This window comes from Magnolia sinica, chromosome 1, assembly GCF_029962835.1.
Source record: "Magnolia sinica isolate HGM2019 chromosome 1, MsV1, whole genome shotgun sequence".
Classification (NCBI taxonomy): domain Eukaryota; kingdom Viridiplantae; phylum Streptophyta; class Magnoliopsida; order Magnoliales; family Magnoliaceae; genus Magnolia; species Magnolia sinica.
The window spans coordinates 19768180-20003807 of record NC_080573.1 but is presented as its reverse complement, the minus strand read 5'-3'; the positions used below and the strand labels follow the sequence as shown (position 1 = coordinate 20003807).

At 40.3% G+C, this 235628-nt stretch overlaps 3 protein-coding genes, 4 long non-coding RNA genes and 1 pseudogene across 15 annotated transcripts; 5 read left to right on the top strand and 3 right to left on the bottom strand.

Moving 5' to 3' along the window:
* Nucleotides 1-15508: 15508 nt before the first annotated feature.
* On the top strand, nt 15509-46809 carry LOC131242433 (disease resistance RPP13-like protein 4). Of its 4 annotated transcripts, XM_058241067.1 has the most exons (6): nt 15509-15609; nt 15989-16120; nt 16248-16379; nt 22239-24856; nt 43288-43344; nt 46466-46809. In XM_058241067.1, the coding sequence occupies exons 4-6, from the start codon at nt 22243-22245 to the stop codon at nt 46495-46497; spliced, it is 2703 nt and encodes a 900-aa protein (XP_058097050.1). In that variant the 5' UTR covers nt 15509-15609; nt 15989-16120; nt 16248-16379; nt 22239-22242; the 3' UTR covers nt 46498-46809. The 4 variants fall into 4 exon arrangements, with proteins under 4 accessions (XP_058097050.1, XP_058097064.1, XP_058097058.1 ...); XM_058241081.1 differs by lacking the exons at nt 43288-43344; nt 46466-46809 and adding an exon at nt 43810-44388; XM_058241075.1 differs by lacking the exons at nt 43288-43344; nt 46466-46809 and adding an exon at nt 43801-44387.
* Nucleotides 45116-49439, bottom strand: LOC131242458 (uncharacterized). Its single transcript, XR_009169640.1, has 2 exons — nt 48866-49439; nt 45116-45440 (listed from the first exon to the last, which is right to left on the bottom strand). It is a non-coding gene; the product is annotated as an uncharacterized LOC131242458 (long non-coding RNA).
* Nucleotides 49440-53715: 4276 nt separating this feature from the next.
* LOC131242468 (uncharacterized) lies at nt 53716-56523 on the bottom strand. Its single transcript, XR_009169642.1, has 4 exons — nt 55707-56523; nt 55401-55589; nt 53881-54581; nt 53716-53772 (listed from the first exon to the last, which is right to left on the bottom strand). It is a non-coding gene; the product is annotated as an uncharacterized LOC131242468 (long non-coding RNA).
* A 6906-nt stretch (nt 56524-63429) lies between these two features.
* LOC131242449 (disease resistance RPP13-like protein 4) lies at nt 63430-197650 on the top strand (annotated as a pseudogene).
* On the top strand, nt 66277-85666 carry LOC131242414 (disease resistance RPP13-like protein 4). Of its 4 annotated transcripts, XM_058241036.1 has the most exons (5): nt 66277-66320; nt 77807-80418; nt 81910-81957; nt 84103-84204; nt 85224-85666. In XM_058241036.1, the coding sequence occupies exons 2-5, from the start codon at nt 77811-77813 to the stop codon at nt 85253-85255; spliced, it is 2790 nt and encodes a 929-aa protein (XP_058097019.1). In that variant the 5' UTR covers nt 66277-66320; nt 77807-77810; the 3' UTR covers nt 85256-85666. The 4 variants fall into 4 exon arrangements, with proteins under 4 accessions (XP_058097019.1, XP_058097029.1, XP_058097002.1 ...); XM_058241046.1 differs by lacking the exon at nt 81910-81957; XM_058241019.1 differs by lacking the exons at nt 84103-84204; nt 85224-85666 and adding an exon at nt 82009-82359.
* On the top strand, nt 130880-132658 carry LOC131242455 (uncharacterized). Its single transcript, XR_009169638.1, has 2 exons — nt 130880-131937; nt 132269-132658. It is a non-coding gene; the product is annotated as an uncharacterized LOC131242455 (long non-coding RNA).
* LOC131242395 (disease resistance RPP13-like protein 4) lies at nt 134847-187278 on the top strand. 3 transcript variants are annotated; one of them, XM_058241007.1, is made up of 4 exons: nt 134847-134972; nt 178661-181275; nt 184808-184876; nt 185939-187278. In XM_058241007.1, the coding sequence occupies exons 2-4, from the start codon at nt 178665-178667 to the stop codon at nt 185968-185970; spliced, it is 2712 nt and encodes a 903-aa protein (XP_058096990.1). In that variant the 5' UTR covers nt 134847-134972; nt 178661-178664; the 3' UTR covers nt 185971-187278. The 3 variants fall into 3 exon arrangements, with proteins under 3 accessions (XP_058096990.1, XP_058096983.1, XP_058096975.1); XM_058241000.1 differs by having other exon boundaries at nt 184910-187273; XM_058240992.1 differs by lacking the exons at nt 184808-184876; nt 185939-187278 and adding an exon at nt 182736-183279.
* Nucleotides 197651-199400: 1750 nt separating the features above from the next.
* LOC131242463 (uncharacterized) lies at nt 199401-202368 on the bottom strand. The gene is made up of 2 exons (XR_009169641.1): nt 201789-202368; nt 199401-199732 (listed from the first exon to the last, which is right to left on the bottom strand). It is a non-coding gene; the product is annotated as an uncharacterized LOC131242463 (long non-coding RNA).
* Between the last annotated feature and the right edge of the window lie 33260 nt (nt 202369-235628).

The following is a 235628-nucleotide window of genomic DNA, read 5'->3' as shown; positions in this document are numbered from 1 at the left end:
TTTATGATTGGACTTGTTTTTCTCTGCTCGATCTTGACCTTTCAATCTTGCATGCTATTGATCAGAAGGTTCAATTATTTGATTGATGTGATTCTCGCATCTTTAATTGGGAAGCGGATTGGCTGGTGTACCACACACCACCGAACTGGCTGGTGTGGGTATATGTCATACTAAGACAAGCGCTGCCGTTCCTCGAGCTCCACGTACGGTTTAAAGGAGATCAAAGTTACATAGCCCCAAAATGATGTTTTTATTATATCCACACCGTTCATCCCTTTTATGAGATCATTTTAGAGTATGAACCCAAAAATTATCAATATCGAAAGCTTAAGTGGACCACACGACAGATAGCAGTGGGGACATGATTCTGACCGTTAAAACATTCATAGGCCTACCATTACGTTTAATTTCCATCCAATCTGCTTCCCTTTAACTGATGTTGTTGTACTTTCGGCTGTCTGACATGTCCAAAGCCGTTAATTCTATTACATCTACTTTAATCCTCTCTCATCACTATATTGAAACTACAGCAATCAGGTGGTCCTAAACATACGTTACTCAACTCATCTTTAATAAACAATCTTGTCCATCAATCTCTACAAGCTACTGAACGGACGGTTTAAATTATTTGATCATTATCATATTTTCAAGGCTGTCTATGAAGAGCACACCGGACAATGGACGACCCCACTAGTTGATGTGGATGGCAACGATTAACAAGTTTCCATTCACATAGCCCACTGCATTATTTCTCAATAGGTATTTAAATAATGAAAATTGTTGTGGTATTATTAAATTAGATATTATTCCATTCATACAGTACAACCATGTGTGGCTCTATGATTTAGATATTATTAAATTAATTGTGTTGACTAGGACTAGATTAAATTTAAATAGGGAAGATTTGGTACGTAGGAAGACCTATAGGTTCCTTTCAATTGGTACATGGTTTTATTTTAGGAATTATAATGATTAGAGAAGAACAATGATTTTTTTATTATTTTTATTTATTTATTAAATTTTTAAAAGAAAGGTGGGCAATGCCATGTAGGTGTATATTGACAAAAATAAATAAATAAATAAATAATAAAACACCTAGCCAAGACAGGCCTCTACAATAACCTATGAATGAGCAATATGTGTAGGGAATATAAATAAAGACACAACTATGTTTAATTCATTTACATCTAATACAACATAGACCAAAGCATAAGTATTAGCTTAAGGTGCAGGACCTCCCATTCAACAGATCAACTTTTCTTTTTGACTTATGTTTCTCTTTTTTCTAATTAACAACTTTAATTTCATCATAACTTTCTTGAGACTTTAACAATTTGTTTCTAAAGCATTGTTGATAGAAGAGTTTTAAGCGGTTAGAATTTTGAGTAAAGATATTAAAAGAGAGTACAAAGAAGGACCATGGGAGCAACCTGCAACGGTCATCAAGCTAAGTTAGATGGGTAAGTAAGGAAAGGGAACCTTGTTAAGGATATGGACTACCCAACCTTATAATTGTAAAATCTTTTTATTAGAGAGCATGTGATGGAGTGATGGGCTCAGTCACCAATTAGGACTCATGGGCATTTCCATGGATCGACATACTAGATGACAAATTGGGTAGATATGACATATTAGAAATGATTTTTTTTTTTTAATTTTTTATTTTATAATATTTTTGGCAGATCTATACAAGAGTTCTCTTGGATCCAACGACCATTTATTTAAGAAGTAATGTGATACGATGGTATTTGTGAGTGGTGAAGAATAAATAATTGAGGAATTCAAGATGCTCAATGAAATACCAAGCTGAATAGGAAATCACTCTAAGGCTATGAATCACCCGATTATGTTGTGATTTTTCAATGAATGGTAATCAAGTTATTTTTCTGGCACTTTTTAACTTGCAATAGCCCTAATTTATATAATGACTTCTCATTTAACAATTCAAATCTTGGCCTTACACAGTGGGAGAGACAATTCAGTATTCATGAATTTCATCTACACAGCTACATAACCTGTTGTCATACTTATCCAATGTTACAACTATAAGTTAGGAAAAATGAAACGGAAAAGAGTACTCCATATTAACGGTAAGGGGTACATATACTAATATCCACCATTTAGGCAGTATAATTAACAATCACTAATATGACATAAGGTTTACTCTCAATTAGAATCTAAGTAGGTTTCCTAAGTATTTGAATATTAAATTACTTGAGCTACTTACGCCTCAAGTAGCTTATCTTGGTTTCTACTTATTCATAAAATAAGTATATTTGGTAAGCAATATACTTATAAATCAAACAGTAGAAAAGTATATCTGTTTGGTGTACAACATCACATAAGTACTTATTCCTTAAGTTTGTTTGGCTCACCCTTAATATCCACCGGCCATCGTGTGGACCCAACCTTCAATGTGGACCATTCATTATGTTGGGCTCACCTTGGTCTTGTCTTTAGCTAGTGTGAATCGTCCATTGTATGGGGCCTACCTTCAATGTGGACCATCCACCTTGTGAGGCCCACCTTTGATGTGGGCTATCCATCATGTGAGGCCCACCTTTGATGTTGTCATACATCATGTGGGCCTACCTTTAACGTGGACCGTCCATCATACAAGACCCAACTTCAAAGTAGGTTGTCCATCAAGGGGAACCCACGTTAGATGTGAGTCATTAATCATTAGGGCCAACCTTCGAGGTGAACTGTCCTCATGTGGAGCCCACATTGATATAGGTCATCTATCATGTATGGCTCACCATCAATGTCATTGTCCATCATATTGGTCTCACCTTTAATATCCACCACCTATCGTGTTGAACCCACCTCTTCAATGTGGGTCATCCATTATGTGTGGCCCACCTTGAATGTGAGCCATTCATCATAACACCTTTGATGTGGACCATCCATTATGTGGGGACCGCCTTCATGTGGGTCATGCATCATGGGGGGCCCACCATCAAAATAAATTGTCCACCATATGCGACCCACCTTCAATGTCCACCGCCCATCATGTGCATGGAGCCCACCTTTGATGTGGATCATCCATCATGTGGGCCCCACCATTGATGTGGGCCATCCTTCATGTGGGGGCCTGCCTTGGATATGGGCTATTCATCATTAGGGGCTGACATTTGATGTGAACCATCCATTATGTGGGCCCCACTTTGATATGGATATCCCATCAAATAAGTTGTAAGCACAATTATCATCTTGATACAAAACTTCTGTGCTACTAGCATTCAATCTCCACTGTTTCGTGTGGTATGGCTCACATGAGTTTTTCATCTACCTAAATTTTAGACACTTGTCCTGTTGTGGTTTTGCAAAATAGATGGATGGAGTGGATTTCTCATTGACATCTCTGTGAGCCCCACACGGCCTAAGCACAAGATATCTCTTAACCCGGGGTCACAAGCAATCCACTCCCACAGTCATATGGTTTTCATCCAAGCCATGTGAATGGTATATATAGATGTAATGGTAGATAGCCCCATGTGGTGGGGGATTGGATTAGGTGTGGGCATTACGTCAGGCCCACCTTGATGTATTTATTCTATATTCATGCTGTCCATCATTTTCTCCATATCATTTTAGGGCATGAGCCTAAAAAATGAAGAAGATCTAAGTTTAAGGCCTCTTTTGGCACCGGGGATTTGAAATGCCTTGGATTAGAGATCACCTGGATTTACAATACTCTAGATTTGGAGTTCTCCATTTGTGTTTGCATAGTATATTTACAACTTTAATACTCCTAATTAGTGTACTTATATAATGTTTGACACAATGTATGATTGTAATAAGCCCCTTGAAATATATACTTTAGCTGAAAATAATGAAACTCCAAGTCTTGGATGGGCCATAAGCAGAGGATCACATCTGAGTAACTAACCAATGATTTTTAACTGTTGATTTATATGGACAGTGTTTGGACTCTGCGAATTATCCTATTGAAGTAATTTAGTAATATAGTTGATAATGTGCTTGTTTTGTGATATCATTAGTCAGCCACGTGCCTAATAGATTAGTAGCCCAATGGCACACATGTTACACATGCAAGGATTTTAAAATGTAATCCTAGCTTCTACATTGGATTTCAAACAATCTCTTTGAAATCCCCAGTTGCTTTATGGTGCCAAACAGACCGTATTTGAAGTCCTCTTAAATCCCCTCAAATTCATGGCACCGAACGACCCCTAAGGTGGACCATATTATAAGAAACAGTAGTGATTGAATGTCTTACCATTAAAAACTTCCTAAGGCTACAGTAATGTTTAGGTAATGTATATTTTCCATCCAAATTGTTGATAAGGTAACATAAACTTGGATAAAGACGAAAAAAATATCAGCTTAATCCAAAACTTTTATGACCCATTAATGGTCGCCACTGTTTCCTATGGTATGGTCCACCTGAGAATTGGATTTTAAAATGATTGGGGAAAAATGGATGGACAGTGTGGATTTATAATACATACATCAAGGTAGGACCCACAGTAAAGGCCACACCTGTCATAGGGCCCAAGCAAAGATGTAGGCAACCTGTTAGCCGCCAAAGTTGAATGGTAAAGTGACATGTTGCACAGAAACGGAGGAAGCATGTTGCGGTGTGCGAGGTGTGTTGACGTCACCAGGTTCTATGGCCCCATCACGATGTGTATGTATGTTATATCCACACCATTCATCCATTTTGCAAGATCATTTTAGGGCATGAGCAAAAAAATGAGGCAGATCTAAAATCCAAGTGGACCACACCACATAAAGCATTGGGGACAATGATGCCTACCATTGAAACCTTCCTAATGCCCACAGTGATATTTATTTGTCATCAAACCTTGTCATAAGGTCACACAAACCAGGATGAAGAGAAAACATAAATATCACCTTATCCAAAATTTCTAGTCCCCTGGAAGTTTTCAATGGTATGCATTTAATCCCCACTACTTTTTGTGGTGTGGCCCACTTTAGCTTTGGACCTGTCTCGTTTTTGGGCGCATGCCCTAAAATGATCCCAAAAATGGATGGATGGTGTGGATACAACACATATATCATGGTGGCCCCCACATTACCTATTGATATCAACACACCATGGACTCAATCTGCTATTGAAGATGGATTGCGTGGTGTACCACACGCCCTTACCTTCTAGGGCAAGGGCAAAAAAAAGAGAAAAAGAAGCAGATAAAAAACTCAAGTGAATGTAGACACCTCACCCAGGCTAATATCTTGAGAAGGTTAAGACAGTCCGAGAACCATGACCTTAATCCGTACTCAAAACCCTAATCCGTACCCAAAACCCTAACCTGCATCCCGAAACCCTAATCTACACTCCAAAACCCTAATCCGAACCGTTAAAACCCACCTTAACCTTAGCCTAGACCTTGAATCTAGCTAAACCCGAATTCCAGTCTGAACCTAAAATCCATCTGATTAGCATGGAATACACCCAGTCGAGCAAAAAAATCCAAAAAGAAGACCATCAGATGAACCGGTGCACTAAACGAGGCCCACACGATTGAGCCCGGCCCGGGCGGTAGTTTGACTACCGCCGGCGGTACTCCGACTATTGTCGCTCGCGAAGCGTGTGTCCTCCAAGCAAAAGCTGTCACAGCGTCCGAAAGTCAATTTTCTTTCAGAATTTCTCCCCAGCCGACCCTATTTACTCTTTTACCAACCCCAAAAGCCAATGGGAGCGCGCCACGTGGCATTTCTCTCTCCTCAACCACTCACAAACTGCCATATGAGCTTTTAACCCTCATAAACACTATAATTACCATAAAACCATTGGAGAAGGCTATAAATAGCCCTCTCCTCTTCTCATTTCAACAACAACTTCCACTTTTCAAGTGAGAGAGAGAGAGAGAGGGAGAGAGTGAGAGTGAGAGTGAGGGGGAGCTCCCAGGCCTTAAATTCCAGATTTTTCTAGCCACCTCCTAACCTCACCTCATCTCAACCATCTCAATCCTTAGGTCTAGGTTGGATTAACCATGGTGTACCTCATGTTATAGCCAACTCAAGTTCAAGCCAAAGACCCATTCATCTCATACACAAGCATTCATCATGACATTTATTCCCTTCTCAACCCCCATGTTTCTCTAGATCTCTAGTGAACGTATGCTCTGTGACTTACCGTATATTGGATCCTGTCACATTATAATTTTCTGGTGATCTAGTCCACTCTTCTTTACCTTTTTGCATAAGCATTATCACATCCGCCTTTTACACACGTGTTCACTCCCCAAGTATAGGGTTGTGATGTAGTAATAAACTCGGTAAGACCGAGGTCGAATCCACAGGGACTGATACCAAGATGTGATCTAAACCAAATAGAATTTAAGAAATAATTGTGGAATAATTATCTAAAACTTTAAGGAATTCCGAGGAAGGAAACTAGGGATACAGAGGATCCACTTGTAGAGATCAGGGAGATCTTATGCCTGCATCAAGGATTATGGAATTCAAACTGAACTTACTTGATCTGGTTTTCAAGAGATGAAAGGTATATGAATTAAAATGGATTCCATCATCTAACCATGCCCAGGAGACAAAGCAAACAACAAGATTAAACTAATTGCCAACCAATCAACAATGTATGAAGATCAGGAAGGATACTGTCATCCTACCATGCCCATGGAACAATGATGAACAACAGGGCTTCCTGACTTCATAAACATAAAAAGGAAAAAGAAATATTCAAAGCCATTGCAAACCCATTGTAATTTCAGTCACAACAGACCATTAAAGACTAAGAAAAATATTCCTTGAATAATCAAACCACAATCAAGTTTAATTCACAATTAAATAATTAAATAAAATCTTCCATCTCAATACAAGCTTCACCTCTTAGCCCTAGCTAAGAGGTTTAGCCGACCATGATTAGGCTAAAATCCTTAGGATTCATAAGGAAAGAAAGGAATGACAGCCAAAAGAAAATAAGAGAAAAAAAAATAAGGCAGCCAACCTCCTCAATCCTTTCTCATCTCCACACGCTGCCAGCTTCCAAAACCGAGCCTTTTTCCCCTCCACACGCTCAGCTCACGTGCCACCCAACTGTCCTTCCTCCTCCTTTCCAAAACGAGCGCTCCAAGTCTCCTTCTGCTGCTTCACCTCAGATTTTTCTTCTTTCCACACGCTGCCAGCAACCCAAGCCACGTCCAGTCCCACGGTCCAGCAACTCCCCGTCCGTTTTCCTCCCCACGTTCAAGCCTCCAAAACCGAGCACCCTCAATCCCTGACGTCCAACTCCTCTTTATAGCAAAAACCAGTCGGTCAGTGAGAACTTCCGCCTCGAGAAGCAGTGGAGATGGCATCTTCTTTACGCACAGCAGGTGCAAATGTTTACGCATCAACAACACACAAACGTGCGCTGGTTCTTCATAGGGCCCAAAGTTGCAGTCGATGGACAAATCTACTCCATCCATTGGATACGGCTCGAAAATCCAGTTAGATATGTTGATTTTGGCTCCGATTTGGAGTGGCCCGCAGATTCTTTCTTGGTGACGTCTACCGGGCATTTGAACGGTTGAAAACCAAGCGCCATTGTCTATCTCAAATCTGTCACCTAGGCGTGAATGAGATGGAATGAGGGACTCTCTTAGACGGTCTGGATCAAACATTTGATGTACGGTGGTGGCCCACAGAATTCATCCGCAGGCTCTATTGCAAAACAGAGCCTGCGTAATTAGCGTTGTGATGGCTGGTGGGTCCTAGATTGACCTCAGAAGGAAAAATCCAATCCGCTCATTGCGTTCCACTCGAAAAACTAGCTGAAAAAGGGTGTTTTTGTAGGACTTTTGGTTCCGCCCATTGAAGCTTTTCTTTCACCGCCCATCTTGCATTTGATTGCTATGATCTTTCAATTACTTGCATGATGCCAAAAGGTCCTCTAGGTGAGGTTAATACCCCACTTATTTACACAATGGACGGTCCAGATTGATGATTTGGATGATGAATGGGCCCCACAGAGAGGAACCGGCGGACCCACGTTCGCCTGCTATGAGAGGGATCCCGATTTGAGAAGGAGAGTCGGTCAACGCTTGCTGACTGACTTTTGGACTTTTGGTGTGCGCCCGGTGCACCTGCTTAACGTGTACATGCACTACCTGTGTGGGTCCCACAGAGATGTTTGTGAGAAATCTACTCCGTCCATCTGGTTCTTCACATGTTTTAAGGCGTTGAACTGAAGATGAGGTGTTTCCAGAGATCAGGCGGGCCCCAGATCAGTAATTTGTGGGCTGATCTGCCCGTTGGGCCACTTCCACAGCGATCCAATGGATGAAATTTTACGTGTACGGTTCATTTATGGTCCTTAGGCCACGTATAGAGTTTCGAACTGATCAGATGGTGGAAACCCTATGATCTTGCATTCTGGACACTTTTCAGGCCACTTAAGCTTCAATTTCTTGATTTTCTTGGATCCTTGGCGTGCAAATCTGTCGATCTTGGTCTCTTAGGGTCCGTCGCTTGCCTTGGTGACTTCAGACTATTAAATCCATGCTTTTAGTACCCTTTCCCAATCCAGGCTCGTGAATACGCCCTGCATCACAAACATGATTAAATCAGGCCGTTTAAACAATACTATGTTTGTAAATCCTGACAATAACTAGGGTCTGATATGCAATATTTGACCCTCAACAACACGCTGTTGGGCATATGCTCTCTAGCTTGCCAAAATCTCAGATCTTGCCACATCAGAAACTCACGTGTGCCTAGCCCCACCTCGACCACATCATTCATCCCTTGAGATTTTCATACCGCGCCAAGTAGAGACCGTACATTTGTACGGGCAGAGAGGGTGCCTAACACCTTCCCTCTTTGTTACCGAGGTCCCTTACTTAGAATCCCGAATCGTAGAGCAGGAGTCAATCTAAGGTAGGAGAGTCTTCGAATTTCTCTAACCTTACATATTTCACGGGTTCTAGCCAATTGCGGGATTTTGAGATTAATTGGCTAGTGGCGACTCCAACATTCACAAATCAGCCAACACAATTCCCACCTTTCATACCAAAAATATTTAAATCAGCGTGGGCGCCAATATTCAGTGTTCACAGTGAATCACACTACAAAAACTAGTGGAGACATGCCCACCGTTAAAACCTTTGGTAGACCCACCATGATGTTTATTTGCCATCCAACCTATTAATAAGGTCACATATACTAGGATGAAGGGAAATCACAAATTTTAGCTTGATCAAAAACTTACATGGCCCCTAAGAAGTTTTCAATTGAATCTGCCTTATTTTTTTAGACCATGTCCTAAATGATATCACAAAATGGATGGACAATGTGGATACAACGCATGCATCATAGAGGGGCCCACTAAAACTTGGTGATGTCAACACCACCCAGTGGCGTATGGCACACCATGCAATCTGCTTCGTGTGGGTACCATGTAGGGCTGTCAATGGGCCTGGCCTGGGGTAGGTCTTGGCCCGAATTTTGAACTGTTTTGGGCCAAGCCATCGGGCTAGGCCTATTAAAAATTCTGAATTTTTAAGGTCAAGCCTGGCCCGTTAACACCCCTAGTACTATGCACCACTAGAGCTGGGCATTGAGTCGATTTGGAACAAGTTAAGGCTGACTCGACTCGATCCAGTTTTGAAATAGGCCTGATCTGAACTCAACTCGACTCGGTACCTAGTCTAGCATACTTGAATTGATGCGAGTTTGGGTCCGACCTGGACTAATCTAGACCGAATCTGACTTGGTCAAAAGTATTGAGTCGATTCGAGTTGGCACCAATTCGGAATGAGAGATTAGGGAGGGAATGGAGATGAGAGAGAGAGAGAAAGAGAGAGAGAGAGAGAGAGAGAGAGAGAGAGAGAGAGAGAGACCATATCAAGTTTCAGTTTGAGTCGGGTCGAGTTATTGGGTAACTCAAATTCGATTTGGTTTGAGTTTGGATTGGACGAAGCCTACTTGGTTCAAACTAACCCTCCAGTTTGGTTCGGGTCAAGTCGAGTCTAAACGAGTCGGAAGAGTCGAGTCAGGCAAGTTGAGTCGTCCCATGCCCAGCTTTATGCACCACCTACCTTAGTGCAGTTTTGACGTGGTGTTGACATCACCAAATTTTGTGTGCCTCATCATGAGGTGTCTTATATTCATACCATCCATCCATTTTAGTGCATGGTAAAAAAGAAAAAGAAAAAAGGCAGAACCAATTCTCAAGTGGACCACACCATAGAAAGCGGATTGAATGCCTCCCATTGAAAACTTTGTAGGGCCATAGTTTTGGATCAAGATGATATTTGTGTTTTCCCCTCATTCATATTTATATAACCTTATGAATAGGTTGGATGAAAATTAAGCATAACGGTGGGCCCTAGAAAGGTTTCAACAGTGGATGTCATCAAAATAGCTTCTTTTTTTTGGGTGAGCTTTGGCTTTGCCTCGTTTTTTGGCCAATGCCCTAAAATGATCTCATCAAATAGATGAACGATGTGGATATAACACATACATCATGGTGGGACCCACAAAACTTGGTGATGTCAACACGCAGTGGTGCGTGGCACACCAAGCAATCCAATTCGCTTCCTGATAGATGGATAGCTTTGTATCTAAGGTGTGTCGATGTCACCAAGTATTGTGGGCTCCACCATGATGTATGTGTCTATTCAAACCCCAAGTATAGGGTTGTGATGTAGTAATAAACTCGGTAAGACCGAGGTCGAATCCACAGGGACTGAAACCTGTACTTAATCTGAAATAACTAGAACTAGAACTAGAATGAGATGAAATCGAAATTGAATGACTATAAGGGAGTAATGGTGAAAATATTAATCTAAAATTTGTAGAAATCAAAGGTAGGAAACTAGGGATTCAGAGGATCCACTTGTAGAGATCAGGGAGATCTACGCTTGATTCATGAACTCAACTAGACTTTGAGTCCTATCTTCATCCATTTGGTAAGAAGAGATTAGTCAGATCTCTAAACTTCTCATGGATCTAATCATCAATAGATAAAAATGGTGAAGATTTGGAAGTGATTTCGTCACTGAACCATGTCCAGGATACTATGACAAATAACAACAATTTACCAATCTCACAGCCAATCACAAGAGAATTGTGAAAGTTAGGAAGGGTTCCATCACCCAACCATGCCCAGGAGACAATGGTGAACAACATGGCCTCCTAAGTTTACAATCTCATAATGAAAAGAATATACTCAAAGCTATTGCAGATCTACTGTAATTTGAGTCACAATAAACCATTATAAATTAAAAATATTCCTTAATGATCAAGCTAGAAACCATAAGAGTTCAATAACCATGAATCAAAGCAAAGCTACCATCCTAATCACGCTACAAGCTTCACCTCTTAGCCCTAGCTAAGAGGTTTAGCTGATCATAGGCATGATCAACTAAAATCTCTTCAAGAATTATAATAAAAATAGTTAAGGAAGGGAGATAAAAACTCTGATGAAGACACCTACTCCATATTATCTCTTTCTCTTTTCTTCGTCACGTCAGATGCAACGATGGATCTGCCTCCACAGCTGCACGGCTCCTGCCCACATCCTTCTTTCTTTCCTTTTACAGAGGCTAGGAGTGGCGGTGAGGACTTATGCAGCAATAGGTAGTGAGACTTACGAACGTCGCTACGTAACCTGTTTGGTTCTCCGTTGGAGTTGGGTGGGGCCCACTTTTGGCAGTCTTTTGGAAGATCCTCATCGTTCATTTTCTTTGAGTGATGGTGCTAGGCCATGGGTCAAGATATGGGGTGAATCCGGGTCCTAGGTGGGCCACAATTTGTAGGGATGTGGGAGACGAGGTTTAACGTAAAACCTCTGCATGTTGTTTCAAAGAGACGGCTGTTTTGGTTCCGTAGTTGGCAGTAAAGTCAGGTGGGTCCCACCCCAATGTTATTGTGAAAATCTATTCCGTTCATTAGTTGGGTCAGGTCATGTTGCCCATGAGTCCAAATATGAGGCAGATTCAGGCTTTGGATGGGCCACAACACATGTGATGAGCGGGTGTTTCAAACGTTATTGAAAATAACGTAATAGAGTTACGTGATTGACATGATTGGTTGTGGTATTATGTGGGGTCCACTGTGATGTTTGATGAGCAATCCACTTTGTTCACCGTATTTGTCCCACTATGTTAGAACACGGGGTAAAAGATGAGGAAGTTTCATAAATTAGTTGGGCTACACCTTTTAAATAAGTGGAAATCGGTGAGTATGCATCGTTATAGCTCTATTTACAGATTTGCTATCAATTCCTCAATCATCTTCCGACGTCTGTTATATCAGAGTACATTGTCCAAATTTCCTGAAATTTGACGAGTATCCCCCGTTTTTCATGCTCTTTTCATCGGTCTAGTTTGGGTCCCGATCTCCTAAGGATGTCTAAGATGCTTTCTTAATAGTTATTATCTGATCTTGCCCATCGGGTCACTTATACACTGATCAAAGGGCTGAATTTTGATGTGAATGGTTAATTTATGGTCCTTAGGCTAGATATAAAGTTTCGAGCCAAACGGATGGTAGAAACCCTGTGATCTTGCATTCTGAATGATTTTTGGGCCCGTTTAATATGAGTGGCATGATTTTCTCGGATCTCTGGCATGTAAATTCTTCGATCTCAGTTCTCTGGGGTCCGTCCCTTGCCTTGATGACTTCAGAGCATCAAATCCATGCTTTTAGTACCCTTTTTTAGTCCAGGATCCTAAATACACCTTACAACACAAACACGATTAAAGCAGACCGTTAAACAGTATCATGTTCGTAAAATCAGGTAATACTTGGGGTCTAATATGCAATATTCGACCCTCAACAGTATTATATCCATATCATTCATCCATTTTGTGAGATTAATTTGGGGCACAACCCAAAAAATGAGGCAGATCTAAAACTTAGGTGGACCACACCACAGAAAGTAGTTATGACAATAATATTCACCATTGAAATCTCCTTAGGACCACCATGATGTTTATTTGTCATCCAACCTGTTCACAAGGTCACATAAATCTGGATGTAGGGAAAATATCGACTTGGGTGAGTCTAGGGTCTCACCTAATCTGCTCTCACTTGGAAGTTATCCACAAATTGGACCATAACTTAGAATTTAATTAAGAGGTTCGGTCTACCCATTTGCATGTATTATTTACTTAAACCAATATACAAATTAAATTAAGTAGTGTAATTTAACACTAAGGCTTCCAAGCTAATAGTGAGTCCAATCACATAAACTATAAAAGATGTGGTAATCAAGTAATATAGTTTATAAACATGATAGTGTATATGTATTTGTAGGATATGCTACCTATCAACTCCTAGCATTGATCTGATCATGTATATAGATAATTCAACTAAACAATCATATAAACATATTTAGACAAGTGCTCAAATATAATTTTAAACATAAGTATATATATTGGTTCGGTTTCATTACTTCACTCCCGACGGATGCACTCAACCCATGAGTGTATTGGATTTCACTATCGGATGTTTTAAATTAGGTTCACTTCTAACCTTAACAAGTGTACACTCCCACCGAAGGCCCATTCAAGGACTTCCCCATGTACTCCTATGTCGGTGGCCTACGCAAGGACTTACCATATATACACTCGTGTCGGTGGCCTACAAAATGACTTACCACATGCACACTCTCGTCGGTGGCCCACATAAGAACACTTGTGTCATTGACTTACACAAGGACTTGCACAGTATGTCAGTGGTCATACGGTCTTATACAAAACCCTATGCGAGTTTGGGTTACAAACTCTACACTCAGTCTTACACAAGGAAAGAGTATGAAGACTCTTACAATTTGACAACTTACTTATCGAATTGAGCCCCTTTTGTAGGGCCTTCCTAAGTTGCTTGATTGATACTCTCCCGTGTTTCAATCATCTCCCATTGATCCCTCGATCGTTGATGCTAATGTATTGGTAATGTTTCAACTCTAAGATTAAACACCTTACATGCGATGCTCCATTGCAGTGACCAATGTGATAGGAGGATGGAGAAATCTCCTACAACTAGTGTGATTATTGAATTTCTAGGAGATTCACCAAGATGAGTATTCTAGATGGTTTAGAGAAAGATTCGACTATTGGTTCAAATCTAATATATAGAATAAGGTGGAGATCAAGTTCATCTTCTTCATTGAGGTTGGAGTCTTCTTTCAAGTGATGAATAATAAGGAAGATAACTTAGATCTCATGGACTAATAAGCTTAGGATGAGGGATATGATCATGGAATCACCTATACTTCTATTTCACTAAAACCCATTAAAATTCCCAAAGACCAAATCTTCTTTATAAATGAATTGAGTTCTAACGGTCATAAAATAGGTACAAACGGTTAGTTTTTGGTAGAACTGAAATGAGTTGTAGTCACACCGAATTAGACAAAAAAGCCATTGGATAGACTTTTGCACTTTCAATTCCTCCAAATGTGGTATTCGGTCGCATCGAATATGGTCTTTAGTCAAATCGTATGTGGCATTTAGTTGTAGCCGAATTATATTGGATTTCTGTCACAACATGCTGGCATGTTTTAGCCGATTTCGATCGGACCAAAGGTAGATTCGGTGATCAAGGCTCCTAAGACTAAGGGATTATCAATAAAAGGTTTACCTATTAGGGTCAAGATCATCTAAATGTTTAACTTGTTTTAAGTCAATGGTTAGAATCACCAAGACACCTCATATACATATTCTTTGCTAGTTCATTGATTCTCCGTGTCCACTTGTGCCTTCGGTCTTCAACTTCCATGGGCTTAACCAATTATATGACACATGTACTCATGTGATTGACAAATAAGGGGTATAAATCAGTGCACTAACACCGGCATATATCTACAAGATCATATCCACCCCTCATATGAAGATCAAATTCCCTTGCCCAAAATCTAAACCATGCAAAAACCATACTGATGGGATGATTCAAACCATCCGACTTAGCCTTATTTTCTATATCCATCCATTTAAAAAGGCATGGATGGGCTTCTCAAGTGTGATTCTTTAGAAACACAAGCAATCCATGATGGGCCCTACCAAGTAGAGATGTATCATACTGTTGATTTGATTTATTTTTTTTATAAACAATATTGACCGTCTACATTAAAGGCCCTGGATCAAATGACTAATAATTTGTCAAATTGGTGTGACATTGCATGGTAGTCCATGAAATGTGTGTAGGACCTAATGAACAGTTTGGAATTCTATTATTCTTTCATGAGAGATTAATAGATTACACTGCAGATGGGTAGATAACTGGTATGTTTTTTATTTTTTTAACGACTTTTAAGGACTGATGATTGAGTGGATAACATCATCTGACCAAAGTGCTTCGTTCTCCTATTGACTGAAGAATCCATCTTCCTTCTCTCTCGTTTTACAAGCTAATCATCATTCATTCCGGTATGCTTCTTTCTACTGCTTTATCTAGTTTGGAATTTTATTATTCATTCATGAGAGATTAATCGATTACATTGCAGATGGGTAGATAACTGGTACGTTTTTTTTTTTTTTTTTTTTTACGACTTTTAAAGAGTTGATGATTGGAGTGGATAGCATCGTCTGACCAAAGTGCTTCTTTCTCCTATTGATCGAAGAATCCATCTTCCTTCTCTCTTGTTTTATAAGCTTATCATCATTCATTCTGGTATGCTTCTTTCCACCGCTTTATCCAGTTTGGAATTTTATTATTCTTTCATGAGAGATTAATAGATTACACTGCAGATGGGTAGATAACTGGTATGTTTTTTTTTTTTTTTAAATAAATTTCCTACAGTTTTATTATGACTTTTAAGGAGCTGATGATTGAATGGATATCATCGTCTGACCAAAGTGCTTCTTTCTCCTATTGATTGAAGAATCCATCTTCCTTCTCTCTCGTTTTACAAGCTGACGTCATTCATTCCGGTATGCTTCTTTTTACCACTTTATCCAGTTTGGAATTGTATTATTCTTTCATGAGGAATTAATAGATTACACTGCAGATGGGTAGGTAACTGGTATGGACACGTTTTTTTTCCCTACAGTTTTATTACGACTTTTAAGGAGCAGATGATTGAGTGGATAACATTGTCTGACCAAAGTGTTTCTTTCTCCTATTGATTGAAGAATCCATCTTCCTTCTCTCTCGTTTTACAAGCTGATCATCATTCATTCCGGTATGCTTCTTTCCACCGCTTTATCCAGTTTGGAATTTTATTATTCTTTCATGAGAGATTAATAGATTACATTGCAGATGGGTAGATAACTGGTATGTTTTTTTTTTTTTTTTTTTTCCCCCTACAGTTTTATTACGACTTTTAAGGAGTTGACGATTGAGTGGATAGCATCATCTGACCAAAGTGCTTCTTTCTCCTATTGATTGAAGAATCCATCTTCCTTCTCTCTCATTTTATAAGCTGATCATCATTCATTCCGGTATGCTTCTTTCTACAGCTTTATCATGGTTTATAAGGAGAGGGATCCTATCCCTTTAAATGCCGATTTTTTTAATTATTTAACTAACCATCCATTTTACAATTCATAGATTGAGTGGCCAAAGTGTTTCTTTTTTTTTTTTTTTTTTTTTAAAGAAACATAAACAATTCTATGCAACTCACCTTTAGTAGATGCGTAGATGCATCGAGTTTATCATTGGACCTGTTTTTCTCTACTCGATCTTGACCTTTCAATCTTGCATGCAATTGATCAGAAGGTTTAATTAATCATTTGATTTTTGTGATTCTTACTTCTTTAGCTATTGTTGTTTCATGTTTCGACAGACCAACATCTCCAAAGTAGTTAATTCCATTACATCTAGTCTAATCTTCTTTCATCTCTCTAAAACAACAACAATAACAACAACAACAACAACAAAAAAAAGAAGCTAAGCAATCACATGGTCTGAAACATCCGTTACTGTGGCTCATCTTTAATGAGCAATCTTGTCCATCGATCTCGGTAAGCCACTGAATGGATGGTTTAAATCATCCGACCATTATGATATTTTAAAGGTTGTCTATGAAGAGCGGGCTGGACCTAATGGACGGTTCGGGTAGTTGATGTGGATTTCAACGATTCCAAGTACAACTATGTGCACGGGAAGGTTTCCATTCATATAGCCCATTGTATCATTTCTCAATAGGTACACACACACACACACACACACACACACACACACACACACACAACCATAAGCCCAGTAGGGCGCTTGAAAACAAACCAAACCAACAACTAAATGAGCCAGACCTCCCTAAATAAACCAAAGACACTCAGATCCTTCGCCCAGAGAGAAAGCAGGGCCCAAGAAGAAAGAAGGAAAAACTATTCTAACGACATTCGGGCTTCGACAAGAAAAAAGGACTTGAAAGAAGCCTATCACAAGGCCTACTACAAGTAGTCCCAAACATCTATGGATAACAGGAAGAATAATGGAGAAGCTAAGACTGGGGAAGGAGCGCAACAAAGATCTAATATGCAAGAGAGCCGAAACGAACCGCCCCAAGGCCTAACCTATCGAGGAAGAGGCTTCCCCTAACATGCTGCGGGAGGAGAGAAGAGAGACGAAATAGTGAGGCAGTCTGAGTCTCACTACCCATACGGACCATACCATCTGTTGGCCCGTTCCCATCTCTATAGATGTGGAGAAAATTTATCTTACTCATCGAGCTTAATCTCTAAATTCTCTCAATCCAATAGGCTCATTTCTAGGAGGGGCACATATTACCATTTAGGAAGTCGACCACGAGCTTAGAGTCTGACTCCACAACGATATTAGATATGCCAAAACTGAAGCAAAAGGAGAGCCCGTCATGAACTGCACAAAGCTCTGCATATGTGTTGGATGCTAACCCATAGCCTACTGAAAAAGCAAAAATAAACTCACCATTGTCACCCCTGCAAATACCTCCTCCACCTGATGGCTCTGGGCTTCCCTTAGTCGAGCCATCAATGTTGAGCTTGGACCAGCCTGTACACGGTTTCTCCCACCTGACCACAATTGGGGGATCATGGAGACGTTGAATCAGCTATCCCTAGAAAGGACCAAGAGGTTCTACTTGGCGAAGGGCATAAAAGATCAGGGGCTCATTCTACAAGCAAGGATAGCTAGCATTTCACCTTAAACACAATCTCTGCTTCATGCATTATAACCTTGCCGTCGAATTTAGCTGAGTTTTTGGACTTCCATATTTCTCACAAAATTAAAGATGGGGTAATCTTAATAATCGGGGAGGAACACTGCTGCGAGCCTGCGCGGTTCCACCAAAAGCTGAGGTTCTCTTCGATTGACAGATTGACAAAGACTCCCAAAAATTTTCAACAAGCTGAAGCTATCACGCTATTGATGAAAATGTGGTGCAAGGATTCAGCAGAATGACCTCTGGTTGCGTCGATAGAGTAGCAAAAATACTTAAGAGGTTAATGATACACCCCGCCCCTGAACACCTACATCAATAGGAATCGCCTGCTGTAAAACTCTCTAGATGAATAGGAAGATTCTAGGTGGCAACTTTGCATGCCAGACCCACCTAGACCAAGCCCTACAAGGATTCAATAGGTATTTAAATAATGAAAGTTGCTGTGATGGAATGTGTGGTTTTGTGATTTAGATTTTAATAAATGGATTGTTGTGATTGAGGTAAAATCAGTTTAATACATGAACCCAAAAATGTGGCAGATCCAAACCTCAAGTGGACCGCACCATAGAAAGTACTAGTGGAGATTGAATACTTACTATTGAAAACTTCTTAGGTGCCACAGGAAATTTTGGATCAAGCTGATTTTTCTGCTTTCCATTCATCCAGGTCTCTGTGACCTTATGAATAGGATGGATGGAAAATAAAAATATTGGTGGGCCCTAGTAAGGCTTCAATGGTGGATATCATTATCCTCTGTAGTGTAATCCACTTGATGTTTGGATCTGTCTTTGTGCTCATGCCTAAAATTGATCTCAAAAATTGGATGGATGGTATGGATATGGCACATACATCATGGTGGGGCCACAGAACTTTGCCACGTCAACTCACCACTAAGTTGGTGTTGTGTTGCATACGACGCAATCTTGCATCCTACCTTCCTTGTTTTCTCAAATCTATGATTTATGATAAATTATAGGAAATGGGCAATACAAAATGTCAAAGTAAGTTGACCCATTATCGTCTGTTTCCTATTGAGTCATGGGGAATTATCAATGGCGAATGGTTGGTGCTTTGTGGGCCCATCATTATATATGTGTTTCATCCATGCCTTCCATTTTATGGTATTAGCCCAAAAATGAGGTAGATCCAAATCTTAAGTGGACCACATCACAGGAAACAGTTGTTGATTGAACGTGCACCATTAAAAACTTCTATGGGGCTAGAAAAGTTATGGATCAAGCTGATATTTGTTTTTTCTGCTCATCTAGGTTTGCGCACCAAATCAATAGGTTGGATATCAAATAAACATTATAACATACCCAGTAGGTTCTTAATGATGGACATTCAATCACTACTATTTTCCTGTGGTATGGTCCACATGAGATTTAGATCTGCATCATTTTTTGGATCTTGCCCTAAAATGATCTTTAAAAAAATGAATGGACGGCATGGATATATAAAACACATACATTATGGTGGAGCCCATAGAGCACGACTACTAGCCACTTGGCTAGTGGCAGCATCACTGGCCAAACCGCGTCCTTGGATTGCTTACTGAAGTGGTGGTGGAATACTGGACAGTGCTTGGGGGCCACCATGATGATGTGATCTATCCATGCCATTCATCTATTTTGCAAGCTTCTTATAATAAATTATCCCAAAAATGAAAGAGATCACAACCCCTGGAAGACCACACCATCATCAAAATGTGGGGATTAAACACCAACCATTACACTTTTTATACAGTCCACTGTCCTGTTGTGAGCCATCTTTGCTTTTCATCCCAGTCATACAAACCTACATGAAGGACCAAAGAGAAAATTCCACAGTGGATGGATCTTTTTCTGGGGAGCAGTTTGGGTGGATCATTGGATCCACCGAGGTGGGTGGACCCCTGACTGTAGGGCCCACCATGATATATGAGACTTACATCCACGCTGTCCATCTGTTTTGAAATCTGATTTTAGGGCATGATCACCACTAATGAAGTAGATCCAAATCTCAGGTGGACTATATACCACAGGAAACAGTGGTGATTGAATATCCACCATTAAAAACTTCTTGAGACCCGAGGGAATGTATTAAAAAAACTTTTGTGGTCCACTTGAGATTTGGATCTGCTTCAATTTTGGAATAATGACCTTAAATGAATCGTTAAAATGGATGGACGGCATTAATGTAAGCTACATCAGTTAGGGATCCATGGAAGCCGCACCTCTTTTTCTAGCCCTGAAGAGGAATTTACTTTTTAATGGTGGGCATTCAGTTACCAATCTTTCCTGTCGTGTGGTCCACACATGATTTGGATCAGATTTCCTTTTTAGGTTCATACCCCATATTCATATGAAAAATAAAAAATAAAAAAATGGATGAAGGTGGTAGATATAACATGAACATAATGGAGAAAGTGAGTATGTGATTGCAAATAGAAATCAGCAAGGAAACACCTCAGTAGGCATTACCCTCAACTTTACATTCCCGCTTCGCCACATATGTGCTATGTTTTTCTCACTATTACCTATAATCGGGTTGCTTATACACATGAGGATCATTACTCTACTTCATCAACATCCATGTCATTCAAATCCTTGAGTAGATTGTTATTTTGGCATATTAAAACATCTATATCATTCATCCTCATGATTCTTCTTATGTTCCCGTAGGGTGAGAAAAGCTGCCCATATAATTGTTTCTACGAAAGTAACTTTGTCGCTAAAAATACATGTTCTGAAGTTAATCCTTCTACCATACCAAGTTTTGGAATTATCTGCACTATTCACTTATCCCACTTCTAATTTGATCATATGGTTGGGAAACTTAAGCCTTCTTCTTAGAGTTGATAGTGTTGGAAGCGTTCTCCGAGCTATTGGCCTTCATCGTCGGTCATTGAGAGGCCATATTCACTCCTTCCCAACTTAATTTCATACGACCATAGGATGTCAGGACCACTATCACCGTAGTCCTCAGATAAGAGAATGACCGTGTCTTTGATTAGATTCACTGTGTGATTTGTCTAATCATCTGGATCCTATATCCTCTTGCACTCACAGTAGGAGGTAATTTGTTTTGAAGAAATTAAATTCAACGACTCAGTAGATACGAATCATTCCACATCCGGGTTGTGATTTCGTCTCTTCCTGTTGCCCACGCACCTCTCTCATGCTGGGTGACATTCACCAGGATCCGACCTTCGTCCATACTAGATACCTCTACTGGTGACGGAGTGATACTATTGGGACCATATCTCTCAAGGTGTCCATCCAACACAAAGTCATAAAAACTTCCCACTAGCGAGCAGGCGATGATAGAGACAGGTTTCATCACTAACTAGAATGTGTAATAGTTGCCTACAACAATCCATCGGGATGTAATGCAGTACCACGGTAACAATGGTTGGTGTGTCAATTCATCAATTTCATCTAGGCTTAAATCATGGAGCATCAACCAAAACATTGGGCCTGTTATTTGCTCTTAGATAGAATGGTGCCCATTATTTGCTCAGTTCATATAATCAAGTTGCTTTGTTTGTAAGGGTTTTTTTTTTTTTTTTTTTTTTTTTTGTTTCCACCATAGCTTTTCACTCTAAAAAAGTAGCCCGAGTAACATAAAACTCGATTAGTCTAGCAATTTAGTGCATACCATGGGCGAGTTAAAGAGGAAACCAGACGAGTCATGTAACAAAACTCAGGCAAGGCCTTTGTTTATATTAGAGGTGGTGGGTTCAAACCCCTACTTTACTTTTTAAAAAAATAAAATAAAATAAAAGTCAAACCTTTTCACTCTATAAAACTCAGCCAAGTAACACAAAACTCGACAAGTCCATGGAATTAGTGCAAAACTCGGGCAAGTTTCGAGAAATCTAACGAGTTTTGTAACAACCTGACTCATATAGGAAGTTGGCAGATTCTCATGCTGATCTCAGTTGACATTGTCAAGTTCCAAATTGACTTGCCAAGTTTCTAAAAAATGCATTGCACATAAGGAAAAATGATCAGAATAAAGTGAAAATAAATCTATTGTATATAGGAGTAATTGTGCAATTACTTTCTTATAGACAATTCAATTGTAATATTTTCTGCCTAGTTTTTTTTCTTTCCTCTTTTCCTTCACCTTCTAGTTTTGGATTCGATTTTCATAAATGTATGAAAATATTGCACAGGGAAATGGCAGATGCTGTCGTCCGTATTCTCCTAGATAATTTGGTGTCATTACTTGAAAGCGAAGGTCGACAACTACTTGAATTTGATGACCGGTTTGAAGAAACAACGCAGGAGCTAAAGTATATGCAGAGCTATCTCAAGGATGCTGCTCAGGTGAAGATAAAAGAGAGGAATGAGACTTTCAAGACAATAATGAGAGACTTAAGAGAGCTGGTATATGATGCTGAGGATGTAATAGCAGATTGCCATCTTCAATTCCATAAAAAAGACCAAGGGTGTGCACCCAATTTTATTAGTTATTGCTCTCCTGCCCTTTTGAAATCCCGCCGTCGGATGGGAAAGCGGTTGATGGAAACAAATAAAAAAATAAAAGTGGTGCAAGGGAAGATGAATTCCTACTTGCAAACAGCTCCTCGTCACACTGGCAAAGATGAAGATGGTAGGAATATGCCATTGACCTACCCAATCCTAATGCATGAAGCTGAAATGGTAGGATTAGAAGATGACTCAGGAAAGGTTAGAAATTGGATCTTAAAAGCAGATGGACCCTCAACAATGATTGGAATAGTTGGAATGGGGGGAATCGGTAAAACCACACTCGCTCAAAAGATATGTCATAGTGAGAGTGTGAAAAACTCTTTTCATCACTTGGTTTTTGTTACTGTTTCTCAAAGTTTCAAATTGGACGAATTGCTAAAGAAGATGTTAAAAAAGCTAGATGTAAAAGAGGAATCTCTGAGGGGAATGGATGTTGAGGAGCTATTGGAAAGTCTCAACAGGAAATTAGATGCAAAATACTTGGTAGTTTTGGACGATGTTTGGCAAACAAATGAAGGGATGTGGTGGGATAGCTTGAAGTCTGGTTTGCCCCGAGTGGAGGGTAGCTGCGTTATTGTTACAACTAGGAATGAAGAGGTTGCTAAATCAATGGGAGCTGATGGCAGACACATACACTATCCCCAAACTCTTTCAAAAGAAGATAGTTGGTCCTTGTTCAGTAAAGTAGCTTTTGCAAGAACTGGAGGTAAGTGCACAAATCCAGACTTGGAGGGCTTGGGAAAGGAGATTGTTGCGAGGTGCGGGGGACTGCCATTAACAATCAAGGTTGTGGGTGGAATGATGCTGGGGAAGAGTGATTATATCCATGAATGGAGGGAAATATTAGAGCGCGAGGAGTTGGGAATCGATAAGAAAGATGAACTGATCATTTCGAGACTACAGTTAAGCTACGAAGAGCTCCCAACACACTTAAAACCTTGCTTTTTGTGCTTTGCCGTGTTTCCTGAAGATTTTGAAATTGATGTTCGTGACATGGTTAACTGGTGGATTGGTGAGGGTTTTGTTTGGGGAAAAAATGGAAAAACAGCAGTTGAGATAGGAAAAGAATGTTTTTCAGAATTATGTAATCGATTTTTGATACTTGGAGTTGATAAAGATTTGTTCGGGAGAAGCTATGTTAGGTGCAAAATGCATGATATGGTTCGAGATATGGTTATAAGAATTGCAAGAGAAGAGAGCTTTTTTGTGAGGTTTGACTGTGGAGGTAGTCCCGCATTCAGTGAGCAGTCTCGTCGTTTGGGAATTGTGGGGAATACAGCTGTAGAGAGCATCGGAAACAGTCCCACCAAGCTGCGGACGTTGGTAGGGATGGACATTCAGAGCAAAGAGATGATTGCAAGTGTAAAAGCAAAACTATGCAAAGTAAGGTGGTTGAGGGTGTTATCTCTTTCATTGTCAGACAGTGATCTCGATGGTGATGTGGTGTGCAGCGATTGGTTGAGTGGGATAGGGTCATTACAGCACCTCGTTTATCTTAACATAGAGAGTAGTTCTGCCTTAATATCACTGCCCGATTCAATCGGAAATCTTCGCAATCTTCGGATTCTACGTTTATCGGACTGCCCGAATTTGAAAAGGCTTCCTGTGTCAATCACAACATTAGAGAAGCTAACCGCTATCCAAATCCTTCCACCTCATTCTTTAGAATGCATGCCGGAAGGGCTTGGAAAGCTTTCAAATCTCGAACGGTTAGTACGGTTTAGTCCTGTGAATAAAAATGGATCCGGTATTTCGGAGTTGAAGAGCTTGACAAAACTTAGAGAACTTAGGATGGAGATAAAGTCAGTTGAAGAAATAGAAGAAGGGGAATGGAATGTATTATCAATGCTCCAGCATCTGCAAATTCTATGGTTACATTTTGGGGAAATTTCTGTTGAAAGAGATGGAGTTGTAAATAAGATTGAAGGTGAGCTTTCTCCTCCTCTTAAATCCCTCAGAGAGTTGTATCTTTATAATTGTCCAGGAGAAAGGACACCTGCGTGGCTCAGTCCTACTTCCCTTCCCAATCTTCAGTTTCTTTACATTAATGGTTACGCGGGAAGGATTAGGGAGATGGGTCCCAGATTTTGGGACAGCGAGAGTGGGGTATGGAAAGTGGAGGTCTTGGTGCTACATTTTTTGCAAGAATTGGAAGAGGAGTGGCAGAGGATGCGAAGGGCAATGCCGTCTTTAAGACTCCTCAAGGTTTGGGACTGTCCGAAGCTCAAGTCATTCCCATTCGATGTTACAGTTGATACTTGGAAGGAGAAGAAATGGAGGAAAGAAGAAGAAGATTCAGGTAATTAAAGGGTAACCCAAACTTTATTAATTTTGTATATCCAAAACCATTTGTGAAGCCTGCGTTAGAGGCATTGAAGAGGCGATTCGCGACCACTGCACTCTGCCACGCCATACTTTTATGATTATCAGGTCAACAGAGAATTCCTGATACCCTAATTCCCATTGGTCCACGTCACCAGTTAAAGGGTAACCCAAACTTTATTAATTTTGTATATCCAAAACCATTTGTGAAGCCTGCGTTAGAGGCATTGAAGAGGCGATTCGCGACCACTGCACTCTGCCACGCCATACTTTATTTTTTATTTTTTATTTTTATTTCTGGTACGAATGCCGCGAATAACCCATTCAATCTTCGTACGCGGATTAGCTACTGACAGGTTGAGTAGCTAGACTCGCTACTGAAATGACGTCACCAAGTTTCGTGGGACCCACCATGATGTATGTGTTGTATCCACACCGTCCATCCATTTGGACACATCAATTTAGTGCATGAACCAAAGAACGAGTCAGATTGAAAGTTCGAGTGGACCCCACCACAGAAAACAGTGGAGAGAGTGATGCCACCATTAAAAATTTCTAAGGGCCACAAAAGTTTTCGATGAAGCTGAAATTTGTGTTTTCCCTTATTTTATGCCCGTCTTAATTTATGAACACTTTGGATCTCAGATGAACATCATAGCGGACCTTAGGAAGGTTTCAACGGTGGGCGTCACTCTTCCCACTGTTTTCCGTGGAGGGGTCCACTCCAGATTTTGATCTGACTAATTCTTTGTCTCATTCACTAAAATGATCTCTCCAAATGGATGGATGGTGTGGATACAGCACATACATCGTGATGGTCCCACATAGATGGGTGACGTCACTTCAGTTGCGACTCTCGCTGTTCAACCTGTCAGTATCTAATCCGCGTCCTCAATCTTCGGAAGCGTATTGCGTCTGGAGCATAGCATACTGAGTAAACAAAGCGGGACCCACTATAGATGAATGTATTCTACAAGTCCGGATTCGTATTCTATTCACACCATTCAATTGTTTTTCCAGATAACTTTAGGGCAGGAGCCAAAATTGAATCATATCCAAAGTCCAAAAGTCGAGTGTGGGGTGTTAAAAGTAAAATAAAATGGACCACAGTGGGGATAATGATATCCACCGTTGAAAACTTCCCAGGGCCCACAAGGATGTTTATTTCTTATCCAACCAGTTAAAGAGGTCACATAGACATAGATGAAGGGAAAACACAAATATCGGTTTGATCTAAAATTTCTGTGGCCCCCACAAAAATTTCTACAGTAAGCATTAAATTTTCACCGTTTCCTGTGGTATGGTCCGCTTCAGTGCTTTGGATATGGCTCAATTTTAGGATCGTACCCTAAAATGAGCTGGTAAAATAGATGGACGGCATGGATAAGACACATACATCACCGTGGGCCCCATAGAGTTTACTCAGTAAGCAATCCGCTTTCTCAATCTCCTCCATGAATTCACTACAACCTCTTTATCTTTTTGTTTAATTCTTAATTTTCAAATCTTGGAATGGGATGACAGATATTACGTCCTCCTAGCCAACCTCCATTGTCAGCCTATCACTTTTGACAGACCTTACAATATGGAACTAATATGCTGCTGGTCAAGCTATTTGATACTCTAGCCATGTTTCACACTTGATACACAGGCATTTAGAAGTGGCACACATGACATCAAACCACTATCTCTAAATCATAGCCCAAATTTTAGATTGGTCCAACAATCCTAAGCTCAAATTCAGGGACACTTGTTTGTTGAAATAAAAAACATTGAATTTTTTTTCTTCAATCAATAAATGTCCACCAATCTAATAGTCAAATAATCAAGTAAGCGCCACATTATCATGATGACACTTTGTTAGAGTATCTAAGTTTGATCAAATCATTGTCTTTTAGAATTAAATTTTAATTCTAGAGCTACTTCAGAATTTTGGCAACGGGGAATTTAGCTGGAATTCAATTTCTGATTTTAAGCCATTTACAACTCTTCCTGCAACTTTTCAAATTCTTAGAAATAGGATTCAAATTCCAAATTGTCGAACATAACTTGACACATGAAATTCTCAAGAATCCAATTACTAGACTTGAATTCTTCAAATATCTATTTGCCAAATCACCCCTAAGTTTCTTTGAAGATGTCTCTAACGTCCCTTCCATCTCTCTTCACTGTTTGAAGTTTCAGGTGCTGTCAAAGAGGAAGAAGAAGAGGAAAAAGAAGAAGGTATGTTTTTTCTTTTTTCATTTTCAATCATCTATCACATTCTCTTCACACAACATTTTTTGGTTTGAATGCCATCATGTAATTTAAACTGCTCGATGAACATCACAGATCCCACACATGTTTTGTATCTCCACATATGTAGAGAATGACAATTTTTGTGTCAGTATTTGTATACATCCATTGATTTGATAAATACCCCCATTCCTTTTGCTTTTAGTCATATAATAATACAAATAAAAAGAAGACAGTCAGGTTACGCTATTAGATTGATCTGAACCATTTATGTTCTTACCAGTACCATGTAGATGTTACTTTATTTCAATCATACACCATTGATGATCCTAACCTTTAAATCTTGAATTTGAACACGAGTTGTTGAAAATTTTACTTTATTCATGTTCAATCATCAGAAGAAACAAAAAAAAAAAAAAAAAAAATCTTCAAATTGCGTCACAACACCTGGAACAATGTAAAATTAAGCCTAAAACCAGTGAGTTCATGCACAGTGTGGCTCATCTGAGTTTTAGATTAGAATGACTACTATATTTCCACTTCATCTTCGTGAGTCACACCCAATAAACGGATTTGATGTAATATAGATACTAACCTATAGTTGGCATTCCTATACCTATTGTTCCTTCTGGTGTGGCCCACCTTAGTTATGGCTTCAGTTGGTTTTTTAACGGAGAGCTGAGGCTTAATGGAATGGATGTCCTACGGACAACATGGCGAGCCCACAAATCTGGGGTATTGTAAGCACTGCGTAAAACCGTTCTCAGATGATTCACGCTTTTGGATTACGTAGACAGATTTGCTCGAATACATAGTGACGTATTCCAATAAGGCCGTTGTTTTTAAAAGGGTGGGTCCTCTTGATGAGGTATGCCCAAAAACACCCACAAACGATACATCCATTTATTAGATGATTAGGATGGTCCAGTTATTTGGTCATGTGCAAATGAACGGCGGAGGATGCCTGGTTCGGATCATCGGACGCATGTCATGTGCCTTGCCTCGAAAGAGAGTGAATCCGCTCCCTCAAGAGAACATTACATATAGTCTGCCAGCCCCACACCCAAACACACCATCACAGTCTGGCAGATAACCCTAAAAATTAAAAACAACCAACCAGTCAGTTCCTCGTGGGGCACCATCCTCCACACATTAAGGTGGGCCCCACTCGGCTGAACCAACAGCCTAATCAGGAGCATATGAATGCATGGTAAAGGAACTATATGGTATTATTGCAGGTGACCAATTAAATCTCTCCACGTCAGGGCATCACCGAACTCGGTGTTTCCCTGGAGGGCCCACATTTGGTGAGAAGAGGAGAAGAAATTTAGTCGTGGATTACCTAATATCTTTTTTTTAGAACATGATCTGAGTGGGTCCTACTAGATGGACGGTCTCAATTGACACATGAGACATGACCATAACCCATGTAAAGTAAATGGGTTCTACTGGCTCTGCCTTATCAATTTTGTTGTTCTGTTAGGCTGTTACGATTTTCTTTTGTAGTGATATACCCACAGTACTTCCCCACTTTATGTATTGTACAGATGAGCAATATCCATCTGATGGTTCCAATGCATATGTGACCATAACAAAAACAGGTAGGGAAACTCATCAGGTGGGCCACACATTTATGAGAGAAAAGAAATAAATAAAAGATTTACAAATGCATAGCAATGGCTTACATGCCCAACTTGTTGGCAGTTTCTTCTGCTTAATCACTTTGGAGTGTTCACATTTGAGAAATGATCTAGCTAAGTGTATAGAAACCTTCACATGCACATGGATGCATTTGGCATCCAAGTCCCCCTATTTGGCTAATTGGTATATGATTCACTTTGATTTTCATCCAACTGTTTTCTTTGTGAAGGAGCATCACTAGGGGAGATTACTGCCGCATGACTCGAGGAAAGGCGATTTCTATCATATAGAGCCAACCCCAAAGTCCTGGCGCTTATCACCTGAGTCTCGTTTTCCAACAGTCTATACAGTTCATCATGTGCTTTCTCGCCTTTAACTTCCTGTCTCCGTTAATAAATCTGTGAACTCTAGTTCCTTTTTATGTTATACTCGTACCCAATAAACATTTGAAATTAGAACATTCTGATATCTGGGGACATACTTGATTTTGCTATCAGATACATTTCATAGATGATGTTAGTAGATTTACATGGTATTTTTCCTTGTTATACATTCAGTGTTTTTTTCAAAGACTTAAATCCAATATTGAGAATATGTTTTAGTGCATAATGAAAATATTCAAACTAATGGTAGCAGTGAACACTGGAAATTCAAAACCTTTCCTGAAAAACATGGCATTGCTCACCGTTTCTCTTGTGCTCATACCCATGAGCAAACGGTCTCGTTGGTTCTGTAAGGTGGTCAATGCCCCCATCCCGCCTGTTATGCGATTCAAATCTGTCGTTTTCTCATTAACTGTCTATTTTCTTAAAACACACAGTAAATCCATTTAATTCTGTTTTTCATTATTAATTTCTTAAGGTTTTGTGTATGAATGTTTTAATTAATGGCTATGTAGTGGCTCATCCTCCTCACATGTGGCACAAATGTACATCTAGACCACCCAAAATTGTGGGGTCCAATTGTGGATGAAGCATATCTCTAAAATCACAATAATCATCGATTAATTGCTATCAAATGGATGGCTAAAACTAAAATATATAGTGGTCCAAATTTGAAGGGAAAAGTCAGATGATAAATATTATCTACTCGGTGAAAATTTTCATTTATCCTCCATTGATGGTTGGGTCAGCAATTTAGACAGTTTGGATTGACATGCAACTATGCAAGTGTGCAATCAAAGAGTCCCCACCATTTTTCAAATGGTACCAAGATAAGACTGATGGGACCCTCTCATTTGATCAGACATTATAGATAATAGATCATCTGACCGATGAGATTCAGGGCCGCCCATCCCTACGAACCATCACGATCCCCATGCACGAGATGGGAAGCATATGATGGGAATTGTTGCTCTGTAGAAACACTCTCATAAAGGAATTACACGAGGAAGAGTTTTCAAATAGAATTAAAAAAGGGAAATGATACTGGTTCATGTGTTTTCTAACTACACATTCCTCAACTTTTGGTCAAGGTTTTTTGGTTCCAATTACTTACAGCAGTAGGTAAGTAACTTATTTGAGATAGGTAACTTCGGTTCACAATCAGTTGTAAGTATTGCTTTTATTTATAGTTACTTGATCACTTCAATTTAATAAGTAGAAATCAAGATAAGCTACTTGAGGCATAAGCAACTTAAGTAACTTAACAGTCCAAACGCCCCCAAATGGAGCTGGGCAGAGCTAACTTCTGCTGATTCAAGAGCAAGACTGCCAAGAGAGCCGCTCGCCTAACCAAATTTTATATCAAACCACAGCTAATTAAAAAAAAAACATTACATAATTTAAATCAAAATTTTATTTCTAAAATTTTATATCATTGTTATCTTAGTCTTCCTACTAGCAACTAGGACCAACCTTTAAATGTCTAATAATTGGCAAAAGTTTTATGCTTCACGTAGTTCTGTAAGAAGACCGAGTAGGAAAAAGTAGAATAAGTCCTAGCCTTACTATGCAGAATCAAGTGACCCTAGGTAAGCGAACAAGATAAATAAAAATATTAAATATGTTAGAAATATGTGGAATAAATCAAAAAATATTAAATAATAATAATAATAATAATAATAATAATAATAATAATAAAAGCTAAGATTGTGAATGATGATAGATAATATGTTAGAAATATGTGGAATAAATCACAAGCTTGATTGAAATATGAGAAAGAAATAAGAAAATCAAACACCCTTTTTATTCAAACGGGGTGGTCCGACATCCCTAATTTTGACCCCATTCCTAACTCGGCTGATTTCCTCTGATGGGCTGACTTTCAAAGGATGGATTATTGAATTGGTTAGGATCACAATGTCAAGGCAAATGTTCAGGAAGGACAGGGGACACCTAACTTTGTTTCACTGGCTGGCTTCGTATCCCATTGTCATGCCTTCTCTTTCTTCATTTCTATCTCCTTAGACTTCTCACGATGTACCCCTCCTAGGACCTTTTTTTCCTTCATCGACTATTGGGGGTCCAATTTATAAACCAAACCATTAGCTCGTGGTAGGCCAACGGTGGACAATTGTCAACTTTTAGGCAACCCAAGATCTGTAAGAGGGGATCCAGATCTCTAGTAGGTGGAAAGGTTGCCAGGTGGTCGTCAGTTTGGGGAGACGGTCTACTAACCTTGTGTTTTTGGCTCAGCGGCATATTTCTAGCATTTTTCCTTTTTCTTTTGTCTCTCTAGGGCTTATTTTAAGTCTATAGGATTAGAGGTTGGGTGATCCAAACCATTCGTTACCTTTAGAGGGTGATCTAAGCCTATTATTTTCTTTCAACTTGGTTTTCAAAGCTTCCTCTAGTAGACAAGTGTGGCATTATCCGAACACTACCTGGGTTGTAGATCGTAGTGAGTGTTGATCATTGGTTCTTATTGAAGAGGTAGGGATTGGGAATCTCTTGATCAGGTCCAATGGTCTAGTCCAGGATGAGCCAGAGATTATGCCTCTAAATTTGGTCAGACGTCCATTGGTGATCGAGGGTTTTAGGTGCAATTTTATCGACATATAGCCAAACAATTTAGGAGTAGTATCTTGTGATTTAGGTGGGATGTCTATACTTACATACACCATAAAGTCCGTATAATAGCACATATAATAATATGAAGAACTTTGATATCATAGTATAGTGTCATGATACATGGCCACTTATAAATTGTTCAAATTGTGAACCCTACTTTAGGCTATAAACAATATATTGATGCATTTATTTTAGTCCACGCATATGTTGAATAATTAGGTGAGGCAAATGCTTGGTTAATAAATGATCTTATTTGACAAAGGCATATCACAAAAGATTTTTTTATTCACTATAAAAACACAATGGTTTATGAACACACAATAGTACATCAATTATACATACATCATACACAAAACTTATCTTTAACTTATAAGGCCAACCTCGGCCTAGCTTTAACCTCTAAGGCGAGGGACAAGGTCAAGGTCAAGGTCTCTCCATCCCAATATTAGGGCTTGGACCAGGTTAATTAGGACCTGGTTTTAGGGCTGTAGGGCTGAGCCACGGCCACCCTTGGCCCAACCCTAGCCCAGCCCATTGCCACCCCTAAGGATCAAGTTTGCTACCCTAGACAAGATCACTAGCATATGCTTCTTTGGTAGTACTTATGTCAACCATTTTCAATCATTTAACTACTTACAAACCAACATGAGTGAACACTGTAGTTACATCGTGATCCATAGCTGGTAGACAGAGTGAAGATACCTTGTTTCAAGGCTGAGGTCTTGGTGTCGATACCTAGTGGGGGGGGGGGGGCTAACAGTGGAGTGTGTAATGACAAGCTAACCCAAAAAAAAAAAAAGTTGAATCTTTGAGTTAGCCCAATCTTATTAGACATTGAGTTGAGTCGAATTTTTGGGTTTCTAAACTATGGGATACATTTATTATTTTATGGAAGTGGATCGACCAATATCCCTCATCTTGCCATAGCTTTCGAACGTGGATGGCTTCTGTTCATAGTGCTAAAACTTAGGCCCTGTTTGTTAAATCTGAAGTCTAAAGCCTGAATCTGAAATCTGAAGCTGAATCTGAAATCTGAAGTCAAAAAATTTGTTTGGTAATTATGGCTGAAGTCCGAAAATTAAGTACTGGATGTGAAATAATATGTTTGTTAACAAACATCTGAAATGTCTGAAAAATGTTAATTTCACACATTTGCCCCTATCTTCTGTTTGGAAATGTTTTACATTATAAAGAAATTATTTTTTATTAAATGAAAATAAAATTATTCTATTTAATTTGAATAAACTATAAAGTATTTAATAGAAAATTTAAATATCATTATTCATAAAAATAAAAAAAGATAAAAAATTAATGATCTACACGTATAAGTGTGGCGACAATTTCTTCATTTTCTGGCCTATTATTCTAAAACGAGTTCACAAAACGGATGGACGGGGTAGATTTCTCACAGAAGTCAGGGTGGGCCCTATATAAGTTTCCAACGCAGGAACTTCCTGCGAAAGGCTTTCCCACGTATATATGGGTTGGTGTAGACGGGCAATTCTGATCAGGTGAGTAGCCAAATCGCTACTAAAGTGACGTCACCAAGCTCTGTGGACCCCACCATGATGTGTGTGTGTTGTATCCATACCGTCCAACCATTTGTAGAGATGGTTTTATGGCATGAGAAAAAGAATTAGATAGACCTAAAGATCTAAAGTTCAAGTGGATCCACCATAGAAAACCGTGAGAGTAGACCCATCGTTGAAACATTTCTAAGGGCCACCATGATGTATTTTTTAGATCCAACCTATTCATAAGTTAACATAGAGATTGATGAAGTGAAAACAAAATATAAACTTGATCGGAAACTTCTGTGCCCCTGAGAAGTTTTGAAAGGTGGATTAGGTACTACCCTTCGAGCTCGGGATAGGCAGAGGCTCCGATGGCCACTGAGGGGTCACTGTGATTTATGAGTTTTATCCACACCGTCCATCCATATTTCAATATCATTTTAGATGGCTAAACCAAAAATAAGGCAGATCTAACCACAAGAAACAGTGATACTAAGGACGCCCACCATTGAAACCTTCTTAGGGTCCACTTTGTCAATTATTTTCCATCCAACCTGTTGATATGATCATTTACAATTGGACATCCAATCTTTTTATTAGGTCATACAGGTCCAGATGAAGGGAAAAAACAAAGATAAGCTTGATCCAAAACTTTTATAGCCCCCAAAAGGTTTTTAATGGTCGACGCTCATTCAACACTATTTCTTGTAATGTGGCCCAATTGAGATTTTGATATACCTAATGTTTTCGTCCCATACCATGAAATGATTTGAAAAAATAGATAGATGGCATGGATGAAACACATACATCATGGTGGGGCCCACAAAGCACCGACGATCAGCCACTGGCCGGTGGCAGTGGGAGTAGCCAATCCGTTCCCATCTTGGCGGGACGGGGATTTCTTGCTAAAGCCTTCCGCAGGAAGCTCCTGCACTGGAAACTCAAGTGGGCCCACCGTGATTTTTTTTTTGAGAAATCCATACTGTCCATACATTTTTTGAGATCATTTTAAGGCTTGGGCTAAAATGAGATGGATCCAATACTAAAGTGGGCCGAAAACGTGAGCATTGAACGTCCACTGTTGAAATATTCATGGGGCCAAAGAAGTTTTGAATCGTTCTAATATTTATGTTTTCAGTTCATCTCAGTAGGAATTATGTTAAGAATGGTATGGATGGCATGTAAACACATCTGTCAACCTTAGAAAGTTTTCAATGGTAGGAATTTTCCTACCCACCTTTTCCTTTAACGAAGCTCACTTGAGTAATGGATCCGGCTTATTTTTGGCCCCAATTAGTAAAATGATCTCAAAAAATGTATGGACGGGATGGATTTCTCATGAACATCACAGTGGGCCCCACCTAGGTTTCCAGCGCTGGAGCTTCCTGCGAAAGGCTTTTGCAGGAATCCGCATCCGTCATGGCGCCTCGGCGGCGTGTTTAACGAGGATGCGGATTGCGTACTACCCCCGCCTATACCTGGCTCCAAACGAGCAGTTCTGTAGGTGGGCCCACCGTGATATATTTGTACATCCAAACTGTCAATCCCTTTTCTCAGATTATTTTAAGGCATGAACACAAAAATGAGGCATATCCAACGTTCAAGTGGACCACACCAAATAATAATATTGGTTGCATTAAAATGCACCAGTTGCATTAAATGCAAGATGTAGTCCATTTGATCGTTGGATCTGCCTCATTTTTGTTTACATGCCTTAAAATAATATGAGAAAAGGGATAGAGAGTTTTGATGTACAGATACATCAAGGTGGGCCGCCCATAGAACTGCCCGTTTGGAGCAGTACGCGTTCGTTGTACCAATGGTTCAAAGAGATCAAAGTTACATGGGCCAATGTGATGTTTTTTTTACCATCCAACCTATTCGTTAGGTCATGTAGACGTGGATGAAGTGAAAACACAAATATTAGCTTGATCTGAAACTTCTCCAGCTCTCAATAAGTTTTTAACGATGGACGTTCAATCCCTACCTTATGGTCCAATTAATCATTGGACTTGCTTCATTTATTGGATCACACCTTAAATTACCTGAAAAAGTTGATGGACGGTGTGGATCAAACACATAAATCATGGTGGGGGCATAAAGAAGGTTTACAGGTTAAAGGTTCATTTTATATTGCGCATAAAATTTCCGTAGAAACTTAAAAAGGGGTACTTTTGGAAGAAAAAAAATTTGTTTAATGAAAAATCACAGAGCGCATTCTGCGTTCTCCATTAAGCCAGACTCCTATCACGGAAAAAATTTAGTGAAAAACAACTTACCGCTTTCCGTCTTCCGCGTTAACAACGCATTAACAAACACCACTAAACACCAAAAATTTTCCCCATTCCGCGTTAAGTGTAAAAATTCAGCGTTAACAAACAGGGCCTTACTTTGAATTGAAACAAGGCCAAGTCATCTCCGAGTCACTAGTCATTGACTGACTAGCATGCCTCGGTCTTGACTCTAACGAAACTTGTCGTGTTGAGACCCTGGTTGAATTAGCTTGACTTAAACCGAGTTAGTTGTCTGGTCAAACTCCTCTTTTCCTTGAATTAGCATCACTCCACCCAACTTGAACTGATTCGTACTTTCTTGTGTGTGAGAAAGCCTCACCAGCCTCATCAGATATATATATATATATATATATATATATATATATATATATATATATATATATATATATATATATATATATATATATATATATTGTTATGGCCCATCTGAGATTTTTATCGGACTGATCTGTCTTATGTACGGTCTATATGGGGAGCGGATTAGCCGTTACCTTGATAAATGCTTAGTGGGTGTTATCCTAATCTCATGGGCCCATCTTGGTGTATTTTTTGTATATCCACACCGTCCATTTGTCTTTACATCTCATTTTAGGATGCGATCTCAAAAATTAAGAAGATCTAAATATCAGGTGGACCATTCCATTGGAACAAGTGACGAATGACTATACAAAACTTTTTGTGGGCCAAAAACGTTTTGGATCAATCTGATCTTTGTATTTTACCTTCATCCATTTCTTCTTGACATTATCAACGGGTTGGATGGCAAATAAACTTTAAAAGTTTATAAGGGGCACTTTGGAATTTTTAATGGTGAGGCACTCAAACACCATTGCTTCCTGCGGTATGGTCCACCTGAGATTTGGATCTTCTTAATAATTGGTACCGCAAATAGGATGGAGAAACGGATGGACGGCGTGGATATACAACACATCATCAAGGTGGGCCCCATGGTAAGGGTCACACCCACTGAGCTGTTACCCGGGTAACACCTAATCCGCTCCCGTCCATGTAAGGATTTTCACACGTGGACGGAGTGGATTCCACATATATATAACATGGTGGGCCTTACGGAGCTTGGGTGTTTCACGTTGGAAATGATTGCGGCATCAAAAAGGAGTTAATTGATACTCCGGCTGCATATGATACTTGATACATATGCGCTTAGAAATGATTGATTATGCATACGTTAACTCAAACTAAACTGTAGTGGGCCCACTATCTCAAAGTTAAAGAGTCCAAAAACAAGATTGGTTAAATGATCACAGCCGCTGATTCATGGACACTTGTTTGTTGAATTAAGACTTCTAACTATATTTCACTTTCTAACCGTCCAATAAATGTCAACTAATCTGATAGCCAGATGATCAAATAAGTGCATTTTTGGTTCGTGATACTTAAACTAGTATACTTAAATTGGACGGTTTAACTTATCACTTGTATGCCATCTAAGCAATATCTAAGTAAATTTATAACTGCCCATGGAATATTCATTACCCAGTGCTAGAGTACTATAGTTTTAAAAACACACGCTGATAGAGCTGTACATCGGTCGAGTTAGCTCGGTCAGCTCGCTCAACTCGGCTCACCTTGGCGTAAAACTAGATTTAGACTGAGTTGAGCTGGTTTTTAGAATTCGAAAAAATTTCGAGACGAATTCGAGTTTGCTCGAGCTCGAGTCAACTTAGCTAAAACCCCGACTTGAATCAACTCGGATCAATTGGCTCAGTGACTCTGTCATTTTGATTTTGATGTTGTTCGCCGTGTGTTTGATGAAATGCCTCAACGAGATGTTGTTTCTTAGATTGCCCTCATATCAGGGTATTTTCGAAATAAATATTCAAGAGAAGATTAAATAAACAAATTTTCACAAAAAATAAAACTTTACATTGGAGGATTGCCCTCGTATCTTAATCTTAATGCTGCTCGCATAGTGTTTAATGAAGTGCCTACAAAGCACTCTTATTAATTTGCATTTAAAGTGTAGGAGATTGAATATGCAATATATGTGTTTGAGAAAATGTCGCATAGGCTTGAATTCGGCTCGAGCAAGCCTGAGCTGCAGACCAAACTGAGCCGAGCTGGCCAATCAAGCTCAAGGACCGAATCAAGCCGAGTTCGAGCTGAGGTTGGCTGTTAGCCAAGCCAAGCTGAGCTGTGCCAAGCTCAACTCGGTTCGACTCGTGTACAGCTCCACACACACATACAAAGGGAGAGAGAACCTGGTTTTATGATAGTTTTTTAAGACTAAGGGTGATTTTGTACGCGCATACATCACTGGATCAGATGAACCTGGTTTCTACCAAGAGAATCCCTCATCTATCTGGGATAGATGATGAGACCCACTTCATGAAGTCTGTTTTTTTCCCTTAAAACCCCTTTAAAAAAGGGATACAAGATAATTAGCAGTTAAAATCAACTTAAAGGAGAAATTGGCCAATATTGGACATTTTTGAGGGTTGATTAGTTGTTCAAGTGTTTAATCAAATCAGGACATGGGCTTGAAGAAATCTTTACCCGACTATCAGATTCGCTAGAATTTGCAGCTTTTTCATCTACTTTCACATGTTGAGACTAGGAGTTATACCTGTAAAGAGTGGCCATATGCATAGATTAAAAACTCGAAATAGCTCGAATCATCTCGCCTGATTCAGCTTGATTTTACCAGATTTCACGAAGAGTTGAGAAAACCTCAATTTGGTCATGACTCATCCTCAGAAAAACCTGCTTGACTCGAAAAGGGGAAAAAAAAAAAACTCTTTGACTAGGGAAAATTGATTCAACACTACTAGGCCATTATAATCCTCTGTTATGAAATCTAGCCAGGTTGGCCAATTGCATGGGGTTGATCCTCTTCTTTATTAGGTTTCTATCTTGTACATTGAGACTCTCCACATTGGTTTCTATCTCGAGTTACAAAGAGATGGACAACTAGCTGTTTGAGGTGTGTTTGAGGATGTTATTTCATTTATTCATTATGCTGCTGGGAGCCTGCAATCTGTAGATCTGACGAGCACCTGGTATGACTTTCATGTGCCATCATCTAAATACTTCCCACGAGGTGTCCTGATCTGACCTCAACTTTGTGTGAGTGGTCAGTTTTGTAGGTGGGTGATGATGCTACAGTTATAAATGAGGCAGCTGGGTTTAGTTCACTTGACAGAAAAATAGCTTTATCTACAAAGGAAAGATCTTTTGGCATCTACACCATCAGATGTAATATGGAGTTTTTTTTTTTTTTTTGGAAAATGTTTTACGAACTATGTTCAAAAGAAACATACACAGTATTTTATCTTAGGTTGTGCTTGGATGCAATAAAAAATTATGAAATTTCATTATTAGTAAGTCTAAGTTGGTGCAAAATATCATGAAATTTCATGATTTCTGTTTCAGCCAAAACAGCCTTCACTAAGAAGAAAATGTTTTCAAAATATTATTTTACCTATCAAGCTCAATGTATGTGTTCATGGATTGGATTTATATCTAGATTGAGAGACTATTCAATCTAATGTGCTATTGTGGGTCTAACTCAGACTTCCCAAGGTTTAGGATGATGAGTGCATTTGCTACATCCGTGGGAGACAATGGAGTCCTGGTTGGTCCCACGCCTTAGATCTGCTTAAGAAAAACCATTCTTTGATTTACTTGAAATTTCATGAACAAAGGAAGATGAATAGTTTCCCCCATTAGAGAGAGATGTTGGATGTGGGACCCATGCTCATGATGGCCTTGTTGAGGGAGGAGCAGTGGCGCGCATACATCCATAGGTATCATTTTGCATATGGTATGTGTCCTGGAATAATGTTACATTAACCAAATACTATGGCTGCATTTGATCTGCAGATCTTTTTTTCATCAAACTGAAATAATTCACAAACAAAAATTATATATTTTTCTAAATCCCACTATATCTAGACTCAGACTTGGGGGCTTTGTTAACCTTCACCACCTTGGTAAAGACTGTTAACCTTCAATGGCCCAACCAGGTGAATGTGCCCATTGATATTGGATTTCATCTGGAATGGCAACCTCTAGGATCAGCCACTGCCCAAATCCCAAATTGGTTGGTTAGATTGGATTGTCAATGCAGTTATAGAGGAAATTATAGGCTACCTTTTACATGGTTCAGACACTAGGTTTTGGACAGTGAATTTTATTGAAGGTGGCCATTCAAATGAACGGATAGGATCAATGGGCACATTCACCGTAGAGGCTTAGTGAATGTTAGCATTCTTCACCGACGTGATGAAGGTTTTATCCATTGTTCAAAATTCCAACTGTATTGCGTGTTGCACTTTTTGGTATTTTGAAACAGTGCTGAGAAAAATTCTCAAAACGTGGTTGATGATTCAGGGTACAAGAAACAAACATGCAGAGCCAGTAGCAAGAATCCTACCCAACTCATTGTGGTGCAAGTTTATGTGGGGCCCCAGGTGGTTCCACCTGTGGCCATAGTGAGCGTTGGATGGCATCTATCATGGATTGCACATGGCCCAAAAATCACCATGATTGAATGATCAAATACATTTGTTTAAGTGAAAGGAAAATGGAAGGATGAGTAAAATGGCTGTGATTGTCCATTGGGGGTGGTTTTGGGGTCATGTATAATACATGGGGGAGCCCTCCTGCCCAATGGTCAACTTTGATTGTAGGTGGGCCCACATGGGCCCCACATAAGAATTCCCACCCCTTATAAGGTTAGTAGAATTCTTACTGTATCATTGCTCCATATATGGTTCAAAACACACGACAAACCAAAGAGGAGTTAGAAGTCAGGTGTTTGTACAGCATATCCACATTGGATGAAGTGATGAACATACACATGCCATTGTCATCATCAAGGTGCTTGATTCACTAGAAACAACCAAAACGTTGATACAGAAGGGCAAAAAACTCAACAATATGTATTAACACAGGATTTTTCTTGACAACCTTTGTTTTGAAGTTTTCAAAAGCACAATACACATCTACATCAATTCCAAGCATTCATTTCAGATTCGAAAGCAATCCACTTCTCAAAAGAATCCCTTCTTCCAAATCGAACTTAGGCACAATGGGGCCCGTGATTTGGACTTTTTGGATTGGCGTACATCTATGTTATGTGTAGGGTAGATGCCACCACCAATGAACATGGCATGCCAAATTCACACCAGAGTCTAGCAGACATTTGGTTAGAAGAACATGGAAGATTTTGACATGTTGATAGACCTACCTCCCTTCATATTCTGATAGCCAGTTCAAGTAGGCTGCACCAAAGTACATGGATATGAATGGATGGGAAAGATCCTCTACAGAGGTAACTTTGTAGGCCTTATAACCCAAATCCCTTGAAATTAAATGGAAAAGTAAAGAAGGTTTCAGCCTAGAGATCACACATCAAAATTTTGATTATATTAAAGGTACAATCATATGTAATCTCTCTCCATACATGACATGAAGTTGGTTTCATGATGCCATAAACTTACTTGTAAAGCCACAAAGCAAGGGGATACTCGATTCCCATTATTGCACTGTGGACCCACTCCATTCACAAACCGCATGCTACAAAGCTCAGCGATGGCAGCTAAAACTGTGTGTGTATGGGATGCGTTTTAGGAAAATAAGCTTGGTTATCATCGAAATGCAAATTGAAAAGAGCTTAAGAGAGATCATGGAGGAGAGGCGTATGGAAAAGATAGAAATAAAAGAAACGAAAATTTACACTTAAAGATTGGCTTAAGATGCATTACAGTGCCGCTATTTTTAAGGTGATATTCGCACCATACTGGTGTTTAAACCAGTTTGCAAGAGGGTTATAGCAAATCCACCTCCGGGATAAAAATAAGCCTCCTCTCCTAAATTGGAGAAATGTGGGCTTCGGCCTGCAAAAACGAAAAAATAAGACTCCTCAAGGTTTTGGACTGTCGGAAGCTCAAGTCATTCCCATTCGATTTTACATCTAGTTGGAAGTGGAATATATGGAGGAGAGAAGAAGATTCAGGTAATTAAAGGGTAACCCAAACTTTATTAATATTGTATATCCAAAACCATTTGTGAAGCCTGCGTTAGAGGCATTGAAGAGGCGATTCGCGAGCACTGCACTATGCCACGCCATACCTTTTTTTATTACTCTCGTACGTGTGCCGCGAATTACCCATTCAATCTCCGAAAAAGCGGATTGCGTCCAGAGTATAGACTACCGAGTTAACTCTGTGGGGCCCACTGTGGATGTCTGTGTTTTATCCACACCGTTCATCTGTTTTTCCAGATCACTTTAGTACACGAGCCCAAAATTGAAGCATATCCAAAGTTCAAGTGGACTACACCACAGGAAACAATGGGATAGTGACTCTTTATCTACTGTTGAAACCTTCTCACTGCTCACAGTTATTTCTCATCCAACTACCGAGTTAACCTGTCAATGAGGTCACAAAGACAGAGATCTAAAATTCTGTAGCCCCCACAAAAATTTCAACAGTAGGCATTCAATTCCCATTGTTTCCTGTGGTGTGGATCGCTTGAACTTTGGATAGGGTTCAGTTACTGGCTCATAACCTAAAATGAACTGGTAATTAAACGGACGGATGGTGTGGATAAGGCACTAACACCACAGAAAATTGACAGTTACAGGATCATAACCTAAAATGAACTTTGGATAGAGTTATTTAGATTTTCTCTAAATCAGACTAAATCACTCTTCAGCTGGGCCATGCAATACAAAGTAAATTGACGGTTTTTTTTTTTTTTTTTTCTAACCGTTCATTGGTATTTATATATTTTCGCCCATCCCAATTGGGAAAACTGGCCTGACTTTTGTGTGAGGCGATCTAGATGTCATGCATGTATCATGTTGTGATACACGCCCACACGTGTAAATTAGCAAACCTCCATGGTCAGACTATCACTTTTAACAGACCTGACGTATGACTGATATGCTACTGGTCAGGTTATTTAATACTCTAGCCACATGGGACACTTGATACACAGACATTTAGAAATGGTGCACATGGCATCAAGTCATATTAAACCAATTAACTTATGGAATCACTGTCTCTATGTCATAGCCTAAAAGTTAGATTGGTCCAAGAATCCTATACTCTAATTGGGGACACTTTTTTATAGAAATAAAAACATTATTGAATATTTTTTATTTTTAATCATCCAATAAATGTCCGCCAATCCAATAGACAAATAATTAAATAAGTTAAGTACTTGATTATCATTGATGACATTTAAAGAGTTTTTTTTTTTTTCAAATTATTGTCATTCGAAATTAAAATTTAATTCTAGAGCTAATTTTCACTTTTAAAATTTTGGAATTTGGCCAAAGTTCAATTTCTAATTTTAAACCATTTACAATTCTTTCTAAAAGCTACTTTTCATATTCTTAGAGATTATTTAAATTTAAAAGCGTTAAACACAACTTAACAGACTGAAATTCTCAAGAATCCAATTACTATAGATGTAGACTCTTCAAATTTTCACTTTTAACAATTTGGAATTTGGCCAAAGTTCAATTTCTAATTTTAAACCATTTACAATTCTTTCTAAAAGCTACTTTTCATATTCTTAGAGATTATTTAAATTTAAAGGTGTTAAACACAACTTGACAGACTGAAATTCTCAAGAATCCAATTACTATAGATGTAGATTCTTCAAATTTCAAGTGTCAAAACCACCTATAAATTCTTTTGAAGACATTTCTAACCTCACTTCCCTCTTTTTCTACCTTTTTAGGCTTGCTTCTTAAAGATGCCGCTGAAGAGGAAGAAGCAGAAGCAGAAGCAGAAGCAGGTATGTATACACATGCTTTTCCCGCGACATTCTTGGTTAAAATACCTTCAGGCAATCTTAGCTGCCCGGCAAACATCACAAATGCCATGTATGCTGTGTATAGTCCCAGTACTGATTCGATAAATACCCCAATCAGCTGTGCAATTAGTCATATAATAATTCTAATAGAAAGAAGAAATGATGGCAAAGCTGTGGAACTGGTATAAGATTACAGAGACCTTTCCATAGTACACATGACAGGAGTGACGTGCCAATTCAGTATGTTCATTTAATTGCCCCTGTTGTTGTTGATGAAACATGATTAAAAATATATAAATTGGATGATCCTAGCCATCTGGTTGGCAGATTCCAAACCAACACACACATATAGGTGCATTTGGCATCCAAAGCCTCCCTATATAGCTAATTAGTATTTGCTTCACTTTCGAGTTTTATCCAACTATTTTCTTTGTGAAGGACCATCAGAATGGGAGATTAATGTGGCATGACTTGAAGAAAGGCAATTTCTGTCATCTAATGGCAATTCCAAATTCCTTGCACTTATCATCTAAGTTTTGTCATCCAACAATACGTAAGGTTCATCATGCGCTTTCTCCTTTAAATTTGTTAGCTCTAGTGTAGCCAATAAACCTTTGGAATTTGTACTTTCTATATCTACTGACAAAATCTGTTTCCCTATTAGATACATTTCATTGATGATCTTAGTAGATTTTCTTTTGAAAAGCTCTTTTTTTTTGTACTTTTTGTTTTTTAATGGAAAAGCATTTCATTGATGATGTTAGTAGATTTACATGGTATTTTTCCTTGGTATGCAATTAGTGTTTGTTCAAAGATTTAAATTGAACAGTGAGAATATGTTTTGCATAATCAAAAGGATTCAAACTAATGGTGGCAGTTAATACATGAAGTTCAAAACCTTTCTTGAAATACATGGCATTATTCTCTGCTTCTCTGTTCCTGCCTCATTAATTCTCTGTGGTGACCAATGCCCCAATCCCACCTGTTACGCCATTCAATGCTATTTTTGTTTTTTAAGTTTTTCTCTTTAACCAGGTATTTTCTCAAACACATTAAATCTTTTCGATTCTCTTTTTTATAATCAATTTCTTTAAGGTTCTGGCTATGTACTGACTCATCCTCTTCACATGGCACTAGTGTACATCCAGACTATATATCCAAATTGTAGGGTCCCATTGTTAATGGAGTATATCTCTGAAATCACAATAATCACCAATTAATGGCTATTAAATGGATGGTTAAAAGTAAAATAATAAGTGGTATAAATTCAAAGGAAAAAACTAATGCAAGGGCATTTTCAAACTGGGCTCGAGTGGGGTGGCCTATTAGATGCAGGGGCACTTGGAGTGGGCAGCCCGTGTGAGGCAGGCCCCACCCGTGTGAGGTGGGTAGCTCGTGTGAGGTGAAACCCATATGATGTGGGGCCCATGAGGGGTTCGACTAATGACCTAACTCATGGGATGTGGAGCCTGGACTATGAGATACAATGATTGATTCACCACACTCTATTAGTTTGAGCTTTTAGAGCAAGTAACTACTTGTCCTACATTAAAGTGATATACTGGGGGTGATTAATGCATGAACATTTTCATACCGGGCTCAAATGAGGTGGCTTGTGAGATGCAGAGGCACACTGGCGGTGAGCGTTCCATGTGAGGTAGATGGCTAGTGCGATTCAGGCCCCACCCGTGTGAGACGGGTGCTAAACTACTATGCAACGCATACAATTGAAGATTCAGCAACATTTGTTAAATGTAAGAACTAAGACTGATGAGACCCTCCCATTTGATCATATTATAGATAATAACGTGATTCGGGTCGCCTATCTCATGCGTTACCACCAAGCACATTATCTGATGATCTAGATTGTATATGATCCTTGGAAAGAATAGTACATGATAGCCTCAATTTGTACAAGTAGGGTCAATGGCAGGGTGATTCCAACTGCATTCAAACCTTCCATCTGCTTTTCTTTTAACATCCCACTCTAAAATTAATCTCTTTGATCAATCCGTTTGACTATGAGCATCCACATTGAGGCTGCTGGAAAAGCTGTCTGGATTTCGTCATGTTTCCACCTGTCCCACAGAGGTGCATGTGACAATCATGCATGATATAAGAATTCCTTGGACCTAGATTCAATGGAAAGCAATTGCAAGGTGGCAAGTGAATTGTTATTGCATCATGCATGAACATGATTGAACTATGTCATAAACATTCATGTACTTTAGTTTGATGTGTGTTAAGGATGCAGATGAAAAAATACAGGATCAAAGAATAACTGCCCTCAAGAGGGAGGCAAAACTTCATTTTCTTTTCTTAGGCTAGAAAAACATATGATTGTAATCTCAATTGGCTACATTTTCATAACATTCTCAAACTAGATCTCCTATTCGTTCAAACAAACAAGGCAAATAATTTGATACTAGATGTGGCTGCTTGGCTTAACTTCTGTTGATTGGTCAATGCAGGGGGAGGTTGGAACTTGTTTGATTGATTGCAACTCTCATTGACTCATGTGACTTCTATCATGCTCTGTGTGTGTGTGTGTGTGTGTGTGTGTGTGTGTGTGTGTGTGTGTGTGTGTTTGTTTATGTATATATAAAATGAACAAAATAAATGTTTCTTTTGGAACATGATCTGATATGGGTCCTACTAGATGGACAAGCTCAATTGATGGTCTCGGTTGACACATGCTCATGACCAATGAAAATACAGTAGAGGGATGGCGCTACCACATTCCAGTTCTAATGGCTCTACTTTCCTTTGGTAGTGGTATGCCCACAAGGACCTCCCCACTTTATGTATGGTACAGATGAGTGATCCATCTGATGGTTCCACTGCATTCCTGACCATAACAAAAAGAAAAATAAAAAATAAATGATTTAGAAAAGCATAGCAATGGCTCACATGCCCTACATGTCAGCGGTTTCTTCTAGTTGATCACCATCTCTGGAGTGTTCAAATTTGAGAAACGATCGAGGTGGCTAAGTATATAGAAGCCATCACATGCACACAGATGCATTTGGCATCCAGGTCACCCTATCTAGCTAATTGGTATTTGCTTTACTTTGAGTTTCATCTAACTGTTTTCTTTATGAAGGAACATCAGTAGGGGAGATTACTGCTGCATGACTCAAAGAAAGGCGATTTCTATCATCTAGAGGCAACCCCAAATTTCATGCATTTAACATCAAAGTCTTGTCATCCAACAATGTGTACTGTTCATCATGTGCTCCCCCGCTTTTAATTTCCTGTCTCCATTAAATCTGTGGACTCTAGTTCCTTTTTATGTTATATTTGTACCCAATAAACCTTTGGAATTTGTACTATCTATATCTAGTGATGAACTCTGTTTTGCTGTTGGATATAATGAATGATGTTGGTAGATTTTTATTGGGAAAGCTTGGAGCATTTCATTAATGATGTTAGTAAATTTACATGGTATTTTTCCTTGGTGTGCACTTGGTTTTTTTTTTTTCTTTTCTTTCAAATATTTAAATTGAACATTGAGAATGTTTTAGTGCATAATCAAAAGTATTCAAACTAATTGTACATGATGGGGATTGTCGCTCCGTGAAAACACTCTCACATAAAGGAAGAGTTCTCAAATAGAATAAAAACAGGGAAGTGGCATTGGCTCCCTATGTTTTCTAAGCATTCTTTCCTCTACTTTTGGTCCAGGTTTTTGGTTCCAATGTACACCAGCTTATATTGGTCGTTGGCCAAAACCGATGGCCCATTACATCAGACGACACATGGGTGAACAGGATTGTCCAATTGCTTTAAAAACAAGAGGGGATTGTTGCTCCGTCAAAACACTCTCATAAAAAATTGTAATTCATCAATCTTGCAGATAATCATATGATCAACGAGTTTCCAGTCACTTTATTTGTATTTCATGTTTGTAATACTCACAAAAGCATTCAAATTTTTGTTCAAGTAACTGAATTTCAAGCTCCTGAGAATGTGAACCTTGGAACCCAACTAAAAACCCATCTCAGGGGTTGCTTGGCTACCTGGGAAAGTATCTATAAATGAAATCCGTAAGTAGGGGTAAATTTCTACTTTGGGACCATGGGGAAACTTAGAAACAGTTTCCAGTCAGAAATAGATTCTATCTTTTGTGTTTTGTTCCTTGTTAGATGTTGGCCTACAAATTCCAAGGAAATGGATTCCTTCCCAATAGTCGCATTTTTTCTTTAATTATAAATATTAACTAGTAGAATTCGTATCAATTCTTTCCCAACACATAAACACAATTTCTGGATTCCAAAAAATTACATTCCTACCCAACCATGAGAAACAAAACACTAACAAACTGGAAAAGTACACTAGGAAGAAAAACAACTATTTAAGTTCATAGCAAACCTAGACAACTGTCCCTCCCTCCCTCGTGATTTAGGCCCTCAGATCAATCAGATTCACAGCTTGTGAATAAGATAGTACAAAATGAACCCAACCTGTAATTAGGTTCCTCCCACCAAGAGGAAGGGACATACAAAATATTTTGATGATTGAAAACTTAGGTGGGCCACAACACTTGATTTTTAGGGGTTAACCCATGATTTTACATTATATTTTCTTATTGTATGGCCCAACTGAGTTTTTTATTGACTTAATTTTTTGTTTGTAAAGTACTTACGAGGGGAGAATCCTGATGGACAAAGTGGATTCCACTCTGATAGCCTGATAGGTCCCCACAGAGCTCCTAGTGTTTTCAAGGAGAAAATAAGACCTAGAGACTTCAAACAACAAACAGGCTTGTTTTTACTATACTAGATAGGTTCCAACAAACAGCAGACTGGCCTAGTTAGAACAGCTTTGATCGGCTAGCCAGACAATTAGAGCAGGACACGCCTGACTAGACGGCTATCCAGGCTTAACTTTTGGTGCAAACGGGTCCTTTAGGGGCAAATTCCAATATTTGAGGTCCTAGAAAAAGGCTAGTTTGCAATTTTCAGGGAAATGTATTCTCTGCCAACAGTCACTTTTTTAGTTTTTTTTTTTTAATAAATAAATAGACCTGCATAGCCCACATTCTTTCCCACTACCCAAATGCAGTTTCTGAATTCCACATATTTACATTCCCAGTACCCAACCATGACTAACAGAATCTCTTTCTCAAAGTTGCCGAAGGACCCCTTAGGCTCTTTTGATTCCAGGGAGACAAACAACCCTTTAAAATTTCGTAAAAACCCAACTAAATAATCATCCAGATACCCATGAAAATGTCGAGCTTCTACTCGAGTCATTTGCATTTCAACATTTCTTGAATCACATAAACAAGTTTCTTGTTCAAATTAGTCAAATTCAGGGCCCACAAATATGCAAATGAAAGTAGTCCCAGAAACCCACCTCAGCATTCGCATAAATAAACAAAAAATCACCAGAATTCATAAAACAATCCCTACAAAATCATCAAATTACCATCTTAATCACCACAATAAAATAATTCCAACAGTAATTCAAGACCCCGAAACAAACATATTCACAGAATTACTGATGTTCTTGCACTTCCCAATATCAGGGAGGAAGCCCCTGTAATGGGGGAACTTTTAGGCGCTGCTGACAAGCTTCATGTCATCGGCATTCAAGCAAGTGTCGAGCACTTCCCAGTCCCTCTTTGGCCACTGTAGCTGCAAAAGACCGGCGCTGCTGCTGTCGCCATCGAGAGAGGATTGGAGGGGAAGGGATTTGACGGATTTCAAGAAGCGAAGTGTTTGGGCGAGGTCCTTGTCTTTGATGGCTTCTTTGTATTATTGCTAGCCTGTGAAAGCTCTTGTGGTGGGACTCTTTCTTGTGGGGGATTGAGAGAGAGGACGATGGAGGTGTTGAAGAAGGGGGAGTTTTGGGGAGAGATGAATGGAGATGGAAATGGAGGAAGAGATGATGGACGGGGGAGAGAAGAGAAGGAGAGGAACATTGAGGATATCGTCATGAGAGAGAGAGAGAGAGAGATCTACTGAGAGTTAGAGGATGATGAAAATTAAAACTACCTGCAACTTAAAAAATGAGTGGGATCTATAAGCGGAGATGACAGAATAGGATTGCGTAGGTAGCAGCACATAGCAGCACCTTCGTCCGTCCCGTGGCCGCATTTCGATTGTTCATTTTAGAGCATGAACCCAAAAGTGAGTCAGATCACCAAATTTCAAGTGTACCACACGTAAATCACCACCGTTTCCTCCGGTGAGATTGATCTGCCTCATTTTTGGGCCCATGCCCATAAAAAGAGCTGGCAAAATGGATGGACTATGTAAATAAAACACATACATCATGGTGGGGTCCACGGAGCATTTCCGGTAGGTGTTGTCTGCTACACTAAGCAATCCGAGACCCTGACAACTATCCCTTTACATGATCATCACCGTGGATGTGGAAGGGTCAATGGTGAATAGGGATTCGGGCCATTCACATAGGAAGCTCTGTCTTAGATCTGTTGAACCAGCCCTGTTCAAATTTTAATTCAACCCGGCCCATCTATCATATTTTTCACCTTTCCCTAGAATATATAGGGGTACAAATGTGTTGAATGGACTCAAGGGTCATTGGACCCAAGTGGGTCTATGTCAAAATTTGAACCCATGAGGTGGCTCTAGGTCTAAAAGTTTGATCTGAGTTAGTAAATGAGTCTAGGTCTTCTCAAAATCAACTTGATCCAACATGGTTGGGAAGTAGTTATTAAATGGACCTGATTTTGGGTTAAAATACCAAACACTTTATTTACTGATTTTTTAACCGTTAATACTCTATAATCGAAAATGTTTAAATAATAGTACTTCCTAATGATGATTGACACACATGGCTCATCGGGGTTGAAATCCGAACTAGGTATCCCACGGGATCCAACACTAAATTGGCCACTAATCATAGTTTACTTTCATCTGACCATCGAATGGTGACCCTTTTCTCATCAATGTGAGCCATTTCTGTGTGCCACTGGCTTAAGGGCTGGGAATGTCCAAATGCTGTATTTTTGGTCACGTCCGATTTTGTCCATACATGTCACGTGTGAAGCAGCAACATGAACGCTCATCCCACCAGAGACTACAAGGAAAATGGGCATATGATACGGCCAAAAACCGTAGATAAAGTATTCGACGTAATCCATAGCATGTCCGTCGCTATAGTGGAGTAGCTAAATGTCAAAAGGCAATTGCTACGAAATATATGCGTGCCATAAATATTACTAGCTACGGACAGAAACCGTAGCAATAACTTTCTGTAGCGTTATCATCTACACCTACAGATTAAATCCGTAGCAATAAATATAACTAGCCATGAATAAAGGCCGTAGCTATACTTTCTATTGTGAATGTACCTATAGCTACAGATTAGATCCGTAGTAGTAGATTCACTAGCTACAAATAAAGCAATAGCTATAATCTCTATAGCGTAATTACCTACAGTTACCGATAATATTAGTAGTTAAAAGTGGAATAAAATCCATAGCAATATGTAATTAGCAATAGCTACTACAAATTTCGTAGCAATTTTTTTAAAATTTGTAATAATGATGCTTGTTTCCACTGCAAGAATCTACTGTGAGGTTACGGATAATATCAGTAGCTAAAAGTGGAATAAAATCCATAGCAATATAATGTAGTTAGCAATAGCTACTACAAATTTCGTAGCATCTTACATTCACATTTCTAAATAAACAATACTTCACTTTGCTCAAGCCTCTCCTAAAACTTTCCAATCTTGCATGTTTAACTTCTTTGACAAGAAGTTTAATATCCTCTTTTGATTTTATTTCCAGCTCTTCTTGATGTTTCTGCAGGTTCTTAAATTGTTCTTTTGCAACATCCAATTCCGGCAGCAACAGCTCCTTCTCATGAATGGCGGACACTTTTGCCAACTCCGAACGAATCTTTTCATCCTAAAATAGATCATCATATTCAAGGGATCATAACGAATAGAAATGATTTAAGAGATCATTTCATGGAAGAATAAAAGGTAAGAGTTGGAACTGGCCCTATGTGCTGATGATTCTGGACCAGTTGCCAAATTTCATTTAAATGCTGGAGATGCTCTTGCACAGAATATGAAAATATCATGAAGTCATCAATATAATTGGTGATGAAATGATTTGAAATTTTCATCCATTTGCCTTTGGAATTGGGACAGGAAACTCTTTTTCAGTCCAGATGGCATTACTAGTCATTCAAAAAGCCCAATGGGTGTAGTTCAAGCCCATTTTGTCAATAATTGGTAGTAATGCCATTTGGATTGAACATTCATTTTTTAAATTACATTCAATTGAGAATTTGACGCATTCTATGCAATCTTAGACAATGAGATTTGTTTCCAACCGAGACTAAATCCAAATTTTAGCCTCGATTGCCTACAACAAAAGCTAAATCTATTTTCAACCTCAATTCTCAAGAACCAAGGCTAAAGCCTTTAGCCACGGGAGTTGTAGTCTCAGTTTGGATAATTGAGGGTAAATGTGGATTTGTCCTTTGTTGGCATCAACTAAGGTTAAATTCAATTTTTAACCTCAATTCGCAACAACTGAGGATAAATCATCTATTTTAATCTATTCATAAACATGTGTATAATCATTCATTCAATCAATCAAATAAAATCATTCAATTTAATTCATTCATAAAAGCACAATACCAATATAAAAAAGTTATATGTCTATTTAAAGTTTTCAAAACAAACTACAAATGCACTTAAGGAAACCCAATCGAAAAACCAAGGTTTGGTATAATTGGGCTTGTAACAGCTGACACGATTAGCTTTGATTGGCTAGGCATCTCCTATTTGTCCAGCCCATGTTAAAAATCAGGTGCTAAAGCACACAACACTTTGATCCATAGCACAACTGGTAGACTGAGTGGAGATACCTCGTTTCAACACTGTAGGTCTTGGTATTGTAACAGCTGACACGGTTAGCTCTGATTGACTAGGCCTCTCCAATCTGTCCAGCTCATGTTGAAAAGCAGGTGTTGAAGCACACAAGGATGCAAACATCCAGAAGCCACAAAAATCTCCCGCTGCTACAAAACAAATAATGGGTGTTCATCACAACCAAGAGATATGTTGCAAGTCAAAATTGGCATCTGGTAAGGCATGCTCTAAATTTTTACCAGAAAACTAATATATGCACATCATTTGAAATCAGATATGGTATACTCTCTAATGTTGTATGGTACGCTACACATCATAGCTCATAGAGTCCATCATCAACTTGTAGAATTATTCTTCATAGTTCGGCACACTCCACCCATCCTGGCTGAAGGTTTGAAGTCTAATAGTAGATCCTCAAGGTATTATAATGGCAAAAGATCCAATTTAAAATATTCCTTTAAATTTTGCCAACAGTTAAGTTTGGATGATATCTACCTCTACGTTGGCTGATAATTACGTGTAGCAGAGATTGTTCGTTAGCTTTTGCAATGCATATGCTGTGAACTTGTTCTCATCCCATGGAACATGATAGTGGGTGGGATGGCTTGTTCCCTGAAAAATACACACAAGACAATAAAATAACAACATAAGACAACCATTCATCATGGCCAACAAGAACCATCGTGCTACCATTCGAACCAGCAGTTACCTGAATACCAGCATGGCTGTAGAGATAAAAATCAAACTCAATTGGGTGGCATATCTTCCGTATCGACAACAGTTCCTAACCAAAACAACAATTTATGCCAATATAACAAAAAAAAGGGCATGGGAACCACATCAAGAATAAAATAATAATAATAATAATAATGACAGCTTGACATACCTGGTAACATGTTACCACTCCTGTCAGTTGAATTATGGTCCCTGCAGGGAAAAGCCATGTGTGGTCTCTTTTGAACTACCATAAACGTCACAGGTGGAACATATCCTTCCTCCAATGAAACACAGGCATGTAAGGTGGAATATTGAACATAGAAATGGCACCATTACAAAGTTTTCATATGACTAAACTTTTTTTTAAAAAAAATTTGTTATAGAAGGACAATGCAACTAGGACCCAAGTATGGAAAATCACCTTCCTAATTGCATCTAATTCATAAAGAAAAACTTGACTGAACTGGCCTTTACTCACACCATCCCTGCAAAAATCCAAATCATGAGCCAAAATACCAAACAATTTCTCATCCAAATCATGAGAAAAAGACAGTAGTTGGTATTCTAAAGCAGGAAAATAAAAAGAAAAAGAAAAGTCATATACATTCTTAAATTAGATATTCTTTTAACAAATGCATTCATAAGATGAGTTACAAGGCATTACTCTACAAACGCTATAACGGAGACTTTTAATGGCAAAAAAAAAAAAAGATAAATAAGATAAGCTAAAAACAGGCAATTACTACAATTTTAAACTTTTTGTTGTTGCATACCACCCAATCTTTGAAGATCATCAATGTCTCTTTGAACCATGTCCTCTCTAAAAACTGCCTACAACAGCAAACCAACAAATGAATCATTTTTTGTTACTTAGTGAAATTACAGTCCAAGAATCAGGATCAAATAAATACCTGCGGTTTTGTTCTACTAAGAGTCTACCTCAATTCTTCAAGTGCTTGAACAAGGGTAGCTTCTCGCTCCCCAGCTTTTCTCAGACGAATCTCAAGTTCAGTTCTGGCTTCATTGTTGGCTCATGCCTCTCTCATATGATTTCTTCCTGAACAAATTCCATTCCCAATTGTATTTTTGAAGCTGAGAAATGGACCAGGGGAGCATGGAATCTGATGGAAACTGAATAACATTTTATAGAAGCTTTGCATAGCCTGTTATGCACTCTAATGCTAGTATGTTCCAAGAAAGTAACTTTCCAGAGGAAGCAACTACATGAGAAAATTTAGACAGCTTCATGTCCGATACTAAAATCGAGAAAGCTCTAGTCAATGTCTCAGGTTCAGGTGCTTGAAAAATCAAACCATGGACTTCGTTAACAACCTGTATTAAGACAGGTTTTTAAATAAATATAAATAAAAAATTGCGAACTTCAATCATGTAAATGTCAAGGAAACAAGGATGAGTTTAAATGGCACTAAGCTCACATATCTTTTTATGATAGCCAAATCAGGAGAAATGATAGGTACTTCAAAGGACATGGCTCTAATTAGCAATGGAGGAAAACCTTGTTCCTCTTGAAAGGAACCATAAAGAACAATGTCAGCCATTAATAACACACTATTAACATCAACATCCATGCCATAGTGGCTTACAGAACCATCAGGAAAGCCCAGATGTGAAGCAATTTCCTGCACAAAAAATGTAATGAAGCAATTTATCTTCTCATATCTAAGAACATCAATAACTTATATAGACTGCAGGACCATCACTGTCCGACATCAATATTACAGATGACAAATACCAAACTACTGCAGTCTCCTCAAAATCTAAGTATCTTGTGCACACCCTCGGTCAAGGATCTCATAATTCATCATCCAATAAAGTGATTTTAAACATGAGGAATACTAATTCTGGATGCACATTTGTAGCAAAAATAAATAAATAAATAAAGAAAAAGACAATGAAAATCTCTAACCCAATTACAAAAATCAGCAATGAAAGAAAACCACACAGTTTGTTTACAAGAATATTACATTCTTCAAAGGTGAGTCAGGGTAGCAGCTTAGTTGGTCAGTCCCTAACCGTGGGGCCCACCTTGATGTATGTGTAGGATTGCATGTGCCCCTAGGCATAGAGATATTTCTGTGGGGTCCACATCCACTCTATTCATCTATTTTGAAAGACAACGGTGGGACAGGATTCTAAAAATCAGGCAGATTCAAAACTCAGGTGGCTGTACTAACAAAATAGTGGGAACAGCCACGTACACCGTTGAAACCTTTTTGGAGTTGACCGTAATTTTTATATGACATCCAAACCGTTTATATAATTATTATCACTCAAATAAACCGTAGGAACACATATTATCCTGATACAAAACTTTTGTCACTGCTAGGCGTTCAATCCACATAGTTTCATGTTCAATCCAATAAAGTTCACAACCACTTTCTGAATAAGATAATCAGATTAATGCATTAACATTGATCAAACATATAGAGAGGGAATACCTATTTGAAAAGGAGATAGAGCCTTCTCATTTACCATACCATCATTTGAGCTTTATAACATAGCTTCTCCAGTGAATATAACTCAATTTCCTTTTCAAGGTGAGCTATGTCCAGCTCTGATTGTGGATAGGCTCCTTGTCCATGCATGGCTTTAAGGGTTGACAATGTTTCCTTGCACCTAGATAAGTCCTGGAATTGATTTCATATAGGAAATAAACATTACCAAAAAAATCTCCACAATGACGAGATTCACTTTATGCAAACCATAGATTAAGTTATTTTTATTTTTAATATAAGATGCCAAACCTTGTATACTTACCTTAAACTTGATTCTTCAGAACTAGGCAGCGAATCCATTCCAGTTTAGGGGTGAGCTAACCGAAGCACAGCCAAACACAAAGGCCATGACCAATATCTTCAAGGAAGAAAGAAAAGACCAACAAAAAGAGACAAAACTCTGTAAGTGGGTAGTGGACCCACATAAATCACAGTTCTGCAAAAAAAAAAAAAAAAAACAACTCAAATCATCATAAAAGTTCAAATAGAACACACATACTAAAAAATAGGATTCCATCACCAGACACTTCATGGGTTAAATCTCAGGGTGCTTTTCTGCCATTACTTAAGCATGATGAAACATCCACCATAGTATCACATACACATCTGCCATTACTTTTGATTGGTGAGTTTTGTTCGACACAACATCATGGCTCCATGCATAGTCCACTAGACCTTGCCAGTCATGACCATCCGATGTCTCCAGATTGCCCAACTGAATTAACATGAAATTTTAGTGGCGATAATGACAAGTACTTTGGGTGAAATTTCATGAAATTTGATGCAACCAAACTCACCCTTAACAATGCCTGGGTCTATCTGAGATGGGGAATTAATCACCTGATTTTTAGGCATTTATTAGGCCTGGAACTGGTCTATGACCACTTATCAGAGTTTTGGGTCGACCCCTACCGGAATTTAGGCATGATTAACAATTGGACACCTTACCAAATTTATTTTAGGGTGCATTTGGTTCCACCAAATATCACAAAATGCAATGGTATTTCATGATCATTCAGTCAATTTGGCACAAAATATCATCCAATTTCAGTATAGAACAGTATCAACAAATAAGCAACTTTAGAAGAAGCAATAGTAAAATCTCCTTGACATGAGTGGTGAAAACAATTGAAAACTTCATATATTTAACAGGACCACCACAATAATAATTTAAAGCAAAAAATGGTAAGAGTTGCATGGCATCTCTGTGATATATAGATGCAATTTCCAGCCCGGTCTCATTTTGCATTTTTCTTGGTCAGGAAAATCTGTCCCTGAGAGGAAAACGAGCTTGTAGAATCATCAACTTGCAATTATTCATTTCCACTACATCTATGGCTATTGTGAATGTTCTGAAGACGTCCAATCTCTGTATATAAGAACCTGCAATGATGAGGAGCAACAATTACAAGCATAATATTAGATTCAGCTGCTAAATAATGTTCTTGTTGTAAGATTCTGGAACATTAAAAAATGAACTTCCATTACTAAAATTTAACAGCAGATCTCAACAATAGAGGCTATATGATTAAGAACCAGCACAGTATGTACTAATGAAGTGAACTGAAATAATTAGTTCTGGAAGTGGAAGTGACAAAATTGCAATTACCTTGGTATTCATATTGAGGAACCAGTCTCCAAATTCCAATTATATTACCATCATGTCAGATACAAATGGAAGTTAACTACAACTTGAGGGCTACTTCCTCTTATCATAAATACTAGGACAATTTCAGAAACATTTGAGGAACCAGACCTAGGAGATTACACTGGCTTTGCATTGACTCTGCCAGCTTTTCTGTTAGAATCAACTGTCTGTGTCTGCCAATTAATTTCAGAAGCCCATCCTGTTTGACATTATCAGACATGGACGACTTTTGAGACATTTCTGGATGGCCCCAGGCTTTTGGGGCAGCAGTTGAGGCTCCCCTCTGTTTCTCAGCACCATTCCCAATTCAGTTCTTAGATTTATTACCACAGATCTCCCATGCACCATCTTCTGCAGCATCCATGCTATGATGTGCCACTTCTTGAATCAGCTGATCAAGCTTGGGGCTGTTGTTGCCAAGGTCATTAGAACCGACAAAGAAATCCTAATGCTCAGATTGAAACAACAGAAGGTTAAACTGAAAATTACTCAAAATTTGCCTGATACCAAACATCTGACAAGGGACCTTAACAATAAATGATTTTGATTTTGATCGGAATTTGAGCCACTAATAAATGATTAACACCATCTGCTTGCGATTTGGGCCATGAACATATGGATAATGAAAAGCACATAACGTGAATAATGAGAAGCACATAAGAAAATCAAACCATTAAACTATAAAAGTAAATTTTTTGGGAAAGCCCTAATCCTTTTCCCATTACAGATTTTAGGAAACCCCTAGTTCCAATATTGTTTCTCTATAATCTGCGGATTTATAGATCTATAAACAAAAAATCTAAATCTCCATTTGAGAGAAATGAGTACCTGTCAGGAAAGATGAGAAGGGCGGGAGCTGCTGACTGCACTAGATTTGGAGACAATGATGGTGGCAATGGAGACGATGCGCCGAGAGGGAGAGGTAGCACGAGACGGAGAGGAAGATGGAGCAAGAGACGGAGAGAGATGGAGCACGAGATAGGAAGAGGGAGAATGGAGAACAAGAGAGGGAGAGGGAGAGGGAGCACGAGACAAGGAGATGGGGAGGGAGATGGGGCATGAGACGGAGATGGAGAGACAGATTGGGGAACAGAGAGAGAGAGAGAGAGAGAGAGAGAGAGAGAGAGAGATTGAGCCGAGATAGGGTTAGGGAACGAGGATAGAGAGAGAAATGGAGAAGTTTTTGCCGCGGCTCGGTTTTGAGCGCGCGCCCATTTTTGGGCGTGGATGGGGTAAGACGGACCATGGACGGGCCAGTCAGGGGCTTCATGGGGCCCACCATGATGTATTTGGTTTATCCATTCCGTCCATTAATTTTCATAAATATTTGTAGTTCTTTATCCGAAAATTAAAATAGATTGAAGGACTAAGTGGACCACGTTATAGGAAGCACGTGTGATTTAATCTTCATGTTTCCTACCGTGTGGTTCACTCGGGCTTCAATCTAGCTGATCTTTGGTTTTATGTTCTAAAATAATATTGCAAAATAGCTAAATGGCTTAGATAAAATATATAATTTTTGTAGGTCTTATAAAGCCCCTTACACCACTATTAATTATTAATTGTGTGGCAACTCTTTCGCTTCGGATTAAAACTATAGTAAATATAGATACGGTTTATATCTATAGCCGAAAGATGACGCAGTCTGCATCTTTGCCCCTTTTTTTGGTAGGCCAGCTCCATGTAACAAGTAGGACTTTACATGACCCGAGTTAGCTCAATTAGCTTGCTCGACTCGACTTGAAAAAGTGCAATTAGGCTCGGTTTGAAACTGAGTTTGACCCACGTCAAGCTGTTTTTTTTTTAGCTTGGAAAATTTTCAAACTGAGTTCGAGCTTGACTTAACGCAGATCGAACCCAACTCAAATCTAACTCGAACCGAACCAGTTTAGTAACTCGATTACTTTGATATTGATGTTGCTCACCAAGTGTTTGATGAAATGACTCAACAAAGTGTCAGCTAGTGGCAAGGAAGGTATGTATATGAAACAAATATATATATTTTCTTGATTTTTTATGTTGCTTACAAGGTCTTTAATGAAATACCTATAAAACCATTGTTGTTGTTTTTTATACAGTAAGATTTAAAAGGTGCAATTCATGTGTTTGTGAAAATGTTGCACTGGCAAACTCAGCTCGAACTGGCCCGAGTTGCTAACCAAAATGAGCCGAGCTAGCCATTTAGGCTTAAGGATAGAGCCGAACCGAGTTCGAGCTGGGGTCAACAAATGGTCGAGCCGAGTGGAGCTATGTCAAGCTCGACTCGGTTCAACTCATGTATACCTCTAGTAACAGAAAATAGACTGCACATTGAGTAAACTCTCTGGAGTCCACCGTGATTTATGTGTTTTATCCACTCGGTCCATCTATTTTACCATATAAATTTAAGGTTGAAGCCCATAAATGAAGCATATCCAAAGCTAAATTGGACAATACCATAGGAACAATGCATTCAACATCTACGGTTGAAAGGCCACGGAAGTTTTGGATCAAGCTGATATTTGTTTGTTTTTTCCCTTCATCCATGTCCGTGTGATCCTATGAACAAGTTAGATAACAAATAAACATCAACATGACCTAGCAAGGTTTCATCAGTGGAAATCATTATTCAATTTTGGGCTCATCCCCTAAAATAAGCAGAAAAAAATGGATGGACCAATTTTGGGCTCATCCCCTAAAATAAGCAGAAAAAAAATGGATGGCCAACATGGATAAATCACATACATTCACAATAGGCAATCGGATTTCCATGCAGCAATAACTTCTTCATTTAGACGTCCAATCTCATCCGACCTTTGGTTACACTTTTCTCAACATAGAGCTCTCATGGGATTTCATATGCTAGTGGTGTTTATTATTATACAAGTGTCACGACAAGAAAGATTTTCACACTGTTCATCTATTGGGCCCTAGTTTGTATGGTATACAGTCCAAAACTCACGCTAGTTCCACCTATCCGAAATGAGCATTAACATATATATTAGAGATTTTTCTGCATCTATCAAACATGGCCTCAAAAACCAATAAATTTTCCTTCAAAAAAATAAATAAAGTGTGTAATATGCTATTTTATAAATAACATCCATTGATGATGGGCCATCTCAATTTCACAGTCCATCGGTCACCTTATTAGATAGGTTAGATCTTGTACAAATGGCACACACCAACAGAAATTGGATGGCACACACATTACATAGAAATCAGGCATCATGCAGCAATATAAATAGCATCTGTCTGTACCATTATATGTAAATTATTTATTATAAATAAATTAAAACATTAGGCATATATATAAAAAGATCTCACGTCTAACTAATTAGACCGTAGTTACAGTCCACCCAATTGTTAAATTCAAACCTTTTATGTGCTAGAGACATCCAACAGATTAGCCCCACCACGAGGATCACCTTGTGCAAAATTCAGCCACGTATAAATTCACCATGGACTGCATTTATATTTTATTATTTATTAATGACTAGGCATTGTCTTCTCAGCCCATCCCACCATGAGGACTGATATGTGATCATCATGGTATGTCAACCAAGTGGACTCCGTCTCAGCCCATCCCACACGGGTTGGTGCCATAAGTCACCTCCAAGTTCGGATGTGAATTGCCTGGTGGAAGCCATGTGGGGGCCATTGTGATGTCCGTGAGGAATCCACTCGGCAATAAACATTTGGAATGGAAACCCCACTGTCAAAACCTTTCTTGACTCGCTGTAATGTCTACATATAATCCAAACGTTCATAGGATCATTCTTATTGCGATGAACTTAAAAAAAGAAGAAGCAAATATTAGCCTATTCTGAAAATTAGAAGAAGCAAATATTAGCCTAATCTGAAAATTCTAGTATCCGTGGTGGTTTTATTAGTGAGTGTTCAATCCCCGTTGTTTTCTAAAGTATGCCCCAGTAGACTTTCAGATTTACCTTGTTTTTGGAATCATGTCCTAACATGAGTAGGAGAACTGATGGGCGGAGAGGATTTCTCATAGACATTGTGATGGACTCATAAAAATTCACCCCAAATACCTGGGGCATAGGCAATTTCGTGTGGTCCCGACCTCAAACAGGGTGAGTCAAGTCAATTTATCCTTGATTTGGGCGAAACAAAAATCCCAAATTCCATATTGTTCATATGTACGGTTAATCAAACAAAAAATCATGGAAAAAAAGTTTTTTTTTTTTAAACCTTATTTGTTCAGGCTCTGGTGCTTTAAAAAAAAAAAAAATCTTACTCCGTTTAGATGTTTTTAAAAAATAAAAAAATAAAATCATACTTTATTTATATATATATATATTTTTAATAGGTGAAATAGAAAACACACTTGGTTTAGATTTTTTAATTATTTTTTTTTCTTTTTTTGAAATAGAAATCAAACTTCATTTCAAAAGGCTATGAAATTGAAAATGAATTTCCATATCTAACTTTATTTCTGCAACCAACATAAAATGTTACATATGAGGAACATAATTTCATGAAACTCATTTCCATACTAGGAAAGGGAAGTCCACCAATCCAAGCCATGGTATTTGAACCTTCGACTAATAGAGGGGCCAAACTAGTGCTCTATGAGTGTTTAGGTTATAAATCCATTTCATTTAACTTATTAATACATGCTTTGGGTGAATTGGTTAGATTGCCACTTAGACCCTTTTGAACCGGACTGCCAATAAAAATGGTGAAGCCTGGTTTCATTTTCAAAACATTGCTAAAGATCTTGATTTTGATTTAGTTTAAGTTGTACTGATTACATTTTAGAGCTAGCTTATTGTGTCCACTGACCGGCGCAGTTTAAAAACCTGAAAACTCAACTGAGTCTTTGGCCGGATCAAACGGTTTGACCCAACTCAAATCTTTACTATAATTACAAATCATATAAAGAAATGTTTTTGTTACGAAAACTAATCTAGTTCGAGACCATATCTAAGATCCAATTCCATTCTGAATTCTAATTTCTGCTTGAAATTAGAATAGACACCCCAAATTTGATCACATTATCATCTATTCCATCTTATATGAGACCATAACCCAAGTGGGCCAAGTATGATTTCCTTAATCCATTACCGCTGTGGTTGCAGAGATGCTTTGAAACTTTTTAATCACTCCCAACTATAGCAGAAAACCAAAAGAATAAAACAATGGGGGTATAGAAATGTGGAGTGCAAAACAATTAAATAAACTACGATCTTTAATTCATAATTATGATTAAACAAAATGGGGAGAACTCATTTTTTAAGTGAAACCATCGGTCCAAACCAAGATGGTCTACAGGCCGAATACCACTAAGCATCACTCCAAAATTTTCTCAGTGTGTATGCACCCATGGTCGGGTCCTGGATCTCCTGGATGATTAATGTCTGTTTACAAGCTACCAATTATACTTCATAATCCAATCCATGTAAAATTTCTCTATGAATGTAATCATAGATGGTCACATGTGTGGTCGAGATGCCGACAGCCTGTGAGCTGCTTCAAATTTAAATGGAGAAGAGATATGACTGGAGTGTCCATTTAATTTAAGACGTGCTTAGGTCCAACTAATTGGATCACGGTACGGTATAACTTGAGAATAAATCCAAACCTTACAATAGATTTGCCTCACGGTAAATATCAACTATTGCAAAAATCAGTCCTATACATTCTCCATATAAGCTACATAATAGAAAACACAATTTCTACCATTGATAAATAGAGAAACAACAGTTCAGTTTAGTAAATGAATGAATATCCCTGAATTTTGTTTAAAGTGATCATGATGATAGGTCCAACCTACTGGACGAGTTGGATGTGTTATGTATAGGAAATATTGGAAGTTATTCAATGGATGGACTTATAACTTATAGCCCAACCAGTTGGACAGCAGACCACTTATTTAAGATGTTCCGTCTGCCCATCCGCGTGTATGGCGCATCTATCTACATGTTATCGGGTAAACGTGATAAGCTGGCATCCGTTTGCAAGATCATATCCATCCCTTATATGTTGATCAGGTTCCCTGTCCCAAAACCCGAACCATGCAATAACCACAATGGTGGAATGATCCGCCTTATTTTCTATATACATTCGCTTTCCAAGGCATGGATGGGACTTCTCCATTTTCATTCTTTAGAAACATATGCAATCCATGATTGACCTTAACAAGTAGATGGCTCAGATTGTTGATTTTAATTATATTTGTACAAATAATATTGACCGTCCACATTAAAGGCTATGGATCAAATGACTGGTACATAACTGGTATGTTTTTGTTTTCTACTGCTTTATCATGACTGCGTTGACCTATGATTGAGTGGCTAACATCCTCTCACCTAAGTGCTTCTTTCTGGGACCGATCTGCAAAAACCATCTCCGTCATCGATCTCTTTACATGCTCTCCAATCATTCAGGTATGCATCTTTCTCTTTACATGCTCTCCAATCATTCAGGTATGCATCTTTCTGCTGCTTTATCATGACTCATAAGGGGAGGAATCCTATCACTGTGAATGATGGAATTTAAAAAAAAAAAAATTAATTATAATAACTATCCATTTTACATCACTGTCATGTTTTTTTAAGAAATATAAACCATCTTGGTAGATGAGTAGATGAGCAAATTTATTATTAGATCTCGTTTTCTTTGCTCGATCTTGATCATCCAATCTTCCAATCGACCATACAACAATGCTAGTATGGTTAAAATACCTTCATGATATTGGCTGGTGTGGTTACTTGCCGTGCGAAAACGAGTGCCATACAAACTGTTCAAAGGAGATCAATGGCCCCACAATGATGTATTTATCATATCTACACTGTTCATCCATTTGGCGAGTTTTTTTCAGATCTTGATTCCAAAAATGAGTAATTTTCAAGGCTCAAGTGTACCACACCATAAATAGCAGTGGGGACAATGATTCTCCCCATTAAAACATTGGTAGGGCGCACCGTAATATTCTCACTATTAAAACAAATATGTTATTAATCCAAAATTTCTGTGACCCCCAAGAGGGTTTCAATGGCAGGCATTTAATACTCCACAGCTTTTTACAGTATGGTCCACTAGATTTTTGGATCTATCTTATTTTTCATCTCAAGCCTTATGACGAGTTCACTAAGTGGACAAACGGTGTGGATATTATTCATACCTCGTGACGGTGCCCACAAAACTCACACCAGCCAAATCGGAAGTGTACACCAGCCAATCCACTTCCAATATTGACAAGGCTGTCTATGAAGAGCAAGGTAGACCTCGTGAATGGTTCGGATGGATTGGCATGGATGTACAATATCTCACCCACACGCAGGTTGCAGTGTCACATCCAACTTGAACTCAACACAAGAGAGCAGATTAGGTGTGACAGCCATGCCGCCCTCACCATAGGGCCCACCTCAGTGTATGTATTCCATATCTACGCTGTCCATTATTTTTGCCAAATCATTTTAGTGCTTGAGCCCAAAAATGAAGAAGGTCCAAGTCTCAAGTGGACAATTTGATAGGAAACAACGGTGATTGAAACCCATACTATTAAAAGCTTCCTACGACCCATTGTAATGTTTCCGTAAGATGTGTGTGTGTGTGTGTAGATTAGGTGCGGTTGTTTCCATGGGGTGTTTTCCCTTCATCTATGTCTACCTGATCTAATTATGAACAGGTTAAATGACAGACGCACATCAGCGTGGCCCTTGGAAGGTTTTAAGGGTGGATGTCATTATCCCCAGTACTATTTCACATGGGGCTGTCCTTGAGCTTTAGATATGGGGCTCATGCCCTCAAATGAGCTTTAAATTTATTTTTTAAAAAAAATGAATAGATGGCTTGAAAAATCATAGGAAATTTGCATCAGCATCCACAAGTTGAATGGTAAACCGTGATGTTACCGTATGTGAAGAAATTAGTTTTTCTCAATATATTAGGGTGAATCTGAAGATTCAATCCTAGTAATTTAAGGTTCACTTTCTCTTAATCAAAGTTCTCAAGTTCATCTGGTTGGACCACAAGATACAGTCTGCCCATGGGATACGTTTCAATCTATTAAGAAGATGTGACATCCAAACCTTCCAATAAGTTGGCCTTGCTATCACCTATATACTCATCATATGATATATATATGAAAGATTGAGAATGGGATGTTCTTTATTTTTATGCTCACACCCAAAAATAATCTATAAGAAATGGATGAAGTATGGATATAAAATAACTACATCAAGGTGGGGCCCCACAATAAGGGCCACACCTAGTCTACTCCCTCAACACAATTATATAGTTTTCATCTACTCCATGTTACATGTAATCCAAGATGGCCACATGTGTGGGGTGGTCCACATAAAAGGTGGCCACCACATGATGGACAGATGGGCTGTGCTAAGGACAGGAAAATCCATTAAGGTTGAACACATTGGCCAACTCCTACATGTGATCATTCTTCGTGTGGGACCTTCGAGGCTGAAAGAGGATGCATGCTGGACTCATGGTATGGACATCCATCTGATTCTGGGCCAGGCCATTTTCATGTAATTAACCAAACATGGGCCCCATATGATAGACGGTCCACATCAAAGGTCAGCACTAATGATGACTAGCCCATATCCAAGGCAAGCTCCGCACGATGGACAACCCTTATCAAAGTTGGGGCCCACATGATAGCCAGTACATATCAAATCTGGGTTCCATATGATGGTTAGTGGATATTAAAGGTAGGCCCCACATGATGGACAATAACATTGATGGTGGGCCCCACATGATGGATGACAAACATCAAAGATGGGGCCTACATAATGAACAATGCACATAAAAGGTTTGTCCCTAATGATAAATGGCCCACATCTATGGTGGGCCCTGCATGATGGACAGCCCACATCAAAGGTGGGGTCCACACAATGAATGGTCCACATCATAGGTTGGCTCCAAATGATGAAAGATGGATGTGAGGGGGACCAAACAAATTTGAGGGATAATTACTTATAATATTGGAAGCCAAGCAAGTTTTTTCTACTTTTTGCTAGTAAGTATATTGTTTAACCAAACTTATTTTATTTACTTAATAAGTACAAATGAGTATAAGCTACTTAAGTAACTTGGGATTCCAAATAATTTATGCTTTAAAAAAATAAAATAAAAATCTTAAGTAATTAGTTCTTTCTATGCTACCTCATCCATTTCTAATCTCCAGTGGCCAACTGATTGCAAAAGCCATCTTCCTTCTTCTACGGTTTACAAGCTCTCCATTTATTCTGGTATTCTTCTATCGCCTTATCATGACTTATTAGGGATGGGATGTATTCCTTTGAATGCTAGACTTTTTATTTTATTTTATTTTATTTTTTAAAAATTACCATCAAATTTACAATTCATAGATTGAGTGACCAGCATTGTCCGACCAAAGTTGGTTTTTTGAAACATAAACAATCCTAGGCAGATTCCCTTTAATAGATGCATCAAGTTTATGATCGGACCTCTTTTCTTTGATTAATCTTGACCTTCCAATCTTGTATGCTCTTGATCACAAGGTTCAATCATTTGATTGATGTGGTTCTTGCATCTTTAGCTGCTGTTGTTTGATGTTTCAACTAACTGATACGTCCAAAGTCATCAATGTATTAAATAGTGGTGATTTTGAGCCACAAAAGTTTTAAATCTAGGTAACATTTGTGTTTTCCCTTCATCCAAGCATGTTTGACCTTACCAACTAGCCAGATGGCTAATAAACCATAGCACTAAGAAGTTTTTAATGGTAGGTGTTCAATCACCATTTTTCCTATGATGTGGTCCACCCGAGATTTGGATCTACTACTTGGGCTGGACATCCTAAAATAAGCTAAAAACTGGATAGATGGCGTGGATGTATGTGTCTTAGGTAGGCTGTCCATCTGTTTTTCTAAGTCATTTTAGGGCATTATCCCAGAATTGAAGTATACCCAAAGCTAAGTGGACAACACCACAGAACTGTTGATATCTTCATATGGGCCACAAAAGTCTTGGATAAGTTGATATTTGTAATTTCCCATCGTCCATATCCATGTGACCTTATAAACAAGTTAGATGACAAATAAACATCACGGTGGGTGTTAAAAAGGTTTCCATCATGGATATATATATATAATTTTTTTATCCCCAATGTTTCCTATGATGCGGTCCACTCCAACTTTGGATATGCTTCAATTTTGGACTTATACTTTAAAATGAGCTCATAAAATGAATTGACAACATGACAAGACACATACATCACAATGGACCCCATAGATTGTATTAGGTTATTGAGTGTGCAATCTACATCCATGCAATACATACATCAACCTGGGTCCATTCACTCATGCCATGATGAAATGGGGCGGCTCTCCTTTAAGAAGTGCTTTATATGCCTTATTGTTTATTTATTTTTGTAAGAAGCCATTTTTACTCTCTCTCTCTCTTGTAAAAAGTCTTTTCCATTTGTTTCTTTTTTCTACTGAAAAGTTAAACTTGCTTTATAGGCTGCCTCCGCCATTTCTTATTGGAGCGGATTGCCTATATATCTCATGAGATGTTAGTGGCAAATTCACTCCACTCATCTATTTTGAAAGACCATAGTAGGGCGAAATTCTAAAAATCATGCAAATCCAAAACTTATGTGGGCTATATTACACAAAACAGTGAGGGTTGAATGCCTGGCAGTGACAGAAGGTTTATTATTATTATTATTATTATTATTATAAAAAATCAGGATAACATGTATTCCTACAGTTTATCGTATTTATAATTAGGGCTGTCAATGGGCTGGGTTAGGACCAGGCCAAGCTCTATCTAAGCCCAGCCTGTAATTCTGAACCTAAGCCTAAATCCAGCCTGGGCCCATGACCGGCTGAAAGTAGTCCAGCCTGAGTCCGACCTGAGACATTTACACAAAGCCCGGCATGAGTCCACCTGAGCCTGAGCCTGAGCCTGAGCCTGAGCCTCAAGTATCTCAGTTGATAAATGATATTTTGGTGTCTCATGTGTGAGAGAGAGGGGGAGAGTGAAAGAAAAAGGGAAAATTAGGTTTAGAAAAGAGCTATCAGGCCAGGGGGGTTCATGAGCTTTGGAGTGCTAAATTCGAGTCCAGCCAGGTTGACAATCAGGGTTCTGATTTTAGCCTGAGCCCGACCAGTCAGGCCTGAAACACAACCCCAAACCAAGCCCAATTTGGCTAAGCCCAAAGGACCATTGGGACTACCCGGCCCATTGACAGCCCTATTTATAATTCTAAGAACGGTTTGGATGACATATAAACGTCATGATCAGCCGCAGGAAGGTTTCAATGGTGGATGTTGCTGTTCTCACTGTTTTGTTGATGTGGTCTACCTGAGTCTTGGATCTGCCTGACTTTTAGAAGCCTGCACTATTGTGGTCTTTAAAAATAGATGGATGGAGTGGATTTGTCACATATATCTCTGTGGACCCCCCACAGCCTGGGCCCCGGTCAGAGGCAATCCGCTCCCATTTCTGATGGGAGTGGAGTAAGTGTATACCAAACTTGCCTTAAGATGGTGCGACCCTTACTTTGGGCCCCCCTTGATGTAGGTATTTTGTATCCATACTGTTCATTCATTTTTGCCTGATCATTTTAAGTTAGGAGCCCCAAAAATGAAACTAATCAAAATCTCATGCCATAGGAAACAGTGGTGATTGAGTGCCCCACCGTTAAAAACTTCTTAAGGCCCACCGTCTTGTTTTGTAATGTTTATATTCCATCCAACCTGTTGATATGGTTAAAAATATCTGTATGAAGGGAAAAGCTAAGTATCTACTTGATCCAAAACTTTTGTGGCCCACAAGAAGTATTAATGGTCAATCACCACTGTTTCCTACGACATAGTCCTTCTAAGATTTGGATCTGTTTTATTTTTGGGTTAATACCCTAAAATAATATGGAAAAATAGATGGACGGTGTGGATACAAAATATATACATCAAGATGGGCCCCATGATAAGGGCCGGACTGCGGCCCGGTGATGCCGGGCCACACCTAATCCGCTCCGATTTATAATGTCTCTGACTCTGAGTCTCCGAATGACTTTAGAAGCCATCTTCCTTCTCTTACCCTTGGATCCGGAATGCTGCTGCCGGGCATCGATTGCATGCTGACCGCGCGTGCCATAACTAACCTAGCTGCTGGTCAGTGCAATATGGGCCTATCAAAATGTATATGTTTTATCCACACCGTACATCTATTTTTTTCATATTATTTTAAGGCATGAGTCTAAAATTGAGGCAGATTAATATCTCACTTGGACCATAACATAGAAAAATAAAGATGAATTGAATACCTACTATTAAAAACTTCATAGGGCCCATTGTAATGTTTAGTTTTCATCCAACTTGTTGAGTAGGTCACACAGATCTAAATAAAAGGAAAATACAAATATAAGCTTAATCCAACAATGTTGTGGCCCATAAAAACTTTTTAATAGTGGTGTTCAATTACCACTGTTTACTGTGGTGTGATTTTCCTGAGATTGGGGTCTGTGCTCTAAAATGAGATAACAAAACGGATCAATGGTGTGGATATGCAACACATATATCAAGGTGGGCCCTGTAGTCATGGCCTGGCTCCACCGACTCACCTGGTCCCCGTTCCTGCTTGCTTACATGCGGATTTGGTAACCTCCTTCCAGCGTGGCGGGGACAGTAGGTGGCTGTGGCCTCTCCTAACACATCGCGGCCTGACTGTGGGCCTGCCTTGATATACTTATTGAGGATCTATGCCGTCCATCTATTTTTTCAGCTCATTTTAGTGCATGAGCCCAAAAACGAACCAGACCTGCATTTGTGTTTTCCCTTCATCTAGGTACGTGTGACCTTACCAACGGGTTGGATGGAGAATAAACATAACAGTGGATGGGCTTGCTCAAGTGTGATTCTTTAGAAACACAAGCAATCCATGATGGCGCTTACTACTGGATCCTTACTCGCTCCGGTGGCAGACTATTAGGAGTTTCAACACCCTGTCAAGGGTTCGATTATCCAAAGGCGGTGAAATCCCACCACAGCATGAGTGTGTAGGGTGTGTGTGCGTGTGTAAAATATAAAATAAAAAAAAAATGATGGCCCCTACTAAGTCGGTGTATTATAAACAATATTGACGTCTACATTAAAGGCCATGGATCAAATGGCTAATATTTGTCAAATTGGTGTGACATTGCATGGTAGCCCATGAAATGTATATTGGACCTGATGAACAGTTTGAAATTTTATTATTCTTTCACGATAGATTAATAGATTACACTACAGATGGGTAGACAACTAGTATGTGTATTTTTATTTTATTTTTTCTACAGTTTTATTACAACTTTTAAGCAGCTGATGATTGAGCGGATAGCATTATCTGACCAAAGTGCTTCTTTCTCCTGTTGATTGAAGAATCCATATGCTTCTTTCAACCGCTTTATCATGGCTTATAAGGAGAGTGATCCTATCCCTTGAAATGCCAGATTATTATTTAAATAACTGTCCATTTTACAATTCTTAGATTAGTGGCCAAAGTGTTTTTTTTTTTTTTTTTTTAAGAAAAAGAAACATAACCAATTCTGTGCAACTCACCTTTAGTAGATGTGTAGATGCATCCAGTTTATCATTTGACCCGTTTTTCTCTGCTCGATCTTGACCTTCCAACCTTGCATGCTATTGATCTTAAGGTTCATTCATTTTGATTGATGTGATTCTTGCTTCTTTAGCTGTTGTTGTACTCATGTTTGGACTGACCGACATCTCCAAAGTGGTTAATTCCATTACATCTAGTCTAATGTTCTTTCATATATATAAAAAAAAAAACTAAAAAAAAAAAACTAAGCTATCACATGGTCTGAAACATCCGTTGCTGTGGCTCATCTTTAACGAGGAATCTTGTCCATCAATCTCTATAAGCTACTGAATGGATGGTTTAAATCATCTGACCATTATGATATTTTAAAGGTTGTCTATGAAGAGCGGGCTGGACCTAATGGACGGTCCAGGCAGTTGATGTGGATTTCAACGATTCCAAGTACAACCATGTGCATGGGAAATTTTCCCTTCATATAGCCCACTGTATCATTTCTCAATAGGTATTTAAATGATAAAAGTTGTTGTGATAGAATGTGTGGTTCTGTTATTTAGATTTTAATAAATGGATTGTTGTGATTGAGGTAAAATCATTTTAATACATGAACCCAAAAATGTGGCAGATCCAAACCTCAAGTGGACCACACCATAGAAAGCAGTGGAGATTGAATACTTAGCATCGAAAACTTCTTAGGTGCCACAAGAAGTTTTGGATCAACCTGATTTTTCTGCTTACCCTTCATTCAGGTCTGTGTGACCTTATGAACAGGATGGATGGAAAATAAAATTATTGGTGGGCCCCAGTAAGGCTTCAATGGTGGATGTCATTATCCTCTGTAGTGTGATCCACTTGAGGTTTGGATCTGCCTCATTTTTGTGCTCATGCCTAAATTTGATCTTAAAAAATGGATGGATGGTACTCACCACTAAATTGGTGTTGTGTAGCACAGAACGCAATCTCGCATCCTACCTGGTTGGTTTTCTCAAATCTATGATTTATGATAAATCATAGGAAATGGGTAATACAAAATGTCAAAGTACGTTGACCCATATGTTACCGTCTGTTTCCTGTTGAGTCACGGGGAATTATCAATGGCGAGTGGTTAGTGCTTTGTGGGCCCATCATGATATATGTGTTTCATCCATGCCTTCCAATTTATGATATGAGACCAAAAATGAGGTATATCGAAATCTTAAGTGGACCACATCACAGAAAACAGTTGTTGATTGAACGTGCACCATTAAAAGCTTCTATGGGGCTAGAAAAGTTTTGGATCAAGCTGATATTTGTTTTTACCTTTCATCTAGGTTTGTACACCAAATCAATAGGTCGGATATCAAGTAAACATTATAACAAGCCCAGGAGGTTTTTAATGATGGACATTCAATCACTACTATTTTCCTGTGGTATGGTCCACTTGAGATTTAAATCTGCCTCATTTTTTGGATCTTGCCCTAAAATGATCTGAAAAAATTAATGAACGGCATGGATAAAACACATACATCATGGTGGAGCCTACAGAGCACCGACTATTAGCCACTTGGCTAGTGGCAGGCTGGCAGCATCACTAGCCAAACCGCCTCCTTGGATTGCTTACTGAAGTGGCGGTGGAATACTGGACAGTGCTTGGGGGCCCACTATGATGATGTGATCTATCCATGCCATTCATCTATTTTGCAAGCTTCATATAATAAATGATCCCAAAAATGAAAGAGATCACAACCCCTGGAAGACCATGGCATCATCAAAATGTGGTGATTAAACACCAACCATTACACTTTTTATACAGTCCACTGTCCTGTTGTGAACCATCTTTGCATTTCATCCCAGTCATACAAACCTACATGAAGGACCAAAGAGATAATTCCACAGTGGATGGATCTTTTTCTGGGGTGCAGTTTGGGTGGATCATTGGATCCACCGGGGTGGGTGGACCCCTGACTGTAGGGCCCACCATGATATATGAGACTTACATCCACGCTGTCCATCTGTTTTGAAATCTTATTTTAGGGCATGATCACCACTAATGAAGTAGATCCAAATCTCAGGTGGACTATTTTTCTTCTTCTTTTTTTTTTTTTTTTTCATTTCAGAAAATGTATATATATATATATATATATATATATATATATATATATATATATAGAGAGAGAGAGAGAGAGAGAGAGAGAGAGAGAGAGAGAGAGAGAGTCCCAGTCTCCTGCGCACCGTGCCGCACGGAGCCTAAATACGAGCTCCATGCAGAGCCCTTAGATCTCCATCTTCGGCTGAGATTAAGCATCCCTAAATAGCAAGAGTCTCCGTATTTAAGACTCGCGCGCCACTATTTTCGGACGCTCACGAGCTCCTCCTGAAGTGACGTCTCCAAGTTCTGTGAGCCACACCGTGATGTGTGTTTTGTATCTGCACCATCCATCCATTTGGAAGGACCATATTACGGCATGATCCAAATAATGAATCAGATCCGAAGTTCGAGAGGACCCCACCACAAAAAATAAAGGGGAGAGTGACGCCCACCGTTAAAAAGTTCTGAGTGCCATAAATCAGTACCATGAAATTGATAGGCCCAACAATGAGGTTTTATTTGCCACCCAAATTGTGGCCCACCAGGATGGAGGTAAAAAACAAAACACCCACCCAATTCAAAACTTCAGTGGGCCCAAAGCAAGTTTCAACGGGTCCTTATCCACACATTTCCCTGTGGTGTGGTCCACTTCACTATTTTATCAGCCTGATTTTTTGGGTTCACGTAATAAAATGAGCTGGCACAAATGAACGGAATGGATGTCACACATTCATCATGATGGACCCACAGAGCGTTGTGTTGTACGCGCTTCCTACAGTACCGTGTGAAATTCCTTAACATGGACGTTTTCGGTTTCGTCCCCGCTGAAAATTTCTATGATAAAGATTTTTAAAAGGTCAAGATTAGAAAGGATCAACGTCTCAGAAAGACTTTGATGTCCTAAAAATTTCTATCAAGATTTTCAACGGTCAAGATGTAATAGAATCTACTTTTTAGAAGAAGTCTTCATTTCCTACGACAGCGTTTGAAAATGCTAGCCAGTTTTCTAGACTAACACAGTGATGGAATTGGATTTTTTTCTTACCACGTTACGGTGTGTATACTTTTGGGGGCTAAGCTGGCCCCACCAACAGCTAATAAAGACCGTTGGATTGGAAGATTCTGCCCTTGAATGTTGTTGGTCGTCTGATCAAGGCGATATAGTGGTCATGCGTAATCCACTGTGACCCACCTATCCAGTGGCCCACCTTGATCATACCCACGTACTAGTCAAGCATCTAACGAATAGATGGTTAGGATTGTCAGTCCAATGCAATTCTTTGACCGTGGTCCATCTGTGGTGGGAACATCTTGAACAAGGCTAAATCAGTGTGTACACACGTATGGTCCAGATGGGCCGTCATCTTTTTGTTTTTTTTTTTTTTGTTAGCTTGTTATTACACCCACAGAACTTGGAGACGTCACTTCAGGAGGAGCTCGTCAGCGTCCGAAATTAGTGGCGCGTAGTCTTAAATACGGAGACTCTCTACTGTTTAGGGATGCTTAATCTCAGCCGAAGATGGAGATCTAAGGGCTTTGCACGGAGCTCGTATTTAAGCTCCGTGCGCCATGGTGCGCAGGAGACCGGGACTATATATATATCTATATGAGAAATTACAAAGACCTTCGGGCGGACACAAGCAAACAAAAAGAGGCCTGGCCACCTATCATATCAATATACAGACTCCAGACTAGCGGTAATTACTTGAAGAAAAAATCATGACTCCCTTAAAGCCCCCGGCCCCACTTTATCAAGAAGGAATATCCATCGTAATCTTCCCCTGATTAGCCGCTCCTTCTCTTTCAAGGCCTTCAACCAGTCCATTAACTTCACGAGGAATGAGGGATATGGAGAAGTTGCCCTTCTCCTTAAAGCCCTTAATTCTTGATAACTAATAGTCCATTTCTAGGCAAGATTTGAGGTACCCTTGAAGGCCTCCACCACAAACTGCGAGTCGGATTCAATGACCACTTGGGAAAGCCAAGCAAAATACTGAAAAGCATAGCATCATGAACGGCCCGAATAGGGGTGTACATCGGGCCGAACCGAGTCGAACTGGGCTCAACCTGGCCCGACCCGGTCACCAGCCAAATCAGCCCGAACCCGGCCCGACCCGGTCACCAAGCCAACTTGTCTAGCCCGAACTCGACCCGATCAGCAATGGGCGAGTTCGGGCCAAGTTCAGGCCAGTTTCGGACCCACGATTTGGACGGCCTTGATTTTTTGACTCTGCTCTATCTACTCCATGGGAAGGGCTTTGGCAGGTAACTTGAACAACCTTGATTTTTGGGAAGGGCTTTTGTCATAGATTTTTGGGACTTTGCTCCATTTACAAAGGGACCACGATTTGGACGGCCTGGATTGTTGTAAATGGTTAGGGTAACTGGGTAAGGATTTAGGAATATATATATATATATATATATATATATATATATATATATATATATATATATATATATATATATATATATATATATATATATATATATATAATGCCTTTTTTGTTGTAAAGACTTGCAATCTGAAACATAGTTTTTTTTATCAAACTCAGTTCCGGGTCGGGCCGAGTCGAGCGAGTTGATCGGGCTAGCCCGGTTCATGTACAGCCCTAGGCTCGAAGTTCGGCTGATGGCCTTGCAGTGGTGATTGAATATTCACCATTAAAAACTTCTTGAGACCCAACTGAATGTTTATTTTCCATCAAACAGGTCAATAAGGTCACAAAGATCGAGATGAAGGGACCAAACAAATATAAGCTCGATAATTTAAAAAAAACTTTTGTAGCCCATAAGAAGTTTTTCACGGTCAACTACCACTATTTCCTTTTGGTGTGGTCCACTTGAGATTTGGATATGCTTCATTTTTAGAATAATGACCTTAAATGAATCGTTAAAATGGATGGATGGCATTAATGTAAGCTACATCAGTCAGGGGATCCAGGAAGCTGCACCCGTTTTTCTAGCCCTGAAGAGGATTTTACTTTTTAATGGTGGGCATTCAGTTACCACTCTTTCCCGTCGTGGGGTTCACACTTGATTTGGATCAGATTTCCTTTTTGGGTTCATACCCCATATTCATATGGAAAAAAAAATAAAAAATAAAATGGATGAACGTTGTAGATATAACATGAATATGATGGGGAAAGTGAGTATGTGGGATTTTACTTTTTAATGGTGGGCATTCAGTTACCACTCTTTCCTGTCGTGGGGTTCACACATGATTTGGATCAGATTTCCTTTTTGGGGTTCATACCCCATGCATATTCATATGGAAAAAAAAATAAAAATAAAATGGATGAACGTTGTAGATATAACATGAATATAATGGGGAAAGTGAGTATGTGATTGCAAATAGAAATCAGCCAGGATACACCTCAGTAGGCATTACCCTCAACTTTACATTCCTGCTTCGCCACGTATGTGCTATGTTCTTCTCAATATTACCTATAATTGGGTTTTTTTTTTTTTTTTTTGTTAGCTTGTTGGTACACCCACTGTCAGGTCACACATCTTTGTTAGCCGATCATTACTCTGCCTCATCAACATCCATGCCATTCAAATCCTTGAGTAGATTGTTATTTTGGCATATTAAAACATCCATATCATTCATCTTCATGATTCTTCATATGTTCCCGTAGGGTGAGAAAAGCTGCCCCATAGATTTCTTTCGACGAAAGTAACTTTGTCGCTAAAAGTACATGTTCTGAAGTTAATCCTTGTACCATACCAAGTTTTGGAATAATCTGCACTATTCACTTATCCCACTTCTAATTTGATCATATGGTTGGGAAACTTTAGCCTTCTTCCTAGAGTTGATAGTGTTGGACGTGTTCTTCGAGTTATTGGCCTTCACCGTCGGTCTTTGATAGGCCATATTCACTTCTTCCCAACTTAATTTCATACGACCATAGGATGTCTGGATCGCTATCACCGTAGTCCTCAGATAAGAGAATGACCGTGTCTTTGATTAGATTCACTGTGTGATTTGTCTAATCATCTGGATCCTATATCCTCTTGCACTCACAGTAGGAGGTAATTTGTTTTGAAGAAATTAAATTCAACGACTCAGTAGATACGAATCATTCCACATCCGGGTTGTGATTTCGTCTCTTCCTGTTGCCCACGCACCTCTCTCATGCTGGGTGACATTCACCAGGATCCGACCTTCGTCCATACTAGATATCTCTACTGGTGATGGAGTGATACTATTGGGACCATATCTCTCAAGGTGTCCATCCAACACAAAGTCATAAAAACTTCCCACTAGCGAGCAGGCGATGATAGAGACAGGTTTCATCACTAACTAGAATGTGTAATAGTTGCCTACAACAATCCATCGGGATGTAATGCAGTACCACGGTAACAATGGTTGGTGTGTCAATTCATCAATTTCATCTAGGCTTAAATCATGGAGCATCAACCAAAACATTGGGCCTGTTATTTGCTCAGTTCATATAATCAAGTTGCTTTGTTTGTAATGTTTTTTTTTTTTTTTTTTTTTGTTTCCACCATAGCTTTTCACTCTAAAAAAGTAGCCCGAGTAACATAAAACTCGATTAGTCTAGCAATTTAGTGCATACCATGGGCGAGTTAAAGAGGAAACCAGACGAGTCATGTAACAAAACTCAGGCAAGGCCTTTGTTTATATTAGAGGTGGTGGGTTCAAACCCCTACTTTACTTTTTTAAAAAATAAAATAAAATAAAAATCAAACCTTTTCACTCTATAAAACTCAGCCAAGTAACACAAAACTCGACAAGTCCATGGAATTAGTGCAAAACTCGGGCAAGTTTCGAGAAATCTAACGAGTTTTGTAACAACCTGACTCATATAGGAAGTTGGCAGATTCTCATGCTGATCTCAGTTGACATTGTCAAGTTCCAAATTGACTTGCCAAGTTTCTAAAAAATGCATTGCACATAAGGAAAAATGATCAGAATAAAGTGAAAATAAATCTATTGTATATAGGAGTAATTGTGCAATTACTTTCTTATAGACAATTCAATTGTAATATTTTCTGCCTAGTTTTTTTTCTTTCCTCTTTTCCTTCACCTTCTAGTTTTGGATTCGATTTTCATAAATGTATGAAAATATTGCACAGGGAAATGGCAGATGCTGTCGTCCGTATTCTCCTAGATAATTTGGTGTCATTACTTGAAAGCGAAGGTCGACAACTACTTGAATTTGATGACCGGTTTGAAGAAACAACGCAGGAGCTAAAGTATATGCGGAGCTATCTCAAGGATGCTGATCAAGTGAAGATAAAAGAGAGGAATGAGACTTTCAAGACGATAATGAGAGACTTAAGAGAGCTGGTATATGATACTGAGGATGTAATAGCAGATTGCCATCTTCAATTCCATAAAAAAGACCAAGGGTGTGCACCCAATTTTATTAGTTATTGCTCTCCTGCCCTTTTGAAATCCCGCCGTCAGATGGGAAAGCGGTTGGTGGAAACAAATAAAAAAATAAAAGAGGTGCAGGGGAAGATGAAGTCCTACTTGCAAACAGCTCCTCGCCAACCTGGCAAAGATGAAGATGTTGGGAATATGGGAATGACCTACCCAATCCTGATGCATGAAGCTGAAATGGTGGGATTAGAAGATGACTCAACAAAGATTATAAATTGGATCTTAGAAGCAGATGGACCCTCAATGGTGATTGGAATAGCTGGAATGGGGGGAATCGGTAAAACCACACTCGCTCAAAAGATATGTGATAGTGGGAGGGTGAAAGACTCTTTTAGGTACTTGCTTTTTGTTACTGTTTCTCAGAGTTTCAAATTGGATGAATTGCTGAAGAAAATGCTAGGGAAACTAAATGTAGAAGAAGGATCTATGAGGGGAAAGGATGTTCGTGACCTGTTGGAAAGGCTTAAGGCTAAGTTAGATGATAAGTACTTGATAGTTTTGGATGATGTTTGGGAAACAGATAAAAACAGATGGTGGGAAAGCTTGGAGTCCGCTTTGCCCAAAGTGAGTGGTAGCTATGTCATTCTTACAACAAGGAATGAAGAGGTTGCTAAATCAATGGGAGCTGCCGGCAGACACATACACTATCCCCAAACTCTTTCAAAAGAAGACAGTTGGTCCTTGTTCAGTAAAGTAGCTTTTGCAAGAACTGGAGGTAAGTGCACAAATCCAGACTTGGAGGGCTTGGGAAAGGAGATTGTTGCGAGGTGCGGGGGACTGCCATTAACAATCAAGGTTGTGGGTGGAATGATGCTGGGGAAGAGTGATTCTATCCATGAATGGAGGCGAATATCAAAGCACTTGAAGGAGGAGTTGGGAATCGATAAGAAAGATGAACTGATCATTTCAAGACTACAGTTAAGCTACGAAGAGCTCCCAGCACACTTAAAACCTTGCTTCTTGTGCTTTGCCATGTTTCCTGAAGATTTCGAAATTTATGTTCCTGACATGGTTAACTGGTGGATTGGTGAGGGTTTCGTTTGGGGAAAAAATGGGAAAACGGCAGTTGAGATAGGAGAAGAACGTATTTCAGAATTATTTAATCGATTTTTGATACTTGGAGTGGTTAAAGATACCTTCGAGAGAAGCTATGTTTGGTGCAAAATGCATGATATGGTTCGAGATATGGTAATAAGAATTGCAAGAGAAGAGAGCTTTTTTGTGAGGTTGGACTGTGGAGGTAGTCCCGCATTCAGTGAGCAGTCTCGTCGTTTGGGAATTGTGGGGAATACAGCTGTAGAGAGCATCAGAAACAGTCCCACCAAGCTGCGGACTTCGGTTGGGATGGACATTCAGAGCATAGAGATGATTGCAAGTCTAAAAGCAAAACTATGCGAAGTAAGGTGGTTGAGGGTGTTATCTCTTTCACTGTCAGACAGGAATCTCGATGGGAATATGGCGTACAGCGATTGGTTGGGTGGGCTAGGGTCATTACAGCACCTCGTCTATCTTAAGATAGAGAGAAGTTCTGCCTTAAGATCACTGCCCGATTCAATCGGAAATCTTCGTAATCTTCGGATTCTACGTTTATTCAACTGCCCGAATTTGAAAAGGCTTCCTGTGTCAATCACAACATTAGAGAAGCTAACAGCTATCCAAATTTTAGAGTGTAGGTCTTTAGAATGCATGCCGGAAAGGCTTGGAAAGCTTTCAAATCTCGAAAATTTAGAATGGTTTAATCCTGTGAATAAAAATGGATCCGGGATTTCGGAGTTGAAGAGCTTGACAAAACTTAGAGAACTTTGGATGGAGATAAAGTCAGTGGAAGAAATAGAAGAAGGGGAATGGAATGTGTTATCAATGCTCCAGCATCTGCAAATTCTAAGTTTAGATTTTGGGGGAATTTCTGTTGAAAGAGATGGAGTTGTAAGGAAGATTGAAGGTGAGCTTTCTCCTCCTCTTAAATCCCTGAGAGAGTTGTATCTTTCGAACTGGCCAGGAGAAAGGACACCTGCGTGGCTCAGTCCTACTTCCCTTCCCAATCTTCAGTTTCTTTACATTCACGAGGGAGGGATGAGGGAGATGGGTCCCAGATTTTGGGACGGCGAGAGTGGGGTATGGAAAGTGGAGGTCTTGGTGCTACAATTTTTGTACGAATTGGAAGAGGAGTGGCAGAGGATGCGAAGGGCAATGCCGTCTTTAAGACTCCTCAAGGTTTGGGAGTGTCCGAAGCTCCAGTCATTCCCATTCGATGTTACAGATCGGTATGAGAAGAAATGGAGGAAAGAAGAAGAAGATTCAGGTAATTAAAGGGTAACCCAAACTTTATTAAATTTGTATATCCAAAACCATTTGTGAAGCCTGCGTTAGAGGCATTGAAGAGGCGATTCGCGAGCACTGCACTCTGCCACGTCATACCTTTTTTCATTACTCTCGTACGTGTGCCGCGAATTACCCATTCAATCTCCGAAAAAGCGGATTGCGTCCAGAGTATAGACTACCGAGTTAACTCTGTGGGGCCACTGTGGATGTCTGTGTTTTATCACACCGTTCATCTGTTTTTCCAGATCACTTTATTACACGAGCCCAAAATTGAAGCATATCAAAAGTTCAAGTAGACTACACCACAGGAAACAATGGGATAGTGACTCTTTATCTACTGTTGAAACCTTCTCAGGGCTCACAGTGATGTTTTATTTCTCATCCAACCTGTCAATGAGGTCACAAAATTTTCAACGGTAGGCATTCAATTCCCATTGTTTCATGTGGTGTGGATCGCTTGAACTTTGGATAGGGTTCAGTTATAGGCTCATACCCTAAAATGAACTGGTAATTAACCGGACGGATGGTGTGGATAAGGCACTAACCCCACAGTGGGCCCCATAGAGTTATTTAGATTTTCTCTAAATCAGACTAAATCACTCTTCAGCTGGGCCACGCAATCCAAAGTAAATTGACGGTTTTTTTAAAAAAAAAAAATCTAACCATTCATTTGTATTTATATATTTTCGCCCATCCCACTTGGGAAAGCTGGCCTGACTTTTGTGTGAGGCGATCTAGATGTCATGCATGTATCATGTTGTGATACACGCCCACACGTGTAAACTAGCAAACCTCCGTGGTCAGACTATCACTTTTAACAGACCTGACGTACGACTGATATGCTACTGGTCAGGTTATTTAATACTCTAGCCACATGGGACACTTGATACACAGACATTTAGAAATGGCACACATGGCATCAACTCATGTTAAACCAATTAACTTATGGAATCACTGTCTCTATGTCATAGCCTAAAAGTTAGATTGGTCCAAGAATCCTAAACTCTAATAGGGGACACTTTTTTGTAGAAATAAAAACATTATTGAATATTTTTTTATTTTTAATCATCCAATAAATGTCCGCCAATCCAATAGACATAATTAAATAAGTTAAGTGCTTGATTATCATTGATGACATTTAAAGAGTTCTATTTTTATTTTTATTTTTCAAATTATTGTCCTTTGAAATTAAAATTTAATTCTAGAGCTAATTTTCACTTTTGACAATTTGGAATTTGGCCAAAGTTCAATTTCTAATTTTCAACCACTTGCAATTCTTTCTAAAAGCTACTTTTCATGTTCTTAGAGATTATTTAAATTTAAAGGTGTTAAACACAACTTGACAGACTGAAATACTCAAGAATCCAATTGCTATTGATGTAGATTCTTCAAATTTCAAGTGTCAAAACCACCTATAAATTCCTTTGAAGACATTTCTAAACCTCACTTCCATCTTTTTCTACCTTTTTAGGCTTGCGTCTTAAAGGTGTCGCAAAAGAAGTAGAAGAAGAAGAAGCAGGTATGTATGTACATGCTTTTCCTACAAAAGAAGTAGAAGAAGAAGAAGCAGGTATGTATGTACATGCTTTTCCTACGACATTCTTGGCTCAAATACCTTCAGGTAATATTAGCTGCCGGGCAAACATCACAAATGCCACGTATGTTGTGTGTGAACCCAGTACTGATTCGATAAATACCCCCATCAGTTGTGCTTTTGGTTGTATAATAATTCTAATAGAAAGAAGAAATAATGGCAAAGCTGGTGGAAACGGTGTAGGATTACAGAGACCTTTCCATAGTACACATGACTGGGGTGATGTGCCAATTCAGTATGTTTATTTAATTGCCTTTGTTGTTGATGAAACATGATTAAAAATATATAAATTGGATGATCCTAGCCATCTGGTTGGTAGATTCCAAACCAACTGTCTAAAGAAATTTAGGCTTGGTTTACATAACCAAAAAGAAATAATGAAGGGAACATGATTCAAGATGGGTCTTACTAGATGGACAGTCTTAATTGACACGTGACTATAACCCATGTGCAGAAAAGGGATGGCTCTATCCTATCAACTTTCTTGTTTTGTTTACATTTCCTTTTGTAGTGGTGTGCCCACAAGTACCTCCCCTGTTACAGATGATCAATCCATCTGTTGCTTCAATGCATACATTAACATAACAAAAATAGGTAGGGCAACTCATCAACTAGGCCACACATTTATAAAAATAAAAAAAAAAAAAAAATGATTTAGAAAATTATAGCAATGGCTCACATGCTCTACTTGTTGGCGGTTTATTCTAATTAATCACTATCTTTGGAGTGTTCAAATTTGAGAAACGATATATTTAGCCAAGTGTATAGAAACCAAGACATGTTTGGCATCAATGTATAGAAACGATATATATATATATATATATATATATATATATATATTTATATATATATATATATATATATATATATATATATATATATAGTGATATTTTTTTGGTCACCCTGCCTGTTGATTAGGTCACATTGACATATATGAAGGGAAAACACAAATATCAGCATGATCAAAAACTTTTGTGCCCCCAAGAAGTTTTCAAAGTAAGCATTCAATCCCTACTATTTCCTATGGCGTGGTCCACTTAAGCTTTAGATTTTCTTCAATTTTGAGCTTGTGCTCTAAAAGTAGCTGAAAATTTGATTGGATGGTGTGGATAAAATACATTGATCACGCTGTACCCATTGAGCTTTAACACCAACTACCTGGCTTGTGTTGGGATCACCAGCCAACTATTGATACGTTGCACATCTGAGTTGTGGAAACTGACCTGACTTTTATGCGAGGCGATCTAGATCCAAACACAGTATCACAGCTAATGGAAAGCTCAGATGCCACACGTGTATCATGTTGTAATACATGCCCACATGTATAAATTAGCAAACCTCCATTGTGGGACTATCACTTCTGATGGACGGACTGATATGTTACTGGTCAAGCTATTTGATGCTCTAGCTATGTTTGACACTTGATACACAGACATTTAGAAATGGTACACGTGGCATCAACTAAAGTTAGAACCACTGTCTATGAATTATAGCCCAAAAGTTAGATTGGTCCAATAATCCTAAACGCCAATTCTAAGACACTTGTTTGTTGAAATAGAAATATTAGATTTTTTTTTTTTTTTTAGGTGACTGATTATCATCGATGACACTCTGCTAGAGTATCTATGTTTTTTTCTTTTCCAAATCATTGTCTTTTGGAATTAGAATTTAATTCTAGAGTGAGTCCGGATTATCTGTTGCTGGGAAACAGGGATTGCTTACTTCCCAATGAAAATGCAGTGACTAGGAAATCCCTGTTTCCCAACAGCAGAGGATCCAGATTCTTTTAGAGCTAATTTTCACTTTTGGCAACTTGGAATTTGGCCAGAATTCAATTTCTGATTTTAAGCGATTTATAATTCTTTCTAAACGCAGCTTTTCAAATTCTCAGAGATTAGATTCAAATTTCGAGTCATCAAAAACAACTTGATACACTGAAATTCTTAAGAATCCAATTGCTGGATGTGGGTTCTTCAAAATTCTAGTTGCCAAGCCACACCTAAATTCCTTTGAAGACATCTCCAACCTCTTTTCCATCTCCCACGAACTCTTTATGCTCGCTCTTTGAAGCTACGGGTGCTGTTAAAGAAGAAGAAAAAGGAGACAAGTTTTATTCTCTTGCCAGGGAAGAAGAAGGTGACAAGTTTTATTCTTTTGCCAGGGAAGAAGAAGGTGATAAGATTTTTTCCATTTTCTTTATCAATCATCTGTCACATGCTCTTCTCACAACATCATAGCTCCCATGTTTCATATGCACACGTGTAGGGAATAACCATTTTTGTATGCACTCACTGAATTTACAATCCCCCCATTCGTTCTGCTTTTGGTTATATAATAATTCTAATAGAAAGGAGACATGATGGGTGTATTTTTATGGGGGTGGCAATAGCCAAGGTACTTTCTTAGATTGATTTGAACTGTTTATGTTCTTACCACTACCATATGGACATGTTACTTTCTTGTAATCTGCATTATTAATTATTTGAATCTTGAATTTGAGCATGAGTCATTACAAATTTTACTTTTCAATATTCCATGTTCATTTTGGCAGGGGTGACTTGTCAATTCTGTACGTTCATTTAATTGTCATGTTGTTGATGGAAAATAAATAGAAATACACAAATTAGATGATCCTACCCATCTGGTTGACAAATTCCGAACCAACGGTCTAAAAAATGGTTAATAGCTTGCATTTGGTGAGAGGAGAAGGAATTTAAGCTTGGATTGCCTAACAAAATATTTTTATTGGGGAGCATGATCTGAGATGGGTCCTACTAGATGGACTCAATTGACCCATGTATAGTAAAGGGGTTCTAATGGCTCTGCTTTGTCAACTTTCTTGTTTTGTTACCATTTCTTTTTGTAGTGGTATGACTACAAGGACCTTCCCACTTTATGTATGGTACAGATGAGCAATCCATCTGATGGTTCTAATGCATATATACCCATAACAAAAACAAGTAGGACAATTCATCCGGTGGGCCACTCATTTATGAAAATAAAATAACTGATTTAGAAATGCATAGCAATGGCTCATATGCATAGCAATCACTATCTTTGGAGTGTTCAGATTTGAGAAGTGATTTGGTTGGCTAAGTGTACAGAAACCACCTTCACATGCATACAGATGCATTTCACATCCAAGTCAGGATCTGGCTAATCGGTATTCACTTTATGCTTTCTTTGCAAAGGTACATCGATTCAGGAGATTTCTTCTGAGTAGCTTGAGGAAAGGAGATTTATATCTACAGGCAACTACAAAATTTCTGGCGCTTATCATCCAATGTTCATCATCAGCTTTCTCACTTTCAACTTCCCATCTCCATTGATAAATCTGTGAATTCTTGTTCCTCCTCTTAGATGGGCAGAAGTCTTAAACTTCTTTTTTATAATATATTTGTAGGCAATAAACTTTTGGAATTGATAGTTTCTGATACCTGGGGATGTACTTGGTTTCACTATTAGATATATTTCATTGATATTAGTAGATTTACATGGCATTTTTCCATGGTATGCACTTGTGTTTTTTAAAAGACTTAAATTGAAAATTGAGAATATCTTCGAGTGTGTATAATCAAGAGTATTCAAGCCACTGGTGGTGGTGAATACAGGAAATTCAAAACCTTTCTTGAAATATGTAGTGATACTCACGGTTTCGCTTGTACAATCTCCATGATTCTCTATGGTGTCTGATGGCCACATCCCACCAATTATGCCATTCAATATTGTAATTTTTCTCATTAACCATCTACTTTTTCCAAACACACAGAAACTCCTTTTATTTCTCTTTTTTATTATCAATTTCTTGGGGTTTTGGCTATGAATGTTTTAATTAGGCTACAGCTATGTGTAGACTGATCCTCCTCGCATGTGATACTAATGTACATCTAGACCATCCAAATTGTGGATGAAGCATATCTCTAAAATCACAATAATCACCAATTAATGACCATCAAATGGATGACTATCAGTAGGGAGTGGTCCAAATTTGAAGGGAAAAGTCAAATGGTTAATATTATCTTACCGGTGCAAAATTTTCATTTATGCTCGCATTGACAGTTGGGTCAGTGATTTGGATAGTCTAGACTGCTATAGAATTATGCAATGAGTGCATTTAAAGAATCACCACCATTTGTTAAATGTAAGGAACACACATTTGATCGGACTGTATGGATAGAGATCACCTGACCAATGAGATTTGGGGTCGGCCATCCCTACGAACCAACATGATCCCCATGCAAGAGTTGGCAAGCATATGATAGGGATTATTGCTCAGTAGAAACACCCTCATGAAGGAAATACATGAGGAAGAGTTCTCAAATGAAATAAAAACAGGGAATTGACATTGGCTCCCTCTGTATTCAAAGCATACATTCCTCTACTTTTGGTCAAGGTTTTTGGTTCCAATATACACCAGTCTATATCGGTTTGGGACTGGATTGGCTTATTCAGCTGGGCCACCTAGAGCAAGTTCTCAAAAGTCTGATGGTTGGAAAGTTAAGGCTGACTACTAGATGAGATTTTCAATGACTATAGATGGACAACAGACGTCGAACTTGGAATGGGCCACCAGTTTAAATGATTGAAGAATCTTCCAACTGGGGTTAGTAATCTCTCCTATGCATTACTGAAATTGGAACAAGTGTATAACAGAAATTGGAACAAGCTGTTCTAGTCAACAATTTCATCCCACACCACATTGGCTACCTTTGTGGACCCTACCTGATTTTGGCAGTTTATTTTAAATAGATTAGTGATTTTCACTTATATATTTTTTCTTCTCTTTATAGGGCTTTACCGTGAATAAGGGGGAGGGGGACGCTGATTAGGTACTACCTCTGGCCGTCCCTAGCTAGGAATGGACAGGGACTCTGTTTTGATTTTGCTTTGCCCCTATCTAGGTGACGGTTGGCATTCTGATTCTTCTGACCACCGTAATTATTTTGCCTAGCAGGTCAGTCTGTGACCCTTGGATGTCGAAGGCATTTTTGGGGTAATCTCATAGTTCCTATGGAGCTGTTGCGCGCTATCTCCTTTCATGTAATAATCATTTTGAAGCTGAAAAACGCTTATTAAGTCAAAAAAAGGCCGCTTATTTATTGAGGGCCCATTAAAAAAATAATGGTTTTTTTGAATAAGCCAATTCATTTGGGACCTTGTCGATCCATTCTTTTTCTTATTAAAAAATCGACCCTTTGTCATTGTGTTTTCACGTTGGAACAACAATCACAAGGTCTGTTGTGGGTTGAACGAGATTAGCTTTGGTGTTTATGCTTTGACCTTGCTCATATATCAAGACTGAGTCTTAACTCCTTACGTCTAGGAAAGGTGGATGTGCTTTCTGATATACTGGACTAAGGTTACCTGTGAAAAACACGATCGGCTGCTAGTGAAAGGCTTTTAGTCAATTTATGCAGAGTGAGTCCTCAATGCTTCTTATCGGTGAGGTGTGTTTGAAAGACAAAGTTGATGAGGAGGCCAGCTAGGTATGATTCTTTCAATTCTTCATCCGAGTAAGGCATGATGCATCTAGCTGCCTTACTACACCAAATCACTCGATGATTGATTAATTGAACTCGTTCCCAAATCTGAATCGAGATTATGCTCCCCATTCTCATGTAGCGCAAGAAAGGAAGGGGAAGCCTTTAAGAGAGAGGTGCATGCTAGCATGCCTAGTAGTTTTTCAGCTGGCTGCATGCTTGCTTATATGTGCCCTGTAGTTTAATTCGCTTCATCCTAAATGCTTCCATTCATCCATCAATTTGCCTGAAAACATAGGGCCTTTGCGGAAGAGTGTTACCAAAAAGTGGCATCGGCAGTGACAACAACAACTACCACAGCGAGGGTGGATGGAGGAGAGCTCTGGTCCTTCTACTAAACACGTGACTCAACTACTTACCATGGAGGATTTTGATATAGAGCAGGTCACGGACACTTTCATGTTCAAGGTGTACCAGAGAAGGCTTGATCGAATGTGGAAGTAATCAGGACCGTCAGAACACTAAAACAGGTATATCTCGCAAACCGGAATAAGTTATCCAACGTACCCCATATATGCTTCTATTAAAAACTTCAAAAATTGTGATGAGGATAAATAAAGTGTGGCTTCCAAGACAGAAAATTCATGTGAAAGGCATAAGGTTCCAATCCTCTTTGCATTAAGAGATGAGATGGGTCAGACAGCTTGCTAGCCCCATGAGCCTGGCCCAGCTCTGGACATGGTTTGGACCAATTAACTCGGCCCATGGGCCTGCCTCAGGCTTAGAAGGCATGGTCCAATTAATTTTCAAGCCAGGCATGGGCAAGAGGCATTTTAGCTCGACCCGGCTCAGACAAGCCCTGCCCAACCCCACTTCAGATGTACCTGTCTTACATATGTATCTTATCTTGCATGGTGTCTGCTTCTTTGTGCATGTGTGGCCCACTTTGTCAATAGATAAATAGATAGATTAGGAATATCAGCGGAGGAAATTTAGGACAGGTCAAGCTCAGGCCTTATCAATTTTTCAGGCTCAGGGTTGGGCTGCTGTGCTTGTCTTATGATAGGCATGGTTGGACTTAAGTGTGGAGACTGAGCCGAACTTAGCCTGGCCAGGTTTCAGTGCCAACCTTAGAATAAATAAATAAATAATAAAAACAAAAAATCTAATGGCAAGTTGTCCACCTCCCTTGGTGCAGAGACTAATGAGCTTTTATAAGCCACACGTGTGCACAAGGCAGGTCATGTACATGCCATGTATGCACATTGTTACTCTATATGTAGATGCACTTTTCCTAAGAATCAGGTCCATCCATGTCATTATGTGTGCCACAGTTTTATAAAATAAATTATTTAGTTATAGAAAAACTCTGGCTGAAGGTTTTTAAACTGTTGTGTTGTTTATGACATCATGGTCCACCTGCTTAATCGACCAGATCTATTTTTCGATGAGAACATGTACAAGGTCAGGTCTACTTCATAGACAGTTTTTGTGTTGGAATCCCTATGTCTATATAATATATTCTCTCACACGAGGCCATTTATGTCCCTAATATTCCTAGTATGGTATCAGAATATTGATTTGAATTATTTTTATATAAACAATATTGACCACCCCACTAAAGGCCATGGATCGAATGGCTAATATTTGTTAAATTAGTGTCACCAGTTCATGGTAGCCTATGAAATGTGTTTGGAATTTATTACTCTTTCATGAAAGATTGACATATTCCTTGCTTTTCAGCGCAGATGTGTACATTCCTTGCGTGCACCTGAGATGGATAGATTCTCATCAAAGCATCTCACTCCCTCTTTATATGCTCTTCTTCTTCAAAGTAAAAAGTGCTTTATATGCTACCTTGTCTATTACCAATCTCTTTAAGCCTTTGACTGATTGCAGAAGCCATCTTCCATCTTCCTCTTTTTTACAAGCTCTCCAATTCATTCATTCAGGTATGTTTCTTTCTACTGCTTTATCATAACTTATAAAGGATTGACGATTGAGTGTGTAGCATCGTCTGACTAAAGTGTCTCCTTCTAATTCGATTGATTGCAGAAGCCGTCTTCCTTCTTTCTCTTTTTACAAGATATCCATTCATTCCGGTACGCTTCCTTCTATCATTTTATCATGAATTGTAAGAGAAGTGGCGTTATATAATGTTAAAGTTTCGCCTACAACTAACTGTATATGAGAAAACCACATACAACTATATAGCTGTCTGTATTCAAGAAAATCCACCTGCATAGAAGAAAAAGTGATGCTTCTAAAATCAGCCAGTCCATTCATCAGGTGGTTCGCACTCTACATTAATTATTTTATATATATATATATATATTTAAAAAAAAAAAAAAAAGGACAAACACCCATAAACCTCTGTTTACACGTGGTACGTGGCCCGCCTGATGGTGGGATGAGGATGATTTTTAGGCATATACATACCACTCTACGGAAAGGGATTAGGTGTAACCCTGGGAACAGAGATGTCTCTGTGCCCGGGACTGTGTGGGTCCACAGAGGTGTTCTTGACAATAGGGCTGAAGCATAAAAATCAGGAAGATCCAAAATTCAGGTGGGCCATACCATATGAAACAGTGGGGATTGAACGTCTGACAGTGACAAAAGTTTTGTATTAGGATGATATCTGAATGGTAATAACCCTATGATCGGTTTGGATGACATATAACCATCATGGTCAGCTCCAGGAAGGTTTCAGTTTCTGTTCCCACTGTTTCATGTGATATGGCACACCTGACCTTTTAATCTTCTTGATTTTTACTAATTTTTAGGATCCTGTCCTATTGTGATCTTTTAAAAGAGATGAACGGACTGGACTTTTCAAGAACATCTATGTGATGCGTTTATAGACAATTTGGATGGTTAAATATACATTACGGGAACATTACAGCGAGATCTAGTATGTTTTCAATGGTGGAGCATTTTAACCGCTACTATTTCTTGCAGTATGGCCCACCTAAAATTTGGTTATGCTTTATTTTTGGGATCATGCCCAAAAATAAGTTCACGAAACAGATGGACGGAATGGAAATATAATACATACATTAAGTAGCCCCGATGTCAGGGCTTTACTTTGTTGGGGGAGACCAAGAAGCGGATTGGCTGGTGTACCATATACCACCGACATTGCTGGTGTTGGTACGTGTCTTGGGAAGACGAGCGCTGAGAGCTCCAAGCTACATGGAATGGCCCAAAGGAGATCAAAGTTGCATGGATGCAAAATGAGCAAAATGATGTATTTATTATATTCATACCGTTCATCCATTTGGCGAGATCATTTCACAGCATGAGCTAAAAAATTGAAACATATACAAACCTCAAGTAGACCACACCACAAATAGAAGGGGAACAGTAATTCTCACGTTGCAACATTCTTAAAGCCCATCGTAACATTTGTTTTCCATCCAATCTGTTCATGAGGTTGCAAAGACCTAGTTGAAGAGGAAAAACAAATATCATAATGATCCAAAACTTCTGTGAACCCAAAAGGGTTTCAGTGGTAGATGTTCAATCACCCACAACTTTTTGCAATGTGGTCTTTTTGGATCTGTCTTAGTTTTTTTGGCTCAAGCTTTACTACGAGCTTTCCAAATAAATCAACGGTTTGGAGCTAACACATACCTAACACTGCTGGAATCCATCCTACTCAGTTTTATTTTCTATATTCATCCGTTTTCCAAGGCACGAATGGGGTTCTCCAATGTGGTTCTTTAGAAACACAGGCAATCCATAGTGGGCCTTAACAAGTAGATTGATTGGAGAATTATTTTTGTGTAAACAATATTGGCCTGTCCACATTAAAGGCGATGGATCAAATGGATAATAATTGCCAAATTAGTGTTATTAACAAGGTAGCTCACGAACGTTGGACCTGATGAATAGTTTGGATATATATATATATATATATATATATATATATATATATATATATATATATATATATATATATATATACAGAAACGCCCTGCGAACCAGTTCGTACGTACTACATACGAACTTCTTTGAGAACCCATCATACATGATGTGGATCCAAAATTTGAACCGTTCATTTGAAGCAGCACCTCGTAAAACCCCCCAAGACCAAGTTTTACTTTGATCTAAAACTTTGATGGGCCATGAAAAATGAAAACAGTTTCCTCCCTTGATTTTCATTTCTCTTTGCTATGGCCCACCAGAATTTTAGATCAGGGTAAAATTTTGTCACATGGGGTTTCATGGGATTCCACATCACATGGACCGTTCAGATTAGACACCCATGACACGTGTGCAAAGGTGCGCACATGCGTAGGTGTGCAGGGGAGCATGACTCTATATATATATAGATTGCCTCCGTCTACACTGCCGATGGGTAGATTACCCGCGTGCTGGTCGGATGGATAGATCCCCAGCCAGCTGAGCATCTTGCTTTCTTTTTAAAAAGGACTTTAAGAACCTGTCTGGATACTACCCAATAAGTTACTTTTTTTCACTTTAGTTACTTTGTTAAACATTGTTATAAAAGTAACTTATTAGTTAAAAGCTACTTAATAAGTTATTTTTTAAAAACTTTCCCATTCATGACTAAAGAGGCTCTCTCACAGGCCATAAAAAAGGAGGCCCCACATAATGAACTGTCTACATTAGAAGTGAGGCTCACATGGTGAATGGTCCACATAAAAGGTGCGCCCCACATGATGGAAAGCTATGCTGTGCTATGGATAGGGAGAGATCCTTTAAGGTTGAGTGCACATTGGCCAACTGCTACACGTGTGATCATTCATCGTGTAGGACCTTCCATGTTAACTGCCGCTATTAAAATTCTAAGTTTGGCCAAGCCGAGATTGATGTCTCCACCTGTGTCACACTTGAACATGTGTTAGATGGGCCCGATGTGATGAACTAGCCCCAAAATAGAAATGTTTATTAGTTAGCTGGGACACAAACGTATGTAAAAGAGGACACATGCTAGACTCAGGGCATGGACAGCCACCCGATTCTGGGTCAGGCCATTTACATGTAATCACTTGTGCCTACACTTGCGAGGCCCATGTCTGTCCGCAGGGTTGGTTACTCTTCCAGGTTGATATTCACACAGGAACTGTACATGCCTTGGGCATTAATTCAAATTAGACCGTTCATTTTGTGGAGCCCACTACAAATTGGCCGTCATCTAAAAATTCAGGTTCACTAAAAAAAATCTCATAGCTTTTAATTATTAGATGCGACCATTGAATATTTTTTAACTTCTTATTTTTTATTTTTTCACATGCCCGATGGATGGTCCACATCAAAGTTGGGCTCCATATGCTGGACAATTAATAATGGTGAGCCTCGGATGATGGATGATCCACATCAATGTGGGCCTCATATGATGGATGGTCTACATCAAAGGTCGGCACTAATGATGAATGGCCCATATCCAAGGTGGACTCTGCATGATGGACGACCCACATCGGAGGCCCACATGGTGGATGGTACACATCAAAGGTGGGCTCCATATGATGGTTGGTGGATATTGAAGATGGCCCCATATGATAGACAATAACATTGATGGTGGGCCCCACACAATGGATGACCAACATCAAAGATGAACCCTACATAATGACAATGGACATAAAAGATTGGTCGTTAATGATGAATGGCCCACATCCAAGGTGGGCCCTGCATGATAGACAACCCACATCAAAGGTGGGGCCCACACAATGGATGGTCCACATCGAAGGTTGTCCCTAAATGATGGATGGTGGATGTAGTGGGGACTAAAAATACTTGAGGGATAATTACTTATAATGTTATGAACATGTTGTTTACCAAACATATTTTATCTACTTAATAAGTGGAAATGAAGATAAGCTACTTAAGTAACTTAGGATCCAAACACCCCCTAAATAATTTAAAAAGTAATCGAGTTTAATCTTGGCAATGTTACCTTTGAAAAAAAAAGTAAAAAAAGAAAAAAAAAGAAAAATCTTATGCAATTAGTGCTTTATATGCTGCCTTGTCCATTTCTAATCTCGAGTGGCTAACTGATCATTGCAGAAGCCATCTTCCTTCTTCCTTGTCTTACGAGCTCTCAGTTTTTTCTGGTATTCTTCGACCACTTTATCATGGCTTATTAGGAATGGGATATGTTGATGCAGTTTCCAGCTCACCCTTTCTCTGATCTCAAACACATGCACAGAAGAGGACAAAGGAGACCCTGGCTAATGCAAGGGACCCTCCGATGCCAAAGTCAGGCCTGGAATCTGGGTCTGAGAATTTGAATAGGGCTTAAGGGTGAGAATGTATGTGTACCTTTCACCTTTAGGTGTCCTCTATTTATCGGAAAGATGTGTGATCCCGTAAACTTGGGGGTACTTTCTTGGTTCATAGGAGATTGATCCTTATCCAAGCCGTTCCCGAGATCTTCAATCTCCAAGATTTTGGAGATCAGGTGTTATCTTCCGAGGATCTCAAAAAATAGATCTTTGATATCGAGTCAAATCCTTGGCTTGGCTCTGAACGAGATACAATATCGAGTCGTCATGCTAACCGATTCACTCACCAACCAAGCTGCAGTCGGCTGTAGGTGGCTGACCCATGGCCGATCCAGTGGATAAATCGGACTAGAGTTGGGCCAAGGTCTGATCGGCCTATGCCATGCCGAGCTATGTATTGGGTCGGCATTATATGCCCTTAGAGGGGCTCTTTAAGTGTCCTTAAGGCTATATCAATCTCCTTAGAAACCTCGCCTCTTGGCTCAGGACATGTGAGCCTTGGTCAGGCTCGGGACATGTGGGCCTCGGTCAGGCTCGACGCCTAGTCAGTCCGGGCCATGTCAGTAAAATTGGTCCATTCCAAAAGTCGACTTATCGACTTGTCATATTTTTCCCCCAACAAAATATATTCCATCGAATGCTGGATTTCATTTTGTTTTTTGTTTTTTTATAATTACCATCTATTTTACAAGTCATAGATTGAGTGACCAGCATTGTCTGACCAAAGTAGGTTTTTAGAAACATAAACAATCCTAGGAAAATTCCCTTTAATAGATGCATCGAGTTTATGATCGGACTTCTTTTCTTTGATTGATCTTGACCTTCCAATATTGTATGCTATTGATCACAAGGTTCAATCATGTGATTGATGTGGTTCTTGCATCTTTAGCTGATCTTGTTTGATGTTTCAACTATCCGACGAGCCCAAAGTCATTAATGTATTAAATAGTGGTGATTTTGAGCCACAAAAGTTTTGAATTAAGGTAACATTTGTGTTTTCCCTTCATCCAAGCATGTTTGACCTTACCAACTAGTCGGATGGCTAATAAACCATATGGTGGGCACTAAGAAGTTTTTAATAATATGTATTCAATAACCATTTTTTCCTATGGTGTGGGCCACCTGAGATTTGGATCTACTTTTGGGGCTGGACATCCTAAAATAAGCTAAAAACTGAATGGCGTGGATGTATGTGTCTTAGCTAGGCCATTCATTCATTTTTCCTATGCATTTTAGAGCATTATCTCATAATTGAAGTGTCCCAAAGCTAAGTGGACAACACGTCAGAACCGTTGATATCTTCTTAGGGGCCACAAAGTCTTGGATAAGTTTATATTTGTAATTTCCCATCATCCATATCTATGTGACGTTATAAACAAGCTAGATGACAAATAAATGTCACTGTGGGTGTTGAGAAGGTTCCGATCATGGATTATTTTTTATTTTTTATTATCCCCAATGTTTCCTATGATGCGGTCCACTCTATCTTTGGATATGCTTCAATTTTGGGCTTATGCTTTAATATGAGCTCATAAAATTATTAAACAACATGACAAGACACATACATCATAATGGATCACGTAGAGCATATTGGGTTGTCAAGTGTGCAATCTACATCCATGCAACACATACATCAACCTAGGCCCATTCACTCACGACCAATGAAATGTATTGGCTCACGACTTGTTGCGCAGCACGCCAACAACGCAAGTGAGCCGAGATCCAATCTCTAGTCTCACCCATAAATGATAAACAAGGAGAAATATAATCTAGAAGTAGAATCCAAGCATACCAACAAACCACAAGACAAAATTTACGTGGAAAAACCCCAACAAGGGTAAAAAAATCACAGGTGCAAACTTTAACTATGAAGAAAACGAGATTACAAGCAATATACTCACCTTAGACGTATAGAAAATACTTAGCCTTGCTTTAGAAAAACCCCTTGCATGCCCTAGAATAACCCTAGGACCCCTATTTATAGTTTAGGAAACTTCCGTTCCGTACCTCTACAAAACTGCCTCGAAATTACGCAGTCCGCACCAAATCCGCACAGAATTTGCGAAACCCTCGACTAGTCCAATCAGGGCCTCGACTGTTCGAGGGACCCCCTCAACTGGTCGAGTCTAACCCTCGACTGGTCGAGGCAAAAAAACATGACTCTCTGGACTTTGAGTGGAGCACCGCTCGACCTCACTCGACCAGTCGAGCAGCGCAGTGAAAGACGTCCGTTTTACAACAGGCGCATTGGTGTACTGGCTCCACACCGCAACACGACCAGTGAATTTAAGGATCTAGTTACCCACTCAACCACCAATAGTAATACTGATCAGGCGATTTGTAGAATGGTAGGGGGTTAGTCATTTTGAATGGATTCATTTTGCCTTGTGTTTAAAGAACTTGTTCTTTCACTAGTAATTAGTGCTGATGTATTTCTCAATGAAAATAAGATTAATAGATTTGAAATAAAAAACACTAAAAACAATGCCAAATTTATTTATGAATAATTGATCAAGAAATAAATAAACTAGAGAAAATAAATAAAATGAGAGATAAATACTTAAATTGCCTGTGTGGATAAACAATCCAAGCATATGGTCAGTAGGATGTGATAAGAGAGCGTTTGATATTTTAAGTATGGACTTGATTAATTGGTATTTGATAACGTAAGGTCACGAATATTTATACTATACTAAGCGTACTATAGCGATTACACTGGCCAACAGAAATTTAAGCTGACATAAATAAAAAAAGGTTCAAGGAAAAATCTCAGATTTTTTAAGTAATCTAAGATATATATATATATATATATATATATATATATATATATATATATATATATATATATATATATATATATATAATAAAACAAACAGACACGAACACACATATTGGCGTGAGCCTAGAGCTCTTCATCACGTGCTCCTTTACCACTTTGGGAGGCGACAAAACCCTAACATACGGAGAAACTACTTTAGCCAACCAACCTAGATACGTCGGGTTGCCCATGCTGGATTTGAGAGGTTCCATCAGATTAACGATCAAAAGTCCTTTTTATTCTCGTTTTTACTATAAATATTAAGTTTTAATTCGATCATGACTTTTGATCCTTTGAATTTTAGGAATAGTGCCCAACAAGAAAAGGGCTTAGAAAAATTAAGAGAATAACATGGTTAGACAAAATTGAATACTTACTGTTTTTGGCCAAAAACTTGAAGTCTAGTAGGAATCATGAATTCATGATTATCTATAAATGGTAAGTTTACAGTTTATATAGTAAATCACATTTTCAAGGTGCTTGAGTTAGAGTTTGATTCTAAAACTTCCTCTTAGGTTTGAGTTTACTATTTAAAGGATTGTAATTTCATTTTTTTTAAAACTCATCAATCAATTTATTTCGAATTATTGAAAATTATTTCTATTTTCTTCTCTCGAGGATTCGAGGAATCTCTGTGAGGAATCCAGAGAAACTCTGTGGATTTGGAGTAGTTATCCCTGAGGAAGACGGTGATTGACCTCATCACATTCTTCCCTACATAAAAATCCGTGCCCTTTATATCTTGTTGTGACCACTCAATCCATGTGGATTGGGTGTTATCCCTGCCTGTCCCAAGCTTGGCATATGCTAGGGCTTCGAGGGGCCCACTATGATGTATGGGTTTATCCACACAGTTCATCCGTTGGGCCATATCATTTTGAGGTATAAGCCAAAAAATGAGTAGAAGGTAGACCACACCATAGGAAGCAGCGGTGACAATGAAGCCCACCATTCAAACCTTCGTAGGGCCTACCATGATGTTAATTTGCCATCCAATCAATTCAAAGTCATATAGCATTGAACGCCCGTGTACCCAATCCATGTCCTAATTTCCAATCTCAGAGTATCCGATGATTGCAGAAGCTATCATCCTTCTCTCTCCATGAACTACGATCCGCTTCTTTTGTAGGCTAGTTGCAAAAAGACCCTTCCAAATATGTCCATTGGTCAGTTCTATATGGGCTCCACCATGATGTATGTTTTTAATTCACCTGTCCATCTATTTTTCCAGCTCACCACATGAGCCCAACAATAAGGCAGACCCAAATATCAGGTGGACCACACTTCTTGAGAATAGTAGTGACTAAATGCCCACCATTAAAAGCTTCCTAGTTCCACTATAATGTTTATTTGCCACCCTATATCCGCTTGATCCAAAACTTTTATGGCTCTCAAAAGTGGGCATTCAAGTACTACCGATTTCTAATAAAGTTGAGATTTGGATATGCCTCACTTTTGGGCCCATGTACTAAAATGAGCTGGAAAAATGGATGGATATCATGCATAAAACACATACATCATGCTGGGACCATAGCGTCTGCTTATATCTGCCATCCTGTCATTCAACCGTTTCGGACGTGGCTGGGCACAACCCTCGCCTGTTCCAATATAGGAGGGGACCAGAGCTTTAAAGGGTTATTCTGACATATGGGTTTTATCCGCACCGTTTATCCATTTTGCCACATCATTTTACAATAAAGAGTCTAAAAATGAGGCAATTCCAATGCTCAAGTGAGCCACACAATGGGGATTAAACCATTACCATTGAAAACTTCTTAAGTGCTTTACAAGTTTTGGGTCAAGCTGATATTTGTGTTTTCCCTTCATCCAGGTCTACTTGGCCTTATAATCAGGTTTGATGGAAATTGCCCATCACTGCAGGCCTTAATAAAGCTTTACTGGTGGATGTTATTATTGTCACGCATTCATGTGGAGTGGTCCCCTTGAGACTTAAATGTGCCTCAGTTTTGGAACTAAATCATAAAATGATGAATCTGGATCCTCTGCCTGTCATAAGCAGGAAAATCCTACTTGTTGCAGTCTAATTGGACCACATCATCACACACTGCATTTAATGTAACAATGCCTGCAATTAATGAAAGCGGGGATTCTAAAATGATATGTCAAAATGAATGGACAATGTAGATGTTCGTTCCTAGTTAGGGACAATGGTAGTACTCAATCCTCTCATTACTAATGACACAGATCTAAGGCTTAAGTGGACCACAGCAGAAATTGAACGCCTATTGTTGGAAACATTTTGAGGGCCATTCAAGTTTTGGATCAAGTTGATATTTGTGTTTTCGCTTCATCCTGGTCTATGAGACCTTATGAACAGGTTGGATGAAAAATAACGATCATGATGGCCCTAGGATGAATATTTCTAAGGGTGGGTAAAACCCATACAATTAGGGTGGCCCCTCAGAGAGAGAGACCGGTCCTAGCTAAGGACTAGTGGGGTAGTACTGAATCCACATCCATCTTACAGCTAAAATTTTGGGAAGCTAATGGCGTGGGAAGACGAGTGCTCACGCTTATTGAGCTCTGAGTTGTACAAGGGTATGGGGATCAAAGTTACATGGGCCCCACAATGATATATTTATTATATCCACACCATTCATCAATTTGGCGAGATCATTATAGAACATGAGCCCAAAAATGACTCATATCCAAAGCTTAAGTGGACCACACTACAAATAGTAGTAGGGACAATGATTCTCTCTATCAAAACATTCATAGGGCCCATAATAACGTTTATTTTCCATCCAATATGTTCATAAGGTTACACAGACCTGGATGAAGAGGGAAAACGAATATCATATTGATCCAAAACCTTTTGTGACTCCTAAAAGGATTTCAATGGTAGACGTTGAATCCCCCACTACTTTTTGCAGTGTGGATCACCTAATCTTTAGATCTGTCTTATTTTTCGGCTCAAGTCTTATATGATCTCACCAAATTGATGGATGGTTTCGATATAACACATACCTCATGATGGGACCCACAGAACTTAGTGACATCAACCCACTAGCCAGTGGGTGCATGGTGTGTTGTACACCAGCCAATCCACTTCCGTTTTAAGGCATCAACCCAAAATTGAAGCATATCCCAAGCTCAAGTGGACCATATTATAAGAAATAGTGGGAATTGAGCAGCCACGGTTGAAAACATCTTGGGCAGAAGACCTTTCAAGCTTATATTTGTGTTTTTCGCTTCATCCATGTCTACGAGACCTTAAGAAATTGGATTTTTTTTTATTCCCTTCATCCATGTCTATTAGACCTTATGAATTTGGATTTTATTTATTTTAAATCATTTTTCTTCTATTGCTACTCCAGCTTCTGCTAAGCATTCAAGCTGGTATATATCCCATCCGTATAATTGTGAGCCTTATGAATGTTTCAACGGTTGATGTCATTATCCTTGTTGTAGGCTAGCTGAGTTACTCAGTAGGTAATCCGTGTCCAGCATGGATAACACAGACATCACGGTGGGCCTTCAAAGTTTCTCAGTAGGCTAGCTGAGTTACTCAGTAGGTAATCCGTGTCCCAAACCTGCAACTAGCTGTATATGAAAAAACTGTACAACTAGCTTGCTGTATTTTAAAAAATGCACCAGCACAGAAGTGTTATCACACTGAAAATGGGATGCCTCTAAAATCAGCCATTTCATTCATCAGGTCGTCCACATACTACGCCAAAAAAAAAAAAACAACCACCTATAAATCTCCAAATTCTCATGGTAAGGATGATTTTAGGGCTTTCCCATTTTAATGGTGGGGAAAATCTGATGAACTGGTTAAATGCCGTGGTATGACATACCACGTACGAATTTTTTTTTAAAAAGCATAAATAATATAAGCAGCTTCTTTTATTATATGATAGACTGGCCCTCTCCTTTTTCAGACAGGCTCTTATTGGTCTGTACATCGGCTCTTATGAAATAGAAGATCAGTTTTTGTGAAAAATAAAAAAGCTTCTTTTATTATATGTGTCAAGGGACCTATTTTTCTCTTGTTGTTCTCGACTGTCATCTTGGGTGCTATTGATCTTCAATCGTTTGATTTATGTGATTCTTGCATATTTAGCTGATGTCGTTTGATATTTATACAGTCCAACATGCCTTAAGTCATTAGTTGCATTATAGTTAGGTTAATCTTTCTTTCATCACTCTACAAAAACTAGAGCAATCAGGTGGTCCTAAACATCCATTACTCAACTCATCTTTAATGAACAATCTTGTCCATTACTCAACTCAACTTTAATCTCCACCGTTTTTTGTGGTGTGGTCCACTTGATATCTGCTTTATTTTTCAACTCATGCTATAAAATGATCTCGCAAAATGGATGAACCGTGTGGATATAACACATATACCATGGTGGACCAATACACTTGCCACACCACACAATCAGTGTCCCACCCACTATTTCTGTTTCTTTTTCCTTTTTTAAAAGTAAATAGTGTTATGTATGACTTTCTTCTTCTTTTAGAAGTAAGAAGTGTTTTATGATACTTTGTTTTTCTCCTTTCATAATTTTAAAAAAATGGTCTATATGATTGTTATTTTATTTTATTTTATTTTAAGTAAGAAGTACATTACATGCTGCTTCGACCATGTACAATCTCCGACTGATTGCAGAATCCGTTTTCCATCTTCCTCTTTTGAGAAGCTTTCCCTTTGTTCGGGTTTACTTCTTTCTACCGTTTTATCATGACTTATAAGGGACTGATAATTGAGTGGCTAGGATCGTCTGACCAGAGCGCTTCTTTCTCCTATTGATTGCAGAATCCATCTTCCTTCTCTCTCTTTTTACAAGCTCTCCGTTCATTACGGTATGCTTCTTTCTACTGCTTTATCATGACTTATAAGGGAAGGGATCCTAACCCGTTGAATGCTGGAATCTTTTTTTAAATTTTTTTTTTAATAATTGTCCATTTTACAATTCATAGATTGAGTGGCTAGCATCATACAACCCACCTTATCATTTCTCCATAGGTATTTAAATAATGAAAGGTGTTGTGATAGAATCTGTGGTTCTACTACCTTCACCTAGCTCACTTCCCACTTATCATAACCTTATATTTAAGTGCCCAATGGTTCTGAATTGGGTTGGTTTGGACTTATAATTTGACTAGGTAGGCCTGTTGGGCAGACCCTGTTCAAATTTTTGATTCAGCCCGGCCCCAGAATATTTTCTACATTACCTAAATAGATGTAGGGGTGTAAGTGTATCCAATCGACCCTAGGGTCATTGGACCTGAGTGGGCCAATGTTCAAATTTTGGACCATGGTGCGGCTCTATGCCTAAAAGTTGCTAATCAAGTCCAGGTCCTCGCAAAATCAATTGGATCCAACCCAGTTTGGACCGTGGTTTTAAATGGACCTGATTGTAATTTTGGTTTACACTAAAATGGAACTAAACTAAATTCCGCCCAGATTTAAGAAAAAACAGTAATCAAGCATATTGGTCATTGAACGCTCATCATTAAAAACTTCCTACGATCCACTAATGTTTATTGACCATCCAACCATTTGATAAGGTCACATGAACCTGGAGAAAGGAAAATAGTAATATTCTTAATAATAATCACAAATATCACTTTGACCTAAAACTTTTGTCACCAACAAAGGATTTTTAATTGTTAATAACTAATGTTTCCTGTGATGTTGTCCATCTGATATTTATATATGCTTTATTTTTTGGACCATGCTAAAATAAGCTGGAAAAGGCAGATGAATGGCATGTATATACAATGCCCCCACCCACATCGCTGGTTATGGGGTCTCAGCCAATTTGCGGATTAAGTGTGACCCAACCTCAACCGTGTTGCCCTTACCATTGGGCCCACCTTGATTCATGTATTCTATATCCACACTGTCCATTCATTTTGCCAAACCATTTTAGCACATGACCCAAAACTGAAGAAGATTCAATTCGTAGGCGGACCATACTATAGGAAATAGTGGTGATTGACCATTAATAGGCCACAAAAGTTTTAGATCAAGCCATATTTGGTTTTGTTTCCCTTCATCTTGGCTTGTGTCACTTTATCGATAGGTTGGATGGCAAAACAAACATTATGGACACATTACAATAGGCCCTAGGAAGCTTTTAGTGGTAGGGAGTTCAATCACCACTATTCACTATAGCATGATCCACTCTGAGAATTAGATCTTCTTCATTTTTGTGCTCATGCCCTAAAATGATATAGCAAAATGAATGCACAACATGGATATAAATTAAATAGTGGGCCCCAAATAAGGACGATGCCTTCTTGGATTAGGCAGGAGCCACACCTAATCTACTCCCCCAGCACATAAGAAATGGTAGTAATAGACCATTCTGTGGGCCCCTTGGAGACCATCATAAGAAACTGCAGTAATAGACCATTAAAATCTTTGTGTGGGCTACAAAAGTTTTGGATCAAATTAATATTTGGTTTTCTCCCTTCATCCAGGTCCGTGTGACCTTATCAATACGTTGGAACAGTAAATCTTATGAAGTTTTTAATGGCAGGCATTCAATGATCATTGTTTCCTGTAGTGTAATTTACCTGAGATTTGAATATGATTCAATTTCGCGACCGTGTTCTAAAATAAGCTGTTAAAACAGATGGATGGCATGGATATACAACAGATACATCGAGGTGGTCCCCATAGTCACGACTGACTGAAACATGACTAAACTCATGCCCTTTGTATGCTGCTGTGACCATTTCCAATGGGACGCATATTGGGTACTCCTTGTCCCGAGCTCAACATGGGCTGGGGGCACTGTGATGTCTGGGTTTATCCACACGGTTCATCCATTTGGCCATATCATTTTGAGTTATAAGCCAAAAAAAATGAGCAGATCCAAGGCTCATAAAGAGATGCAATTACTTTCTTGTAGGCAATTTAATTGCAATATTTTCTACAGTCTTTAGTTTTTCCTCTTTCCCTCCCCCTAGTTTTGAATTCCATTTTGATAATGGCATAATACTGTTTCACAGGAAAATGGCAGATGCTGTTGTCAGTGTTCTCCTAGATAAGTTGCTGTCAATACTCGTAAGCGAAGGTCGTCAGCTACTTGAGTTTGATGACCAGTTTGAGGAAACAAAGGAGGAGCTTCAGTACATGCAAAGCTATCTCAAGGAAGCTGATCAGGTGAAGAGGAGAGATAGGAATGAGATTCTCAAGACGGTAATGAGCAACTTAAGAGAGTTGGTATATGACGCTGAAGATGTAATAGCAGATTGTCAACTTCTATTACAGAAAAAACATGAAGGGTGCGCACCAAATTTTACAAGTTATTGCTTTCCTACTCATTTGAAATCCCGTTATCAGTTTGGAAAGTGGCTGAGGAAAATAAATCAAGGGGTAAGGAAGGTGAAGGAGAACATGAAGTCCTACTTGCAAACAGCTCCTTGCCAACCTGGCAAAGATGAAGATGGTGGGAATATACCAATGATGTACCCAATCCTAATGCATGAAGCTGAAATGGTAGGATTAGAAGATGACTCAGTGAAGATTAGAAAGTCGATCTTAGAAGCAGATGGATCCTCAACGGTGATTGGAATAGTTGGAATGGGGGGAATCGGTAAAACCATACTCGCTCAAAAGATATGTCACAGTGAGAGTGTGAAAAACTCTTTTAATCACTTAGTCTTTGTTACTGTTTCTCAAAGTTTCAAATTGGATGAATTGCTGAAGAAGATGCTAAAAAAACTAGATGTTGAAGAGGAATCCCTGAGGGGAAATGATATTGTGGAGCTATTGGAAAGTCTTAACAGCAAATTGGATGCAAAATACTTGGTAGTTTTGGACGATGTTTGGCAAACAAATGAAGGGATGCGGTGGGATAGCTTGAAGTCTGGTTTGCCCTGAGTGAAGGGTAGCTGCGTTATTGTTACAACTAGGAATGAAGAGGTTGCTAAGTCAATGGGAGCTGCCAGCAGACACATACATTATCCCCAAACTCTCTCAAATGAAGATAGCTGGCCCTTGTTCAGCAAAGTAGCTTTTGCAAGAACTGGAGGTAAGTGCACATATCCAGACTTGGAGGGCTTGGGAAAGGAGATTGTTGCGAGGTGCGGGGGACTGCCATTAACAATCAAGGTTGTGGGTGGAATGATGCTGGGGAAGAGTGATTCTATCCATGAATGGAGGCGAATATCAGAGCACTTGAAGGAGGAGTTGGGAATCGATAAGAAAGATGAACTGATCATTTCAAGACTAGAGTTAAGCTACGAAGAGCTCCCAACACACTTAAAACCTTGCTTCTTGTGCTTTGCCATGTTTCCTGAAGATTTTGAAATTTATGTTCGTGACATGGTTGACTGGTGGATTGGTGAGGGTTTTGTTTGGGGAAAAAATGGGAAAACAGCAGTTGAGATAGGAGAAGAAAGTATTTCAGAATTATTTAATCGATTTTTGATACTTGGAGTGGATAAAGATACCTTCGAAAGAAGCTTTTATAGTTGCAAAGTGCATGATATGGTTCGAGATATGGTTATAAGAATTGCAAGAGAAGAGAGCTTTTTTTGTGAGGTTGGACTGTGGAGGTAGTCCCGCATTCAGTGAGCAGTCTCGTCGTTTGGGAATTGTGGGGAATACAGCTGTAGAGAGCATCACAAACAGTCCCACCAAGCTGCGGACATTGGTTGGGATGGACATTCAGAGCAAAGAGATGATTGCAAGTGTAAAAGCAAAACTATGCAAAGTTAGGTGGTTGAGGGTGTTATCTCTTTCATTGTCAGACATTCGTGTCGATGGAGATGTGGTGTGCAGCAATTGGTTGAGTGGGATAGGGTCATTACAGCACTTCGTTTATCTTAACATACAGAGGAGTTCTGCCTTAATATCACTGCCTGATTCAATCGGAAATCTTCGTAATCTTCGGATTCTACGTTTATGGCTCTGCCCCAATTTGAAAAGGCTTCCTGTGTCAATCACAACATTAGAGAAGCTAACAGCTATCCAAATTGAGTTGTGTTCTTTAGAATGCATGCCGGAAGGGCTTGGAAAGCTTTCAAATCTCAAACGGTTAGGATGTTTTAGTCCTGTGAATAAAAATGGATCTGGTATTTCGGAGTTGAAGAGCTTAACAAAACTTAGAGAACTTTGGATGAAGATAAAGTCAGTGGAAGAAATAGAAGAAGGGGGGTGGAATGTGTTATCAATGCTCCCGCGTCTGCAAATTCTAAGGTTAGATTTTGGGAGAAATTCTTTTGACAGAGATGGAGTTCTAAGGAAGATTGAAGGTGAGCTTTCTCCTCCTCTTAAATTCCTCAGAGAGTTGTATCTTTTTAAGTGGCCAGGAGAAAGGACACCTGCGTGGCTCAGTCCTACTTCCCTTCCCAATCTTCAGTTTCTTGAGATTTATGGTCTCGAGGGAAGGATTAGGGAGATGGGTCCCAGATTTTGGGACAGCGAGAGTGGGGTATAGAAAGTGGAGGTCTTGGTGCTACAATGTTTGTACGAATTGGAAGAGGAGTGGCAGAGGATGCGAAGGGCAATGCCGTCTTTAAGACTCCTAAAGGTTTGGGAGTGTCCGAAGCTCAAGTCATTCCCATTCGATGTTACAAAGTATACTTTGGAGGAGAAGAAATGGAGGAGAGAAGAAGAAGATTCAGGTAATTAAAGGCTAACCCAAACTTTATTAATTTTGTATATCCAAAACCATTTGTGAACCCTCCGTTAGAGGCATTGAAGAGGCGATTCGCGAGCACTGCACTATGCCACGCCATACCTTTTTTTATTACTCTCCGACGTGCGCCGCGAATTACCCATTCAATCTCCGAAAAAGCGGATTGCGTCCAGAGTATAGACTGCCGAGTTAACTCCGTGGGGCCTACTGTGGATGTTTATTTCTCAACCAACTACCGAGTTAACCTGTCAATGAGGTCACAAAGACAGATCTAAAATTCTGTAGCCCCCACAAAATTTTCAACGGTAGGCATTCAATTCCCATTGTTTCCTGTGGTGTGGATCGTTTGAGCTTTGGATAGGGTTCAGTTATAGGCTCATACCCTAAAATGAACTGGTAATTAAACGGATGGATGGTGTGGATATGACACGAACTCATTTTCGAGCTCAAAAAATCAGCTCGAACTCAGCTTCGAACCGAGTCAAATCGAGCTTTTTCGAGTCGAGTCGAGCAAGTTAACCGAGCTAGCTCAGTTCATGTACACACCTAGTCCTACTAGATGGACAATCTCAATTGATGATCTCGGTTGACACATGCTCATGACCAATGAAAATACAATAGATGGATGGCGCTACCACGTTCCGGTTCTAATGGCTCTACTTTCCTTTGGTAGTGGTATGCCCACAAGAACCTCCCAACTTTATGTATGGTACAGATGAGTGATCCGTCTGATGGTTCCACTGCATTCCTGACCATAACAAAAAGAAAAATAAAAAATAAATGATTTTAAAAAGCATAGCAATGGCTCACATGCCCTACTTGTCGGCGGTTTCTTCTAGTTGATCACCATGTCTGGAGTGTTCAAATTTGAGAAACGATCGAGGTGGCTAAGTATATAGAAACCATCACATGCACACAGATGCATTTGGCATCCATGTCACCCTATCTAGCTAATTGGTATTTGCTTTACTTTGAATTTCATCCAACTGTTTTCTTTGTTAAGGAACATCGGTAGGGGAGATTACTGCTGCATGACTCAAAGAAAGTCGATTTCTATCATCCAGAGGCAACCCCAAATTTCTTGCATTTAACATCAAAGTCTTGTCATCCAACAATGTGGACGGTTCATCATGTGCTTCCTCGCTTTTAATTTCCCGTCTCCATTAAATCTGTGGACTCTAGTTTCTTTTTATGTTATATTTGTACCCAATAAACTTTTGGAATTTGTACTTTCTATATCTAGTGACGAACTCTGTTTTGCTGTTGGATATAATGAATGATGTTGGTAGATTTTTATTGGGAAAGCTTGGAGCATTTCATTAATGATGTTAGTAAACTTACATGGCATTTTTCCTTGGTGTGCGCTTAGTGTTTTTTTTTTTTTTTTTTTTTCAAATATTTAAATTGAACATTGAGAATGTTTTAGTGCATAATCAAATGTATTCAAACTAATTGTACGTGATGGGGATTGTCGCTCCGTGAAAACACTCTCACATAAAGGAAGAGTTCAAAAACAGGGAAGTGACATTGGCTCCCTATGTTTTCTAAGCATTATTTCCTCTACTTTTGGTCCAGGTTTTTAGTTCCAATGTACACCAGCTTATATTAGTCGTTGGCCAAAACCAATGGCCCATTACATCACACGACACATGGGCGAACAAGATTGTCCAATTGCTTTAAAAACAAGAGGGGATTGTTGCTCCGTCAAAACACTCTCATAAAAAATTGTAATTCATCAATCTTGCAGATAATCATATGATCAACGAGTTTCCAGTCACTTTGTTTATATTTCAAGTTTGTAATACTCACAAAAGCATTCAAATTTTTGTTCAAGTTACTGAATTTCAAGCTCCTGAGAATGTGAACCTTGGAACCCAACTAAAAACCCATCTCAGAGGTTGCTTGGCTACCTGGGAAAGTATCTATAAATGGAATCCGTGAGTAGGGGTAAATTTCTACTTTGGGACCATGGGAAAACTTAGAAACAGTTTCCAGCCAGAAACAGATTCTATCTTTTGTGTTTTGTTCCTTGTCAGATGTTGGCCTACAAATTCCAAGGAAATGGATTCCTTCCCAATAGTCACATTTTTTCTTTAATTATAAATATTAACTAGTAGAATTCATATCAATTCTTTCCCAACACATAAACACAATTTCTAGATTCCAAAAAACAACTATTTAAGTTCAGAGCCAAACCCCAAACACTAGGAAGAAAAACAACTATTTAAGTTCAGAGGCAAACCCGGACAACCCTCCCTCCCTCCCTCCCTCCCTCTCATCGATCACATTCGCAGCTTGTGAATAAGATAGTCCAAAATGAACCCAACCTGTAATTCGGTTCCTCCCACCAAGATGAAGGGACATACAAAATATTTTGATGATTGAAAACTTAGGTGGGCCACAACACTTGATTTTTAGGGGTTAACCCATCATTTTACATTATATTTCTTATTGTATGGCCCAACTGAGTTTTTTATTGAGTTAATTTTTTGTTTGTAAAGTAATTACAAGGGGAGAAGCCTGATGGACAAAGTGGATTCCACTCTGATAGCCTGATAGGTCCCCACAGAGCTCCTAGTGTTTTCAAGGAGAAAATAAGACCTAGAGACACTTCAAACAACACAGGCTTGTTTTTACTATACTAGATAGGTTCCAACAAACAGCAGACCGACCTAGTTAGAACAGCTTTGATCAGCTAGCCAGACAATTAGAGCAGGACATGCCTGACTAGACGGCTATCCAGGCTTAACTTTTGGTGCAAACGGGCCCTTTAGGGGCAAATTCCAATATTTGAGGTCCTAGAAAAAGGCTAGTTTGCAAATTTCAGGGAAATGAATTCTCTGCCAAACAGTCACTTCTGTAGTGCTTTTTTCTTTCTTTTTTTTTTAAATAAATAGACCAGCACAGTCCACATTCTTTCCCACTACCCAAATGCAGTTTCTGAATTCCACCCAATTACATTCCCAGTACCCAACCATGACTAACAGAATCTCTTTCTCAAAGTTGCCGAAGGACCCCTTGGGCCCTTTTGATTCCAGGGAGACAAACAACCCTTTAAAATTCCGCAAAACCCAACTAAATAATCATCCAGATACTCATTAAAATGTCGAGCTTCTACTCAAGTCATTTGCATTTTAACATTTCTTGAATCACATAAACAAGTTTCTTGATCAAATTAGTCAAATTCAGGGCCCACAAATATGCAAAAGAAAGTAGTCCCAGAAACCCACCTCAGCATTCGCATAAATAAACAAAAAATCACCAGAATTCATATAAACAGTCCCTACAAAATCATCAAATTACCATCTTAATCACCACAATAAAATAATTCCAACAGAAATTCAAGACCCCGAAACAAACATATTCACAGAATTACCAATGTTCTTGCACTTCCCAATATTAGGGAGGAAGCCCCTGTAGTGGGGGAACTTGTAGGCACTGCTGACGAGATTCATGTCGTCAGCATTCAAGCAAGCGTCGAGCACTTCCCAGTCCCTCTTTGGCCAATGTAGCTGCGACAGACTGGTGCTGTTGCTGCCATCGAGAAAGGATTGGAGGGAAAGGGATTTGACAGATTTCAAGAAGTGAAGTGTTTGGACGAGGTCCTTGTCTTTGATGGCTTCTTTGTATTATTACCAGCCTGGGAGAGCTCTTGTGGTGGGACTCTTTCTTGTGGGGGATTGAGAGAGAGGATGATGGAGGTGTTGAAGAATGGGGAGTTTTGGGTAGAGATGAATGGAAATGGGGATGGAAGGAGAGATGATGGACGGTGGAGAGAAAAGAAGCAGACGAACATTGAGGATATCATCATTGGACCCAAGTGGGTCTATGTCAAAACATTCTCATAACAAATTGTAATTCATCAATTGTGTAGATAATCATACGATCAACGAGTTTCCAGTACTTTATTTGTATTTTAAGCTTGTAATACTCACAAAAGCATTCAAATTTTCCTTCAAGAAACTGAATTTCAATCCCCTGAGAACGTGAACCTTGGAACCCAACTAAAAACCCATCTCAGGGGTTGCTTGGCTACCTGGGCAAGTATCTATAAATGGAATCCATAAGTAGGGGTAAATTTCTACTTTGGCAACACGGGAAAACTTAGAAACATTTTCCAGTCAAAAACCAATTCTATCTTATGTGTTTTGTGATGGGGATTTTCTCCTCGTTGCTGGGTTCGATGAAATCAAACCAGTTTCAATATCATTAATAATTGTCGGATTTTTTCACCACTGGTCGCTGGATAGTTTTTGTCCTGTTTCGATATCATCAAAGGACTTTAGATGATATCGAAGGCTGTCATCGAGAGACCTTCGATGATATCGAAGGCTGTCATCGAGTCGGAATTTTCACCCCTAGTCGCTGGACAGTTTTGGTCCTGTTTCGATATCATCGAAGGACCGTCGATGATATCGAAGGCTGTCATCGAGAGACCTTCGATATCATCGAAGAGTTACGCAGATGCGATTGCGGAAACGCAGATTTTACGGATTTTGTTTCCTATTTGGATTCTACCTCTTTCTATTCTTATATAAAGGGGTGTATGTGGGATTGGGGTGTATTCCAGGGTATTCTAAGGTTTCCTAAAGCTTTGCAAGGGTTTGCTAAAGGGCTTAGGGTTATCAAAGGTGTGTGAGAGAGAGAGAGAAAGAGAGAGAAGAAGCTTGTGGAAAGGAGGTTATGCTCGTAGAGGTGATCTACCATATCTCAGCGGTTCCACGTCCTCGTAATTGGTGAGATCTCTCCGTCTTCTTTGTTTCTTTTATTGTTTATCCACTCCTGCGCGAGTGAAGAAGGTTTGATCTAAGCGGTGTGTGCTTGTGATCGATTGTAACGTTCTACTTTATAGTGGATTGTTGATCTGGACGAGGTCCCGTAGTTTTTACCTCTTTGAGGGTTTTCCACGTAAAAATCCCTGGTGTAGTGTGGTTTATGTTTTGATTTAGTTCATTGCATTATTATTTCATAATTCTGGTTTGTTTCAGGAGGCTAGATCCTAAGGTTTTGTGCAAAACCCCCAACAAAGTGGTATTAGAGCTAAGTTCATTGAACGGATATGATTGGTTTTGAATTATGGAAGGTGGCTCATCAAGGATGATCAGCCTCAATGGTTCTAACTAGACCATATGGAAGGCTAAGATAGAGGACTTGCTTATTGTAAGGATTTATATTCTCCAATTTTAGGCATATCAGCAAAATCCAAGGATATGTCTGATGATGATTGGAAGAAGATGGACCAGAAGGCGGTGGGGTTTATTAGACAATGGTTGGACGATTCCGTATTCCACCATGTGTCTACGGAAACCTCAGCCGCTAGCCTATAGCTGAAATTGGAAGGGTTGTATGAGAGGAAGATAGCCAGTAATAAAAATTTTCTGATAAGACGACTTGTGAATCTCAAGTTCAAAGATGGTGGTTCTGTGGCCGAGCACATGAATGAGGTCAGCAATATAGTGAACCAACTCTCCGCTATGAAGATGGTCCTGGATGATGAATTACAGGCTTTGCTATTGCTTAGTTCATTGCCTGACAGTTGGGAGACATTGGTAGTGTCTCTAAGTAACTCCGCGCCAGATGGAAAGAAATCTATGGAACAGGTAACCAGTTGTCTCTTCAATGAGGAGACAAGGAGAAAGTCTCAGGGGTCTACTTAGCAAGAGGCCCTTGTGATAGAGGAACAGGGGAGAGAAAAGAACAGGAAGGGCGAGAAGGCCCGAGATAAATCAAGAGGCAAGTCGAGTAACAAAAAGGATATTGATTGCTGGAATTGTGTCAAGAAGAGCCACTACAAGCATGAATGTCGTGGTAAGAAGAACGACAAGAAAGGAAAAGGAAAGGAGAAAGAAGATGAATCAGATTCTACTGCGGTCGCTTCAGATGGCAACGTTGTAGTTATTCTTTCAGCAGATCACGATATATTTCTCATAGCTACGAGTTAGGACACCGACTGGGTGGTTGACTCAGGAGCTTCTTGTCATGTGACTCCACGTAGGGACTTCTTCACAAGCTATAAGTCAGGTGACTATGGGACCGTGAAGATGGAAAATTCTGGTGTATCGAAGATCATAGGGGTCGATGATATTTGTGTGAAGACCAATGTGGGCTGCACATTGGTTCTCAGGGATGTGAGGCATATCGCAGACATTCGCCTCAACTTGATGTCGATGGGAAGGTTGAATGATGATGGCTATGAAAGCCGGTTTGCTGGTGGGCGCTGGAAGCTCATCAAGGGCTAATTGATCGTAGCTAGAGGAAAGAAGTGTTGCACCCTTTACAAGGCAAGTGTCAGTGTGTGCAAAGGTGGGTTGAACGCAGCGGAAGATTCAGCTATTGACATGTGGCACAGGCGTCTAGGCCACATGAGTGAAAAAGGGCTTCAGCTACTAGCGAGGAATCGGCTCCTTCCAGACGTGACAGGTACACCTCTCAAAACCTGTATTGATTTTTATCAGAGAAACAGCATAGAGTTTCATTTATTAAATCTGTTTCTCATGTTAATAAAGTGCATGCATTAGATTTGGTTTATTCTGATGTTTGTGGCCCTATGAGGACAAAAACCTTAGGTGGGGCATTATATTTTGTCACTTTTATAAATGATGTGCATCTAGGAGGGTTTGGATTTATGCTTTAAAATCCAAGGACGAGGTCTTTGGTGTGTTTAAATTGTTTCATGCTATGGTCGAGAGAGAGAGAGAGAGAGAGAGAGAGAGAGAGAGAGAGAGAGGTAGATCATTGAAATGCATCCGCACTGACAATGGTGGTGAATGCATTGGCGACTTTCATGAGTACTGCAAGTCCCTGGGTATATGACATGAACAGACGGTTCCCAAGACCCCTTAGTATAATGGTGTAACTGAGCGAATGAATTGCACCATTGTAGAGAAAATCAGATGCATGTTATCCCATGCGAAGTTGCCCAAGACGTTTTGGAGAGAAGCAATGCATACGACGATGTATTTGATAAACAGATCTCCATCAGCCTCATTGAATGAAGAAGTATCTGAGAAGGTGTGGACTGGACAGGATCCATCGTACAGTCATCTCAGGGTGTTTGGATGCAGGCCATCCGTTCACGTACCAAAGGACGAGAGGTCCAAGCTCGATATGAAGATCAGGCAATGTCTGTTCTTGGGGTACGGTGATGAAAAGTTCGATTACAGATTGTGGGATCCGACCCAGAAGAAGCTCATCAGGAGCAGAGATGTGGTTTTCTTTGAAGATCAATATATAAAAGACATTGGTAAGCCAGAGAAAAACCAGCCTAGTTCAGGTGAGCTAGAGGACATGGATCCGATTATTTCTCCCGTGGTGCCTGATGATGGGGGAGTACAGTAAGGTGCAGAGGACGAGGGAGTTCCTTCAGAAGATGGACCAGGGGAGCAGCCCCCACTTGATCCACCTGTTGAGCCACAGGTGAGGAGGTCATCTAGGGACAGACAGCCGTCCAAGAGGTACTCGCCGCATGAATACGTTATGCACACTGATGGGGGAGAGCTAGAAAATTATTCCGAGGCCCTGACCGACGAGCATAAGGGGGAGTGGTTGAGAGCTATGCAAAAGGAGATGAGATCCTTGCATAAGAACCACACCTATGATATAGTGAAATGGATACTGCGGTATCTAAGAGGCTCATACAGGTTGAGCCTATGCTATGGTGACGGAAAACCTGTGTTAGAGGGCTACACAGATGCAGATATGACAGGTGACATAGACTCCAGGAAGTCTACATCGGGGTTCATGTTCACGTTTACAGGGGGAGCAGTTTCTTGGCAGAGCAAGCTACAGAAGGTCGTAGCAATGTCGACTACAGAGGCCGAGTACATTGAAGTCACAGAGGCATGTAAAGAGATGTTTTGGATGAAAATGTTTCTACAGGAACTTAGCCTGAAGCAGGAGCAACACATGGTCTATTGCGATAGTTAAAGTGTTATACACTTGAGAAAAAATCCAAGTCAGCACTCCAAGTCGAAGCACATAGAGATTCGGTATCACTAAATCAGGGATACTTTGGAACAGAAGGTGTTACAGCTTAAGAAGGTCCACATGGACGATAATGGGTCAGACATGATGACCAAGGCTTTGCTCAAGGGCAAGTTTGAGGTTTTGTAGAAACCCGGCTGGCTTGAAGATGGTGCATTCCTCCTAAGTCGAAAAGGGAGAGATTTAATAGGAATTTTCTCCTCATTGCTGGGTTCGATGAAATCGAACCACTTTCGATATCATCGATAATTTTTGAATTTTTTCACTACTGGTCGCTGAACAGTTTTTGTACCGTTTCGATATCATCGAAGGCTGTCATCGAGAGACCTTCGATGACATCGATAATTGTTGAAATTTTCACCCCTGGTCGCTGGACAGTTTTGGTCCTGTTTCGATATCATCGAAGGATCATCGATGATATCGAAGGCCGTCATCGAGAGACTTTCGATATCATCGAAGAGTTCCGCAGATGCGATTGCGGAAACGCAGATTTTGTGGATTTTGTTTTCTATTTGGATTCTACCTCTTTCTATTCTTATATAAAGGGGTGTATGTGGGATTGGGGTGTATTTAAGGGTATTCTAAGGTTTCTTAAAGCTTTACAAGGGTTTGCTAAAGGGCTTAGGGTTGTCAAAGGTGCGAGAGAGAGAGAGAGAGAGAGAAAGAGAGAGAGGAAGCTTGTGGAAGGGAGGCTATGCTCGTAGAGGTGATCTACCATATCTCAGTGCTTCCATGTCCTCGTAATCGGTGAGAACTCTCGTCTTCTTTGTTTCTCTTATTGTTTATCCACTCCTGCGTGAGTGAAGAAGGTTTCATCCAAGCGGTGTGTGCTTGTGATCGGTTGTAACGTTTTGCTTTATAGTGGATTGTTGATCTGGACGAGGTCCCGTGGTTTTTACCTCTTTGAGGGTTCTCCACGTAAAAATTCCTGGTGTGGTGTGGTTTATATTTTGATTTAGTTCATTGCATTATGATTCCATAATCCTAGTTTGTTTCGGGAGGCTAGATCCTAAGGTTTTATGCAAGGCCCCCAACATTTTGTTCCTTGTCAAATGTTGGCCTACAAGTTCGAAGGAAATGGATTCCTTCCCAATAGTTACATTTTTTTCTAAATTATTATTACAGATATTAACTAGTAGGATTCGTATCAATTCTTACCCAACGCATAAACACAATTTCTGGGTTCCAAAAAATTACATTCCCAATACCCAATGATGAGAAACAAAACACTTTCTCAAGAATTTTGCTTCATAGAAACATATTCTTTGGTGATCTTTTGACAAACTGGAAAAGTACACTAGGAAGAATTACATTCCCAATACCCAACCATGACTAACAAAATCTCTTTCTCAAGGTTGCCGAAGGACCCCTTAGGCACTTTTGATCCCAGGGAGACAAACAACCCTTTAAAAATTTCACAAAACCCAACTAAATAATCATTCAGATATTCATGAAAATGTCAAGCTTCTACTCAAGTAATTTGCATTTCAACATTTCTTGAATCACATAAACAAGTTCTTGTTCAAATTAATTGAATTCAGGGCCCTCAAATATGCAAAATAAAGTAATCCCAGAAACCCCACCTCAGCATATTCATAAATAAACAAAAAATCACCAGAACTCATATAAACAATCCCTACAAAATCATTAAATTACCATCTTAATCACCAGAAATTCAAGACCCCGAAACAAACATATTCACAGAATTACCAATGTTCTTGCACTTCCCAATATCAGGGAGGAAGCCCCTGTAATGGGGGAACTTGCAGGCGCTGCTGACAAGCTTCATGTGGTCGGCATACAAGCAAGTGTCGAGCACTTCCCAGTCCCTCTTTGGCCACTGTAGCTGCAAAAGACCGGCGTTGCTGCTGCTGCCATCGAGAGAGGATTGGAGGGGAAGGGATTTGACGGGTTTCTAAAAGCGAAGTGTTTGGGCGAGGTCCTTGTCGTTGACGGCTTCTTTGTATTATTGCCAGCCTGTGAAAGCTCTTGTGGTGGGACTCTTTCTTGTGGGGGGATTGAGAGAGAGAGAACGATGGAGGTGTTGAAGAAGGGGGAGTTTTAGGGAGGAATGAATGGAGATGAGGAAGAGATGATGGACGGGGAGAGAGGAGAGGAGAGGAACATTGAAGATGTCGTCATGAGAGAGAGAGAGAGAGAGAGAGAGAGAGAGAGAGAGAGATCTACTGAGAGTTAAAAGATGATGAAAATCCAAAAAACCTGCAACTTAAAAAATGAGTGGGATTTATAAGCGAAGATGACGGAATAGGTATTGCGTAGACAGCACCTTCGTCCGTCCCGTCCCGTGTGCAACTGGAAAAGCTGTGGGCGCATTTTGATTGTTCATTTAAGGGCATGAACCCAAAAATGAGTCAGATCCAAATTTCAAGTGTACCACACGTCAATCACCACCGTTTCCTCCGGTGAGATTGATCTGCCTCATCTTTGGGTCCATGCACATAAAAGGAGCTGGCAAAATGGATGGACTACGTGGATAAATCACATACATCATGGTGGGGTCCACAGAGCATTTCCGATAGCTATTGTCTGCTACACTAAGCCATCTGAGCCCCTGACAACTCTCCCTTTACATCATCACCGTGGATGTGGAAGGGTCAATGGTGAATAGGGATTCCGGCCGTTCACATAGGAGGCTCTGTCTTAGATCTATTGAACCAGACCTGTTTAAATTTTAATTCAACCCAACCCATCCTATCCATCCTATTTTTTACCTTTACCTAGATATATATATATATATATATATATATATATATATATATATATATATATATATATATATATATATATATATATATATATATAGGGGTACAAATGTGTTGACTAGACCCAAAGGTCATTGGACCCAAGTGGGTCTATGTCAAAATTTGAACCCATGAGGTGGTTCTAGGTCTAAAAGATTGATCTGAGTTAGTAAATGGGTCTAGGTCTTCTCAAAATCAACTTGATCAAACATGGTTGGGAAGCAGTTATTAAATGGACCTAATTTTGGGTTAAAATACTAAACACTTTATTTAGTGATTTTTTAACCGTCAATACTCTATAATCGAAAATGTTTAAATAATAGTACTTCCTTAATGATGTTTGACACACGTGGCTCATCGATATTGAAATCCGAACTAGGCATCCCACGGGATCCAGCACTAAATTGGCCACTGATCATAGTTTACTTTCATCTGACCATCGAATGGTGGCCCTCTTCTCATCAATGTGAGCCATTTCTGTGTGCCACTGGCTTAAGGGCTGGGAATGTCCTAATGTTGTAATTTTTGGACAATGGCCTGTTACCTACTTCAACTCTAAAATTAACAGTTCTGATTTTGTCCATACATGCCACGTGTGAAGCAGCAACATGAACGCACATTACCTCCCATCCCTCGAGAGGCACTATATCCCAGCTCCATGTAACAGGTAGGGCTGTACACAAACCGAGTTAGCTCGGTTAGCTCGCTCCACTTAACTCAAAAAAGTTCAATTCGGCTCAATTTGAAACTAAGTTCAAGCTGAGTCAAGCTGATTTTTTTAGCTCAAAAAAATTTTGAGCTTACCAAAGCTTGACTCAACTCAGATTGAACCCAACTCAGAATAAAACTCGGACCGAACCAATTCGGTGACTCGATTACTTTAATAATGATGTTGCTCACCAAGTGTTTGATGAAATGACTCAATGAAGTGTCGGCTAGTGGCAAGGAAGGTGTGTATGAAACAAATACATTTTTTTTCATGATTTTTACGTTGCTTACAAGGTCTTTGATAAAATACTTGTAAAGCCATTACTGGTGTTTTACATATAGTGAAATTTTGAAGGTGCAGTTCATATGTTTGTGAAAATGATGCAGAGGCGAACTCGGCTTGATCTCAGCTCGAACTAGCCGGGGTTGCTAATCGAGCTGAGCTGAGCTGGCCAGTAGCCAAGTTCAAGCTGGGGTCAACAAATGGTCGAGCCGAGTCAAGTTGTGTCAAGCTCGACTCAGTTCAACTCATGTATACCTCTAGTAACACACAACAGACTACACACTGAATAAACTCTCAAGGGTACACTGTGATTTATGTGTTTTATCCACTCGGTCCATCCATTTTACCATATAATTTTAGGGTTGAAGCCCATAAATGAAGCATATCCAAACCTAAATTGGACAATACCATAGGAAACAGTGCATTCAACGTCTACGGTTGAAAGGCCACAGAAGTTTTGGATCAAGATGATATTTGTTTGTTTTTTCCTTTCATCCATGTCCGTCCGTGTGATCCTATGAACAGGTTAGATAACAAATAAACATTAATGGGACCTAGCAAGGTTTCGATAGTGGAAATCATTATTCCCACCATTTCTTGTAGTGTGGTCCAGTTGAGCTTAGGTCATGATTCAATTTTGGGCTCATCCCCTAAAATAAGCAGAAAAAAATGGATGGACCAATTTTGGGCTCGTCCCCTAAAATAAGCAGAAAAAAATGGATGGACGGCGTGGATAAACCACACACATTCACAATAGGCAATCGGATTTCCATGCAGCAGTAACTTCTTCATTTAGACGTCCAATCTCATCCTACGTGGGTTACACTTTACCCAACAGAGCTCTCATAGGATTTCATATGCCAGTGGTATTTATTATTATACAAGTGTCACGACAAGAAAGATTTTCACACTGTTCATCTATTGGGCCCTAGTTTGTATGGTCTACAGTCCAAAACTCAAGCTAAATCCACCTAACCGAAATGAGCAGTAACATATATATTAGAGATTTTTCTGCGTCTATCAAACATGGCCTCAAAAACCAATAAATTTTTCTTCAAAAAAATAAATAAAGTATGTAATATGCTATATATTTTATATATGAAAAACTTATAAATAACATCAATTGATGATGGGCCATCTCAATTTCACAGTCGATCGGTCACCTTATTAGATAGGTTAGATCTCGTACAAATTGCACACACCAACAGAAATTGGATGGCACACACATTACATAGAAATCAGTCATCATGCAGCAATATATATAGCATCTGCCTGTACCACTATATGTAAATTATTTATTATAAATAAATTAAAACATTAGGCATATATATAAAAAGGTCTCACGTCTAACTAATTAGACTGTAGTTAATTACAGTCCACCCAATTGATAAATTCCAACCTTTTATGTGCCAGAGACATCCAACGGATTGGCCCCACCACGAGGACCACCTTGTGCAAAATTCAGCCATATAAATTTACTAAGTGGACCGCATTTATATTTTATTATTTATTAATGACTAGGCATTGTCTTCTACGGTGGGCGTTCTTGATAAGTAGAGAGGACTGATATGTGATCCTCATGGTTGGTCAACCGAGTGGACTCGGACTCAGCCCGTCCCACACGGGTTGGTATCATAAGTCGCCTCCAAGTTCGGATGTGAATTGCCTGGTGGAAGCCATGTGGAGGCCATTGTGATGTCCGTGAGGAATCCACTCCGTCCATCAGTTTAGCTGGCTCATGATAGGACATAAGCCTAAAAATTGAGGCAAATTCAAAATTGAAGTGGGCCACACGGCAATAAATATTTGGAATGGAAACCCCACCGTCAAAACCTTTCCTGGCCCACTGTAATGTTTACATAAAATCCAAATGTTCATAAGATCATTCTTATTGCGATGAACTTAAAGAGAAGAAGCAAATATTAGCCTAATCCGAAAATTCTAGTGCCCGTGGTGGTTTTATTAGTGAGCGTTCAATCCACATTATTTCCTAAGGTATGCCCCAGTTGAGTTTTGGATTTACCTTGTTTTTAGAACCATGTCCTAACATGAGCTGGAGAACTGATGGATGGAGAGGATTTCTCACAAACATTGTGGTGGACTCATAAAAATTCCTCCAAAATACACGGGGCATCGGCAATTTGTGTCGTCCTAACCTCAAATAGGGTGAGTCAGGTCAATTTATCCTTGATTTGGGCAAAACAAAAATCCCAAATTCCATATTGTTCATATGTACGGTTGATCAAACAAAAAATCACGGAAAAAAAGTTTTTTATTTTTTATTTAAAAAAAAAAAAAAAAAAAAAACCTAATTTGTTCAAGCTCCGGTGCTTTTTTTTAAAAAAAAAATCATACTTCGTTTAGATGTTTTTAAAAATTAAAAAAAAAAATCATACTTCATTTAGATTTTTTTTTAAATTATTATTAGGTGAAATAGAAAACACACTTGGTTTAGATTTTCTTTTTTTTTCTTTTTTTTTTTTTGAAATAGAAATCAAACTTCATTTCAAGGCTATGAAATTAAAAAATGAATTTCCATATCTAAATTTATTTTCGCAATCAACATAAACTGTTACATATGAGGAAAGCAATTTCATGAAACTCATTTCCATGCTAGGAGAGGGAAGTCCACCAATCCAAGCCATGGTATTTGAACCTTGGACCAATATAAAGGTCAAACTAGTGATCTATGCACTACGCCAAAACTGTGAATTTGTGACGGTTGTCGCAAAAATCGATTGGTTTAACGACGGCTTTAATCCGTATTAACGGAAAAAGTCCGTCGCCAACCCCGTCTTTCTCGAAAATCCGTAGTTCAAACATCGCATAATTTCGTGACGGACCAAAATCCGTCGCTAAAATCTGATTTACGACCTATTTACGAAAGATTTTAGTTCGTCGTAAATTTGCGACGGACTAAATTCGTCGCAAATTTTGATTTTGCGACAGAATTTGATTAGTTTCAAATTTCCGCCCAAAATACCAATTGGCGACGCTTTTAAGTTGCTTTTGCGGCAGATCACGGTCCGTCATGACTTTTGCCTAGAACATTAATTTTTTTCTTTTTTTTTAGAATATGGTGGAAAATTATGTTTTTTTATAGTCTAAGAATTTTTTTTAATAGAATTTCAGTGGTTTAATTGTACACATTTGTATCTAAGATTATTTTTTGACAATTGATTGAATGGAAAAAAAATATTATTTTGTTTTTATATCAAATGAGTAGAAATTTTTTTTTAATTTAAAACTAATATTTAAATAATTTGTAATATCACATGAAAAAAGAATACTGAGAAGTTTAAAATTTTTTAACAATGTTTGAGAAAATTTGAGATTTTGAAAAAAAAAATCGTGATTTAATAAAAATCTATTGTGGAAAAAAAAAAAGAATATTGAATAAAGTTGATAATTTTGAAAAAAAGAATTTGATTTCGAGAAAAAATAATATCTTGAAAAAGAAAATTTTAAAAATGTGAAAATTTTGACAACATTGAAGAACTAAAATATTTTGAAAAAGAAAATGAGAGTTTGTATTTCGAAAAATAAAATAAAATTGAGAAGTTTGAAAAAAATTGACAAGTTCGAAAAAAATGCTTTAAAAAAATGGAGAAGTTTGTAAGAATTGAAAATTTTAAAATAAAACAATATTAAAAAATCGATACTTTAACAAAAAACAAACATTTTGAAACGAAAAATAAAGAAGTTAAAAAAAATTGCGATTTTGAAAAATAATTGAAAATGTTCAAATTTTGAAATTAAAAGAAAAAATTATTTATAAAAACACTGAGATTTTGAATATATATATATATATATATATATCATTTTAAAAAAGAAAATTGCAAAGTTGAAAATAAAACGATGCTTTTGAAGAAAAAAAATCGGCATTTTGAAATTTTTGAGAAAAAAAGTTAAAATTTGAGAAAAATTTTGAGATTTTGAAAATAAAAATTCAGAAATTGTATATTGATTTTTTTTTGAAATATTTTATAATAAAAATGTTATTTTGTAAAAAGTTTTCAAAGAAAAATTAAGAGTAAAAAATATACGTTTCGAAAAAAATGTTACTTTTAAATAGAAATTGGAATTTATCTGTGAAAAAAAAATATTTTTTACTAAATTATTAGGCACATCCACTAATTGAGCATTTAACCGTTTTTGGACAATCTAATTAATCTAAATTGAAAAGTAAATAATTTCATATATTTAAATCAAATTTCACTCAAATTGTTGATCAATCTTGTATGCCCAGTATCTTTCTCATATGTAGCTTGATCAGGGCGAGTAACTAGTCTAATTGAGGGTATTGATCAATAAAATAGAGCGAATGGACCAGACATGTAAAATGGGCTAAATATTCTGGTCAAAATTGTAACCCAGCTTATTGACCTAATGAGAACCTAAAAATTGATGTTAGTAAGTTTTGTGGGCCCCATCATGATGTGTGTAGAACATCAACACCGTGTATTTGATGTGTCGCCTTTAGGTTATGAGATATCTCAAAAATCATCCGTATACGAAACTCAGGTGGGCCATACCATTTAAAACCATGTGAGACATCCTAAAAAATATAAAAGCAATTGGTGGGGCCCACATGAGTTTTGGATGCAATTGAAACTTGGTCTGACCCCTCATCCAAGTGGGACACACATAATGAGTGGGTTGGATATGTGAATCACATTTAGGCAGACCCAATATATGATTATGAATATTTTAAGGAAACCCTTCTCCACTACGTTTAGGTGAGTTACTCATTACTCTTACTAGAGTAAACTCTGTGGGGTTCACCATTATTTATTTATTTTATCCACTCCGTTCATCCATGTTAACATATAATTTCAGGTCTAAAAAACAAAAAGGAAGCATATCCAAAGCTCAAGTGGACCACACCACAGGAAATAGTGTGATTGAACCTCTACCATTGAAAAATTCTTGGACGCCATAGAAGTTTTGGATCAAGTTGATGTTTGTGTTTTCTCTTCATTCATATCTTTTTGATATTATGAACAGGTTGGATGGCAAATAGACATTACTGTGGGCCTAAGGAAGGTATCAACGGTCGAAATATTATTGCACATTGTTTCGTATGGCATGGTCCACTTGAGTTTTGGATTTTTCGAAAATTTGAGATCAACCTACACCGTTCATCCATTTTTCGATATCATTTTAGAGAATTATCCAAACAATGAATTATATCTAAAGATTAAATGAACCACACCACAAATAAAGGGAACAAATTGCCTACTCCCCCGACACCGGCCAATGGCTAGTGGTTGGTGCTCTGTGGGCCCCACCATGATGTATGTGTTTCATCCATGCCGTCCATTTAGTTTTAAAGATCATCTTATGATACGAGACCAAAAATGAGGTATATCCCAATCTGAAATGGACCACATTACAGGAAACAATGTTGAATGAGCGTAAAACATTTTGGGGGCCATAAAAGTTTTGGATCGAGATGATTTTTGTTTTTCCCCTTCATCTAGGCCTGTATGACTTAATAAACAGATTGGATGTCAAATAAACAGCATAGTAGGCCTTAGGAAGATTTTAATGATGGATATCCAATCACTATTGTTTTCATGTGGTGTGGTCCACCTGAGATTTATATACCTCTCATTTTTGGAATAAATCCCTAAAATTATCTTTAAAAATGGATGAAAATAATGGATGAAATACATACATCATGGTGGAGCCCGCAGAGCACCGACCATCAGCCCCCGGGCTGGTCTCAAGGGGAGTAGCGAGACTAGCTACTGAAGTGACGTCAGCAAGTTTCGTGGGCCTCACCATGATGTATGTTTTGTATCTACACATTCCATCCATTTGGAGAGATCATTTTTGGATAACATCCAAAGAATGAGTTAAATCCAAAGCTCCAGTGGACCCCAGAAAACAGTTGAACATTGACGCCCACCATTGAAAACTTCTAAAGGCTACAAAAGTTTTAGACTAAGCTGATATTTGTGTTTTCACTTATTTCATGTCTTTTTTAACATTTGAACAGGATGGATTTCAAATAAACATTATAATGGGCCTTAGGATAGTTTCAACGGTGGGAATCACTCTCCCACTGTTTTCTTTGGTGGGGTCCACTACAGATTACGACTTTGCCTCATTCTTTGGTTAGTACCATAAAATGATATCTAAAAATGGATGGACGGTGTAGATATAACACATACATCTTAGTTGGGCCCACAGAACTTGGTGACGTCAGTATCCAAACCGCGTCCAGCCCAAAATCGGATTGCGTACTGAGTTACTCAGTACGCTTTTATCGTACTGAGTAAACTCAGTTGGGCCCACCGCGAATGCATGTGGTTTATCCACGCCGTCCATTCGTTTTTCCAGATCATTTTATGGGTTCAACCCAAAATTGATGCATATGAAAAGCTCAAGTGGCCATACCACTGGAAAAAGTGGAAGTATGGATTTCAACCGTTGAAAAATTTCTAAGGCCCCCAGTGATGTTTATTTGTCATCCAACCTGTTCATAAGATCATAAGGACATGGATGAAGGTAAAAAACAAATATCAGCTTGATCTAAAACCTCTGTTGTCCATTTGAGAATTTTATGTATTCCATTTTTGGGATAAAGCCATAAAATTATTTGTTAAAAGAGATGGACGGAGTGGATACAATGCATGAATGACACAGCGGCCCACTGAGTTACTCAGTACGCAATCCGCTTCCGTCCAGCCCCAATCCGCGGCCGTCTCCTCTTTCTCTCTCTGTCGCACCGTCTCTCTGTCTCCGTCGCACCCTCTCCTCTCTCTCTCTCTCTCTCTCACCCTCACCCTCCTCTCTCTCTCTGTCTCTCTCTTCCTCTCTCTTTGATCTCTCCACCACAGATCTACTGTTGCCGAACGCCTTACCCACGTGCGCCCTCTCTCTCTCTCTCTCTCAAGCTCGGTTGAAGGCTAGCTCATTTACGACCGTGAGGCGGTTGACTGCTAGCTCATTCACGACCGTGAGGTCTCTCTCTCTCTCTCTCTCTCTCTCTCTCTCTCTCAATCTCTCTCAATCTCTCTCAATCTCAATACCGATTTAGGGATTTGGGGATTCCTGATCCGATTTAGGGATTTGGGGATTTCTTGCTGTTTCTTTCTTCAAATGCATTGTAATGAGCAGCTATCTTTGTGATTGATATATGTAATTTTCTTGTACAACTGAAGGAATAATTAATAAAATTGAGAATGTAATTGGGAGATTCAGTGACTTCTTTTTTTTTCTTTTTTTCTTTTTTTTGTCTTAGTGGAAAATTTCTGGCATTTTCTTTATTCGCATGCATTGTAATGAATAGGTAGCTTTGTTTCTAGATATTTGAATTTTTTGCATAAATCTCGAAGAATGTCAAAAAAAAAAAAAAAAGAAGAAGAAGAAGAAGAAGAAGAAGAAGAAGAAAAGGAAAAAAGAAGAATGTCAAAAGGAAGAAAAAAAAGAAGAATGTCACATACCCTACCAAGGAGCCTGGCACACCAATCCTGCTCTTTGCCGGCCTGAATGGGTTCTTCTACAAATATTTTAACTCTCTGTAATGACCAAATTACTCTTATTCTGGATTGAGTAAACAGTTCTGGGAGTCAACTATATTTGATTGACTTCTTGTTTCAGTTGAAGTGCATTTTCCTTCATGTACTGATGTACACTTCTTTCTCAATGAATTTCTTGTTTTTAGTTGAGGTTTTCTTGCATTAAAAAAATTCCAGGGTGGGACTATTGTTTCTTGATTTTTGGAGTCTTTGCAGAATCACAGGAGCAATCTTAAAAGTCTAGAGAATATGGGGAAATTAAATGATGAAATTCAATAAATCTTTTATTTAGTGTATTTTTTCTTGCCTTTTTATTTTATTTTCATGGCTAGCTTTGTTTCTTGAGTAATTAGCAAGAGATGGAAATTTTGACCCAACTTGTTTTCTTTCTTTTGTCTTTTCTTTTTCCAGAGGTTTGGATTAACTAATAAGTGCAAAAACCACACCAATTTTAATTTAAGATTGTTTGCTCATGGAACCATCAATATTTTATTGCATGCACTAAGCATCAATAAATCAAACCAAACGTGAAAATGGGCTCTTAATCTAAGTCAGTTTGTGACATAATTGAGTACTTGCTTTTTTTATAAGTTTGCCTTTGTGGTCTGACTTATTTTTCAATCTATGTTAAGCTCGTGAATTTTGTGCTCATCTTCATGATCTCTTTTTATTGATGGGAAATGTTTTTTTTTTTTTCTTTTTCTTTTTCTTTTTTTGGGTGGAAATATTCAACTTTTTCTTTGGCATCAGTGAGACTTGCATGGCACACATCCCTTCACGTAAGAGGAGCTTAAAAGATGTGGAGGATCCATCACCTGCTCAATTTGAGAGAAACTAAAGTCTGGGAAAAGGAAATGGCGGCCTTCTGATAGAGGTAGAAACCCTGCCCACATGGAGCACTTTATTTCTAAAATATGGGCAGTTGGTTTGACAGATGATGTTTGTTTCCCCACTTTGGTTTGGCTGGAGTCGGTTTCTTGCGAGACCTTTGAGTGCGAAAAGAGGGAAAGACCAAAGGTTTTAGTGCATGACCATCCATCAAGAGGTTTATACTAGAAACTTAGTAGACATTTCTTCATTTATGGTTGATTCTCTATCTTATTGAGAAGAATATAGTTAAGAGGGTAAATATCGTCTTTGTCTCCCAGATGTGAACAAGACGTCACCAAGCTCTACGAAGAGCCCATGGCTGGTTATAGCGCAGAGAAGATACAGCAGGACCTACACACATCTTTTCAAGATGTGATGAATGGGATGGGGTCCCAAAAGTCTGGAGAAGTGAAGCCTTCATTTGTAGCTCGAATCGGTAAAGTCTATTTTCATGGGTAAGAATAAGACTTTATCGTGTTGTATTTTAATGATTACAGATTTATTTTTTTCATTATAGAGTGATTTCTTTTCTTGTGGGAATTTGTTTGTCGTTTGCTGGTTTCTTATATGACATTAATTGCCATAATTTCGCAATAGAAGTAACTACAGGGGTTGACCATAATTTCTGGGAGCCTTGTTTGTTTCTGTGGTGGTAAAATTGCGTTTCTACTTCCCATAACCCTAGACCTTAATAGAATAGCCGTTTGGTCCACTTTTGCCATTTCCTTTTTTTTTTTTTATATATATTTTTGATCAACTGATTTATCCTATTTTCTGAAATGATTCTTTGCTTAGAAATGGTGTGATTTTCAGCTGCATACTATGTTTACATCAGAGTTGTTTTTCTTTTCTTTTCTTTTCCCATTTTTTTCCTTTCATTTTAGTACTATGATCTTGCTAGATAGGTCCAGTATGCTTCAGTTATTTCTGTTGGAAGTCACTTCGAATATGGACGAATCAAATCTCTCTCTCTCTCTCTCTCTCTCTCTCTCTCTCTCTCTCTCTCTATGGTTTTTTCTTTTTTTTCTTTTTTTTTTTTCTGTACAAGTTTTCCTACTTATATGGTTAATGCTGTCCCAACTTGGTCAGTAGATGCATTAGACATTACAGAACTCGAAATTTTCTACTGGAGGTAAACTGCATAAAGACAGCGGAGTGGCAAATGTTTGTGAATCTGACCACGGACATTTGAGCAACATATGTTGGAGAATTAAAGACAATCTCTACTCATTGTGCCTTCTAAACGGCCCACACTCTGCACCATATAGCACATCCAATTGAACAATTGTCTTTTATAAGAAAATTAGTAAGAATGTATTAGTGAAAATTAAAGACAAACATTTTAATCAAAATGGAATGAAAATCTGATATCTTTTGCACTTCTAATGTAAATTGTAAGCCTACATTTATGTATGCAGAAGCCCTTCCATTAGCTTAGACACCATTTGGAAGAGTTTAGTTGCTGAGACTTCTTCTCAGAATAAACTGAAAAAAACATTTTGTACAAATGTTCCTGATGTAGATATGGAAGCTGTTGAATGTATGCTTGTACCAAAGACGAGATTTGGTAATGTATCAAGGAAAGCATTACAATGTGAAGGTATTATTTTAGCCTCTATGGCTACTAACTCCTTTGTTACCTATCGCCATTTAATAGAGGAAGTTATAAATTAATGCTCAGTTTTTTGTCATTTCATGTAGGTGCTTGACAAATTAAGGGCAAATATTTCATGCAAATGTTCTCCAACAGAAGATGGTGGAAAACTCGAACTTCATAAGGCAAGTATTATGCATCCCTCTAATTAATATTTGTAACTGGATACTACTATACTAGTAAAATTCACTTGATGTGGGAGATCATTCAAAGTGGCAAAGAATAGTAAAATCACGTATTGCTCGATGATTTAGGGTCAAGGTTACTATACATGAGTATAAAACCTTTTTTTTTTTCCTTTTTGTATATGGCATGTCCACGTGTACCACTTATTGAATTACCAAAGGTCGATCGATGGTGGAAGCCTTGCATGGTAGCTGTGAGGCGGGTCCCACATTCTGTCAAAACCCACATGGTACATATGTGATGCTTATCATATATTAATATCATACACAAATGGGAAATACAGACCCCTTCAATCGATGACTGGCAAATAGACAATTATGGAAAGAGTCCTTACTGACCTTTTTGCCCATCTTCATTTCTAGGAGAAGCTTTCATGTCATAGTTGATTGAGCACATCAAACTTCCAGCTTCCTCATTCCTTTAGCCCCTGTCTGAACTTGTCGATTTTGAAACTCCACTATTTTGCACAAACTGAGTCCAACTAGCCGTCCGACCTGCCCCATTAACTCCTTGATCCAGTTACATTTCCCAGGCCGTAGTGACCTTCCCTCTACTTTTTACAGCAAGATCTTCATTTGGTACCAACAACTGACCTGTCCAAATTCTGTGCATTTACTGCCCCTTCCTCGGCCACAATCTGTAAAGGATCTCCCACTTTTGCTACCTGCACGACCTTTGGCTCGAACAGTAGGAGGGCTTCTGACATCTCTTTGAATCCATTGCCACTATCGTTCTCTGCCAACTGTCTTAGCCATTCCTCGCCTATCCTTCAGTATTGAAATGAGGCCCATGGCTCAGTTATCCAGGCAGCTGGTTTGTTGGGTTCCACCACAGATGGCCCATGCCACAGAAAATCTCTCAATTTGAGAAATCTTTACCATCATGGTTCCCTTTCATTTTCTCATCATCATCATCTTCATCTAAGCCTTGTCCCAATTACTTGGGGTTAGCTACATGAATCCTGTTCTGTCATTCCACTCTTTCACTTGTGCAAAAACCGATAGACAAGTATGAGGACACGCTCCCACACAAAACAAATGAGCAGACAATTTATTCACTCAGACAAATTCGGAGGTTTGGGAACACACACAAACGTACATGCACAGGCACATTGACAGTTCTGTGGCATATGCACCTCAATCATATCACCGTGCCCTTTTATTTTCGCAGATTGATAAATAAAGATTTACTGAAAAGATCATAAGAAACAGATCTTACAGAGAGAAACTGACTCCAAAAATTCCTAGATGCTTATAGATTGAAATTCATTTGTCTCATTTTACAGGTTGAATCAGTCACAGCACGGCACTTAATTGCCGATATATTGTGCCTCGATAAGGATTTCGACCTGAGGCTGATGCTGGCAAACAGAAAGACTTTCGGAAAACTGCATGTGAGCTCTCTCCAGCCATATATTATATACCTATCGAACTGAAATATGAGCAGATTTTAATTGATTTTTGGCATTCATGTTTGGATGCACTTCCTCAAAAGGGGGTTTCAAGCCTGATTTTTCGATGGACTTTGTAAAAACCAATCTCATTGGTTTTTTGCTTGGTGTTTTAGCACCTATTTCGTCGAATGTGAGATGAGACGGCTTTGCAAAGTGCATCCAAACGCACACTATCAATTGTCGTTTGGATCAAAATGGCGTGTAGGCCTCAAACACCCCTTCAAAGGGTGCGTCCATACAGGCCGCCTACTTTCTGTGGCCAACCCTATGCAATTTCTTTCTTTTCTCAGGATGACGTGGATCGAGGTGTAAGAGAGCTAATAAAGTCTGCAAATATAGATCCAAATGCGAAGGGTGGGCTTAGCTGGCCTCCAGGAAAGGAGTCTTTCGGAGAGGGGTTCTCTGTATCCGCAGTTTGGCACACCAAATTTAAAGTTTTTAAATGTCCAACAATGACAGTGAAGTTAAGAGATGCGGACCGTTTTGATTTCAAGAGCTCAACGGTGCAAGTTACAAAGGAAGTTATTGTGAAGATGACTGATATAGCTAGGCAGTTGAGGGTGAGTTTGTTTGTCTAATCTTCAGGACAACTATACCATGCTCATCTGGAAAACTTATTGAAATCCCCTGAAACTGATGCATCTAGAATTCCAGTAATCTTCCTTGTTTGGTTCCAGGAAGAGATAATTGCTCTCTCGTCTCTTTTGTCACATGCACCCCTTTTCTCTACTCTCATAGAATGGAACAGTTCCGGTGGCTCATGTGGCACATGTGCTATGCATGTGTACAAAGTTGCTACTCATTTGTGTATTACATCGTGTAATGATCTAGTGGGCTAGTGCATGGAAACCTTTCCATGCTCATGGTTGCATTTGGACTGCTTGGCATCCACGTCACTTATCTGGATCATTCATTAGTTCCAGTTCCCTCGTCATAAGCTTCCTTGAAGAAATCACACTGATTGGATGATCCATCCAATCAGCAGCAAGTGAAAATGAAGGTACAAGATTGCTCGTGGAAGATAGGTCCAGTCGTGTATGTATAGGGTCATCCAATTGCTGTGACTTTTTCCTAGTAATGGAAGAGGAAGGTGCTGGACCTAATGGATGGTCTAGATGCATGATATGAATGCTAGTAACTCCTAGTAGAACTATGTACATGGGAGAACTATCCATGGCAGTAAATACATCTCTATCCATACTTCAGACAAACCTTAGCAAGTCTGTTAGAACTTGGATACGGAGGAAAGGTCCAGTGAAATGTTCCAAATGTTGTTTCAACATACTGTGTCATTGTATGAATTTATCTGGATACCTTCCCAATATGATAGTATCTACTTTGATATGATGTTGAATTCCATTCAAATTATCTAGGGGAGATAATGAAGATACATTTTGTATCAGAATCGATTGACAACAGAAACAGTAGTTGTCGGTACTTATCCGTACCACAAAATGAACCGTTGTTTCATTTCCATGTGATTTTTTTGTGACACTTCCCCGATGCAATATGATATATTAAGATATTTGAAACTTAGGTTCAGTGTTTTATGCATATGGTGAGCTGACAGTAGCCTTTACCACTGGTTAAAGGCATGGACCTGCTTCGTGGGCCTGGGCATTCCTAGTCGATGACCTCACTGTCCGATGATGCTCATCTGAGAGGGATTGCTCCACTACATGAAAATTTTCCAGTGGTTATACACTGGATCATTCTTCTCAAGATTATGTCAATTTTCCTAGGGAATGCAGTGAAGGCTAGAATTAAAATAGTTGACATTTTCATGTCGGTTGCTTCCTGTCATATTCCTTTAAGAACAAATGCTTGGTCATTTTAACTGCCGGTGCATGTTAGCGTGGCTAGTGGAGCATCTCCTTGTTTTCCTTTGGCAAAACATGCTTCATTCAAGTTGGGCATTGGCCTGATACTAGTGTGTGTGTGTGTGTGTGTGTGTGTGTTAATACTTTGGGGATCCTAATAACAGGATTTCCTAATTAGGCCATCCGTTTTGTTTCTAGCTTTGATGAAAGGCAGCAGATTGGAAATGGGTGCGTTTTTAATGTTTACTTGCTTTCAAACAGAACATTTTGATAGACCAAACACCTGATTCTTTTAATGATGAGTTCAATCACTACTGCTTTCAATCTAATGTTTATGTATCCTCATCATGGATGTAGAGCTGAAGGCGAGTGGTGACCTCACCAAGGATGTAGAGCTAAGGGCGTGTTCTTAGCCATTGGTTAGAGTGAGAGGCTACAGGGCTATTGATGTCTATTGGTTGAAATTTAAGTTTGTTCAGGTAAGCATGATTTTCGAGCATGGATTTTCTCAATACTTTAGTCTGTTTCTATGATAAGAGTACTCATCTATACATAAATGCGGCAATGCTTATTAGTTGGAATGGGTTTTATATGTGGCCATGGGCATTGCTTGATATAGTTGATGTGGGCATTTCATTGGCATGGTTAAAGAGTGAGCTTTGGACGGGGACTACGTTGGATGTGTATTTGGCATGGTCACTTTTATATTTGTGTTTTTTTTTTTTTTTTTTTTCACGTGTATTTACTGTATGGTTAATGTGTATTTGGATGGTATCCTCATTGTTGCATGTTTGATGTTTGGTCTGGTAGTTGGAATGCTGAAGTTTAAAGAATTAGCAGAGGCTTCTATTATGGTTCTCCGATGTTGAAGAGCATCAAAGCATGCCTGCCTTATCGCCGACTGGTCTCATCTTCTGTTTTATGGCTATGATTTGCTGAGGAGAAGCTACTTTTCAGTCCCAACTGATGTACGGTTTTGCCTATTTGGCTATATCAGGCTGTGGCTGCATGGAAAGTTGTATTGCTGTAAACATTTGTAGCATGGAAAATGGACATTCATGTGCATTTGTAGTCTGAAAACATTAAATGGACCGGTAACTATTTAATTTGTATTGTGTTGATTAGTCTTGATGAATGTTAAATGGGTGAAACATGCATGCACATGTTTAATCATTGATTGATTATGATATTATTAAACAATCGTGTGAATTATTTTTTTGAATGACCATCAGGTGTAAGATTAAAAAAAATACAAACAGATCTGACAATATTATTTAATTCGCAGCTATTTTAGCGACGGACTAAATCCGTCGCTAATTTCTGAACAATTGCCTGGACGACGGATTTGAGGTCCGTCGTCTTCATATTAGTGACGGATCTTATCCGTCGCCAATATTTTAAAATGACGAATAATTCGGGTGTTTTCCAAATTTCAACATTTTTATTTTTTGCGACGGACATTATCCGTCGGAAAAAATGACCAGTAAACAGCAACGGACCAAGCGACAGACGCAATCCATTGTTTATTTGGTTTTACGACGGATTTTATCCGTCGCAAATCCGAGATTTTGGCGTAGTAATGAGTGTTTATTTTATAAATCCATTTCATTTTACTTATTAATACATGCTTTGGGTGAATTGGTTAGATTGTAGTTAGACCCTTTTGAACCAGACTGCCAATTAAAATGGTGAAGCCTGGTTTCATTTTCGAACCATTGCTAAAGATCTTGATTTTGATTTAGTTTCAAGTTGTACTGATTACATTATGGAGCTAGCTTATTGTGTCCACTGACAGCCGCAGTTTAAAAACCTGAAAACTCAACTGAATCTTTGGCCAGATCAAATCGGTTTGACCCAACTCAAATCTTTACTATAATTACAAATCATACAAAGAAATGTTTTTGTTATGAAAACTAATCAAGTTCCAGACCATATCTAAGACCCAATTCCATTTTGAATTCTAATTTCTGCTTGAAATTAGACTAGACGCCCCAAATTTGATCACATTATCATCTATTACATCTTATATGAGACCATTACCTAAGTGGGCCAAGTACGATTTCCTTAATCCATTACCGCTGTGGTTGCAGGAGATGCTTTGAAACTTTTTAATCACTCCCACCTATAGCAGAAAACCAAAAGAATAAAACAATAGGGGTATAAAAATGTGGAGTGAAAAACAATTATATAAACTATGATCTTTAATTCATATTTATGATTAAAAAAATGGGGAAAACTCATTTTTTGAGCGGAACCATTGGTCCAAACCAAGATGGTCTACAGGCCGAATACCACTAAGCATCACTTTAAAATTTTCTCAGTGTGTATGCACACATGGTCGTGTCCTGGATCTCCTGGCTGATTATTGTCTGTTTACAAGCTACCAATTATACTTCATTGTCCAATCCATGTAAATTTTCTCTATGAACGTAATCATAGATGGTCACATGTGTGGTCAAGATGCCGACAGCCTGTTAGCTGCTTTAAAGTTAAATGGAGAAGAGATCTGACTGGAGAGTCCATTTAATTCAAGACGTGCTTAGGTCCAACTAATTGGATCACAGTACGGTCTACCTTGAATATAAATCGAAACCTTACAATAGATTTGTCTCACGGTACGTATCAACTATTGAAAAAATCAGTCCTATACACTTTCCATATAAGCTACATAATAGAAAACACAATTTCTACCATTGATAAATAGAGAAACAAAAGTTCTGTTTAGTAAATGAATGGATATCTCTGAATTTTGTTTAAAGTGATCATGCTGATAGTTCCAACCTACTGGACGAGTTGGATGTGTTACGTATAGGAAATATTGGAAGTTATTCAATAGATGGAGCCCAATCAGTTGGACAGCAGACCCCTTATTTAAGATGTTCCGTCTGCCCATCCGCCTGTACGGCGCATCTATCTACATGTTATCGGGTACACGTCGCGAGTTGGCATCCGTTTGCAAGATCATATCCATCCCTTATATGTTGATCAGGTTCCCTATCCCAAAACCCGAACCATGCAAAAAACACAATGGTGGGATGATCCAAACCATCCCTGCTCTGCCTTATTTTCTATATCCATCCGCTTTCCAAGGCATGATGGGACTTCTCCATTTTTCATTCTTTAGAAACACATGCAATCCATGATTGACCCTAACAAGTAGATGGCTCAGATGGTTGATTTTAATTATATTTGTATAAATAATATTGACCGTCCACATTAAAGGACGTGGATCAAATGGATAATAGTTCAAATTGGTGTGGACCACGAAATGTGTTTTGGACCTAATGAACGGTTTGGATTTTTATTATACTTTGACGGGAGATAAATATACTAACTGCGTGTATACCACAGATGCGTAGATAACTGAAATGCTTTTTTTATCATGTTTTTATCATGACTGGGAGGACCTGTGAATGAGTGGCTAACAGCGTCTCACCCAAGTGCTTCTTTCTCGGACTGATTAGCAAAAGCCATCTTCCTCATTGCTTTCTTTACAGGCTCTCCAATCATTCCGGTATGCATCTTTCTGCCGCTTTATCATGACTCATAAGGGGAGGAATCCTATTCATGTGAATGATGGATTTATTTATTTATTATTATTATTATTTTTTAATAATAACCATCCAGTTTAGAATACAGTGTTATTTTAGAAACATAAACAATATGTTGGTAGATGAGTAGACGCACAAGTTTATTATTGGACCTCGTTTTTTTTTGCTCGATCTTGATCTTCCAATCTTGCATGCTATTGATCAGGACGCTGGATCATTTAATTCATGTGATTCTTGTGTCTTTAGCTGATGTTGTTCTCTGTTTCGAGAACATGTCCAAAGTGGTGAATTCCATTACATCTGATCTAATCTCATTTCATCACTAGATAAAAAAACTACAACCATCAGGTGGTGGTCAGAAACATCCGTCGCTGACTCATCTTTAATTAATAAATTTGTCGATCAATTTCTAAAAGCCACTGATTGGACTGTTTAAATCATCTTGATCATTTATGATATAGGCTGGTGTACCACACACCACTAACCTAGCTGGTGTGGGTACGTCTCATACGAAGACGAGCACTGACGCTCCCTGAGCTACGAGTTATGTGAACGGTTCAAAGGAGATCAAAGTTATGTGGGCCCCACAATGATGTATTTATCATATCTACACTGTTCATCCATTTGTCGAGTTCATTTCAGATCTTGATCCTAAAAATGAGTAATTTTCAAGGCTCAAGTATATATACCACACCACAAATAGTAGTGGGGACAATGATTCTCACCATTAAAACATTCGCAGGGCCCACCCTAATATTTACTTTCCATCCAATCTGTTCATAAGGTTACACAGACCTGGATGAAGATATAAAAAAAACAAATATCTTACTGATCCAAAATTTCTGTGACCCCCAAAAGGGTTTCAATGGCAGGCATTCAATACCCCACAGCTTTTTACAGTGTGGTCCACTTGATTTTTGGGTCTATCTTATTTTTCATCTCAAGCCTTACGACGAGTTCACTAAGTGGACGAGTAGTTTGGATATTATTCATACCTTGTGATGGTACCCACAAAACTCACACTAGCCAAATCGGTATTGTTCACCAGCCAATCCGCTTCCAATATTGACAAGGCTGTCTATGAAGAGCAAGGTGGACCTCATGAATGGTTCGGATGGATTGGCACGGATGTACAATGTCTCACCCACATGCAGGTTGCAGGGTCACATCCAACTTGAGCTCAACACAAGACAGTAGAGCTCAACACAAGAGAGCAGATTAGGTGTGAAACCCATGCCACCCTTACCATAGGGCCCACCTCAGTGTATGTATTCCATACCTACGCTGTCCATTATTTTTGCCAAATCATTTTAGTGCTTGAGCCCAAAAATGAAGAAGGTCCAAGTCTCAAGTGGACAATTTGATAGGAAACAACGGTGATTGATCCCCCTACCATTAAAAGCTTTCCTACAGCCCTTTGTAATGTTTCCATAATATTTGTTTGCCACATCCAACCTGTTGATAAGGTCATACAAACCTAAATGAAGGGAAAAAACAAATATCAACTTCATCGTAAAATTTTGTGACCCATTAATAGCCAATTACCATTGTTTTCTATAGTATGGTCCACTTGAGAATGGGATGATCTTTATTTTTATGCTCATGCCCAAAAATAATCTACCAAAACTGCAACTAGCTGTATATGAAAAAAACTGTACAACTAGCTGCCTGTGGGTGTATGCTTGCTTTATTTAAAGAAATGCAACCAGCACATGAAAGTGTTATCACACTGTGAAAATGGGATGCCTCTAAAATCAGCCGTTCCATTCATCAGGTGGTCCACACACTGCCCCTAAAGGAAACAATGGACAACCACCTATATACCTACAAATTCTCATGGTAAGGATTATTTTTGGGCTTTCCCATTTTAACGGTGGGGAAAATCCAATGAACTGGTTAAATGCTGGCCCCACATTCAACTAGTTATGAGGTTTCTTCTTGCGGCAACTAGCTGCAGGGAAGACATTCCCCGCAGGTGCTACTATTAGTTGTATTGGAGGCTTATGGCGCAACTAGTTGCTTTGTACCCATGGAGTGATCAGATCATCCTACTGTTAGAATATTAGAAATATAAGAGTTTCTTGTACAGAACGGAGGATAGAAGCAAACGATAACAAAACGATCGGATCTATCGGGTTCAAGGCTCGATTTGAACAGTCAATTTCTCAAGACAAATTTGCTGCCATTTTTCTGGAATTTCCAGCAAGTGCAAACGAAGGAAATCTACAAATTGTCTTCAGGATACAATGAACTCTCAATCCGATTTTTAATATGAAAATTTGCACATTTAAGTGTTGAACAGATCTCTAGTTTTGACACCGATATGCCTTAAGACGTTTAGAAAAAATTCAACAAGAGATCATATCGAGAGTAATTGCACAAAAGATGATATAATCTCAAGGATTAAGAGTATTACCTTCTGGATTATAGTATCCAGGATTTATATTAATTGAAAGGTTATGGATTTCTTCCTGAAGAGGTGCTAAAGTGTCTCTTCAAGAAATCCATACCCATTCACAGCAAATAATTGCCTTCCATGAAAGGATATGACTCATTGTCCTATGACAGTTATTTCTGTACTCATTCAGACAAAAGCAGTTATCCAACAGGAAAAACTGTATCCACATAAGAGACACATGGCATAGGTGCCACATGTACAATCATGTCACAATTACTCTCAATTAGCAAAAAAAAGTAATAAAACATCAGGGTACCATGATCCAAAAAAATGAACCGTGTGTCAAAAAGACTAAGTGCTAAGTGCGCCTAATAAAGCGCCAAAAAGCGCCCAAGCAGCCCTACAGCTCACGCCACGCGCGCGCGTGCGCGGATGGTGTGAAAGCACACTATTTTTGGAAAAACCCCTTCTCTTACCGACTGGTTATACACACTATTTATGGAAAGTTTAAATAATTAATATATTTATTTACTTTTTAAAAATAACTTTTATTTTTGAAATTTATTTTTATTTTAAAAAACACAACACCTACCACTTGAAAGCTGGGTGTATAATTTGTAATAATAGTTCATTTTACAATTTATATACTTAGTGGCTTGCATTGTCTGACCAAAGTGTTTTTTTAAAAGCATAAATAATCTCAAGTATCTTCTTTTAGTACATGTGTCAAGGGACCTATTTTTCTCTAGTTGTTTTCCACCCTCCATTTAATCTTCCATCTTCCTCTTTTGAGAAGCTCTCCCTTCCCTCCGGTATACTTCTTTCTACCGTTTTATATATTATGACTTATAAGGGACTGATAATTGAGTGGCTAGTATCGTCTGCCCAGAGCGCTTCTTTCTCTGACTAATTGCAGAAGTGGTTCTGAATTGGGTTGGTTTCGACCCATAATTTGACTAGCTAGGCCTGTTGGGCAGGCCCTGTTCAAAATTTTGGAATTTTTTTTTTTTTTTTTTAAAGAATAATAGAATCAATGAATGATCTAATAGAATTGTGTTCAATCATCATACGGTAAACCATAATTTGATAGTTGTTCAGTAGCCTCATACCTAATAGGACGATGCACTTTCTTATAACTTGGTGCACCGCAAGAAAATCCAAGTGCAAATATTTATTTGTTAAAAGTTACCTTATTTGTGTAGGGATGGACTCGACAATAGTTTTGATCGGTGATGATTGGCTTAGAAACTCTATTGATAATGGTATCTTCAAATATGACTGATCTGCACTTGCGAGGCCTTATTTGTACGAGGATAGACTGGACAATAGTTTTGATCGATGATGATTGGCCTGGAAACATTTTCCATAATGATATCTTCAAACATGATATCAGAAGCTTTAAGTACCGGTGATTCAGGCCATGTTTTGATCCTTACACCATTCATGGTGCCACTAAGAGTGCAATTCCTCACATGTACACTTGTCACAGATTTCTGAACTAGCTCGATCCAAGGATTGAAAAACCTGAAGCTCCTTAGAAGTGACCTTAAGAATTCCCAACCAAGCCTATCATAAGCCTTTTCCATATCCAATTTTAGAACCAGATTTCCCCCGCCAACTTTTCTATTCAAATCTCTAACCAATTCCTGGGAAAGCGCTATATTGTCAGCCATGGATCTACCCTTAATGAAGGCCCCCTGTTCAGCTAAAATGAGGAGAGGAAGCACCAAACTCAGCCTAGCTGCCACCACCTTGGAGAATATCTTGTAGAGACAGTTGCATAGGCTAATCGGCCTGAAATCTACAAAAGAATTTGGCATTGCTGACTTAGGGATTAGGCAAATAAGAAAAGCCGATACAACTCTCGGTATCGGTCCCCCTTGGAACAGAAAAGAAACTGCCTTCAACAGGTTAGGCCCAATGAAGCTCTAGCAAGAGGCGTAGAAAGAACCAGCGAACCCATCAGGTCCTGCCGCTCCATCTGCTGGAATCGATCTCACCGCCTGATGAACTTCATCTAGAGAGTGAGGAGCCAACAACAATGCATTCTGTTTAGCCGAAATCAGGGGCAGGATGACAGCAAGCAGATTGGTACGGACCTGGCAAGGAACCGACTTGAATTGGTTCTCAAAATGGGCCACGGCTGCCTGCTTAATATCTTTTGGCTGATCCAACACCTGGTTCGACTCTACCTGAATCTGTCTGATCATCGATCTCCTCTGTTTTTCAGTTGCTGCCGAGTGGAAGAACCTGGTGTTCTTGTCTCCTGCTTCCAATCAACTGACCTGCGACTTCTGCTTCCAGTATGTCTCTTCCCGCTGATGAAGAAGGTTTAGGTTGGCTGACGCTCGTGTTAAATTGTCTAGGTGCACGCTAGAGTTGAGTGACTCTGGCTGCTCCTTAGCTAGCTGCCTCTCACATCTCTTCACCTTTGCATCAGCTAGAGCTAACAGCACGAATAAATCTCCAAAGGTCTCTTTGTTCCACACCTTTAAAGTTTGCTTATTCAGTTTTTGAAGAATATTGTAGATTGGGTGGGACAACTCAACCGAACACCAAGCTTGCTTTACTGTCTGAAGCGTGCCCAATCCACATGTTCTGAAATCAGTGATACACTTGCACCCCTACATCTCTATTTAGGTAAGGTATAAAATATTCCAAAATTTTGAGATTTGAGCTGAACAAGGGGCCTTCATTTCTTCAGATAAGAAGATAAGAAGCCCTTCCGATAAAGCTCCTTGCTCCACCGAAATCGGAAGGGCTTTGCTGACGGGGGAGGAGCTGAACAGATAAAGCTCCTTGCTTCAGAGAAATAAATTCAGACACCATTTTTTCTTGAACACTATCAGGAAAATACTTCTGGTTGAACTTGTCGCTGAACATACTCCAACTCCAAACCATACTCGGCCCAACTTCCTTCTTAACTGACTGCCACCACAACTCTGCTTCTCCCTCGAGTGTGAAGGTGGCAAGTGACACTCTCTGGGAATTAGGACACCCCATCATATCTAAAATCTTGATAACCTGGGTCCTCTATTGGTCAGCCTTAAGCGGATCTGGCTGCCCTTTAAACCGAGGGGGTTGTAAAGCCTGGAATTCCCGAATCAAAGTTGACCGCTCTGACATGGAAGATGCCTCTGCAAACCTCCTCTCCTGACGATCCATCAGAGATGTCATGGAACGAAGGATTTCCTGAATCGAAGCGGTGTCCTGAGGAGTATCTGGTGCCTTGGCCTGGTGATCCTCAGATGGCTCGTGCCCTACGATTATTTTGGTTTTAGCGGCCTTCTTAGGTGCCATGATCTACAATAGAAAATGGACGCCTGGGTTAGCCTGAACCTAAAATAGTCTCTTAAGGTCAAGAAACACATCTTCCTAACTTCTTATCTTTGAGGCCCTACTATTGTTTTGGTTTTAGCATATTTTGCAAGCTGGAATGAGTTATCCGACGTGCTATATATGATTTTGGGGTAGGAGGAGCTACTTTAGCCACCCAACTCAGCTAAGCTAATTTTCCCATGCCGAATTTGCGAGATTCCACCAGATCGACGGTTGAATTTCCATTTTGTTTTTGTTTTTACTATTTATAATAAGTTTTAGTTTGATTATAACTCTTTTGGGCTTTAGAAGTTGCGTCCAACATGAAAAGTGCTTGGAATAATTAGGAGTATCACATGGTTGAGCCAAATAGGACACCTACTATTTTTGGCCGAAAACCATGATGACTAATAGGAATCAGGACCATCTATAAATACTAAGTTTACTATTTATAGTAAGTTGCGATTTCTAGGAGTTTTAGTTATAGTATGAGTCCAAAACTTCTTCCAAAGCTTAGTGTCTCTATTTAAAGGGTTGTAAACTTGTTTATTTATATCATCAATCAATTTACGAATTTTCTAGAATTTATTTCTTTCTTTTTAAAAAAAAAATAAAAAATTTCCCTCGTAGATTCGAGAAGCCTCTATGAGGAGTCCAGAGAAGCTCCGTGGATTCGGAGTAATTATCCTTGAAGAAGACAGTGATCAACCTTATCATATTCATCCCTGCATCAACCATGGTGCAGCTCTAAGCCTAAAAGTTGCTAATTAATAAGTCAAGTCTAGCTCCTCTCAAATTGATCCAACCCAATTTGGATTGTGGTTTTAAATGGGCTTGATTTTAATGTTGGTTTAGACTAAAATGGAACCAAGCTAAATTCCACCCATATTCAAGAAAAAATAGTAATTGAGCATATTGGTCATTGAAGGCATCATTAAAAACTTCCTAAGATCCACCATAATGTTTATTGACCATCCAACCATATGATAAGGACACATAAACTTGGATGAAAGGAAAGTAATAATAATAACAAATATCACCTTGATCTAGAACTTTCGTCACCAACAAAAGATTTTAAATTATCAATAACTAATGTTTCTTGTGATGTGGTCCATTTGAAATTTGTATATGCTTCATTTTTTAGATCATGCCCTAAAATAAGATGGAAAAGTATATGGATGGCGTGTATATACAATGCCCAATCTACATCATTGGTTCTGGGGTCGCAGCTAACTCACGCTCAACACAAGGAAGTGGATTAGGCACTGCCCAGCCTCAACCGCACCGCCCTTTACCATTGGGCCCACCTTGATTTATGTATTCTATATCCACTTCGTCCATCCATTTTACATGATCATTTAAGCACATGAGCCCAAAAATGAAGAAGATTCAATTCTCAGGTGGATCATAGTATAGGAAATAGTGGTTATTGATCATTAATGGGCCACAAAAGTTTTAGGTCAAACCAATATTTATTTTTTTCCCTTCATGTCACGCCCCAAACTCGGAAACCGGGCTCACAAAATTACCGATCGCCGAATCTGGCGCCGACAGCCTCCGTAGAACCCCATTCTCGGCTCCCAGCGCCCATTCGCCAGGTTCCGATCCTGGGATGCCACAAGGAGGATTTTGTACATCAGTTTGATTCGTAATAAGCATAACCAAAGGCATAACCCACAAACAACAACCAAAAACTCCATCACATTTCCACTATAATCAAAAACTTTACAAGTACAATGAGCATAAGGGAAAATACAATGAAGATAGACCAAAAGCTCCAAAAGAAGATCAGCGCTGCTGCGATCCAACGTCACCTGCACGCAACGGTCGTGCATAAGCTTATAGAAAGCTTAGAGGGTGGTGAAAGTGTATGCTCAAGGTGATAATGTAGTTATGCAGTATCAGAGTAATGCGGAATATGCTGATGAATGCTAAGAATTCCATTAGCCATACCAAGGCCATGCGGTGCAAAGAATGATGTCGGCCATACCAAGGCCATGCAATGCGAAATGCAAGTCAAGCATACAAATCCTCATCTAAGTCCACATGTCAATACGGCTCAAATCTGGAATATCACCGGGGTCTAGTACACTCCAAGCCAGATTGCCGCCCCATCGCGCGCAATAAGGTGAGTGAAAAAGACCTCACTATCCGCCTGCCAATATCGGGCTCGGCTCGTCAATAGCGGACCCATTCCTCGAGCTGGTCAGACTCAGCCTAGCATTGCCCCCTACTCTCGGGCGGGTAAGGCCGCACCCCCTTCCAACTGACCACGACACAGTGGAAAGCGCAACCGTCTGGTAATCGGCACCCAGCGCTCATGCACCCACTCGGTCTAGACGTTGGAGCAACCTCCTGGTACCATAAGGGTTTAGGGAATTTCACCCAGGGATATCTATCGCACCCCATGTAGAACAGTATTTCCGGTATCCAATCCTGCTAACCACGATACGTCTGTGAAGGCTACGGCCCTGATGTCGCTAGGGCATACAGTAACCATACCATACAATGCGAATGCATGAATCACACTATTCAGTCATGCAGCAATCCTGCGCGTATCGTGCGCTCATGTAGGGCAACACCCCTTATACGGGAGCCGCAGGTCAATCTGCCCGAAGGCATGTGCAATGATCAGTCATTTCTCATATCAAGCATACGTATGATGCATATGGTCATGAATCATGGAAATGAGCATGCTATATAGAATGGATGATAATCATAACAAAGATGGGCCTAGACAGCCTACACATCAGACGTATGAGCCTAACAATGGGCCCTAGAGAAAGTCATAATGCGGACATTTAACCACACTATACTTGCAATGTGGACGTCAAACCACCATTGCTCCCAAGGCATAGCCCTGACGTAAACATCATTACATAAATCATAATGGGACTGCACATTGCAATGAACCTTAGGTATAACTCATTGGGCCTTCAATACATCAAATGGGCCGTATCATATGGGCCTCATGTTCATCAAGCGGGCCGCACCAATGGGCCTTATGTACATTGCAATGGGCTATAACCCGTGGGCTTTAGAACGTATCAAATAGGCCTAAGTTTATGGGCCTTATACGTGTCAAATGGGCCTCGCTAGTTGGGCCCCATACGTGCATCAAATGGGTCTCAACCCATGGGCTCATAATACGATAAATGGGCCTCGACCCATGGACCTTACCTATACATCAAAGTGGGCCTCATTCATGGGCCACAAGCAACTGAGGTGGGCCTTACCTATATGTCAAAGTGGGCCTCAATCATGGGCCTCAACATAAGTAAGTACAATATTTATATACATACATATATATATATATATATAATATAGTATATAATATACATATAATATTACATGAACTATAATATTATATATATCTATATATATATATATATATATACATATATCTATATATATATATACACATACACACACGCACGCATCACAGTGGGCTCCACGCCACCATCACAGTGGGCCCACACAATTATCACAGTGGGCTCCACGTCCACTGTCACATTGGGCTCCACCGTCCAGGCGGACGGTGGGAATGAAACACATACATCAATGTGGGCTCCATGTGGGGCCCACCATAATGTTTATATTTCATCCAACCCGTTGATGAGGTCCCATGGGCCCAAATGAAGGGTGAAAACAAATTTCACCCTGATCCAAAACTTCTGTGGGCCCGAAAAGGGTTTCAAAGGTAGGGGCTCCTTCCCACTGTTTCCTACGGTGTGGGCCACCTGAGTCTTGGACTAAGCTGATTTTTGGGGTGGGCCCATGTCAGGGGGTGGCCCACCCTATGAACTGTTTAGATGGTTTATAAACATCAAGGTGGGGCCCACAACCACAGCCGTGGGTGGCTGCTTAACCGCCCGCCCGTTGGGCGCTGGCATGCGCAGGCAGCGCCTGCTGCATTCTCTGACACAGCAGCAACGCTGCTGTGTTATGATTTATTATTTTTTTTTTGAAATTGAATTCCTGTGGTTTTTCACAGGTGGGGCCCACGTCCGATAATCCACTCCGTCTAATGGCCTTCCATGCTTCTAGACAAGCAAAACAAGCCCAATATTGGGCATATTTCAGTGTTTAGAAGCAATAGGGGATGTTTCAATGGTGAGCGCATTGTTTGCCATGCTATGGCCCGCCTGAAAGTCTGATTGGTCCCATCTTCTGGCTCAACGCCTAAATATGGCTTGGGAAAGGAATGGATGGTGTGGATTTAATACATACATCAAGGTGAGGCCTACATAAAGGGGCCACCCAAAGTTGCACCAAGCTATTATTTGTGTTTTCTCATTGCAACGTCCAGCGTCCAGAGACGCTGGACGGTCTGCCATACAAGTGGCCTGCTCAGGTGGGCCACCACTGATGAATGGTGAGGGTACTATACTTATATGGTGGGCCCCATTCAAATACAATACATACTACATGGTGGGGTCCATTCAAGTGGGCCACCTAACCTCATAATCATCACAAAAAAAGAGACTAAAAATAAAATAAAATAAAAAGAGAGAGGGATAGAAAGAGATAAAGGGTGAGATCCACGTGATGGAGGGACCCCGGCACTATGGGCCCTCCCTTGTACTAAATCATACATCAAGTGGGTCCCATTTCATGTGGCCCATTAAAATTAAATCCAACGGTGGAGATCCCATCTCCACTAAATTAAACGGTCTAGATGACCCTAAATATGCAAGAAAACAAACATCATGATGGGGTCCATGGAGAATGGCCCCATCATGGAATGATCATGGTAATCCAAGTGGGCCATTGGCCACATCTTAGGGTCCAAAGTGAGATCCAAACCATTGATCGGTTGGCCTCACTTGGTCCATCTTAAAAATGGGAAAATCTACCCTATCAAGGCACCCACCACTTGATCTTCTTGCTCCCTTGGCTTCCTTAGCTCCTTGTGCTACTCTTTGATGGAGGAAGATGAAAAATGGATGGTTGAGATGGGAGATGAAGGGGTAGGAAAGGTGGGCCACACAAGTAGCTTGGGAGAAATGGGAGAGGGTCTCATACGTATGGGTTTGTTGCTTTGAAAAAAAAAATGAAGGAATGAAAAAAATAAAGGAGAGAGGGAGAGATAAGAGAGAGGGAGAGTAGCTTAGGTAGGTAATAATGACTTGCAAGAGAGGGTGGCTAGCATTAAATGCTTGTAAGAAGGGATAGGGGTAGGTAGGGTGGCTATAGCTAGGGTAGGGTGGCTATAGCTAGGGTAGGGTGACTATAGCTAGGGTAGGGTGATGTCATCGTTCTCATAATTTCCTAGAGATTAGTGCCACATGGAATAGGTGGGCCCCGCAATACGCGGTCCACGGCCATTATAATGCATAGTCCCCAACTTATGATCAAAGCGTCGGTTTGACGCACAAGACGCGGCGTTGGAACCGCAGCGACGGAGCGGTCGCTATGATACAACTTTCAGATCAAGCCGTCATCGGTGCGCGGAACCTGGCCTAGGATCGTGTGCAAACACCGGATATGGTACGAAGGTTGACGAAATTTGACCGGAAGGACCGTGGAAGCCAACGGAACAGTAAGGATTAGGACACGGGTCTTACACTTCATCTATACTTGTGTCACCTTATCAATAGGTTGGATGGCAAATAAACATTATGGAAACATTACAGTGGGCTCTAGGAAGCTTTTAATGGTAGGGTTCAATCACCACCATTTCCTATGGTATAGTCCACCTGAGAATTGGATGTTCTTCATTTTTGTGCTCTTGCCCTAAAATGATCTAGCAAAACGAATGGACGACATGGATATAAATTAAATACATCAAGGTGGGCCCCATGGTATAGACTACGCCTTCTTGGATGAGGGGGGCACACCTAATCTGCTCCCTCAGCACATAAGAAATGGTAGCAATAAACCATTTTGTGGGCCCCCTTAGAGACCATCATAACAAACCGTAGTAATAGTGTAGACACTGAAAAATCGGTGCCTACGCTAGTATGGATGTTATGGTTTTGGTGGTGGGATTAGCTTAAGTATGGATGTTGGAGTCACCACTAGCCAATAAAACTCAGAATCCCGCAGTCGGCTAGAACCCGCGGAATATGTAAGGTTGGAGAAATCCAAAGACTCCCCTACCTTAGATTAACTCCTGGTCTGCGATCAGGGATTTCGGGTAAGGGACCTCGGTTACAAAGAGGGAAGGTATTAGGCACTCTCTCTGCCCGTACGAACGTATGGTCTCTACTTAGTGTGATAAAATAATCTCAAGGGATGATGATAATGCTATGGTCATGATGGGGGACTAGTCATATGTGGATTTTTGATGTAGCAAGATCTGAGATTTCAGCAGGCCATAGAGCATACGTCCGACAATGTGTCTAGAAGGCGGATATGATGATACTTATGTAAAAAGGCAAAGAAGAAGTAGACTAGATCACTAGGAATTTCTGATGTGACAGGATCCGATGTATAGCAAATTATAGAGCATACGTTCACTAGAGATCTAGAGAAGCAGGGGGGTTGAGAAGGGAGTAGATGTCATGATGAATGCTTGTAGGATGATGGATCCTTGGCTTGATTTTTGCATAGGCTAAGACATAGACTAAACCATGACTAATATGAGCTTATGGGTTAGAAAGGTTGAGAAGAAGGCTAGGGGGTGGCTGAAAAAATCAGGATTTTGAAAGCTTGGGAGCTCCTTCCCTTCCCTCACTCTCTTCCTCACTCTCTTCCTTTCTCACTTTCCTCCTCTCTCACTCTCTTTCTCTTGGTTGTTGGGTGTTGGTTGTGTGAAATGTGAAGGGGAAGAGGGCTATTTATAGCCTTCTCCAATGACATTGCTGTAATTATTGGGTTTGAGAGGGTTGAAAGGTGAGGTGGCAAGTGGTGGTTGGTGGAGGGGAGAGAGATGCCACATGACACACTCTCATTGGCTTGTGGGGCTGGTAAATTAGTAAATAGTGAAGGTAGGGGGGGTTATTTTGAAGAAAACTTGACTTTTGGACGGTGGGACAACTGTCCACATGCTAGCCATGAGCGACGGCAGTCGGAGTGCCGCAGGAGGTAGTCAAACTATCGCCCGGGCCTGGTTTGGGCCGGATTCGCACGTGTGGGCTTCGTGTGGCACTCTGGTTCGTCCGGTGGTCTCCGTTTTGGGTTTCTAGGACTCAAAGTGGTGGATTTGGGTATGGATAGGCGAGGCTGTGTGTATACTGAACGGCTTGGATCACAGTTTCGGGTTGTGACTGGGGGGTTTTGGAGATTCTGGACTAGGGTCTGCGGCTAGGGTTTGGGCTAGGATTGGGATTAGGGTTAGGTTCAAGGTGTGATCATGGTTCTTAGCCTGTCTTAGCTTTTCCAAGATGTTAGCCTGGGTGGGGTGTCTACAGATGCCTCTCTTTAGCCAAGGTTGCAAGCAACCGAAGGCCAAAGTGAGTGGACACCCCACCCTTCTAGTTAGAAAGGATAGTGATTCAAATCTATTGCTTGCATTGTATTATTGTCAGTTGACTGTTTGGAAAAAGATGACTTGCACATATCGCGAGGGTTGAGAAAAATGTTGTGATTGTCTCCTACGCATTCTTCGCGGCTTTACGGATCACCAATCACAACCCTTTCACATTGAATTGTTAATAGCATTGGAGGATAAGTCTGAAAAGTAAAGGCCTCTGCACATTTGTCGCGGCTTTACGAGGATTCCCGTACTGTTAGGTTTGTCATTCCTTTGCTATGTAATCACCCTAGGAGTGTTCATTCCATTTGATCGTCAAAGTGGTTAGCTGCCCTGCGCGTTGGTGCAAGCTTACGGGGAACTCACTACGCCAACTTGAACTCGATCAAATTTTACGAACATCCCGTACTAGTTATGTGCAGGTAATCTTTTGTCATGCGGTCTGTTGATTCTGATACTTTGGTTACAATGGATTGTTGTTACTTCGTGTTTGATTATTCTTTTCCAGAAATGGATCCAATCATTTTTACTAGCATTTGTATGACTGTTCAGATAGAGATCGAACTAATCGTACATGTATCATGTATGGATTCGATCATCCTTCGAGGAAACCAGAAGAGATCGAACCTTATTTAGCTGTTTGCACTGACCACAACTGGAGAATATGGAAGATTCCTCAGTGTACTGCACGTCGCGTGCGTCTTTCTGAAAATTTTTGATTTTGAAAACTAATCTCTATGAAACTAGACTCCTTGGAGATTTTATTGAGAATATATTTTTTTGAATTTTTTTGAAATTATCCGTTCGATTTCGCGGGTGAGCGTTGTCGTCCGGTTTTTATTTGTAAGAAAAGGTCAGATGACTTCCTCTAATAAGTTTTTTTGAAATATTTTTAGATTTTGGAAAGATCCGTTCGATCTTACTAGTGGTTGAGATCGTTCGGCTTTTATTTGCAGGAAAAGGTTAGATGACTTCCTCTAATAAGTTTTTTTGAAATATTTTTAGATTTTGGAAAGATCCGTCCGATCTTACTAGTGGTTGAGATTGCCCGGCTTTTATTTGCAACAAAGTTAGATGGCCTTCACTAATAAATTAATGGGGTTGTTTATTTATTTTATTATATATATATATTTATATTTTTTTTCTTCTTTTCTTCTTTTGGTTTTTCCAGCAATTTTCAAGGTTCAATTTCTGGTGAGAATTTGGACTTGTCATGAGATTTTGAGGGGAATCTTTTCTTTTTTTTCTTTTTTTTTTTGGTTATTTTTTTGTCTTTTATGGGATTATTATCTGGTGGGCAAAAGGTTGGGGCTTTCAATTTCTCATGAGAATTTGAACTTACCCTAAGATTTTGAAAGGAATCTTTTATTATAATATTTTTTTAAAACTTTTTATAGGATTATTATCCGGTGGACAGAAGGGAAAACCGGTCACTCCAACTCACCTAAGGAGACAGGCCCGCTGCCCTTGGGCGTTTTTGGTCTGGTGGCTGTCGGACTGCCGCCTGCGGCAGTCCGGCTACCGCCGATCCGCTCTTTGATCCGGTGGTCCGAGCCATGTGCCGGTCCGTCCGATGGCACCTCCTCCTTTATTTGAACCAGCATTTGGGACGTCTAAGGACTCCATTGTGGTCCCTAGAGTTTATCTTGGTGGATTTTTCTTGATTTTTCAGCTTATAGTTATATTTTTTTACATTTCCTTCCTTAATTTCAGGTAATCTTGGCTATTGAGTTCTTGCTAGATCTTTGTTGGGCCATGCATTTATGGAGCTTTTGATGGGTTGGATTTTTTCTTGGGTTTGGAGAGGGCAATGATTGGGATCGTCGGACCGTCTTGGTTGGATCTAATCCATTGGATCCTGTTGGACTTATTTGTTTTTGGGCCAAGTTGTTGGCTGAATTTATATATATATATTTTTTTGTGTTGATTTTCTCTGTTTTTTTTTTTTTTTTGGATGATGGAGTGGGGTGTGATAAGAAAAAGGCCTCACCCTTAGAACCTTATTTATTTTGATTTTTTGTGTTTTGTTGTTTCTTCTTCTTTTTTTTTTTTTGATGATCTAGGCCGTTGGATAGATGATTTGGGGCCTACTTGTGTGTATGGATGGTGTAAATCTTGATGGTTGGCCATTTTGGTGAATGATGGGCAGGTGGGATTTTTCAAGTAGACCCCACATCATGATCTTGACATGTCCAGGTGCATGGATGGCGATTTTGGAGATGGGTCTCTGGACATGGATTTTGGAGATGGACCTTTTGAAGATGGACCTTTTGAAGTGGGCTTGGAAGTGGGCCCCTTTTGAAAATGGGCCTTGAGATGGGCTTTTTTGGAATGGGCCTTTAAAATGGGCCTTGAGATGGACTTTTTTGAAATGGGCCTTGACATGGGCTTGTGGAAATGGGCCTGGGATTTTGGAATGGGCCTGATTTTTTTAAATGGGCCTGATTTTTGAAATGGGCCCCAAGATGGACCTTTGGAAAGGGGCCTGGGCTTTTGGAGATGGGCTTGGGCTGATTCTGAAAACGGGCTTGGGCTGATTTCTGAAAATGGGCCTGATTTTTGAAATTGGGCTTGGGCTGATTTCTGAAAATGGGCTTGATTTTTAAAAATGGGCTTGGCTAATTTCTGAAAATGGGCTTAGGCTGATTTCTAAAAATGGGCCTAATTTTTGAAAATGGGCTTGGGCTGATTTCTGAAAATGGGCCTGATTTTTTTAAAATGGGCTTGGGCTTTTGGAATGGGGCCTTTAAAATGAATACTTATTTGTACACCTTGCTTGTGCAGCATGCCTCGCCGTGGTAGAAACGAGGCTAGTTCTTCCCGTCAGTCAACCAATCCATGTTATGTGCCACGTGAGGGCCGGCATCTATCCGACATAGCCCAGGAGGGTAGCGCTCCTGCAGTCCTGAGAGGGTGAGGGGTCAGGACTCATTGGCCTGACTGGTTCTATGACCCCCAGCCGCTGTTCTTTGAGGTTTTGGAATGGACGTCATTCGCTCACCTATTCTAAATTCGTCTGAGCAAGACGAACATGTCTCTCCTATCTGCTTTGATCGAGCGGTGGCACCCTGAGACCCATACTTTCCAGCCGCCTTTTGGAGAGTGGGGCATTACCCCATACGACATATACATGTAGCTAGGCCTTCGGTACGATGGAGGATTCGTCCCTTTCGAGGATGACCTTCCGGAGTCTGCTGAGGATGACTGGATGGGACTATTGGGGATGATGCCAGATGCTTCAGATTTTACTGGTCCTCGATTCAAACTTCTCTGGTTATCGTCGAACTTTGCTAGGCGGATTCCTGAGACCGAAGTTGCGGCTGTGGTGAAGGCTCGGGCCTTGATCTTGTACACTATGGGTGCGATGATTTTCTGCCATGGGAATGAGCTTGTGAGTTCCCATCTATTGTCACTCGTGGCAAACATCACTTTCCCCATACCATACAACTGGAACGCGGCCCTTCTGGCCCATTTGTATGAAGGGCTGGACAAGGCCAGCCGTTGTATCAGCCGATCTTTGACTGGCTTTTATCCAGTCATCGAGGTACTTCTTGTCATCCTTGTATCCTGCTTGCTTGGTGTGCCTTTTTCTGATCGTAATTTTTGTGCAAGTTTTCTTTTTCGACCATTTTCCCCAATTAGCCCCTTCCTTGATTGACCATTCACCTCATTTTCTTCGCATGATGCTGTGGTATAAGGATAACTGTAGCCGTACGCGTTTGTTCTCTGACTTGGCTTAGAGGTCGAATATCGATGCCCTCGTTCCTGATGATGTGAGCGATGCACCTTATCTTGTGTTGCCCATGTGTTGCTTTCTGCTTGTTTTCTTTAGCCCTTGGTTTTCTCCTCTTTTGCAATTTCATACTAGTTCGTATCTCCGGTCGAAGGCGGCACTCACCCCTGGAGTTCAGGAGGTTTTTCAAGCCTCACGACGATGTCGTATCTTGGAGGACTCACGTGTGACGAAGTGGTACTTGGGAGAGAGAATTTTTTGGAAGTCGACTGGCAATCCCTTGGTGCCACTTAGCCCGCCGTCTGAGCCTTCTGACTGGAGATCAGTGCCTAAGAGAGAGTTAGCGGCTGCCTTAGAGGGTTATGATGTCAGTGCCTTCGTTGATCCGAACAGAGAGTACAGTTCCTGGTGCGAGCAGTATGGCATTGGTCCGATCTTGCAGCCCAGTTATGCTCCTGCTGGTGGCACACATTTTTCTGGAGGAGGGATCTTGGGGCCCCACTTTCGCCGCAAGGATACTGACACTTATCTTCTTGATGATGATTAGTTCATTGCATCATGTAATCATGTATCCTTGCCTGTGTAATTCAATGCTTATATGAAATTTAGCTTGTTCAGTGTTGCCTTCTCACAATGTCTTTTGATCAGTTTTTCAGTCCCAATTGAGTACATAGAGGTTTGTTTCTAGGTCCTGGCCCTCCAGAGCGGATCCTGCCCAAAATTCGTCTAAAAGTGGGCCCAGGCGGCAGTCCAACTGCCGCCCGGAGACTTTTTCCTCCTGTTGTCTTGTCAGCGCTGCAGTGATGCAAAAATGACAGTTCTGAGAGCCGGGGTTAGAGTACCGCAGGCGGTAATCGGATCGCCGCCTTTGTTCATCTTTTCTTCCAACGAGTACTCCTCCTCTCTATTCATTCTTTTTGCCTCCTTTCTATCTCCTCTCCCTGATCAGACCGTTCGAATCATTCCCTTTGTCTCATCTTCTTTCTCCCTCCTTGTCTTTTTCTCTTTTGTCCCTTCCCTTTGTCTCTTCCCTTTCCAATCATTATGACCAGCAATGATGGTGGTTTTGATGGATCCTTAAATGGTGGGGAAGTTGGTGGCCCCATAAATGATGGGAGAGATCCATTTATGGATGGATTGATGGAGGTTGGTGGAGGAGTAATGGCCCCCTTTGGAGAGGTGAATGCTATTTACGGTTTGGATTCTTTCTCCATTGATGGTGGGTATGGTGTTGGGTTGGATGGATTTGATGGGTTTACTCCAGGCGGGCCACCAGGTTTTGTGGATGTTAACATGGTGATGGATGGTTTAAATGGTGAGGATGGTGTGATGATAGTGGCCGATGGCTTGATTGATGGAGGGATGACTACGAACGGTGTGGTTGTGGTGGAGCAAGCTTGGATAGGTGGCGAACCTCATCTTAGTGGTTTGGATGGTTTGGATCTGATGAGTGATGGACTTTCTGCAGATGGATTAAGTCAGATCTTTGGTGCGGATTTTGGGATTGTGATGGGACAGAGGGTTGTTGTCGGGGATCAGGGTACAGGCCTAGTCAGCCATTGGGACACTGCGGCTCCTAGCGCTCATATGTTTCAGTCAGCTCCTGATGTGATGGTTGTTAGCAGCTCGGGCCCGTCTGTTGCAGCTTTTCAGGACACCTTGCGTGATGCGATAGGCGAGATTGGCTTCTTTCGTCATCACGAGATAGACTTATTGGACGAGGGGATGCCTTTTTTTGACGATTCGCCCGTTGACTCGGGGATCCAGATTATGGAGGGTGTACCCGTCCGGACTTGTCAATTGCAGTCACGTGATACCTGTTCCGAGTGACTGCATATCTGGATTGAGAGCTTGACCGAGTCTGAGATTTTCGAGTTGAGTTCCTTGGGCCTCCAAGAAGTTCTCCACTTTCACGGAGTCTGCCTAGATTGGCGGTTGTTGAGTGTGACACTATATGATTGGGTTCCGTCTCTGAATCTGTTCTCTTTTAATGATATGGAGTTGGGCCCGTCACTGGAGGAGTTCTCAAGTCTATTCGGTCTTTCCCTCACCCGAGTGCCTTACATTCCTGCGTCTGAGCCAGTCCGTTCTTCTGATCTGATTTCTTGGTTTGGATTCCTTACTGCCCTTCCCACTGTAGAGGGTAGGGCTGGCAAGCTTTCTCTTGAGGTCTTGTATGATCGCTGCTCTACTTCCCGAGGTGTCCTTGGGTCAGATCACCACCTTCAGTGCCTGAATGCCTTGATATTTTGCGTTTCGACCGAGCTGCTCTTCTTAGGATGGAGGCGATTATCATTGGCGGCCTTGTTGGATGTATTTCGCAGTATCCTGCATTGTAGGTGTATCATTTCTGTGGTGCTAGCGAAGCTCTTCTTCGGGTTGACTGAGTGTTCAATGGGGCGGACCCGTATCCTTCGGGTTGTTGCACATTCCTTCAGGTATTCCCTGTTCTTTTCCTTTCCCTCGTTTGGCGTGGTTTTTCTGCTTGCAACCTGAGCTTGACCTGTACCTCCTTGCAGTGGTAGTGGGAGCACTTGTTCATGACTCCTCAGCTCTTATGGCCGGACTCTCGTCGCAATGATGTGTTGTCCCTGTTACTTGATGGCCTTCCCCTTAGTGCTGAGGCCATAAAACCATTGTATCGTAGTATGCTTTCTCAGTTGCAAGGGTGGGAGATCAGTTGGGAGGCTCCCTGGCTCCATCACTCCCCCTTGATTTGTAGCTTGGCTCGCACTCCTTTATTATTGTTGGGGCTTCGGGGGTACTGCTCCTACCATCCCGTGTGCTTTCTTCGACAGTTCGGCTTTTGGTAGGATATCCCAGACTTCGCCGGCATGCCCCTCTTTCGTCTGATTTGACCGCTCTGTATAGGCGAGTCTAGGTATGTTGGCAGGGTTCCTTGGATGCGGTAGCACTAGACCTTGAGTCTTGGGCTCCTCCCATGGTAACAGTACCATACCAGCAATGGGTGGCAGAGCAGTCATTATATCATCAGGTCTCAGGCTGGCATTTGGAGGACGAGATTGCTGATCAGGACATGGTGGGTGATGCTGCTTTCTCCTCCTCGTGCGTTGATGATTTGTTCGAGGCCTTTGAGGAGCACCCTTTCATCGATCCATCCTTCTTGCTGGCCACACATGGTCACCTAATCTCTGAGATCGTTGTCCTTCGTCATACTTGTGAGGATATGGCTCGTCGCCTAATAGTGGGACGGCGGTATGATGATAGCATGTTCGCGACACATCGTCTGAAGAGGGATGAAGTCTTCTACCTACGCATGAAGGTAGAGAGGCTCAGGCAGAGATTATCGTTATACGAGAGGTAGGAGCTTTACCTGTGGCTCTTTGATGTTGATTAACTGTTTGTATGTATGAAATCCTTGTTTTTTTTTGTGTTTTTTGGCTTTTGTGAAGAAAAACAATGTGCTTGTAAGAAAAACTTTTTAAAGAAAAGTAAGAAAATTTTATCTGTGCCTAATTTGCCCATGTTTGCCTGGGTTTGGATTTGTGCTTTGGATGATTGGGATCAGAATCTTGGGCTTAGCCCACATTGCACGCAGTATTCTAGATCGTGTACCTAAGGTCTTGGTTCCCTGAGAGGGTGTTCGGGATTGCATCCCCTAGATTTGAGCAAAGTCTGATAGAATACTGATCTGAGGTTAATCTTTCTTTGTATCCCTTTGCGATGTTTGTTGCCTCGACTTCTTCTGTACCTGCACTTTTATTATTATTTATTTATTTTCTTGCATTTTTGCCCGTAGAACCCTTTCGGGTTTTCACTGCATCCAGCTCTTCCCGTCATTTTTGCCCATAATGTCCTTTCAGATTTTCACTATGTCCCGGGTTTTTGATCTTGCCTGCCCCTTGGCAGCTGTGCCGTTTTTACCTTTGGCGCCCTTTCAGGTTTTCACCAAATCCGCTACATGCTCGCTATTTTTACTCGAGCTGCCCTTTTGGGTTTTCAACTCGCCCGTTTTGCTTAGGTATGCCTTCCCTTTTTTTTTATTTTTTATTTTATTTTTAAGATTTGGCTTTTGGAGTACTGGGAGCGACGGATGGATTTCCTTCATAGCTGGCCGACTCGTTACCATCCTGTCCTTGTCTTTTAGCACAATCGTAAGCTACTTTTGGTGGGATTATTTGGAGATTTGGAATGGACTTGTTTTTTTTTTAACTTTTTTCTGGGTCTTCTTTTCTTTTCTTTCTCTTTTTTTTTTTTTAAATTTTTCTGTCTTTTTCTTTTGTATTTCTTCTTTTTCTCTTTTCTTTTTGAGATTTTCTTTCTTCTCTTTTTTTTTGAGATTCTTGGGAGAGACGCCAGGTGTTTCTGATAGGAGAGGTAGCGGATATATATACTTTTTATTTTTGGTGGGAACGAAAGGGCAGCTTTGCGATTGTAACCATTGATAAAGTCAGGTATGGTTATCCGTGATAGATTTTCACGTTATCGGCGTTGATGGGCTCGGGAAGATCTTCCCCTTTCAGGTTGGTGAGTCGAAGAGCGCCTCCTTGGAGTACTTCATGGATAATTAGCGGTCCTTCCCATAAGGGTTTGAATTTTTCTCTGGGATCTGGTAAGTGTGGTGGCAAGATACGCTTCATGACCATGTCGCCGACTTTGAAGCTTCTTTTCCGAACCCTCTTATTGTAGGCCCGAGCGATCCTTCTTTGATAACACTAGGAGTGGCTTTGCGCTTGCATGCGCATTTCATTTGCCAGATGTAGTTGATCATACCTTGCTTGTTGTCATTCGCCTTTCTCGACTTCACTTTCCAGCAGTATCCGCAGTGATAGGATTTCGATTTCAACTGGTAGGATTGCTTCCATTTCGTATACGAGTTCGTAAGGAGTTGCGCTTGTAGCAGACCGTACAGACATCCAATAGGCCCAGAGTGCGTAGGGAAGCATTTCTGACCAATCACGATATGTCTTCACCATCCTCTCCAGTATGCGAATGATAGTTTTGCTTGTAGCTTCGACTCCACCATTCATTTGAGGACGGTAGGGGCTTGATCGATGGCGTTGAATCTTAAATTTATCGAGGAAATCACCCATCCTTTTGTTGACGAATGGAGTTCCGTTGTCAGTGATGATGGCCTGAGGGACCCCATAATGGCTAATGATGTTGTTCTTCATAAACTTAACCACATGAGATGCTACGATGGCGGTGTATGATGCTACCTCTACCCACTTGGTGAAATAATCTACTGCCACCAGGATATACTCATGCCCATTTGAAGCCTTGGGATTGATTTTACCAATGATATCCAATCCCCATATGAAAAAGGGTCATGGTGCCGTCAAGTTGTAGAGTTCGGAAGCCGGCGCATGGATCTGGTTCGCATGCTCCTGACACTTGAAGCATTTTCTGACGTGTTTGCAGCAATTCGTCTCCATCATGAGCCAATAGTAGCCGAGCCATAGGATCTTCTTGGCCATCATGTGTCCATTCATGTGTGGGCCACATAGTCCTTCGTGGATTTCTGACATGATCTGCATTGCTTCCGTTTCATCCACACAGTGGAGAAGGATTTGATTAAAATATCGCTTGTAGAGGATGCCCCCGGTAATCACGTACTGTGCCTCTAGCCATTATATGAAGCGACGATCGGTCAGAGTGGCTCCTTTTGGGTAATTCTAGTGTTCGAGGTATTCCTTGATGCTTATGTACCACGACCAATCATTCGAGGATAGTTCAGCTTCGTCGATCTGTAGGCAGAATGCGGGTTCCTCCTGGAGTTCGACAGTGAGTTCCCATTAAGCAACTCCTTTTGGAATTTCTAGCATTGAGGCGAGAGTAGCCAGAGCATCTGCGAATTGGTTCTTGACCCGAGGCATGGAAGAGAATGTGATCTCATCAAATTCTTTGACTAAATTCTCCAGATACACGTGATAAGGGATCAGCTTTTCATCCTTGGTCCTCCAATTGCCATTTATCTGATTGATGATGAGTTGTGAGTCTCCGAAGACTCGTAACTTCCTTACGTTGAGGATGATAGCTTCCTTGAGACTGGTGATGCATGCCTCCAGCCTTCTAGATATGGGAACTGGGATGTCCTCTGGAGAATAAAGTATGGCGCCTACCCCACTCCCTTTCGAGTTTGTAGCTCCCTCGAAGAAGAGCGTCCACTCTTCTGCCTTCTTGTCTTTTCCTTCCTTGATAAGTAGGATGTCTTCATCGGGAAAGAAGGTCTTCAGCGGTTGATAATTAGGCAGGGAGTGTGCTGTTAAATGATCGGCCAGTGCTTGCCCCTTGATTGCCTTTTGAGTGACATAGGTGATGTCGAACTCTGAGAGCAGTAGTTGCCATTTTGCGATTCTGCCCGTTAGCGCTGGTTTCTTGAACAAGTACTTTAATGGGTCCATGCGAGCGAGCAGAAGGATTCGGTGAGCGATCATGTACTGTCATAGACGTTGTGTTACCCAGACTAGGGCGAGGTATATTTTCTCTAAGCTGGAGTATTTAGCTTCGTAGCTTGTGAATCGTCGACTTAGATAGTAGATCGCTTGCTCCTTTCTTCCCGTTTCGTCTTGCTGGCCAAGAACGCATCCGATTGCTTCTGCCGCGACGGAGATATACAGCAGTAGTGGCCTACCTGGAGTAGGTGGCATGAGCACTGGAGGATTTAGCAGATACTTCTTGATCCTGTCGAAGGCCGCTTGACAGTCGCTATTCCATTCATTTGGCGAGTTCTTTCGTAATAGCTTGAATATGGGCACACAGACCGGAGTGAGTTGTGCGATGAATCGACTGATATACTAGATTCGCCTGAGGAAGCCCCGAATTTCTTTTTCAGTCTTGGGTGGTGGCATTTTAATGATTGCCTTGGTCTTGGCCTCGTCCACCCGGATACCATCTTTACTGACAATGAAGCCTAACAGCTTGCCTACAGTTGCCCCAAATACACATTTTTGCGGATTGAGACGGAGCTTGAACTTTTCTAGCCTGTCGAAGAGCTTCTTGAGGTCTTTGAAATGTCCTTCGATTGTGCGAGATTTGACGATCATGTCGTCTACGTAGATCTCAATTTTCTTGTTTATCATATCGTGGAACAAGGCGATCATGGCTCGCTGATATGTAGCTCCTGCATTCTTCAGTCTGAAGGGCAAGGCCATATAGCAGAAAGTTCCCCATGGTGTGATGAAGGAAGTCTTTTCACGATCTTCGATGGCCATCTTGATCTGGTTGTAATTGGAGAAACCATCCATGAAGGAGAAGATCTTGAGTCCAGCAGTATTATTGATCAGCATATTGATATGAGGTAGAGGAAAGTCATCTTTGGGGCTTACTTTGTTGAGATCCCTAAAATCAATGCACATTCTGACTTTCCCATCCTTCTTTGGAACTAGTACAATGTTTGTGAGCCATTCTGGGTAGTTGGAGACTACCAGGAATCCCGCGTTGTACTGTTTGATGACTTCATCACGGATCTTCAGAGCCCATTCTGGCTTCATTCTTCGCAGCTTTTGTTTGATAGGCTTCATGTTAGGCTTTGTTGGTAGACGGTGTACCACCAAGTCCTCATCGAGCCCTAACATGTCCTCGTAAGAGAAAACAAAGTTGGACAACCTCGGTTTCAGAAACTCCATCATCCTATGCTTATATTCCGGGGACAGCGATCTTCCGATGCGCACCTCTCTGGGGAGTTCCGCTGACCCTAAGTTCACAATTTCAAAATCATCTGCTACGACATTAGCCTTTGTTTCAAACTTTTCGAGAGAATCCTCGAATTCGAGAGCTGTATCATCATTTCCCTCATCCAGGGCTTCATCCAAACCCATGAGCTCAAAGTCCAACTCTAGATCGAAATCATATGAGTCGACCTCAAACCCCTGCAATGTGTGTGAGGTGTTTGACACAATGATTTTTGAAAGTTTTTCTATTGTTTTTGTATTTTGAGAATTTTCTGATGTTTTGTGGTTTTGAGGAATATTTGATTTTTTTTGTATTTTTGAGAGTATGTAATGTTTTTATGTTTTGAAAATTTTTTGATTTTTTTTTATGTCGCCAAGGTATCCCGAACAGGATGGCGTTGCAAACCATGATTGGTCTTGTCCTAATTTGGGGTACTGACTACTATTTACATTGACGTTTTTTTTAGGGCGGGATCCATGGATGGTTCGCCGGCTGACTCGATCGTTAGGGGGATGACTGTCCAGTTTGGTTCTTTCCCCCCTTCGATCCTGTCGTTTTGCTCTGTCTTTTCCTGAGGGCTACCTGTCCTGATGACCATGATGTCTGCTGGGCTGGGCTCAGAGTCGGAGTCTGATTCAATCTCTTTGCTCAAGAGCTGGAGCTCTTCGGGCTCCTCAAATTCACCTTGTGGTGGTATCCTGATGTCTGTCCAATCAAGGGAAGGCCACTTCCCTTTATCCATCCAATGGATGGGCTGTTTCTGCCCTTGGTGCTGCTGAGCTGGTGACGAGGATGTGCCCCCTTAATTGTTGATGGTGATAGGTGTCTCCCCGTTCTTGCTTATGTCCCCTCCAAAAGGCACTCCTAGTTCTGAGTTTTTTGTGGATGACCCTGTTTCCCTGCCCCTGGCCTCATGTGATCGGTCTGGGGGTTCTTCGTCTGGCTTCAGATGTGTTTTCAATGCCCTGAGGATCCTATCCATCTTATCGGTGGCCAGATGGTCTCTTGATTGGAATGTTCTGAGAGTTTGAGTTGTTGGAGGTGGTCCTCAAGAGAAATCACCGTGTCTCCACAAACTGTACCAGCCTTTATGAACTTGATAGGTGTATACTTAAACGGTTAACCCTTTTTTGGCCTTTCAGCATGATCCTCTAGTGTAGGTTGATATCCCAGTCCCTGTCTTTGTACGTTGGCAGGTGCTGGTTTTATCACCATACCTTTTTCATGGAATTCAGTACGGTAATTCAGGATTAATCGCTCAGCACAGGGGATGACATATTCAGCAGCAAGAGGTCGAGGATTGGCGACTGTATTTACATTTTCGAATTCAAAGCTGTGAAATGATATGTCACCCTCGGTATGCTGAATGTCAATCACTGGGATATCGGTTTCTGGGATATTGATCGTCATCGGTAAGATCGTTTCTGGCTTGGCCAATACTGAGATGATTCGATTTTCCAAAGGAAATTTAACCCTTTGATGGAGGGTAGATGGGATGGCCCCAACAGCATGGAGCCATGGCCGCCCCAACAGAAGGTTAAATGAGGCAGGAATGTCAATGACCTGAAACGTGATAAGGGTCATATCTGGTCCAATTTACAATTCAAGGTCAATTTCTACCTCGACCCGTCTTCGAGAGTTATCGAAGGCTCTGACGCTCATGGTATTAGGTCTGAAGGAGGATGGTTCTATCCCTAATCGTTCAGCAGTCCTTAAAGGGCAAACATTAAGACTGGATCCATTGTCAATGAGCACGAGTGAGACTTTGAAATTTTTGTGGCGGGCAATTATGTTTAGTGAGAGCCCATGTTTGCGCCCCTCAGGTGGTAATTCATCATCAGAGAAGGTGATAGCCCGTTGCAACGTCTCGAAAAAAATCCGTACAAAGACCCGAGTACCACCTCGGGCAGAAATCACTCAAGACCGAATCCTTTAGAAATTAGACAAAGTTAACTAAGTACTAAACTAGATTAGATATGAAATTAGCACTAATCACTTTCAATATGATCTGCAAGACCTAAAACTTGTAGAATCATTAATGCTACATTACCCTGAAATCTAGGATCAATCTCTAAACCCAGTTGCTCTCTGGAGCGTCATGAAACTCCATATCGGACCTAGACCGCACGTCGAAAGTCTGATTATCCTGAACCTATACGGTTATGACCACCTTGTTGGACTTGACAACCATGTCAAAAATCAAGTCCTAATAGTACCCCGAAACACACAACTTGAGCCCGGAGCAAAGGGGGTGAGAAACGCGAATATTTTTAAGAAATGAACTGAAACTTAAGTGAATTGAGTCGGTTCGCTTGCAGGTCAAATCTAAGGATTCTGACCATCGAAATCTGACCCAATTACACCCCCGAATTAGGGAGAATTTCCAACACAGGTCAGTATGTTTGCGACCCTAATCGAGCACCGGTGACTGTTGAACTGAAACTGGTTCGCCGCGGTCGATCTGCAAACCCGATCGGACCGAAAACTTCGTCTGACCTAGATCCATGGTCAGGGAGCTTAAGTCCGACCGCATTCAGTAAAGGGGCCTCCAGAAGTGCTCCGTTGGATCGGAACAGACACTATTTGGTTGTAACCTAAGTATACCTTAGCCCTGGGGCCATTCCCATCACTTCTGAGCCTATATAAGGGTCTTAAACCCACCTCTCTCTCTCCCATACGAATTTCTAAACCCTAGGAAGAGGAGAGAGAAAAAGTAAGAGAGAGTGGGAGATCGTTCTTTGAATTCAATCTCACCGCTCCACGTACCTAACTGCCACTTCTGTATCGCTATTCCAGTGATTCTGATGCCGTTCTTAGGTAAGAAAAGCCTAACCCTAATCTGTTTTAGGGTTTTAAATAGTGTAAGTAATGAAATAGCTAACCTATTTCATACTGTAGGTTGTCATTGTACCGTAGACAAAGACTCAGTATATAAACTGAGTTCGATACTTGTTTACCGGTGAAAGGTGCGGACTATAAACGTTTAGGTTATGGTTTTCAAGGCTTTCAATGTCAGTTAATGATTTATAACTGATTTGGGTGCCATTTCACATGCTAAATGCGATGTTTCCTTCGCTTTACAGATATATATGAACTATGTTGAATATAGTGTATCCCATGTGTTAGTTGAAACGATTGCATGAGTATAGAATTTGGATTCGTGCTTGACATGATTATCCGTCTTGGATATAGGGTTGTTGTACGTGCGACAACCCCTTGGCGAAAAGACTTGTCCTAATACATGTTATGGCCAACATATGTCATGTATGTTATAGTGTGTAGTCTATGTGTTTGTTGAAATGACTGTATGAATATGGATTTATGATTTGTGCCTACTATGTGTATTGAATGTAAGAACATGATTGATGTGTATTAGACAACTCGGTGAAAGGATTTGTCCTATTGTATGTTGAAATCAACATACGTCATGTATGTTGGAATATGTAGCCTGTGTTTGTACAAATGTCCGAACGAGCAAGTAGTTGGTAAATTGTACTTTATAGGGGTGTTGAGATAAGATTCTCAACTACCTTAACTATGTGTATGATTTTCTCCATGCAACTTATATTATATTGTCTGTTTTACTTATGGAATGCATATGTGTGAATTCATGTTTATGTTGTATTTCATACAACGTCCAAATGGTTGTAGGATTTGAATTACTTGATCATTACTACTTTAACTATCTCATATGATTACTTGTTGGAATTGAGCATGGTTAGGACTATGATATAGTCCAACCAATCGGTAACCGGCCCTGGTTTGGTAGCTGAGGTTGCTTCGCCACACGAGACGTGGCTGATGAATTCGAGCAGTACTTTGGTTGTTGGCAGTGGTTAGGCCACACGAAGTACTTACGCACTTCATGTCGATTAACTTGATGTGCGTTCGTACCAGTCAAGCTCGTCAAGTAACCCAATTGACCCAATGTATGTTCACCATGTATGGACGCTACTGCTTGAATCTAAGGTACCATGCTTCCCAGTGAGAAGCGCCGTTAACCCTGGTACCTCGATCCGCTAAGATTCATGAGCCGGACATGGTGGTATGAGACACTGTGGTCGAGCTGTCGGCCTACGCCGGGGTGACGAGCCCACCCGTAGTGACCAGTAAGCAACCTAAGCTCGTGAACCGAATACGGTGGTATAGGACATTGTATTCGAGTTGTCGGCCTACGACTAGGTGACGAGCCACTCGTAGTGACCTCGAGCATACTCTGAGCCTGCATTGAGGCGGCGAGCCTTTCCGTAGTAACTAGAGTATAAGCTAGGCCTGCATCAAGGTAACGAGCCCTTTGTAGCGGCCTGAAACCGTAAAATCGTGTGAGACTAGCTAGGATTGATGACCCTAGAAGGGATCATTGTTTGGGCAAATGATACAAGGGAGGTACCTTAGCTTCCCAACACTGTTGTGTGAATCAATCTAAATAAGTATTGCCTAACATGAGCATGCACCACACTGCGTGTGCTTTGGCGAGGAAGAGCACTTTTAGGAAGTTACCATGCGCGCTGTGAGATGAAGACGCTGAGAGAGTGTAGGCGAGGGCATGTATCATTATCGCATACCATTCTTGCACTAACAAGAGTATTTAGGACTTGAATATTGTACTGCTTTATCATTCTGCTTGATTGAATTGATAACATATTTACCTTTACCTTATAGCTCCACTGAGTTGATCACTCATTCCCACGTTCTGGGATGGTGTTTTAAACACCCACCAGACTTTGTTGTAGTTTCAGAGGATGACTCAACTTATGAGGCGGAGCCAGACTTCACGGATGATGAGGAAGCGTTCTCCTATATGCAGCTGGCAGGCAGGTTTATGTAGGCCTGGATTTGCGTAGACGGGGCTACAGGGGCATGGATAGATGACACAACACTTCATTATTTTATTTATTTTGGAAATACACTTGTAATTACTTAACTTAGTGACGTTCATACTCTGGAGACTTACACTCACTTATACGATCTATATACCTATCACAGTCTTTCGCTTGCATTATTTAAATGCCTTTGGAGTATGACATGCTGTTTTAGCTTAATCCCACTCATGTTTAATGCACTCATACGGACAAAATTAAATCATCATTTTCTATGTTGCATAAGTGATGCGTTAGAACTTGGGAGTTGAGTCTATGCTCGACCCCCGATTTTCAGGGCGTTACAAGTTGGTATCAGAGCATGATTTGGATTAAACTGGACCTGGGTTATGGTCACACGACATACGCTGACATACTATGACTTAGGAGGGAGCGACAAAACGTAGAAACAGGCATAGGATTCCCAGTTTCGCCAATCAGTGAAATTTACCGAAACCGACAGCCGAGATCGGGCCTGTACACACTTGTGATCACTTGAGGCAATCTCGGAACACTTCTAGACCATCAATCGATAGGTTTAGACAAAGATCTAACCCATTCCAACCTCAAACGACCCACAAAACGCGAATGTACATAAGATAGGACCCGAAACGGCTCAAACGGAGTCGGGGCCAAATCGGTACAATTCGGGGGGACCCGAAGTGGACCCCGTATATCACAGGAGCACCACCAGGATCATACTGATTTAGGAGCCCATTTAGCTCAGGTCAAGGAGGGTCAGGCCGCTCTTAGACAGGAGATTCGAGAGACTTGGGCCGAGGTGAAACAGAAGCTTGAAGAACATCAAGCGTACGTGAAGAAGAAGTGCAAGAAGATGTTGCGCACCCTGAAGGCCCTCTTTTGCTGCTTGCAGGACAAGGGTGCCCCTTCGCCATTGCTTGAGTCAGACGACTAGTTGTATATTATCGTCGTCTAGATGTTTTCTGTGCTTTCTTGCTTTCTATGTTTAGCTTTTATAGATCTAGTAGTGTGGTAGGGTTGTTAGTGTGATTAATGTTAAAGTTGTTTAAATTAGCTCACATGCATTTTCCGTCATGATCCATGTAAGACATCTCATGTATTGTGACAATTTTGATTAAATAGAATGTATGAAGTTTTCTTTCATTATGGAATGTGTAAGCTGCTTGGAAAATTGAGTGTTGTTATGCAGAAACCTAACACATGTTGCACCCTATGTCGTATATAGGGCAGGCCTTCGAGGATTACTCGGAGCACTGCACGTCTAACACTCTGTGGATTGCTTGAAGGGGCACCTCCCCTAAGCGATAGCCACGCGGGCCCTAGCTTGGACCCTGGTGGCGATATGATGACGGGTTCGTTGCCAGCCACTGGCCCCACTGATGGGCCGCCACCTTATATACCACCGGTTCATGAGCAGAACCGCGCATCTACTTCGACGCCTCACGTGCCACAGTCGGCTCCTCCTCTTGATAGGTTGGAGCATATGATGCTGCTGATGAGCAACAGCAGTAGCAACAACAGTTTTTGGCTACCATCACAGGGGTTTTTTGCTCAGAGCATGCACGCAACCCCTCCTGCATCACCGGTGCACCCTGCTGGGAACACGAGTGCCAATGGCACATTTGAGTGATTCCAGCGCTTGCGACCTCCTACTTTTGCGGGTACTTACAGACCCGAGGGGGCCGAGTATTGGCTTGACTGCATCTCTAAGATGTTGAGGCCGCTGCACTGCATTGAGGCAGAGCAGGTGGAGTTGGTCACCTTCATATTTGAGAAGGAGGCCAGCCTCTGGTGGGACAGCGTCCTTAGGACCGTGGCTGTTAGTTATGTATGGACGTGAGAGGCCTTTAAGACACGCTTCCATGAGAAATACTTTCCCCTCACGTATAGTGACGAGGAGGGTGAGTTCCTGAGTCGCCGACAAGGAGGGATAACAGTAGCGGAGTATGAGAATAGGTTTACGAAGCTGGGTAGATACGCTCCATTGGTGTTAGCTGATGAGCTGATGCGTATTCGGTGATTTTCTGTGGGTCTGCGACCCGAGATACGCTCGAAGATGTGTTGCGCTATACCGAACTAGCTAGCATGTCGCTGCGAGCTGAGTAGGACGGGGATGGTCAATCCCCTGCTCGTGCACCCGTGGACCCTAGGCCCCGACCTGATTTACCGGTCAGGCCATTTCTCGGCAAGAGGCCACGTGCAGACTCTCCTCCCAGGCTTGCGGCGCCACCGACTCAGCTGGGATGGACAGGCTTGTGATGCACATATTGCGGGAAGGCAGGTCATACAGATAGGTATTATTTCAGCAGGATGAGGGACATTGAATTTTCACCACCTCAAAGGATCAACCGCCAGCTTCCTCAGGCCATATCAGCACCGCCTCTGCGGTCGGCACTAGCACATTCATCTTTTAGGCCACCTACTCCTCATTTTAGACCACCTCAACGGCCTATGGTACCGCAGCCTAACCGTCAACAGCAGGTTCGTGTGCACTCACTTTTAGCTTAGGCATCCGAGACAGCAGTTACGGCACCGTCGGCTTTCGAAGTCACAACGCATATGCAAGGTATACCGGTCTTCTTATTGGTGGACACTAGATCCACTACCTCTATAGTATCATGCGTAGTAGTTAAGTGACTAGGGTTGGAAACTAGTCCCACAAAGGGGGTGAGACTTCTTGCCGCCATAGGGACCTTTTTAGACATTACCAACATGTGTAAGGATTGCTCGATAGACTTAGGAGGCAGGACAGTTCGCATCGACCTAATTGTTGCCCCACTATGGCATTACGACGTTATTCTCGGTATGGACTGGCTCACTGAGATGCGAGCAGAGATCGATTGCGAGGCTAGGGTGGTGACAGCCTATGGATCCGAGGGCACAGCCTTTACTTTTGCAGTTCAGGTCAGTATGCCCTGTCGCTTGCGTTGTTATGCTTTCTTGTTGAAGAATGTGGATGGTCCAGCACTTGAAGTTACGCCTGTAGTTCGAGATTTTGAGGATGTGTTTAGAAAGACACCTGGATTACCTCCTCGGCGTGAGATTGACTTTACTATCGACCTAATGCCCGGTGCGATGCCCATTTCACTACTGACGTATTGCATGCCTCCATGCGAGGTGGAGGAACTGAGGAGGCAGATTGATGATTTGTTAGAGGCAGGTTTCATATGACCGAGTGTGTCCCCTTGGGGAGCGCCCGTGTTATTCGTGAAGAAGAAAAATGATTCATTGCGATTGTATATTGATTATCGCAGGTTGAACCAGGTGATGGTGAAGAACAAGTATCCTTTACCTAGGATAGACAATCTGTTTGACCAGTTGAAAGGGGCACGATACTTCTCGAAGATTGATATGCAGTTAGGGTATCATCAGTTCCGCGTCAGGGAAGAGGACGTGTAGAAAACGGCCTTCAGGACTAGTTTTGGACACTATGAGTTTCTCGTGATGTCATTCGGCCTTACGAACGCACCGGCCGTATTCATGGACCTGATGAATAGGGTGTTCCGGCCATTTCTATTCCGATTCATCATCGTATTTATAGATGACATTCTAATATACTTTAAGAGTCGGGAAGAGCACGAGGAGCACCTGCGAGTAGTCTTTGATACTCTTAGGAAGAACCAGATGTTTGCACAGTACAAGAAGTGCGACTTCTGGAAGGAAGAAGTCAAGTTCTTGCGACATGTGGTGTCTAAGGAAGGGATAGCAGTTGACCTCGCTAAGGTAGTCACGGTTCAGGACTGGGAACTGCCTGGTTCGGTTACTGAGATGAGGAGCTTTCTTGGTCTGGCAGGTTACTACCGTCGATTCATTAGGAACTTTTCCAAGATTGCCAGGCCATTATCGCGGCTGACTTGGAAGGATCTTAAGTTTGCCTGGAATGAGAAGGCAGAAGCAGCTTTTCAGGAGCTGAAGGACAAGCTAACGTCCGCCCCTGTGCTAGTATTGCTAGAGCAAAGGGTTAGGTATACTATATACACTGACGCGTCTCGCGTTGGTCTGAGTTGTGTCCTTATGCAGAAGGACAGGGTGATTGCTTACGCCTCGAGACAGTTGAGGAAACACGAGGAGAACTACCCTACACATGACCTAGAGATGGTAGCTGTCTTCTTTGCACTGAAGCTCTGGAGACATTACCTTTACGGAGAGGAGTTCGAGTTCTTTTGTGACCACAAGAGCCTCAGATACATATTCACTCAGCAGGACCTGAATATGAGGCAGCGTCGATGGATAGAAACCTTGAAGGACTTCAAGTTCGAGGTTTCCTACCATCCGGGCAAGGCTAACCTTGTGGCTGATGCGTTGAGCCGCAAGAAGACCATAGAGTTTGCGGCTTCGCTGATGGTGACAGAATGGGGTATGGTAGAGTTCATACGAGACTTCGAACAAAAACTCACTGTGGAGGAACCGTTCGAGAGCGTCGTGTATGTTCGTGTGCGACCACTTATTGATGATAGGATCATTGAGGCCCAGAAGGATGATGGACGATTGTCTGAGCTTCGAGAGCAGGCTAGCGACGATGAGGACGCCTACTGGAGAATTGGTACCATGGCCGCTTATGCATCCCAAATCTTCATGACTTGAGACAGAAGGTTCTCAAGGCTACACATAATTAGAAAATAGCGATGCATCCTGGTAGTACGAAGATGTATCGAGATATGAAGAGGTCGTACTGGTGGGACCACATGAAGGCCCACATAGCAGATTATGTGTCCCGTTATCTTATATGCCAGCAGGTCAAGGCTGAACATTGCCGACCTCCTGGACTGCTTCAGCCCATGCCTATAGCTAAATGGAAGTAGGATTTCATCTCTATGGATTTCATATCGGGGTTGCCGAAGACGAGGAAGGGACATGACTCTATTTGGGTGATTGTGGACCGGTTGACGAAATCGGCTCATTTTCTCCCTATTAAAGTTTCAAACTCTGCAGATGAGTTGGCCAAGCTGTACATCAAGGAGATTGTGCGTCTACATGGAGTCCCCCTGGAGATCGTGTCAGACCGAGACACGCGATTCACATCTATCTTCTGGACTTGTATTCAGGAAGCAATGGGTGTGAAATTGAAGTTTAGTACTGCGTTCCACCCACAGACTGACGAGCAGACGGAATGGGTAAATCAGGTATTGGAGGACATGTTGCGAGCTTATGTGCTTAATTTCAAAGACAGTTGGGATGACTGTCTCTCATATGCAGAGTTCGCGTATAACAATAGTTTCCAGGTGAGCATTGGCATGACTCCCTATGAGGCCTTGTATGGGCGCTCCTGTCGAGCATCACACTGCTGGGCAGAGGTTGGCGAGAAGAGCCTGATTGGCCCAGATTTAGTTCAGGTGACCTCAAAAAAGATCGACATTATCAGGCGTCGACTTCTGGCAGCACAGCAGAAAGAAGAGCTACGCCGACATGAGACGACGACCACTAGAGTTCAAGGTTGGGGACCATGTGTTCCTTAAAGTTTTTCCCATGAAGGGAGTCCTTCGGTTTGGCAAGAAGGGGAATCTTATGCCGAGGTTCATGGGCCCATTTCAGATACTTGATCGAGTGGGTGTGGTGGCATACCGCCTTACCTTGCCCACACCACTTGCGGGCGTTCACAACATATTTCATGTATCTATACTGAAGAAATACGTCCCTGACCCTTCCCACATTATCAAATGGGAGCAGGTACAGTTGAGTGAGGATGCTACATATGTACTGTGACCGACGCGTATCCTGGACAGGAAGGAGTAGGTATTGCGTAGCAAGGTTATCCCACTTGTGAAAGTGTTGTGGACACATCACACGGAAGAAGAGGCTACTTGGGAAACTAAAGCCGAAATCTGTAAGAACTACCCTCAGATTCTCGAGGAATACGAAAAGGTACTAATTTCCATGACAAAATTTTTCTTTAAGGAGGGTAGATTGTAACGTCTCGAAAAAAATCCGTACAAAGACCCGAGTCCCACCTCAGACAGAAATCACTCAGGACCGAATCCTTTAGAAATTAGACAAAGTTAACTAAGTGATAAACTAGATTAGTAATGAAATTAGCACTAATCACTTTAAATATGATCTACAAGACCCAAAACTTGTAGAATCATTAACGCTACATTACCCTAAAATCTAGGATCAATCTCTAAACCCAGTTGCTCTCGGGAGCGTCACGAAACTCCGTATCAGACTTGGACCGGACGTCGAAAGTCTGATTACCCCGAACCTATACAGTTATGACCGCCTTGTTAGACTTGACAATCATCTCGGAAATCAAGTCCTAATAGTATCCCGAAACGCACAACTTGAGCCCGAAGCGAAGGGTGTGAGAAACACGAATATTTTTAAGAAATGAACTGAAACTTAAGTGAATTGAGTCGGTTCGCTTGCAAGACAAATCTAAGGATTCTGACCATAAGAATCTGACCCCATTATACCCTCGGATCAGGGAAACTTTCCAACACAGGTCAGTGTGCTTGCGACCCTGATCGAGCACCGGTGACCGTTGAACTGAAACTGGTTCACCGTGGTCGATCTGCAAACCCGATCGGACCGAAAACTTTGCCTGACCTAGATCCATGGTCAGGGAGCTTAAGTCCGACCGCATTCAGCAAAGGGGCCTTCAGAAGTGCTCTGTTGGATCGGAACAGACACTATTTAGCTGTAACCTAAGTATACCTTGACCCTAGGGCCATTCCCATCACTTCTGAGCCTATATAAGGGTCTTAAACCCACCTCTCTCTCTCCCATACGAATTTCTAAACCCTAGGAAGAGGAGAGAGAGAAAAAGAGAAGGAAAGAGAGAGAAAGTGAGAGAGAAAGTGGGAGATCGTTCTTGGAATTCAATCCCATCGCTCCACATACCTAACTGCCACTTCTGAATCGCTATTCCAGCGATTCCGACACCGTTCTTAGGTAAAAAAAGCCTAACCCGAATCTATTTTAGGGTTTCAAATAGTGTAAATGATGAAATAACTAACGTATTTCATACTATAGGTTGTCATTGTGCCGTAGACGAAGACTCGGTATACAAACTGAGTTCGATACTTCTTTACCGGCGAAAGGTGCGGACTATAAACGTTTAGGTTATAGTTTTCAAGGCTTTTAATGTCGGTTAATGATTTATAACTGATTTGGGTGCCATTTCACATGTTAAATGTGATGTTTCCTTCGCTTTACAGATATATGTAAACTATGTTGAATATAGTATATCCCATGTTTAGTTGAAATGATTGCATGCATATAGAATTTGGATTCATGCTTGACATGATTATCCGTCGCGGATATAGGGTTGTTGTACGTACGACAACCCCTTGGCGAAAAGACTTGTCCTAATACATGTTATGGCCAACATACGTCATATATGTTACAGTGTGTAGTCTAAGTGTTTGTTGAAATGACTGTATGAATATGGATTTATGATTTGTGCCTACCATATGTATTGAATGTAAGAACATGATTGATGTGTATTAGACAACTCCTCGGTGAAAGGATTTGTCCTATTGTATGTTGAAATCAACATACGTCATGTATGTTGGAATATGTAGCCTAAGTGTTTGTACAAATGTTCGAACGAGCAAGTAGTTGGTAAATTGTACTTTATAGGGGTGTTGAGATAAGATTCTTAACTACCTTAACTATGTGTAAGATTCCCTCCATGCAACTTATTTTATATTGTCTGTTTTACTTATGGAATGCCTATGTGTGAATTCATGTTTATGTTGTATTTCATACAACGCCCAAATGGTTGTAGGATTTGAATTACTTGATCATTACTGCTTTGACTATCTCATATGATTACTTGTTGGAATTGAGCATGGTTGGGGCTATGATATAGTCCAGGCAATCGGTAACCGCCCCTGGTTTAGTGGCTAAGGTTGCTTCGCCACACGAGACATGGCCGATGAATCCGAGCCGTACTTTAGTTGTCGGCAGTGGTTAGGTCACACAGAGTGCTTACGCACTTCATGTCGATTAACTCGATGTGTGCTCATACCAGTTGAGCTCGTCAAGTAACTCGATTGACCCAATGTATGTTCACCATGTATAGACGCTAGTACTTGAATCTAAGGTACCAAGCTTACCAGTGAGAAGCTCCATTAACCCTGGTACCTCGATCCGCTAAGACTCATGAGCCGGACATGGTGGTATGGGATACCGTGGTCAAGCTGTCGGCCTACACCAGGGTGACGAATCCACCCGTAGTGACCAGTGAGCAACCTAAGCTTGTGAGCCGAATACGGTGGTATGGGACACTGTATTCGAGCTGTCGGCCTACGACTAGGTGATGAGCCACTCGTAGTGACCTCGAGCATACTCTGAGCCTGCGTTGAGGCGACGAGTCTTTCCATAGTAAATAGAGTATAAGTTAGGCCTGCATCGAGGTGACAAGCCCTTTGTAGCGGCCTGGAACCATAATATCGTATGAGACTATCTAGGATTAACAACCCTAGAAGGGATCATTGTTTGGGCAAATGATACAAAGGAGGTACCTTGGCTTTCTAACACTGCTGTATGAATCAATCTAAATAAGTATTGGCTAACATGAGCATGCACTGCACTGCATGTGCTTTGGCGAGGAAGAGCACTTTCGAAAGGTTGTCATGCACACCGTGAGATGAAGACACTGAGGGAGTGTAGGTGAGGGCATGCATCATTATCGCATACCATTCTTGCATTAACAAGAATATTTAGGACTTGAATATTGTACTGCTTTATCATTACTGCTTGATTGAATTGATAACATGTTAACCTTTGCCTTATAGCTCCACTGAGTTGATCACTCACTCCCATGTTCTGGGACGGTGTTTTAAACACCCACCAGACTCTGTTGTAGTTTCAGAGGATGACTTGACTTACGAGGCAGAGCCAGACTTCACGGATGATGAGGAGGTGTTCTCCTATATGCAGCTGGCAGGCGGGTTTATGTAGGCCTGAATTTGCGTAGATGGGGCTACAGGGGCATGGATAGATGACACGACACTTCATTATTTTGTTTATTTTGGAAATAAACTTATAATTACTTAACTTAGTGACGTTCATACTCTGAAGACTTACACTCACTTATACGATCTATATACATATCACAGTCTTTCGCTTGCGTTATTTAAATGCATTTGAAGTATGACATGCTGTTTTAGCTTAATCCCACTTATGTTTAATGCACTAATACGGGCAACATTAAATCATCATTTTATATGTTGCATAAGTGATGCGTTGGAACTCGGGAGTTGAGTCTATGTTCAACCCCCGATTTTCAGGGCGTTGCACCCGTGGTGCGAGGAGTTGTCCAATCATACTTGCTACCATTTCAGGAGGTACATCAGGAGAGATATGGGTGTCATTTAATGTTTTCGCAAAGATTTCTCTATGCGATTTTGATGTGCATAGAAGTTTCCAGATGGATATGTATGCGGGAATGGTTTTGAGTTGGGCTGCTATATTGTAAGCAGCATTGGTTTTGCAAGTGGTTCCCGACAAAGTTCCCCAAGTTTCTCTCAGGTTCTGGTTATCTCTCTTGAAATACCTCCCGTTGTTACGCACTTCATCGCATTCCGGGTAATGCCATGGGACTGTTTTTGGGTCGTAGGAGGGAACCGCTCTTCCTTCCAGGTATATCATTGGTTCTTGAGGTCGAGGGGTTGTGGTTGGAATCATTTGTGAGACACTTAATGATTTTTCTTGAGGTGCTACCAAGTCTTGGTGAGATTTGTCATTAGGATTCTCTTCCTCCATTTGCTGTGTGGGAGAGGTCCTCTGAGCTTATGTCAGTTGGTGAGGCATCAAAAAATTTAGGGCTTGAACCAGGGGTGCCCCTTGCAAGGTTAACGGGGTTAGATGAGGTGACCTATCGGGAGAACAACAGGTTCAGAATTCGACCTTTTTGGATGTAATGAGGATAGAGTTGAGTGTGCCCCTTAGGGGACGGGATGCTGAGGATGTGACCTGTTAGGTGCGGCTTCAAGGAATACGAGAGGTTGCGTTGCAGGTGCTGCTTCAAGGAATATCTGTGGCCTAGGCGATGGTGCTTGTCGATACCCCCATGTTCGATTTGATGTATCGGGCATGATTGCTTGGATGGAATGATGTGGAGAGGAGTATGTGGATTGCCCTCCCTCAATGTGGTTGACGGTAGAAGTGCTGGATGTGCTAGGTCCTGATTGATGCGATGGCAGGGGATTTTGGAGAATGTTGGCCTGGGTTGTATTGTTGGCCTGTGGGGTGATCGCAATCTTCTGGCTCTCAATTAAATCTTGGACCGCATGTTTTAAAGCAAAGCAGTTGTCCGTTAGGTGGCCAGGAGCCTGGTGATATGTGTAGTACTGATTTTCATTGTAACCAGGTGGCAAGGGATTAGGTAGAAGTGGAGGTTGGAGTAGTGTCAAGAGTTGCTTTTGCATTAGCATTGTCAGAACTTGACTGTATGTTTATGCTAAAAGGGTGAACTTCCTTCCTAACATTGTCTGCTTGTGTGGACCTTGCACATTTCTCCTAGGCTGTTGCGATTGTTGTTGATATGGTTGTGCCTGATATCCCTGTTGGGCTTGCTATGGTTGGTACTACCTGTTTGATTGTGGCCGATATTGTCTGTCTTGTCGTGGCTCAGGTTGTGGAGCATATTGGCTACCTTGAGTATTGGTGGCGATGTTATTAACTTCCGTAGTATGTTGCGCGGGAGCAGTGCTATTTTCATTCCCATATCCAATGGGTTTCCCTTCGAATTTGTTTCTTTTGATTGAAGGGGTCTGGTGTGGCCATGCGGAAATGGTCCCAGCCCTGATCCTAGCTTCCACTTGTTCTCCAACTCGGATGAATTTGGAGAAATTTGTGTATGGATATGAGATTAGATATCCTGAAATGCTGAGATTTGCTGAATGTACGATCATGGATTTCTGCTCTTCGTCATCGATGGGGTTTCTCATTCGAGCTGCCATGGCTCGCCATCGCCCTACGTATGCTGATAAGGATTCATCGCTTTTTTGTCTTAAGGCAACCAGGTCAGATCTTCTTGGAGCCATATTCAGGTTGTATAAGAACCTGTCATTGAACGCTTGGGAGAGTTTTTCCCAAGTTTTGATTTGATGGCTGTCTAATGAGATGTACCAATCCAAAGCGTCACCCTTAAGAGATTTCTGGAAAAGCTGTATTGGGGCTCCATCAGTCCCTGCTATCGCATTGAGTTCCTCACAAAATGCTTTCAGGTGTGCTATGGGGCACCCACTACCGTCGTACCTTTTGAATTTTGGTACCTCGAAGTTTGGAGGTACCCGGGCGTCTGGGAAGGGATAAAGGTCCTTGAATTTGGTGGACGGGTGGTCCACTCCTTGCTGCTTTTGGAGTTGATTTTGCACCATTTGTAGTTGCTCTCGTAGTTCTTCAATCTCGGACTTGCCTTGCGGATGGTATCTTGCCCCTTGCTGTATGGCTTGTGCTGCTTCCTCTTCGTATGAATCAAGAATGGGGGGTTGCTGAAAAGATGGTGGACTCCCAGTGGCGGGAGGTAGCTGGAATTGAACGTTGCTCCCTTTCGGAGGAGGATGTGATGTTCGAAAATGACTCTCGACTGGGGTATCTGTCAATTCCGGAATGTTACTCCCATTAGGGGGAGTAAGTTGGACTCGAAACTAGCCCTTCATGGGCATCCGCCAATTCTTGTATGTGGTTCCCATGAAGGGGAACTTGTGTTATAACCTAATTGTTCTGTTGTGCTGAGTATAGATGTGTGGGAGGGTTGCCCCCGATTGCTGGTTGCTGTTGATCTTGTGCTGACTCTTCCGAGAGAGGGAGCACGGGATTTGCTGGGGGTATGAGAGAGAAGGCAAAAGGGGTTTGAGGGAGTGAACTGTTCTGTAAACTAGGCTGGGTTGCCTGTGTAATCGGTGTGGCACTTGGCACTAGGCGAAGCAATCACTCTTGTATTGTTCGAAGTAGTAGCTCTTGCGTGGTTGTGTTGGCTTGATGATCTGTTGGAGCTATTGGTAGCGGTGCGGGTGTTGGTGCGGGTGCGGGTGTCGATGTTTCGGGAGCTGGTTGGGCCGCCGACTCTTCTTCATGGGTAGCTTGAGAGGTCATGGCTGCGCAGACTCGAGTGGTCATGGATCGAATCTGTGCCTAAGAAAGTGCAAGCCAAAGATTTTTTTTTTTTTGTTTTTGTATGAATGCAGTTATGATATCCCTTGAGGTTAAAGTACCACACTTTTTCGAGTCAGGGCTTAACTAGTGCGGTCTAGCATATCCCCAGTGGAGTCACCATTCTGTAGACACTGAAAAATTGGCGCCTACGCTAGTATGGATGTTATGGTTTTGGTGGTGGAATTAGCCTAAGTATGGATGTTGGAGTCGCCACTAGCCAATAAAACTCAGAATCCCACAGTCGGCTAAAACTCGCAGAATATGTAAGGTTGGAGAAATTCGAAGAGTCCCCTATCTTAGATTGACTCCTGGTCTGTGATCCGAGATTCTGGGAAGGGACCTTGGTTACAAAGAGGGAAGGTGTTAGGCACCCTCTCTGCCCGTACGAACGTACAGTCTCTACTTAGTGTGGTAAAATAATCTTAAGGGATGATGATAATGCTGTGGTCATGATGGGGACTAGTCACATATGGATTTCTGATGTAGCAAGATCTGAGATTTCGGCAGGCCACAAAGCATACGTCCGACAATGTGTCTAGAAAGCGAATATGATGAAACTTATGTAAAAAGGCAAAGAAGAAGTAGACTAGATCACTAGGAATTTCTGATGTGACAGGATCCGATGTGCGGCAAGTCATAGAGCATACGTTCACTAGAGATTTAGAGAAGTAGGGGGGTTGAGAAGGGAGTAGATGTCATGATGAATACTTGTAGGATGATGGATCCTTGACTTGATTTTTGAATAGGCTAAGACATAGACTGAACCATGACTAATCTAAGCTTATAGGTTGGAAAGGTTGAGAAGAAGGCTGGGGGGTGACTGAAAAAATTAGAATTTTGAAAGCTTGGGAGCTCCTTCCCTTCCCTCACTCTCATCCTCACTCTCTTCCTTTCTCACTCTCCTCCTCTCTCACTCTCTTTCTCTTGGTTGTTGGGTGTTGGTTGTGTGAAATGTGAAGGGGGAGAAGGCTATTTATAGCCTTCTCCAATGGCATTGCTGTAATTATTGGGTTTGAGAGAGTTGAAAGGTGAGGTGACAAGTGGTGGTTGGTGGAGGGGAGAGAGATGCTACATGACACACTCTCATTGGCTTGTGGGGCTGGTAAATTGGTAAATAGTGAAGGTAGGGGGGTTATTTTGAAGGAAAGTTGACTTTTGGACGCTGGGACAGCTATCCACAAACAGGCCGTGAGCAACGACAGTCGAAGTGTCGCAGGAGGTAGTCAGACTACCGCCCGGGCCTGGTTCGGGCCGGATTCACACGTGTGGGCTTCGTGTGGCGCTCTAGTGCGTCCAGTGGTCTCCGTTTTGGGTTTCTGGGACTCAAAGTGGTGGATTTGGGTATGGATAAAGGGTTCTAGATAAGATATAGGGTATAGGCGAGGCTGTGTGTATACTGAACGGCTTGGATCACAGTTTCGGGTTGCGACTGGGGGGTTTTGGAGATTCTGGACTAGGGTTTGCGGCTAGGGTTTGGGCTAGGATTGGGATTAGGGTTAGGTTCAAGGTGTGATCATGGTTCTTGGCCTGTCTTAGCTTTTTCAAGATGTTAGCCTGGGTGGGGTGTTTACAAATAGGCCCTTAAAAACAGTGTAGGCTACAAAAGTTTTCGATCAAGTTGATATTTATTTTCCTCGCTTCATCCTGGTCGCGTGACCTTAATTATCAATAGGTTGGATGGCAAATAAACATTACGGTAAATCCTATGAATTTTTTAATGGTAGGCATTCAATGATCACCGTTTCCTGTAGTGTAATTTACCTGAGATTTGAATATAATTCAATTTTGTGACCATGTTCTAAAATAAGTTGGCAAAACAGATGGACGGCTTGGATATACAACACATACATAGAGGTGGTCCTCACAGTCACAACTGACTGAAACATGAATGAACTCATGCCCTTTGTATGCTGTTGTGACCATTTCCAATCGGATGCAGATTGGGTACAGCTCTCCTTGTCCTGATCTCAAAACGGGCTGGGGGCCACTGTGATGTTTGGGTTTATCCACACGGTTCATCCATTTGGCCATATCATTTTGAGTTATAAGCCCAAAAAATGAGCAGATCCAAGGATCATAAAGAGATGCAATTACTTTCTTGTAGCTAATTTAATTGCAATATTTTCTACAGTCTTTAGTTTTTCCTCTTTCCCTCCACCTAGTTTTGAATTCCATTTTCATAATGGTATAATACTGTTTCACAGGAAAATGGCAGATGCTGTTGTCAGTGTTCTCTTGGATAATTTGCTGTCAATACTCATAAGCGAAGGTCGTCAGCTACTTAAGTTTGATGACCAGTTTGAGGAAACAAAGGAGGAGCTTCAGTACATGCAAAGCTATCTCAAGGTAGCTGATCGGGTGCAGAGAAGAGATAGGAATGAGATTCTCAAGAGGGTAATGAGCAACTTAAGAGAGTTGGTATACGATGCTGAAGATGTAATTGCAGATTGTCGACTTCTATTCCAGAAAAAACACAAAGGGTGTGCACCTAATTTTACAAGTTATTGCTTCCTTACTCATTTGAAATCCCGTCATCAGTTGGGAAAGAGGCTGAGGAAAATAAATGAAGGGGTAAGGAAGGTGAAGGAGAATATGATGTATTACTTGCTAACAGCTCCTCTCCAACCTAGCAAAGATGAAGATGGTGGGAATATGCGAATGACCTACCCAATCCTAATGCATGAAGCTGAAATGGTGGGATTAGAAGATGACTCAGCGAAGATTATAAATTGGATCTTAGCAGCGGATGGACCCTCAACGGTGATTGGAATAGCTGGAATGGGGGGAATCGGTAAAACCACGCTCGCTCAAAAGATATGTGATAGTGCGAGCGTGAAAAACTCTTTTAATCACTTGGTCTTTGGTACTGTTTCTCAAAGTTTCAAATTGGATGAATTGCTGAAGAAAATGCTGGGGAAACTAAATGTAGAAGAAGGATCTATGAGGGGAAAGGAAGTTCGTAACCTGTTGGAAAGTCTCAACACGAAATTAGATGCGAAATACTTGGTAGTTTTGGATGATGTTTGGGAAACGAATGAAGGGATGTGGTGGGATAGCTTGAACTCTAGTTTGCCCCGAGTGGAGGGTAGTTGCATTATTGTTACAACTAGGAATGAAGACGTTGCTAAATCAATGGGAGCTGCTGGCAGACACATACACTATTCCCAAATTCTTTCAAATGAAGATAGCTGGTCCTTATTCAGTAAAGTAGCTTTTGCAAGAACTGGAGGTAAGTGCACAAATCCAGACTTGGAGGGCTTGGGAAAGAAGATTGTTGCAAGGTGCGGGGGACTGCCATTAACAATCAAGGTTGTGGGTGGAATGATGTTGGGGAAAAGTGATTCTATCCATGAATGGAAACGAATATCAGAGCACCTGAAGGAGGAGTTGGGAAATGATAAGAAAGATAAGCTGATCATTTCGAGACTAGAGCTAAGCTACGAAGAGCTCCCAACACACTTAAAACCTTGCTTTTTGTGCTTTGCCATGTTTCCTGAAGATTTCGAAATTTATGTTCCTGACATGGTTAACTGTTGGATTGGTGAGGGTTTTGTTTCGGGAAGAAAAGGGAAAACGCCATTTGAGATAGGAGAAGAATGTCTTTCAGAATTATTTAATCGATTTTTGATACTTGGAGTGGTTAAAGATACCTTCGAGAGAAGCTATGTTAGGTGCAAAATGCATGATATGGTTCGAGATATGGTTATAAGAATTGCAAGAGAAGAGAACTTTTTTGTGAGGTTGGACTGTGGAGGTAGTCCCGCATTCAGTGAGCAGTCTCGCCGTCTGGGAATTGTGAGTAATACAGCTGTAGAGAGCATCGGAAACAGTCCCACCAAGCTGCGGACGTTGGTTGGGATGGACATTCAGAGCACAGAGATGATTGAAAGTCTAAGAGCAAAACTGTGCAAAGTAAGGTGGTTGAGGGTGTTATCTCTTTCATTGTCAGAAAGTGAACTCGATGGGGATGTGGTGTACAGCGATTGGTTGAGTGGGATAGGGTCATTACAGCACCTCGTCTATCTTAAGATAGAGAGTAGTTCTGCCTTACTATCACTGCCCGATTCAATCGGAAATCTTCATAATCTTCGGATTCTACGTTTATTGAACTGCCCGAATTTGAAAAGGCTTCCTGCATCAATCACAACATTAGAGAAGCTAACAGCTATCCAAATTGAGTTGTGTTCTTTAGAATGCATGCCGGAAGGGCTTGGCAAGCTTTCAAATCTCGAACGGTTAGGATGGTTTAGTCCTGTGAATAAAAAAGGATCTGGTATTTCGGAGTTGAAAAGCTTGACAAAACTTAGAGAACTTTGGATGGTGATAAAGTCAGTTGAAAAAATAGAAGAAGGGGAATGGAATGTGTTATCAATGCTCCAGAATCTGCAAATTCTAAGGTTAGATTTTGGGGGAATTTCTGTTGAAAGAGATGGAGTTGTAAAGAAGATTGAAGGTGAGCTTTCTCCTCCTCTTAAATCCCTGAGAGAGTTGTATCTTATCCAATACCCAGGAAAAAGGACACCTGCATGGCTCAGTCCTACTTCCCTTCCCAATCTTCAGTTTCTTTCGATTTATAGTGGAAGGAATATTAGGGAGATGGGTCCCAGATTTTGGTACAGCCAGAGTGGGGTATGGAAAGTGGAGGTATTGAAGCTAATTGGGTTAGAAGAGATGGATGAGGAGTGGCAGAGGATGCGAAGGGCAATGCCGTCTTTAAGACTCCTGAAGGTTATCGACTGTCCGAAGCTCAAGTCATTCCCATTCGATGTTACAGATGGTGGGGATGAGAAGAAATGGAGGAAAGAAGAAGAAGATTCAGGTAATTAAAGGGTAACCCAAACTTTATTAATTTTGTATATCCAAAACCATTTGTGAAGCCTGCGTTAGAGGCATTGAATAGGCGATTCGCGAGGACTGTAGTATGCCACGCCATACCTTTTTGTTATTACTCTCGGACGTGTGCCGTGCTGGCAAGTGTGCCCCGATTACCCATTCAATCTCCGGAAGTGGACTGCGTCCAGAGTATAGACTACCGAGTTAACTCTGTGGGGCCCACTGTGGATGGATGTGTTTCATCCACGCCGTTCATCTGTTTTTCCAGATCACCTTAGGGCAAGAGCCTAAAATAGAAGCATATCCAAAGTTCAAGTGGACCACAGCACAGGAAACAATGGGATAGTGACGTTTATCTACTGTTGAAAACTTCCCAGGGCTCACAGTGATGTTTATTTCTCATCCAACCTGTTAATGAGGTCACAAAGACTGAGATCAAGGGAAAACACAAATATCAGCTTGATCTAAAGTTCCGTAGCGCTCAATTCCCATTGTTTCCTATGGTGTGGTTCGCTTGAGCTTTGGATAGGGTTCAGCTATAGGCTCATACCCTAAAATGAGCACATAATTAAACCGTCGGACGGTGTGGATAAGACACTACCATCACAGTGTTCCCCCACAAAGATATTTAGATTTTCTCTAAATCCGAACTAAAACACTCTTCAGCTGGGCTACGCAATAGCTGGCCTGACTTTTGTGTGAGGCAATCTAGATCAAAACACAATATCACACCTCATGGGAAGCTATGATGTCACGCATGTATCATGTTGTGAAACACGCCCACACGTGTAAATTAGCAAACCTCCATGGTCAGACTATCACTTTTGACGGACCTGACATTGGCCAGGTTATTTAATACTCTAACCACATGGGACACTTGATACACAGACACTTAAAAATGGTTCACATGGCATCAACTCAAATTAAACCAATTAACCTATGGAATCACTGTCTCTATGTCATAGCCCAAAAGTTAGATTGGTCCAAGAATCCTAAACTCTATTTGGGACACTCTTTTGTTGAATATTTTAAAAAAATTTAATCATCCAAGAAATGTCCCCCAATCCAATAGACAAATAATTACATAAGTTAAGTGCTTGATTATCATTGATGACATTTAAAGAGTTCTATTTTTATTTTTGATTTTCAAATTATTGTCCTTTGAAATTAAAATTTAATTCTAGAGCTAATTTTCACCTTTGACAATTTCGAATTTGGCCAAAGTTTAATTTCTAATTTTAAGCCATTTACAATTCTTTGTAAAAAGCTACTTTTCATATTCTTAGAGATTATTTAAATTTCGAGGTATTAAACACAACTTGACACACTGAAATTCTCAAGAATCCAATTACTGATGTAGATTCTTCAAATTTCAAGTGTCAAAACCACCTATAAATTCCTTTGAAGACATTTCTAACCTCACTTTCATCTTTTTCTACCTTATAGGCTTGCGCCTTAGAGGTGTCGCGGAAGAAGAAGTAGAAGAAGAAGATGCAGGTATGTATGTACATGCTTTTCCCACAACATTCTTGGCTCAAATATCTTCAGGCAATATTAGCTGCCAGGCAAACGTCACAAATGCCACGTATGTTGTGTGTGAACCCAGTACTGATTCGATAAATACCCCCATCAGCTGTGCTTTTAGCCATATAATAATTCTAATAGAAAGAAGAAATTATGGCAAAGCTGGTGGAACTGGTATAGGATTACAGAAACCTTTCCATAGTACACATGACAGCGGTGACGTGCCAATTCAGTATGTTTATTTAATTGCCCCTGTTGTTGATGAAACATGATTAAAAATATATAAATTGGATGATCCTAGCCATCTGGTTGCAGATTCCAAACCAATGGTCCAAAGAAATTTAGGCTAGGTTTGCATAACCAAAAAGAAATAATGAAGGGAACATGATTTAAGATGGGTCCTACTAGATGGACAGTCTTATTTGACGCGTGACTATAACCCATGTGCAGTAAAGGGATGGCTCTACCTTGTGGCTCTACCTTGTCAACTTTCTTGTTTTGTTTACATTTCCTTTTGTAGTAATGTGCCCACAGGGACCTCCCCTGTTACAGATGATCAATCCATCTGTTGCTTCAATGCATACATTATCATAACAAAAATAGGTAGGGCAACTCATCAAGTGGACCACACATTTGTAAAAATAATTTTTAAAAAAAAAATGATTTAGAAAATTATAGCAATGGCTCACATGCTCTACTTGTCGGCGGTTTATTCTAATTAATCACTATCTTTGGTGTGTTCAAATTTGAGAAACGATATATTTTAGCCAAGTGTATAGAAACCAAGACATGTTTGGCATCAATGTATAGAAACGATATATATAGTGATAATGTTTTGTCACCCAGCCTGTTGATTAGGTCACATTGACATATATGAAGGGAAAACACAAATATCAGCATGATCAAAACTTTTGTGCCCCCAAGAAGTTTTCAAGGGTAAGCATTCAACCCCTACTATTTCCTATGGCGCGGTCCACTTAAGCTTCAGATTCTCTTCATTTTTGAGCTTGTGCTCTAGAAGTAGCTGAAATTTTGATTGTATGGTGTGCATAAAATACATACATCACTCTGTACCGATTGAGCTTTGACACCAACTACCTGGCTTGTGTTGGGATCACCAGCCAACTATTGATACGTTGCACATCTGAGTTGTGAAAACTGACCTGGCTTTTATGCGAGGCGATCTAGATCCAAACACAGTGTCACAGCTAATGGAAAGCTCAGATGCCACACGTGTATCATGTTGTAATACATGCTCACGTGTATAAATTAGCAAACCTCCATTGTGGGACCATCACTTCTGATGGACAGACTGATATGTTACTGGTCAAGCTATTTGATGCTCTAGCTATGTTTGACACTTGATACACAGGCATTTAGAAATGGTACACGTGGCATCAACTCAAGTTAGAACCACAGTCTCTGAGTTATAGCCCAAAAGTTAGATTGGTCCAATAATCCTAAACGCCAATTCTAAGACACTTGTTTGTTGAAATAGAAACATCAGAATTTTTTAAGTGCCTGATTATCATCGATGACATTCTGCTAGAGTATCTATGTTTTTTCCAAATCATTGTCTTTTGGAATTAGAATTTAATTCTAGAGTGAGTCCGGATTCTCTGCAGCTGGGAAACAGGGATACTCACTTCCCAATGAAAATGCAGTAAGTAGGAAATCCCTGTTTCCCAACAGCAGAGGATTCAGATTCTTTTAGAGCTAATTTCCATTTTTGGCAACTTAGAATTTGGCCAGAATTCAATTTCTTATTTTAAGCAATTTATAATTCTTTCTAAACGCAGCTTTTCAAATTCTCAGAGATTGGATTCAAATTTCGAGTCATCAAAAACAACTTGATACACTGAAATTCTTAAGAATCCAATTGCTAGATGTGGGTTCTTCAAAATTCTAGTTGCCAAGCCACACCTAAATTCCTTTGAAGACATCTCCAACCTCTTTTCCATCTCCCTCTAACTCTTTATGCTCGCTCTTTGAAGCTACGGGTGCTGTTGAAGAAGAAGAAAAACAAGGAGACAAGGTTTATTCTTTTGCCAGAGAAGAAGAAGGTGACAAGTTCTATTCTTTTGCTAGAGAAGAAGGTGATAAGATTTTTTCCATTTCCTTTATCAATCATCTGTCACAAGCTCTTCTCACAACATCATAGATCCCATGTTTCATATGTCACACGTGTAGGGAATAACCATTTTGTATGCACTCACTGAATTTATAATCCCCCCATTCGTTCTGCTTTTGGTTATATAATAATTCTAATAGAAAGGAGACATGATGGGCATATTTTTATGGGGTTGGCAATAGCCAAGGTACTTTCTTAGATTGATTTGAACTGTTCATGTTCTTACCACTACCATATAGACATGTTACTTTCTTGTAATCTGCATTATTAATTATTTGAATCTTGAATTTGACCATGAGTCATTACAAATTTTACTTTTCAATATTCCATGTTCATTTTGGCAGGGATGACTTTCAATTCAGTAAGTTCATTTAATTGCCACGATGTTGATGGAAAATAAATAGAAATACATAAATTAGATGATCCTAGCCATCTGGTTGACAAATTCCAAACCAAGGGTCCAAAAAATGGTTAATAGCTCGCATTTGGTGAGAGGAGAAGAAATTTAAGCTTGGATTGCCTAACAAAATATTTTTATTGGGGAGCATGATCTGAGTGGGTCCTACTAGATGGACTCAATTGACACATGACCATAACCCATGTATAGAAAAGGGGTTCTGATGGCTCTGCTTTGTCAACTTCTTGTTTTTTTACCATTTCTTTTTGCAGTGGTATGACTACAAGGACCTTCCCACTTTATGTATGGTACAGATGAGCAATCCATTTGATGGTTCTAATGCATATATGACCATAACAAAAACAAGTAGGACAATTCATCAAGTGGGCTACTCATTTATGAAAATAAAATAACTGATTTAGAAATGCATAGCAATGGCTCATATGCATAGCAATCACTATCTTTGGAGTGTTCAGATTTGAGAAATGATTGGGTTGGCTAAGTGTACGGAAACCACCTTCACATGCATACAGATGCATTTCACATCTAAGTCAGGATCTGGCTAATTGGTATTCACTTTATGCTTTCTTTGCAAAGGTACATCGATACAGGAGATTTCTTCTGAGTAGCTTGAGGAAAGGAGATTTATATCTAGATGCAAATGCAAATTTCTGGCGCTTATCATCCAATGTTCATCATCAGCTTTCTCACTTTCAACTTCTCATCTCCATTGATAAATCTGTGAACTCTTGTTCCTCTTCTTAGATGGGTAGAAGTCTTAAACTTTTTTTTTTTATAATATATTCGTAGGCAATAAACTTTTGGAATAGATAATTTCTGATACCCGGGAACGTACTTGGTTTCGCTATTAGATACATTTCATTGATATTAGTAGATTTACATGGTATTTTTCCATGGTATGCACTTGTGTTTTTTCAAAGACTTAAATTGAATATTGAGAATATCTTCGAGTGTGTATAATCAAAAGTATTCGAGCCACTGGTGGGGGTGAATACAGGAAATTCGAAACCTTTCTTGAAATATGTGGTAATACTCACGATTTCTCTTGTACAGTCTCCACGATTCTCTATGGTGTCTGATGGCCACATCCCACCAATTATACCATTCAACGTTGTAATTTTTCTCATTAACCATCTACTTTTTCCAAACACACAAACTCTTTCTATTTCTCTTTTTTATTATCAATTCCTTGGGGTTTTGGCTATGAATGTTTTAATTAGGCTACAGCTATGTATTGACTGATCCTCCTCGCATGTGATACTAATGTACATCTAGACAATCCAAATTGTGGACGAAGCATATCTCTAAAATCACAATAATCACCAATTAATGGCCATCTAATGGATGGCTATAAGTAGGGAGTGGTCCAAATTTGAAGGGAAAGTCAAATGGCTAATATTATCTTACAAGTACAAAATTTTCATTTATGCTTATATTGACAGTTGGGTCAGTGATTTGGATAGTCTAGACTGCTATACAATTATGCAATGCGTGCATTTAAAGAGTCAACACCATTTGTTAAATGTAAGGAACGAAGACTGATGAGACCCACCCATTTGAAGCGGCCTGTATAGATAGAGATCACCTGGCCAATGAGATTTGGGGTCGGCCATCCCTACGAACCAACATGATCCCCATGCAAGAGTTGGCAAGCATATGATAGGGATTATTGCTCAGTAGAAACACTCTCGTGAAAGAAATACAAGAGGAAGAGTTCTCAAATGAAATAAAAACAGGGAATTGACCTAGGCTCCCTCTGTATTCAAAGCATACATTCCTCTACTTTTGGCCAAGGTTTTTGGTTCCAATATACACCAGCCTATATCGGTTTGGGACTGGACTGGCTTATTCAGCTGGGCCACCTAGAGCAAGTTCTCAAAAGTCTAGTGGTTGGAAAGTTAAGGCTGACTGCTAGATGAGATTTTCAATGACTATAGATGGACAACGGATGTCAAACTTGGAATGGGCCACCAGTTTAAATGATCGAAGAATCTTCCGACTGGGCTTACTTATCTCTCCTATGCATTACTGAAATTGAAACAAGTGTATAATAGAAATTGGAACTAGCTGTTCTAGTCAACAATTTCATCCCACACCACATTGCGTACCTTTGTGGACCCTACCTGATTTTGGCAGTTTATTTTAAATAGATTAGTGATTTTCACTTATATATTTTTTCTTCTCTTCATAGGGCTTTACCCTGGATAAGGGGGACGCTCATTGGGTATTACCCCTGGCCGTCCCTAGCCAGGAATGGACAGGGACTCTGTTTTGATTTTGCTTTGCCCCTATCTAGGTGACGGTTGGCATTCTGATTCTTCTGACCACTGTGATTATTTTGCCTAGCTGGTCAGTCCGTGACTATTAGCCACTTGGCTGGCAGCATCACTAGCCAAACCGCGTCCTTGGATTGCTTACTGTAAGTGGTGGTGGAATACTGGACGGTGCTTGGGGGCCCACCATGATGATGTGATCTATCCATGCCATTCATCTATTTTGCAAGCTTCATATAATAAATGATCCGAAAAATGAAAGTGATCACAACCCCTGGAAGACCACACCATCATCAAAATGTGGTGATTAAAAACCAACCATTACACTTTTTATACAGTCCACTGTCCTGTTGTGAGCCATCTTTGCTTTTCATCCCAGTCATACAAACCTACATGAAGGACCAAAGAGATAATTCCACAGTGGATGGATCTTTTTCTGGGTGCAGTTTGGGTGGATCATTGGATCCACCGGGGTGGGTGGACCCCTGACTGTAGGGTCCACCATGATATATGAGACTTACATCCACACTGTCCATCTGTTTTGAAATCTGATTTTAGGGCATGATCACCACTAATGAAGTAGATCCAAATCTCAGGTGGACTATTTTTTATTTTTTATTCTATATATATATATATATATATATATATATATATATATATATATATATATATATTAAACCAGCGGAGAAATTACAAAGACCTTCGGGCGGACACAAGCAAACAAAAAGAGGCCCGGCCACCTATCATATCAATATACAGACTCCAGACCGGCTGTAATTAGTTGAAGAGAAAATCATGACTCCCGTAAAGCCCCAGCTCCACTTAATCAAGAAGGAACAAGCCCCTAATGAAATGAGGGAGGGCATGCACATTATCAATCGTAATCTTCCCCTGATTAGCCGCTCCTTCTCTTGCAAGGCCATCAACCGGCCCATTAACTTCACGAGGAATGAGGGATATGGAGAAGTTGCCCTTCTCCTTAAGGCCCTCAATTCTTGATAACCAGTAGCTCCATTTCCAGGCAAGATTTGAGGTACCCTTGAAGGCCACCACCACAAACCGCGAGTTGGATTCAATGCCCACCTGGTGAAAGCCAAGCAAAATACTAAAAAGCATAGCATCGTGAAGGGCCCAAAAGTTCGACTGATGGCCTTGCAGTGGTGATTGAATATTCACCATTAAAAACTTCTTGAGACCCAACTGAATGTTTATTTTCCATCAAACAGGTCCATAAGGTCACAAAGATCGGGATGAAGGGACCAAACAAATATAAGCTCAATAATTTTTAAAAAAAACTTTTGTATTCCATAAGAAGTTTTTCATGGTCAACTAACACTATTTCCTTGTGGTGTGGTCCACTTGAGATTTGGATTTGCTTCAATTTTAGAATAATGACCTTAAATGAATCGTTAAATGGATGGACGGCATTAATGTAAGCTACATCAGCAAGGGGATCCACGGAAGCCGCAGCCCTTTTTTCTAGCCCTGAAGAGGATTTTACTTTTTAATGGTGGGCATTCAATTACCACTCTTTCCTGTCATGGGGTCCACACATGATTTGGATCATATTTCCTTTTTGGGTTCATACCCCCTATTCATATGGAAAAAAAACAAAAAAAAAAAAAAAAAAAAAAACATGGATGAATGTGGTAGATATAACATGAATATAATTGGGAAAGTGAGTATGTGATTGCAAATAAAAATCAGCAAGGAAACACCTCAATAGGCATTACCCTTAACTTTACATTCCTGCTTCGCCACATATGTGCTATGTTCTTTTCAATATTACCTATAAACGGGTTCTTTTCTTTCTTTTTTTTTTTGTTAGCTTGTTGGTACACCCACTGTCAGTTCACACTTCATTGTTAGCCACCCCCACTAGGGATCGATACCGAGACCTCAGTGTTGAAACAAGGTATCTTTCACTCTGTCTACCACTTGAGCTATGGATCAGGCTGTCTATAATCGGGTTCCTTATACACATGAGGATCATTACTCTGCCTCATCAACATCCATGCCATTCAAATCCTTGAGTAGATTGTTATTTTGGCATATTAAAACATCCATATCATTCATCCTCATGATTCTTCATATGTTCCCGTAGGGTGAGAAAAGCTGCCCCATAGAATTCTTTCTACGAAAGTAACTTTGTCGCTAAAAGTACATGTTCTGAAGTTAATCCTTCTACCATACCAAGTTTTGGAATAATCTGCCCTATTCACTTATCCCACTTCTAATTTGATCACATGATTGGGAAACTTTAGCCTTCTTCTTAGAGTTGATAGTGTTGGACGCGTTCTTCGAGTTATTGGCCTTCACCGTTGGTCTTTGATAGGCCATATTCACTCCTTCCCAACTTAATTTCATACGACCATATGATGTCTGGACCAATATCTCCCTAGTCCTCAGATAAGAGAATGACCGTGTCTTTGATTAGATTCACTGTGTGATTTGTCTAATCATCTGGATCCTATATCCTCTTGCACTTAGAGTAGGAGGTTTGTTTTGAAGAAATTAAATTCAACGACTCAGTGGATACGAATCATTCTACATCCGGGATGTGATTTCATCTCTTCCTGTTGCCCACGCACCTCTCTCATGCTGGGTGACATTCACCAGGATCTGACCTTCGTCCATCCTTAGATATCTCTACTGGTGATGGAGTGATACTATTGGGACCATATCTCTTAAGGTGTCCATCCAATACAAAGTCATAAAAACTTCCCACTAGCAAGCAGGTGATGAAAGAGACAGGTTTCATCACTAACTAGAATGTGTAATAGTTGCCTACAACAATCCATTGGGACGTAATGCAGTACCACGGTAACAATGGTTGGTGTGTCAATTCATCAATTTCATCTAGGCTCAAATCATGGAGCATCAACCAAAACATTGGGCCTGTTATTTGCTCTTAGATAGAATGGTGCCCATTATTTGCTCAGTTCATATAATCAAGTTGCTTTGTCTGTAAGGTTTTTTTTTTTTTTTTTCCCACCATAGCTTTTCACTCTAAAAAAGTAGCCCGAGTAACCTAAAACTCAATTAGTCTAATAAGTTAGTGCATACCATGGGCGAGTTAAAGAGGAAACCAGATGAGTCTTGTAACAAAACTCAGGCAAGGCCTTTGTTTATATTAGAGGTGGTGGGTTCAAACCCCTACTTTACTTTTATATATATATATATATATATATATATATATATATATATATATATATATATATATATATATATATATATATATATAAACCAAACGTCTTGTAACAAAACTCAGGCAAGGCCTTTGTTTATATTAGAGGTGGTGGGTTCAAACCCCTACTTTACTTTATATATATATAAAATCAAACCTCTTCACTCTATAAAACTCAGCCAAGTAACACAAAACTCAACAAGTCCATGGAATTAGTGCAAAACTCGGGCAAGTTTTGAGAAATCTAACGAGTTTTGTAACAACCTGACTCATTTAGGAAGTTGGCAGATTCTCATGCTGATCTCAGTTGACATTGTCAAGTTCTAAATTGACTTGCCAAGTTTCTGAAAAATGCGTTACACATAAGGAAAAATGATCAGAATAAAGTGAAAATAAATCTATTGTAGGAGTAATTGTGCAATTACTTTCTTATAGACAATTCAATTGTAATATTTTCTGCCTAGTTTTTTTTCTTTCCTCTTTTCCTTCACCTTCTAGTTTTGGATTCCATTTTCATAAATGTATGAAACTATTGCACAGGGAAATGGCAGATGCTGTCGTCAGTATTCTCCTAGACAATTTGGTGTCGTTACTTGAAAGCGAAGGTCGACAACTCCTTGAATTTGATGACCGGTTTGAAGAAACAAAGGAGGAGCAAAAGTATATGCAGAGCTATCTCAAGGATGCTGATCAGGTGAAGATAAAAGAGAGGAATGAGACTTTCAAGACGATAATGAGAGACTTAAGAGAGCTGGTATATGATGCTGAGGATGTAATAGCAGAATGTCATCTTCTATTCCATAAAAAAGACCAAGGGTGTGCACCCAATTTTATGAGTTATTGCTCTCCTGCCCTTTTGAAATCCCGCCGTTGGATGGGAAAGCGGTTGATGGAAACAAGTAAAAAAATAAAAATGGTGCAAGGGAAGATGAATTCCTACTTGCAAACAGCTCCTAGTCACACTGGCAAAGATGAAGATGGTAGGAATATGCCAATGACCTACCCAATCCTACTGCATGAAGCTGAAATGGTAGGATTAGAAGATGACTTAGGAAAGGTTAGAAATTGGATCTTGAAAGCAAATGGACCCTCAAAGTGATTGGAATAGTTGGAATGGGGGGAATCGGTAAAACCACACTCGCTCAAAAGATATGTCGTAGTGAGAGTGTCAAAAACTCTTTTAATCACTTGGTCTTTGTTACTGTTTCTCAAAGTTTCAAATTGGATGAATTGCTAAAGAAGATGCTAAAAAAGCTAGATGTAGAAGAGGAATCACTGAAGGGAAAGGATGTTGAGGAGCTATTGGAAAGTCTCAACAGGAAATTAGATGCGAAATACTTGGTAGTTTTAGACGATGTTTGGGACACGAATGAAGGGATGTGGTGGGATAGCTTGAAGTCTGCTTTGCCCAGTGTGGAGGGCATTTGTGTTATTGTTACAACTAGGAATGAGGATGTTGTTAAATCAATGGGAGCTGCCAGCAGACACATACACTATCCCCAAACTCTTTCAAATGACGATAGCCGGTCCTTATTCAGTAAAGTAGCTTTTGCAAGAACTGGAGGTAAGTGCACAAATCCAGACTTGGAGGGCTTGGGAAAGCAGATTGTTGCGAGGTGCGGGGGACTGCCATTAACAATCAAGGTTGTGGGTGGAATGATGCTGGGGAAGAGTGATTCTATCCATGAATGGAGGCAAATATCAGAGCACTTGAAGGAGGAGTTGGAAATCAATAAGAAAGATGAACTGATCATTTCAAGACTAGAGTTAAGCTACCAAGAGCTCCCAACACGCTTAAAACCTTGCTTTTTGTGCTTTGCCATGTTTCCTAAAGATTTTGAAATTGAAGTTGGGAACATGGTTAACTGGTGGATTGGTGAGGGTTTTGTTTGGGGAGAAAATGGGAAAACGGTAGTTGAGATAGGAGAAAAACGTCTTTCAGAATTATTTTATCGATTTTTGATACTTGGAGTTGATAAAGATGAGTTGGAGAGAAGCTATGTCAGTTGCAAAATGCATGATATGGTTCGAGATATGGTAATAAGAATTGCAAGAGGAGAGCTTTTTTGTGAGGTTGGACTGCGGAGGTAGTCCCGCATTCAGTGAGCAGTCTCGCCGTTTGGGAATTGTGAGTAATACAGCTGTAAAGAGCATCGCAAACAGTCCCACCAAGCTGCGGACGTTGGTTGGGATGGACGTTCAGAGCACAGAGATGATTGCAAGTCTAAAAGCAAAACTATGAAAAGTAAGGTGGTTGAGGGTGTTATCTCTTTCACTGTCAGACAGTGATCTCGATGAAGATGTGGTGTGCAGCGATTGGTTGAGTGGCATAGGGTCATTACAGCACCTCGTTTATCTTAACATAGAGAGTAGTTCTGCCTTAATATTACTGCCTGATTCAATCGGAAATCTTGGTAATCTTCGGATTCTATGTTTACGGTACTGCCCCAATTTGAAAAGGCTTCCTGTGTCAATCACAACATTAGAGAAGCTAACAACTATCCAAACTGGGTTTCAGTCTTTAGAATGCATGCCGGAAGGGCTTGGAAAGCTTTCAAATCTCGAACGGTTTGGATGGTTTAGTCCTGTGAATAAAAATGGATCCGGTATTTCGGAGTTGAAGAGCTTGACAAAACTTAGAGAACTTTGGATGGAGATAAAGTCAATAGAAGAAGGGGAATGGAATGTGTTATCAATGCTCCAGCATCTGGAAATTCTGGAAATTCTAAGGTTAGAGTTTGATGTAAGTTCTGTTGAAAGAGATGGAGTTGTAAGGAAGACTGAAGTTGATCTTTCTCTTCTTCTTAAATACCCACGAGAAAGGACACCTGCATGGCTCAGTCCTACTTCCCTTCCCAATCTTCAGTTTCTTCAGATTAGGAGAGGAAGGATTAGGGAGATGGGTCCCAGATTTTGGGACAGAGAGAGTGGGGTATGGAAAGTGGAGGTCTTGGTGCTATATTGGATAGATGAGATGGAAGAGGGGTGGCAGAGGATGCGAAGGGCAATGCCGTCTTTAAGACTCCTCAAGGTTTTGGACTGTCAGAAGCTCAAGTCATTCCCATTTGATGTTACTGTTGATACTTGGAATTGGAAGATACGGAGGAGAGAAGAAGATTCTGGTACTTAAAGGGTAACCCAAACTTTATTAATTTTGTATATCCAAAGCCATTTGTAGAGGTGGGCATCAGGCCGAGTCAAGTCGAGGTGGGCCAAGCTCGGCTTGGCTTGTCCATACTTTACTCGAGTTCTAGCTCGGGCTTAGCCTCGGCCTCCAGCTCAACATTAAAGCTTGGCTTGTTTGTCAAAGCTTTCGAGTCAAGTTCAAGTCGAGCTACTGGTTCGAGTCGAGTCGAGTTTACCTCGAGTCGAGCTCGAGCTTGTTGGGTGAGAGAGTAATTGATTCTATTCTTGATCTTCCTCCATTAATGAAAAATTTAAAAATCTTACGAGAATCAAAGTAAAACCAAATGAAAAAAACCAAACAAAGCTTAGAATTGGATAAGGAAACCTGTAAGAACCGATCTGTTCTTAATCTTCTTCCACTAGCAGAAATCCAAATACTAAAAAAGAAATAGAGCAGAACACAGATCAGAAATCCAAGTAAAGAGCTCTAGCCAATCAGATCATTGGATTTCCTTGAAGCTCTAACAAATCTGATAAGAACTCATCTCGAATTTCTTAGGTTTCTCGCCCAAGAAGTAGATCTCAAGATATTAAAATCATACTATTGTGGAGCTGAAATGAAAATTGGTGGTGGTGGTCCGAGCGGGCGTGTGGCTGACAGCGGGTAGAGAAAGAGAAGAAATGAAAAGGGAAAGGGAAAAGGGGTGCGTGCGGTCGGGTAGAGACTCTAGGGTTTGTTTGTTTGTTTTTTTTTTAAAAAATTAAATCTTAAAACTTATATTGATATAATATATATATTATATATAATATATTTAATATTTAATATATTTATTAATCGAGCCGAGTTGAGCTCGACTTTGAACTTCGAGTCGAGTCGAGTTGAAATGTCCCTTCGTCGAACTCGGCTTGAACTCAACTCATGCTTCAAATAATTAGCTTGACTCGGCCCGAATCGGCCATTCAAGCTGAGTCAATCTGAGCTGACTCGAGCCCAGTCGAGCGAGTTTTTCAAGCTAGCTCGACTCGTGAACAACCCTAACCATTTGTGAACCCTGTGTTAGAGGCATTGAAGAGGCTATTCGCGAGCACTGCAGTATGCCACGCCATACCTTTTTTTATTACTCTCGTACGTGTGCCACGAATTACCCGTTCAATCTTCGGAAGCGGATTGCATCCTCAGTATGGCCTACTGAGTTAACTCTGTGGCGCCAACTGTGGATGTATGTTTTTTATCCACCCCGTCCATCTGGTTTTTCCGCATCACTTTAGAGATATCCAAAGTTCAAGTCGACCACACCACAGGATACAATGGGATAGATCTAAGGTTAAACACAAATATCAGCTTGATCTTCAACTTCTGGAGCCCCACAATTTTCATTGGTAGGCATTCAATTCTCACTATTTCTTGTGGTGTGGTTTGCTTGAGCTTTGGATGCTGTTCAATTCCAGGATCATGCCCTAAATTGAGTTGGTAATTAAACAGACGTATGGTGTGGATAAGACACCAACATCACAGTGGGCCCCATAGAGTTTATTTAGATTTTCTCTAAATCAGACTAAATCACTCTTCAGCTGGGGCACGCAATACAAAGTAAATTGTTGATTTTTTTTTTTTCCTTTTGTTCCAGGCGTTCATTTGTATTTATATATTGTAGCCCATCTGAGTTGGGAAAGCAGGCCTGACTTTTGTGTGGGGCGATTTAGATCAAAACACAGTATCACACCTCATGGGAAGCTATGATGTCACGCATGTATCATGTTGTGGTACACGCCCACACTGTAAATTAGCAAACCTCCATGTTCAGACTATCACTTTTGACAGACCTGACATATGACTGATATGCTACTGGTCAGGTTATTTAATACTCTAGCCACATGGGACACTTGATACGCAGACATTTAGAAATGGTACACATGGCATCAACTCAAATTAAACCAATTAACTTATGGAATCACTGTCTCTATATCATAGCCCAAAAGTTAGATTGGTCCAAGAATCCTAAACTCTAATTGGGAACACTTATTTGTTGAAATAAAAACATTATTGAATATTTTTTATTTTTAATCATCCAATAAATGTCCGCCAATCCAATAGACAAATAATTAAATAAGTTAAGTGCTTGATTATCATTGATGACATTTAAAGAGTTCTATTTTTTATTTTTATTTTTCAAATTATTGTCCTTTGAAATTTAAATTTAATTCTAGAGCTAATTTTCACTTTTGACAATTTGGAATTTGGCCAAAGTTCAATTTCTAATTTTAAGCCATTTACATTTCTTTCTAAAACGCAACTTTTCATATTCTTAGAGATTGTTTAAATTTCAAGGTGTTAAACACGACACACTGAAATTCTCAAGAATCCAATTACTATAGATGTAGATTCTTCAAATTTCAAGTGTCCAAACTACCTATAAATTTCTTTGAAGACTTTTCTAACCTCACTTCCATCTTTTTGTGCCCTTTTTCTACTTTTTTAGGCTTGCTTCTTAAAAGTACCGTAGAAGAAGAAGGAGAAGAAGAAGAAGAAGAAGAAGCAGCAGCAGAAGCAGGTATTTATGCACATGCATTTCCCACGACATTCCTGGCTCAAATACCTTCAGGCAATCTTAGCTGCCTAGCAAACATCACAAATGCCACGTACGTTGTGTATGGACCTAGTACTGATTCGATAAATATCCCCATCAGTTGTGCTTTTAGTCATATAATAATACTAATAGAAAGAAGAAATGATGGCAAAGGTGGTGGAACCGGTGTAGGTTTACAGAGACCTTTCCATAGTATACATGATAGGGGTGACGTGCCAATTCAGTATGTTCATATAATTGCCCCTGTTGTTGATCAAACATGATTAAAAATATATAAATTGGATGGTCCTAGCCATCTGGTTGGCAGATTCCAAACTAACAGTCCCAAAAAAAAAGGGTCAACGGCCCACATTTGGTTAGAGGAGAATAAATTTAGGCTAGGATTACCTAACAAAATAAAAAAATTAGAGGGAACATGATTTAAGATGGGTCCTATCAGATGGATGGTCTCAATTGACACATGACCATAACCCATGTGCTTATCAACTTTCTCGTTTTGTTACCATTTCCTTTTGTAGTGGTATGCCCGCAAGGACCTCCCCTGTCACAGATGATCAATCCATCTGATGCTTCTAAGCATACATAATCATTACAAAAACAGGTAGGGCAACTCATCAAGTGGGCCACACATTTATAAAAATAAAAAAAATAAATGATTTAGAAGAGTATAGCAATGGCTCACATGCTCTACTTGTTGGTGGTTTCTTCTAGTTAATCACTATCTTTGGAGTGTTCAAATTTGAGAAATGATCTACTTAGCTAACCGTATAGAAACCATGTACATTGATGCATTTGGCATCCACAGTCCCCCTATCTAGCTAATTAGTATTTGCTTCACTTTTGAGTTTCATCCAACTATTTTCTTTGTGAAGGACCATCAGAATGGGAAATTACTGAGGCATGATTTGAAGCAAGGTGATTTCTACCATCTAATGGCAACTCCAAATTCCCTGCACTTATCATCTAAGTCTTGTCATCCAACAATATGTACGGTTCATCATTTGCCTTCTCGCTTTTAGCTTTCCTTTCTCCTTTAAATATGTGAACTCTAGTGTAGCCAATAAACCTTTAGAATTTGTACTTTCTGTATCTAGTGACAAGCTCTGCTTCCCTATTAGATAGGGGTGTACACAAACCGAGCTAGCTCGGTTAGCTCGCTCGACTCGACTTGAAAAAGCTCAATTTAACTCAGTTCGAAGCTGAGTTCGAGTCGAGTCAAGCTGATTTTTTGAGCTCGAAAATGAGTTTGAGCCGCGTTCGAGCAGGCCCCAGATCGACTCGACTCAGATCGAATCCAACTCGAATCCAACTCGGATCGAACCAGTTCGGTGACTTGGTTACTTTACCATTGATGTTGCTCACCAACTGTTTGATAAAATGACTCAGCGAAATGTGGCTAGTGGCAAGGAAGTTATGTACATGAAACAAATACCCTTTTTCTCTTTGTTTTTCTTAGTTTTTATGTTGCTTAGAAGGTGTTTGATAAAATACCTATAAAACCATTGCCTCTGTTTGTAAAACAGTGGGATTTTGAAGTTGCAGTTCAGGTGTTTGTGGAAATGCCTCAATGGCAAACTTGGCTCAATCTTGGCTCGAACTCGGCCCGAGCTGCTAACCGAACCAAGCCAAATTGGCCAGTCAGGCTTGAGGACCGAGCCAAACCAAGTTTGAGCTGAGGTCAGCTAGTGGCCGAGCCGAGTCGAGCTGAGGCCAGCTCAACTCGGTTCGACTCGATGTACACCCCTACTATTGGATACATTTCATTGATGATATTAGTAGATTTTCTTTTGGAAAGTGCTTTTTTTATTAATGGAAAAGCATTTCATTGATGATGTTAGTAGATTTACATAGTATTTTTCCTTGGTATGCAATTAGTGTTTGTTCAAATATTTAAATTCAACATTGAGAATATGTTTTGCATAATCAAAAGTATTCAAACTAATGGTATGGTAGTTAATACATGAAGTTCAAAACCTTTCTTAAAACACATGGCATTATTCTCTGCTTCTCTGTTTCTCGTCTCATTAATTCTCTACGGTGACCAATGCCCCCATCCCACCTATTACGCCATTCAATGCTATTTTTGTTTTTGTTTTTCTCTCTTTAACTAGGTATTTTCTCAAACACACATTAAATCTTTTCAATTCTCTTTTTTATTATCAATTTCTTTAAGGTTCTGGTTTTTTACTTCGGTTATGGCTATGTACTGACTCATCCTCTTCACGTGGCACTAATGTACATCCACACTATCCAAATTGTAGGGTCCCATTGTGAATGGAGTATATCTCTAAAATCACAATAATCACCAATTAATGGGTATTAAATGGATGGTTAAAAGTAAAATAGTAAGTGGTATAAATTCAAAGGGAAAAACAAATGCAAGGGCATTTTCACACTGGGCTCGAGTGGGGTGGCCTATTAGATGCAGGGGCACTTGGGATGGGCAGCCCATGTGAAGCAAGTAGCTTGTGTGAGTCAAGCTCCACCCGTGTGAGGCAGGTAGCTCGTGTGAGGTGAAACCCATATGATGTGGGGCCCATGAGGGGTTCGACCAATGACCTAACTCATGGGATGTGGAGCCTAGGCTATAAGATACAATGATTAATTCACCACGCGCTATCAGTTTGAGCTTTCAAAGCAAGTGATCACTTGTCCTACATTAAAGTGATATATCACGGGTGATTAATGCATGAACATTTTCATACTGGGCTCAAATGAGGTCGCTTGTGAAATGTAGGGGCACACTAGCGGTGAGCAGTCCGTATGAGGTAGTTGGCTCGTGCGAGTCAGGCCCCACCCATGTGAGGCGGGTGCTATACTACGATGCAACACATACAATTGAAGATTCACCAACATTTGTTACATGTAAGAACTAAGACTGATGAGACCCTCCCATTTAATCATACTATAGATAATAATGTGATTCGGGTCGCCTATCTCATGCGTTACCACCAAGCACGTTATCTGATGATCTAGATTGTATATGATCCTTGGAAAGAATAGTACATGATAGCCTCAGTTTGTCAATTTGTACAAGTAGGGTCAATGGCAGGGTGCTCCAACTGCATTCAAACCTTCCATCTACTTTTCTTTTAACATCCCACTCTGAAATTAATCTCTTTAATCAATCCGTTTGACCATGAGCATCCACATTGAGGCTGCTGGAAAAGCTGTCTGGATCTCGTCATGTTTCCACCTGTCTCATAGAGGTGCATGTGACAATCATGCATGATATAAGAATTCCTTGGACCTAGATTCAATGGAAAGCAATTGCAAGGGGGCAAGTGAATTGTTATTGCATCATGCATGAACATGATTGAACTATGTCAAAAACATTCATGTACTTTAGTTTGATGTGTGTTAAGGATGCAGATGAAAAAATACAGGATCAAAGAATAACTGCCCTGAAGAGGGAAGCAAAACTTCATTTTCTTTTCTTAGGCTAGAAAAACATATGATTGTAATCTCAATTGGCTACATTTTCATAACATTCTCAAACCAGATCTCCTATTCGTTCAAACAAACAAGGCAAATAATTTGATACTGGATGTGGCTGCTTGGCTTAACTTCTATTGATTGGTCAATGCAGGGGGCGGTTGGAACTTGTTTGATTGATTGCAACTCTCATTGACTCGTGTGTGTGTGTGTGTGTCTATATATATATATATATATATATATATATATATATATATATATAAAATGAACAAAATAAATGTTTCTTTTGGAACATGATCTGAGATGGGTCCTACTAGATGGACAATCTCAATTGATGGTCTCGGTTGACACATGATCATGACCAATGGAAATACAGTAGAGGGATGGCGCTACCATATTCTGGTTCTAATGGCTCTACTTTCCTTTGGTAGTGGTATGCCCATAAGGACCTCCCCACTTTATGTATGGTACAGATGAGTGATCCATCTGATGGTTCCACTGCATTCCTGAGCATAACAAAAAGAAAATAAAAAAATAAATGATTTAGAAAAGCATAGCAATGGCTCACATGCCCTACTTGTCAGCGGTTTCTTCTAGTTGATAACTATCTCTGGAGTGTTTAAATTTGAGAAACGATCGAGGTGGCTAAGTGTATAGAAACCATCACATGCACAAAGATGCATTTGGCATCCAGGTCACCCTATCTAGCTAATTGGTATGTGCTATACGTTGAGTTTCATCCAACTGTTTTCTTTGTGAAGGAACAGAGCTCCTAGTGTCTTCAAGGAGAAAATAAGACCTAGAGATGCTTCAACAAATAACAAACAGGCTTGTTTTCGCTACACTAGATGCTACACTAGATAGGTTCCAACAAACAGCAGACCCGCCTGGTTAGAACAGCTTCGGTTAGCCAGACAAGACCAGGACAGGCCTGACTATACGGCTATCCAGGCTTCAATTTTGGTGCAAACGGGCCCTTTAGGGGCAAATTCCAGGGAGACAAACAACCCTTTAAAATTTGGCAAAACCCAACTAAATAATCATCCAGATACTAATGAAAATATCGAACTTCTACTCGAGCCATTTGCATTTCAACATTTCTTGAATCACATATACAAGTTTCTTGTTCAAACTAGTCGAATTCAGGGCCCACAAATATGCAAAAGAAAGTAGTCCCAGAAACCCACCTCAACATTTGCATAAATAAACCAAAAATCACCAGAATTCATATAAACGGGCCCTTTAGGGGAAAATTCCGATATTTGAGGCCCTAGCAAAAGGCTAGTTTGCAAATTTCGGGGAAATGAGTTCTCTCCCAACAATCACTTTAAAAAAAAAGACCTGCACAGGCCACCTTCTTTCCCACTACCCAAATGCAGTTTCTGAATTCCACAGAATTACATCCCCAGTACCCAACCATGACTAACAGAATCTGTTTCTCAAGGTTGCCAAAGGACCCTTTAGGCCCTTTTGATTTCAGGGAGACAAACAACCCTTTAAAATTTCGCAAAACCCAACTAAATAATCATCCAGATACTAATGAAAATGTCGAGCTTCTACTCGAGTCATTTGCATTTCAACATTTCTTGAATCACATAAACAAGTTCTTGTTCAAATTAGTCGAATTTAAGGACCTCAAATATGCAAAAGAAAGTAATCCCAGAAACCGACCTCAGCATTCACATAAATAAACAAAAAATCACCAGAATTCATATACATAATCCCTACAAAATCATCAAATTACCATCTTAATCACCGCAATAAAATAATTCCAACAGAAATTCAAGATCCCGAAACAAACATACTCACAGAATTACCGATGTTCTTGAACTTCCCAATATTAGGGAGGAAGCCCCTGTAGTGGGGGAACTTGTATGCGCTGCCGATGAGCTTCATGTCGTCTGCATTCAAGCAAACGTTGAGCACTTCCTAGTACCTATTTGGCTATTTGGCCATTGTAGCTGCGACAGACCGGCGCTGCTACCGCCATCGAGAGAGGATTGGAGGGGAAGGGATTTGACGGATTTCAAGAAGCGAAGTGTTTGGGCGAGGTCCTTGTCTTTCACGGCTTCTTTGTATTCTTGCCAGCCTGTGAATGCTCTTGTGGTGGGACTCTTGCTTGTGGCGGATTGAGAGAGAGGACGATGGAGGTGTTGAAGAATGGGGAGTTTTGGGGAGAGATGAATGGAGATGGAGGAAGAGATGATGGACGGGGGAGAGAAGAGAAGGAAAGGAACATTGAGGATATCGTCAAGAGATCTGCTGAGAATTAAAAGATGATGAAAATGAAAACAACCTGCAACTTCAAAATGAGTGGGATTTATAAGCGGAGATGACGGACTAGGATTGCGTCGGTAGCACACACCAAAACCTTCTTCCGTCCTGTGTGCAACTGGAAAAGCCCCTACTAAAAGGTTAAGAGTAGCGAGACTCGCTACTGAAGTGACGTCACCGAGTTCTGTGGGCCCCACTAGTGTGTTGGAATAGTAGGCCCAAGGACTCAGCCTAGCCAAAAGTTTAAGTCCATGGCTAAGAGACCACGAGAACTGCCAGAGTATGTCCCGATACGGCCCATTTAGATTTCAAGTCATTTTTGTAACATATCATGCATGATGGGCACACCCAACGAACTGACCCAACTTGAACAGACTTAGGTGGGCCAAGCTTGGAGGTGTTTATTAAGCATGAGTCTGGCCATTTGTGAACCATTATAATAAGAATTTTCATTCATTACATTGATAATAGCAAGTTATAACATATTGGTAAATTAAGAAAATAAAAAATGATGTTTCGGACCAGATAAGTCAAAAGTTAGATTTGGGCCATTAAGATACACGAGGGCTCAGATCGGGCTTAAGCATAGGCCTTCTATTATTAGGCCGGTCCTCCGTTAACTCTCACTTAGCCCATTTCCCATCACTGACAACCATGGTATCAGTGCCTAATGGGCTGGACTTGGGTTTCTTTAAACCCATAATTGCCTAGCTAGACCGGTTGAACCAGCCCTATTCAAAATTTTAATTCAACTCCGCCCAGCCCATCATATTTTTCACCTTTATAACCTAGATATATATAGGGGTGCAAATGTGTTGAATGGACCCAAGGGTCATTGGACCCCAGATGTGGCTCGGGGTCTAAAAGTTTTATCTGAGTTACTTAATGAATCTAGGTCTTCTCAAAATCAACTTGATCCAACATGGTTGGGAAACAGTTATTAAATGGACTTGATTTTGGGTTAAAAGACTAAACTAAACCTGTCCAACCCCGAACAAATTCAAGGAAAAGCTATCATTGAGCATCTATGGCTTTTTTTCTTTTGGGCTAGACTACAACAATGGCCCACAAGCTTTTTCTAAATCAAGATTTCCAATTCACTATTTGTGACAATATGGACTTACAAATCTTTGTTGGTCCAAAATATACCCGAATCATATTAATTGGACTACCTCAATCACGAGGGTTATTAAAGGGCTTGGCTGGTCCATAAGCTTATAGTGTGGCCAGGTATTTGGGCCATGTGCACTCTTGCCATATGTTCATAATAAACATGTGTGATGGGGTGTAGAGCACATTGGAAGATCTAACCCAATTGTCTTGGAATGAAATTTTAGCCTTTTTGGTCCATATCTATTAATGTATGTGCTATAAGATGAGAATGAATAATATAAGTCCCATGATTAGGGTAAGTTGGCATTGCATTTTTTTTTAAAAAAATAATAATAATTCGGGCTGAAAGAATTCGAGATTCTCATTTGAGTTCAGACTGGTTCAGCAATCCCAGCCTCTGCTTTGGGACACTTGTTTGTTGAAATAGGACGGATGTACGGCTGGATTTTATTTTATTTTCCTGATGGGGAGGATCGCTGCAGTGGTACCAATACTGCCATAGACTTATAGTAGTAGGGGGCAGATGTGGGGCCATGTAGTGTATGTATTCCATCCAATTGATCCATCAGATGTGTCCCCACATGTTACCCAGGGGCCTGAAAATTCACTCAATCAGAAACTCTGGTGCGCCAGAGCTCATGGAACAGGGTGAGGAGAGATGCCCGCCCTTGATTCTAACTAGGGCCCACCTGAGTTGAAGAACAGCCTGATTGATCTTTGTCCTGACCGGTCCAGACGGCCTAATTTCCGTTTAAAACAGGGTGGGGCCGTGCATATCAAGAATGGGTCAATTACTCCACCTCCTATATTTGTATATATACATGACATTGTCTACGGGACCTGATCTAGTGCCATTGTTTTCCACATGGCATACATAGACTAAATCACAACCGTCCATTTAATTGCTCCAGTACTTAAATCTGCCATGGTCTATAACTTACACTTTTCAGGCAATCATAACCCTTCAGTTGGTGGATCACAAAACAACATTAAGTGCCCATTTAGATGCAGCCAGATATGTAACTTTTTCTGCTAATAGCAGGAGTTAAGTTAGCAATATAGGATAAGTAAATTTAGTTAAAATTAATATCAATTACTTATTTATTGAAAATTACATAAGTACTTTCAACATTTATTTTTTATTTTTACTTTTTAACTTTCCAAGGCAACTTATTTCCTTCAATTTTTTATTTTTTGTCGCACAATAGGTTGATTGCAACCCAACTTGGTGCTGGGCATAAAAACCCAGTTGACGTGAAAACTAACACCAGCTTAATGTATCAACTGTGGGGCCACCAGTTTGTGGCCCCCACTGCAAATGGTGGTGACCAAGCACCTACATGCCGCTGAAACCTCTCTTTCTCAGGATCCTTTTGAGTGTGGGTCAGTGGGACCCAACATAATTTTGAGGAATCCACACTGTCCATCAAATTAACCCCACCACTAGCAGCAAGAAGTAATGACACCCACTGTTGCATATACCCTGATGGCCCATCTCTTTGTATTTGTTATATATCCATGCCATCCATCCGTTTTCCTATTTATGTAATGCCCACCACCATAGCCTCCTTAAGGTCCACTGAAATGGTGCCCATAGCTTGGACCCACTGTAATGTGTTTGCCATCCGAGCTAATTAAGTAGGTCCCACCAGCAGAAAACAATGAGGATAAAATCCCTTCTGTTGAAAGACTCCCAAGATCTAGTGAATGGACCCACAACATAAAGTCAGTGAGGATTTAAATCCACACCATTAAAACCCTCCTTGGCCATGTTGTTATATGTGTGTATGACCAAGCTCGCTATCCAATTTTTTTTCGTTTGATTTTCTTTACAGCTCACTTTATAGTACTTCGCAAAATTATGATGACTCCAGTCTCAAATGGACCCAATGAGCGGCCCACATCAAAGGTTGGTTCAACCTGATCAAGGACAGTGGATGTAAGGGGTACCAAGCATACTTGAGGGATAAATACTTGTGTTATTGGAAACTAAACATACCTTTCTATTTTTTGAAAACATACTCATCCATGTAATAAGTAGAAACCAAGATAAGAAGCTTATCTGATAGGTAACTTACAATCCAAACGGGCCCTAATCAAGATAAGTAACTTATTTTAACTTATCTTGAGAGACAGATGTCTAACATCCACCATGGCCGGGCCTGCATTAATCAAGAGAAGTTTATTTTTAGATGGTTACGATAATCCAATCGAAGCTATTTTTTATTAGTAGCCAATCAATGGCAGAGCCCTCAAGATGCCTATTTCAAATCACCATAAACATATGCCACATATATGGTATTTGCGGAGCAAAAATGCCATACACTTCGTAGAGTCACCACGGAATCACCTCCAAAATAGTGTATCGTGAAAATTTAGACATTAAACTGTTCAAATTAAAATTTAAAATCAGACAACCTAACCAAATAAATAAAATAATAAAAATAGAACTTATAATATACTTGTGAAAGAATGGTTACTTTGCAGCTGCTTGTAGGGTAGCTTAGCTTAGCTTAACATACACCTCCGTGTCACATGACAATTTCATGATGTTCACTGCAGAGGGTATCTCAACTACCATAGTTTGACTTCAAGTAATAGCATCACGGAGTCGCCTTAAGGTGACATATGCCCTCGTTACAGATAGAATCCAAGTCAGTAACACAGGCACCCATCCACGCATACAATAAAGAACGTATCTCTATCATCATCATCCATTTTCAGCAAGTAATGCTGGTCAATCAATCACGAATCACCCGGAGCCATACGTCAAACCCCTGGTTTGTATCAGGCCTGACCCAGGTTAAATTGAATTCAGAATCCTCCTTAGGCTCGTTGATGCGCCTGAGAAGTGTCAAATAGGCCCATCACTTGCATTTGCACTGCCTTTGTGAGGACTTGAACCAGATCTATGGTGACAGAAACCTTGTTTGACAAGTCTTTGATCTGTGCTTAATTTGTTGATAGAAATGATTTTTCAAAATATTTAAGGATTTTTATTATTATTTATTATTATTTTTTTTTGTCACGATGGCAATTTTAAAGTATGCCTTGGAGGGAGACTTGCTGAAACTTTTTTATGGTGTAGATTAAACCAATGGCATTTATGACAGTAGGACTTAATGATATTCAAGCAAAGTACCATTGATTGCCTCTTGCAAGGTCTTGCAATTCTAACTCTATGGGGTCCAACATGATTTATGTGCTATATCCACTGTGTCCATCAGTTTGGCCTGCTCCTTTTAGGACAAGATCCCAAACATGAGGCACATCCAAAGCTCAAGTGGACCACATCAAAGAAAATAGTGGGGATAAAAATGCCCACCATTGAAACTGTTCTAGCTAGCATCCACCGTGATATTTATATGCCATCTAACACATTTTCATAAGGTCATTCCATCATGGATGAAGGGAAAACACAAATGTCAGCTTGATACTAAACATCTGTGGGCTCAGGAAGTTTTCAATGGTAAGCATTCAAACTTTACTTTTTCCTGTGGTGTGGTCCACTTGAGATTTGGATCTGCATTGTATTTAGGCTAATGTCCTAAAATGATCCGGTGAAATAATGGACCGAGTGGATATAGCACATACATCATGATGGTTGAAAGGCTGTGATTGAATCCCCACCATAAAAAAACTTTATGGGGTCCACCGGGATATGTATCATCCAACCTACTGATTAGGTCACAAAAACGTGGATGAGGAGACCACCCAGATATAACATTCATCCAAAATTTTGGTGGCTGACAAGAAGTTTTTAATGATCATTTACTACTGCTTCCTGTGGTCCACCTGAGATTTGAATTTGCTTTATTTTATTTTATTTTTATTTTTATCTTTTAATTAAAAAAAATAAACCATGGCCTAAAATGAGTTTTCAATGAAGATGGACGGCGTGAATGTAGGCACATATATCAGGGTGGGGCCACATTCAGGAATCCCACACGCTCCCAACTCCCAAGCCTCGCCCACGAAAAAAGCTTTATTTAACCATTAATACTCTATAATCGAAAATATTTAAGTAATAGTATTTCCTAATGATGTCTGACACACGTGGCTCATCGGGATAGAAATCCGAACTAGGCATCCCACCGAATCCAGCACTGATTGACTATTGATCAAATTTCACTTTCATCCGACCATTCTGACCATCAAATGAGTGGCCCTTTTCTCATCAATGTGAGCCATTTCTGTGTGCCACTGGCTTAAGGGATGGGAATGTCCAAATGTTGCCATTTTTGGACTATGGACTGTTACCTACTTCAACTCTAAAATTAACGGCTCCGATCTTGTTCATGCAAGCCACGTTTGTAGAAGCAACATGAAGGCGCATTACCTCCCATCCGTGGCGAGGCACTAAATCCAGCTCCATATAGCAGATTGCGTACTGAGTAAACTCTGTGGGGTCCACTGTGTTTTATATGTTTTATCCCATCGGTACATCCATTTTACCATATAATTTTACGGTTGAAGCCCAGAAATGAAGCATATACAAAGCTAAATTGGACAATACCACAGGAAACAGTGTGTTTTGAACGTATACGGTAGAAAACTTCTTGGGGCCACAGAAGTTGTGGATCAAGCTGATATTTGTTTTTTTTTTTTTTTTCCCTTCATCCATGTCCTTGTGATCTTATGAACAGGTTGGATGACAAATAAAAATCACCATTGGCTCTAGCAAGGTTTCAACACAGGAATCGTCATTCTCATTGTTTCTTGTGGTGTGGTCCAATTGAGCTTTGGATATAATTCAATTTTGGGGTCAACTCCTAAAATGATCCGAAAAAAACGGATGAACGGTGTGGATAAACTACATACATTGAAAATATGCAATCGGTTTCCATGCAACAGGAACTTCATCATGTATACGTCCAATCTCATCCTACGGTTGGCTACACTTTTCCCAACATAGAGCTCACATGGGATTTCATGTGCTAGGGGTGTTTATTATCATACAAGAGTCACGACGTAGAAGAAAGATTTTCAGACTGTTCATCTATTGGGCCCTAGTTTGTATGGTCTACAATCCAAAACTCACGCTAGATCCACCTATCCTCTGCACCAAGTGATCTTCGTGGTAGGGCAAACTTCTTTCACGTCTCAAATGTACTGCGTATGGTTCAGGGTGGTAATGGCCGAGTTCAGGTCATGTCAGGTCCCAGCGTATCATGTTATGCTTGAAATGAGCATTCATATTTTTCTTTAAAAAATAATAAATAAAGCCTGTAATATGCTATTTTATAATATTTTATAATAAAGCTTATAAGTCAGTATATAGTGGTAGATATAGGAATATTATATGCTTAGTTCATACATGTGATAACATATTAAGGTTTAGATGTTTAGTCTGTTTAGATCCAGTAAAACCTATAACTAAGACCTCTAAACCCGAACCTCACGATGGGTTGAGAGAGAATATTAATGGTTTTAGGTGTTAGGTTGATATAAGCAATAGCATATAAAGGCTCATATCCGTTGTCTATCAAGAAATAGTGAAACCTATAACTAAGAACTCCATACCTGAACTTTGCCAAAGGGCTAAGAAGAGAAGCTAGTAATTATATTTGTACTGTTCATAATACCTTACGCAACTTACTTGTGTTTTTGCATTGACCAAAGTCGCTACTAATTAAAGGGAACGTTTCAAAATTCATAGTTGCCTAGAATCCGTGAAATCCCTTAGAGATCAGGAAAATCGAGAAATTTTCAGCTCGAGTAACTTTTAGATAGATCTGCACCCTAGATTTCGGATAAGAGCCTTAATGACGAAAAAGGAAGAGGTTAGACACCCTTTTTCTGCCCATGTTCTCTACTTTGCTAGGCTGTATGCTTTCAAAGGTGATTTAAAGAACTTCTAGTAAAATATTAAACTTTAGATGTCTACACTATAAAAGATAAATCGAAAACGAAACGACAATAATAGAAAAAGGGTTTTATGATAGAAGTACAGAAATGAAAAACAACGTAAAACTTTCGATTACTCCTTCAAGTCACGTATTCTGATATAGAAGATCCTCGAGAAAGGTAACTATAGAGCATACTTTATGTGATGTTAAAGCAAAGCCTATTACCTTAGGTGTTCAAAGTAGTAGGGTTGAAATATACAAATCGAAATAAGATAAATCAAAAGTACAACATTGGATTTGAAGTTTAAATATAATAGAAGAGATTAAAAATAGATAGAAGCCGAGATTTGGCTTTTAGATGGAAGAGGTCAGGGTAGAAACTTTACCTCTCTCTCGTGTTGTCTTTAGAGCTCGCTCACAATCTGTCTCGCTTAGCCTCTCGCTCTAGCTCACTCTCTAATGAAAGCAGAGACCTCATTTTATAGGAGTTCTAGAGAGATGTTTGGCCAGGCTTGGCTCTCCCAAGCCAAAGGCTCATTTTAGGAGTTAGGCTTTCATGAATAGAGCCTTCCCATTGCTTAAAAATGAGGCTCGTGTAAACTGAGCTTGATTCCAAGCCTAAAGCGGAATTGGGTCCAAAGAATAGGACACTTGGCCGGTGGGTTAACATCACCAAGTTTTGTGGGTTCCATCATAAGGTATGTGTTATATGCAAACTATCTGTCCAATTAGGGAGATCCTCGTAAGGCTTGAACTAAAAACAAAATAAGACAGATCCAAAGATCAAGTAGTCCATGCTGCAAAAATAAGCAGGGAATTGAACATTCACCATTGAAACCCTTTTGGGGGTCATAGAAGTTTTAAATCAATATGATATTTACCTTTCCTCTTTATCCAGGTATGTGTGAACTTATGAATAGATTGGATGGAAAATAAATGTTATGGTGGGCCCTATGAATGTTTTAAGAAATTATTGTCCCAATGCTGTTTGTGGTATGGTCCACTTGAGCTTTGGATATGGCTCATTTTGGGCTCATGCTCTAAAATGATCTCACCAAATGGATGAACGGTGTGGATTCGTTGTAGGGCCATGTAACTTTGATCTCCACCTAAAACCAGTGGTGGGTGTGTCGGGTGTCCTCAAAACCCGTTGGGGTGTCTACAATTCCCCAAGGTGGTAATTAATGGGCCACTTGGGTTATAGAATAGGTTTTCTTGTGGCTTCATTTCCAAGCTTTTGTATCATTGATCAAATGCACTAAAAAAGGGGGAGGGGACATTTATAGGGTGAGTCAGGTCAACTTATCATTGATTTGGGTAAAACAAAAATCCCAAATTCCCTATTGTTCATGTGTTGTTGAACAAACAAAAAATCATAGTAAATAAAAAAGTAAAAAAAAACCTCATTTGTTTTAGCACGGGTGCTTTTCATGATAATGTAGAAAGTTTAATAGTAAAAATGGTAGAGTCATTTCTTTTTAAAAAATGAAAATCTCAATATAATAAGATTTATTTTATTTTATTTTTTTTAATTTTGTGAAATAGAAATCGTACTTCATATAGATGTTTTGTTTTTTGAAGAAATAGAAAACACGCTTTCGTTAGATTATTTATTTATTTATGAAATAGAAATTACACTTCGTTTTGAAAAGCTATGGAAATGAAAATCAATTTTCATGTCTGACTTTATTTTCGCAATGGGCAAAAAATGTTACATCTGAGAAAAACAATTTCATGAAACTCATTTCCATGCTAGGAAAGAGAATTCCACCAATCCAAGCCATGGTGTTTAAAGCCGCAACCAATAAAATGATCAAATTAGTGCTCTATGAATGTTTAGCTTATAAATCCCTATCATTTTACTTATCAATACATGCTTTGGGTTAATCGGCCATATTGTCCGTTAGCTACTTTTAAACTGGACTGCCAATAAAAATGGTAAGGCCCGGTTCCATTTTTGAAACATTGATAAAGATCACTAGCAGTGGCATCATAATTGAAGGAATTTTTGATGCCACACATTGTAAAACCTTTACACTCCAATGCATTACCTGAGCTAAAATAACATGCAGTGACATCTCAACCGCAAGATAAAACATATTCCTTGAAAAGATGTGCTAAAAACCCAAAGAAACATGCTAATGCACGTGCATGATGCATTGGAAGAAACAAATATTCCTTAAAAATATGTGCTAAAAACTCATAGAAACATTCTAATGCATAGGTATTATGCATTAGAAGAAACAAAATTACATAAGCTTGAAGGAGATGCAAATGAAGGAAATCTACAAATTGTCTTCATGATACAATGAATTTTCAATAATGAAAAGTTACTAACCCCTTCTCTTACCAACGAGATATGCACACTTTTTATAAAAAGTTTAAATAATTAATATATTTATTTACTTACTAACAATAATTTTTATTTTTGAAATTTATTTTTATTATAAAAACACAATATAGTCTAACTATAGTCCATGGTTAAAAGACTTGGAGAAACTGATTCATCGAGTCCGGACTCACCCAAGTCAAGGGTGATGGTACCTACGGTATCGAACCAGCTTAGACTGAGTCCAAGTCAACTTGGATGAGTCATGGTCTTAAACCCCATGAGTCTTTCCTCCATAAACCTAAGGGACTGCTTTGTGTCACTTGGGAGATGTTTGGATCCTAAGTTACTTATGCCTTAAGTAACTTATCTTAGTTTTTACTTATCAAGTAAATAAGTATGTTTAGTAAAAAAATATACTTATCATATATATATATATATATATATATATATATTCTATTTTGTTTAGCTATTCTATCTTCAGATACTAATGAAAAGTAGAAAAAAAATTAAAAAAAAAAATTAGCAGAAGTGATTAAGTAACTTTAAGTAAAAATAAGTTATTTATAACTGATCATAAACCAAATTTACTTATCTAAAATAAGTTACTTATTTGCTGGTGTAAGCAGAAAAAGTAACTTATTTGGTGGTATCCAAGTGAGCTCTTAAAATTGAGTTAGTATCTTTTTATTAATTTGTAATAATGTTTAGAGATTTCCTTTTCTTTCTTTCTTTCCTTTTTCTCTTTTTCTTCACTAAGGGGTTAAGAATATAATGAATAATTGTATAAACTATTATTCATTATATAATGAATAGTAGTTGTATAAACTATTATTCATTAGTATTTAATTGTAATACTGTTTAGAGATTTCCTTTTCTTTCTTACTTTCTCTCTTTATTTATTTATTTTTCTTCTAGATAATTAAGAATATAATGAATAATTGTATAAACTATGATTTTTAATTCATAAATATGATTAAACAAAATGGGGAGAACTTATTTTTTAAGGGGAATCATCGGTCCAAACCAAGATAGTCTACAGGCCGCATAACGATTTTCTCAGTGTATCCACTCATGGCCGTGTCTTGAGTCTCCTGGCTGATATATTATTGTCGAGTCTGGATCCTCTGTTATCGGGTAAACAAGGATTTCCTGTTATCCCGATCCTCATTGGTCCACGTCACCACTCACTTAAAAGATAAAAAATAAAAAATAAAAGAAAGCTTCGGACGCCAAACCGTTATTAAAAAAAAAACAAAGGAAAAAAAACCAGAAAAAGAAAACAGGAAGGGAGGGAAAAGAAAAGGAAAAGAAGCTTCGGCCACACATACATGCAGGATCTGAGAAATCTCCTGCAATTCCACACAACTACATCTATCTTTCAAAACCCCGGGAAAAAAGCTATCGGAAATCTCCATTCTTGGTTAATTCGAGCTCGACTTCAGTAGCCGATCGCGGTCAGTCTTCATCAGAACCATACGTAATCCATCCATCCATCTTCTTCATTCATGAATTCTGTTTTTTGCTTCCTTTTCCGTCGATCTTAGGGTTAGTGTTTGGTTTTTGAACTTAAGCTCTTGAAATTATCCTGTTTTGGATGAGAATTAGAGAAAAAATTACCCTTGTTCAAGAATAGGCATGTATTTTAGCAGATTGGGAAAAGGAAACCCAACAAATTAGCCCGGTTTATGATAATGTTAACCATAAGATAAGAGGATTCAAGAACGGGTTCGATAGAGGAAGAAACTCAAGTTGATTTTAGCGGATGAGAATAGGGAATTCTAACCCTGAACATGTGTGCTTAATGTTGTTAACCAGAGAGAAGGGAGAGAGTCTCATCTCCTTTCTCTCTCTCTTCTATTGGGTCGTTTTCCTTCCTTGCAAAAGATTTACGAGGTTAGTATTTGAATTTTCATATATTTTAGTTGGATTTTCCTTTAAATTTAGACTCCACATTCTTTAAAAAGATTCACTGCTTTGATTCTTCTCTATCATTTCACCGCCTTTCGACAAAATCAATACAGTTACCCTGTAGTTTTTTCCAACCAACTATGGATGGAGTATCAACAAAATTTTAACAGGGAGATAATCTTAACTGTTTGATTTTTTTTCATTTTCTACTAGACCACTCACTTTTTTATTCTTAACCATCCATTTGGTAGACTTTGATTGGACTGTTAGGACTGCCTTAATCAGTGTAGTTTTAGAGATATGGTTCATTTAAAAAGGAACCAACAATTCAAATGGTCTGGATTGCTGTACCGGTACCACCATGTGACGGACAGGAAACCAGATTGTTTTTTCCAACCAACTTAATTGCCCTGATTGTTTTGTTAAATTACCAAAAAAGGCAAGCATTTATCATGGTATGGATAATAAGTACAGGGAATGATCACATACTCAGACGTATTTCAATTCAATTTGTGGGGCCTACTTTAATGTATGAAAAATCTAAACTGTAAGACCTGTATCCTAGTCCATACTGTTCCGTCGACTACCGCAATTCTTCCCGTCGAATTCTGGCAACCTGCGACATATAACCGACGTTTGCGCGCGACCCTAAGTCGTATCCTGTAGATTTGAGTCTACTTAATCTGAGACTTATATCATTGCGACTGCACCGTCGCCGCGGTTCCAACGCCGCGACTCACGCACCGATGCGATATCCTGGTCGGAATATGTGGGCCGGCGTTTATTTCGAAGAAAACACCGCGCGTTTGCAATCCCAAGAGAATCTCTATAATATATCAAATCAATCCCATCAATCACCTCATGTCAAGTACAACAGCACCCATGCTTTCTTTCTCCACAAGTTAAGCAACCACCAAAGTCAACCAATCCATCACCTCACCCATCACTCACATCCATCACCCATCTCCCATCACTTCTCTCCTTACAACTCTCTCTCTCTCCCTCAATTCCCAAGCAACAAATCTCAAGCAAAAGAGGTGCACACGTCCAAGGAATTCCAAGAGAGAAAGTGAGTTGTGTGGCCCACTTTTCCATCCCAAAATCCCTCATCCTAGCCATTCATTTCCCATCTTCCACCGTTAAAGTGAAGCACAAGGAGACCGGCTTTCCAATGGACTGAGAAGATCGACGGTGGGTGCTTATTAGAATAGATTTTCATGTTTTGATGATGGGCCAAGTGAGGCCTACCAATTAATGGTGTGGATTTCACTTTGGACCCTTGATGTGGCCAATGGACCACTTTGATCATCATGATCATTCCATGATGGGGCCATTCTCCATGGACCCCATCATGATGTTTATTTTCTATGTATGGATAGGGTTATCTAGACCTTACATTTGGTGGAGAAAGGATCTCCACCGTTAAATCTTTGATTTGGTGGGCCCACATGTATTAGGACATGTATGATTGAATGCAAGGGAGGGCTCATAGTGGCGGAGCCCTCCATCACACGTGTCCCACCCCCTTTTCTCTCTCTCTCTCTCTTTCCCTCTCTTTTCCATATATTTTTGTGTGTATGATGATGTGTTCGCGTGGCCCACTCGGATGGACCTCGCTTTGATGTATGTATTTCCCATGCCCTCCAACCCCTTCTGTGGTGGTCCACATCCATATGTGGGGGCCCACCTCAATGTATGTATTACGTCCAGACTGTCCAGCGTCCAAGGACGCTAGACGTTGAATGGAAAACACATGGGCTTGGTTTAAGACACATTTGGGGTGGGCCACTTGTGTAGGCTCCACATTGATGTATGAGTTCAATCCATGCCATCCATCCTATGTACCAACTCATTTTAGGCGTTGGGCCGAAAAATGAAGTCCATCTGATCTTTGGGCGGGCCATAGCATGTAAAATAGTGGTTTCTTCCGTTGAAAGTCACCCTGACATTTTTTATGAGCCGAAAAACATCGGTTATTGGACTCGTTTGATCTGTCTTGAGTAGTAAAGTGCAATGGCTGGAGCGGATTCTTTCGATGTGGGTCCCATGTGCAAAAAACCTCGGAAAAATGAGTTTTCATAAAAAAAATATATAATCAAATTTAAGTGCAGTCAGCGTGAAATGGGCAGGGACCCACGGCTCCATCTGTGGGCCCCACCATGATGTATATTTGTCATCCAACCCGTTCATTAGGTGGGCCCCTTCTTGAAGTGGGCCCCCTCCAAAAATCATGCCAATCCAAGTCTCAGATGGCCCACATCAAGGGAAACAGTGGGGTTGAAAGTCTGCCCTTGGAGCCCTTTCCCTGGGCCACAGAAGTTTTGGATCAAGATGAAAATTGTTTTCCTATTCAGTCAGGGTCCGTGTGACCTTATCAACGGATTGGATGGCATATAAACATGATGGTGGGCCCCACGTGGGACCCACAGTGATTTATGTATTTTATTCACATCGTCCCCAGTACGGGACGGTGGAACCCACGTATGTGTTCTCTCTGCACCGTCTACTGCCCGTGGACGGTGAACCCCACCATGATTGATGTGTTTTATCCAAACCGCCCATCCATTTCTAAAGCTCATTTTGGGCATGAGCTAAAGATTGAGTCAGATCCATAGCTCAAGTGGACCCCACCATTTAAGGTAGTGGACAATGACGTCCACCGTTCAAAATTTCTAAGGGCCATAGGGGTTTCCTATTAAGCTGATAGTTGTTTCCACTTTATCTATCACTATGTTAATGTATGAACAGGTGGGATGGGAAACATATGTTATGGTGGGCCTTAGAAATTTTAATGGTGGAAATTATTATCACCACTTATATTTGGTGCGGCCCATTTGATATACATGAGGCCCAATTGGTATGGTCCATTTGAGATACATAAGGCCCGTTGGTGAGGCCCATTAATGTAGCCCATTTGATATATGTAAGGCCCATGTTACGAGGCCCATTGTGCTGTATTCAAGGCCCATGGGTTATGGCCCATTGTAATGTGCACAAGGCCCATTGATGTGGCCCACTTGATTTATATAAGGCCCATATGAGGCGGCTCATTTGATGTATCTAAGGCCTATGGGTCGAGGCCCAATAAGATGTATATAGGTCCATTGCAATGTATGATTCCCTATGGTTTGTGTAATGATATTTTATGGCGGGTCATGCCTTGGGAGCAATGTTGGTTTGACGTCCACGTTGTAAGAATAATGTTAGTTAAATATCCTCATTATAACTCTCCCTAGGGCCCATTGGTGGGCCCATACTTATTGATGGTTCACCACTTTGTAACATGCTTAGTATATCTCCATGATGCCCATACGCATCAATGTATGCTTGATATGAGGAATGTTTGATCATATCATAAGCCGTTGGGCTGAGACATTTATGGGACTCCTTATGAGATAGAGTGCCCCACATGAGCGCGTGGTACACGCGAGATTGCCACATGATTGATGGTGTGACTCATGCATTTCGCATTGTGTGTCGTGATTCACTGCACGCCCTAGCGATATCAGGGTCGTGGTGTCACGCCCCAAACTCGGAAACCGGGCTCACAAAATTCCCGATCGCCGAATCTGGCGCCGACAGCCTCCGTAAAACCCCATTCTCGGCTCCCAGCGCCCATTCGCCAAGTTCCGATCCTGGGATGCTACAAGGAGGATTTTCAACATCAGTTCAATTAGTAATAAGCATAACCAAAGGCATAACCCACAAACAACAACCAAAAACTCCATCACATTTCCACTATAATCAAAAACTTTACAAGTACAATGAGCATAAGGGAAATACAATGAAGATAGACCAAAAGCTCCAAAAGAAGATCGGCTACGCGCCCAAGCCTCAGCGCTGCTGCGAACCAACGTCACCTGCACGCAACGGTCGTGCATAAGCTTATAGAAAGCTTAGAGGGTGGTGAAAGTGTATGCTCGAGGTGGTAATGTAGCTATGCAGTATCAGAGTAATGCGGATCATGCTGATGAATGCTAAGAACCCCACTAGCCGTACCAAGGCCATGCGGTGCAAAGAATGATGTCGGCCATACCAAGGCCATGCAATGCGAAATGCAAGTCAAGCATACAAATCCTCATCTAAGTCCACATGTCAATACGGCTCAAATCTGGAATATCACCGGGATCTAGTACACTCCAAGCCAGATTGCCGCCCCATCGCGCGCAATAAGGTGAGTGGAAAAGACCTCACTATCCGCCTGCCAATATCGGGCTCGGCTCGTCAATAGCGGACCCATTCCTCGAGCTGGTCAAACTCAGCCTAGCATTGCCCCCTACTCTCGGGCGGGTAAGGCCGCACCCCCTTCCAACCGACCACGACACAGTGGAAAGCGCAACCGTCTGGTAATCGGCACCCAGCGCTCATGCACCCACTCGGTCTAGACGTTGGAGCAACCTCCTGGTACCATAAGGGTTTAGGGACTTTCACCCAGGGATATCTATCGCACCCCATGTAGAACAGTATTTCCGGTATCCAATCCTGCCAACCACGATACGTCTGTGGAGGCTACGGCCCTGATGTCGCTAGGGCGTATAGTAACCATATCACACAATGCGAATGCATGAATCACACTACCCAGTCATACAGCAATCCTGCGCGTATCATGCGCTCATGTAGGGCAACACCCCCTGTACGGGAGCCCCCTAAACAATCTGCCCAAAGGCATATGCTATGATCAGTCATTTCTCATATCAAGCATGCGTATGATGCATATGATCATGAATCATGGAATTAAACATGCTATATAGGATGGATGATGTGCATAACGAAGGTGGGCCTAGACAGCCTACACATAACACGCACGAGCCTAATAATGGGCCCTAGGGAAAGTCATAATGCGGACATTTAACTACACTATACTTGCAATGTGGACGTCAAACCACCATTGCTCCCAAGGCATAGCCCTGACGTAAACATCATCATGTTGGGATCGTACATTGCAATGGACCTTAGGCACGTCCCATTGGGCCTTAAATACGTCAAATGGGCCATATCATATGGGCCATGTATTCATCAAGTGGGTCACATCATTGGGCCGCACCAATGGGCCTTATGTGCATTGCAATGGACTATAAACTGTGGGCTTTAGAACGTATCAAATGGGCCTAATCTTATGGGCCTTACATGTGTCAAATGGGCCTCGACAGTTGGGCCCCATATATGCATCAAATGGGCCTACTCACATGGGCCTTATATGTATCAAATGGGCCTCCCCAGTTGGGCCCCATACGTGCATCAAATGGGCCTACTCACATGGGCCTTATATGTATCAAATGGGCCTCGCCAGTTGGGCCCCATACGTGCATCAAATGGGCCTCAACCCATTAGCCACATTACATCTTAATGGGCCTCGACCCATGGGCCCCTAATACATTAAATGGGCCTCGACCCATGGGCCCTATATATACATCAAAGTGGGCCTCGACCATGGGCCACAAGTACTGAGGTGGGCCTCCCACCATCAATAAATTATATATAATATAATATATATACATATATATATATAACATATAATATTATATATAATATAATATTATATATATACATATAACATATAATATTATATAATATAATATTATATATAAATATATGCACACACACCAGCACACACACGCACCCACACACACACGCACACGGCACACACGCACACAGCACACATGCACACAGCACAGTGGGCTCCACCGTCCGGGCGGACGGTGGACGTTAAACACATACATCACTGTGGGCTCCATGTGGGGCCCACCATAATGTCTATATTCCATCCAAACCATTGATGAGGTCAAGCAGACCTCGATGAAGGGTGACAAAATTTTTCACCCTGATTCAAAACTTCTGTGGACCCAAAAAGAGTTTCAAAGGTAAATGTTCAATCCCACTATTTCACACGGTGTGGGCCACCTGAGTCTTGGATCAGGCTGATTTTTGGGGTGGGCCCATGTCAGGTAGTGGCCCACCCTGTGAACGGTTTAGATAACATATAAACATCAAGGTGGGGCCCATAGCTACAGCCGTGGGAGGCTGTACGTCCGCCCAGCCCGCAGCAGCAGCGGCTGCTGTTATCTTTTTTTTTTTTTTTTTTTTCCCTTTTCTTGAGGATTTTACCGGTGGGGTCCACATCCAAGCAATCCACCCTATCCAATGGCCCTCCATGGCTCTAAACAAACAAAACAAGCCCAATATTGGGCCTGTTTCGGCGTATAAAAGCAATAGGGGAGGTTTTAATGGTGAAGACCACCATTTGCTACGGTATGGCCCGCCCGAAGGTCTGATTGGTCCCATATTTCGGCTCAACGCCTAAAAGATGGTTGGGAAGGGAATGGATGGCATGGATTGAAAACATGCATCAAGGTGGGGCCTACATGAGTGGACCATTCCAAGCTTAGGGAAAAAGCTTGTATTTGTGTTTCTCCCAACAGACGTCCAGCGTCCCTGGACGCTGGACTTGGCATATAGGTTGGAGGTGGGCCCTGCTTAGGTGGGCCACCAAGTGATGGGTGGCATGGAACCACACATATAAGGTGGGCCCCACTTATAAATGGTTTGGAATAAATACCTACCTCATGGTGGGTCCATTCAAGTGGGCCACATAACCTCATCATCATAACAACAAAGAAAAAAAATAAAAAAAAGAAGAAAAAAGGGAAAAGGGAGAGAGATAGAGAGTGAGACCGTGTGATGGAGGGACCCCGGCACTATGGGCCCTCCCTTGCACTAAATCATACATCAAGTGGGTCCCGTTACATGTGGATCCATGAAATCGAAATCCAACGGTGAAGATCCCTTCTCCACTAAAATAAATGGTCTAGATGACCCTAAGCATGTAAAGAAATAAACATCATGATGGGGTCCATGGAGAATGGCCCCATCATGGAATGATCATGATGATCCAAATGGGCCATCGGCCATATCTTAGGGTCCAAAGTGAGATCCGAACCATTGATCGGTTGTCCTCACTTGGCCCATCTTAAAAACATCAAAAACTATCCTATCCAAACACCCACCGCTTGATCTTCTTGCTCCCTTGGCTTCCTTAATTCCTTGTGCTCCTCTTTGATGGAGGAAGATGAGAAATGGATGGTTGAGATGAGAGATGAAGGGGTGAGAAAGGTGGGCCTCACAAATGAAATTTTCTCACCATGGGAGGACCATACGTATGAATTTTGCTATGGGAGAGTATGGAATGAGAGAGAGACTTGTAAGGGAGAGAGAGAGAGAGAGAGAGAGAAAGAGATGGGTGATGGAGTGATGGGGGATGGTTGATGTTGAAAATGGGGAAAAGAGGAGTGGTGAGGTGGAAAGAGGGTAGACTTTTGTAAAAGGTGGAGATGGGTTGTTGTACTTGAGGTATGGGATGCTTTAATGGTTGATTGATGGGACTAATTGTAGAGATTCCCTCGAAATCTGTAACGCGCGGTGTTCCTTCGGAATAAACGCTGATCGGCATCTTCTTGCCTAGGTATCAGTTCGGTGCGCAAGTCACGGCGTTGGAACCGCGGCGACGACGCGGTCGCTATGATATAACTTTCGGACCAAGCCGACGTCGGTGCGCAGGACCTGGCTTAGGATCGTGCGCAAACATCGAATACGGTGCGAAGGTTGCCGGAATTTGACCGGAAGGACCGCGGAAGCTAACGGAACAGTACGGATTAGGACACGGATCTTACACGTGGCCTCCACAGGCACATCGTGGATGGTCGTATAGGATACCGAAAATATTGGCTCTAGCATTGTGGGCACTTAGGATGTCCTTGGGTGAAAATTTCAAAACCTTTTTGGTACTAGGAGATGCTCCAACGTCTAGACCGAGTGGATACACGAGCGCCCGAGTGTCGAATACCAGTAGGTCGCGTCTCCCACTGTGTCGTGGTCGGTTGGAAGGGGGTGTGACCTTATCCGCCCAAGTGAGAGGGCTATAAGCTAGGCTGAGTTTGACCAGCTCGCAAATGAGTCCGCTATCGACGAGCCGGGTAGGTATTGGCAGACTACTGGTCAGGCGGATAGTGTGGTCTCTTCCACTTGCTTGACTGTGTAACTAGGGAGGAGGCAGTTAGTGTGAGGTGTATTAGACCCCGGTGATATCAAGAGAGGAACTGTACTGATATGTGTACTTGATGAGTACAGGCACGCTTGCTTTGCATCTCGCATATGACATTTGGCTACATAGGCCTCACATCGCATGGCCTTCGTATGGCCGATAGCATTCATGCCTTACATCAATAGCTTTGGTATAGTTGATAGCATTCATGGACTCACCGCATATTTCTGCATTACTCTGATATTGTACACTTGCCACTCGCCTTACACACACTTTCACCACCCTCTAAGCTTTCTATAAGCTTATGCACGATAGATGTGTGCAGGTGGCGTTAGGTTGCAGCAGCGTTGAGCTTGGAGTGTACAGCCGAGCTTCTGGAGTTTCTGTTACTTTCATTATATTGTATTTCCCTTTCATACTCATTATACTTAAAAGTTTTTGATATAGTGGATATGTGGTGATGTTGTTTTGTGACTTGGTTATGCTTGTGGTTATGCTCTATTTCAAAAAAATATCATACTGAAAATCCTCCTTGTAAGATCTCAGGATCGAAATCTAGCATGCGATTTCTGGGATCCGAGAATGGGGCACTACGGAGGCTGTTGGCGCCGGATTCGGCGATCAGGAATTTTGTGAGCCCGTTTTCGAGTTTGGGGCATGACACAAATCATGCATCACGTGATCCACGTCCTGCTCATTATATAACTCAAAAACTAGGCTGGTCTAAAAAAACTCGAGTCCAGATCCTCTATTATTTGGTAAACAGGGATTCCCTGATTGTCTAATCCTCTTGTTTTTGGATGGCCTTTTTTGCTCGTAAATCATTTTATAGACTGTAAATGATTTACAGCATTTATAGGCAAAAAGTTTGGATTTCATTTACAGGCTCGAATGGTTCTCCATTCACAGGACTTAAAATGCTTTATAGGCTATCCAAACGCACACAATCATTTACCTGTAAATCATTTACTGCTTAAAGCCAACAGGACAGGCACCTGTAAATCATTTGCAACTTAAACCATGCCGCAAAGGAAGGATGTCTCCTCTTAAAATGTTCACAAGACCAGTTTGATTGATCATTCTAGGTTATTCATTAGGCCATTCAAAACTCTAGTGGCCCACAGATTATATAGGATTTAGGGATAATTTTCATTGATTGCTCTTAATGGTAACCCCGTAGATTTATTTAAAGATTTTTTAAATTTATTTGAAGTGTTTTATGTTAGATGACGGGTTATATATATTATACAACTTTTTTTTTAATCATAGTCCTCGTGATAAATTTCTCTTGACATTATAGGTCAATGGAAAATAGAGCTCTAATGACTTTTTTGCACGCCATACCTGGTGGATTCTATGCCTCATTCATGATGTGATATAGACATCGACTCAGTAGTGAAAGTTGGTATGGATGATCCAGACATGGATGAAAAGGTACCGAATCCAGAAATTGGTATGGAGTTTAAAACAGAGAAAGATGCATATGATTTCTACAATAGTTTCGGAAGGAAAGTCGGTTTCAGTATTCGAAAGCATAGTGTAAAAAAAGACAAAAGGACGGGTGCATTGAAAATGAGAGATTTTGTTTGTTCTAAAGAAGGTAAACGTTCATTTGATAAACGTGATATTAATGTAAAGCATCATCGGGATGAAATAAGAACAGGTTGTGAGGCACTTATGAAAATTAGATTAAGAGTTGATGGAAAATATCGTGCTACAGATATTAAGATTGATCATAATCATATTCTTGCATCTCCTGAAGAAGCTCATTTGTTAAGATCACAACGAAAATTTACTCAAGAAGTAGTTGTCGATAACTGTGATAATGCAAGTATAAAGCCAAAAGCGATATATGATTTCATGACTAAACAAGCCGATGGTCGACAGAATGTTGGATATAATTTGGTAGATTACAAGAATTATTTACAGACGAAAAGGGTGAAAGCAATGAAGAAATTTGATGACAAAAGTCTTTTGATATTTTTTAAAAGAAAGAAAGCTGAAGATCCAATGTTCTTTTATTGTATTCAATTTGATGATGAAGATTGTATCACTAACATTTTTTGGGCAGATGGAAGAATGATTTTAGATTATGAACGTTTTGGAAATGTGATTTGCTTTGACACAACATATAAAACAAATGAGTATGGATGGCTATTTGCACCATTTATTAGTGTTAATCATCATAGACAGACAGTTATATTTGGGGCTGCACTCCTCTACGATGAAACAATCTATTCTTTCAAATGGTTGTTTAGAACATTCTGTGATGCAATGTGTAGAAAACAACCCCAAACCATTCTCATAGATTAGGATAAGGCTATGTCAAATGTCATCAAGATAGAGTTACCTGGAATGGGTTACCGTATTTGTGTATGGCATATGTTTCAGAGCGCTTGCAAACATCTAAGTCATCTATTTTGTTCTTCCAAGTCGTTTGACAATGATTTTAGTAGATGTGTATATGATTTTGATGAGGAGCATGAATTTTCTTGAAGCGTGAAAAAGAATGATCATGAAATATAATCTCACAGATAATATATGGTTACAATAGTTATTCCATGAAAAAGAGAAGTGGGCATTAGTATATGGAAAGAATAGTTTTTATGCAGATATGAAGAGCGCGCAACGTTGTAAAAGTTTAAATAAGGATTTGAATAAATACTTACATCCTGGTCAAAATATAATTAGATTTTTTAAACATTTCGAACACTTGGTGGATGATAGACGAAATGCAGAATTAGAAGCCAATTTCAACATGACCCAAAGTTCACCAATTGTAACTTTTCCTGTTAGTACCCTGAAGCATGCAGCTAGTGTATATACACCAACTATTTTCAAATTATTTCAAGCAGAATTTGGAGATAGCCTTGATCAAATAGTGGAACAAGTAGATAAGTCTGGTATGGTCACAAAATATCAAGTTTTAAATAGAAGAAATCAGAGTCTTCGCATTGTTACCATTGACTCAATGGACGAGTCCATCACTTGCAGCTGTAGAAAGTTTGAATTCATGGGTATTTTGTATTCCCATGCATTAAAAGCTACGAATCATACCCTCACAAATATCCCGGCTAAGTACATCTTAAAGAGGTGGACTCGAGAAGCTGTTTCAATTTCATTCCCCTCATTAAATAGTGGAAGTGACTCCATTGACAAAAGCAAGAAATCACAATCCCGGGCAATAATGGGTTGTGAAAGTGAAGAAGCATTTGAATGTGCTTCCAAGCATTTAGAATGGATGTTGCAAGATTTGAAAAAGATTTTGAAAAAAAATGAAAATGAAAAAGAACCCTCATCACATGTTAAAAGCTTGAGTAATGAAAAAGGCGTTCAAGCTTATCGAGTAAAATTCGAAGATGATGATGTGCAACAAAGAAGTGAAATCATTAAAATTAAAAAAGAAGCTCATGAGAAAGCAATGGAAAGTTAATATATTAAAAGAAAAAGCGCTGAAATCATTGTAGTAAGAAAAAAAGCTCATGAAATTAAAAGAAAAGAGAATTGTCGTGGTAGATGTAGAATTAAGAGTAGCTTGGAGAGAGGAAAGTCGAAGAGATGTCGACAGAAAGAGCAGAGAGATACACCAAATCCAGTCCATCCCAATAAACAGCCCCCATTAGTACGCTCTAATGTTCAATCTCCATTTGCTCAGGTAGCATTTTGATTACCCTTAGAGTAATGAAAATTTATTTTATAGTGAAATTGAAATTTTTCAATGAACTTAATATTTACTTATACATTATATTAAGGATACAATAATGTCGGGCCTCTCCCCATGACCACGTACTATATACCAGAAGCACCGATTCAACCATAACTCTCTCCTTCTTGGTGTCAACCATAACTGTTTCCTTCCATAGATCAACCACATCCATATATCCAGCATGAAGTTGATTCAAATTTTCATATGCTTGATAATTTCAACTTTAGCCAATTACTCCAGATAATGAATAATATTTAAGGAAAGTTGATATAGTTTAGTTTTGTAAAATGAAAATGTATGCATATGTAAACTTAGGTATTTTAGTAATTAAAAAAGTAGTTGTTATTCAATTTGAATTTTGATTTGAATTATATCTTAATGAAATTAACTCGAAATTTATGGAATGTTGACATCTGGTGCATTCCAACAGTTCATGGTAAGAGGCAGTAATTCAAAATTTGGAACAGAGGAACAACAACCTTTATCGAAATAGAATATGGTAAGGTTCATCGTATCTAATATTTTCTTAAATCGTTTTTAGATTTTTCTTAAAATATCTTAGCCCCTAAGTATAATCACATACACAATCCTCATCACACCCTTATGTGTAATCACATCACACTTCCTTATAATGCACAACAGATCGTCTAGTGTAAGCCAATCACACTCCACCAACCATATCATAACCTCAAGTTGAAACTCAACACACACTTCATCACCAATATGATACTGTCAAGTGTAATAGGACCACTCTAACTGAAAATTCCTTCGCATCCTAAAGTAAAACCAAGTTATACTCCCAATCAACCACATCGCACTCTCAATGGTAATCCCATCACATATTCTAACTCAGATATATACTACAACCACATCACATTCTTAAGTGTAACCAACTCACACACACCTTCATTTTCATTACACTCCTAAATGTAAATGCATCACATTTACATAAATGCATATCATATGATCAAGTGTAACCTAATTACACTATCGTTAAAACCCTATCATCTTTGTCTTCAAACCTCTTTGCATTCTCATGTACAATGTAAATATATACATCTCCAAGTGTATAACCCAAATATACAAAACGTAGATTAAATGTGTAATTATATGTTGCTTTCATTCATTTTTTTCAAGTATTGCTTTGAATTAGGAATGGTGTGTTGTTATGAATGGGATCTTCATGAGGGTGAATTCATTTTGAATTATATGCTACGGGAGGGCAATTCAGTTATGGATGGGCTTATGCAAATAAGAAGTTCAAGCAACAACAACTCCTTTGTTATATGTTGTAGGAGGGTAATTAGTTGTGCTAAGGATCATTGTTCAAGTCGAAGGATGCCCAGATTTTGGCATGTTTGAAGAATTCCGAATGGCTATATTTTTTTATTCTTTTTTGGTTTATAACAAATGTACATTTTGTATAATATACATGCCTTACACGATAGGTGGGGTCTTTTTTTTGTGGGGCCTGTCCTAGTTCATGTACATTTTGTGTAGCTATAAGTTCATTATACGATACGCGAGGAAAGTGAACTCCATTTCTCTTTTTTTTGTGTGGGGCCCACTTGAATTAATGTACATTTTGTGTTGTTTAAGTGCATTATACGATATGTGAGGCATGTTTCTTTTTTGTGGGTCTTCAAGAATTCTTGTATAGTAATTTTGAAAAAATGATGAAATTACATATTGAAATTCTACTTATGGATGTAATGGAATGCTGTTTACATATTGAATTTTTACCTTTGAGATGCAATAACGATCAAGGAAGTTGAAGTCATGCAAGTGACAAGTTTGGAGATTGTTGGAGGCTCTTGAGGCTCTTCAATTGAGTCGGTGCTCTTTTTCTTTTTTTTTTAAAGATAATTTCATTCATTGATCGAAAGAAAGATACATATGATGCTTTCGGGCCCCATCAGGACAAAAAGGGGTGACAGGGCCTATCATTAAGAGAGAGAAAAGCAATCCTATACACATAGAGGCTCTGGAATCGAAGCAAAAAAATGTTAGCTGGTAAGCGGGCGGGGCTAATTTGCCGCATTCCTGATTGGGTGCAAGCGGATCGCGCCTAGGCCCACTTTATCTAGGAATAGGCAACCCCTGACATGACGAGGAAGCAGGGAAAGGTGCCTAGAGAAGGAGGGCAGCTGAGAAGTACTTCCCAGGCGGGCCATACCGTCGGCAGGGGCATTGCCTTCTCTAAAAATGTGAGCAAAGACTAACTGCATTGACGAGCTAAATCTCCTGATACGCCTTATCCAATACGACCATTTCCAGCAGGGAGTAGCCGAGCCATTTAAGAAATCCACAACAAGGCTGGAGTCAGATTCCACAATTATATTTTGCAGGTCCAGCTGAGAACAGTGAGCCAGACCATCGTGAATGGCCCTCAACTCGGCATAGACGTTAGACCCCTGCCCGTATCCTTTAGAGAATCTAAAAATAAATATCCCCCGCACATACCTACAGACACCCCCACCGCCTGATGGGCCCGGGTTTCCTATCGCAGACCCGTCCACATTTAACTTGTACCAACCCAACGGGGGTTTCTCCCACCTGACCACAACGGGAGAGGGGGCAACCCGTCTAAAAATAGAGATGCCCAAGTCAGCCGACGCTAAAGTAGTAGACGGGGGGCGAAGGACATCGGGGAACAAGTAGGCAAGAGCCACTAGATCCCTTTTTACTGATTCTCTAATGGCCGGTGCACTAATTTCAACCCCATCTAATCTGGCGGAATTACGGGCCTTCTAAATTTGCCAGAGGACGACACATGGGGTAATATTTTACAGATGTGAAATTCTTCCATTTGATCGCGTAGAGGTCCACCAGACAGACATCATGCTTTCGACTGTGGGAGCTGTGTTTGTCAAAATCCCAAAGATACCTCCAAAAAACGCCCACGTTGCTGTCGCGATAGGGCTGCAGACGAACACATGATCCAGGTTCTCCATTGATCTGCCGATTAGCGGAGAGTTTGTGCAACAAGAACAGCTCGAAGCAAGCGAAACCCCTCTCTTCTGGATGGCCACATCCAGCGGGATAGCCCTGTGAAGAAGACGCCACATGAACATGGATATTTGAGGGGGCAGGGTTGCGTGACAGACCCAACGGGCCCAAGATTTACAGGGCTGAACAGCTCTGCAAAGGTGCCAGGTAGATCGCACTGAGAATTCACCACTAGGGGTGCAGGGCCAGACGCAGTAATTAAGATTTTTCGAGAGGTAAAAGCCAGCTTGGAAAATGAAATCCATAATTTGTTGTGGTAGGAAATCAAAAACTGAGGAGGGGGGAAGAGGACCTGATGTTTCGAGGACCTGGTTGACCTTGGTAGATAGAAGAGGTTGCGGGATGTGAGGGGAAGCAAGCTAAATAAGCGGACCCATTCCAGTCCAATTGTCGGTCCAGAAGTTGCAGTTACCTTGACCTATCTGCCAGCAAATTTGTTGATCCATCATTGGGATGAGACCGTGCACCTTCTTCCAAAGCAGGGAGGCAAAAGAGGATTGGATTTGGCTGGGCGTTGACAGATCCCCTTGATATTTGGAGTGCATGAACAATTTCCATAGGATAGTCACCTCTAGGCATCTGACTGACCATGCCAACTTCATTCTAAGGGCCTTCATGGAGTCCGACAGAAACCTTACCCCCAGGCCACCCTCAGATTTTGGAAAACCGATTGACTTCCACCCTACCTAGTGAAGCTTTTTCTTACCATCTGTCCAACCCTACAAGAAGTTTGCAAACTTACACTTAAGAGACGCCAGAACTTGAGAGGAAAAAATCGTTGCAACCAACGAGTGGATCAGTATGCTGGCGATAACATGGCACACTAGGATCAGTCTACCGGCTTGAGATAGACAGCGTGCTCGCCATCCGCTAATACGATTTTCAATCTTGTTGATGAGGGGTTGGAAGGAGGACGATTTCACCCTACTAAAAGTCATCGGAACCCCCAAGTAAATCAGGCTCGAGTTGCTTTTTGAGATGCCCAGCAAGTTTTTAATGGACTTGATTCTAGCTGCTGAAATTGAGGTAGAGCAGAAAAGAGCGCTCTTACGGTAGTTAATCTTTTGACCTGATGCGCGCTGGTATTTAACCAGGAATTCTAAGAGAGATCTGAGAGACTATTGACTACCGTTGGTGAACAGTAGAGTGTCATCTACATAAAGCAAATGAGAGACTTGAAGACAGTTCCTTCTGAGCTTGAACGGGAAACACCTTTCCTGAGAAATAAGGCGCTTAATACCTCGGCTAAGCACCTCAGCAGTTAGGATAAAAAGGCTAGGAGACAGAGGGTCCCCCTGGCGAATCCCTCTTTCAGATTTAAAAAACCAGTTGCTTCGCCATTGATGAGGACCGAAAATCAGGCATTGTTCCAGCAAGTTTCAACCATGTTCGCCCAATTGGAACTAAAATCGAACTTCAACAACACTTGCTTAAGGAAGTTCCAATCTAGTCGGCCGTAGGCCTTTTCCATGTCTAGCTTCAGGATTATGTTGCCCCCACGAACTTTCTTGTTTAGATACCGCACTAACTCCTGCGCCAAAGCAATACTTTCAGCCAAGGACCTGCCTTTAACAAAGGTGCCCTGCTTGGGAGAGATGATATGAGGTAGCACTTCTCTCAACCAAATTGCAATAACATTTGCGATGATCTTTTAGAGGCAGTTGCAAAGGCTAATGGGCCGAAAATCGGAGAAGGATTTCGGGGTAGGAGATTTGGGAATTAAACAGATTAGAGTAGCTAAAACCACCCTGGGGAAGCTAACTCCCTGAAAAATATGCACTGCAGCCCTGTGGAGGTCAAGGCCAACTGTGTCCCAACACGCATTGAAGAAGCAGCCAGCGAACCCGTCAAGACCTGGAGCTCCGTCACAGGGAATAGCTTTAAGTGCCCGTTGGACCTCCTTCAATGAAGGAGGGGCCATAAGGCTATCATTCTCATCCTGCGAGATTAAGGATAGAATAATGTCAAGCAAATCAGACTGAAATTCTGATGTACCTGTTGAAAATAGCGTTGAGAAGTGGGTGATTGCTATGGCTTTTATGTCTGCCGGCTCCTCCAATCTTCGACCGTCCTCGAGTTCAATCCATCTGATTGATAGTTTGCGCTACTTCTTAGTTGCTGAGGAGTGAAAAAGCTTCGTATTTCTATCACCCTCAGCCAGCCAATGAACCCTTGCTCTTTGCTTCCAGTATATCTCCTCCATCGGTTCTAGCTTTCTGAGCTCCTCAAAAGTTTCCAACCAAAGATGCTGATGAGGATCATCGGGGCTGTCTTGGATAGGGCCAGACTGCAACTGCAATTCGAGATCAGCGAGTCTGGCTTTAGCGTCCTTGAGCTTGACGAAAATGTTACCAAAGATGTCATGGTTCCAAACTTTGAGGGCTTTCTTAACAGCTTTCATCTTTAGAAGTAAATTGAACATCGGGTGGGAAGCCTCCACCAACTTCCAAGCATGTCTAATAAGCTGCCGGAAGCCTTCATGTTGTATCCACATGCGCTGAAAACGGAATGGCTTGGGCATAGAGGTTGTTTGACGAGGAAATTTCAGCAAGAGCGACACGTGATTAGAGTTGATGTGAGGCAGGTGCTCCACGAAGAAAGAAGGAAAAGTAGTGCTCCACTCATCATTGATAAGTACTCTATCCAGCCTCGCCCAAACTCTAGAGGTGCCCGATTGGTTATTACACCAGGTAAACCTCGGGCTGACAAAATCGGCATCCTACAGGTTGGCATTGTTGACGGCTTCAATGACATCTTTTGAACTTGGCATATCCAGTGCCCTTCTACTTCTTCCTTCGTCGGCACATGAAACTGCGTTGAAGTCTTCGCTGACCGCCCAGAGACCATGAATGGACTGTGAAATCAATGAAAGCTCCTGCCAAAGATCTCAACGGATTCGCCTGTCACAGCTAGCATAGACAAAGGTAAGATAAACAGGTGAGCTGAATTGCTGAATATTAATCTTGACTGAGAGCGATTGAGAAGACATGGAATACATAGAAATGGATAACAAACTGTTAAAGAAAAGCCAGATCTTTCCACCCACTGGAGCGTTCGAGAAGGATGAGTGGAAGCCAAGTTTAAGCCCTGTGGCCACTCGTTTCTCGTCCCCAATCATAGGTTCTAAAATAACCGTTATCTAGGGGTTGTGGGAGGAAATCAGACGCTTCATCGATCTGATTGTTCTGTTGTTGCCGATTCCTCGAACATTCCAAACAAGAATTTTATCCATGGATTAAACCACTTCCATCTCATCCCAAACACTTATTACTCCGCTTCCTGGAAACCCCAGGATCTGAATTGGGGGTCTGTACCATCTGTTGGTCACCCAGGGGGGAATGAGCCTGGGCCTCCTCACAAATATGAGGACTGCAGCTTGGAAGAACAACTTGTTCCGGTTGACCGATCAGGATGGAATTGTTGCCGACAGCCCTGGAGAGGGTCTTCCTAGGGGTCATTAGTCAATGATCGGAACGATTCCCCTTCTTCCACATATCGAGCCCTGTTACGGGGAAAGATCCACCTGGAGGCTATTGCTGTGGTCGAGAGAGATCGATTGAAGCTGTCGGGGAGTAGAATGAGGCTGAAGGAAAAGGGGAGTTTCAGCTGAGGACAATAGATTCCTTAGCCTGTCAACAGGGAGCATTTGAGGAGGTAAGGGAAAAGGGAGGTCCCCAGTAACCGGGTAGGGCTGATCAGTTCTGATAGGAGAAGTGGCAGCTGACCTCAACTTGAGGTGCTCCGAGGTCGTCCGAGGAGATGACTGAATAGCTTTCAGAGGAAGGGTCTGCTTCACACCTCCCTTAGGGGACGCCTCAACAGAAAGAGGGCCAGGATTTGGGACACATCCCATGTCATGCAGGCTAGAGTATGAGTGCAGATCAGGTGGATATTGTGGAGATTTTGGGCAAATCTGAGGTTGAGCTAAAGCTTGAATCTCTGGGAGGGCTAGCTTTTCTGAGTCCTTCTCTCGAACAATATCCTGCTGGGCAGGGGCGATACCAGGAGATTTATGGAAAGCGTCCATCACCAACGCTCTGGTGTCATTAGGCTGGGTACCCATTTTGTTAGGAGGAGGGGGTGGAATGATCTCCCGAGGAGGGGCCGGTAAGCAGGGTCTTTCCAACTCGGCCTGAATCCAGAAGACTCTGTCCAAAACATTGAGCGGGATCGGCCTCTGCACATCAATTCCAGGATTAAGAATCACTTTGATTTGGGTGAAAACCAGGAAACCTCCAGACCTGGCATGATAATCCATCTCAACGACCGTCCCGAAAGAGCTACCTAGATTCCAAAGAATAGAGTCGAACCAGGCATGGGCAGGAATGTCAAACAACCTGATCCAGGTCTCTACTCCCTCTTGGGATTGGACAGGAGACCTAGGGACTGTCGAAATGATACCCATTTTGGACTGAAGATTTTTATCATCCAGGAAATGAGCTAGATCTACCTTTGATCTGAAAGTTAAGAGGAAGGCAGCAGGCGACATCTGAGCAATGTCGATTTCGGAAGCAGAGAACCGAGAGCTTCTGATTGAATTGAAAAGAGTAATGATGGGTATACGAGGAGTGGATACAGTGCCCACTATTGCTAGCTTGAGATCTTCCAGTCTTCTAGTCGTCTAAAGAGGGTCAGTTGTAACGGATCGGTCGTCTACCGGGATGACCTGATTCGACATTTCCGGAATCCCCTTGGAGAGGGGCTGCGAGAGCGATTGGCGGGGGGGTCCCGAAGGATGTTTCATCTGAGCTAGAATCTTGGTCGCTTGGAGGGGCTGCTTCGAGCAGATGGAGGCTACATATCTAGGGTTTGCTGAGAGAACTGTGATGATGCGCCCATCCACTCTTCGACCGTGAAGGACACCTTTAGCATTAAACACCTCTTACTCGTAATGGAAACGGACAAATGCATACCCCTTGGGGCGGTTGGAATCAGGGAATAAGGGAATGTATACATCATACAGCTTACCAAACTTACCGAAGATGTTCCATAGATCAAGAGAGGAGCAATCAAAAGGGAGATTACCTACAAAAAGGTTGAATCCAACAGACGACGTGGATCTGAGATGCCCTCGCCCTGTTGATGATTTGATGCTCTGTTTTACCTGTCGATGGAGATAAGTGTCGAAATGTTCCGGACGGTGAACGGGGTTGCCTGCAAGCCGGGCGAAATGGGCCTCCGATTTGCTATCCCGGGGAAGGTGTTTCCGACGAACTTCAATCCAACCCTCCTTATTAGATTTGGGAATGGGGTTTTGCTGGAAGGTTTTTGAATGTGGGTTTTGGTGTTTTGGGGAGTGGGGTAATCTAGGGTTGTAGCAATTTGGGGGATTCCATGGGTTTTGGGAGAAGCATTAAGAAGGGTTTCGAAAAAGGTTTTGGGGGAGAAGCATTGGGAGATGGCCTTTGCAGTTGGATTCAAGATGGAGTCAAAAAAGTATGATAAAAGGATTGAGTGAGTGCTTACTTTTGATGATTTACAAACACAACATACTTGTATAATCAATATTACATCTCCAAGCTTAGGCGTTGAATTGCAATTTTTGTCATCTTGGTTGTTGGGTTTGATTTTGATGCTTCTTGCCTTAATTAGTATTCGACAAGTCGGGGCTGGTGCTGTTTTAGGATGTACAGTATCCTATATAATTTTATTCAACATCCAAACATGACCTTTTATTCACCAACTGACATGACCTCTTATTTAACTAAATTTTGTGACTTGAATTTATTTAGGTAACTATTACTTTTGTTTTATCACCTACGATTATTATTATTATTGTTTTTTACTTTTTGTTATTTTTTTTATGTAATTTCTTTTGAGGGTTTTAAATGAATGAAGATTGAAAACTGGAAATAGAAAAATAAATTATAATCTTCGCCAAAATAAACAACCATATCACATTTCTAAGTGAAATCACTTCACACTCACACAACCATATCATATCCTCAAGTGCAACCTTATCATATAATCTATCAATTGTATCACATTCTCAAGTGGATCTACTACACCAACTGTTAAACAACTATATATCATATCCTCAAGTACAACCTCATCACACAGTCCATAAAGTGTTTCACATTCTCAAGTGGAACCACATCACACAATCACACAACCATACCATATGCATCCTCAAGTGCAACCTTATCATATAGTTTATCAACTATATCATATTCTCAAGTGAAATCACATCAAATTATCGTCTCAACCATGTCATGCTCTCAAGTGCAACTTAATCACATAGTCCATAAACCATATCATATCTTCAAGTGTAACCACATTACATTATCATACAACCATATCATATTCTCAGGTGCAAACTCATCACGTTGTCTATCAATCGTATCACATTCTCAAGTTGATACATACCTCATCACACTATCACACTACCATACTACATCCTTAAGTACAACTTCATCATGTTGTCCAGCAACTGCATCACATTCTCAAGTGGAGACATCACGCTCACACAACCACATATCATATCCTCAAGGATAACCTCATCACATAGTCCTTCAATTTCTTTCATTCTCAAGTGTAACTACATCACACAATCGCACTACAATATCATATCCTTAAGCGTAATCTCATCACATAGTCCATCAATTATATTATATTATCAAGTATAACATGGTCATACTGTACACAACCCTGGATTATCCAAGGTCATGACATAGTCCACCAACCATATCATATTCCTAAGTGGAGATCATTTATCACACTCTCATACAATCATATCATATTCTCAAGCGCAAATAGTCCATCAACCGTATCGCATTCTTCAATTTGGAACCACTTTACATTGTCACATAATCATATCATATACATATGTGCAACCTAATCACATGGTATATTAACTATATCATATTCTCAAATGTAACCACATCACACTATCACACAACCATCTTATATCCTCCAGTGTAACCTCATTACATAGTACGATAACTATATCACATTCTTAACTGGAACCATATCACACTGTCACATAACCATATCATATCCTCAAGCACAACCTTATTATATAGTCTATCAACCATATCATATTCTCAAGTAGATCCACTTCACATTATCACACAATTACATCATATCCTTAAGGGTAATCTCATCACTTAGTTCGTCAACTGTATTACATTCTCAAGCATAGCCCCATCATGATGGGACAATATTATATCAACGCCTTAAGTACAATCTCATCAAATAGTCCATCAACCATATCACTTCCACATATGCACATACCTATTCTGATATAGATTGTACTCTCTTACGTAGTGTCTGCCACTTCTTTCATTTATATTTGAAAATTTTCCAACCCTATAAAAAAATACAAAAAACAATTTATCTTACCTGCATTGGGATGCCTTCGAATAATCCGGTAAAGGCTTGTGTAACCGCCAGTAAGGCCATGTCGAATGCCAGTAAAAGGTCTGTATA

Excerpts from the sequence above, each read along its gene's own strand:
- LOC131242433 (XM_058241058.1), top strand. The coding sequence starts at position 22,243 with ATGGCAGATGCTGTCGTCCGTATTCTCCTAGATAATTTGGTGTCATTA. Across the intron at positions 24,857-27,057 it reads GAAAGAAGAAGAAGATTCAG|TTTCAGGTGCTGTCAAAGAG; the intron begins GTAATTAAAGGG and ends CACTGTTTGAAG.
- LOC131242395 (XM_058240992.1), top strand. The coding sequence starts at position 178,665 with ATGGCAGATGCTGTTGTCAGTGTTCTCTTGGATAATTTGCTGTCAATA. Across the intron at positions 181,276-182,735 it reads GAAAGAAGAAGAAGATTCAG|GCTTGCGCCTTAGAGGTGTC; the intron begins GTAATTAAAGGG and ends TCTACCTTATAG.
- LOC131242414 (XM_058241019.1), top strand. The coding sequence starts at position 77,811 with ATGGCAGATGCTGTCGTCCGTATTCTCCTAGATAATTTGGTGTCATTA. Across the intron at positions 80,419-81,909 it reads GAAAGAAGAAGAAGATTCAG|GCTTGCGTCTTAAAGGTGTC; the intron begins GTAATTAAAGGG and ends CTACCTTTTTAG. Across the intron at positions 81,958-82,008 it reads AGTAGAAGAAGAAGAAGCAG|GTATGTATGTACATGCTTTT; the intron begins GTATGTATGTAC and ends AAGAAGAAGCAG.